Consider the following 288,358-nt stretch of genomic DNA (forward strand, 5'->3'; position numbering starts at 1 on the left):
TTTACAAATTATAAAGCCGGACAACATGTCAACAGATAGAAGGCTTATTCACTTTCTCCCTATCGTAGGCAAAATGCAGCCAGTGGAGTCGCATTTCCACCAAAAGCCCAGTCGCTGAGCAAATAAAGATGCAGCATTGCAACGGCAACACCCTGATGTCAGGAAAGAAAGATTTGCTACACACTGTCAATAAAATACTGAATCCTGATACGAAGTTAGAAGAACTAGCATTTAAAAGTTACACAGCCAGACAACATGTCAACAGATAGAAGGCTTATTCACTTTCTCCCTATCGTAGGTAGAATGCTGCTAGTGGAGTCGCATTTCCACCAAAAGCCCAGTCGCTGAGCAAATAAAGATGCAGCCTCGCAACGACAACACCCTGATGTCAGGAAAGAATGATTTGCTACACATTGTCAGTCAAATACTGAAAATTTTAACAAAGTTAGAGTAACCAACATTTACAAATTATAAAGCCGGACAACATGTCAACAGATAGAAGGCTTATTCACTTTCTCCCTATCGTAGGTAGAATGCCGCCAGTGGAGTCGCATTTCCACCAAAAGCCCAGTCGCTGAGCAAATAAAGATGCAGCCTCGCAACGACAACACCCTGATGTCAGGAAAGTATGATTTGCTACACATTATCAGTCAAATACTGAATAATTTAACGAAGTTAGAGGAACCAACATTTACAAATTATAAAGCCGGACAACATGTCAACAGATAGGAGGCTTATTCACTTTCTCCCTATCGTTGGTAGAATGCAGCTTGTGGAGTCGTATTTCCACCAAAAGCCCAGTCGCTGAGAAAATAAAGATGCAGCCTCGCGACGACAACACCCTGATGTTGGGAAAGAAAGATTTGCTACACATTGTCAATAAAATACTGAATCCTGATACGAAGTTAGAAGAACTAGCATTTAAAAGTTGCACAGCCGGACAACATGTCAACAGATACAAGGCATATCCACTTTCTCCCTATCGTAGGTAGAATGCAGCCAGTGGAGTCGCATTTCCGCCAAAAGCCCAGTCGCTGAGCAAATAAAGATGCAGCCTCGCAACGGCAACACCCTGATGTCAGGATAGAAAGATTTGCTACACATTGTCAATAAAATACTGATTCCTGATACGAAGATAGAAGAACTAGCATTTAAAAGTTACACAGCCAGACAACATGTCAACAGATAGAAGGCTTGTTCACTTTCTCCCTATCGTAGGTAGAATGCTGCTAGTGGAGTCGCATTTCCACCAAAAGCCCAGTCGCTGAGCAAATTAAGATGCAGCCTCGCAACGACAACACCCTGATGTCAGGAATGAAAGATTTGCTACACACTGTCAATAAAATACTGAATCCTGATACGAAGTTAGAAGAACTAGCATTTAAAAGTTACACAGCCAGACAACATGTCAACAGATAGAAGGCTTATTCACTTTCTCCCTATCGTAGGTAGAATCCTGCTAGTGGAGTCGCATTTCCACCAAAAGCCCAGTCGCTGAGCAAATAAAGATGCAGCCTCGCAACGACAACACCCTGATGTCAGGAAAGAAAGATTTGCTACACATTGTCAATAAAATACTGAATCCTGATACGAAGATAGAAGAATTAGCATTTAAAAGTTACACAGCCAGACAACATGTCAACAGATAGAAGGCTTATTCACTTTCTCCCTATCATAGGTAGAATGCTGCTAGTGGAGTCGCATTTCCACCAAAATCCCAGTCGGTGAGCAAATAAAGATGCAGCCTCGCAAAGGCAACACCCTGATGTCAGGAAAGAAAGATTTGCTACACATTGTCAATAAATACTGAATCCTGTTACGAAGTTAGAAGAACTAGCATTTAAAAGTTACACAGCCAGACAACATGTCAACAGATAGAAAGCATATTCACTTTCTCCCTATCGTAGGTAGAATGCTGCTAGTGGAGTCGCATTTCCACCAAAAGCCCAGTCGCTGAGCAAATAAAGATGCAGCCTCGCAACGACAACACCCTGATGTCAGGAAAGAAAGATTTGCTACACACTGTCAATAAAATACTGAATCCAGATACGAAGTTACACGAACTAGCATTTAAAAGTTACACAGCCAGACAACATGCCAACAGATACAAGGCTTATTCACTTTCTCCCTATCGTAGGTAGAATGCTGCTAGTGGAGTCGCATTTCCACCAAAAGCCCAGTCGCTGAGCAAATAAAGATGCAGCCTCGCAACGACAACACCCTGATGTCAGGAAAGAAAAATTTGGTACACATTGTCAATAAAATATTGAAACGTGTTACGAAGTTAGAAGAACTAGCATTTAAAAGTTACACAGCCAGACAACATGTCAACAGATAGAAGGCTTGTTCACTTTCTCCCTATCGTAGGTAGAATGCTGCTAGTGGAGTCGCATTTCTACCAAAAGGTCAGTCGCTGAGCAAACAAAGATGCAGCCTCGCAACGACATCACCCTGATGTCAGGAAAGAAAGATTTGCTACACACTGTCAATAAAATACTGAATCCTGATGCGAAGTTAGAAGAACTAGCATTTAAAAGTTGCACAGCCAGACAACATGTTAACAGATACAAGGCTTATCCACTTTCTCCCTATCGTGAGTACAATGCTGCTAGTGGAGTCGCATTTCCACCAAAAGCCCAGTCGCTGAGCAAATAAAGATGCAGCCTCGCAAAGGCAACACCCTGATGTCAGGAAAGAAAGATTTGCTTCACATTGTCAATGAAATACTGAATCCTGTTACGAAGTTAGAAGAACTAGCATTTAAAAGTTACACAGCCAGACAACATGTCAACAGATAGAAGGCTCGTTCACTTTCTCCCTATCCTAGGTAGAATGCTGCTAGTGGAGTCGCATTTCTACCAAAATCCCAGTCGCTGAGCAAATAAAGATGCAGCCTCGCAACGACAACACCCTGATGTCAGGAAAGAATGATTTGCTACACATTGTCAGTCAAATACCGAATAATTTAACGAAGTTAGAGGAACCAACATTTACAAATTATAAAGCCGGACAACATGTCAACAGATAGAAGGCTTATTCACTTTCTCCCTATCGTAGGTAGAATGCAGCCAGTGGAGTCGCATTTCCACCAAAGCCCAGTCGCTGAGCAAATAAAGATGGAGCCTCGCAACGACAACACCCTGATGTCAGGAAAGAATGATTTGCTACACATTATCAGTCAAATACTGAATAATTTAACGAAGATAGAGGAACCAACATTTACAAATTATAAAGCCGGACAACATCTCAACAGATAGAAGGCTTATTCACTTTCCCCCTATCGTAGGCAGAATGCACCCAGTGGAGTCGCATTTCCACCAAAAGCCAAGTCGCTGAGCAAATAAAGATGCAGCCTCGCAACGACAACACCCTGATGTCAGGAATGAAAGATTTGCTACACACTGTCAATAAAATACTGAATCCTGATACGAAGTTAGAAGAACTAGCATTTAAAAGTTACACAGCCAGACAACATGTCAACAGATAGAAGGCTTATTCACTTTCTCCCTATCGTAGGTAGAATCCTGCTAGTGGAGTCGCATTTCCACCAAAAGCCCAGTCGCTGAGCAAATAAAGATGCAGCCTCGCAACGACAACACCCTGATGTCAGGAAAGAAAGATTTGCTACACATTGTCAATAAAATACTGAATCCTGATATGAAGATAGAAGAATTAGCATTTAAAAGTCACACAGCCAGACAACATGTCAACAGATAGAAGGCTTATTCACTTTCTCCCTATCATAGGTAGAATGCTGCTAGTGGAGTCGCATTTCCACCAAAATCCCAGTCGGTGAGCAAATAAAGATGCAGCCTCGCAAAGGCAACACCCTGATGTCAGGAAAGAAAGATTTGCTACACATTGTCAATAAATACTGAATCCTGTTACGAAGTTAGAAGAACTAGCATTTAAAAGTTACACAGCCAGACAACATGTCAACAGATAGAAAGCATATTCACTTTCTCCCTATCGTAGGTAGAATGCTGCTAGTGGAGTCGCATTTCCACCAAAAGCCCAGTCGCTGAGCAAATAAAGATGCAGCCTCGCAACGACAACACCCTGATGTCAGGAAAGAAAGATTTGCTACACACTGTCAATAAAATACTGAATCCTGATACGAAGTTACACGAACTAGCATTTAAAAGTTACACAGCCAGACAACATGCCAACAGATACAAGGCTTATTCACTTTCTCCCTATCGTAGGTAGAATGCTGCTAGTGGAGTCGCATTTCCACCAAAAGCCCAGTCGCTGAGCAAATAAAGATGCAGCCTCGCAACGACAACACCCTGATGTCAGGAAAGAAAAATTTGGTACACATTGTCAATAAAATATTGAATCGTGTTACGAAGTTAGAAGAACTAGCATTTAAAAGTTACACAGCCAGACAACATGTCAACAGATAGAAGGCTTGTTCACTTTCTCCCTATCGTAGGTAGAATGCTGCTAGTGGAGTCGCATTTCCACCAAAAGCCCAGTCGCTGAGCAAATAAAGATGCAGCCTCGCAACGACATCACCCTGATGTCAGGAAAGAAAGATTTGCTACACACTGTCAATAAAATACTGAATCCTGATGCGAAGTTAGAAGAACTAGCATTTAAAAGTTGCACAGCCAGACAACATGTCAACAGATACAAGGCTTATCCACTTTCTCCCTATCGTGAGTACAATGCTGCTAGTGGAGTCGCATTTCCACCAAAAGCCCAGTCGCTGAGCAAATAAAGATGCAGCCTCGCAAAGGCAACACCCTGATGTCAGGAAAGAAAGATTTGCTTCACATTGTCAATGAAATACTGAATCCTGTTACGAAGTTAGAAGAACTAGCATTTAAAAGTTACACAGCCAGACAACATGTCAACAGATAGAAGGCTCGTTCACTTTCTCCCTATCCTAGGTAGAATGCTGCTAGTGGAGTCGCATTTCTACCAAAATCCCAGTCGCTGAGCAAATAAAGATGCAGCCTCGCAACGACAACACCCTGATGTCAGGAAAGAATGATTTGCTACACATTGTCAGTCAAATACCGAATAATTTAACGAAGTTAGAGGAACCAACATTTACAAATTATAAAGCCGGACAACATGTCAACAGATAGAAGGCTTATTCACTTTCTCCCTATCGTAGGTAGAATGCAGCCAGTGGAGTCGCATTTCCACCAAAGCCCAGTCGCTGAGCAAATAAAGATGGAGCCTCGCAACGACAACACCCTGATGTCAGGAAAGAATGATTTGCTACACATTATCAGTCAAATACTGAATAATTTAACGAAGATAGAGGAACCAACATTTACAAATTATAAAGCCGGACAACATCTCAACAGATAGAAGGCTTATTCACTTTCCCCCTATCCTAGGCAGAATGCACCCAGTGGAGTCGCATTTCCACCAAAAGCCAAGTCGCTGAGCAAATAAAGATGCAGCCTCGCAACGACAACACCCTGATGTCAGGAATGAAAGATTTGCTACACACTGTCAATAAAATACTGAATCCTGATACGAAGTTAGAAGAACTAGCATTTAAAAGTTACACAGCCAGACAACATGTCAACAGATAGAAGGCTTATTCACTTTCTCCCTATCGTAGGTAGAATCCTGCTAGTGGAGTCGCATTTCCACCAAAAGCCCAGTCGCTGAGCAAATAAAGATGCAGCCTCGCAACGACAACACCCTGATGTCAGGAAAGAAAGATTTGCTACACATTGTCAATAAAATACTGAATCCTGATACGAAGATAGAAGAACTAGCATTTAAAAGTTACACAGCCAGACAACATGTCAACAGATAGAAGGCTTATTCACTTTCTCCCTATCATAGGTAGAATGCTGCTAGTGGAGTCGCATTTCCACCAAAATCCCAGTCGGTGAGCAAATAAAGATGCAGCCTCGCAAAGGCAACACCCTGATGTCAGGAAAGAAAGATTTGCTACACATTGCCAATAAATACAGAATCCTGTTACGAAGTTAGAAGAACTAGCATTTAAAAGTTACACAGCCAGACAACATGTCAACTGATAGAAAGCATATTCACTTTCTCCCTATCGTAGGTAGAATGCTGCTAGTGGAGTCGCATTTCCACCAAAAGCCCAGTCGCTGAGCAAATAAAGATGCAGCCTCGCAACGACAACACCCTGATAGCAGGAAAGAAAGATTTGCTACACACTGTCAATAAAATACTGAATCCTGATACGAAGTTACACGAACTAGCATTTAAAAGTTACACAGCCAGACAACATGCCAACAGATACAAGGCTTATTCACTTTCTCCCTATCGTAGGTAGAATGCTGCTAGTGGAGTCGCATTTCCACCAAAAGCCCAGTCGCTGAGCAAATAAAGATGCAGCCTCGCAACGACAACACCCTGATGTCAGGAAAGAAAAATTTGGTACACATTGTCAATAAAATATTGAATCGTGTTACGAAGTTAGAAGAACTAGCATTTAAAAGTTACACAGCCAGACAACATGTCAACAGATAGAAGGCTTGTTCACTTTATCCCTATCGTAGGTAGAATGCTGCTAGTGGAGTCGCATTTCCACCAAAAGCCCAGTCGCTGAGCAAATAAAGATGCAGCCTCGCAACGACATCACCCTGATGTCAGGAAAGAAAGATTTGCTACACACTGTCAATAAAATACTGAATCCTGATGCGAAGTTAGAAGAACTAGCATTTAAAAGTTGCACAGCCAGACAACATGTCAACAGATACAAGGCTTATCCACTTTCTCCCTATCGTGAGTACAATGCTGCTAGTGGAGTCGCATTTCCACCAAAAGCCCAGTCGCTGAGCAAATAAAGATGCAGCCTCGCAAAGGCAACACCCTAATGTCAGGAAAGAAAGATTTGCTTCACATTGTCAATGAAATACTGAATCCTGTTACGAAGTTAGAAGAACCAGCATTTAAAAGTTACACAGCCAGACAACATGTCAACAGATAGAAGGCTCGTTCACTTTCTCCCTATCCTAGGTAGAATGCTGCTAGTGGAGTCGCATTTCTACCAAAATCCCAGTCGCTGAGCAAATAAAGATGCAGCCTCGCAACGACAACACCCTGATGTCAGGATGAATGATTTGCTACACATTGTCAGTCAAATACCGAATAATTTAACGAAGTTAGAGGAACCAACATTTACAAATTATAAAGCCGGACAACATGTCAACAGATAGAAGGCTTATTCACTTTCTCCCTATCGTAGGTAGAATGCAGCCAGTGGAGTCGCATTTCCACCAAAGCCCAGTCGCTGAGCAAATAAAGATGGAGCCTCGCAACGACAACACCCTGATGTCAGGAAAGAATGATTTGCTACACATTATCAGTCAAATACTGAATAATTTAACGAAGATAGAGGAACCAACATTTACAAATTATAAAGCCGGACAACATCTCAACAGATAGAAGGCTTATTCACTTTCCCCCTATCGTAGGCAGAATGCACCCAGTGGAGTCGCATTTCCACCAAAAGCCCAGTCGCTGAGCAAATAAAGATGCAGCATCGCAACGGCAACACCCTGATGTCAGGAATGAAAGATTTGCTACACATTGTCAATAAAATACAGATTCCTGATACGAAGTTAGAAGAACTAGCATTTAAAAGTTGCACAGCCAGACAACATGTCAACAGATACAAGGCTTATCCACTTTCTCACTATCATAGGTAGAATGCAGCCAGTGGAGTCGCATTTCCACCAAAAGCCCAGTCGCTGAGCAAATAAAGATGCAGCCTCGCAACGACAACACCCTGATGTCAGGAAAGAATGATTTGCTACACATTATCAGTCAAATACTGAATAATTTAACGAAGTTAGAGGAACCAACATTTACAAATTATAAAGCCGGACAACATGTCAACAGATAGGAGGCTTATTCACTTTCTCCCTATCGTTGGTAGAATGCAGCCAGTGGAGTCGTATTTCCACCAAAAGCCCAGTTGCTGAGCAAATAAAGATGCAGCCTCGCGACGACAACACCGTGATGACCGGAAAGAAAGATTTGCTACACATTGTCAATAAAATACTGAATCCTGATACGAAGTTAGAAGAACTAGCATTTAAAAGTTGCACAGCCAGACAACATGTCAACAGATACAAGGCATATCCACTTTCTCCCTATCGTAGGTAGAATGCAGCCAGTGGAGTCGCATATCCACCAAAAGCCCAGTCACTGAGCAAATAAAGATGCAGCCTCGCAACGGCAACACCCTGATCTCAGGATAGAAAGATTTGCTACACATTGTCAATAAAATACTGATTCCTGATACGAAGATAGAAGAACTAGCATTTAAAAGTTACACAGCCAGACAACATGTCAACAGATAGAAGGCTTGTTCACTTTCTCCCTATCGTAGGTAGAATGCTGCTAGTGAAGTCGCATTTCCACCAAAAGCCCAGTCGCTGAGCAAATAAAGATGCAGCCTCGCAACGACAACACCCTGATGTCAGGAAAGATAGATTTGCTACACATTGTCAATAAGATACTGAATCCTGTTACGACGTTAGAAGAACTAGCATTTAAAAGTTACACAGCCAGACAACATGTCAAAAGATAGAAGGCTTATTCACTTTCTCCCTATCATAGGTAGAATGCTGCTAGTGGAGTCGCATTTCCACCAAAAGCCCAGTCGCTGAGCAAATAAAGATGCAGCCTCGCAACGGCAACACCCTGATGTCAGGAAAGAAAGATTTGCTACACACTGTCAATAAAATACTGAATCCTGATACGAAGATAGAAGAACTAGCATTTAAAAGTTACACAGCCAGACAACATGTCAACAGATAGAAGGCTTATTCACTTTCTCCCTATCGTAGGTAGAATCCTACTAGTGGAGTCGCATTTCCACCAAAAGCCCAGTCGCTGAGCAAATAAAGATGCAGCCTCGCAACGACAAAACCCTGATGTCAGGAAAGAATGATTTGCTACACTTTGTCAATCAAATACTGAATAATTTAACGAAGTTAGAGGAACCAACATTTACAAATTATAAAGCCGGACAACATGTCAACAGATAGAAGGCTTATTCACTTTCTCCCTATCGTAGGTAGAATGCAGCCAGTGGAGTCGCATTTCCACCAAAGCCCAGTCGCTGAGCAAATAAAGATGCAGCCTCGCAACGACAACACCCTGATGTCAGGAAAGAAAGATTTGCTACACATTGTCAATAAAATACTGAATCCTGACACGAAGTTAGAAGAACTAGCATTTAAAAGTTACACAGCCAGACAACATGTCAACAGATAGAAGGCTTGTTCACTTTCTCCCTATCGTAGGTAGAATGCTGCTACTGGAGTCGCATTTCCACCAAAAGCCCAGTCGCTGAGCAAATAAAGATGCAGCCTCGCAACGACAACACCCTGATGTCAGGAATGAAAGATTTGCTACACACTGTCAATAAAATACTGAATCCTGATACGAAGTTAGAAGAACTAGCATTTAAAAGTTACACAGCCAGACAACATGTCAACAGATAGAAGGCTTATTCACTTTCTCCCTATCGTAGGTAGAATGCTGCTAGTGGAGTCGCATTTCCACCAAAAGCCCAGTCGCTGAGCAAATAAAGATGCAGCCTCGCAACGACAACACCCTGATGTCAGGAAAGAAAGATTTGCTACACATTGTCAATAAAATACTGAATCCTGATACGAAGATAGAAGAACTAGCATTTAAAAGTTACACAGCCAGACAACATGTCAACAGATAGAAGGCTTATTCACTTTCTCCCTATCATAGGTAGAATGCTGCTAGTGGAGTCGCATTTCCACCAAAATCCCAGTCGGTGAGCAAATAAAGATGCAGCCTCGCAAAGGCAACACCCTGATGTCAGGAAAGAAAGATTTGCTACACATTGTCAATAAAATACTGAATCCTGTTACGAAGTTAGAAGAACTAGCATTTAAAAGTTACACAGCCAGACAACATGTCAACAGATAGAAAGCATATTCACTTTCTCCCTATCGTAGGTAGAATGCTGCTAGTGGAGTCGCATTTCCACCAAAAGCCCAGTCGCTGAGCAAATAAAGATGCAGCCTCGCAACGACAACACCCTGATGTCAGGAAAGAAAGATTTGCTACACACTGTCAATAAAATACTGAATCCTGATACGAAGTTAGTCGAACTAGCATTTAAAAGTTACACAGCCAGACAACATGCCAACAGATACAAGGCTTATTCACTTTCTCCCTATCGTAGGTAGAATGCTGCTAGTGGAGTCGCATTTCCACCAAAAGCCCAGTCGCTGAGCAAATAAAGATGCAGCCTCGCAACGACAACACCCTGATGTCAGGAAAGAAAAATTTGGTACACATTGTCAATAAAATATTGAATCGTGTTACGAAGTTAGAAGAACTAGCATTTAAAAGTTACACAGCCAGACAACATGTCAACAGATAGAAGGCTTGTTCACTTTCTCCCTATCGTAGGTAGAATGCTGCTAGTGGAGTCGCATTTCCACCAAAAGCCCAGTCGCTGAGCAAATAAAGATGCAGCCTCGCAACGACATCACCCTGATGTCAGGAAAGAAAGATTTGTTACACACTGTCAATAAAATTCTGAATCCTGATGCAAAGTTAAAAGAACTAGCATTTAAAATTTGCACAGCCAAACAACATGTCAACAGATACAAGGCTTATCCACTTTCTCCCTATCGTGAGTACAATGCTGCTAGTGGAGTCGCATTTCCACCAAAAGCCCAGTCGCTGAGCAAATAAAGATGCAGCCTCGCAAAGGCAACACCCTGATGTCAGGATAGAAAGATTTGCTACACATTGCCAATGAAATACTGAATCCTGTTACGAAGTTAGAAGAACTAGCATTTAAAAGTTACACAGCCAGACAACATGTCAACAGATAGAAGGCTTGTTCACTTTCTCCCTATCGCAGGTAGAATGCTGCTAGTGGAGTCGCAATTCCACCAAAAGCCCAGTCGCTGAGCAAATAAAGATGCAGCCTCGCAACGACAACACCCTGATGTCAGGAAAGAATGATTTGCTACACATTGTCAGTCAAATACTGAATAATTTAACGAAGTTAGAGGAACCAACATTTACAAATTATAAAGCCGGACAACATGTCAACAGACAGAAGGCTTATTCACTTTCTCCCTATCGTAGGCAGAATGCAGCCAGTGGAGTCGCATTTCCACCAAAAGCCCAGTCGCTGAGCAAATAAAGATGCAGCATCGCAACGGCAACACCCTGATGTCAGGAAAGAAAGATTTGCTACACAATGTCAATAAAATACTGAATCCTGATACGAAGTTAGAAGAACTAGCATTTAAAAGTTACACAGCCAGACAACATGTCAACAGATAGAAGGCTTATTCACTTTCTCCCTATCGTAGGTAGAATGCTGCTAGTGGAGTCGCATTTCCACCAAAAGCCCAGTCGCTGAGCAAATAAAGATGCAGCCTCGCAACGACAACACTCTGATGTCAGGAAAGAATGATTTGCTACACATTGTCAGTCAAATACTGAATAATTTAACGAAGTTAGAGGAACCAACATTTACAAATTATAAAGCCGGACAACATGTCAACAGACAGAAGGCTTATTCACTTTCTCCCTATCGTAGGCAGAATGCAGCCAGTGGAGTCGCATTTCCACCAAAAGCCCAGTCGCTGAGCAAATAAAGATGCAGCATCGCAACGGCAACACCCTGATGTCAGGAAAGAAAGATTTGCTACACAATGTCAATAAAATACTGAATCCTGATACGAAGTTAGAAGAACTAGCATTTAAAAGTTACACAGCCAGACAACATGTCAACAGATAGAAGGCTTATTCACTTTCTCCCTATCGTAGGTAGAATGCTGCTAGTGGAGTCGCAATTCCACCAAAAGCCCAGTCGCTGAGCAAATAAAGATGCAGCCTCGCAACGACAACACCCTGATGTCAGGAAAGAATGATTTGCTACACATTGTCAGTCAAATACTGAATAATTTAACGAAGTTAGAGGAACCAACATTTACAAATTATAAAGCCGGACAACATGTCAACAGACAGAAGGCTTATTCACTTTCTCCCTATCGTAGGCAGAATGCAGCCAGTGGAGTCGCATTTCCACCAAAAGCCCAGTCGCTGAGCAAATAAAGATGCAGCATCGCAACGGCAACACCCTGATGTCAGGAAAGAAAGATTTGCTACACAATGTCAATAAAATACTGAATCCTGATACGAAGTTAGAAGAACTAGCATTTAAAAGTTACACAGCCAGACAACATGTCAACAGATAGAAGGCTTATTCACTTTCTCCCTATCGTAGGTAGAATGCTGCTAGTGGAGTCGCATTTCCACCAAAAGCCCAGTCGCTGAGCAAATAAAGATGCAGCCTCGCAACGACAACACTCTGATGTCAGGAAAGAATGATTTGCTACACATTGTCAGTCAAATACTGAAAATTTTAACGAAGTTAGAGTAACCAACATTTACAAGTTATAAAGCCGGACAACATGTCAACAGATAGAAGGCTTATTCACTTTCTCCCTATCGTAGGTAGAATACAGCCAGTGGAGTCGCATTTCCACCAAAAGCCCAGTCGCTGAGCAAATAAAGATGCTGCCTCGCAACGACAACACCCTGATGTCAGGAATGAAAGATTTGCTACAAATTGTCAATAAAATACTGATTCCTGATACGAAGTTAGAAGAACTAGCATTTAAAAGTTGCACAGCCAGACAACATGTCAACAGATACAAGGCTTATCCACTTACTCCCTATCGTAGGTAGAATGCAGCCAGTGGAGTCGCATTTCCACTAAAAGCCCAGTCGCTGAGCAAATAAAGATGCAGCCTCGCAACGACAACACCCTGATGTCAGGAAAGAATGATTTGCTACACATTATCAGTCAAATACTGAATAATTTAACGAAGTTAGAGGAACCAACATTTACAAATTATAAAGCCGGACAACATGTCAACAGATAGGAGGCTTATTCACTTTCTCCCTATCGTTGGTAGAATGCAGCCAGTGGAGTCGTATTTCCACCAAAAGCCCAGTCGCTGAGCAAATAAAGATGCAGCCTCGCAACGACAACACCCTGATGTCAGGAAAGAATGATTTGCTACACATTGTCAGTCAAATACTGAAAATTTTAACGAAGTTAGATTACCAACATTTACAAATTATAAAGCCGGACAACATGTCAACAGTTAGGAGGCTTATGCACTTTCTCCCTATCGTAGGTAGAATGCAGCCAGTGGAGTCGTATCTCCACCAAAAGCCCAGTCGCTGAGCAAATAAAGATGCAGCCTCGCAACGACAACACCCTGATGTCGGGAAAGAAAGATTTGCTACACATTGTCAATAAAATACTGAATCCTGATACGAAGTTAGAAGAACTAGCATTTAAAAGTTGCACAGCCAGACAACATGTCAACAGATACAAGGCTTAACCACTTTCTCCCTATCGTAGGTAGAATGCAGCCAGTGGAGTCGCATTTCCACCAAAAGCCCAGTCGCTGAGCAAATAAAGATGCAGCCACGCAACGACAACACCCTGATGTCAGGAAAGAAAGATTTGCTACACACTGTCAATAAAATACTGAATCCTGATACGAAGTTACTCGAACTAGCATTTAAAAGTTACACAGCCAGACAACATGCCAACAGATACAAGGCTTATTCACTTTCTCCCTATCGTAGGTAGAATGCTGCTAGTGGAGTCGCATTTCCACCAAAAGCCCAGTCGCTGAGCAAATAAAGATGCAGCCTCGCAACGACAACACCCTGATGTCAGGAAAGAAAAATTTGGTACACATTGTCAATAAAATATTGAATCGTGTTACGAAGTTAGAAGAACTAGCATTTAAAAGTTACACAGCCAGACAACATGTCAACAGATAGAAGGCTTGTTCACTTTCTCCCTATCGTAGGTAGAATGCTGCTAGTGGAGTCGCATTTCCACCAAAAGCCCAGTCGCTGAGCAAATAAAGATGCAGCCTCGCAACGACATCACCCTGATGTCAGGAAAGAAAGATTTGTTACACACTGTCAATAAAATTCTGAATCCTGATGCAAAGTTAAAAGAACTAGCATTTAAAATTTGCACAGCCAAACAACATGTCAACAGATACAAGGCTTATCCACTTTCTCCCTATCGTGAGTACAATGCTGCTAGTGGAGTCGCATTTCCACCAAAAGCCCAGTCGTTGAGCAAATAAAGATGCAGCCTCGCAAAGGCAACACCCTGATGTCAGGATAGAAAGATTTGCTACACACTGCCAATGAAATACTGAATCCTGTTACGAAGTTAGAAGAACTAGCATTTAAAAGTTACACAGCCAGACAACATGTCAACAGATAGAAGGCTTGTTCACTTTCTCCCTATCGTAGGTAGAATGCTGCTAGTGGAGTCGCATTTCCACCAAAAGCCCAGTCGCTGAGCAAATAAAGATGCAGCCTCGCAACGACAACACCCTGATGTCAGGAAAGAATGATTTGCTACACATTGTCAGTCAAATACTGAATAATTTAACGAAGTTAGAGGAACCAACATTTACAAATTATAAAGCCGGACAACATGTCAACAGATAGAAGGGTTATTCACTTTCTCCCTATCGTAGGTAGAATGCAGCCAGTGGAGTCGCATTTCCACCAAAGCCCATTCGCTGAGCAAATAAAGATGCAGCCTCGCAACGACAACACCCTGATGTCAGGAAAGAATGATTTGCTACACATTATCAGTCAAATACTGAATAATTTAACGAAGATAGAGGAACCAACATTTACAAATTATAAAGCCGGACAACATGTCAACAGACAGAAGGCTTATTCACTTTCTCCCTATCGTAGGCAGAATGCAGCCAGTGGAGTCGCATTTCCACAAAAAGCCCAGTCGCTGAGCAAATAAAGATGCAGCATCGCAACGGCAACACCCTGATGTCAGGAAAGAAAGATTTGCTACACAATGTCAATAAAATACTGAATCCTGATACGAAGTTAGAAGAACTAGCATTTAAAAGTTACACAGCCAGACAACATGTCAACAGATAGAAGGCTTATTCACTTTCTCCCTATCGTAGGTAGAATGCTGCTAGTGGAGTCGCATTTCCACCAAAAGCCCAGTCGCTGAGCAAATAAAGATGCAGCCTCGCAACGACAACACCCTGATGTCAGGAAAGAATGATTTGCTACACATTGTCAGTCAAATACTGAAAATTTTAACGAAGTTAGAGTAACCAACATTTACAAGTTATAAAGCCGGACAACATGTCAACAGATAGAAGGCTTATTCACTTTCTCCCTATCGTAGGTAGAATACAGCCAGTGGAGTCGCATTTCCACCAAAAGCCCAGTCGCTGAGCAAATAAAGATGCTGCCTCGCAACGACAACACCCTGATGTCAGGAATGAAAGATTTGCTACAAATTGTCAATAAAATACTGATTCCTGATACGAAGTTAGAAGAACTAGCATTTAAAAGTTGCACAGCCAGACAACATGTCAACAGATACAAGGCTTATCCACTTACTCCCTATCGTAGGTAGAATGCAGCCAGTGGAGTCGCATTTCCACTAAAAGCCCAGTCGCTGAGCAAATAAAGATGCAGCCTCGCAACGACAACACCCTGATGTCAGGAAAGAATGATTTGCTACACATTATCAGTCAAATACTGAATAATTTAACGAAGTTAGAGGAACCAACATTTACAAATTATAAAGCCGGACAACATGTCAACAGATAGGAGGCTTATTCACTTTCTCCCTATCGTTGGTAGAATGCAGCCAGTGGAGTCGTATTTCCACCAAAAGCCCAGTCGCTGAGCAAATAAAGATGCAGCCTCGCAACGACAACACCCTGATGTCAGGAAAGAATGATTTGCTACACATTGTCAGTCAAATACTGAAAATTTTAACGAAGTTAGATTACCAACATTTACAAATTATAAAGCCGGACAACATGTCAACAGTTAGGAGGCTTATGCACTTTCTCCCTATCGTAGGTAGAATGCAGCCAGTGGAGTCGTATCTCCACCAAAAGCCCAGTCGCTGAGCAAATAAAGATGCAGCCTCGCAACGACAACACCCTGATGTCGGGAAAGAAAGATTTGCTACACATTGTCAATAAAATACTGAATCCTGATACGAAGTTAGAAGAACTAGCATTTAAAAGTTGCACAGCCAGACAACATGTCAACAGATACAAGGCTTAACCACTTTCTCCCTATCGTAGGTAGAATGCAGCCAGTGGAGTCGCATTTCCACCAAAAGCCCAGTCGCTGAGCAAATAAAGATGCAGCCACGCAACAGCAACACCCTGATGTCAGGAAAGAAAGATTTGCTACACATTGTCAATAAAATACTGAATCCTGATACGAAGTTAGAAGAACTAGCATTTAAAAGTTACACAGCCAGACAACATGTCAACAGATAGAAGGCTTATTCACTTTTTCCCTATCGTAGGTAGAATGCTGCTAGTGGAGTCGCATTTCCACCAAAAGCCCAGTCGCCGAGCAAATAAAGATGCAGCCTCGCAACGACAATACCTTGATGTCAGGAAAGAAAGATTTGCTACACATTGTCAATAAAATACTGAATCCTGATACGAAGTTAGAAGAACTAGCATTTAAAAGTTACACAGCCGGACAACATGTCAACAGATACAAGGCTTATCCACTTTCTCCCTATCGTAGCTAGAATGCTGCTAGTGGAGTCGCATTTCCACCAAAAGCCCAGTCGCTGAGCAAATAAAGATGCCGCCTCGCAAAGGCAACACCCTGATGTCAGGAAAGAATGATTTGCTACACATTGTCAGTCAAATACTGAATCCTGATACGAACTTAGAAGAACTAGCATTTAAAAGTTACACAGCCAGACAACATGTCAATAGATAGAAGGCTTATTCACTTTCTCCCTATCGTAGGTAGAATGCAGCCAGTGGATTCGCATTTCCACCAAAAGTCCAGTCGCTGAGCAAATAAAGATGCAGCCACGCAACGACATCACCCTGATGTCAAGAAAGGAAGATTTGCTACACACTGTCAATAAAATACTGAATCCTGATACGAAGTTAGAAGAACTAGCATTTAAAAGTTGCACAGCCAGACAACATGTCAACAGATATAGCCTTATCCACTTTCTCCCTATCGTAGGTAGAATGCTGCTAGTGGAGTCGCATTTCCACCAAAAGCCCAGTCGCTGAGCAAATAAAGATGCAGCCTCGCAACGACAACACCCTGATGTCAGGAAAGAAAGATTTGCTACACACTGTCAATAAAATACTGAATCCTGATACGAAGTTAGAAGAACTAGCATTTAAATGTTGCACAGCTAGACAACATGTCAACAGATACAAGGCTTATCCACTTTCTCCCTATCGTAGGTAGAATGCTGCTAGTGGAGTCGCATTTCCACCAAAAGCCCAGTCGCTGAGCAAATAAAGATGCAGCCTCGGAAAGGCAACACCCTGATGTCAGGAAAGAAAGATTTGCTACACATTGTCAATAAAATATTGAATCCTGTTACGAAGTTAGAAGAACTAGCATTTAAAAGTTACACAGCCAGACAACATGTCAACAGATAGAAGGCTTGTTCACTTTCTCCCTATTGTACGTAGAATGCTGCTAGTGGAGTCGCATTTCCACCAAAAGCCCAGTCGCTGAGCAAATAAAGATGCAGCCTCGCAACGACATCACCCAGATGTCAGGAAAGAAAGATTTGCTACACACTGTCAATAAAATACTGAATCCTGATGCGAAGTTAGAAGAACTAGCATTTACAAGTTGCACAGCCAGACAACATGTCAATAGATAGAAGGCTTGTTCACTTTCTCCCTATCGTAGGTAGAATGCTGCTAGTGGAGTCGCATTTCCACCAAAAGCCCAGTCGCTGAGCAAATAAAGATGCAGCCTCGCAACGACAACACCCTGATGTCAGGAAAGAATGATTTGCTACACATTGTCAGTCAAATACTGAATAATTTAACGAAGTTAGAGGAACCAACATTTACAAATTATAAAGCCGGACAACATGTCAACAGATAGAAGGCTTATTCACTTTCTCCCTATCGTAGGTAGAATGCAGCCAGTGGAGTCGCATTTCCACCAAAAGCCCAGTCGCTGAGCAAATAAAGATGCAGCCTCGCAACAACACCCTGATGTCAGGAATGAAAGATTTGCTACACATTGTCAATAAAATACTGATTCCTGATACGAAGTTAGAAGAACTAGCATTTAAAAGTTGCACAGCCAGACAACATGTCAACAGATAGAAGGCTTATTCACTTTCTCCCTATCGTAGGTAGAATGCAGCCAGTGGAGTCGCAGTTCCACCAAAGCCCAGTCGCTGAGCAAATAAAGATGCAGCCTCGCAACGAACACACCCACATGTCAGGAAAGAATGATTTGCTACACATTATCAGTCAAATACTGAATAATTTAACGAAGATAGAGGAACCAACATTTACAAATTATAAAGCCGGACAACATGTCAACAGATAGAAGGCTTATTCACTTTCTCCCTATCGTAGGCAGAATGCAGCCAGTGGAGTCGCATTTCCACCAAAAGCCCAGTCGCTGAGCAAATAAAGATGCAGCATCGCAACGGCAACACCCTGATGTCAGGAAAGAAGGATTTGCTACACACTGTCAATAAAATACTGAATCCTGATACGAAGTTAGAAGAACTAGCATTTAAAAGTTACACAGCCAGACAACATGTCAACAGATACAAGGCTTATTCACTTTCTCCCTATCGTAGGTACAATGCTGCTAGTGGAGTCGCATTTCCACCAAAAGCCCAGTCGCTGAGCAAATAAAGATACAGCCTCGCAACGACAACACCCTGATGTCAGGAAAAAATGATTTGCTACGCATTGTCAGTCAAATACTGAGAATTTTAACGAAGTTAGAGTAACCAACATTTACAAATTACAAAGCCGGACAACATGTCAACAGATAGAAGGCTTATACACTTTCTCCCTATCGTAGGTAGAATGCAGCCAGTGGAGTCGCATTTCCACCAAAGCCCAGTCGCTGAGCAAATAAAGATGCAGCCTCGCAACGAACACACCCAGATGTCAGGAAAGAATGATTTGCTACACATTATCAGTCAAATACTGAATAATTTAACGAAGATAGAGGAACCAACATTTACAAATTATAAAGCCGGACAACATGTCAACACATAGAAGGCTTATTCACTTTCTCCCTATCGTAGGCAGAATGCAGCCAGTGGAGTCGCATTTCCACCAAAAACCCAGTCGCTGAGCAAATAAAGATGCAGCATCGCAACGGCAACACCCAGATGTCAGGGAAGAAGAATTTGCTACACACTGTCAATAAAATACTGAATCCTGATACGAAGTTAGAAGAACTAGCATTTAAAAGTTGCACAGCCAGACAACATGTCAACAGATAGAAGGCTTATTCACTTTCTCCCTATCGTAGGTAGAATGCAGCCAGTGGAGTCGCATTTCCACCAAAGCCCAGTCGCTGAGCAAATAAAGATGCAGCCTCGCAACGAACACACCCAGATGTCAGGAAAGAATGATTTGCTACACATTATCAGTCAAATACTGAATAATTTAACGAAGATAGAAGAACCAACATTTACAAATTATAAAGCCGGACAACATGTCAACAGATAGAAGGCTTATTCACTTTCTCCCTATCGTAGGCAGAATGCAGCCAGTGGAGTCGCATTTCCACCAAAAGCCCAGTCGCTGAGCAAATAAAGATGCAGCATCGCAGCGGCAACACCCTGATGTCAGGAAAGAAAGATTTGCTACACACTGTCAATAAAATACTGAATCCTGATACGAAGTTAGAAGAACTAGCATTTAAAAGTTACACAGCCAGACAACATGTCAACAGATACAAGGCTTATTCACTTTCTCCCTATCGTAGGTAGAATGCTGCTAGTGGAGTCGCATTTCCACGAAAAGCCCAGTCTCTGAGCAAATAAAGATACAGCCTCGCAACGACAACACCCTGATGTCAGGAAAAAATGATTTGCTACGCATTGTCAGTCAAATACTGAAAATTTTAACGAAGTTAGAGTAACCAACATTTACAAATTACAAAGCCGGACAACATGTCAACAGATAGAAGACTTATTCACTTTCTCCCTATCGTAGGTAGAATGCAGCCAGTGGAGTCGCTCCCCAGTCGCTGAGCAAATAAAGATGCAGCCTCGCAACGACAACACCCTGATGTCAGGAAAGTATGATTTGCTACACATTATCAGTCAAATACTGAATAATTTAACGAAGTTAGAGGAACCAACATTTACAAATTATAAAGCCGGACAACATGTCAACAGATAGAAGGCTTATTCACTTTCTCCCTATCGTTGGTAGAATGCAGCTAGTGGAGTCGTATTTCCACCAAAAGCCCAGTCGCTGAGAAAATAAAGATGCAGCCTCGCGACGACAACACCCTGATGTCGGGAAAGAAAGATTTGCTACACATTGTCAATAAAATACTGAATCCTGATACGAAGTTAGAAGAACTAGCATTTAAAAGTTGCACAGCCGGACAACATGTCAACAGATACAAGGCATATCCACTTTCTCCCTATCGTAGGTAGAATGCAGCCAGTGGAGTCTTATTTCCGCCAAAAGCCCAGTCGCTGAGCAAATAAAGATGAAGCCTCGCAACGGCAACACCCTGATGTCAGGATAGAAAGATTTGCTACACATTGTCAATAAAATACTGATTCCTGATACGAAGATAGAAGAACTAGCATTTAAAAGTTACACAGCCAGACAACATGTCAACAGATAGAAGGCTTGTTCACTTTCTCCCTATCGTAGGTAGAATGCTGCTAGTGGAGTCGCATTTCCACCAAAAGCCCAGTCGCTGAGCAAATAAAGATGCAGCCTCGCAACGACAACACCCTGATGTCAGGAATGAAAGATTTGCTACACACTGTCAATAAAATACTGAATCCTGATACGAAGTTAGAAGAACTAGCATTTAAAAGTTACACAGCCAGACAACATGTCAACAGATAGAAGGCTTATTCACTTTCTCCCTATCGTAGGTAGAATCCTGCTAGTGGAGTCGCATTTCCACCAAAAGCCCAGTCGCTGAGCAAATAAAGATGCAGCCTCGCAACGACAACAAGCTGATGTCAGGAAAGAAAGATTTGCTACACATTGTCAATAAAATACTGAATCCTGATACGAAGATAGAAGAACTAGCATTTAAAAGTTACACAGCCAGACAACATGTCAACAGATAGAAGGCTTATTTACTTTCTCCCTATCATAGGTAGAATGCTGCTAGTGGAGTCGCATTTCCACCAAAATCCCAGTCGCTGAGCAAATAAAGATGCAGCCTCGCAAAGGCAACACCCTGATGTCAGGAAAGAAGGATTTGCTACACACTGTCAATAAAATACTGAATCCTGATACGAAGTTAGAAGACCTAGCATTTAAAAGTTACACAGCCAGACAACATGTCAACAGATACAAGGCTTATTCACTTTCTCCCTATCGTGGGTAGAATGCTGCTAGTGGAGTCGCATTTCCACCAAAAGCCCAGTCGCTGAGCAAATAAAGATACAGCCTCGCAACGACAACACCCTGATGTCAGGAAAAAATGATTTGCTACGCATTGTCAGTCAAATACCGAAAATTTTAACGAAGTTAGATTAACGAACATTTACAAATTACAAAGCCGGACAACATGTCAACAGATAGAAGGCTTATTCAGTTTCTCCCTATCGTAGGTAGAATGCAGCCAGTGGAGTCGCATTTCCACCAAAAGCCCAGTCGCTGAGCAAATAAAGATGCAGCATCGCAGCGGCAACACCCTGATGTCAGGAAAGAAAGATTTGCTACACACTGTCAATAAAATACTGAATCCTGATACGAAGTTAGAAGAACTAGCATTTAAAAGTTACACAGCCAGACAACATGTCAGCAGATACAAGGCTTATTCACTTTCTCCCTATCGTAGGTAGAATGCTGCTAGTGGAGTCGCATTTCCACGAAAAGCCCAGTCTCTGAGCAAATAAAGATACAGCCTCGCAACGACAACACCCTGATGTCAGGAAAAAATGATTTGCTACGCATTGTCAGTCAAATACTGAAAATTTTAACGAAGTTAGAGTAACCAACATTTACAAATTATAAAGCCGGACAACATGTCAACACATAGAAGGCTTATTCACTTTCTCCCTATCGTAGGCAGAATGCAGCCAGTGGAGTCGCATTTCCACCAAAAACCCAGTCGCTGAGCAAATAAAGATGCAGCATCGCAACGGCAACACCCAGATGTCAGAGAAGAAGAATTTGCTACACACTGTCAATAAAATACTGAATCCTGATACGAAGTTAGAAGAACTAGCATTTAAAAGTTGCACAGCCAGACAACATGTCAACAGATAGAAGGCTTATTCACTTTCTCCCTATCGTAGGTAGAATGCAGCCAGTGGAGTCGCATTTCCACCAAAGCCCAGTCGCTGAGCAAATAAAGATGCAGCCTCGCAACGAACACACCCAGATGTCAGGAAAGAATGATTTGCTACACATTATCAGTCAAATACTGAATAATTTAACGAAGATAGAAGAACCAACATTTACAAATTATAAAGCCGGACAACATGTCAACAGATAGAAGGCTTATTCACTTTCTCCCTATCGTAGGCAGAATGCAGCCAGTGGAGTCGCATTTCCACCAAAAGCCCAGTCGCTGAGCAAATAAAGATGCAGCATCGCAGCGGCAACACCCTGATGTCAGGAAAGAAAGATTTGCTACACACTGTCAATAAAATACTGAATCCTGATACGAAGTTAGAAGAACTAGCATTTAAAAGTTACACAGCCAGACAACATGTCAACAGATACAAGGCTTATTCACTTTCTCCCTATCGTAGGTAGAATGCTGCTAGTGGAGTCGCATTTCCACGAAAAGCCCAGTCTCTGAGCAAATAAAGATACAGCCTCGCAACGACAACACCCTGATGTCAGGAAAAAATGATTTGCTACGCATTGTCAGTCAAATACTGAAAATTTTAACGAAGTTAGAGTAACCAACATTTACAAATTACAAAGCCGGACAACATGTCAACAGATAGAAGACTTATTCACTTTCTCCCTATCGTAGGTAGAATGCAGCCAGTGGAGTCGCTCCCCAGTCGCTGAGCAAATAAAGATGCAGCCTCGCAACGACAACACCCTGATGTCAGGAAAGTATGATTTGCTACACATTATCAGTCAAATACTGAATAATTTAACGAAGTTAGAGGAACCAACATTTACAAATTATAAAGCCGGACAACATGTCAACAGATAGAAGGCTTATTCACTTTCTCCCTATCGTTGGTAGAATGCAGCTAGTGGAGTCGTATTTCCACCAAAAGCCCAGTCGCTGAGAAAATAAAGATGCAGCCTCGCGACGACAACACCCTGATGTCGGGAAAGAAAGATTTGCTACACATTGTCAATAAAATACTGAATCCTGATACGAAGTTAGAAGAACTAGCATTTAAAAGTTGCACAGCCGGACAACATGTCAACAGATACAAGGCATATCCACTTTCTCCCTATCGTAGGTAGAATGCAGCCAGTGGAGTCTTATTTCCGCCAAAAGCCCAGTCGCTGAGCAAATAAAGATGCAGCCTCGCAACGGCAACACCCTGATGTCAGGATAGAAAGATTTCCTACACATTGTCAATAAAATACTGATTCCTGATACGAAGATAGAAGAACTAGCATTTAAAAGTTACACAGCCAGACAACATGTCAACAGATAGAAGGCTTGTTCACTTTCTCCCTATCGTAGGTAGAATGCTGCTAGTGGAGTCGCATTTCCACCAAAAGCCCAGTCGCTGAGCAAATAAAGATGCAGCCTCGCAACGACAACACCCTGATGTCAGGAATGAAAGATTTGCTACACACTGTCAATAAAATACTGAATCCTGATACGAAGTTAGAAGAACTAGCATTTAAAAGTTACACAGCCAGACAACATGTCAACAGATAGAAGGCTTATTCACTTTCTCCCTATCGTAGGTAGAATCCTGCTAGTGGAGTCGCATTTCCACCAAAAGCCCAGTCGCTGAGCAAATAAAGATGCAGCCTCGCAACGACAACAAGCTGATGTCAGGAAAGAAAGATTTGCTACACATTGTCAATAAAATACTGAATCCTGATACGAAGATAGAAGAACTAGCATTTAAAAGTTACACAGCCAGACAACATGTCAACAGATAGAAGGCTTATTTACTTTCTCCCTATCATAGGTAGAATGCTGCTAGTGGAGTCGCATTTCCACCAAAATCCCAGTCGCTGAGCAAATAAAGATGCAGCCTCGCAAAGGCAACACCCTGATGTCAGGAAAGAAGGATTTGCTACACACTGTCAATAAAATACTGAATCCTGATACGAAGTTAGAAGACCTAGCATTTAAAAGTTACACAGCCAGACAACATGTCAACAGATACAAGGCTTATTCACTTTCTCCCTATCGTGGGTAGAATGCTGCTAGTGGAGTCGCATTTCCACGAAAAGCCCAGTCTCTGAGCAAATAAAGATACAGCCTCGCAACGACAACACCCTGATGTCAGGAAAAAATGATTTGCTACGCATTGTCAGTCAAATACTGAAAATTTTAACGAAGTTAGAGTAACCAACATTTACAAATTACAAAGCCGGACAACATGTCAACAGATAGAAGACTTATTCACTTTCTCCCTATCGTAGGTAGAATGCAGCTAGTGGAGTCGCTCCCCAGTCGCTGAGCAAATAAAGATGCAGCCTCGCAACGACAACACCCTGATGTCAGGAAAGTATGATTTGCTACACATTATCAGTCAAATACTGAATAATTTAACGAAGTTGGAGGAACCAACATTTACAAATTATAAAGCCGGACAACATGTCAACAGATAGAAGGCTTATTCACTTTCTCCCTATCGTAGGTAGAATCCTGCTAGTGGAGTCGCATTTCCACCAAAAGCCCAGTCGCTGAGCAAATAAAGATGCAGCCTCGCAACGACAACAAGCTGATGTCAGGAAAGAAAGATTTGCTACACATTGTCAATAAAATACTGAATCCTGATACGAAGTTAGAAGAACTAGCATTTAAAAGTTGCACAGCCGGACAACATGTCAACAGATACAAGGCATATCCACTTTCTCCCTATCGTAGGTAGAATGCAGCCAGTGAAGTCTTATTTCCGCCAAAAGCCCAGTCGCTGAGCAAATAAAGATGCAGCCTCGCAACGGCAACACCCTGATGTCAGGATAGAAAGATTTCCTACACATTGTCAATAAAATACTGATTCCTGATACGAAGATAGAAGAACTAGCATTTAAAAGTTACACAGCCAGACAACATGTCAACAGATAGAAGGCTTATTTACTTTCTCCCTATCATAGGTAGAATGCTGCTAGTGGAGTCGCATTTCCACCAAAATCCCAGTCGCTGAGCAAATAAAGATGCAGCCTCGCAAAGGCAACACCCTGATGTCAGGAAAGAAGGATTTGCTACACACTGTCAATAAAATACTGAATCCTGATACGAAGTTAGAAGACCTAGCATTTAAAAGTTACACAGCCAGACAACATGTCAACAGATACAAGGCTTATTCACTTTCTCCCTATCGTGGGTAGAATGCTGCTAGTGGAGTCGCATTTCCACGAAAAGCCCAGTCTCTGAGCAAATAAAGATACAGCCTCGCAACGACAACACCCTGATGTCAGGAAAAAATGATTTGCTACGCATTGTCAGTCAAATACTGAAAATTTTAACGAAGTTAGAGTAACCAACATTTACAAATTACAAAGCCGGACAACATGTCAACAGATAGAAGACTTATTCACTTTCTCCCTATCGTAGGTAGAATGCAGCCAGTGGAGTCGCTCCCCAGTCGCTGAGCAAATAAAGATGCAGCCTCGCAACGACAACACCCTGATGTCAGGAAAGTATGATTTGCTACACATTATCAGTCAAATACTGAATAATTTAACGAAGTTAGAGGAACCAACATTTACAAATTATAAAGCCGGACAACATGTCAACAGATAGAAGGCTTATTCACTTTCTCCCTATCGTTGGTAGAATGCAGCTAGTGGAGTCGTATTTCCACCAAAAGCCCAGTCGCTGAGAAAATAAAGATGCAGCCTCGCGACGACAACACCCTGATGTCGGGAAAGAAAGATTTGCTACACATTGTCAATAAAATACTGAATCCTGATACGAAGTTAGAAGAACTAGCATTTAAAAGTTACACAGCCAGACAACATGTCAACAGATAGAAGGCTTATTCACTTTCTCCCTATCGTAGGTAGAATGCTGCTAGTGGAGTCGCATTTCCACCAAAAGCCCAGTCGCTGAGCAAATAAAGATGCAGCCTCGCAACGACAACACCCTGATGTCAGGAATGAAAGATTTGCTACACACTGTCAATAAAATACTGAATCCTGATACGAAGTTAGAAGAACTAGCATTTAAAAGTTACACAGCCAGACAACATGTCAACAGATAGAAGGCTTGTTCACTTTCTCCCTATCGTAGGTAGAATGCTGCTAGTGGAGTCGCATTTCCACCAAAAGCCCAGTCGCTGAGCAAATAAAGATGCAGCCTCGCAACGACAACACCCTGATGTCAGGAATGAAAGATTTGCTACACACTGTCAATAAAATACTGAATCCTGATACGAAGTTAGAAGAACTAGCATTTAAAAGTTACACAGCCAGACAACATGTCAACAGATAGAAGGCTTATTCACTTTCTCCCTATCGTAGGTAGAATCCTGCTAGTGGAGTCGCATTTCCACCAAAAGCCCAGTCGCTGAGCAAATAAAGATGCAGCCTCGCAACGACAACAAGCTGATGTCAGGAAAGAAAGATTTGCTACACATTGTCAATAAAATACTGAATCCTGATACGAAGATAGAAGAACTAGCATTTAAAAGTTACACAGCCAGACAACATGTCAACAGATAGAAGGCTTATTTACTTTCTCCCTATCATAGGTAGAATGCTGCTAGTGGAGTCGCATTTCCACCAAAATCCCAGTCGCTGAGCAAATAAAGATGCAGCCTCGCAAAGGCAACACCCTGATGTCAGGAAAGAAGGATTTGCTACACACTGTCAATAAAATACTGAATCCTGATACGAAGTTAGAAGACCTAGCATTTAAAAGTTACACAGCCAGACAACATGTCAACAGATACAAGGCTTATTCACTTTCTCCCTATCGTGGGTAGAATGCTGCTAGTGGAGTCGCATTTCCACCAAAAGCCCAGTCGCTGAGCAAATAAAGATACAGCCTCGCAACGACAACACCCTGATGTCAGGAAAAAATGATTTGCTACGCATTGTCAGTCAAATACCGAAAATTTTAACGAAGTTAGATTAACGAACATTTACAAATTACAAAGCCGGACAACATGTCAACAGATAGAAGGCTTATTCACTTTCTCCCTATCGTAGGTAGAATGCAGCCAGTGGAGTCGCATTTCCACCAAAAGCCCAGTCGCTGAGCAAATAAAGATGCAGCATCGCAGCGGCAACACCCTGATGTCAGGAAAGAAAGATTTGCTACACACTGTCAATAAAATACTGAATCCTGATACGAAGTTAGAAGAACTAGCATTTAAAAGTTACACAGCCAGACAACATGTCAGCAGATACAAGGCTTATTCACTTTCTCCCTATCGTAGGTAGAATGCTGCTAGTGGAGTCGCATTTCCACGAAAAGCCCAGTCTCTGAGCAAATAAAGATACAGCCTCGCAACGACAACACCCTGATGTCAGGAAAAAATGATTTGCTACGCATTGTCAGTCAAATACTGAAAATTTTAACGAAGTTAGAGGAACCAACATTTACAAATTATAAAGCCGGACAACATGTCAACAGATAGAAGGCTTATTCACTTTCTCCCTATCGTAGGTAGAATGCTGCTAGTGGAGTCGCATTTCCACCAAAAGCCCAGTCGCTGAGAAAATAAAGATGCAGCCTCGCGACGACAACACCCTGATGTCGGGAAAGAAAGATTTGCTACACATTGTCAATAAAATACTGAATCCTGATACGAAGTTAGAAGAACTAGCATTTAAAAGTTACACAGCCAGACAACATGTCAACAGATAGAAGGCTTGTTCACTTTCTCCCTATCGTAGGTAGAATGCTGCTAGTGGAGTCGCATTTCCACCAAAAGCCCAGTCGCTGAGCAAATAAAGATGCAGCCTCGCAACGACAACACCCTGATGTCAGGAATGAAAGATTTGCTACACACTGTCAATAAAATACTGAATCCTGATACGAAGTTAGAAGAACTAGCATTTAAAAGTTACACAGCCAGACAACATGTCAACAGATAGAAGGCTTATTCACTTTCTCCCTATCGTAGGTAGAATCCTGCTAGTGGAGTCGCATTTCCACCAAAAGCCCAGTCGCTGAGCAAATAAAGATGCAGCCTCGCAACGACAACAAGCTGATGTCAGGAAAGAAAGATTTGCTACACATTGTCAATAAAATACTGAATCCTGATACGAAGATAGAAGAACTAGCATTTAAAAGTTACACAGCCAGACAACATGTCAACAGATAGAAGGCTTATTTACTTTCTCCCTATCATAGGTAGAATGCTGCTAGTGGAGTCGCATTTCCACCAAAATCCCAGTCGCTGAGCAAATAAAGATGCAGCCTCGCAAAGGCAACACCCTGATGTCAGGAAAGAAGGATTTGCTACACACTGTCAATAAAATACTGAATCCTGATACGAAGTTAGAAGACCTAGCATTTAAAAGTTACACAGCCAGACAACATGTCAACAGATACAAGGCTTATTCACTTTCTCCCTATCGTGGGTAGAATGCTGCTAGTGGAGTCGCATTTCCACCAAAAGCCCAGTCGCTGAGCAAATAAAGATACAGCCTCGCAACGACAACACCCTGATGTCAGGAAAAAATGATTTGCTACGCATTGTCAGTCAAATACCGAAAATTTTAACGAAGTTAGATTAACGAACATTTACAAATTACAAAGCCGGACAACATGTCAACAGATAGAAGGCTTATTCACTTTCTCCCTATCGTAGGTAGAATGCAGCCAGTGGAGTCGCATTTCCACCAAAAGCCCAGTCGCTGAGCAAATAAAGATGCAGCATCGCAGCGGCAACACCCTGATGTCAGGAAAGAAAGATTTGCTACACACTGTCAATAAAATACTGAATCCTGATACGAAGTTAGAAGAACTAGCATTTAAAAGTTACACAGCCAGACAACATGTCAGCAGATACAAGGCTTATTCACTTTCTCCCTATCGTAGGTAGAATGCTGCTAGTGGAGTCGCATTTCCACGAAAAGCCCAGTCTCTGAGCAAATAAAGATACAGCCTCGCAACGACAACACCCTGATGTCAGGAAAAAATGATTTGCTACGCATTGTCAGTCAAATACTGAAAATTTTAACGAAGTTAGAGTAACCAACATTTACAAATTATAAAGCCGGACAACATGTCAACACATAGAAGGCTTATTCACTTTCTCCCTATCGTAGGCAGAATGCAGCCAGTGGAGTCGCATTTCCACCAAAAACCCAGTCGCTGAGCAAATAAAGATGCAGCATCGCAACGGCAACACCCAGATGTCAGGGAAGAAGAATTTGCTACACACTGTCAATAAAATACTGAATCCTGATACGAAGTTAGAAGAACTAGCATTTAAAAGTTGCACAGCCAGACAACATGTCAACAGATAGAAGGCTTATTCACTTTCTCCCTATCGTAGGTAGAATGCAGCCAGTGGAGTCGCATTTCCACCAAAGCCCAGTCGCTGAGCAAATAAAGATGCAGCCTCGCAACGAACACACCCAGATGTCAGGAAAGAATGATTTGCTACACATTATCAGTCAAATACTGAATAATTTAACGAAGATAGAAGAACCAACATTTACAAATTATAAAGCCGGACAACATGTCAACAGATAGAAGGCTTATTCACTTTCTCCCTATCGTAGGCAGAATGCAGCCAGTGGAGTCGCATTTCCACCAAAAGCCCAGTCGCTGAGCAAATAAAGATGCAGCATCGCAGCGGCAACACCCTGATGTCAGGAAAGAAAGATTTGCTACACACTGTCAATAAAATACTGAATCCTGATACGAAGTTAGAAGAACTAGCATTTAAAAGTTACACAGCCAGACAACATGTCAACAGATACAAGGCTTATTCACTTTCTCCCTATCGTAGGTAGAATGCTGCTAGTGGAGTCGCATTTCCACGAAAAGCCCAGTCTCTGAGCAAATAAAGATACAGCCTCGCAACGACAACACCCTGATGTCAGGAAAAAATGATTTGCTACGCATTGTCAGTCAAATACTGAAAATTTTAACGAAGTTAGAGTAACCAACATTTACAAATTACAAAGCCGGACAACATGTCAACAGATAGAAGACTTATTCACTTTCTCCCTATCGTAGGTAGAATGCAGCCAGTGGAGTCGCTCCCCAGTCGCTGAGCAAATAAAGATGCAGCCTCGCAACGACAACACCCTGATGTCAGGAAAGTATGATTTGCTACACATTATCAGTCAAATACTGAATAATTTAACGAAGTTAGAGGAACCAACATTTACAAATTATAAAGCCGGACAACATGTCAACAGATAGAAGGCTTATTCACTTTCTCCCTATCGTTGGTAGAATGCAGCTAGTGGAGTCGTATTTCCACCAAAAGCCCAGTCGCTGAGAAAATAAAGATGCAGCCTCGCGACGACAACACCCTGATGTCGGGAAAGAAAGATTTGCTACACATTGTCAATAAAATACTGAATCCTGATACGAAGTTAGAAGAACTAGCATTTAAAAGTTGCACAGCCGGACAACATGTCAACAGATACAAGGCATATCCACTTTCTCCCTATCGTAGGTAGAATGCAGCCAGTGGAGTCTTATTTCCGCCAAAAGCCCAGTCGCTGAGCAAATAAAGATGCAGCCTCGCAACGGCAACACCCTGATGTCAGGATAGAAAGATTTCCTACACATTGTCAATAAAATACTGATTCCTGATACGAAGATAGAAGAACTAGCATTTAAAAGTTACACAGCCAGACAACATGTCAACAGATAGAAGGCTTGTTCACTTTCTCCCTATCGTAGGTAGAATGCTGCTAGTGGAGTCGCATTTCCACCAAAAGCCCAGTCGCTGAGCAAATAAAGATGCAGCCTCGCAACGACAACACCCTGATGTCAGGAATGAAAGATTTGCTACACACTGTCAATAAAATACTGAATCCTGATACGAAGTTAGAAGAACTAGCATTTAAAAGTTACACAGCCAGACAACATGTCAACAGATAGAAGGCTTATTCACTTTCTCCCTATCGTAGGTAGAATCCTGCTAGTGGAGTCGCATTTCCACCAAAAGCCCAGTCGCTGAGCAAATAAAGATGCAGCCTCGCAACGACAACAAGCTGATGTCAGGAAAGAAAGATTTGCTACACATTGTCAATAAAATACTGAATCCTGATACGAAGATAGAAGAACTAGCATTTAAAAGTTACACAGCCAGACAACATGTCAACAGATAGAAGGCTTATTTACTTTCTCCCTATCATAGGTAGAATGCTGCTAGTGGAGTCGCATTTCCACCAAAATCCCAGTCGCTGAGCAAATAAAGATGCAGCCTCGCAAAGGCAACACCCTGATGTCAGGAAAGAAGGATTTGCTACACACTGTCAATAAAATACTGAATCCTGATACGAAGTTAGAAGACCTAGCATTTAAAAGTTACACAGCCAGACAACATGTCAACAGATACAAGGCTTATTCACTTTCTCCCTATCGTGGGTAGAATGCTGCTAGTGGAGTCGCATTTCCACGAAAAGCCCAGTCTCTGAGCAAATAAAGATACAGCCTCGCAACGACAACACCCTGATGTCAGGAAAAAATGATTTGCTACGCATTGTCAGTCAAATACTGAAAATTTTAACGAAGTTAGAGTAACCAACATTTACAAATTACAAAGCCGGACAACATGTCAACAGATAGAAGACTTATTCACTTTCTCCCTATCGTAGGTAGAATGCAGCTAGTGGAGTCGCTCCCCAGTCGCTGAGCAAATAAAGATGCAGCCTCGCAACGACAACACCCTGATGTCAGGAAAGTATGATTTGCTACACATTATCAGTCAAATACTGAATAATTTAACGAAGTTGGAGGAACCAACATTTACAAATTATAAAGCCGGACAACATGTCAACAGATAGAAGGCTTATTCACTTTCTCCCTATCGTAGGTAGAATCCTGCTAGTGGAGTCGCATTTCCACCAAAAGCCCAGTCGCTGAGCAAATAAAGATGCAGCCTCGCAACGACAACAAGCTGATGTCAGGAAAGAAAGATTTGCTACACATTGTCAATAAAATACTGAATCCTGATACGAAGTTAGAAGAACTAGCATTTAAAAGTTGCACAGCCGGACAACATGTCAACAGATACAAGGCATATCCACTTTCTCCCTATCGTAGGTAGAATGCAGCCAGTGAAGTCTTATTTCCGCCAAAAGCCCAGTCGCTGAGCAAATAAAGATGCAGCCTCGCAACGGCAACACCCTGATGTCAGGATAGAAAGATTTCCTACACATTGTCAATAAAATACTGATTCCTGATACGAAGATAGAAGAACTAGCATTTAAAAGTTACACAGCCAGACAACATGTCAACAGATAGAAGGCTTATTTACTTTCTCCCTATCATAGGTAGAATGCTGCTAGTGGAGTCGCATTTCCACCAAAATCCCAGTCGCTGAGCAAATAAAGATGCAGCCTCGCAAAGGCAACACCCTGATGTCAGGAAAGAAGGATTTGCTACACACTGTCAATAAAATACTGAATCCTGATACGAAGTTAGAAGACCTAGCATTTAAAAGTTACACAGCCAGACAACATGTCAACAGATACAAGGCTTATTCACTTTCTCCCTATCGTGGGTAGAATGCTGCTAGTGGAGTCGCATTTCCACGAAAAGCCCAGTCTCTGAGCAAATAAAGATACAGCCTCGCAACGACAACACCCTGATGTCAGGAAAAAATGATTTGCTACGCATTGTCAGTCAAATACTGAAAATTTTAACGAAGTTAGAGTAACCAACATTTACAAATTACAAAGCCGGACAACATGTCAACAGATAGAAGACTTATTCACTTTCTCCCTATCGTAGGTAGAATGCAGCCAGTGGAGTCGCTCCCCAGTCGCTGAGCAAATAAAGATGCAGCCTCGCAACGACAACACCCTGATGTCAGGAAAGTATGATTTGCTACACATTATCAGTCAAATACTGAATAATTTAACGAAGTTAGAGGAACCAACATTTACAAATTATAAAGCCGGACAACATGTCAACAGATAGAAGGCTTATTCACTTTCTCCCTATCGTTGGTAGAATGCAGCTAGTGGAGTCGTATTTCCACCAAAAGCCCAGTCGCTGAGAAAATAAAGATGCAGCCTCGCGACGACAACACCCTGATGTCGGGAAAGAAAGATTTGCTACACATTGTCAATAAAATACTGAATCCTGATACGAAGTTAGAAGAACTAGCATTTAAAAGTTGCACAGCCGGACAACATGTCAACAGATACAAGGCATATCCACTTTCTCCCTATCGTAGGTAGAATGCAGCCAGTGAAGTCTTATTTCCGCCAAAAGCCCAGTCGCTGAGCAAATAAAGATGCAGCCTCGCAACGGCAACACCCTGATGTCAGGATAGAAAGATTTGCTACACATTGTCAATAAAATACTGATTCCTGATACGAAGATAGAAGAACTAGCATTTAAAAGTTACACAGCCAGACAACATGTCAACAGATAGAAGGCTTGTTCACTTTCTCCCTATCGTAGGTAGAATGCTGCTAGTGGAGTCGCATTTCCACCAAAAGCCCAGTCGCTGAGCAAATAAAGATGCAGCCTCGCAACGACAACACCCTGATGTCAGGAATGAAAGATTTGCTACACACTGTCAATAAAATACTGAATCCTGATACGAAGTTAGAAGAACTAGCATTTAAAAGTTACACAGCCAGACAACATGTCAACAGATAGAAGGCTTATTCACTTTCTCCCTATCGTAGGTAGAATCCTGCTAGTGGAGTCGCATTTCCACCAAAAGCCCAGTCGCTGAGCAAATAAAGATGCAGCCTCGCAACGACAACAAGCTGATGTCAGGAAAGAAAGATTTGCTACACATTGTCAATAAAATACTGAATCCTGATACGAAGATAGAAGAACTAGCATTTAAAAGTTACACAGCCAGACAACATGTCAACAGATAGAAGGCTTATTTACTTTCTCCCTATCATAGGTAGAATGCTGCTAGTGGAGTCGCATTTCCACCAAAATCCCAGTCGCTGAGCAAATAAAGATGCAGCCTCGCAAAGGCAACACCCTGATGTCAGGAAAGAAGGATTTGCTACACACTGTCAATAAAATACTGAATCCTGATACGAAGTTAGAAGACCTAGCATTTAAAAGTTACACAGCCAGACAACATGTCAACAGATACAAGGCTTATTCACTTTCTCCCTATCGTGGGTAGAATGCTGCTAGTGGAGTCGCATTTCCACCAAAAGCCCAGTCGCTGAGCAAATAAAGATACAGCCTCGCAACGACAACACCCTGATGTCAGGAAAAAATGATTTGCTACGCATTGTCAGTCAAATACCGAAAATTTTAACGAAGTTAGATTAACGAACATTTACAAATTACAAAGCCGGACAACATGTCAACAGATAGAAGGCTTATTCACTTTCTCCCTATCGTAGGTAGAATGCAGCCAGTGGAGTCGCATTTCCACCAAAGCCCAGTCGCTGAGCAAATAAAGATGCAGCCTCGCAACGAACACACCCAGATGTCAGGAAAGAATGATTTCCTACACATTATCAGTCAAATACTGAATAAATTAACGAAGATAGAGGAACCAACATTTACAAATTATAAAGCCGGACAACATGTCAACAGATAGAAGGCTTATTCACTCTCTCCCTATCGTAGGCAGAATGCAGCCAGTGGAGTCGCATTTCCACCAAAAGCCCAGTCGCTGAGCAAATAAAGATGCAGCCTCGCAACAACACCCTGATGTCAGGAATGAAAGATTTGCTACACATTGTCAATAAAATACTGATTCCTGATACGAAGTTAGAAGAACTAGCATTTAAAAGTTGCACAGCCAGACAACATCTCAACAGATAGAAGGCTTATTCACTTTCTCCCTATCGTAGGTAGAATGCAGCCAGTGGAGTCGCATTTCCACCAAAGCCCAGTCGCTGAGCAAATAAAGATGCAGCCTCGCAACGAACACACCCAGATGTCAGGAAAGAAAGATTTGCTACACATTATCAGTCAAATACTGAATAATTTAACGAAGATAGAGGAACCAACATTTACAAATTATAAAGCCGGACAACATGTCAACAGATAGAAGGCTTATTCACTTTCTCCCTATCGTAGGCAGAATGCAGCCAGTGGAGTCGCATTTCCACCAAAAGCCCAGTCGCTGACCAAATAAAGATGCAGCCTCGCAAAGACAACACCCTGATGTCAGGAATGAAAGATTTGCTACACACTGTCAATAAAATACTGAATCCTGATACGAAGTTAGAAGAACTAGCATTTAAAAGTTACACAGCCAGACAACATGTCAACAGATAGATGGCTTATTCACTTTCTCCCTATCGTAGGTAGAATGCAGCCAGTGGAGTCGCATTTCCACCAAAGCCCAGTCGCTGAGCAAATAAAGATGCAGCCTCGCAACGAACACACCCAGATGTCAGGAAAGAATGATTTGCTACACATTATTAGTCAAATACTGAATAATTTAACGAAGATAGAGGAACCAACATTTACAAATTATAAAGCCGGACAACATGTCAACAGATACAAGGCTTATTCACTTTCTCCCTATCGTAGGTAGAATGCTGCTAGTGGAGTCGCATTTCCACCAAAAGCCCAGTCTCTGAGCAAATAAAGATACAGCCTCGCAACGACAACACCCTGATGTCAGGAAAAAATGATTTGCTACGCATTGTCAGTCAAATACAGAAAATTTTAACGAAGTTAGAGTAACCAACATTTACAAATTACAAAGCCGGACAACATGTCAACAGATAGAAGACTTATTCACTTTCTCCCTATCGTAGGTAGAATGCAGCCAGTGGAGTCGCTCCCCAGTCGCTGAGCAAATAAAGATGCAGCCTCGCCACGACAACACCCTGATGTCAGGAAAGAAAGATTTGCTACACATTGTCAATAAAATACTGATTCCTGATACGAAGATAGAAGAACTAGCATTTAAAAGTTACACAGCCAGACAACATGTCAACAGATAGAAGGCTTGTTCACTTTCTCCCTATCGTAGGTAGAATGCTGCTAGTGGAGTCGCATTTCCACCAAAAGCCCAGTCGCTGAGCAAATAAAGATGCAGCCTCGCAACGACAACACCCTGATGTCAGGAAAAAATGATTTGCTACGCATTGTCAGTCAAATACTGAAAATTTTAACGAAGTTAGAGTAACGAACATTTACAAATTACAAAGCCGGACAACATGTCAACAGATAGAAGGCTTATTCACTTTCTCCCTATCGTAGGTAGAATGCAGCCAGTGGAGTCGCATTTCCACCAAAGCCCAGTCGCTGAGCAAATAAAGATGCAGCCTCGCAACGAACACACCCTGATGTCAGGAAAGTATGATTTGCTACACATTATCAGTCAAATACTGAATAATTTAACGAAGTTAGAGGAACCAACATTTACAAATTATAAAGCCGGACAACATGTCAACAGATAGGTGGCTTATTCACTTTCTCCCTATCGTTGGTAGAATGCAGCTAGTGGAGTCGTATTTCCACCAGGAGCCCAGTCGCTGAGAAAATAAAGATGCAGCCTCGCGACGACAACACCCTGATGTCGGGAAAGCAAGATTTGCTACACATTGTCAATAAAATACTGAATCCTGATACGAAGTTAGAAGAACTAGCATTTAAAAGTTGCACAGCCGGACAACATGTCAACAGATACAAGGCATATCCACTTTCTCCCTATCGTAGGTAGAATGCAGCCAGTGGATTCGCATTTCCGCCAAAAGCCCAGTCGCTGAGCAAATAAAGATGCAGCCTCGCAACGGCAACACCCTGATGTCAGGATAGAAAGATTTGCTACACATTGTCAATAAAATACTGATTCCTGATACGAAGATAGAAGAACTAGCATTTAAAAGTTACACAGCCAGACAACATGTCAACAGATAGAAGGCTTGTTCACTTTCTCCCTATCGTAGGTAGAATGCTGCTAGTGGAGTCGCATTTCCACCAAAAGCCCAGTCGCTGAGCAAATAAAGATGCAGCCTCGCAACGACAACACCCTGATGTCAGGAAAGAAAGATTTGCTACACATTGTCAATAAAATACTGAATCCTGATACGAAGTTATAAGAACTAGCATTTAAAAGTTACACAGCCAGACAACATGTCAACAGATAGAAGGCTTGTTCACTTTCTCCCTATCGTAGGTAGAATGCTGCTAGTGGAGTCGCATTTCCACCAAAAGCCCAGTCGCTGAGCAAATAAAGATGCAGCCTCGCAACGACAACACCCTGATGTCTGGAAAAAATGATTTGCTACGCATTGTCAGTCAAATACTGAAAATTTTAACGAAGTTAGAGTAACGAACATTTACAAATTACAAAGCCGGACAACATGTCAACAGATAGAAGGCTTATTCACTTTCTCCCTATCGTAGGTAGAATGCAGCCAGTGGAGTCGCATTTCCACCAAAGCCCAGTCGCTGAGCAAATAAAGATGCAGCCTCGCAACGAACACACCCAGATGTCAGGAAAGAATGATTTGCTACACATTATCAGTCAAATACTGAATAATTTAACGAAGATAGAGGAACCAACATTTACAAATTATAAAGCCGGACAACATGTCAACAGATAGAAGGCTTATTCACTTTCTCCCTATCATAGGCAGAATGCAGCCAGTGGAGTCGCATTTCCACCAAAAGCCCAGTCGCTGAGCAAATAAAGATGCAGCCTCGCAACAACACCCTGATGTCAGGAATGAAAGATTTGCTACACATTGTCAATAAAATACTGATTCCTGATACGAAGTTAGAAGAACTAGCATTTAAAAGTTGCACAGCCAGACAACATGTCAACAGATAGAAGGCTTATTCACTTTCTCCCTATCGTAGGTAGAATGCAGCCAGTGGAGTCGCATTTCCACCAAAGCCCAGTCGCTGAGCAAATAAAGATGCAGCCTCGCAACGAACACACCCAGATGTCAGGAAAGAATGATTTGCTACACATTATCAGTCAAATACTGAATAATTTAACGAAGATAGAGGAACCAACATTTACAAATTATAAAGCCGGACAACATGTCAACAGATAGAAGGCTTATTCACTTTCTCCCTATCGTAGGCAGAATGCAGCCAGTGGAGTCGCATTTCCACCAAAAGCCCAGTCGCTGAGCAAATAAAGATGCAGCATTGCAACGGCAACACCCTGATGTCAGGAAAGAAAGATTTGCTACACACTGTCAATAAAATACTGAATCCTGATACGAAGTTAGAAGAACTAGCATTTAAAAGTTACACAGCCAGACAACATGTCAACAGATACAAGGCTTATTCACTTTCTCCCTATCGTAGATGAAATGCTGCTAGTGGAGTCGCATTTCCACCAAAAGCCCAGTCGCTGAGCAAATAAAGATACAGCCTCGCAACGACAACACCCTGATGTCAGGAAAAAATGATTTGCTACGCATTGTCAGTCAAATACAGAAAATTTTAACGAAGTTAGAGTAACCAACATTTACAAATTACAAAGCCGGACAACATGTCAACAGATAGAAGACTTATTCACTTTCTCCCTATCGTTGGTAGAATGCAGCTAGTGGAGTCGTATTTCCACCAAAAGCCCAGTCGCTGAGAAAATAAAGATGCAGCCTCGCGACGACAACACCCTGATGTCGGGAAAGCAAGATTTGCTACACATTGTCAATAAAATACTGAATCCTGACACGAAGTTAGAAGAACTAGCATTTAAAAGTTGCACAGCCGGACAACATGTCAACAGATACAAGGCATATCCACTTTCTCCCTATCGTAGGTAGAATGCAGCCAGTGGATTCGCATTTCCGCCAAAAGCCCAGTCGCTGAGCAAATAAAGATGCAGCCTCGCAACGGCAACACCCTGATGTCAGGATAGAAAGATTTGCTACACATTGTCAATAAAATACTGATTCCTGATACGAAGATAGAAGAACTAGCATTTAAAAGTTACACAGCCAGACAACATGTCAACAGATAGAAGGCTTGTTCACTTTCTCCCTATCGTAGGTAGAATGCTGCTAGTGGAGTCGCATTTCCACCAAAAGCCCAGTCGCTGAGCAAATAAAGATGCAGCCTCGCAACGACAACACCCTGATGTCAGGAAAGAAAGATTTGCTACACATTGTCAATAAAATACTGAATCCTGATACGAAGTTATAAGAACTAGCATTTAAAAGTTACACAGCCAGACAACATGTCAACAGATAGAAGGCTTGTTCACTTTCTCCCTATCGTAGGTAGAATGCTGCTAGTGGAGTCGCATTTCCACCAAAAGCCCAGTCGCTGAGCAAATAAAGATGCAGCCTCGCAACGACAACACCCTGATGTCAGGAAAAAATGATTTGCTACGCATTGTCAGTCAAATACTGAAAATTTTAACGAAGTTAGAGTAACGAACATTTACAAATTACAAAGCCGGACAACATGTCAACAGATAGAAGGCTTATTCACTTTCTCCCTATCGTAGGTAGAATGCAGCCAGTGGAGTCGCATTTCCACCAAAGCCCAGTCGCTGAGCAAATAAAGATGCAGCCTCGCAACGAACACACCCAGATGTCAGGAAAGAATGATTTGCTACACATTATCAGTCAAATACTGAATAATTTAACGAAGATAGAGGAACCAACATTTACAAATTATAAAGCCGGACAACATGTCAACAGATAGAAGGCTTATTCACTTTCTCCCTATCATAGGCAGAATGCAGCCAGTGGAGTCGCATTTCCACCAAAAGCCCAGTCGCTGAGCAAATAAAGATGCAGCCTCGCAACAACACCCTGATGTCAGGAATGAAAGATTTGCTACACATTGTCAATAAAATACTGATTCCTGATACGAAGTTAGAAGAACTAGCATTTAAAAGTTGCACAGCCAGACAACATGTCAACAGATAGAAGGCTTATTCACTTTCTCCCTATCGTAGGTAGAATGCAGTCAGTGGAGTCGCATTTCCACCAAAGCCCAGTCGCTGAGCAAATAAAGATGCAGCCTCGCAACGAACACACCCAGATGTCAGGAAAGAATGATTTGCTACACATTATCAGTCAAATACTGAATAGTTTAACGAAGTTAGAGGAACCAACATTTACAAATTATAAGGCCGGACAACATGTCAACAGATAGGAGGCTTATTCACTTTCTCCCTATCGTTGGTAGAATGCAGCTAGTGGAGTCGTATTTCCACCAAAAGCCCAGTCGCTGATAAAATAAAAATGCAGCCTCGCGACGACAACACCCTGATGTCGGGAAAGAAAGATTTGCTACACATTGTCAATAAAATACTGAATCCTGATACGAAGTTAGAAGAACTAGCATTTAAAAGTTGCACAGCCGGACAACATGTCAACAGATAGAAGGCTTATTCACTTTCTCCCTATCATAGGTAGAATGCTGCTAGTGGAGTCGCATTTCCACCAAAATCCCAGTCGCTGAGCAAATAAAGATGCAGCCTCGCAAAGGCAACACCCTGATGTCAGCAAAGAAAGATTTGCTACACATTGTCAATAAAATACTGAATCCTGTTACGAAGTTAGAAGAACTAGCATTTAAAAGTTACACAGCCAGACAACATGTCAACAGATAGAAAGCATATTCACTTTCTCCCTATCGTAGGTAGAATGCTGCTAGTGGAGTCGCATTTCCACCAAAAGCCCAGTCGCTGAGCAAATAAAGATGCAGCCTCGCAACGACAACACCCTGATGTCAGGAAAGAAAGATTTCATTTCCACCAAAAGCCCAGTCGCTGAGCAAATAAAGATGCAGCCTCGCAACGACAACACCCTGATGTCAGGAAAGAAAGATTTGCTACACACTGTCAATAAAATACTGAATCCTGATACGAAGTTACACGAACTAGCATTTAAAAGTTACACAGCCAGACAACATGCCAACAGATACAAGCCTTATTCACTGTCTCCCTATCGTAGGTAGAATGCTGCTAGTGGAGTCGCATTTCCACCAAAAGCCCAGTCGCTGAGCAAATAAAGATGCAGCCTCGCAACGACAACACCCTGATGTCAGGAAAGAAAGATCTGGTACACATTGTCAATAAAATATTGAATCGTGTTACGAAGTTAGAAGAACTAGCATTTAAAAGTTACACAGCCAGACAACATGTCAACAGATAGAAGGCTTGTTCACTTTCTCCCTATCGTAGGTAGAATGCAGCTAGTGGAGTCGCATTTCCACCAAAAGCCCAGTCGCTGAGCAAATAAAGATGCAGCCTCGCAACGACATCACCCTGATGTCAGGAAAGAAAGATTTGCTACACACTGTCAATAAAATACTGAATCCTGATGCGAAGTTAGAAGAACTAGCATTTAAAAGTTGCACAGCCAGACAACATGTCAACAGATACAAGGCTTATCCACTTTCTCCCTATCGTGAGTACAATGCTGCTAGTGGAGTCGCATTTTCACCAAAAGCCCAGTCGCTGAGCAAATAAAGATGCAGCCTCGCAAAGGCAACACCCTGATGTCAGGAAAGAAAGATTTGCTTTACATTGTCAATGAAATACTGAATCCTGTTACGAAGTTAGAAGAACTAGCATTTAAAAGTTACACAGCCAGACAACATGTCAACAGATAGAAGGCTCGTTCACTTTCTCCCTATCGTAGGTAGAATGCTGCTAGTGGAGTCGCATTTCCACCAAAATCCCAGTCGCTGAGCAAATAAAGATGCAGCCTCGCAACGACAACAGCCTGATGTCAGGAAAGAATGATTTGCTACACATTGTCAGTCAAATACCGAATAATTTAACGAAGTTAGAGGAACCAACATTTACAAATTATAAAGCCGGACAACATGTCAACAGATAGAAGGCTTATTCACTTTCTCCCTATCGTAGGTAGAATGCAGCCAGTGGAGTCGCATTTCCACCAAAGCCCAGTCGCTGAGCAAATAAAGATGGAGCCTCGCAACGACAACACCCTGATGTCAGGAAAGAATGATTTGCTACACATTATCAGTCAAATACTGAATAATTTAAAGAAGATAGAGGAACCAACATTTACAAATTATAAAGCCGGACAACATCTCAACAGATAGAAGGCTTATTCACTTTCCCCCTATCGTAGGCAGAATGCAGCCAGTGGAGTCGCATTTCCACCAAAAGCCCAGTCGCTGAGCAAATAAAGATGCAGCATCGCAACGGCAACACCCTGATGTCAGGAATGAAAGATTTGCTACACATTGTCAATAAAATACTGATTCCTGATACGAAGTTAGAAGAACTAGCATTTAAAAGTTGCACAGCCAGACAACATGTCAACAGATACAAGGCTTATCCACTTTCTCCCTATCGTAGGTAGAATGCAGCCAGTGGAGTCGCATTTGCACCAAAAGCCCAGTCGCTGAGCAAATAAAGATGCAGCCTCGCAACGACAACACCCTGATGTCAGGAAAGAATGATTTGCTACACATTATCAGTCAAATACTGAATAATTTAACGAAGTTAGAGGAACCAACATTTACAAATTATAAAGCCGGACAACATGTCAACAGATAGGAAGCTTATTCACTTTCTCCCTATCGTTGGTAGAATGCAGCCAGTGGAGTCGTATTTCCACCAAAAGCCCAGTCGCTGAGCAAATAAAGATGCAGCCTCGCGACGACAACACCGTGATGACCGGAAAGAAAGATTTGCTACACATTGTCAATAAAATACTGAATCCTGATACGAAGTTAGAAGAACTAGCATTTAAAAGTTGCACAGCCAGACAACATGTCAACAGATACAAGGCATATCCACTTTCTCCCTATCGTAGGTAGAATGCAGCCAGTGGAGTCGCATTTCCACCAAAAGCCCAGTCGCTGAGCAAATAAAGATGCAGCCTCACAACGGCAACACCCTGATGTCAGGATAGAAAGATTTGCTACACATTGTCAATAAAATACTGATTCCTGATACGAAGATAGAAGAACTAGCATTTAAAAGTTACACAGCCAGACAACATGTCAACAGATAGAAGGCTTGTTCACTTTTTCCCTATCGTAGGTAGAATGCTGCTAGTGGAGTCGCATTTCCACCAAAAGCCCAGTCGCTGAGCAAATAAAGATGCAACCTCGCAACGACAACACCCTGATGTCAGGAAAGATAGATTTGCTACACATTGTCAATAAGATACTGAAACCTGTTACGACGTTAGAAGAACTAGCATTTAAAAGTTACACAGCCAGACAACATTTCAAAAGATAGAAGGCTTCTTCACTTTCTCCCTATCGTAGGTAGAATGCTGCTAGTGGAGTCGCATTTCCACCAAAAGCCCAGTCGCTGAGCAAATAAAGATGCAGCCTCGCAACGGCAACACCCTGATGTCAGGAAAGAAAGATTTGCTACACACTGTCAATAAAATACTGAATCCTGATACGAAGATAGAAGAACTAGCATTTAAAAGTTACACAGCCAGACAACATGTCAACAGATAGAAGGCTTATTCACTTTCTCCCTATCGTAGGTAGAATCCTGCTAGTGGAGTCGCATTTCCACCAAAAGCCCAGTCGCTGAGCAAATAAAGATGCAGCCTCGCAACGACAAAACCCTGATGTCAGGAAAGAATGATTTGCTACACATTGTCAATCAAATACTGAATAATTTAACGAAGTTAGAGGAACCAACATTTACAAATTATAAAGCCGGACAACATGTCAACAGATAGAAGGCTTATTCACTTTCTCCCTATCGTAGGTAGAATGCAGCCAGTGGAGTCGCATTTCCACCAAAGCCCAGTCGCTGAGCAAATAAAGATGCAGCCTCGCAACGACAACACCCTGATGTCAGGAAAGAAAGATTTGCTACACATTGTCAATAAAATACTGAATCCTGACACGAAGTTAGAAGAACTAGCATTTTAAAGTTACACAGCCAGACAACATGTCAACAGATAGAAGGCTTATTCACTTTCTTCCTATCATAGGTAGAATGCTGCTAGTGGAGTCGCATTTCCACGGAAATCCCAGTCGCTGAGCAAATAAAGATGCAGCCTCGCAACGACATCACCCTGATGTCAGGAAAGAAAGATTTGCTACACATTGTAGATAAAATATTGAATCCTGTTACGAAGTTAGAAGAACTAGCATTTAAAAGTTACACAGCCAGACAACATGTCAACAGATAGAAGGCTTGTTCACTTTCTCCCTATCGTAGGTAGAATGCTGCTAGTGGAGTCGCATTTCCACCAAAAGCCCAGTCGCTGAGCAAATAAAGATGCAGCCTCGCAACGGCATCACCCTGATGTCAGGAAAGAAAGATTTGCTACACACTGTCAATAAAATACTGAATCCTGATGCGAAGTTAAAAGAACTAGCATTTAAAAGTTGCACAGCCAAACAACATGTCAACAGATACAAGGCTTATCCACTTTCTCCCTATCGTGAGTACAATGCTGCTAGTGGAGTCGCATTTCCACCAAAAGCCCAGTCGCTGAGCAAATAAAGATGCAGCCTCGCAAAGGCAACACCCTGATGTCAGGAAAGAAAGATTTGCTACACATTGCCAATGAAATACTGAATCCTGTTACGAAGTTAGAAGAACTAGCATTTAAAAGTTACACAGCCAGACAACATGTCAACAGATAGAAGGCTTGTTCACTTTCTCCCTATCGTAGGTAGAATGGTGCTACTGGAGTCGCATTTCCACCAAAAGCACAGTCGCTGAGCAAATAAAGATGCAGCCTCGCAACGACAACACCCTGATGTCAGGAAAGAATGATTTGCTACACATTGTCAGTCAAATACTGAATAATTTAACGAAGTTAGAGGAACCAACATTTACAAATTATAAAGTCGGACAACATGTCAACAGACAGAAGGCTTATTCACTTTCTCCCTATCGTAGGCAGAATGCAGCCAGTGGAGACGCATTTCCACCAAAAGCCCAGTCGCTGAGCAAATAAAGATGCAGCATCGCAACGGCAACACCCTGATGTCAGGAAAGAAAGATTTGCTACACACTGTCAATAAAATACTGAATCCTGATACGAAGTTAGAAGAACTAGCATTTAAAAGTTACACAGCCAGACAACATGTCAACAGATAGAAGGCTTATTCACTTTCTCCCTATCGTTGGTAGAATGCAGCCAGTGGAGTCGTATTTCCACCAAAAGCCCAGTCGCTGAGCAAATAAAGATGCAGCCTCGCAACGACAACACCCTGATGTCAGGATAGAATGATTTGCTACACATTGTCAGTCAAATACTGAAAATTTTAACGAAGTTAGAGTAACCAACATTTACAAATTATAAAGCCGGACAACATGTCAACAGATAGGAGGCTTATGCACTTTCTCCCTATCGTAGGTAGAATGCAGCCAGTGGAGTCGTATCTCCACCAAAAGCCCAGTCGCTGAGCAAATAAAGATGCAGCCTCGCAACGACAACACCCTGATGTCGGGAAAGAAAGATTTGCTACACATTGTCAATAAAATACTGAATCCTGATACGAAGTTAGAAGAACTAGCATTTAAAAGTTGCACAGCCAGACAACATGTCAACAGATACAAGGCTTATCCACTTTCTCCCTATCGTAGGTAGAATGCAGCCAGTGGAGTCGCATTTCCACCAAAAGCCCAGTCGCTGAGCAAATAAAGATGCCGCCTCGCAAAGGCAACACCCTGATGTCAGGAAAGAATGATTTGCTACACATTGTCAATAAAATACTGAATCCTGATACGAAGTTATAAGAACTAGCATTTAAAAGTTACACAGCCAGACAACATGTCAACAGATAGAAGGCTTGTTCACTTTCTCCCTATCGTAGGTAGAATGCTGCTAGTGGAGTCGCATTTCCACCAAAAGCCCAGTCGCTGAGCAAATAAAGATGCAGCCTCGCAACGACAACACCCTGATGTCTGGAAAAAATGATTTGCTACGCATTGTCAGTCAAATACTGAAAATTTTAACGAAGTTAGAGTAACGAACATTTACAAATTACAAAGCCGGACAACATGTCAACAGATAGAAGGCTTGTTCACTTTCTCCCTATCGTAGGTAGAATGCTGCTAGTGGAGTCGCATTTCCACCAAAAGCCCAGTCGCTGAGCAAATAAAGATGCAGCCTCGCAACGACAACACCCTGATGTCAGGAAAGAAAGATTTGCTACACATTGTCAATAAAATACTGAATCCTGATACGAAGTTATAAGAACTAGCATTTAAAAGTTACACAGCCAGACAACATGTCAACAGATAGAAGGCTTGTTCACTTTCTCCCTATCGTAGGTAGAATGCTGCTAGTGGAGTCGCATTTCCACCAAAAGCCCAGTCGCTGAGCAAATAAAGATGCAGCCTCGCAACGACAACACCCTGATGTCTGGAAAAAATGATTTGCTACGCATTGTCAGTCAAATACTGAAAATTTTAACGAAGTTAGAGTAACGAACATTTACAAATTACAAAGCCGGACAACATGTCAACAGATAGAAGGCTTATTCACTTTCTCCCTATCGTAGGTAGAATGCAGCCAGTGGAGTCGCATTTCCACCAAAGCCCAGTCGCTGAGCAAATAAAGATGCAGCCTCGCAACGAACACACCCAGATGTCAGGAAAGAATGATTTGCTACACATTATCAGTCAAATACTGAATAATTTAACGAAGATAGAGGAACCAACATTTACAAATTATAAAGCCGGACAACATGTCAACAGATAGAAGGCTTATTCACTTTCTCCCTATCATAGGCAGAATGCAGCCAGTGGAGTCGCATTTCCACCAAAAGCCCAGTCGCTGAGCAAATAAAGATGCAGCCTCGCAACAACACCCTGATGTCAGGAATGAAAGATTTGCTACACATTGTCAATAAAATACTGATTCCTGATACGAAGTTAGAAGAACTAGCATTTAAAAGTTGCACAGCCAGACAACATGTCAACAGATAGAAGGCTTATTCACTTTCTCCCTATCGTAGGTAGAATGCAGCCAGTGGAGTCGCATTTCCACCAAAGCCCAGTCGCTGAGCAAATAAAGATGCAGCCTCGCAACGAACACACCCAGATGTCAGGAAAGAATGATTTGCTACACATTATCAGTCAAATACTGAATAATTTAACGAAGATAGAGGAACCAACATTTACAAATTATAAAGCCGGACAACATGTCAACAGATAGAAGGCTTATTCACTTTCTCCCTATCGTAGGCAGAATGCAGCCAGTGGAGTCGCATTTCCACCAAAAGCCCAGTCGCTGAGCAAATAAAGATGCAGCATTGCAACGGCAACACCCTGATGTCAGGAAAGAAAGATTTGCTACACACTGTCAATAAAATACTGAATCCTGATACGAAGTTAGAAGAACTAGCATTTAAAAGTTACACAGCCAGACAACATGTCAACAGATACAAGGCTTATTCACTTTCTCCCTATCGTAGATGAAATGCTGCTAGTGGAGTCGCATTTCCACCAAAAGCCCAGTCGCTGAGCAAATAAAGATACAGCCTCGCAACGACAACACCCTGATGTCAGGAAAAAATGATTTGCTACGCATTGTCAGTCAAATACAGAAAATTTTAACGAAGTTAGAGTAACCAACATTTACAAATTACAAAGCCGGACAACATGTCAACAGATAGAAGACTTATTCACTTTCTCCCTATCGTTGGTAGAATGCAGCTAGTGGAGTCGTATTTCCACCAAAAGCCCAGTCGCTGAGAAAATAAAGATGCAGCCTCGCGACGACAACACCCTGATGTCGGGAAAGCAAGATTTGCTACACATTGTCAATAAAATACTGAATCCTGATACGAAGTTAGAAGAACTAGCATTTAAAAGTTGCACAGCCGGACAACATGTCAACAGATACAAGGCATATCCACTTTCTCCCTATCGTAGGTAGAATGCAGCCAGTGGATTCGCATTTCCGCCAAAAGCCCAGTCGCTGAGCAAATAAAGATGCAGCCTCGCAACGGCAACACCCTGATGTCAGGATAGAAAGATTTGCTACACATTGTCAATAAAATACTGATTCCTGATACGAAGATAGAAGAACTAGCATTTAAAAGTTACACAGCCAGACAACATGTCAACAGATAGAAGGCTTGTTCACTTTCTCCCTATCGTAGGTAGAATGCTGCTAGTGGAGTCGCATTTCCACCAAAAGCCCAGTCGCTGAGCAAATAAAGATGCAGCCTCGCAACGACAACACCCTGATGTCAGGAAAGAAAGATTTGCTACACATTGTCAATAAAATACTGAATCCTGATACGAAGTTATAAGAACTAGCATTTAAAAGTTACACAGCCAGACAACATGTCAACAGATAGAAGGCTTGTTCACTTTCTCCCTATCGTAGGTAGAATGCTGCTAGTGGAGTCGCATTTCCACCAAAAGCCCAGTCGCTGAGCAAATAAAGATGCAGCCTCGCAACGACAACACCCTGATGTCAGGAAAAAATGATTTGCTACGCATTGTCAGTCAAATACTGAAAATTTTAACGAAGTTAGAGTAACGAACATTTACAAATTACAAAGCCGGACAACATGTCAACAGATAGAAGGCTTATTCACTTTCTCCCTATCGTAGGTAGAATGCAGCCAGTGGAGTCGCATTTCCACCAAAGCCCAGTCGCTGAGCAAATAAAGATGCAGCCTCGCAACGAACACACCCAGATGTCAGGAAAGAATGATTTGCTACACATTATCAGTCAAATACTGAATAATTTAACGAAGATAGAGGAACCAACATTTACAAATTATAAAGCCGGACAACATGTCAACAGATAGAAGGCTTATTCACTTTCTCCCTATCATAGGCAGAATGCAGCCAGTGGAGTCGCATTTCCACCAAAAGCCCAGTCGCTGAGCAAATAAAGATGCAGCCTCGCAACAACACCCTGATGTCAGGAATGAAAGATTTGCTACACATTGTCAATAAAATACTGATTCCTGATACGAAGTTAGAAGAACTAGCATTTAAAAGTTGCACAGCCAGACAACATGTCAACAGATAGAAGGCTTATTCACTTTCTCCCTATCGTAGGTAGAATGCAGTCAGTGGAGTCGCATTTCCACCAAAGCCCAGTCGCTGAGCAAATAAAGATGCAGCCTCGCAACGAACACACCCAGATGTCAGGAAAGAATGATTTGCTACACATTATCAGTCAAATACTGAATAGTTTAACGAAGTTAGAGGAACCAACATTTACAAATTATAAGGCCGGACAACATGTCAACAGATAGGAGGCTTATTCACTTTCTCCCTATCGTTGGTAGAATGCAGCTAGTGGAGTCGTATTTCCACCAAAAGCCCAGTCGCTGATAAAATAAAAATGCAGCCTCGCGACGACAACACCCTGATGTCGGGAAAGAAAGATTTGCTACACATTGTCAATAAAATACTGAATCCTGATACGAAGTTAGAAGAACTAGCATTTAAAAGTTGCACAGCCGGACAACATGTCAACAGATAGAAGGCTTATTCACTTTCTCCCTATCATAGGTAGAATGCTGCTAGTGGAGTCGCATTTCCACCAAAATCCCAGTCGCTGAGCAAATAAAGATGCAGCCTCGCAAAGGCAACACCCTGATGTCAGCAAAGAAAGATTTGCTACACATTGTCAATAAAATACTGAATCCTGTTCCGAAGTTAGAAGAACTAGCATTTAAAAGTTACACAGCCAGACAACATGTCAACAGATAGAAAGCATATTCACTTTCTCCCTATCGTAGGTAGAATGCTGCTAGTGGAGTCGCATTTCCACCAAAAGCCCAGTCGCTGAGCAAATAAAGATGCAGCCTCGCAACGACAACACCCTGATGTCAGGAAAGAAAGATTTCATTTCCACCAAAAGCCCAGTCGCTGAGCAAATAAAGATGCAGCCTCGCAACGACAACACCCTGATGTCAGGAAAGAAAGATTTGCTACACACTGTCAATAAAATACTGAATCCTGATACGAAGTTACACGAACTAGCATTTAAAAGTTACACAGCCAGACAACATGCCAACAGATACAAGCCTTATTCACTGTCTCCCTATCGTAGGTAGAATGCTGCTAGTGGAGTCGCATTTCCACCAAAAGCCCAGTCGCTGAGCAAATAAAGATGCAGCCTCGCAACGACAACACCCTGATGTCAGGAAAGAAAGATCTGGTACACATTGTCAATAAAATATTGAATCGTGTTACGAAGTTAGAAGAACTAGCATTTAAAAGTTACACAGCCAGACAACATGTCAACAGATAGAAGGCTTGTTCACTTTCTCCCTATCGTAGGTAGAATGCAGCTAGTGGAGTCGCATTTCCACCAAAAGCCCAGTCGCTGAGCAAATAAAGATGCAGCCTCGCAACGACATCACCCTGATGTCAGGAAAGAAAGATTTGCTACACACTGTCAATAAAATACTGAATCCTGATGCGAAGTTAGAAGAACTAGCATTTAAAAGTTGCACAGCCAGACAACATGTCAACAGATACAAGGCTTATCCACTTTCTCCCTATCGTGAGTACAATGCTGCTAGTGGAGTCGCATTTTCACCAAAAGCCCAGTCGCTGAGCAAATAAAGATGCAGCCTCGCAAAGGCAACACCCTGATGTCAGGAAAGAAAGATTTGCTTTACATTGTCAATGAAATACTGAATCCTGTTACGAAGTTAGAAGAACTAGCATTTAAAAGTTACACAGCCAGACAACATGTCAACAGATAGAAGGCTCGTTCACTTTCTCCCTATCGTAGGTAGAATGCTGCTAGTGGAGTCGCATTTCCACCAAAATCCCAGTCGCTGAGCAAATAAAGATGCAGCCTCGCAACGACAACAGCCTGATGTCAGGAAAGAATGATTTGCTACACATTGTCAGTCAAATACCGAATAATTTAACGAAGTTAGAGGAACCAACATTTACAAATTATAAAGCCGGACAACATGTCAACAGATAGAAGGCTTATTCACTTTCTCCCTATCGTAGGTAGAATGCAGCCAGTGGAGTCGCATTTCCACCAAAGCCCAGTCGCTGAGCAAATAAAGATGGAGCCTCGCAACGACAACACCCTGATGTCAGGAAAGAATGATTTGCTACACATTATCAGTCAAATACTGAATAATTTAAAGAAGATAGAGGAACCAACATTTACAAATTATAAAGCCGGACAACATCTCAACAGATAGAAGGCTTATTCACTTTCCCCCTATCGTAGGCAGAATGCAGCCAGTGGAGTCGCATTTCCACCAAAAGCCCAGTCGCTGAGCAAATAAAGATGCAGCATCGCAACGGCAACACCCTGATGCCAGGAATGAAAGATTTGCTACACATTGTCAATAAAATACTGATTCCTGATACGAAGTTAGAAGAACTAGCATTTAAAAGTTGCACAGCCAGACAAAATGTCAACAGATACAAGGCTTATCCACTTTCTCCCTATCGTAGGTAGAATGCAGCCAGTGGAGTCGCATTTGCACCAAAAGCCCAGTCGCTGAGCAAATAAAGATGCAGCCTCGCAACGACAACACCCTGATGTCAGGAAAGAATGATTTGCTACACATTATCAGTCAAATACTGAATAATTTAACGAAGTTAGAGGAACCAACATTTACAAATTATAAAGCCGGACAACATGTCAACAGATAGGAAGCTTATTCACTTTCTCCCTATCGTTGGTAGAATGCAGCCAGTGGAGTCGTATTTCCACCAAAAGCCCAGTCGCTGAGCAAATAAAGATGCAGCCTCGCGACGACAACACCGTGATGACCGGAAAGAAAGATTTGCTACACATTGTCAATAAAATACTGAATCCTGATACGAAGTTAGAAGAACTAGCATTTAAAAGTTGCACAGCCAGACAACATGTCAACAGATACAAGGCATATCCACTTTCTCCCTATCGTAGGTAGAATGCAGCCAGTGGAGTCGCATTTCCACCAAAAGCCCAGTCGCTGAGCAAATAAAGATGCAGCCTCACAACGGCAACACCCTGATGTCAGGATAGAAAGATTTGCTACACATTGTCAATAAAATACTGATTCCTGATACGAAGATAGAAGAACTAGCATTTAAAAGTTACACAGCCAGACAACATGTCAACAGATAGAAGGCTTGTTCACTTTTTCCCTATCGTAGGTAGAATGCTGCTAGTGGAGTCGCATTTCCACCAAAAGCCCAGTCGCTGAGCAAATAAAGATGCAACCTCGCAACGACAACACCCTGATGTCAGGAAAGATAGATTTGCTACACATTGTCAATAAGATACTGAAACCTGTTACGACGTTAGAAGAACTAGCATTTAAAAGTTACACAGCCAGACAACATTTCAAAAGATAGAAGGCTTCTTCACTTTCTCCCTATCGTAGGTAGAATGCTGCTAGTGGAGTCGCATTTCCACCAAAAGCCCAGTCGCTGAGCAAATAAAGATGCAGCCTCGCAACGGCAACACCCTGATGTCAGGAAAGAAAGATTTGCTACACACTGTCAATAAAATACTGAATCCTGATACGAAGATAGAAGAACTAGCATTTAAAAGTTACACAGCCAGACAACATGTCAACAGATAGAAGGCTTATTCACTTTCTCCCTATCGTAGGTAGAATCCTGCTAGTGGAGTCGCATTTCCACCAAAAGCCCAGTCGCTGAGCAAATAAAGATGCAGCCTCGCAACGACAAAACCCTGATGTCAGGAAAGAATGATTTGCTACACATTGTCAATCAAATACTGAATAATTAAACGAAGTTAGAGGAACCAACATTTACAAATTATAAAGCCGGACAACATGTCAACAGATAGAAGGCTTATTCACTTTCTCCCTATCGTAGGTAGAATGCAGCCAGTGGAGTCGCATTTCCACCAAAGCCCAGTCGCTGAGCAAATAAAGATGCAGCCTCGCAACGACAACACCCTGATGTCAGGAAAGAAAGATTTGCTACACATTGTCAATAAAATACTGAATCCTGACACGAAGTTAGAAGAACTAGCATTTTAAAGTTACACAGCCAGACAACATGTCAACAGATAGAAGGCTTATTCACTTTCTTCCTATCATAGGTAGAATGCTGCTAGTGGAGTCGCATTTCCACGGAAATCCCAGTCGCTGAGCAAATAAAGATGCAGCCTCGCAACGACATCACCCTGATGTCAGGAAAGAAAGATTTGCTACACATTGTAGATAAAATATTGAATCCTGTTACGAAGTTAGAAGAACTAGCATTTAAAAGTTACACAGCCAGACAACATGTCAACAGATAGAAGGCTTGTTCACTTTCTCCCTATCGTAGGTAGAATGCTGCTAGTGGAGTCGCATTTCCACCAAAAGCCCAGTCGCTGAGCAAATAAAGATGCAGCCTCGCAACGGCATCACCCTGATGTCAGGAAAGAAAGATTTGCTACACACTGTCAATAAAATACTGAATCCTGATGCGAAGTTAAAAGAACTAGCATTTAAAAGTTGCACAGCCAAACAACATGTCAACAGATACAAGGCTTATCCACTTTCTCCCTATCGTGAGTACAATGCTGCTAGTGGAGTCGCATTTCCACCAAAAGCCCAGTCGCTGAGCAAATAAAGATGCAGCCTCGCAAAGGCAACACCCTGATGTCAGGAAAGAAAGATTTGCTACACATTGCCAATGAAATACTGAATCCTGTTACGAAGTTAGAAGAACTAGCATTTAAAAGTTACACAGCCAGACAACATGTCAACAGATAGAAGGCTTGTTCACTTTCTCCCTATCGTAGGTAGAATGGTGCTACTGGAGTCGCATTTCCACCAAAAGCACAGTCGCTGAGCAAATAAAGATGCAGCCTCGCAACGACAACACCCTGATGTCAGGAAAGAATGATTTGCTACACATTGTCAGTCAAATACTGAATAATTTAACGAAGTTAGAGGAACCAACATTTACAAATTATAAAGTCGGACAACATGTCAACAGACAGAAGGCTTATTCACTTTCTCCCTATCGTAGGCAGAATGCAGCCAGTGGAGACGCATTTCCACCAAAAGCCCAGTCGCTGAGCAAATAAAGATGCAGCATCGCAACGGCAACACCCTGATGTCAGGAAAGAAAGATTTGCTACACACTGTCAATAAAATACTGAATCCTGATACGAAGTTAGAAGAACTAGCATTTAAAAGTTACACAGCCAGACAACATGTCAACAGATAGAAGGCTTATTCACTTTCTCCCTATCGTTGGTAGAATGCAGCCAGTGGAGTCGTATTTCCACCAAAAGCCCAGTCGCTGAGCAAATAAAGATGCAGCCTCGCAACGACAACACCCTGATGTCAGGATAGAATGATTTGCTACACATTGTCAGTCAAATACTGAAAATTTTAACGAAGTTAGAGTAACCAACATTTACAAATTATAAAGCCGGACAACATGTCAACAGATAGGAGGCTTATGCACTTTCTCCCTATCGTAGGTAGAATGCAGCCAGTGGAGTCGTATCTCCACCAAAAGCCCAGTCGCTGAGCAAATAAAGATGCAGCCTCGCAACGACAACACCCTGATGTCGGGAAAGAAAGATTTGCTACACATTGTCAATAAAATACTGAATCCTGATACGAAGTTAGAAGAACTAGCATTTAAAAGTTGCACAGCCAGACAACATGTCAACAGATACAAGGCTTATCCACTTTCTCCCTATCGTAGGTAGAATGCAGCCAGTGGAGTCGCATTTCCACCAAAAGCCCAGTCGCTGAGCAAATAAAGATGCCGCCTCGCAAAGGCAACACCCTGATGTCAGGAAAGAATGATTTGCTACACATTGTCAGTCAAATACTGAATCCTGATACGAACTTAGAAGAACTAGCATTTAAAAGTTACACAGCCAGACAACATGTCAATAGATGGAAGGCTTATTCACTTTCTCCCTATCGTAGGTAGAATGCAGCCAGTGGATTCGCATTTCCACCAAAAGTCCAGTCGCTGAGCAAATAAAGATGCAGCCTCGCAACGACATCACCCTGATGTCAAGAAAGAAAGATTTGCTACACACTGTCAATAAAATACTGAATCCTGATACGAAGTTAGAAGAACTAGCATTTAAAAGTTACACTGCCAGACAACATGTCAACTGATAGAAGGCTTATTCACTTTCTCCCTATCGTAGGTAGAATCCTGCTAGTGGAGTCGCATTTCCACCAAAAGCCCAGTCGCTGAGCAAATAAAGATGCAGCCTCGCAACGACAAAACCCTGATGTCAGGAAAGAATGATTTGCTACACATTGTCAATCAAATACTGAATAATTTAACGAAGTTAGAGGATCCAACATTTACAAATTATAAAGCCGGACAACATGTCAACAGATAGAAGGCTTATTCACTTTCTCCCTATCGTAGGTAGAATGCAGCCAGTGGAGTCGCATTTCCACCAAAGCCCAGTCGCTGAGCAAATAAAGATGCAGCCTCGCAACGACAACACCCTGATGTCAGGAAAGAAAGATTTGCTACACATTGTCAATAAAATACTGAATCCTGACAGGAAGTTAGAAGAACTAGCATTTAAAAGCTACACAGCCAGACAACATGTCAACAGATAGAAGGCTTATTCACTTTCTTCCTATCATAGGTAGAATGCTGCTAGTGGAGTCGCATTTCCACCAAAATCCCAGTCGCTGAGCAAATAAAGATGGAGCCTCGCAACGACATCACCCTGATGTCAGGAAAGAAAGATTTGCTACACACTGTCAATAAAATACTGAATCCTGATACGAAGTTAGAAGAACTAGCATTTAAAAGTTGCACAGCCAGATAACATGTCAACAGATACAAGCCTTATCCACTTTCTCCCTACCGCAGGTAGAATGCTGCTAGTGGAGTCGCATTTCCACCAAAAGCCCAGTCGCTGAGCAAATAAAGACGCAGCCTTTCAAAGGCAACACCCTGATGTCAGGAAATAAAGGTTTGCTACACATTGTCAATAAAATACTGAATCCTGTTACGAAGTTAGAAGAACCAGCATTTAAAAGTTACACAGCCAGACAACATGTCAACAGATAGAAAGCTTGTTCACTTTCTCCCTATCGTATGTAGAATGCTGCTAGTGGAGTCGCATTTCCACCAAAAGCCCAGTCGCTGAGCAAATAAAGATGCAGCCTCGCAACGACAACACCATGATGTCAGGAAAGAAAGATTTGCTACACACTGTCAATAAATTACTGAATCCTGATACGAAGTTAGAAGAACTAGCATTTAAAAGTTGCACAGCCAGACAACATGTCAACAGATACAAGCCGTATCCACTTTCTCCCTATCGTAGGTAGAATGCTGCTAGTGGAGTCGCATTTCCACCAAAAGCCCAGTCGCTGAGCAAATAAAGATGCAGCCTCGCAAAGGCAACACCCTGATGTCAGGAAAGAAAGATTTGCTACACATTGTAGATAAAATATTGAATCCTGTTACGAAGTTAGAAGAACTAGCATTTAAAAGTTACACAGCCAGACAACATGTCAACAGATAGAAGGCTTGTTCACTTTCTCCCTATCGTAGGTAGAATGCTGCTAGTGGAGTCGCATTTCCACCAAAAGCCCAGTCGCTGAGCAAATAAAGATGCAGCCTCGCAACGGCATCACCCTGATGTCAGGAAAGAAAGATTTGCTACACACTGTCAATAAATTACTGAATCCTGATGCGAAGTTCAAAGAAGTAGCACTTTAAAGTTGCACAGCCAAACAACATGTCAACAGATATAAGGCTTATCCACTTTCTCCCTATCGTGAGTACAATGCTGCTAGTGGAGTCGCATTTCCACCAAAAGCCCAGTCGCTGAGCAAATAAAGATGCAGCCTCGCAAAGGCAACACCCTGATGTCAGGAAAGAAAGATTTGCTACACATTGCCAATGAAATACTGAATCCTGTTACGAAGTTAGAAGAACTATCATTTAAAAGTTACACAGCCAGACAACATGTCAACAGATAGAAGGCTTGTTCACTTTCTCCCTATCGTAGGTAGAATGCTGCTAGTGGAGTCGCATTTCCACCAAAAGCCCAGTCGCTGAGCAAATAAAGATGCAGCCTCGCAACGACAACACCCTGATGTCAGGAAAGAATGATTTGCTACACATTGTCAGTCAAATACTGAATAATTTAACGAAGTTAGAGGAACCAACATTTACAAATTATAAAGCCGGACAACATGTCAACAGACAGAAGGCTTATTCACTTTCTCCCTATCGTAGGCAGAATGCAGCAAGTGGAGTCGCATTTCCACCAAAAGCCCAGTCGCTGAGCAAATAAAGATGCAGCATCGCAACGGCAACACCCTGATGTCAGGAAAGAAAGATTTGCTACACACTGTCAATAAAATACTGAATCCTGATACGAAGTTAGAAGAACTAGCATTTAAAAGTTACACAGCCAGACAACATGTCAACAGATAGAAGGCTTATTCACTTTCTCCCTATCGTTGGTAGAATGCAGCCTGTGGAGTCGTATTTCCACCAAAAGCCCAGTCGCTGAGCAAATAAAGATGCAGCCTCGCAATGACAACACCCTGATGTCAGGAAAGAATGATTTGCTACACATTGTCAGTCAAATACTGAAAATTGTAACGAAGTTAGAGTAACCAACATTTACAAATTATAAAGCCGGACAACATGTCAACAGATAGGAGGCTTATGCACTTTCTCCCTATCGTAGGTAGAATGCAGCCAGTGGAGTCGTATCTCCACCAAAAGCCCAGTCGCTGAGCAAATAAAGATGCAGCCTCGCAACGACAACACCCTGATGTCGGGAAAGAAAGATTTGCTACACATTGTCAATAAAACACTGAATCCTGATACGAAGTTAGAAGAACTAGCATTTAAAAGTTGCACAGCCAGACAACATGTCAACAGATACAAGGCTTATCCACTTTCTCCCTATCGTAGGTAGAATGCAGCCAGTGGAGTCGCATTTCCACCAAAAGCCCAGTCGCTGAGCAAATAAAGATGCCGCCTCGCAAAGGCAACACCCTGATGTCAGGAAAGAATGATTTGCTACACATTGTCAGTCAAATACTGAATCCTGATACGAACTTAGAAGAACTAGCATTTAAAAGTTACACAGCCAGACAACATGTCAATAGATAGAAGGTATATTCACTTTCTCCCTATCGTAGGTAGAATGCAGCCAGTGGATTCGCATTTCCACCAGAAGTCCAGTCGCTGAGCAAATAAAGATGCAGCCTCGCAACGACATCACCCTGATGTCAAGAAAGAAAGATTTGCTACACACTGTCAATAAAAGACTTAATCCTGATACCAAGTTAGAAGAACTAGCATTTAAAAGTTGCACAGCCAGACAACATGTCAACAGATACAAGCCTTATCCACTTTCTCCCTATCGTAGGTAGAATGCTGCTAGTGGAGTCGCATTTCCACCAAAACCCCAGTCGCTGAGCAAATAAAGATGCAGCCTCGCAACGACAACACCCTGATGTCAGCAAAGAATGATTTGCTACACATTGTCAGTCAAATACTGAACATTTTAACGAAGTTAGAGTAACCAACATTTACAAATTATAAAGCCGGACAACATGCCAACAGATAGAAGGCTTATTCACTTTCTCCCTATCGTAGGTAGAATGCACCCAGTGGAGTGGCATTTCCACCAAAAGCCCAGTCGCTGAGCAAATAAAGATGCAGCCTCGCAACGACAACACCCTGATGTCAGGAATGAAAGATTTGCTACACATTGTCAATTAAATACTGAATCCTGTTACGAAGTTAGAAGAACTAGCATTTAAAAGTTACACAGCCAGACAACATGTCAACAGATAGAAGGCTTATTCACTTTCTCCCTATCGTAGGTAGAATGCTGCTAGTGGAGTGGCATTTCCACCAAAAGCCCAGTCGCTGAGCAAATAAAGATGCAGCCTCGCAACGACAACACCCTGATGTCAGGAAAGAAAGATTTGCTACACATTGTCAATAAAATACTGAATCCTGTTACGAAGTTAGAAGAACTAGCATTTAAAAGTTACACAGCCAGACAACATGTCAACAGATAGAAGGCTTGTTCACTTTCTCCCTATCGTAGGTAGAATGCTGCTAGTGGAGTCGCATTTCCACCAAAAACCCAGTCGCTGAGCAAATAAAGATGCAGCATCGCAACGACAACACCCTGATGTCAGGAAAGAAGGATTTGCTACACACTGTCAATAAAATACTGAATGCTGATACGAAGTTAGAAGAACTAGCATTTAAAAGTTACACAGCCAGACAACATGTCAACAGATACAAGGCTTATTCACTTTCTCCCTATCGTAGGTAGAATGCTGCTAGTGGAGTCGCATTTCCACCAAAAGCCCAGTCGCTGAGCAAATAAAGATACAGCCTCGCAACGACAACACCCTGATGTCAGGAAAAAATGATTTGCTATGCATTGTCAGTCAAATACTGAAAATTTTAACGAAGTTAGAGTAACCAACATTTACAAATTACAAAGCCGGACAACATGTCAACAGATAGAAGGCTTATTCACTTTCTCCCTATCGTAGGTAGAATGCAGCCAGTGGAGTGGCATTTCCACCAAAGCCCAGTCGCTGAGCAAATAAAGATGCAGCCTCGCAACGACAAAACCCTGATGTCAGGAAAGAATGATTTGCTACACATTGTCAATCAAATACTGAATAATTTAACGAAGTTAGAGGAACCAACATTTACAAATTATAAAGCCGGACAACATGTCAACAGATAGAAGGCTTATTCACTTTCTCCCGATCGTAGGTAGAATGCAGCCAGTGGAGTCGCATTTCCACCAAAGCCCAGTCGCTGAGCAAATAAAGATGCAGCCTCGCAACGACAACACCCTGATGTCAGGAAAGAAAGATTTGCTACACATTGTCAATAAAATACTGAATCCTGACACGAAGTTAGAAGAACTAGCATTTTAAAGTTGCACAGCCAGACAACATGTCAACAGATAGAAGGCTTATTCACTTTCTTCCTATCATAGGTAGAATGCTGCTAGTGGAGTCGCATTTCCACCAAAATCCCAGTCGCTGAGCAAATAAAGATGCAGCCTCGCAACGACATCACCCTGATGTCAGGAAAGAAAGATTTGCTACACATTGTAGATAAAATATTGAATCCTGTTACGAAGTTAGAAGAACTAGCATTTAAAAGTTACACAGCCAGACAACATGTCAACAGATAGAAGGCTTGTTCACTTTCTCCCTATCGTAGGTAGAATGCTGCTAGTGGAGTCGCATTTCCACCAAAAGCCCAGTCGCTGAGCAAATAAAGATGCAGCCTCGCAACGGCATCACCCTGATGTCAGGAAAGAAAGATTTGCTACACACTGTCAATAAAATACTGAATCCTGATGCGAAGTTAAAAGAACTAGCATTTAAAAGTTGCACAGCCAAACAACATGTCAACAGATACAAGGCTTATCCACTTTCTCCCTATCGTGAGTACAATGCTGCTAGTGGAGTCGCATTTCCACCAAAAGCCCAGTCGCTGAGCAAATAAAGATGCAGCCTCGCAAAGGCAACACCCTGATGTCAGGAAAGAAAGATTTGCTACACATTGCCAATGAAATACTGAATCCTGTTACGAAGTTAGAAGAACTAGCATTTAAAAGTTACACAGCCAGACAACATGTCAACAGATAGAAGGCTTGTTCACTTTCTCCCTATCGTAGGTAGAATGGTGCTACTGGAGTCGCATTTCCACCAAAAGCACAGTCGCTGAGCAAATAAAGATGCAGCCTCGCAACGACAACACCCTGATGTCAGGAAAGAATGATTTGCTACACATTGTCAGTCAAATACTGAATAATTTAACGAAGTTAGAGGAATCAACATTTACAAATTATAAAGCCGGACAACATGTCAACAGACAGAAGGCTTATTCACTTTCTCCCTATCGTAGGCAGAATGCAGCCAGTGGAGACGCATTTCCACCAAAAGCCCAGTCGCTGAGCAAATAAAGATGCAGCATCGCAACGGCAACACCCTGATGTCAGGAAAGAAAGATTTGCTACACACTGTCAATAAAATACTGAATCCTGATACGAAGTTAGAAGAACTAGCATTTAAAAGTTACACAGCCAGACAACATGTCAACAGATAGAAGGCTTATTCACTTTCTCCCTATCGTTGGTAGAATGCAGCCAGTGGAGTCGTATTTCCACCAAAAGCCCAGTCGCTGAGCAAATAAAGATGCAGCCTCGCAACGTCAACACCCTGATGTCAGGATAGAATGATTTGCTACACATTGTCAGTCAAATACTGAAAATTTTAACGAAGTTAGAGTAACCAACATTTACAAATTATAAAGCCGGACAACATGTCAACAGATAGGAGGCTTATGCACTTTCTCCCTATCGTAGGTAGAATGCAGCCAGTGGAGTCGTATCTCCACCAAAAGCCCAGTCGCTGAGCAAATAAAGATGCCGCCTCGCAAAGGCAACACCCTGATGTCAGGAAAGAATGATTTGCTACACATTGTCTGTCAAATACTGAATCCTGATACGAACTTAGAAGAACTAGCATTTAAAAGTTACACAGCCAGACAACATGTCAATAGATAGAAGGCTTATTCACTTTCTCCCTATCGTAGGTAGAATGCAGCCAGTGGATTCGCATTTCCACCAAAAGTCCAGTCGCTGAGCAAATAAAGATGCAGCCTCGCAACGACATCACCCTGATGTCAAGAAAGAAAGATTTGCTACACACTGTCAATAAAATACTGAATCCTGATACGAAGTTAGAAGAACTAGCATTTAAAAGTTACACTGCCAGACAACATGTCAACTGATAGAAGGCTTATTCACTTTCTCCCTATCGTAGGTAGAATCCTGCTAGTGGAGTCGCATTTCCACCAAAAGCCCAGTCGCTGAGCAAATAAAGATGCAGCCTCGCAACGACAAAACCCTGATGTAAGGAAAGAATGATTTGCTACACATTGTCAATCAAATACTGAATAATTTAACGAAGTTAGAGGAACCAACATTTACAAATTATAAAGCCGGACAACATGTCAACAGATAGAAGGCTTATTCACTTTCTCCCTATCGTAGGTAGAATGCAGTCAGTGGAGTCGCATTTCCACCAAAGCCCAGTCGCTGAGCAAATAAAGATGCAGCCTCGCAACGACAACACCCTGATGTCAGGAAAGAATGATTTGCTACACATTGTCAATAAAATACTGAATCCTGACAGGAAGTGAGAAGAACTAGCATTTAAAAGTTACACAGCCAGACAACATGTCAACAGATAGAAGGCTTATTCACTTTCTTCCTATCATAGGTAGAATGCTGCTAGTGGAGTCGCATTTCCACCAAAAGCCCAGTCGCTGAGCAAATAAAGATGCAGCCTTTCAAAGGCAACACCCTGATGTCAGGAAATAAAGGTTTGCTACACATTGTCAATAAAATACTGAATCCTGTTACGAAGTTAGAAGAACTAGCATTTAAAGTTACACAGCCAGACAACATGTCAACAGATAGAAAGCTTGTTCACTTTCTCCCTATCGTATGTAGAATGCTGCTAGTGGAGTCGCATTTCCACCAAAAGCCCAGCCGCTGAGCAAATAAAGATGCAGCCTCGCAACGACAACACCATGATGTCAGGAAAGAAAGATTTGCTACACACTGTCAATAAATTACTGAATCCTGATACGAAGTTAGAAGAACTAGCATTTAAAAGTTGCACAGCCAGACAACATGTCAACAGATACAAGCCTTATCCACTTTCTCCCTATCGTAGGTAGAATGCTGCTAGTGGAGTCGCATTTCCACCAAAAGCCCAGTCGCTGAGCAAATAAAGATGCAGCCTCGCAAAGGCAACACCCTGATGTCAGGAAAGAAAGATTTGCTACACATTGTAGATAAAATATTGAATCCTGTTACGAAGTTAGAAGAACTAGCATTTAAAAGTTACACAGCCAGACAACATGTCAACAGATAGAAGGCTTGTTCACTTTCTCCCTATCGTAGGTAGAACGCTGCTAGTGGAGTCGCATTTCCACCAAAAGCCCAGCCGCTGAGCAAATAAAGATGCAGCCTCGCAACGACAACACCATGATGTCAGGAAAGAAAGATTTGCTACACATTGCCAATGAAATACTGAATCCTGTTACGAAGTTAGAAGAACTAGCATTTAAAAGTTACACAGCCAGACAACATGTCAACAGATAGAAGGCTTGTTCACTTTCTCCCTATCGTAGGTAGAATGCTGCTAGTGGAGTCGCATTTCCACCAAAAGCCCAGTCGCTGAGCAAATAAAGATGCAGCCTCGCAACGACAACACCCTGATGTCAGGAAAGAATGATTTGCTACACATTGTCAGTCAAATACTGAATAATTTAACGAAGTTAGAGGAACCAACATTTACAAATTATAAAGCCGGACAACATGTCAACAGACAGAAGGCTTATTCACTTTCTCCCTATCGTAGACAGAATGCAGCCAGTGGAGTCGCATTTCCACCAAAAGCCCAGTCGCTGAGCAAATAAAGATGCAGCATCGCAACGGCAACACCCTGATGTCAGGAAAGAAAGATTTGCTACACACTGTCAATAAAATACTGAATCCTGATACGAAGTTAGAAGAACTAGCATTTAAAAGTTACACAGCCAGACAACATGTCAACAGATAGAAGGCTTATTCACTTTCTCCCTAGCGTTGGTAGAATGCAGCCAGTGGAGTCGTATTTCCACCAAAAGCCCAGTCGCTGAGCAAATAAAGATGCAGCCTCGCAACGACAACACCCTGATGTCAGGAAAGAATGATTTGCTACACATTGTCAGTCAAATACTGAAAATTTTAACAAAAGTTAGAGTAACCAACATTTACAAATTATAAAGCCGGACAACATGTCAACAGATAGGAGGCTTATGCACTTTCTCCCTATCGTAGGTAGAATGCAGCCAGTGGAGTCGTATCTCCACCAAAAGCCCAGTCGCTGAGCAAATAAAGATGCAGCCTCGCAACGACAACACCCTGATGTCGGGAAAGAAACATTTGCTACACATTGTCAATAAAATACTGAATCCTGATACGAAGTTAGAAGAACTAGCATTTTAAAGTTGCACAGCCAGACAACATGTCAACAGATAGAAGGCTTATTCACTTTCTTCCTATCATAGGTAGAATGCTGCTAGTGGAGTCGCATTTCCACCAAAATCCCAGTCGCTGAGCAAATAAAGATGCAGCCTCGCAACGACATCACCCTGATGTCAGGAAAGAAAGATTTGCTACACATTGTAGATAAAATATTGAATCCTGTTACGAAGTTAGAAGAACTAGCATTTAAAAGTTACACAGCCAGACAACATGTCAACAGATAGAAGGCTTGTTCACTTTCTCCCTATCGTAGGTAGAATGCTGCTAGTGGAGTCGCATTTCCACCAAAAGCCCAGTCGCTGAGCAAATAAAGATGCAGCCTCGCAACGGCATCACCCTGATGTCAGGAAAGAAAGATTTGCTACACACTGTCAATAAAATACTGAATCCTGATGCGAAGTTAAAAGAACTAGCATTTAAAAGTTGCACAGCCAAACAACATGTCAACAGATACAAGGCTTATCCACTTTCTCCCTATCGTGAGTACAATGCTGCTAGTGGAGTCGCATTTCCACCAAAAGCCCAGTCGCTGAGCAAATAAAGATGCAGCCTCGCAAAGGCAACACCCTGATGTCAGGAAAGAAAGATTTGCTACACATTGCCAATGAAATACTGAATCCTGTTACGAAGTTAGAAGAACTAGCATTTAAAAGTTACACAGCCAGACAACATGTCAACAGATAGAAGGCTTGTTCACTTTCTCCCTATCGTAGGTAGAATGGTGCTACTGGAGTCGCATTTCCACCAAAAGCACAGTCGCTGAGCAAATAAAGATGCAGCCTCGCAACGACAACACCCTGATGTCAGGAAAGAATGATTTGCTACACATTGTCAGTCAAATACTGAATAATTTAACGAAGTTAGAGGAATCAACATTTACAAATTATAAAGCCGGACAACATGTCAACAGACAGAAGGCTTATTCACTTTCTCCCTATCGTAGGCAGAATGCAGCCAGTGGAGACGCATTTCCACCAAAAGCCCAGTCGCTGAGCAAATAAAGATGCAGCATCGCAACGGCAACACCCTGATGTCAGGAAAGAAAGATTTGCTACACACTGTCAATAAAATACTGAATCCTGATACGAAGTTAGAAGAACTAGCATTTAAAAGTTACACAGCCAGACAACATGTCAACAGATAGAAGGCTTATTCACTTTCTCCCTATCGTTGGTAGAATGCAGCCAGTGGAGTCGTATTTCCACCAAAAGCCCAGTCGCTGAGCAAATAAAGATGCAGCCTCGCAACGTCAACACCCTGATGTCAGGATAGAATGATTTGCTACACATTGTCAGTCAAATACTGAAAATTTTAACGAAGTTAGAGTAACCAACATTTACAAATTATAAAGCCGGACAACATGTCAACAGATAGGAGGCTTATGCACTTTCTCCCTATCGTAGGTAGAATGCAGCCAGTGGAGTCGTATCTCCACCAAAAGCCCAGTCGCTGAGCAAATAAAGATGCCGCCTCGCAAAGGCAACACCCTGATGTCAGGAAAGAATGATTTGCTACACATTGTCTGTCAAATACTGAATCCTGATACGAACTTAGAAGAACTAGCATTTAAAAGTTACACAGCCAGACAACATGTCAATAGATAGAAGGCTTATTCACTTTCTCCCTATCGTAGGTAGAATGCAGCCAGTGGATTCGCATTTCCACCAAAAGTCCAGTCGCTGAGCAAATAAAGATGCAGCCTCGCAACGACATCACCCTGATGTCAAGAAAGAAAGATTTGCTACACACTGTCAATAAAATACTGAATCCTGATACGAAGTTAGAAGAACTAGCATTTAAAAGTTACACTGCCAGACAACATGTCAACTGATAGAAGGCTTATTCACTTTCTCCCTATCGTAGGTAGAATCCTGCTAGTGGAGTCGCATTTCCACCAAAAGCCCAGTCGCTGAGCAAATAAAGATGCAGCCTCGCAACGACAAAACCCTGATGTAAGGAAAGAATGATTTGCTACACATTGTCAATCAAATACTGAATAATTTAACGAAGTTAGAGGAACCAACATTTACAAATTATAAAGCCGGACAACATGTCAACAGATAGAAGGCTTATTCACTTTCTCCCTATCGTAGGTAGAATGCAGTCAGTGGAGTCGCATTTCCACCAAAGCCCAGTCGCTGAGCAAATAAAGATGCAGCCTCGCAACGACAACACCCTGATGTCAGGAAAGAAAGATTTGCTACACATTGTCAATAAAATACTGAATCCTGACAGGAAGTGAGAAGAACTAGCATTTAAAAGTTACACAGCCAGACAACATGTCAACAGATAGAAGGCTTATTCACTTTCTTCCTATCATAGGTAGAATGCTGCTAGTGGAGTCGCATTTCCACCAAAAGCCCAGTCGCTGAGCAAATAAAGATGCAGCCTTTCAAAGGCAACACCCTGATGTCAGGAAATAAAGGTTTGCTACACATTGTCAATAAAATACTGAATCCTGTTACGAAGTTAGAAGAACTAGCATTTAAAGTTACACAGCCAGACAACATGTCAACAGATAGAAAGCTTGTTCACTTTCTCCCTATCGTATGTAGAATGCTGCTAGTGGAGTCGCATTTCCACCAAAAGCCCAGCCGCTGAGCAAATAAAGATGCAGCCTCGCAACGACAACACCATGATGTCAGGAAAGAAAGATTTGCTACACACTGTCAATAAATTACTGAATCCTGATACGAAGTTAGAAGAACTAGCATTTAAAAGTTGCACAGCCAGACAACATGTCAACAGATACAAGCCTTATCCACTTTCTCCCTATCGTAGGTAGAATGCTGCTAGTGGAGTCGCATTTCCACCAAAAGCCCAGTCGCTGAGCAAATAAAGATGCAGCCTCGCAAAGGCAACACCCTGATGTCAGGAAAGAAAGATTTGCTACACATTGTAGATAAAATATTGAATCCTGTTACGAAGTTAGAAGAACTAGCATTTAAAAGTTACACAGCCAGACAACATGTCAACAGATAGAAGGCTTGTTCACTTTCTCCCTATCGTAGGTAGAACGCTGCTAGTGGAGTCGCATTTCCACCAAAAGCCCAGCCGCTGAGCAAATAAAGATGCAGCCTCGCAACGACAACACCATGATGTCAGGAAAGAAAGATTTGCTACACATTGCCAATGAAATACTGAATCCTGTTACGAAGTTAGAAGAACTAGCATTTAAAAGTTACACAGCCAGACAACATGTCAACAGATAGAAGGCTTGTTCACTTTCTCCCTATCGTAGGTAGAATGCTGCTAGTGGAGTCGCATTTCCACCAAAAGCCCAGTCGCTGAGCAAATAAAGATGCAGCCTCGCAACGACAACACCCTGATGTCAGGAAAGAATGATTTGCTACACATTGTCAGTCAAATACTGAATAATTTAACGAAGTTAGAGGAACCAACATTTACAAATTATAAAGCCGGACAACATGTCAACAGACAGAAGGCTTATTCACTTTCTCCCTATCGTAGACAGAATGCAGCCAGTGGAGTCGCATTTCCACCAAAAGCCCAGTCGCTGAGCAAATAAAGATGCAGCATCGCAACGGCAACACCCTGATGTCAGGAAAGAAAGATTTGCTACACACTGTCAATAAAATACTGAATCCTGATACGAAGTTAGAAGAACTAGCATTTAAAAGTTACACAGCCAGACAACATGTCAACAGATAGAAGGCTTATTCACTTTCTCCCTAGCGTTGGTAGAATGCAGCCAGTGGAGTCGTATTTCCACCAAAAGCCCAGTCGCTGAGCAAATAAAGATGCAGCCTCGCAACGACAACACCCTGATGTCAGGAAAGAATGATTTGCTACACATTGTCAGTCAAATACTGAAAATTTTAACAAAAGTTAGAGTAACCAACATTTACAAATTATAAAGCCGGACAACATGTCAACAGATAGGAGGCTTATGCACTTTCTCCCTATCGTAGGTAGAATGCAGCCAGTGGAGTCGTATCTCCACCAAAAGCCCAGTCGCTGAGCAAATAAAGATGCAGCCTCGCAACGACAACACCCTGATGTCGGGAAAGAAACATTTGCTACACATTGTCAATAAAATACTGAATCCTGATACGAAGTTAGAAGAACTAGCATTTTAAAGTTGCACAGCCAGACAACATGTCAACAGATACAAGGCTTATCCACTTTCTCCCTATCGTAGGTAGAATGCAGCCAGTGGAGTCGCATTTCCACCAAAAGCCCAGTCGCTGAGCAAATAAAGATGCCGCCTCGCAAAGGCAACACCCTGATGTCAGGAAAGAATGATTTGCTACACATTGTCAGTCAAATACTGAATCCTGATACGAACTTAGAAGAACTAGCATTTAAAAGTTACACAGCCAGACAACATGTCAATAGATAGAAGGCTTATTCACTTTCTCCCTATCGTAGGTAGAATGCAGCCAGTGGATTCGCATTTCCACCAGAAGTCCAGTCGCTGAGCAAATAAAGATGCAGCCTCGCAACGACATCACCCTGATGTCAAGAAAGAAAGATTTGCTACACACTGTCAATAAAATACTGAATCCTGATACGAAGTTAGAAGAACTAGCATTTAAAAGTTGCACAGCCAGACAACATGTCAACAGATACAAGCCTTATCCACTCTCTCCCTATCGTAGGTAGAATGCTGCTAGTGGAGTCGCATTTCCACCAAAAGCCCAGTCGCTGAGCAAATAAAGATGCAGCCTCGCAAATGCAACACCCTGATGTCAGGAAAGAAAGGTTTGCTACACATTGTCAATAAAATACTGAATCCTGTTACGAAGATAGAAGAACTAGCATTTAAAAGTTACACAGCCAGACAACATGTCAACAGATAGAAGGTTTGTTCACTTTCTCCCTATCGTAGGTAGAATGCTGCTAGTGGAGTCGCATTTCCACCAAAAGCCCAGTCGCTGAGCAAATAAAGATGCAGCCTCGCAACGACAACACCCTGATGTCAGGAAAGAAAGATTTGCTACACACTGTCAATAAAATACTGAATCCTGATACGAAGTTAGAAGAACTAGCATTTAAAAGTTGCACAGCCAGACAACACGTCAACAGATACAAGGCTTATCCACTTTCTCCCTATCGTAGGTAGAATGCTGCTAGTGGAGTCGCATTTCCACCAAAAGCCCAGTCGCTGAGCAAATAAAGATGCAGCCTCGCAAAGGCAACACCCTGATGTCAGGAAAGAAAGATTTTCTACACATTGTCAATAAAATATTGAATCCTGTTACGAAGTTAGAAGAACTAGCATTTAAAAGTTACACAGCCAGACAACATGTCAACAGATAGAAGGCTTGTTCACTTCCTCCCTATTGTACGTAGAATGCTGCTAGTGGAGTCGCATTTCCACCAAAAGCCCAGTCGCTGAGCAAATAAAGATGCAGCCTCGAACGACATCACCCAGATGTCAGGAAAGAAAGATTTGCTACACACTGTCAATAAAATACTGAATCCTGATGCGAAGTTAGAAGAACTAGCATTTACAAGTTGCACAGCCAGACAACATGTCAACAGATACAAGGCTTATCCACTTTCTTAGTATCGTGAGTACAATGCTGCTAGCTGAGTCGCATTTCCACCAAAAGCCCAGTCGCTGAGCAAATAAAGATGCAGCCTCGCAAAGGCAACACCCTGATGTCAGGAAAGAAAGATTTGCTACACATTGTCAATGAAATACTGAATCCTGTTACGAAGTTAGAAGAACTAGCATTTAAAAGTTACACAGCCAGACAACATGTCAACAGATAGAAGGCTTGTTCACTTTCTCCCTATCGTAGGTAGAATGCTGCTAGTGGAGTCGCATTTCCACCAAAAGCCCAGTCGCTGAGCAAATAAAGATGCAGCCTCGCAACGACAACACCCTGATGTCAGGAAAGAATGATTTGCTACACATTGTCAGTCAAATACTGAATAATTTAACGAAGTTAGAGGAACCAACATTTACAAATTATAAAGCCGGACAACATGTCAACAGATAGAAGGCTTATCCACTTTTTCCCTATCGTAGGTAGAATGCAGCCAGTGGAGTCGCATTTCCACCAAAGCCCAGTCGCTGAGCAAATGAAGATGCAGCCTCGCAACGACAACACCCTGATGTCAGGAAAGAACGATTTGCTACACATTATCAGTCAAATACTGAATAATTTAACGAAGTTAGAGGAACCAACATTTACAAATTATAAAGCCGGACAACATGTCAACAGATAGAAGGCTTATTCACTTTCTCCCTATCGTAGGCAGAATGCAGCCAGTGTAGTCGCATTTCCACCAAAAGCCCAGTCGCTGAGCAAATAAAGATGCAGCATCGCAACGGCAACACCCTGATGTCAGGAAAGAAAGATTTGCTACACACTGTCAATAAAATACTGAATCCTGATACGAAGTTAGAAGAACTAGCATTTAAAAGTTACACAGCCAGACAACATGTCAACAGATAGAAGGCTTATTCACTTTCTCTTTATCGTAGGTAGAATGCTGCTAGTGGAGTCGCATTTCCACCAAAAGCCCAGTCGCTGAGCAAATAAAGATGCAGCCTCGCAACGACAACACCCTGATGTCAGGAAAGAATGATATGCTACACATTGTCAGTCAAATACTGAAAATTTTAACGAAGTTAGAGTAACCAACATTTACAAATTATAAAGCCGGACAACATGTCAACAGATAGAAGGCTTATTCACTTTCTCCCTATCGTAGGTAGAATGCACCCAGTGGAGTGGCATTTCCACCAAAAGCCCAGTCCCTGAGCAAATAAAGATGCAGCCTCGCAACGACAACACCCTGATGTCAGGAATGAAAGATTTGCTACACATTGTCAATAAAATACTGAATCCTGTTACGAAGTTAGAAGAACTAGCATTTAAAAGTTACACAGCCAGACAACATGTCAACAGATAGAAGGCTTATTCACTTTCTCCCTATCGTAGGTAGAATGCTGCTAGTGGAGTGGCATTTCCACCAAAAGCCCAGTCGCTGAGCAAATAAAGATGCAGCCTCGCAACGACAACACCCTGATGTCAGGAAAGAAAGATTTGCTACACATTGTCAATAAAATACTGAATCCTGTTACGAAGTTAGAAGAACTAGCATTTAAAAGTTACACAGCCAGACAACATGTCAACAGATAGAAGGCTTGTTCACTTTCTCCCTATCGTAGGTAGAATGCTGCTAGTGGAGTCGCATTTCCACCAAAAACCCAGTCGCTGAGCAAATAAAGATGCAGCATCGCAACGGCAAAACCCTGATGTCAGGAAAGAAGGATTTGCTACACATTGTCAATAAAATACTGAATCCTGATACGAAGTTAGAAGAACTAGCATTTAAAAGTTGCACAGCCAGACAACATGTCAACAGATACAAGGCTTATCCACTTTCTCCCTATCGTAGGTAGAATGCAGCCAGTGGAGTCGCATTTCCACCAAAAGCCCAGTCGCTGAGCAAATAAAGATGCCGCCTCGCAAAGGCAACACCCTGATGTCAGGAAAGAATGATTTGCTACACATTGTCAGTCAAATACTGTATCCTGTTACGAAGATAGAAGAACTAGCATTTAAAAGTTACACAGCCAGACAACATGTCAATAGATAGAAGGCTTATTCACTTTCTCCCTATCGTAGGTAGAATGCAGCCAGTGGATTCGCATTTCCACCAGAAGTCCAGTCGCTGAGCAAATAAAGATGCAGCCTCGCAACGACATCACCCTGATGTCAAGAAAGAAAGATTTGCTACACACTGTCAATAAAATACTGAATCCTGATACGAAGTTAGAAGAACTAGCATTTAAAAGTTGCACAGCCAGACAACATGTCAACAGATACAAGCCTTATCCACTCTCTCCCTATCGTAGATAGAATGCTGCTAGTGGAGTCGCATTTCCACCAAAAGCCCAGTCGCTGAGCAAATAAAGATGCAGCCTCGCAAATGCAACACCCTGATGTCAGGAAAGAAAGGTTTGCTACACATTGTCAATAAAATACTGAATCCTGTTACGAAGATAGAAGAACTAGCATTTAAAAGTTACACAGCCAGACAACATGTCAACAGATAGAAGGTTTGTTCACTTTCTCCCTATCGTAGGTAGAATGCTACTAGTGGAGTCGCATTTCCACCAAAAGCCCAGTCGCTGAGCAAATAAAGATGCAGCCTCGCAACGACAACACCCTGATGTCAGGAAAGAAAGATTTGCTACACACTGTCAATAAAATACTGAATCCTGATACGAAGTTAGAAGAACTAGCATTTAAAAGTTGCACAGCCAGACAACATGTCAACAGATACAAGGCTTATCCACTTTCTCCCTATCGTAGGTAGAATGCTGCTAGTGGAGTCGCATTTCCACCAAAAGCCCAGTCGCTGAGCAAATAAAGATGCAGCCTCGCAAAGGCAACACCCTGATGTCAGGAAAGAAAGATTTGCTACACATTGTCAATAAAATATTGAATCCTGTTACGAAGTTAGAAGAACCAGCATTTAAAAGTTACACAGCCAGACAACATGTCAACAGATAGAAGGCTTGTTCACTTCCTCCCTATTGTACGTAGAATGCTGCTAGTGGAGTCGCATTTCCACCAAAAGCCCAGTCGCTGAGCAAATAAAGATGCAGCCTCGCAACGACATCACCCAGATGTCAGGAAAGAAAGATTTGCTACACACTGTCAATAAAATACTGAATCCTGATGCGAAGTTAGAAGAACTAGCATTTACAAGTTGCACAGCCAGACAACATGTCAACAGATACAAGGCTTATCCACTTTCTCAGTATCGTGAGTACAATCCTGCTAGTGGAGTCGCATTTCCACCAAAAGCCCAGTCGCTGAGCAAATAAAGATGCAGCCTCGCAAAGGCAACACCCTGATGTCAGGAAAGAAAGATTTGCTACACATTGTCAATGAAATACTGAATCCTGTTACGAAGTTAGAAGAACTAGCATTTAAAAGTTACACAGCCAGACAACATGTCAACAGATAGAAGGCTTGTTCACTTTCTCCCTATCGTAGGTAGAATGCTGCTAGTGGAGTCGCATTTCCACCAAAAGCCCAGTCGCTGAGCAAATAAAGATGCAGCCTCGCAACGACAACACCCTGATGTCAGGAAAGAATGATTTGCTACACATTGTCAGTCAAATACTGAATAATTTAACGAAGTTAGAGGAACCAACATTTACAAATTATAAAGCCGGACAACATGTCAACAGATAGAAGGCTTATCCACTTTTTCCCTATCGTAGGTAGAATGCAGCCAGTGGAGTCGCATTTCCACCAAAGCCCAGTCGCTGAGCAAATGAAGATGCAGCCTCGCAACGACAACACCCTGATGTCAGGAAAGAATGATTTGCTACACATTATCAGTCAAATACTGAATAATTTAACGAAGTTAGAGGAACCAACATTTACAAATTATAAAGCCGGACAACATGTCAACAGATAGAAGGCTTATTCACTTTCTCCCTATCGTAGGCAGAATGCAGCCAGTGTAGTCGCATTTCCACCAAAAGCCCAGTCGCTGAGCAAATAAAGATGCAGCATCGCAACGGCAACACCCTGATGTCAGGAAAGAAAGATTTGCTACACACTGTCAATAAAATACTGAATCCTGATACGAAGTTAGAAGAACTAGCATTTAAAAGTTACACAGCCAGACAACATGTCAACAGATAGAAGGCTTATTCACTTTCTCTTTATCGTAGGTAGAATGCTGCTAGTGGAGTCGCATTTCCACCAAACGCCCAGTCGCTGAGCAAAACAAAGATGCAGCCTCGCAACGACAACACCCTGATGTCAGGAAAGAATGATTTGCTACACATTGTCAGTCAAATACTGAAAATTTTAACGAAGTTAGAGTAACCAACATTTACAAATTATAAAGCCGGACAACATGTCAACAGATAGAAGGCTTATTCACTTTCTCCCTATCGTAGGTAGAATGCACCCAGTGGAGTGGCATTTCCACCAAAAGCCCAGTCGCTGAGCAAATAAAGATGCAGCCTCGCAACGACAACACCCTGATGTCAGGAATGAAAGATTTGCTACACATTGTCAATAAAATACTGAATCCTGTTACGAAGTTAGAAGAACTAGCATTTAAAAGTTACACAGCCAGACAACATGTCAACAGATAGAAGGCTTATTCACTTTCTCCCTATCGTAGGTAGAATGCTGCTAGTGGAGTGGCATTTCCACCAAAAGCCCAGTCGCTGAGCAAATAAAGATGCAGCCTCGCAACGACAACACCCTGATGTCAGGAAAGAAAGATTTGCTACACATTGTCAATAAAATACTGAATCCTGTTACGAAGTTAGAAGAACTAGCATTTAAAAGTTACACAGCCAGACAACATGTCAACAGATAGAAGGCTTGTTCACTTTCTCCCTATCGTAGGTAGAATGCTGCTAGTGGAGTCGCATTTCCACCAAAAACCCAGTCGCTGAGCAAATAAAGATGCAGCATCGCAACGGCAAAACCCTGATGTCAGGAAAGAAGGATTTGCTACACACTGTCAATAAAATACTGAATCCTGATACGAAGTTAGAAGAACTAGCATTTAAAAGTTACACAGCCAGACAACATGTCAACAGATACAAGGCTTATTCACTTTCTCCCTATCGTAGGTAGAATGCTGCTAGTGGAGTCGCATTTCCACCAAAAGCCCAGTCGCTGAGCAAATAAAGATACAGCCTCGCAACGACAACACCCTGATGTCAGGAAAAAATGATTTGCTACGCATTGTCAGTCAAATACTGAAAATTTTAACGAAGTTAGAGTAACCAACATTTACAAATTACAAAGCCGGACAACATGTCAACAGATAGAAGGCTTATTCACTTTCTCCCTATCGTAGGTAGAATGCAGCCAGTGGAGTCGCATTTCCACCAAAGCCCAGTCGCTGAGCAAATAAAGATGCAGCCTCGCAACGAACACACCCAGATGTCAGGAAAGAATGATTTGCTACACATTATCAGTCAAATACTGAATAATTTAACGAAGATAGAGGAACCAACATTTACAAATTATAAAGCCAGACAACATGTCAACAGATAGAAGGCTTATTCACCTTCTCCCTATCGTAGGCAGAATGCAGCCAGTGGAGTCGCATTTCCACCAAAAGCCCAGTCGCTGAGCAAATAAAGATGCAGCATCGCAACGGCAACACCCTGATGTCAGGAAAGAAGGATTTGCTACACACTGTCAATAAAATACTGAATCCTGATACGAAGTTAGAAGAACTAGCATTTAAAAGTTGCACAGCCAGACAACATGTCAACAGATACAAGGCTTATTCACTTTCTCCCTATCGTAGGTAGAATGCAGCCAGTGGAGTCGCATTTCCACCAAAGCCCAGTCGCTGAGCAAATAAAGATGCAGCCTCGCAACGAACACACCCAGATGACAGGAAAGAATGATTTGCTACACATTATCAGTCAAATACTGAATAATTTAACGAAGATAGAGGAACCAACATTTACAAATTATAAAGCCGGACAACATGTCAACAGATAGAAGGCTTATTCACTTTCTCCCTATCGTAGGCAGAATGCAGCCAGTGGAGTCGCATTTCCACCAAAAGCCCAGTCGCTGAGCAAATAAAGATGCAGCATCGCAACGGCAACACCCTGATGTCAGGAAAGAAAGATTTGCTACACACTGTCAATAAAATACTGAATCCTGATACGAAGTTAGAAGAACTAGCATTAAAAAGTTTCACAGCCAGACAACATGTCAACAGATACAAGGCTTATTCACTTTCTCCCTATCGTAGGTAGAATGCTGCTAGTGGAGTCGCATTTCCACCAAAAGCCCAGTCGCTGAGCAAATAAAGATACAGCCTCGCAACGACAACACCCTGATGTCAGGAAAAAATGATTTGCTACGCATTGTCAGTCAAATACTGAAAATTTTAACGAAGTTAGAGTAACCAACATTTACAAATTACAAAGCCGGACAACCTGTCAACAGATAGAAGGCTTATTCACTTTCTCCCTATCGTAGGTAGAATGCAGCCAGTGGAGTCGCATTTCCACCAAAAGCCCAGTCGCTGAGCAAATAAAGATGCAGCCTCGCAAGGACAACACCCTGATGTCAGGAAAGAATGATTTGCTACACATTATCAGTCAAATACTGAATAATTTAACGAAGTTAGAGGAACCAACATTTACAAATTATAAAGCCGGACAACATGTCAACAGATAGGAGGCTTATTCACTTTCTCCCTATCGATGGTAGAATGCAGCCAGTGGAGTCGTATTTCCACCAAAAGCCCAGTCGCTGAGCAAATAAAGATGCAGCCTCGCGACGACAACACCCTGATGTCAGGATAGAAAGATTTACTACACATTGTCAATAAAATACTGATTCCTGATACGAAGTTAGAAGAACTAGCATTTAAAAGTTGCACAGCCAGACAACATGTCCACAGATACAAGGCTTATCCACTTTCTCCCTATCGTAGGTAGAATGCAGCCAGTGGAGTCGCATTTCCACCAAAAGCCCAGTCGCTGAGCAAATAAAGATGCAGCCTCGCAACGACAACACCCTGATGTCAGGAAAGAAAGATTTGCTACACATTGTCAATAAAATACTGATTCCTGATACGAAGTTAGAAGAACTAGCATTTAAAAGTTGCACAGCCAGACAACATGTCAACAGATAGAAGGCTTATTCACTTTCTCCCTATCGTAGGTAGAATGCTGCTAGTGGAGTCGCACTTCCATCAAAAGCCCAGTCGCTGAGCAAATAAAGATGCAGCATCGCAACGGCAACACCCTGATGTCAGGAAAGAAAGATTTGCTACACATTGTCAATAAAATACTGATTCCTGATACGAAGTTAGAAGAACTAGCATTTAAAAGTTACACAGCCAGACAAAATGTCAACAGATACAAGGCTTATCCACTTTCTCCCTATCGTAGGTAGAATGCAGCCAGTGGAGTCGCATTTCCACCAAAAGCCCAGTCGCTGAGCAAATAAAGATGCAGCCTCGCAACGACAACACCCTGATGTCAGGAAAGAATGATTTGCTACACATTATCAGTCAAATACTGAATAATTTAACGAAGTTAGAGGAACCAACATTTACAAATTATAAAGCCGGACAACATGTCAACAGATAGGGGGCTTATTCACTTTCTCCCTATCGTAGGTAGAATGCAGCCAGTGGAGTCGTATCTCCACCAAAAGCCCAGTCGCTGAGCAAATAAAGATGCAGCCACGCAACGGCAACACCCTGATGTCAGGAAAGAAAGATTTGCTACACATTGTCAATAAAATACTGAATCCTGATACGAAGTTAGAAGAACTAGCATTTAAAAGTTACACAGCCAGACAACATGTCAACAGATAGAAGGCTTATTCACTTTCTAACTATCGTAGGTAGAATGCTGCTAGTGGAGTCGCATTTCCACCAAAAGCCCAGTCGCTGAGCAAATAAAGATGCAGCCTCGCAACGACAACACCCTGACGTCAGGAAAGAAAGATTTGCTACACATTCTCAATAAAATACTGAATCCTGATACGAAGTTAGAAGAACTAGCATTTAAAAGTTACACAGCCAGACAACATGTCAACAGATACAAGGCTTATCCACTTTCTCCCTATCGTAGGTAAAATGCTGCTAGTTGAGTCGCATTTCCACCTAAAGCCCAGTCGCTGAGCAAATAAAGATGCAGCCTCGCAACGGCAACACCCTGATGTCAGGAAAGAAAGATTTGCTACACATTGTCAATAAAATACTGAATCCTGTTACGAAGTTAGAAGAACTAGCATTTAAAAGTTACACAGCCAGACAACATGTCAACAGATACAAGGCTTATCCACTTTCTCCCTATCGTAGGTAGAATGCTGCTAGTGGAGTCGCATTTCCACCAACAGCCCAGTCGCTGAGCAAATAAAGATGCAGCCTCGCAACGGCAACACCCTGATGTCAGGAAAGAAACACTTGCTACACACTGTCAATAAAATACTGAATCCTGATACGAAGATAGCAGAACTAGCATTTAAAAGTTACACAGCCAGACAACATGTCAACAGATAGAAGGCTTATTCACTTTCTCCCTATCGTGGGTAGAATCCTGCTAGTGGAGTCGTATTTCCACCAAAAGCCAGTCGCTGAGCAAACAAAGATGCAGCCTCGCAACGACAAAACGCTGATGTCAGGAAAAAATGATTTGGTACACATTGTCAGTCAAATACTGATTAATTTAACGAAGTTACAGGAACCAACATTTACAAATTATAAAGCCGGACAACATGTCAACAGATAGAAGGCTTATTCACTTTCTCCCTATCGTAGGTAGAATGCAGCCAGTGGAGTCGCATTTCCACCAAAAGCCCAGTCGCTGAGCAAATAAAGATGCAGCCTCGAAACGGCAACACCCTGATGTCAGGAAAGAATGATTTGCTACACATTGTCAGTCAAATACTGAATAACTTAACGAAGTTAGAGTAACCACAATTTACAAATTATAAAGCCGGACAACATGTCAACAGATAGAAGGCTTATTCACTTTCTCCCTATCGTAGGTAGAATGCTGCTAGTGGAGTCGCATTTCCACCAAAAGCCCAGTCGCTGAGCAAATAAAGATGCAGCCTCGCAACGACAACACCCTGATGTCAGGAAAGAATGATTTGCTACACATTGTCAGTCAAATACTGAAAATTTTAACGAAGTTAGAGTAACCAACATTTACAAATTATAAAGCCGGACAACATGTCAACAGATAGAAGGCTTATTCACTTTCTCCATATCGTAGGAAGAATGCAGCCAGTGGAGTCGCATTTCCACCAAAAGCCCAGTCGCTGAGCAAATAAAGATGCAGCCTCGAAACGGCAACACCCTGATGTCAGGAAAGAATGATTTGCTACACATTGTCAGTCAAATACTGAATAACTTAACGAAGTTAGAGTAACCAAAATTTACAAATTATAAAGCCGGACAACATGTCAACAGATAGAAGGCTTATTCACTTTCTCCCTATCGTAGGTAGAATGCTGCTAGTGGAGTCGTATTTCCACCAAAAGCCAGTCGCTGAGCAAATAAAGATGCAGCCTCGCAACGACAAAACGCTGATGTCAGGAAAAAATGATTTGGTACACATTGTCAGTCAAATACTGATTAATTTAACGAAGTTAGAGGAACCAACATTTACAAATTATAAAGCCGGACAACATGTCAACAGATAGAAGGCTTATTCACTTTCTCCCTATCGTAGGTAGAATGCAGCCAGTGGAGTGGCATTTCCACCAAAAGCCCAGTCGCTGAGCAAATAAAGATGCAGCCTCGCAACGGCAACACCCTGATGTCAGGAAAGAAACACTTGCTACACACTGTCAATAAAATACTGAATCCTGATACGAAGATAGCAGAACTAGCATTTAAAAGTTACACAGCCAGACAACATGTCAACAGATACAAGGCTTATCCACTTTCTCCCTATCGTAGGTAGAATGCAGCCAGTGGAGTCGCATTTCCACCAAAAGCCCAGTCGCTGAGCAAATAAAGATGCCGCCTCGCAAAGGCAACACCCTGATGTCAGGAAAGAATGATTTGCTACACATTGTCAGTCAAATACTGAATCCTGATACGAACTTAGAAGAACTAGCATTTAAAAGTTACACAGCCAGACAACATGTCAATAGATAGAAGGCTTATTCACTTTCTCCCTATCGTAGGTAGAATGCAGCCAGTGGATTCGCATTTCCACCAGAAGTCCAGTCGCTGAGCAAATAAAGATGCAGCCTCGCAACGACATCACCCTGATGTCAAGAAAGAAAGATTTGCTACACACTGTCAATAAAATACTGAATCCTGATACGAAGTTAGAAGAACTAGCATTTAAAAGTTGCACAGCCAGACTACATGTCAACAGATACAAGGCTTATCCACTTTCTCCCTATCGTAGGTAGAATGCTGCTAGTGGAGTCGCATTTCCACCAAAAGCCCAGTCGCTGAGCAAATAAAGATGCAGCCTCGCAAAGGCAACACCCTGATGTCAGGAAAGAAAGATTTGCTACACATTGTCAATAAAATATTGAATCCTGTTACGAAGTTAGAAGAACTAGCATTTAAAAGTTACACAGCCAGACAACATGTCAACAGATAGAAGGCTTGTTCACTTCCTCCCTATTGTACGTAGAATGCTGCTAGTGGAGTCGCATTTCCACCAAAAGCCCAGTCGCTGAGCAAATAAAGATGCAGCCTCGCAACGACATCACCCAGATGTCAGGAAAGAAAGATTTGCTACACACTGTCAATAAAATACTGAATCCTGATGCGAAGTTAGAAGAACTAGCATTTACAAGTTGCACAGCCAGACAACATGTCAACAGATACAAGGCTTATCCACTTTCTCAGTATCGTGAGTACAATCCTGCTAGTGGAGTCGCATTTCCACCAAAAGCCCAGTCGCTGAGCAAATAAAGATGCAGCCTCGCAAAGGCAACACCCTGATGTCAGGAAAGAAAGATTTGCTACACATTGTCAATGAAATACTGAATCCTGTCACGAAGTTAGAAGAACTAGCATTTAAAAGTTACACAGCCAGACAACATGTCAACAGATAGAAGGCTTGTTCACTTTCTCCCTATCGTAGGTAGAATGCTGCTAGTGGAGTCGCATTTCCACCAAAAGCCCAGTCGCTGAGCAAATAAAGATGCAGCCTCGCAACGACAACACCCTGATGTCAGGAAAGAATGATTTGCTACACATTGTCAGTCAAATACTGAATAATTTAACGAAGTTAGAGGAACCAACATTTACAAATTATAAAGCCGGACAACATGTCAACAGATAGAAGGCTTATTCACTTTCTCCCTATCGTAGGCAGAATGCAGCCAGTGTAGTCGCATTTCCACCAAAAGCCCAGTCGCTGAGCAAATAAAGATGCAGCATCGCAACGGCAACACCCTGATGTCAGGAAAGAAAGCTTTGCTACACACTGTCAATAAAATACTGAATCCTGATACGAAGTTAGAAGAACTAGCATTTAAAAGTTACACAGCCAGACAACATGTCAACAGATAGAAGGCTTATTCACTTTCTCTTTATCGTAGGTAGAATGCTGCTAGTGGAGTCGCATTTCCACCAAACGCCCAGTCGCTGAGCAAAACGAAGATGCAGCCTCGCAACGACAACACCCTGATGTCAGGAAAGAATGATTTGCTACACATTGTCAGTCAAATACTGAAAATTTTAACGAAGTTAGAGTAACCAACATTTACAAATTATAAAGCCGGACAACATGTCAACAGATAGAAGGCTTATTCACTTTCTCCCTATCGTAGGTAGAATGCACCCAGTGGAGTGGCATTTCCACCAAAAGCCCAGTCGCTGAGCAAATAAAGATGCAGCCTCGCAACGACAACACCCTGATGTCAGGAATGAAAGATTTGCTACACATTGTCAATAAAATACTGAATCCTGTTACGAAGTTAGAAGAACTAGCATTTAAAAGTTACACAGCCAGACAACATGTCAACAGATAGAAGGCTTATTCACTTTCTCCCTATCGTAGGTAGAATGCTGCTAGTGGAGTGGCATTTCCACCAAAAGCCCAGTCGCTGAGCAAATAAAGATGCAGCCTCGCAACGACAACACCCTGATGTCAGGAAAGAAAGATTTGCTACACATTGTCAATAAAATACTGAATCCTGTTACGAAGTTAGAAGAACTAGCATTTAAAAGTTACACAGCCAGACAACATGTCAACAGATAGAAGGCTTGTTCACTTTCTCCCTATCGTAGGTAGAATGCTGCTAGTGGAGTCGCATTTCCAACAAAAACCCAGTCGCTGAGCAAATAAAGATGCAGCATCGCAACGGCAAAACCCTGATGTCAGGAAAGAAGGATTTGCTACACACTGTCAATAAGATACTGAATCCTGATACGAAGTTAGAAGAACTAGCATTTAAAAGTTACACAGCCAGACAACATGTCAACAGATACAAGGCTTATTCACTTTCTCCCTATCGTAGGTAGAATGCTGCTAGAGGAGTCGCATTTCCACCAAAAGCCCAGTCGCTGAGCAAATAAAGATACAGCCTCGCAACGACAACACCCTGATGTCAGGAAAAAATGATTTGCTACGCATTGTCAGTCAAATACTGAAAATTTTAACGAAGTTAGAGTAACCAACATTTACAAATTACAAAGCCGGACAACATGTCAACAGATAGAAGGCTTATTCACTTTCTCCCTATCGTAGGTAGAATGCAGCCAGTGGAGTCGCATTTCCACCAAAGCCCAGTCGCTGAGCAAATAAAGATGCAGCCTCGCAACGAACACACCCAGATGTCAGGAAAGAATGATTTGCTACACATTATCAGTCAAATACTGAATAATTTAACGAAGATAGAGGAACCAACATTTACAAATTATAAAGCCAGACAACATGTCAACAGATAGAAGGCTTATTCACTTTCTCCCTATCGTAGGCAGAATGCAGCCAGTGGAGTCGCATTTCCACCAAAAGCCCAGTCGCTGAGCAAATAAAGATGCAGCATCGCAACGGCAACACCCTGATGTCAGGAAAGAAGGATTTGCTACACACTGTCAATAAAATACTGAATCCTGATACGAAGTTAGAAGAACTAGCATTTAAAAGTTGCACAGCCAGACAACATGTCAACAGATAGAAGGCTTATTCACTTTCTCCCTATCGTAGGTAGAATGCAGCCAGTGGAGTCGCATTTCCACCAAAGCCCAGTCGCTGAGCAAATAAAGATGCAGCCTCGCAACGAACACACCCAGGTGACAGGAAAGAATGATTTGCTACACATTATCAGTCAAATACTGAATAATTTAACGAAGATAGAGGAACCAACATTTACAAATTATAAAGCCGGACAACATGTCAACAGATAGAAGGCTTATTCACTTTCTCCCTATCGTAGGCAGAATGCAGCCAGTGGAGTCGCATTTCCACCAAAAGCCCAGTCGCTGAGCAAATAAAGATGCAGCATCGCAACGGCAACACCCTGATGTCAGGAAAGAAAGATTTGCTACACACTGTCAATAAAATACTGAATCCTGATACGAAGTTAGAAGAACTAGCATTAAAAAGTTTCACAGCCAGACAACATGTCAACAGATACAAGGCTTATTCACTTTCTCCCTATCGTAGGTAGAATGCTGCTAGTGGAGTCGCATTTCCACCAAAAGCCCAGTCGCTGAGCAAATAAAGATACAGCCTCGCAACGACAACACCCTGATGTCAGGAAAAAATGATTTGCTACGCATTGTCAGTCAAATACTGAAAATTTTAACGAAGTTAGAGTAACCAACATTTACAAATTACAAAGCCGGACAACCTGTCAACAGATAGAAGGCTTATTCACTTTCTCCCTATCGTAGGTAGAATGCAGCCAGTGGAGTCGCATTTCCACCAAAAGCCCAGTCGCTGAGCAAATAAAGATGCAGCCTCGCGACGACAACACCCTGATGTCAGGATAGAAAGATTTGCTACACATTGTCAATAAAATACTGATTCCTGATACGAAGTTAGAAGAACTAGCATTTAAAAGTTGCACAGCCAGACAACATGTCCACAGATACAAGGCTTATCCACTTTCTCCCTATCGTAGGTAGAATGAAGCCAGTGGAGTCGCATTTCCACCAAAAGCCCAGTCGCTGAGCAAATAAAGATGCAGCCTCGCAACGACAACACCCTGATGTCAGGAAAGAAAGATTTGCTACACATTGTCAATAAAATACTGATTCCTGATACGAAGCTAGAAGAACTAGCATTTAAAAGTTGCACAGCCAGACAACATGTCAACAGATAGAAGGCTTATTCACTTTCTCCCTATCGTAGGTAGAATGCTGCTAGTGGAGTCGCACTTCCACCAAAAGCCCAGTCGCTGAGCAAATAAAGATGCAGCATCGCAACGGCAACACCCTGATGTCAGGAAAGAAAGATTTGCTACACATTGTCAATAAAATACTGATTCCTGATACGAAGTTAGAAGAACTAGCATTTAAAAGTTACACAGCCAGACAAAATGTCAACAGATACAAGGCTTATCCACTTTCTCCCTATCGTAGGTAGAATGCAGCCAGTGGAGTCGCATTTCCACCAAAAGCCCAGTCGCTGAGCAAATAAAGATGCAGCCTCGCAACGACAACACCCTGATGTCAGGAAAGAATGATTTGCTACACATTATCAGTCAAATACTGAATAATTTAACGAAGTTAGAGGAACCAACATTTACAAATTATAAAGCCGGACAACATGTCAACAGATAGGGGGCTTATTCACTTTCTCCCTATCGTAGGTAGAATGCAGCCAGTGGAGTCGTATCTCCACCAAAAGCCCAGTCGCTGAGCAAATAAAGATGCAGCCACGCAACGGCAACACCCTGATGTCAGGAAAGAAAGATTTGCTACACACTGTCAATAAAATACTGAATCCTGATACGAAGTTAGAAGAACTAGCATTTAAAAGTTACACAGCCAGACAACATGTCAACAGATAGAAGGCTTATTCACTTTCTAACTATCGTAGGTAGAATGCTGCCAGTGGAGTCGCATTTCCACCAAAAGCCCAGTCGCTGAGCAAATAAAGATGCAGCCTCGCAACGACAACACCCTGACGTCAGGAAAGAAAGATTTGCTACACATTCTCAATAAAATACTGAATCCTGATACGAAGTTAGAAGAACTAGCATTTAAAAGTTACACAGCCAGACAACATGTCAACAGATACAAGGCTTATCCACTTTCTCCCTATCGTAGGTAAAATGCTGCTAGTTGAGTCGCATTTCCACCTAAAGCCCAGTCGCTGAGCAAATAAAGATGCAGCCTCGCAACGGCAACACCCTGATGTCAGGAAAGAAAGATTTGCTACACATTGTCAATAAAATACTGAATCCTGTTACGAAGTTAGAAGAACTAGCATTTAAAAGTTACACAGCCAGACAACATGTCAACAGATACAAGGCTTATCCACTTTCTCCCTATCGTAGGTAGAATGCTGCTAGTGGAGTCGCATTTCCACCAACAGCCCAGTCGCTGAGCAAATAAAGATGCAGCCTCGCAACGGCAACACCCTGATGTCAGGAAAGAAACACTTGCTACACACTGTCAATAAAATACTGAATCCTGATACGAAGATAGCAGAACTAGCATTTAAAAGTTACACAGCCAGACAACATGTCAACAGATAGAAGGCTTATTCACTTTCTCCCTATCGTGGGTAGAATCCTGCTAGTGGAGTCGTATTTCCACCAAAAGCCAGTCGCTGAGCAAACAAAGATGCAGCCTCGCAACGACAAAACGCTGATGTCAGGAAAAAATGATTTGGTACACATTGTCAGTCAAATACTGATTAATTTAACGAAGTTACAGGAACCAACATTTACAAATTATAAAGCCGGACAACATGTCAACAGATAGAAGGCTTATTCACTTTCTCCCTATCGTAGGTAGAATGCAGCCAGTGGAGTCGCATTTCCACCAAAAGCCCAGTCGCTGAGCAAACAAAGATGCAGCCTCGAAACGGCAACACCCTGATGTCAGGAAAGAATGATTTGCTACACATTGTCAGTCAAATACTGAATAACTTAACGAAGTTAGAGTAACCACAATTTACAAATTATAAAGCCGGACAACATGTCAACAGATAGAAGGCTTATTCACTTTCTCCCTATCGTAGGTAGAATGCTGCTAGTGGAGTCGCATTTCCACCAAAAGCCCAGTCGCTGAGCAAATAAAGATGCAGCCTCGCAACGACAACACCCTGATGTCAGGAAAGAATGATTTGCTACACATTGTCAGTCAAATACTGAAAATTTTAACGAAGTTAGAGTAACCAACATTTACAAATTATAAAGCCGGACAACATGTCAACAGATAGAAGGCTTATTCACTTTCTCCATATCGTAGGAAGAATGCAGCCAGTGGAGTCGCATTTCCACCAAAAGCCCAGTCGCTGAGCAAATAAAGATGCAGCCTCGAAACGGCAATACCCTGATGTCAGGAAAGAATGATTTGCTACACATTGTCAGTCAAATACTGAATAACTTAACGAAGTTAGAGTAACCAAAATTTACAAATTATAAAGCCGGACAACATGTCAACAGATAGAAGGCTTATTCACTTTCTCCCTATCGTAGGTAGAATGCTGCTAGTGGAGTCGCATTTCCACCAAAAGCCCAGTCGCTGAGCAAATAAAGATGCAGCCTCACAACGACAACACCCTGATGTCAGGAAAGAATGATTTGCTACACATTGTCAGTCAAATACTGAAAATTTTAACGAAGGTAGAGTAACCAAAATTTACAAATTATAAAGCCGGACAACATGTCAACAGATAGAAGGCTTATTCACCTTCTCCCTATCGTAGGTAGAATGCAGCCAGTGGAGTGGCATTTCCACCAAAAGCCCAGTCGCTGAGCAAATAAAGATGCAGCCTCGCAACGGCAACACCCTGATGTCAGGAAAGAAAGATTTGCTACACATTGTCAATAAAATACTGAATCCTGTTACGAAGTTAGAAGAACTAGCATTTAAAAGTTACACAGCCAGACAACATGTCAACAGATACAAGGCTTATCCACTTTCTCCCTATCGTAGGTAGAATGCTGCTAGTGGAGTCGCATTTCCACCAACAGCCCAGTCGCTGAGCAAATAAAGATGCAGCCTCGCAACGGCAACACCCTGATGTCAGGAAAGAAACACTTGCTACACACTGTCAATAAAATACTGAATCCTGATACGAAGATAGCAGAACTAGCATTTAAAAGTTACACAGCCAGACAACATGTCAACAGATAGAAGGCTTATTCACTTTCTCCCTATCGTGGGTAGAATCCTGCTAGTGGAGTCGTATTTCCACCAAAAGCCAGTCGCTGAGCAAATAAAGATGCAGCCTCGCAACGACAAAACGCTGATGTCAGGAAAAAATGATTTGGTACACATTGTCAGTCAAATACTGATTAATTTAACGAAGTTAGAGGAACCAACATTTACAAATTATAAAGCCGGACAACATGTCAACAGATAGAAGGCTTATTCACTTTCTCCCTATCGTAGGTAGAATGCAGCCAGTGGAGTGGCATTTCCACCAAAAGCCCAGTCGCTGAGCAAATAAAGATGCAGCCTCGCAACGGCAACACCCTGATGTCAGGAAAGAAACACTTGCTACACACTGTCAATAAAATACTGAATCCTGATACGAAGATAGCAGAACTAGCATTTAAAAGTTACACAGCCAGACAACATGTCAACAGATACAAGGCTTATCCACTTTCTCCCTATCGTAGGTAGAATGCAGCCAGTGGCGTCGCATTTCCACCAAAAGCCCAGTCGCTGAGCAAATAAAGATGCCGCCTCGCAAAGGCAACACCCTGATGTCAGGAAAGAATGATTTGCTACACATTGTCAGTCAAATACTGAATCCTGATACGAACTTAGAAGAACTAGCATTTAAAAGTTACACAGCCAGACAACATGTCAATAGATAGAAGGCTTATTCACTTTCTCCCTATCGTAGGTAGAATGCAGCCAGTGGATTCGCATTTCCACCAGAAGTCCAGTCGCTGAGCAAATAAAGATGCAGCCTCGCAACGACATCACCCTGATGTCAAGAAAGAAAGATTTGCTACACACTGTCAATAAAATACTGAATCCTGATACGAAGTTAGAAGAACTAGCATTTAAAAGTTGCACAGCCAGACTACATGTCAACAGATACAAGGCTTATCCACTTTCTCCCTATCGTAGGTAGAATGCTGCTAGTGGAGTCGCATTTCCACCAAAAGCCCAGTCGCTGAGCAAATAAAGATGCAGCCTCGCAAAGGCAACACCCTGATGTCAGGAAAGAAAGATTTGCTACACATTGTCAATAAAATATTGAATCCTGTTACGAAGTTAGAAGAACTAGCATTTAAAAGTTACACAGCCAGACAACATGACAACAGATAGAAGGCTTGTTCACTTCCTCCCTATTGTACGTAGAATGCTGCTAGTGAAGTCGCATTTCCACCAAAAGCCCAGTCGCTGAGCAAATAAAGATGCAGCCTCGCAACGACATCACCCAGATGTCAGGAAAGAAAGATTTGCTACACACTGTCAATAAAATACTGAATCCTGATGCGAAGTTAGAAGAACTAGCATTTACAAGTAGCACAGCCAGACAACATGTCAACAGATACAAGGCTTATCCACTTTCTCAGTATCGTGAGTACAATCCTGCTAGTGGAGTCGCATTTCCACCAAAAGCCCAGTCGCTGAGCAAATAAAGATGCAGCCTCGCAAAGGCAACACCCTGATGTCAGGAAAGAAAGATTTGCTACACATTGTCAATGAAATACTGAATCCTGTTACGAAGTTAGAAGAACTAGCATTTAAAAGTTACACAGCCAGACAACATGTCAACAGATAGAAGGCTAGTTCACTTTCTCCCTATCGTAGGTAGAATGCTGCTAGTGGAGTCGCATTTCCACCAAACGCCCAGTCGCTGAGCAAATAAAGATGCAGCCTCGCAACGACAACACCCTGATGTCAGGAAAGAATGATTTGCTACACATTGTCAGTCAAATACTGAATAATTTAACGAAGTTAGAGGAACCAACATTTACAAATTATAAAGCCGGACAACATGTCAACAGATAGAAGGCTTATCCACTTTTTCCCTATCGTAGGTAGAATGCAGCCAGTGGAGTCGCATTTCCACCAAAGCCCAGTCGCTGAGCAAATGAAGATGCAGCCTCGCAACGACAACACCCTGATGTCAGGAAAGAATGATTTGCTACACATTATCAGTCAAATACTGAATAATTTAACGAAGTTAGAGGAACCAACATTTACAAATTATAAAGCCGGACAACATGTCAACAGATAGAAGGCTTATTCACTTTCTCCCTATCGTAGGCAGAATGCAGCCAGTGTAGTCGCATTTCCACCAAAAGCCCAGTCGCTGAGCAAATAAAGATGCAGCATCGCAACGGCAACACCCTGATGTCAGGAAAGAAAGATTTGCTACACACTGTCAATAAAATACTGAATCCTGATACGAAGTTAGAAGAACTAGCATTTAAAAGTTACACAGCCAGACAACATGTCAACAGATAGAAGGCTTATTCACTTTCTCTTTATCGTAGGTAGAATGCTGCTAGTGGAGTCGCATTTCCACCAAACGCCCAGTCGCTGAGCAAAACAAAGATGCAGCCTCGCAACGACAACACCCTGATGTTAGGAAAGAAAGATTTGCTACACATTGTCAATAAAATACTGAATCCTGTTACGAAGTTAGAAGAACTAGCATTTAAAAGTTACACAGCCAGACAACATGTCAACAGATAGAAGGCTTGTTCACTTTCTCCCTATCGTAGGTAGAATGCTGCTAGTGGAGTCGCATTTCCACCAAAAACCCAGTCGCTGAGCAAATAAAGATGCAGCATCGCAACGGCAAAACCCTGATGTCAGGAAAGAAGGATTTGCTACACACTGTCAATAAAATACTGAATCCTGATACGAAGTTAGAAGAACTAGCATTTAAAAGTTACACAGCCAGACAACATGTCAACAGATACAAGGCTTATTCACTTTCTCCCTATCGTAGGTAGAATGCTGCTAGTGGAGTCGCATTTCCACCAAAAGCGCAGTCGCTGAGCAAATAAAGATACAGCCTCGCAACGACAACACCCTGATGTCAGGAAAAAATGATTTGCTACGCATTGTCAGTCAAATACTGAAAATTTTAACGAAGTTAGAGTAACCAACATTTACAAATTACAAAGCCGGACAACATGTCAACAGATAGAAGGCTTATTCACTTTCTCCCTATCGTAGGTAGAATGCAGCCAGTGGAGTCGCATTTCCACCAAAGCCCAGTCGCTGAGCAAATAAAGATGCAGCCTCGCAACGACATCACCCAGATGTCAGGAAAGAAAGATTTGCTACACACTGTCAATAAAATACTGAATCCTGATGCGAAGTTAGAAGAACTAGCATTTACAAGTAGCACAGCCAGACAACATGTCAACAGATACAAGGCTTATCCACTTTCTCAGTATCGTGAGTACAATCCTGCTAGTGGAGTCGCATTTCCACCAAAAGCCCAGTCGCTGAGCAAATAAAGATGCAGCCTCGCAAAGGCAACACCCTGATGTCAGGAAAGAAAGATTTGCTACACATTGTCAATGAAATACTGAATCCTGTTACGAAGTTAGAAGAACTAGCATTTAAAAGTTACACAGCCAGACAACATGTCAACAGATAGAAGGCTAGTTCACTTTCTCCCTATCGTAGGTAGAATGCTGCTAGTGGAGTCGCATTTCCACCAAACGCCCAGTCGCTGAGCAAATAAAGATGCAGCCTCGCAACGACAACACCCTGATGTCAGGAAAGAATGATTTGCTACACATTGTCAGTCAAATACTGAATAATTTAACGAAGTTAGAGGAACCAACATTTACAAATTATAAAGCCGGACAACATGTCAACAGATAGAAGGCTTATCCACTTTTTCCCTATCGTAGGTAGAATGCAGCCAGTGGAGTCGCATTTCCACCAAAGCCCAGTCGCTGAGCAAATGAAGATGCAGCCTCGCAACGACAACACCCTGATGTCAGGAAAGAATGATTTGCTACACATTATCAGTCAAATACTGAATAATTTAACGAAGTTAGAGGAACCAACATTTACAAATTATAAAGCCGGACAACATGTCAACAGATAGAAGGCTTATTCACTTTCTCCCTATCGTAGGCAGAATGCAGCCAGTGTAGTCGCATTTCCACCAAAAGCCCAGTCGCTGAGCAAATAAAGATGCAGCATCGCAACGGCAACACCCTGATGTCAGGAAAGAAAGATTTGCTACACACTGTCAATAAAATACTGAATCCTGATACGAAGTTAGAAGAACTAGCATTTAAAAGTTACACAGCCAGACAACATGTCAACAGATAGAAGGCTTATTCACTTTCTCTTTATCGTAGGTAGAATGCTGCTAGTGGAGTCGCATTTCCACCAAACGCCCAGTCGCTGAGCAAAACAAAGATGCAGCCTCGCAACGACAACACCCTGATGTTAGGAAAGAAAGATTTGCTACACATTGTCAATAAAATACTGAATCCTGTTACGAAGTTAGAAGAACTAGCATTTAAAAGTTACACAGCCAGACAACATGTCAACAGATAGAAGGCTTGTTCACTTTCTCCCTATCGTAGGTAGAATGCTGCTAGTGGAGTCGCATTTCCACCAAAAACCCAGTCGCTGAGCAAATAAAGATGCAGCATCGCAACGGCAAAACCCTGATGTCAGGAAAGAAGGATTTGCTACACACTGTCAATAAAATACTGAATCCTGATACGAAGTTAGAAGAACTAGCATTTAAAAGTTACACAGCCAGACAACATGTCAACAGATACAAGGCTTATTCACTTTCTCCCTATCGTAGGTAGAATGCTGCTAGTGGAGTCGCATTTCCACCAAAAGCGCAGTCGCTGAGCAAATAAAGATACAGCCTCGCAACGACAACACCCTGATGTCAGGAAAAAATGATTTGCTACGCATTGTCAGTCAAATACTGAAAATTTTAACGAAGTTAGAGTAACCAACATTTACAAATTACAAAGCCGGACAACATGTCAACAGATAGAAGGCTTATTCACTTTCTCCCTATCGTAGGTAGAATGCAGCCAGTGGAGTCGCATTTCCACCAAAGCCCAGTCGCTGAGCAAATAAAGATGCAGCCTCGCAACGAACACACCCAGATGTCAGGAAAGAATGATTTGCTACACATTATCAGTCAAATACTGAATAATTTAACGAAGATAGAGGAACCAACATTTACAAATTATAAAGCCAGACAACATGTCAACAGATAGAAGGCTTATTCACTTTCTCCCTATCGTAGGCAGAATGCAGCCAGTGGAGTCGCATTTCCACCAAAAGCCCAGTCGCTGAGCAAATAAAGATGCAGCATCGCAACGGCAACACCCTGATGTCAGGAAAGAAGGATTTGCTACACACTGTCAATAAAATACTGAATCCTGATACGAAGTTAGAAGAACTAGCATTTAAAAGTTGCACAGCCAGACAACATGTCAACAGATAGAAGGCTTATTCACTTTCTCCCTATCGTAGGTAGAATGCAGCCAGTGGAGTCGCATTTCCACCAAAGCCCAGTCGCTGAGCAAATAAAGATGCAGCCTCGCAACGAACACACCCAGATGACAGGAAAGAATGATTTGCTACACATTATCAGTCAAATACTGAATAATTTAACGAAGATAGAGGAACCAACATTTACAAATTATAAAGCCGGACAACATGTCAACAGATAGAAGGCTTATTCACTTTCTCCCTATCGTAGGCAGAATGCAGCCAGTGGAGTCGCATTTCCACCAAAAGCCCAGTCGCTGAGCAAATAAAGATGCAGCATCGCAACGGCAACACCCTGATGTCAGGAAAGAAAGATTTGCTACACACTGTCAATAAAATACTGAATCCTGATACGAAGTTAGAAGAACTAGCATTAAAAAGTTTCACAGCCAGACAACATGTCAACAGATACAAGGCTTATTCACTTTCTCCCTATCGTAGGTAGAATGCTGCTAGTGGAGTCGCATTTCCACCAAAAGCCCAGTCGCTGAGCAAATAAAGATACAGCCTCGCAACGACAACACCCTGATGTCAGGAAAAAATGATTTGCTACGCATTGTCAGTCAAATACTGAAAATTTTAACGAAGTTAGAGTAACCAACATTTACAAATTACAAAGCCGGACAACCTGTCAACAGATAGAAGGCTTATTCACTTTCTCCCTATCGTAGGTAGAATGCAGCCAGTGGAGTCGCATTTCCACCAAAAGCCCAGTCGCTGAGCAAATAAAGATGCAGCCTCGCAAGGACAACACCCTGATGTCAGGAAAGAATGATTTGCTACACATTATCAGTCAAATACTGAATAATTTAACGAAGTTAGAGGAACCAACATTTACAAATTATAAAGCCGGACAACATGTCAACAGATGGGAGGCTTATTCACTTTCTCCCTATCGATGGTAGAATGCTTCCAGTGGAGTCGTATTTCCACCAAAAGCAAAGTCGCTGAGCAAATAAAGATGCAGCCTCGCGACGACAACACCCTGATGTCAGGATAGAAAGATTTGCTACACATTGTCAATAAAATACTGATTCCTGATACGAAGTTAGAAGAACTAGCATTTAAAAGTTGCACAGCCAGACAACATGTCCACAGATACAAGGCTTATCCACTTTCTCCCTATCGTAGGTAGAATGCAGCCAGTGGAGTCGCATTTCCACCAAAAGCCCAGTCGCTGAGCAAATAAAGATGCAGCCTCGCAACGACAACACCCTGATGTCAGGAAAGAAAGATTTGCTACACATTGTCAATAAAATACTGATTCCTGATACGAAGTTAGAAGAACTAGCATTTTAAAGTTGCACAGCCAGACAACATGTCAACAGATAGAAGGCTTATTCACTTTCTCCCTATCGTAGGTAGAATGCTGCTAGTGGAGTCGCACTTCCACCAAAAGCCCAGTCGCTGAGCAAATAAAGATGCAGCATCGCAACGGCAACACCCTGATGTCAGGAAAGACAGATTTGCTACACATTGTCAATAAAATACTGATTCCTGATACGAAGTTAGAAGAACTAGCATTTAAAAGTTACACAGCCAGACAAAATGTCAACAGATACAAGGCTTATCCACTTTCTCCCTATCGTAGGTAGAATGCAGCCAGTGGAGTCGCATTTCCACCAAAAGCCCAGTCGCTGAGCAAATAAAGATGCAGCCTCGCAACGACAACACCCTGATGTCAGGAAAGAATGATTTGCTACACATTATCAGTCAAATACTGAATAATTTAACGAAGTTAGAGGAACCAACATTTACAAATTATAAAGCCGGACAACATGTCAACAGATAGGGAGCTTATTCACTTTCTCCCTATCGTAGGTAGAATGCAGCCAGTGGAGTCGTATCTCCACCAAAAGCCCAGTCGCTGAGCAAATAAAGATGCAGCCACGCAACGGCAACACCCTGATGTCAGGAAAGAAAGATGTGCTACACATTGTCAATAAAATACTGAATCCTGATACGAAGTTAGAAGAACTAGCATTTAAAAGTTACACAGCCAGACAACATGTCAACAGATAGAAGGCTTATTCACTTTCTAACTATCGTAGGTAGAATGCTGCTAGTGGAGTCGCATTTCCACCAAAAGCCCAGTCGCTGAGCAAATAAAGATGCAGCCTCGCAACGACAACACCCTGACGTCAGGAAAGAAAGATTTGCTACACATTCTCAATAAAATACTGAATCCTGATACGAAGTTAGAAGAACTAGCATTTAAAAGTTACACAGCCAGACAACATGTCAACAGATACAAGGCTTATCCACTTTCTCCCTATCGTAGGTAAAATGCTGCTAGTTGAGTCGCATTTCCACCTAAAGCCCAGTCGCTGAGCAAATAAAGATGCAGCCTCGCAACGGCAACACCCTGATGTCAGGAAAGAAAGATTTGCTACACATTGTCAATAAAATACTGAATCCTGTTACGAAGTTAGAAGAACTAGCATTTAAAAGTTACACAGCCAGACAACATGTCAACAGATACAAGGCTTATCCACTTTCTCCCTATCGTAGGTAGAATGCTGCTAGTGGAGTCGCATTTCCACCAACAGCCCAGTCGCTGAGCAAATAAAGATGCAGCCTCGCAACGGCAACACCCTGATGTCAGGAAAGAAACACTTGCTACACACTGTCAATAAAATACTGAATCCTGATACGAAGATAGCAGAACTAGCATTTAAAAGTTACACAGCCAGACAACATGTCAACAGATAGAAGGCTTATTCACTTTCTCCCTATCGTGGGTAGAATCCTGCTAGTGGAGTCGTATTTCCACCAAAAGCCAGTCGCTGAGCAAATAAAGATGCAGCCTCGCAACGACAAAACGCTGATGTCAGGAAAAAATGATTTGGTACACATTGTCAGTCAAATACTGATTAATTTAACGAAGTTACAGGAACCAACATTTACAAATTATAAAGCCGGACAACATGTCAACAGATAGAAGGCTTATTCACTTTCTCCCTATCGTAGGTAGAATACAGCCAGTGGAGTCGCATTTCCACCAAAAGCCCAGTCGCTGAGCAAATAAAGATGCAGCCTCGAAACGGCAACACCCTGATGTCAGGAAAGAATGATTTGCTACACATTGTCAGTCAAATACTGAATAACTTAACGAAGTTAGAGTAACCACAATTTACAAATTATAAAGCCGGACAACATGTCAACAGATAGAAGGCTTATTCACTTTCTCCCTATCGTAGGTAGAATGCTGCTAGTGGAGTCGCATTTCCACCAAAAGCCCAGTCGCTGAGCAAATAGAGATGCAGCCTCGCAACGACAACACCCTGATGTCAGGAAAGAATGATTTGCTACACATTGTCAGTCAAATACTGAAAATTTTAACGAAGTTAGAGTAACCAACATTTACAAATTATAAAGCCGGACAACATGTCAACAGATAGAAGGCTTATTCACTTTCTCCCTATCGTAGGTAGAATGCTGCTAGTGGAGTCGCATTTCCACCAAAAGCCCAGTCGCTGAGCAAATAAACATGCAGCCTCGCAACGACAACACCCTGATGTCAGGAAAGAATGATTTGCTACACATTGTCAGTCAAATACTGCAAATTTTAACGAAGTTAGAGTAACCAACATTTACAAATTATAAAGCCGGACAACATGTCAACAGATAGAAGGCTTATTCACTTTCTCCATATCGTAGGAAGAATGCAGCCAGTGGAGTCGCATTTCCACCAAAAGCCCAGTCGCTGAGCAAATAAAGATGCAGCCTCGAAACGGCAACACCCTGATGTCAGGAAAGAATGATTTGCTACACATTGTCAGTCAAATACTGAATAACTTAACGAAGTTAGAGTAACCAAAATTTACAAATTATAAAGCCGGACAACATGTCAACAGATAGAAGGCTTATTCACTTTCTCCCTATCGTAGGTAGAATGCTGCTAGTGGAGTCGCATTTCCACCAAAAGCCCAGTCGCTGAGCAAATAAAGATGCAGCCTCACAACGACAACACCCTGATGTCAGGAAAGAATGATTTGCTACACATTGTCAGTCAAATACTGAAAATTTTAACGAAGGTAGAGTAACCAAAATTTACAAATTATAAAGCCGGACAACATGTCAACAGATAGAAGGCTTATTCACTTTCTCCCTATCGTAGGTAGAATGCAGCCAGTGGAGTGGCATTTCCACCAAAAGCCCAGTCGCTGAGCAAATAAAGATGCAGCCTCGCAACGGCAACACCCTGATGTCAGGAAAGAAAGATTTGCTACACATTGTCAATAAAATACTGAATCCTGTTACGAAGTTAGAAGAACTAGCATTTAAAAGTTACACAGCCAGACAACATGTCAACAGATACAAGGCTTATCCACTTTCTCCCTATCGCAGGTAGAATGCTGCTAGTGGAGTCGCATTTCCACCAACAGCCCAGTCGCTGAGCAAATAAAGATGCAGCCTCGCAACGGCAACACCCTGATGTCAGGAAAGAAACACTTGCTACACACTGTCAATAAAATACTGAATCCTGATACGAAGATAGCAGAACTAGCATTTAAAAGTTACACAGCCAGACAACATGTCAACAGATAGAAGGCTTATTCACTTTCTCCCTATCGTGGGTAGAATCCTGCTAGTGGAGTCGTATTTCCACCAAAAGCCAGTCGCTGAGCAAATAAAGATGCAGCCTCGCAACGACAAAACGCTGATGTCAGGAAAAAATGATTTGGTACACATTGTCAGTCAAATACTGATTAATTTAACGAAGTTACAGGAACCAACATTTACAAATTATAAAGCCGGACAACATGTCAACAGATAGAAGGCTTATTCACTTTCTCCCTATCGTAGGTAGAATGCAGCCAGTGGAGTCGCATTTCCACCAAAAGCCCAGTCGCTGAGCAAATAAAGATGCAGCCTCGAAACGGCAACACCCTGATGTCAGGAAAGAATGATTTGCTACACATTGTCAGTCAAATACTGAATAACTTAACGAAGTTAGAGTAACCACAATTTACAAATTATAAAGCCGGACAACATGTCAACAGATAGAAGGCTTATTCACTTTCTCCCTATCGTAGGTAGAATGCTGCTAGTGGAGTCGCATTTCCACCAAAAGCCCAGTCGCTGAGCAAATAAAGATGCAGCCCCGCAACGACAACACCCTGATGTCAGGAAAGAATGATTTGCTACACATTGTCAGTCAAATACTGAAAATTTTAACGAAGTTAGAGTAACCAACATTTACAAATTATAAAGCCGGACAACATGTCAACAGATAGAAGGCTTATTCACTTTCTCCCTATCGTAGGTAGAATGCTGCTAGTGGAGTCGCATTTCCACCAAAAGCCCAGTCGCTGAGCAAATAAACATGCAGCCTCGCAACGACAACACCCTGATGTCAGGAAAGAATGATTTGCTACACATTGTCAGTCAAATACTGAAAATTTTAACGAAGTTAGAGTAACCAACATTTACAAATTATAAAGCCGGACAACATGTCAACAGATAGAAGGCTTATTCACTTTCTCCATATCGTAGGAAGAATGCAGCCAGTGGAGTCGCATTTCCACCAAAAGCCCAGTCGCTGAGCAAATAAAGATGCAGCCTCGAAACGGCAACACCCTGATGTCAGGAAAGAATGATTTGCTACACATTGTCAGTCAAATACTGAATAACTTAACGAAGTTAGAGTAACCAAAATTTACAAATTATAAAGCCGGACAACATGTCAACAGATAGAAGGCTTATTCACTTTCTCCCTATCGTAGGTAGAATGCTGCTAGTGGAGTCGCATTTCCACCAAAAGCCCAGTCGCTGAGCAAATAAAGATGCAGCCTCACAACGACAACACCCTGATGTCAGGAAAGAATGATTTGCTACACATTGTCAGTCAAATACTGAAAATTTTAACGAAGGTAGAGTAACCAAAATTTACAAATTATAAAGCCGGACAAGATGTCAACAGATAGAAGGCTTATTCACTTTCTCCCTATCGTAGGTAGAATGCAGGAAGTGGAGTGGCATTTCCACCAAAAGCCCAGTCGCTGAGCAAATAAAGATGCAGCCTCGCAACGACAACACCCTGATGTCAGGAATGAAAGATTTGCTACACATTGTCAATAAAATACTGATTCCTGATACGAAGTTAGAAGAACTAGCATTTAAAAGTTGCACAGCCAGACAACATGTCAACAGATAGAAGGCTTATTCACTTTCTCCCTATCGTAGGTAGAATGCAGCCAGTGGAGTCGCATTTCCACCAAAGGCCAGTCGCTGAGCAAATAAAGATGCAGCCTCGCAACGTACACACCCAGATGTCAGAAAAGAATGATTTGCTACACATTGTCAGTCAAATACTGAAAATTTTAACGAAGTTAGAGTAACCAACATTTACAAATTATAAAGCCGGACAACATGTCAACAGATGGAAGGCTTATTCACTTTCTCCCTATCGTAGGTAGAATGCAGCCAGTGGAGTCGCATTTCCACCAAAAGCCCAGTCGCTGAGCAAATAAAGATGCAGCCTCGAAACGGCAACACCCTGATGTCAGGAAAGAATGATTTGCTACACATTGTCAGTCAAATACTGAATAACTTAACGAAGTTAGAGCAACCAAAATTTACAAATTATAAAGCCGGACAACATGTCAACAGATAGAAGGCTTATTCACTTTCTCCCTATCGTAGGTAGAATGCTGCTAGTGGAGTCGCATTTCCACCAAAAGCCCAGTCGCTGAGCAAATAAAGATACAGCCTCGCAACGAAAACACCCTGACGTCAGGAAAAAATGATTTTCTACGCATTGTCAGTCAAATACTGAAAATTTTAACGAAGTTAGAGAAACCAACATTTACAAATTACAAAGCCGGACAACATGTCAACAGATAGAAGGCTTATTCACTTTCTCCCTATCGTAGGTAGAATGCAGCCAGTGGAGTCGCATTTCCACCAAAAGCCCAGTCGCTGAGCAAATAAAGATACAGCCTCGCAACGACAACACCCTGATGTCAGGAAAGAATGATTTGCTACACATTATCAGTCAAATACTGAATAATTTAACGAAGTTAGAGGAACCAACATTTACAAATTATAAAGCCGGACAACATGTCAACAGATAGGAGGCTTATTCACTTTCTCCCTATCGTTGGTAGAATGCAGCCAGTGGAGTCGTATTTCCAAAAAAAGCCCAGTCGCTGAGCAAATAAAGGTGCAGCCTCGCGACGACAACACCCTGATGTCAGGATAGAAAGATTTGCTACACATTGTCAATAAAATACTGATTCCTGATACGAAGTTAGAAGAACTAGCATTTAAAAGTTGCACAGCCAGACAACATGTCCACAGATACAAGGCTTATCCACTTTCTCCCTATCGTAGGTAGAATGCAGCCAGTGGAGTCGCATTTCCACCAAAAGCCCAGTCGCTGAGCAAATAAAGATGCAGCCTCGCAACGACAACACCCTGATGTCAGGAAAGAAAGATTTGCTACACATTGTCAATAAAATACTGATTCCTGATACGAAGTTAGAAGAACTAGCATTTAAAAGTTACACAGCCAGACAAAATGTCAACAGATACAAGGCTTATCCACTTTCTCCCTATCGTAGGTAGAATGCAGCCAGTGGAGTCGCATTTCCATCAAAAGCCCAGTCGCTGAGCAAATAAAGATGCAGCCTCGCAACGACGACACCCTGATGTCAGGAAAGAATGATTTGCCACACATTATCAGTCAAATACTGAATAATTTAACGAAGTTAGAGGAACCAACATTTACAAATTATAAAGCCGGACAACATGTCAACAGATAGGGGGCTTATTCACTTTCTTCCTATCGTAGGTAGAATGCAGCCAGTGGAGTCGTATCTCCACCAAAAGCCCAGTCGCTGAGCAAATAAAGATGCAGCCACGCAACGGCAACACCCTGATGTCAGGAAAGAAAGATTTGCTACACATTGTCAATAAAATACTGAATCCTGATACGAAGTTAGAAGAACTAGCATTTAAAAGTTACACAGCCAGACAACATGTCAACAGATAGAAGGCTTATTCACTTTCTAACTATCGTAGGTAGAATGCTGCTAGTGGAGTCGCATTTCCACCAAAAGCCCAGTCGCTGAGCAAATAAAAATGCAGCCTCGCAACGACAACACCCTGACGTCAGGAAAGAAAGATTTGCTACACATTGTCAATACAATACTGAATCCTGATACGAAGTTAGAAGAACTAGCATTTAAAAGTTACACAGCCAGACAACATGTCAACAGATACAAGGCTTATCCACTTTCTCCCTATCGTAGGTAAAATGCTGCTAGTTGAGTCGCATTTCCACCTAAAGCCCAGTCGCTGAGCAAATAAAGATGCAGCCTCGCAACGGCAACACCCTGATGTCAGGAAAGAAAGATTTGCTACACATTGTCAATAAAATACTGAATCCTGTTACGAAGTTAGAAGAACTAGCATTTAAAAGTTACACAGCCACACAACATATCAACAGATACAAGGCTTATCCACTTTCTCCCTATCGTAGGTAGAATGCTGCTAGTGGAGTCGCATTTCCACCAACAGCCCAGTCGCTGAGCAAATAAAGATGCAGCCTCGCAACGGCAACACCCTGATGTCAGGAAAGAAAGACTTGCTACACACTGTCATTAATATACTGAATCCTGATACGAAGATAGCAGAACTAGCATTTAAAAGTTACACAGCCAGACAACATGTCAACAGATAGAAGGCTTATTCACTTTCTCCCTATCGTAGGTAGAATCCTGCTAGTGGAGTCGCATTTCCACCAAAAGCCCAGTCGCTGAGCAAATAAAGATGCAGCCTCGCAACGACAAAACGCTGATGTCAGGAAAAAATGATTTGGTATACATTGTCTGTCAAATACTGATTAATTTAACGAAGTTAAAGGAACCAACATTTACAAATTATAAAGCCGGACAACATGTCAACAGATAGAAGGCTTATTCACTTTCTCCCTATCGTAGGTAGAATGCAGCCAGTGGAGTCGCATTTCCACCAAAAGCCCAGTCGCTGAGCAAATAAAGATGCAGCCTCGAAACGGCAACACCCTGATGTCAGGAAAGAATGATTTGCTACACATTGTCAGTCAAATACTGAATAACTTAACGAAGTTAGAGTAACCAAGATTTACAAATTATAAAGCCGGACAACATGTCAACAAATAGAAGGCTTGTTCACTTTCCCCCTATCGTAGGTAGAATGCTGCTAATGGAGTCGCATTTCCACCAAAAGCCCAGTCGCTGAGCAAATAAAGATGCAGCCTCGCAACGACAACACCCTGATGTCAGGAAAGAATGATTTGCTACACATTGTCAGTCACATACTGAATAATATAAACAAAGTTAGAGTAACCAAGATTTACAAATTATAAAGCCGGACAACATGTCAACAGATAGAAGGCTTATTCACTTTCTCCCTATCGTAGGTAGAATGCTGCTAGTGGAGTCGCATTTCCACCAAAAGCCCAGTCGCTGAGCAATTAAAGATGCAGCCTCGCAACGGCAACACCCTGATGTCAGGAAAGAATGATTTGCTACACATTGTCAGTCAAATACTGAATAACTTAACGAAGTTAGAGTAACCAACATTTACAAATTATAAAGCCGGACAACATGTCAACAGATAGAAGGCTTATTCACTTTCTCCCTATCGTAGGTAGAATGCAGCCAGTGGAGTCGCATTTCCACCAAAAGCCCAGTCGCTGAGCAAATAAAGATGCAGCCTCGCAACGGCAACACCCTGATGTCAGGAAAGAAAGATTTGCTACACATTGTCAATAAAATACTGAATCCTGTTACGATGTTAGAAGAACTAGCATTTAAAAGTTACACAGCCAGACAACATGTCAACAGATAGAAGGCTTATTCACTTTCTCCCTATCGTAGGTAGAATGCAGCCAGTGGAGTCGCATTTCCACCAAAAGCCCAGTCGCTGAGCAACTTAAGATGCAGCCTCGCAACGGCAACACCCTGATGTCAGGAAAGAAAGATTTGCTACACACTGTCAATAAAATACTGAATCCTGATACGAAGATAGAATAACTAGCATTTTAGAGTTACACAGCCAGACAACATGTCAACAGATAGAAGGCTTATTCACTTTCTCCCTATCGTAGGTAGAATCCTGCTAGTGGAGTCGCATTTCCACCAAAAGCCCAGTCGCAGAGCAAATAAAGATGCAGCCTCGCAACGACAAAACGCTTATGTCAGGAAAGAATGATTTGCTACCCATTGTCAGTCAAATATTGAATAATTTAACGAAGTTAGAGGAACCAACATTTACAAACTATAAAGCCGGACAACATGTCAACAGATAGAAGGCTTATTCTCTTTCTCCCTATCGTAGGTAGAATGCAGCCAGTGGAGTCGCATTTCCACCAAAAGCCCAGTCGCTGAGCAAATTAAGATGCAGCCTCGCAACGGCGACACCCTGATGTCAGGAAAGAAAGATTTGCTAAACACTGTCAATAAAATACTGAATCCTTATACAAAGATAGAAGAACTAGCATTTTAGAGTTACACAGCCAGACAACATGTCAACAGATAGAAGGCTTATTCACTTTCTCCCTATCGTAGGTAGAATGCTGCTAGTGGAGTCGCATTTCCACCAAAAGCCCAGTCGCTGAGCAAATAAAGATGCAGCCTCGCAACGACAAAACGCTTATGTCAGGAAAGAATGATTTGCTACCCATTGTCAGTCAAATATTGAATAATTTAACGAAGTTAGAGGAACCAACATTTACAAACTATAAAGCCGGACAACATGTCAACAGATAGAAGGCTTATTCTCTTTCTCCCTATCGTAGGTAGAATGCAGCCAGTGGAGTCGCATTTCCACCAAAAGCCCAGTCGCTGAGCAAATTAAGATGCAGCCTCGCAACGGCGACACCCTGATGTCAGGAAAGAAAGATTTGCTAAACACTGTCAATAAAATACTGAATCCTTATACAAAGATAGAAGAACTAGCATTTTAGAGTTACACAGCCAGACAACATGTCAACAGATAGAAGGCTTATTCACTTTCTCCCTATCGTAGGTAGAATGCAGCCAGTGGAGTCGCATTTCCACCAAAAGCCCAGTCGCTGAGCAAATAAAGATGCAGCCTCGCAACGACAACACCCTGATGTCAGGAAAGAATGGTTTGCTACACATTATCAGTCAAATACTGAATAATTTAACGATGTTAGAGGAACCAACATTTACAAATTATAAAGCCGGACAACATGTCAACAGATATGGGGCTTATTCACTTTCTCCCTATCGTAGGTAGAATGCAGCCAGTGGAGTCGTATCTCCACCAAAAGCACAGTCGCTGAGCAAATAAAGATGCAGCCACGCAACGGAAACACCCTGATGTCAGGAAAGAAAGATTTGCTACACATTGTCAATAAAATACTGAATCCTGATACGAAGTTAGAAGAACTAGTATTTAAAAGTTACACAGCCAGACAACATGTCAACAGATAGAAGGCTTATTCACTTTCTAACTATCGTAGGTAGAATGCTGCTAGTAGAGTCGCATTTCCACCAAAAGCCCAGTCGCTGAGCAAATAAAGATGCAGCCTCGCAACGACAACACCCTGACGTCAGGAAAGAAAGATTTGCTACACATTGTCAATAAAATACTGAATCCTGATACGAAGTTAGAAGAACTAGCATTTAAAAGTTACACAGCCAGACAACATGTCAACAGATACAAGGCTTATCCACTTTCTCCCTATCGTAGGTAAAATGCTGCTAGTTGAGTCGCATTTCCACCTAAAGCCCAGTCGCTGAGCAAATAAAGATGCAGCCTCGCAACGGCAACACCCTGATGTCAGGAAAGAAAGATTTGCTACACATTGTCAATAAAATACTGAATCCTGTTACGAAGTTAGAAGAACTAGCATTTAAAAGTTACACAGCCAGAAAACATGTCAACAGATACAAGGCTTATCCACTTTCTCCCTATCGTAGGTAGAATGCTGCTAGTGGAGTCGCATTTCCACCAACAGCCCAGTCGCTGAGCAAATAAAGATGCAGCCTCGCAACGGCAACACCATGATGTCAGGAAAGAAACATTTGCTACACATTGTCATTAAAATACTGAATCCTGTTACGATGTTAGAAGAACTAGCATTTAAAAGTTACACAGCCAGACAACATGTCAACAGATAGAAGGCTTATTCACTTTCTCCCTATCGTAGGTAGAATGCAGCCAGTGGAGTCGCATTTCCACCAAAAGCCCAGTCGCTGAGCAAATTAAGATGCAGCCTCGCAACGGCGACACCCCGATGTCAGGAAAGAAAGATTTGCTACACACTGTCAATAAAATACTGAATCCTGATACGAAGATAGAAGAACTAGCACTTTAGAGTTACACAGCCAGACAACATGTCAACAGATAGGAGGCTTATTCACTTTCTCCCTATCGTAGGTAGAATCCTGCTAGTGGAGTCGCATTTCCACCAAAACCCCAGTCGCTGAGCAAATAAAGATGCAGCCTCGCAACGCCAAAACGCTGATGTCAGGAAAGAATGATTTGGTACCCATTGTCAGTCAAATACTGAATAATTTAACGAAGTTAGAGGAACCAACATTTACAAACTATAAAGCCGGACAACATGTCAACAGATAGAAGGCTTATTCACTTCCTCCCTATCGTAGGTAGAATGCAGCCAGTGGAGTCGCATTTCCACCAAAAGCCCAGTCGCTGAGCAAATAAAGATGGAGCCTCGCAACGGCAACACCCTGATGTCAGGAAAGAAAGATTTGCTACACACTGTCAATAAAATACTGAATCCTGATACGAAGATAGAATAACTAGCATTTTAGAGTTACACAGCCAGACAACATGTCAACAGATAGAAAGCTTATTCACTTTCTCCCTATCGTAGGTAGAATCCTGCTAGTGGAGTCGCATTTCCACCAAAAGCCCAGTCGCTGAGCAAATAAAGATGCAGCCTCGCAACGACAAAACGCTTATGTCAGGAAAGAATGATTTGCTACCCATTGTCAGTCAAATACTGAATAATTTAACGAAGTTAGAGGAACCAACATTTACAAACTATAAAGCCGGACAAAATGTCAACAGATAGAAGGCTTATTCACTTTCTCCCTATCGTAGGTAAAATGCTGCTAGTTGAGTCGCATTTCCACCTAAAGCCCAGTCGCTGAGCAAATAAAGATGCAGCCTCGCAACGGCAACACCCTGATGTCAGGAAAGAAAGATTTGCTACACATTGTCAATAAAATACTGAATCCTGTTACGAAGTTAGAAGAACTAGCATTTAAAAGTTACACAGCCAGACAACATGTCAACAGATACAAGGCTTATCCACTTTCTTCCTATCGTAGGAAGAATGCTGCTAGTGGAGTCGCATTTCCACCAACAGCCCAGTCGCTGAGCAAATAAAGATGCAGCCTCGCAACGGCAACACCCTGATGTCAGGAAAGAAAGACTTGCTACACACTGTCAATAAAATACTGAATCCTGATACGAAGATAGCAGAACTAGCATTTAAAAGTTACACAGCCAGACAACATGTCAACAGATAGAAGGCTTATTCACTTTCTCCCTATCGTAGGTAGAATCCTGCTAGTGGAGTCGCATTTCCACCAAAAGCCCAGTCGCTGAGCAAATAAAGATGCAGCCTCGCAACGACAAAACGCTGATGTCAGGAAAAAATGATTTGGTATACATTGTCTGTCAAATACTGATTAATTTAACGAAGTTAAAGGAACCAACATTTACAAATTATAAAGCCGGACAACATGTCAACAGATAGAAGGCTTATTCACTTTGTCCCTATCGTAGGTAGAATGCAGCCAGTGGAGTCGCATTTCCACCAAAAGCCCAGTCGCTGAGCAAATAAAGATGCAGCCTCGAAACGGCAACACCCTGATGTCAGGAAAGAATGATTTGCTACACATTGTCAGTCAAATACTGATTAATTTAACGAAGTTAGAGTAACCAAAGTTTACAAATTATAAAGCCGGACAACATGTCAACAGATAGAAGGCTTATTCACTTTCTCCCTATCGTAGGTAGAATGCAGCCAGTGGAGTCGCATTTCCACCAAAAGCCCAGTCGCTGAGCAAATAAAGATGCAGCCTCGAAACGGCAACACCCTGATGTCAGGAAAGAATGATTTGCTACACATTGTCAGTCAAATACTGATTAATTTAACGAAGTTAGAGTAACCAAAGTTTACAAATTATAAAGCCGGACAACATGTCAACAGATAGAAGGCTTATTCACTTTCTCCCTATCGTAGGTAGAATGCAGCCAGTGGAGTCGCATTTCCACCAAAAGCCCAGTCGCTGAGCAAATAAAGATGCAGCCTCGCAACGGCAACACCCTGATGTCAGGAAAGAAAGATTTGCTACACATTGTCAATAAAATACTGAATCCTGTTACGATGTTAGAAGAACTAGCATTTAAAAGTTACACAGCCAGACAACATGTCAACAGATAGAAGGCTTATTCACTTTCTCCCTATCGTAGGTAGAATGCAGCCAGTGGAGTCGCATTTCCACCAAAAGCCCAGTCGCTGAGCAAATTAAGATGCAGCCTCGCAACGGCGACACCCCGATGTCAGGAAAGAAAGATTTGCTACACAATGTCAATAAAATACTGAATCCTGATACGAAGATAGAAGAACTAGCATTTTAGAGTTACACAGCCAGACAACATGTCAACAGATAGAAGGTTTATTCACTTTCTCCCTATCGTAGGTAGAATCCTGCTAGTGGAGTCGCATTTCCACCAAAAGCCCAGTCGCTGAGCAAATTAAGATGCAGCCTCGCAACGCCAAAACGCTGATGTCAGGAAAGAATGATTTGCTACCCATTGTCAGTCAAATACTGAATAATTTAACGAAGTTAGAGGAACCAACATTTACAAACTATAAAGCCGGACAACATGTCAACAGATAGAAGGCTTATTCACTTTCTCCCTATCGTAGGTAGAATGCAGCCAGTGGAGTCGCATTTCCACCAAAAGCCCAGTCGCTGAGCAAATAAAGATGGAGCCTCGCAACGGCAACACCCTGATGTCAGGAAAGAAAGATTTGCTACACACTGTCAATAAAATACTGAATCCTGATACGAAGATAGAATAACTAGCATTTTAGAGTCACACAGCCAGACAACATGTCAACAGATAGAAGGCTTATTCACTTTCTCCCTATCGTAGGTAGAATGCTGCTAGTGGAGTCGCATTTCCACCAAAAGCCCAGTCGCTGAGCAATTAAAGATGCAGCCTCGCAACGGCAACACCCTGATGTCAGTAAAGAATGATTTGCTACACATTGTCAGTCAAATACTGAATAACTTAACGAAGTTAGAGTAACCAACATTTACAAATTATGAAGCCGGACAACACGTCAACGGATAGAAGGCTTATTCACTTTCTCCCTATCGTAGGTAGAATGCAGCCAGTGGAGTCGCATTTCCACCAAAAGCCCAGTCGCTGAGCAAATAAAGATGGAGCCTCGCAACGGCAACACCCTGATGTCAGCAAAGAAAGATTTGCTACACATTGTCATTAAAATACTGAATCCTGTTACGATGTTAGAAGAACTAGCATTTAAAAGTTACACAGCCAGACAAAATGTCAACAGATACAAGGCTTATCCACTTTCTCCCTATCGTAGGTAGAATGCAGCCAGTGGAGTCGCATTTCCACCAAAAGCCCAGTCGCTGAGCAAATAAAGATGCAGCCTCGCAACGACAACACCCTGATGTCAGGAAAGAATGATTTGCTACACATTATCAGTCAAATACTGAATAATTTAACGATGTTAGAGGAACCAACATTTACAAATTATAAAGCCGGACAACATGTCAACAGATAGGGGGCTTATTCACTTTCTCCCTATCGTAGGTAGAATGCAGCCAGTGGAGTCGTATCTCCACCAAAAGCCCAGTCGCTGAGCAAATAAAGATGCAGCCACGCAACGGAAACACCCTGATGTCAGGAAAGAAAGATTTGCTACACATTGTCAATAAAATACTGAATCCTGATACGAAGTTAGAAGAACTAGTATTTAAAAGTTACACAGCCAGACAACATGTCAACAGATAGAAGGCTTATTCACTTTCTAACTATCGTAGGTAGAATGCTGCTAGTGGAGTCGCATTTCCACCAAAAGCCCAGTCGCTGAGCAAATAAAGATGCAGCCTCGCAACGACAACACCCTGACGTCAGGAAAGAAAGATTTGCTACACATTGTCAATAAAATACTGAATCCTGATACGAAGTTAGAAGAACTAGCATTTAAAAGTTACACAGCCAGACAACATGTCAACAGATACAAGGCTTATCCACTTTCTCCCTATCGTAGGTAAAATGCTGCTAGTTGAGTCGCATTTCCACCTAAAGCCCAGTCGCTGAGCAAATAAAGATGCAGCCTCGCAACGGCAACACCCTGATGTCAGGAAAGAAAGATTTGCTACACATTGTCAATAAAATACTGAATCCTGTTACGAAGTTAGAAGAACTAGCATTTAAAAGTTACACAGCCAGAAAACATGTCAACAGATACAAGGCTTATCCACTTTCTCCCTATCGTAGGTAGAATGCTGCTAGTGGAGTCGCATTTCCACCAACAGCCCAGTCGCTGAGCAAATAAAGATGCAGCCTCGCAACGGCAACACCCTGATGTCAGGAAAGAAACATTTGCTACACATTGTCATTAAAATACTGAATCCTGTTACGATGTTAGAAGAACTAGCATTTAAAAGTTACACAGCCAGACAACATGTCAACAGATAGAAGGCTTATTCACTTTCTCCCTATCGTAGGTAGAATGCAGCCAGTGGAGTCGCATTTCCACCAAAAGCCCAGTCGCTGAGCAAATTAAGATGCAGCCTCGCAACGGCGACACCACGATGTCAGGAAAGAAAGATTTGCTACACACTGTCAATAAAATACTGAATCCTGATACGAAGATAGAAGAACTAGCATTTTAGAGTTACACAGCCAGACAACATGTCAACAGATAGAAGGCTTATTCACTTTCTCCCTATCGTAGGTAGAATCCTGCTAGTGGAGTCGCATTTCCACCAAAAGCCCAGTCGCTGAGCAAATAAAGATGCAGCCTCGCAACGCCAAAACGCTGATGTCAGGAAAGAATGATTTGCTACCCATTGTCAGTCAAATACTGAATAATTTAACGAAGTTAGAGGAACCAACATTTACAAACTATAAAGCCGGACAACATGTCAACAGATAGAAGGCTTATTCACTTTCTCCCTATCGTAGGAAGAATGCAGCCAGTGGAGTCGCATTTCCACCAAAAGCCCAATCGCTGAGCAAATAAAGATGGAGCCTCGCAACGGCAACACCCTGATGTCAGCAAAGAAAGATTTGCTACACACTGTCAATAAAATACTGAATCCTGATACGAAGATAGAATAACTAGCATTTTAGAGTTACACAGCTAGACAACATGTCAACAGATAGAAGGCTTATTCACTTTCTCCCTATCGTAGGTAGAATCCTGCTAGTGGAGTCGCATTTCCACCAAAAGCCCAGTCGCTGAGCAAATAAAGATGCAGCCTCGCAACGACAACACCCTGATGTCAGGAAAGAATGATTTGCTACCCATTGTCAGTCAAATACTGAATAATTTAACGAAGTTAGAGGAACCAACATTTACAAACTATAAAGCCGGACAACATGTCAACAGATAGAAGGCTTATTCACTTTCTCCCTATCGTAGGTAGAATGCAGCCAGTGGAGTCGCATTTCCACCAAAAGCCCAGTCGCTGAGCAAATTAAGATGCAGCCTCGCAACGGCGACACCCTGATGTCAGGAAAGAAAGATTTGCTACACACTGTCAATAAAATACTGAATCCTGATACGAAGATAGAAGAACTAGCATTTTAGAGTTACACAGCCAGACAACATGTCAACAGATAGAAGGCTTATTCACTTTCTCTTTATCGTAGGTAGAATGCTGCTAGTGGAGTCGCATTTCCACCAAAAGCCCAGTCGCTGAGCAAATAAAGATGCAGCCTCGCAACGACAACACCCTGATGTCAGGAAAGAATGATTTGCTACACATTGTCAGTCACATACTGAATAATATAAACGAAGTTAGAGTAACCAAGATTTACAAATTATAAAGCCGGACAACATTTCAACAGATAGAAGGCTTATTCAATTTCTCCCTATCGTAGGTAGAATGCTGCTAGTGGAGTCGCATTTCCACCAAAAGCCCAGTCGCTGAGCAATTAAAGATGCAGCCTCGCAACGGCAACACCCTGATGTCAGTAAAGAATGATTTGCTACACATTGTCAGTCAAATACTGAATAACTTAACGAAGTTAGAGTAACCAACATTTACAAATTATAAAGCCGGACAACATGTCAACGGATAGAAGGCTTATTCACTTTCTCCCTATCGTAGGTAGAATGCAGCCAGTGGAGTCGCATTTCCACCAAAAGCCCAGTCGCTGAGCAAATAAAGATGGAGCCTCGCAACGGCAACACCCTGATGTCAGCAAAGAAAGATTTGCTACACATTGTCATTAAAATACTGAATCCTGTTACGATGTTAGAAGAACTAGCATTTAAAAGTTACACAGCCAGACAACATGTCAACAGATAGAAGGCTTATTCACTTTCTCCCTATCGTAGGCAGAATGCAGCCAGTGGAGTCGCATTTCCACAAAAAGCCCAGTCGCTGAGCAAATTAAGATGCAGCCTCGCAACGGCGACACCCTGATGTCAGGAAAGAAAGATTTGCTACACACTGTCAATAAAATACTGAATCCAGATACGAAGATAGAAGAACTAGCATTTTAGAGTTACACAGCCAGACAACATGTCAACAGATACAAGGCTTATCCACTTTCTCCCTATCGTAGGTAGAATCCTGCTAGTGGAGTCGCATTTCCACCAAAAGCCCGGTCGCTGAGCAAATAAAGATGCAGCCTCGCAACGACAAAACGCTAATGTCAGGAAAGAATGATTTGCTACCCATTGTCAGTCAAATACTGAATAATTTAACGAAGTTAGAGGAACCAACATTTACAAATTATAAAGCCGGACAACATGTCAACAGATAGAATGCTTATTCACTTTCTCCCTATCGTAGGTAGAATGCAGCCAGTGGAGTCGCATTTCCACCAAAAGCCCAGTCGCTGAGCAAATAAAGATGCAGCCTCGAAACGGCAACACCCTGATGTCAGGAAAGAATGATTTGCTACACATTGTCAGTCAAATACTGAATAACTTAACGAAGTTAGAGTAACCAAAATTTACAAATTATAAACCCGGACAACATGTCAACAGATAGAAGGCTTATTCACTTTCTCCCTATCGTGGGTAGAATGCAGGCAGTGGAGTCGCATTTCCACCAAAAGTCCAGTCGCTGAGCAAATAAAGATGCAGCCTCGCAACGACAACACCCTGATGTCAGGAAAGAATGATTTGCTACACATTGTCAATCACATACTGAATAATATAAACGAAGTTAGAGTAACCAACATTTACAAATTATAAAGCCGGACAACATGTCAACGGATAGAAGGCTTATTCACTTTCTCCCTATCGTAGGTAGCATGCTGCTAGTGGAGTCGCATTTCCACCAAAAGCCCAGTCGCTGAGCAATTAAAGATGCAGCCTCGCAACGGAAACACCCTGATGTCAGGCAAGAATGATTTGCTACACATTGTCAGTCAAATACTGAATCCTGATACGAAGTTAGAAGAACTAGCATTTAAAAGTTACACAGCCAGACAACATGTCAACAGATAGAAGGCTTATTCACTTTCTCCCTATCAAAGGTAGAATGCTGCTAGTGGAGTCGCATTTCCACCAAAAGCCCAGTCGCTGAGCAAATAAAGATGCAGCCTCGCAACGACAAAACGCTTATGTCAGGAAAGAATGATTTGCTACCCATTGTCAGTCAAATACTGAATAATTTAACGAAGTTAGAGGAACCAACATTTACAAACTATAAAGCCGGACAACATGTCAACAGATAGAAGGCTTATTCACTTTCTCCCTATCGTAGGTAAAATGCTGCTAGTTGAGTCGCATTTCCACCTAAAGCCCAGTCGCTGAGCAAATAAAGATGCAGCCTCGCAACGGCAACACCCTGATGTCAGGAAAGAAAGATTTGCTACACATTGTCAATAAAATACTGAATCCTGTTACGAAGTTAGAAGAACTAGCATTTAAAAGTTACACAGCCAGACAACATGTCAACAGATACAAGGCTTATCCACTTTCTTCCTATCGTAGGAAGAATGCTGCTAGTGGAGTCGCATTTCCACCAACAGCCCAGTCGCTGAGCAAATAAAGATGCAGCCTCGCAACGGCAACACCCTGATGTCAGGAAAGAAAGACTTGCTACACACTGTCAATAAAATACTGAATCCTGATACGAAGATAGCAGAACTAGCATTTAAAAGTTACACAGCCAGACAACATGTCAACAGATAGAAGGCTTATTCACTTTCTCCCTATCGTAGGTAGAATCCTGCTAGTGGAGTCGCATTTCCACCAAAAGCCCAGTCGCTGAGCAAATAAAGATGCAGCCTCGCAACGACAAAACGCTGATGTCAGGAAAAAATGATTTGGTATACATTGTCTGTCAAATACTGATTAATTTAACGAAGTTAAAGGAACCAACATTTACAAATTATAAAGCCGGACAACATGTCAACAGATAGAAGGCTTATTCACTTTCTCCCTATCGTAGGTAGAATGCAGCCAGTGGAGTCGCATTTCCACCAAAAGCCCAGTCGCTGAGCAAATAAAGATGCAGCCTCGAAACGGCAACACCCTGATGTCAGGAAAGAATGATTTGCTACACATTGTCAGTCAAATACTGATTAATTTAACGAAGTTAGAGTAACCAAAGTTTACAAATTATAAAGCCGGACAACATGTCAACAGATAGAAGGCTTATTCACTTCCTCCCTATCGTAGGTAGAATGCTGCTAGTGGAGTCGCATTTCCACCAAAAGCCCAGGCGTTGAGCAAATAAAAATGCAGCCTCGCAACGACAACACCCTGATGTCAGGAAAGAATGATTTGCTACACATTGTCGGTCACATACCGAATAATATAAACGAAGTTAGAGTAACCAAGATTTACAAATTATAAAGCCGGACAACATGTCAACAAATAGAAGGCTTATTCACTTTCTCCCTATCGTAGGTAGAATGCTGCTAATGGAGTCGCATTTCCACCAAAACCCCAGTCGCTGAGCAAATAAAGATGCAGCCTCGCAACGACAACACCCTGATGTCAGGAAAGAATGATTTGCTACACATTGTCAGTCACATACTGAATAATATAAACGAAGTTAGAGTAACCAAGATTTACAAATTATTAGGCCGGACAACATGTCAACAGATAGAAGGCTTATTCACTTTCTCCCTATCGTAGGTAGAATGCTGCTAGTGGAGTCGCATTTCCACCAAAAGCCCAGTCGCTGAGCAATTAAAGATGCAGCCTCGCAACGGCAACACCCTGATGTCAGGAAAGAATGATTTGCTACACATTGTCAGTCAAATACTGAATAACTTAACGAAGTTAGAGTAACCAACATTTACAAATTATAAAGCCGGACAACATGTCAACAGATAGAAGGCTTATTCACTTTCTCCCTATCGTAGGTAGAATGCAGCCAGTGGAGTCGCATTTCCACCAAAAGCCCAGTCGCTGAGCAAATAAAGATGCAGCCTCGCAACGGCAACACCCTGATGTCAGGAAAGAAAGATTTGCTACACATTGTCAATAAAATACTGAATCCTGTTACGATGTTAGAAGAACTAGCATTTAAAAGTTACACAGCCAGACAACATGTCAACAGATAGAAGGCTTATTCACTTTCTCCCTATCGTAGGTAGAATGCAGCCAGTGGAGTCGCATTTCCACCAAAAGCCCAGTCGCTGAGCAAATTAAGATGCAGCCTCGCAACGGCGACACCCCGATGTCAGGAAAGAAAGATTTGCTACACAATGTCAATAAAATACTGAATCCTGATACGAAGATAGAAGAACTAGCATTTTAGAGTTACACAGCCAGACAACATGTCAACAGATAGAAGGTTTATTCACTTTCTCCCTATCGTAGGTAGAATCCTGCTAGTGGAGTCACATTTCCACCAAAAGCCCAGTCGCTGAGCAAATTAAGATGCAGCCTCGCAACGCCAAAACGCTGATGTCAGGAAAGAATGATTTGCTACCCATTGTCAGTCAAATACTGAATAATTTAACGAAGTTAGAGGAACCAACATTTACAAACTATAAAGCCGGACAACATGTCAACAGATAGAAGGCTTATTCACTTTCTCCCTATCGTAGGTAGAATGCAGCCAGTGGAGTCGCATTTCCACCAAAAGCCCAGTCGCTGAGCAAATAAAGATGGAGCCTCGCAACGGCAACACCCTGATGTCAGGAAAGAAAGATTTGCTACACACTGTCAATAAAATACTGAATCCTGATACGAAGATAGAATAACTAGCATTTTAGAGTCACACAGCCAGACAACATGTCAACAGATAGAAGGCTTATTCACTTTCTCCCTATCGTAGGTAGAATGCTGCTAGTGGAGTCGCATTTCCACCAAAAGCCCAGTCGCTGAGCAATTAAAGATGCAGCCTCGCAACGGCAACACCCTGATGTCAGTAAAGAATGATTTGCTACACATTGTCAGTCAAATACTGAATAACTTAACGAAGTTAGAGTAACCAACATTTACAAATTATGAAGCCGGACAACACGTCAACGGATAGAAGGCTTATTCACTTTCTCCCTATCGTAGGTAGAATGCAGCCAGTGGAGTCGCATTTCCACCAAAAGCCCAGTCGCTGAGCAAATAAAGATGGAGCCTCGCAACGGCAACACCCTGATGTCAGCAAAGAAAGATTTGCTACACATTGTCATTAAAATACTGAATCCTGTTACGATGTTAGAAGAACTAGCATTTAAAAGTTACACAGCCAGACAAAATGTCAACAGATACAAGGCTTATCCACTTTCTCCCTATCGTAGGTAGAATGCAGCCAGTGGAGTCGCATTTCCACCAAAAGCCCAGTCGCTGAGCAAATAAAGATGCAGCCTCGCAACGACAACACCCTGATGTCAGGAAAGAATGATTTGCTACACATTATCAGTCAAATACTGAATAATTTAACGATGTTAGAGGAACCAACATTTACAAATTATAAAGCCGGACAACATGTCAACAGATAGGGGGCTTATTCACTTTCTCCCTATCGTAGGTAGAATGCAGCCAGTGGAGTCGTATCTCCACCAAAAGCCCAGTCGCTGAGCAAATAAAGATGCAGCCACGCAACGGAAACACCCTGATGTCAGGAAAGAAATATTTGCTACACATTGTCAATAAAATACTGAATCCTGATACGAAGTTAGAAGAACTAGTATTTAAAAGTTACACAGCCAGACAACATGTCAACAGATAGAAGGCTTATTCACTTTCTAACTATCGTAGGTAGAATGCTGCTAGTGGAGTCGCATTTCCACCAAAAGCCCAGTCGCTGAGCAAATAAAGATGCAGCCTCGCAACGACAACACCCTGACGTCAGGAAAGAAAGATTTGCTACACATTGTCAATAAAATACTGAATCCTGATACGAAGTTAGAAGAACTAGCATTTAAAAGTTACACAGCCAGACAACATGTCAACAGATACAAGGCTTATCCACTTTCTCCCTATCGTAGGTAAAATGCTGCTAGTTGAGTCGCATTTCCACCTAAAGCCCAGTCGCTGAGCAAATAAAGATGCAGCCTCGCAACGGCAACACCCTGATGTCAGGAAAGAAAGATTTGCTACACATTGTCAATAAAATACTGAATCCTGTTACGAAGTTAGAAGAACTAGCATTTAAAAGTTACACAGCCAGAAAACATGTCAACAGATACAAGGCTTATCCACTTTCTCCCTATCGTAGGTAGAATGCTGCTAGTGGAGTCGCATTTCCACCAACAGCCCAGTCGCTGAGCAAATAAAGATGCAGCCTCGCAACGGCAACACCCTGATGTCAGGAAAGAAACATTTGCTACACATTGTCATTAAAATACTGAATCCTGTTACGATGTTAGAAGAACTAGCATTTAAAAGTTACACAGCCAGACAACATGTCAACAGATAGAAGGCTTATTCACTTTCTCCCTATCGTAGGTAGAATGCAGCCAGTGGAGTCGCATTTCCACCAAAAGCCCAGTCGCTGAGCAAATTAAGATGCAGCCTCGCAACGGCGACACCCCGATGTCAGGAAAGAAAGATTTGCTACACACTGTCAATAAAATACTGAATCCTGATACGAAGATAGAAGAACTAGCATTTTAGAGTTACACAGCCAGACAACATGTCAACAGATAGAAGGCTTATTCACTTTCTCCCTATCGTAGGTAGAATCCTGCTAGTGGAGTCGCATTTCCACCAAAAGCCCAGTCGCTGAGCAAATAAAGATGCAGCCTCGCAACGCCAAACGCTGATGTCAGGAAAGAATGATTTGCTACCCATTGTCAGTCAAATAGTGAATAATTTAACGAAGTTAGTGGAACCAACATTTACAAACTATAAAGCCGGACAACATGTCAACAGATAGAAGGCTTATTCACTTTCTCCCTATCGTAGGTAGAATGCAGCCAGTGGAGTCGCATTTCCACCAAAAGCCCAATCGCTGAGCAAATAAAGATGGAGCCTCGCAACGGCAACACCCTGATGTCAGCAAAGAAAGATTTGCTACACACTGTCAATAAAATACTGAATCCTGATACGAAGATAGAATAACTAGCATTTTAGAGTTACACAGCCAGACAACATGTCAACAGATAGAAGGCTTATTCACTTTCTCCCTATCGTAGGTAGAATCCTGCTAGTGGAGTCGCATTTCCACCAAAAGCCCAGTCGCTGAGCAAATAAAGATGCAGCCTCGCAACGACAAAACGCTAATGTCAGGAAAGAATGATTTGCTACCCATTGTCAGTCAAATACTGAATAATTTAACGAAGTTAGAGGAACCAACATTTACAAACTATAAAGCCGGACAACATGTCAACAGATAGAAGGCTTATTCACTTTCTCCCTATCGTAGGTAGAATGCAGCCAGTGGAGTCGCATTTCCACCAAAAGCCCAGTCGCTGAGCAAATTAAGATGCAGCCTCGCAACGGCGACACCCTGATGTCAGGAAAGAAAGATTTGCTACACACTGTCAATAAAATACTGAATCCTGATACGAAGATAGAAGAACTAGCATTTTAGAGTTACACAGCCAGACAACATGTCAACAGATAGAAGGCTTATTCACTTTCTCTTTATCGTAGGTAGAATGCTGCTAGTGGAGTCGCATTTCCACCAAAAGCCCAGTCGCTGAGCAAATAAAGATGCAGCCTCGCAACGACAACACCCTGATGTCAGGAAAGAATGATTTGCTACACATTGTCAGTCACATACTGAATAATATAAACGAAGTTAGAGTAACCAAGATTTACAAATTATAAAGCCGGACAACATTTCAACAGATAGAAGGCTTATTCAATTTCTCCCTATCGTAGGTAGAATGCTGCTAGTGGAGTCGCATTTCCACCAAAAGCCCAGTCGCTGAGCAATTAAAGATGCAGCCTCGCAACGGCAACACCCTGATGTCAGTAAAGAATGATTTGCTACACATTGTCAGTCAAATACTGAATAACTTAACGAAGTTAGAGTAACCAACATTTACAAATTATAAAGCCGGACAACATGTCAACGGATAGAAGGCTTATTCACTTTCTCCCTATCGTAGGTAGAATGCAGCCAGTGGAGTCGCATTTCCACCAAAAGCCCAGTCGCTGAGCAAATAAAGATGGAGCCTCGCAACGGCAACACCCTGATGTCAGCAAAGAAAGATTTGCTACACATTGTCATTAAAATACTGAATCCTGTTACGATGTTAGAAGAACTAGCATTTAAAAGTTACACAGCCAGACAACATGTCAACAGATAGAAGGCTTATTCACTTTCTCCCTATCGTAGGCAGAATGCAGCCAGTGGAGTCGCATTTCCACCAAAAGCCCAGTCGCTGAGCAAATTAAGATGCAGCCTCGCAACGGCGACACCCTGATGTCAGGAAAGAAAGATTTGCTACACACTGTCAATAAAATACTGAATCCAGATACGAAGATAGAAGAACTAGCATTTTAGAGTTACACAGCCAGACAACATGTCAACAGATACAAGGCTTATCCACTTTCTCCCTATCGTAGGTAGAATCCTGCTAGTGGAGTCGCATTTCCACCAAAAGCCCGGTCGCTGAGCAAATAAAGATGCAGCCTCGCAACGACAAAACGCTAATGTCAGGAAAGAATGATTTGCTACCCATTGTCAGTCAAATACTGAATAACTTAACGAAGTTAGAGGAACCAACATTTACAAATTATAAAGCCGGACAACATGTCAACAGATAGAAGGCTTATTCACTTTCTCCCTATCGTAGGTAGAATGCAGCCAGTGGAGTCGCATTTCCACCAAAAGCCCAGTCGCTGAGCAAATAAAGATGCAGCCTCGAAACGGCAACACCCTGATGTCAGGAAAGAATGATTTGCTACACATTGTCAGTCAAATACTGAATAACTTAACGAAGTTAGAGTAACCAAAATTTACAAATTATAAACCCGGACAACATGTCAACAGATAGAAGGCTTATTCACTTTCTCCCTATCGTGGGTAGAATGCAGGCAGTGGAGTCGCATTTCCACCAAAAGTCCAGTCGCTGAGCAAATAAAGATGCAGCCTCGCAACGACAACACCCTGATGTCAGGAAAGAATGATTTGCTACACATTGTCAATCACATACTGAATAATATAAACGAAGTTAGAGTAACCAACATTTACAAATTATAAAGCCGGACAACATGTCAACGGATAGAAGGCTTATTCACTTTCTCCCTATCGTAGGTAGCATGCTGCTAGTGGAGTCGCATTTCCACCAAAAGCGCAGTCGCTGAGCAATTAAAGATGCAGCCTCGCAACGGAAACACCCTGATGTCAGGCAAGAATGATTTGCTACACATTGTCAGTCAAATACTGAATCCTGATACGAAGTTAGAAGAACTAGCATTTAAAAGTTACACAGCCAGACAACATGTCAACAGATAGAAGGCTTATTCACTTTCTCCCTATCAAAGGTAGAATGCTGCTAGTGGAGTCGCATTTCCACCAAAAGCCCAGTCGCTGAGCAAATAAAGATGCAGCCTCGCAACGAAAACACCCTGATGTCAGGAAAGAATGATTTGCTACACATTGTCAGTCACATACTGAATAATATAAACGAAGTTAGAGTAACCAACATTTACAAATTATAAAGCCGGACAACATGTCAACGGATAGAAGGCTTATTCACTTTCTCCCTATCGTAGGTAGAATGCTGCTAGTGGAGTCGCATTTCCACCAAAAGCCCAGTCGCTGAGCAAATAAAGATGCAGCCTCGCAACGACAACACCCTGATGTCAGGAAAGAATGATTTGCTACACATTGTCAGTCACATACTGAATAATATAAACGAAGTTAGAGTAACCAACATTTACAAATTATAAAGCCGGACAACATGTCAACGGATAGAAGGCTTATTCACTTTCTCCCTATCGTAGGTAGAATGCTGCTAGTGGAGTCGCATTTCCACCAAAAGCCCAGTCGCTGAGCAATTAAAGATGCAGCCTCGCAACGGAAACACCCTGATGTCAGGCAAGAATGATTTGCTACACATTGTCAGTCAAATACTGAATCCTGATACGAAGTTAGAAGAACTAGCATTTAAAAGTTACACAGCCAGACAACATGTCAACAGATAGAAGGCTTATTCACTTTCTCCCTATCGTAGGTAGAATGCAGCCAGTGGAGTCTCATTTCCACCAAAAGCCCAGTCGCTGAGCAAAAAAAGATGCAGCCTCGCAACGGCAACACCCTGATGTCAGGAAAGAATGATTTGCTACACATTGTCAGTCAAACACCGAATAACGTAACGAAGTTAGAGTAACCAACATTTACAAATTATAAAGCCGGACAACATGTCAACTGACAGAAGGCTTATTCAGTTTCTCCCTATCGTAGGTAGAATGCAGCCAGTGGAGTCGCATTTCCACCAAAAGCCCAGTCGCTGAGCAAATAAAGATGCAGCCTCGCAACGACAACACCCTGATGGCAGGAAAGAATGATTTGCTACACATTGTCAATCACATACTGAATAATATAAACGAAGTTAGAGTAACCAACATTTACAAATTATAAAGCCGGACAACATGTCAACGGATAGAAGGCTTATTCACTTTCTCCCTATCGTAGGTAGCATGCTGCTAGTGGAGTCGCATTTCCACCAAAAGCCCAGTCGCTGAGCAATTAAAAATGCAGCCTCGCAACGGAAACACCCTGATGTCAGGCAAGAATGATTTGCTACACATTGTCAGTCAAATACTGAATCCTGATACGAAGTTAGAAGAACTAGCATTTAAAAGTTACACAGCCAGACAACATGTCAACAGATAGAAGGCTTATTCACTTTCTCCCTATCAAAGGTAGAATGCTGCTAGTGGAGTCGCATTTCCACCAAAAGCCCAGTCGCTGAGCAAATAAAGATGCAGCCTCGCAACGACAACACCCTGATGTCAGGAAAGAATGATTTGCTACACATTGTCAGTCACATACTGAATAATATAAACGAAGTTAGAGTAACCAACATTTACAAATTATAAAGCCGGACAACATGTCAACGGATAGAAGGCTTATTCACTTTCTCCCTATCGTAGGTAGAATGCTGCTAGTGGAGTCGCATTTCCACCAAAAGCCCAGTCGCTGAGCAAATAAAGATGCAGCCTCGCAACGGAAACACCCTGATGTCAGGCAAGAATGATTTGCTACACATTGTCAGTCAAATACTGAATCCTGATACGAAGTTAGAAGAACTAGCATTTAAAAGTCACACAGCCAGACAACATGTCAACAAATAGAAGGCTTATTCACTTTCTCCCTATCGTAGGTAGAATGCAGCCAGTGGAGTCTCATTTCCACCAAAAGCCCAGTCGCTGAGCAAAAAAAGATGCAGCCTCGCAACGGCAACACCCTGATGTCAGGAAAGAAAGATTTGCTACACATTGTCAGTCAAACACCGAATAACGTAACGAAGTTAGAGTAACCAACATTTACAAATTATAAAGCCGGACAACATGTCAAATGACAGAAGGCTTATTCAGTTTCTCCCTATCGTAGGTAGAATGCAGCCAGTGGAGTCGCATTTCCACCAAAAGCCCAGTCGCTGAGCAAATAAAGATGCAGCATCGCAACGGCAACACCCTGATGTCAGGAAGGAAAGATTCGCTACACATTGTCAATAAAATACTGCATCCTGAAACGAAGTTAGAAGAACTAGCATTTAAAAGTTACACAGCCAGACAACATGTCAACAGGTAGAAGGCTTATTCACTTTCTCCCTATCGTAGGTAGAATGCTGCTAGTGGAGTCGCATTTCCACGAAAAGCCCAGTCGCTGAGCAAACAAAGATGGAGCCTCGCAATGGCAACACCCTGATGTCAGCAAAGAAAGATTTGCTACACATTGTCATTAAAATACTGAATCCTGTTACGATGTTAGAAGAACTAGCATTTAAAAGTTACACAGCCAGACAGCATGTCAACAGATAGAAGGCTTATTCACTTTCTCCCTATCGTAGGTAGAATGCAGCCAGTGGAGTCGCATTTCCACCAAAAGCCCAGTCGCTGAGAAAATAAAGATGCAGCTTCGCAACGACAACACCCTGATGTCAGGAAAGAATGATTTGCTACACATTGTCAGTCAAATACTGAATAACTTAACGAAGTTAGAGTAACCAACATTTACAAATTATAAAGCCGGACAACATGTCAACGGATAGAAGGCTTATTCACTTTCTCCCTATCGTAGGTAGAATGCAGCCAGTGGAGTCGCATTTCCACCAAAAGCCCAGTCGCTGAGCAAATAAAGATGGAGCCTCGCAACGGCAACACCCTGATGTCAGCAAAGAAAGATTTGCTACACATTGTCATTAAAATACTGAATCCTGTTACGATGTTAGAAGAACTAGCATTTAAAAGTTACACAGCCAGACAACATGTCAACAGATAGAAGGCTTATTCACTTTCTCCCTATCGTAGGCAGAATGCAGCCAGTGGAAACGCATTTCCACCAAAAGCCCAGTCGCTGAGCAAATTAAGATGCAGCCTCGCAACGGCGACACCCTGATGTCAGGAAAGAAAGATTTGCTACACACTGTCAATAAAATACTGAATCCAGATACGAAGATAGAAGAACTAGCATTTTAGAGTTACACAGCCAGACAACATGTCAACAGATACAAGGCTTATCCACTTTCTCCCTATCGTAGGTAGAATCCTGCTAGTGGAGTCGCATTTCCACCAAAAGCCCGGTCGCTGAGCAAATAAAGATGCAGCCTCGCAACGACAAAACGCTAATGTCAGGAAAGAATGATTTGCTACCCATTGTCAGTCAAATACTGAATAATTTAACGAAGTTAGAGGAACCAACATTTACAAATTATAAAGCCGGACAACATGTCAACAGATAGAAGGCTTATTCACTTTCTCCCTATCGTAGGTAGAATGCAGCCAGTGGAGTCGCATTTCCACCAAAAGCCCAGTCGCTGAGCAAATAAAGATGCAGCCTCGAAACGGCAACACCCTGATGTCAGGAAAGAATGATTTGCTACACATTGTCAGTCAAATACTGAATAACTTAACGATGTTAGAGTAACCAAAATTTACAAATTATAAACCCGGACAACATGTCAACAGATAGAAGGCTTATTCACTTTCTCCCTATCGTGGGTAGAATGCAGGCAGTGGAGTCGCATTTCCACCAAAAGTCCAGTCGCTGAGCAAATAAAGATGCAGCCTCGCAACGACAACACCCTGATGGCAGGAAAGAATGATTTGCTACACATTGTCAATCACATACTGAATAATATAAACGAAGTTAGAGTAACCAACATTTACAAATTATAAAGCCGGACAACATGTCAACGGATAGAAGGCTTATTCACTTTCTCCCTATCGTAGGTAGCATGCTGCTAGTGGAGTCGCATTTCCACCAAAAGCCCAGTCGCTGAGCAATTAAAGATGCAGCCTCGCAACGGAAACACCCTGATGTCAGGCAAGAATGATTTGCTACACATTGTCAGTCAAATACTGAATCCTGATACGAAGTTAGAAGAACTAGCATTTAAAAGTTACACAGCCAGACAACATGTCAACAGATAGAAGGCTTATTCACTTTCTCCCTATCAAAGGTAGAATGCTGCTAGTGGAGTCGCATTTCCACCAAAAGCCCAGTCGCTGAGCAAATAAAGATGCAGCCTCGCAACGAAAACACCCTGATGTCAGGAAAGAATGATTTGCTACACATTGTCAGTCACATACTGAATAATATAAACGAAGTTAGAGTAACCAACATTTACAAATTATAAAGCCGGACAACATGTCAACGGATAGAAGGCTTATTCACTTTCTCCCTATCGTAGGTAGAATGCTGCTAGTGGAGTCGCATTTCCACCAAAAGCCCAGTCGCTGAGCAAATAAAGATGCAGCCTCGCAACGACAACACCCTGATGTCAGGAAAGAATGATTTGCTACACATTGTCAGTCACATATTGAATAATATAAACGAAGTTAGAGTAACCAACATTTACAAATTATAAAGCCGGACAACATGTCAACGGATAGAAGGCTTATTCACTTTCTCCCTATCGTAGGTAGAATGCTGCTAGTGGAGTCGCATTTCCACCAAAAGCCCAGTCGCTGAGCAATTAAAGATGCAGCCTCGCAACGGAAACACCCTGATGTAAGGCAAGAATGATTTGCTACACATTGTCAGTCAAATACTGAATCCTGATACGAAGTTAGAAGAACTAGCATTTAAAAGTTACACAGCCAGACAACATGTCAACAGATAGAAGGCTTATTCACTTTCTCCCTATCGTAGGTAGAATGCAGCCAGTGGAGTCTCATTTCCACCAAAAGCCCAGTCGCTGAGCAAAAAAAGATGCAGCCTCGCAACGGCAACACCCTGATGTCAGGAAAGAATGATTTGCTACACATTGTCAGTCAAACACCGAATAACGTAACGAAGTTAGAGTAACCAACATTTACAAATTATAAAGCCGGACAACATGTCAACTGACAGAAGGCTTATTCAGTTTCTCCCTATCGTAGGTAGAATGCAGCCAGTGGAGTCGCATTTCCACCAAAAGCCCAGTCGCTGAGCAAATAAAGATGCAGCCTCGCAACGACAACACCCTGATGGCAGGAAAGAATGATTTGCTACACATTGTCAATCACATACTGAATAATATAAACGAAGTTAGAGTAACCAACATTTACAAATTATAAAGCCGGATAACATGTCAACGGATAGAAGGCTTATTCACTTTCTCCCTATCGTAGGTAGCATGCTGCTAGTGGAGTCGCATTTCCACCAAAAGCCCAGTCGCTGAGCAATTAAAGATGCAGCCTCGCAACGGAAACACCCTGATGTCAGGCAAGAATGATTTGCTACACATTGTCAGTCAAATACTGAATCCTGATACGAAGTTAGAAGAACTAGCATTTAAAAGTTACACAGCCAGACAACATGTCAACAGATAGAAGGCTTATTCACTTTCTCCCTATCAAAGGTAGAATGCTGCTAGTGGAGTCGCATTTCCACCAAAAGCCCAGCGCTGTGCAAATAAAGATGCAGCCTCGCAACGACAACACCCTGATGTCAGGAAAGAATGATTTGCTACACATTGTCAGTCACATACTGAATAATATAAACGAAGTTAGAGTAACCAACATTTACAAATTATAAAGCCGGACAACATGTCAACGGATAGAAGGCTTATTCTCTTTCTCCCTATCGTAGGTAGAATGCTGCTAGTGGAGTCGCATTTCCACCAAAAGCCCAGTCGCTGAGCAAATAAAGATGCAGCCTCGCAACGACAACACCCTGATGTCAGGAAAGAATGATTTGCTACACATTGTCAGTAACATACTGAATAACATAAACGAAGTTAGAGTAACCAACATTTACAAATTATAAAGCCGGACAACATGTCAACGGATAGAAGGCTTATTCACTTTCTCCCTATCGTAGGTAGAATGCTGCTAGTGGAGTCGCATTTCCACCAAAAGCCCAGTCGCTGAGCAATTAAAGATGCAGCCTCGCAACGGAAACACCCTGATGTCAGGCAAGAATGATTTGCTACACATTGTCAGTCAAATACTGAATCCTGATACGAAGTTAGAAGAACTAGCATTTAAAAGTCACACAGCCAGACAACATGTCAACAAATAGAAGGCTTATTCACTTTCTCCCTATCGTAGGTAGAATGCAGCCAGTGGAGTCTCATTTCCACCAAAAGCCCAGTCGCTGAGCAAAAAAAGATGCAGCCTCGCAACGGCAACACCCTGATGTCAGGAAAGAAAGATTTGCTACACATTGTCAGTCAAACACCGAATAACGTAACGAAGTTAGAGTAACCAACATTTACAAATTATAAAGCCGGACAACATGTCAACTGACAGAAGGCTTATTCAGTTTCTCCCTATCGTAGGTAGAATGCAGCCAGTGGAGTCGCATTTCCACCAAAAGCCCAGTCGCTGAGCAAATAAAGATGCAGCATCGCAACGGCAACACCCTGATGTCAGGAAGGAAAGATTCGCTACACATTGTCAATAAAATACTGCATCCTGAAACGAAGTTAGAAGAACTAGCATTTAAAAGTTACACAGCCAGACAACATGTCAACAGGTAGAAAGCTTATTCACTTTCTCCCTATCGTAGGTAGAATGCTGCTAGTGGAGTCGCATTTCCACGAAAAGCCCAGTCGCTGAGCAAACAAAGATGGAGCCTCGCAATGGCAACACGCTGATGTCAGCAAAGAAAGATTTGCTACACATTGTCATTAAAATACTGAATCCTGTTACGATGTTAGAAGAACTAGCATTTAAAAGTTACACAGCCAGACAGCATGTCAACAGATAGAAGGCTTATTCACTTTCTCCCTATCGTAGGTAGAATGCAGCCAGTGGAGTCGCATTTCCACCAAAAGCCCAGTCGCTGAGAAAATAAAGATGCAGCTTCGCAACGACAACACCCTGATGTCAGGAAAGAATGATTTGCTACACATTGTCAGTCAAATACTGAAAAATTTAACGAAGTTAGAGGAACCAACATTTACAAATTATAAAGCCGGACAACATATCAAGAGATAGAAGGCTTATTCACTTTCTCGCTATCGTAGGTAGAATGCAGCCAGTGGAGTCGCATTTCCACCAAAAGCCCAGTCGCTGAGCAAATAAAGATGCAGCCTCGCAACGGCAACACCCTGATGTCAGGAAAGAAAGATTTGCTACACATTGTCATTAAAATACTGAATCCTGTTACGATGTTAGAAGAACTAGCATTTAAAAGTTACACAGCCAGTCAACATGTCAACAGATAGAAGGCTTATTCACTTTCTCCCTACCGTAGGTAGAATGCAGCCAGTAGAGTCGCATTTCCACCAAAAGCCCAGTCGCTGAGCAAATTAAGATGCAGCCTCGCAACGGCGACACCCTGATGTCAGGAAAGAAAGATTTGCTACACACTGTCAATAAAAAACTGAATCCTGATACGAAGATAGAAGAACTAGCATTTTAGAGTTACACAGCCAGACAACATGTCAACAGATAGAAGGTTTATTCACTTTCTCCCTATCGTAGGTAGAATGCAGCCAGTGGAGTCGCATTTCCACCAAAAGCCCAGTCGCTGAGCAAATAAAGATGCAGCCTCGCAACGACAAAACGCTGATGTCAGGAAAGAATGATTTGCTACCCATTGTCAGTCAAATACTGAATAATTTAACGAAGTTAGAGGAATCAAAATTTACAAACTATAAAGCCGGACAACATGTCAACAGATAGAAGGCTTATTCACTTTCTCCCTATCGTAGGTAGAATGCAGCCAGTGGAGTCGCATTTCCACCAAAAGCCCAGTCGCTGAGCAAACGAAGATGCAGCCTCGCAACGGCGACACCCTGATGTCAGGAACGAAAGATTTGCTACACTCTGTCAATAAAATACTGAATCCTGATACGAAGATAGAAGAACTAGCATTTTAGAGTTACATAGCCAGACAACATGTCAACAAATAGAAGGCTTATTCACTTTCTCCCTATCGTAGGTAGAATGCTGCTAGTGGAGTCGCATTTCCACCAAAAGCCCAGTCGCTGAGCAAATAAAGATGGAGCCTCGCAACGACAACACCCTGATGTCAGGAAAGAATGATTTGCTACACATTGTCAGTCACATACTGAATAATATAAACGAAGTTAGAGTAACCAAGATTTACAAATTATAAAGCCGGACAACATGTCAACAGATAGAAGGCTTATCCACTTTCTCCCTATCGTAGGTAGAATGCTGCTAGTGGAGTCGCATTTCCACCAGAAGCCCGGTCGCTGAGCAATTAAAGATGCAGCCTCGCAACGGCAACACCCTGATGTCAGGAAAGAATGATTTGCTACACATTGTCAGTCAAATACTGAATAACTTAACGAAGTTAGAGTAACCAACATTTACAAATTATAAAGCCGGACAACATGTCAACAGATAGAAGGCTTATTCACTTTCTCCCTATCGTAGGTAGAATGCAGCCAGTGGAGTCGCATTTCCACCAAAAGCCCAGTCGCTAAGCAAATAAAGATGGAGCCTCGCAACGGCAACACCCTGATGTCAGCAAAGAAAGATTTGCTACACATTGTCATTAAAATACTGAATCCTGTTACGATGTTAGAAGAACTAGCATTTAAAAGTTACACAGCCAGACAACATGTCAACAGATAGAAGGCTTATTCAGTTTCTCCCTATCGTAGGTAGAATGCAGCCAGTGGAGTCGCATTTCCAACAAAAGCCCAGTCGCTGAGCAAATAAAGATGGAGCCTCGCAACGGCAACACCCTGATGTCAGCAAAGAAAGATTTGCTACACATTCTCATTAAAATACTGAATCCTGTTACGATGTTACAAGAACTAGCATTTAAAAGTTACACAGCCAGACAACATGTCAACAGATAGAAGGCTTATTCACTTTCTCCCTATCGTAGGTAGAATGCAGCCAGTGGAGTCGCATTTCCACCAAAAGCCCAGTCGCTGAGCAAATTAAGATGCAGCCTCGCAAGGGCGACACCCTGATGTCAGGAAAGAAAGATTTGCTACACACTGTCAATAAAATACTGAATCCTGATACGAAGATAGAAGAACTAGCATTTTAGAGTTACACAGCCAGACAACATGTCAACAGATAGAAGGCTTATTCACTTTCTCCCTATCGTAGGTAGAATGCAGCCAGTGGAGTCGCATTTCCACCAAAAGCCCAGTCGCTGAGCAAATAAAGATGCAGCCTCGCAACGGCAACACCCTGATGTCAGGAAAGAATGATTTGCTACACATTGTCAGTCAAATACTGAATAACTTAACGAAGTTAGAGTAACCAAAATTTACAAATTATAAACCCGGACCACATGTCAACACATAGAAGGCTTATTCACTTTCTCCCTATCGTGGGTAGAATGCAGCCAGTGGAGCCCCATTTCCACCAAACGCCCAGTCGCTGAGCAAATAAAGATGCAGCATCGCAACGGCAACACCCTGATGTCAGGAAGGAAAGATTTGCTACACATTGTCAATAAAATACTGAATCCTGATACGAAGTTAGAAGAACTAGCATTTAAAAGTTACACAGCCAGACAACATGTCAACAGGTAGAAGGCTTATTCACTTTCTCCCTATCGTAGGTAGAATGCTGCTAGTGGAGTCGCATTTCCACCAAAAGCCCAGTCGCTGAGCAAATAAAGATGGAGCCTCGCAATGGCAACACCCTGATGTCAGCAAAGAAAGATTTGCTACACATTGTCATTAAAATACTGAATCCTGTTACGATGTTAGAACAACTAGCATTTAAAAGTTACACAGCCAGACAACATGTCAACAGATAGAAGGCTTATTCACTTTCTCCCTATCGTAGGTAGAATGCAGCCAGTGGAGTCGCATTTCCACCAAAAGCCCAGTCGCTGAGAAAATAAAGATGCAGCTTCGCAACGACAACACCCTGATGTCAGGATAGAATGATTTGCTACACATTGTCAGTCAAATACTGAAAAATTTAACGAAGTTAGAGGAACCAACATTTACAAATTATAAAGCCGGACAACATATCAACAGATAGAAGGCTTATTCACTTTCTCGCTATCGTAGGTAGAATGCAGCTAGTGGAGTCGCATTTCCACCATAAGCCCAGTCGCTGAGCAAATAAAGATGCAGCCTCGCAACGGCAACACCCTGATGTCAGGAAAGAAAGATTTGCTACACATTGTCATTAAAATACTGAATACTGTTACGATGTTAGAAGAACTAGCATTTAAAAGTTACACAGCCAGACAACATGTCAACAGATAGAAGGCTTATTCACTTTCTCCCTATCGTAGGTAGAATGCAGCCAGTGGAGTCGCATTTCCACCAAAAGCCCAGTCGCTGAGCAAATAAAGATGCAGCGTCGCAACGACAACACCCTGATGTCAGGAAAGAATGTTTTGCTACACATTGTCAATAAAATACTGAATCCTGATACGAAGTTAGAAGAACTAGCATTTAAAAGTTGCACAGCCAGACAACATGTCAACAGATACAAGGCTTATCCACTTTCTCCCTATCGTAGGTAGAATGCAGCCAGTGGAGTCGCATTTCCACCAAAAGCCCAGTCGCTGAGCAAATAAAGATGCAGCCTCGCAACAACACCCTGATGTCAGGAAAGATTGATTTGCTACACATTGTCAGTCAAATACTGAATAATTTAACGAAGTTAGAGGAACCAACATTTACAAATTATAAAGCCGGACAACACGTCAACAGATAGAAGGCTTATTCACTTTCTCCCTATCGTAGGTAGAATGCAGCCAGTGGAGTCGCATATCCACCAAAAGCCCAGCCGCTGAGCAAATAAAGATGCAGCCTCGCAACGGCAACACCCTGATGTCAGGAAAGAATGATTTGCTACACATTGTCAGTCAAATACTGAATAACTTAACGAAGTTAGAGTAACCAAAATTTACAAATTATAAACCCCGACAACATGTCAACAGATAGAAGGCTTATTCACTTTCTCCCTATCGTGGGTAGAATGCAGCCAGTGGAGTCCCATTTCCACCAAAAGCCCAGTCGCTGAGCAAATAAAGATGCAGCATCGCAACGGCAACACCCTGATGTCAGGAAAGAAAGATTTGCTACACACTGTCAATAAAATACTGAATCCTGATACGAAGTTAGAAGAACTAGCATTTAAAAGTTACACACCCAGACAACATGTCAACAGATAGAAGGCTTATTCACTTTCTCCCTATCGTAGGTAGAATGCTGCTAGTGGAGTCGCATTTCCACCAAAAGCCCAGTCGCTGAGCAAATAAAGATGCAGCCTGGCAACGACAACACCCTGATGTCAGGAAAGAATGATTTGCTACACATTGTCAGTCACATACTGAGTAATATAAACGAAGGTAGAGTAACCAACATTTCCAAATTATAAAGCCGGACAACATGTCAACAGATAGGAGGCTTATTCACTTTCTCCCTATCGTTGGTAGAATGCAGCCAGTGGAGTCGTATTTCCACCAAAAGCCCAGTCCCTGAGCAAATAAAGATGCAGCCTCGCAACGACAACACCCTGATGTCAGGAAAGAATGATTTGCTACACATTATCGGTCAAATACTGAATAATTTAACGAAGTTAGAGGAACCAACATTTACAAATTATAAAGCCGGACAACATGTTAACAGACAGGAGACTTATTCACTTTCTCCCTATCGTAGGTAGAATGCAGCCGGTGGAGTCGCATTTCCACCAAAAGCCCAGTCGCTGAGCAAATAAAGATGCAGCCTCGCAACGACAACACCCTGATGTCAGGAAAGAATGATTTGCTACACATTATCAGTCAAACACTGAATAATTTAACGAAGTTAGAGGAACCAACATTTACAAATTATAAAGCCGGACAACATGTCAACAGATAGAAGGCTTATTCACTTTCTCCCTATCGTAGGTAGAATGCAGCCAGTGGAGTCGCATTTCCACCAAAAGCCCAGTCGCTGAGCGAATAAAGATGCAGCCTCGCATTGACAACACCCTGATGTCAGGAAAGAATGATTTGCTACACATTTTCAGTCAATTACTGAATAATTTAACGAAGTTAGAGGAACCAACATTTACAAATTACAAAGCCGGACATCATGTCAACAGATAGAAGGCTTATTCACTTTCTCCCTATCGTAGGTAGAATGCTGCTAGTGGAGTCGCATTTCCACCAAAAGCCCAGTCGCTGAGCAAATAAAGATGCAGCCTCGCAACGACAACACCCTGATGTCAGGAAAGAAAGATTTGCTACACATTGTCAATAAAATACTGAATCCTGATACGAAGTTAGAAGAACTAGCATTTAAAAGTTGCACAGCCAGGTAACATATCAACAGATAGAAGGCTTATTCACTTTCTCCCTATCGTAGGTAGAATGCAGCCAGTGGGGTCGCATTTCCACCAAAAGTCCAGTCGCTGAGCAAATAAAAGATGCAGCCTCGCAACGACAACACCCTGATGTCAGGAAAGAATGATTTGCTACACATTGTCAGTCAAATACTGAATAATTTAAAGAAGTTAGAGGAACCAACATTTACAAATTATAAAGCCGGACAACATGTCAACAGATAGAAGGCTTATTCACTTTCTCCCTATCGTAGGTAGAATGCAGCCAGTGGAGTCGCATTTCCACCAAAAGCCCAGTCGCTGAGCAAATAAAGATGCAGCCTCGCAACGACAACACCCTGATGTCAGGAAAGAAAGATTTGCTACACATTGTCAATAAAATACTGAATCCTGATACGAAGTTAGAAGAACTAGCATTTAAAAGTTGCACAGCCAGGTAACATATCAACAGATAGAAGGCTTATTCACTTTCTCCCTATCGTAGGTAGAATGCTGCTAGTGGAGTCGCATTTCCACCAAAAGCCCAGTCGCTGAGCAAATAAAGATGCAGCCTCGAAACGGCAACACCCTGATGTCAGGAAAGAATGATTTGCTACACATTGTCAGTCAAATACTGAATAACTTAACGAAGTTAGAGTAACCAAAATTTACAAATTATAAAGCCGGACAACATGTCAACAGATAGAAGGCTTATTCACTTTCTCCCTATCGTCGGTAGAATGCTGCTAGTGGAGTCGCATTTCCACCAAAAGCCCAGTCGCTGAGCAAATAAAGATACAGCCTCGCAACGAAAACACCCTGACGTCAGGAAAAAATGATTTTCTACGCATTGTCAGTCAAATACTGAAAATTTTAACGAAGTTATAGAAACCAACATTTACAAATTACAAAGCCGGACAACATGTCAACAGATAGAAGGCTTATTCACTTTCTCCCTATCGTAGGTAGAATGCAGCCAGTGGAGTCGCATTTCCACCAAAAGCCCAGTCCCTGAGCAAATAAAGATGCAGCCTCGCAACGACAACACCCTGATGTCAGGAAAGAATGATTTGCTACACATTATCAGTCAAATACTGAATAATTTAACGAAGTTAGAGGAACCAACATTTACAAATTATAAAGCCGGACAACATGTCAACAGATAGGAGGCTTATTCACTTTCTCCCTATCGTTGGTAGAATGCAGCCAGTGGAGTCGTATTTCCACCAAAAGCCCAGTCGCTGAGCAAATAAAGGTGCAGCCTCGCAACGACAACACCCTGATGGCAGGAAAGAACGATTTGCTACACATTGTCAATAAAATACTGATTCCTGATACGAAGTTAGAAGAACTAGCATTTAAAAGTTGCACAGCCAGACAACATGTCAACAGATAGAAGGCTTATTCACTTTCTCCCTATCGTAGGTAGAATGCTGCTAGTGGAGTCGCACTTCCACCAAAAGCCCAGTCGCTGAGCAAATAAAGATGCAGCATCGCAACGGCAACACCCTGATGTCAGGAAAGAAAGATTTGCTACACATTGTCAATAAAATACTGATTCCTGATACGAAGTTAGAAGAACTAGCATTTAAAAGTTGCACAGCCAGGTAACATATCAACAGATAGAAGGCTTATTCACTTTCTCCCTATCGTAGGTAGAATGCAGCCAGTGGGGTCGCATTTCCACCAAAAGCCCAGTCGCTGAGCAAATAAAAGATGCAGCCTCGCAACGACAACACCCTGATGTCAGGAAAGAATGATTTGCTACACATTGTCAGTCAAATACTGAATAATTTAAAGAAGTTAGAGGAACCAACATTTACAAATTATAAAGCCGGACAACATGTCAACAGATAGAAGGCTTATTCACTTTCTCCCTATCGTAGGTAGAATGCAGCCAGTGGAGTCGCATTTCCACCAAAAGCCCAGTCGCTGAGCAAATAAAGATGCAGCCTCGCAACGACAACACCCTGATGTCAGGAAAGAAAGATTTGCTACACATTGTCAATAAAATACTGAATCCTGATACGAAGTTAGAAGAACTAGCATTTAAAAGTTGCACAGCCAGGTAACATATCAACAGATAGAAGGCTTATTCACTTTCTCCCTATCGTAGGTAGAATGCTGCTAGTGGAGTCGCATTTCCACCAAAAGCCCAGTCGCTGAGCAAATAAAGATGCAGCCTCGAAACGGCAACACCCTGATGTCAGGAAAGAATGATTTGCTACACATTGTCAGTCAAATACTGAATAACTTAACGAAGTTAGAGTAACCAAAATTTACAAATTATAAAGCCGGACAACATGTCAACAGATAGAAGGCTTATTCACTTTCTCCCTATCGTAGGTAGAATGCTGCTAGTGGAGTCGCATTTCCACCAAAAGCCCAGTCGCTGAGCAAATAAAGATACAGCCTCGCAACGAAAACACCCTGACGTCAGGAAAAAATGATTTTCTACGCATTGTCAGTCAAATACTGAAAATTTTAACGAAGTTATAGAAACCAACATTTACAAATTACAAAGCCGGACAACATGTCAACAGATAGAAGGCTTATTCACTTTCTCCCTATCGTAGGTAGAATGCAGCCAGTGGAGTCGCATTTCCACCAAAAGCCCAGTCGCTGAGCAAATAAAGATGCAGCCTCGCAACGACAAAACGCTGATGTCAGGAAAGAATGATTTGCTACACATTATCAGTCAAATACTGAATAATTTAACGATGTTAGAGGAACCAACATTTACAAATTATAAAGCCAGACAACATGTCAACAGATAGGAGGCTTATTCACTTTCTCCCTATCGTTGGTAGAATGCAGCCAGTGGAGTCGTATTTCCACCAAAAGCCCAGTCGCTGAGCAAATAAAGGTGCAGCCTCGCGACGACAACACCCTGATGTCAGGATAGAAAGATTTGCTACACATTGTCAATAAAATACTGATTCCTGATACGAAGTTAGAAGAACTAGCATTTAAAAGTTGCACAGCCAGACAACATGTCCACAGATACAAGGCTTATCCACTTTCTCCCTATCGTAGGTAGAATGCAGCCAGTGGAGTCGCATTTCCACCAAAAGCCCAGTCGCTGAGCAAATAAAGATGCAGCCTCGCAACGACGACACCCTGATGTCAGGAAAGAATGATTTGCCACACATTATCAGTCAAATACTGAATAATTTAACGAAGTTAGAGGAACCAACATTTACAAATTATAAAGCCGGACAACATGTCAACAGATAGGGGGCTTATTCACTTTCTCCCTATCGTAGGTAGAATGCAGCCAGTGGAGTCGTATCTCCACCAAAAGCCCAGTCGGTGAGCAAATAAAGATGCAGCCAAGCAACGGCAACACCCTGATGTCAGGAAAGAAAGATTTGCTACACATTGTCAATAAAATACTGAATCCTGATACGAAGTTAGAAGAACTAGCATTTAAAAGTAACAGAGCCAGACAACATGTCAACAGATAGAAGGCTTATTCACTTTCTAACTATCGTAGGTAGATTGCTGCTAGTGGAGTCGCATTTCCACCAAAAGCCCAGTCGCTGAGCAAATAAAGATGCAGCCTCGCAACGACAACACCCTGACGTCAGGAAAGAAAGATTTGCTACACATTGTCAATAAAATACTGAATCCTGATACGAAGTTAGAAGAACTAGCATTTAAAAGTTACACAGCCAGACAACATGTCAACAGATACAAGGCTTATCACTTTCTCCCTATCGTAGGTAAAATGCTGCTAGTTGAGTCGCATTTCCACCTAAAGCCCAGTCGCTGAGCAAATAAAGATGCAGCCTCGCAACGGCAACACCCTGATGTCAGGAAAGAAAGATTTGCTACACATTGTCAATAAAATACTGAATCCTATTACGAAGTTAGAAGAACTAGCATTTAAAAGTTACACAGCCAGACAACATATCAACAGATACAAGGCTTATCCACTTTCTCCCTATCGTAGGTAGAATGCTGCTAGTGGAGTCGCATTTCCACCAACAGCCCAGTCGCTGAGCAAATAAAGATGCAGCCTCGCAACGGCAACACCCTGATGTCAGGAAAGAAAGACTTGCTACACACTGTCAATAAAATCCTGAATCCTGATACGAAGATAGCAGAACTAGCATTTAAAAGTTACACAGCCAGACAACATGTCAACAGATAGAAGGCTTATTCACTTTCTCCCTATCGTAGGTAGAATCCTGCTAGTGGAGTCGCATTTCCACCAAAAGCCCAGTCGCTGAGCAAATAAAGATGCAGCCTCGCAACGACAAAACGCTGATGTCAGGAAAAAATGATTTGGTACACATTGTCTGTCAAATACTGATTAATTTTACGAAGTTAAAGGAACCAACATTTACAAATTATAAAGCCGGACAACATGTCAACAGATAGAAGGCTTATTCACTTTCTCCCTATCGCAGGTAGAATGCAGCCAGTGGAGTCGCATTTCCACCAAAAGCTCAGTCGCTGAGCAAATAAAGATGCAGCCTCGAAACGGCAACACCCTGATGTCTGGAAAGAATGATTTGCTACACATTGTCAGTCAAATACTGAATAACTTAACGAAGTTAGAGTAACCAAAGTTTACAAATTATAAAGCCGGACAACATGTCAACAGATAGAAGGCTTATTCACTTTCTCCCTATCGTAGGTAGAATGCTGCTAGTGGAGTCGCATTTCCACCAAAAGCCCAGTCGTTGAGCAAATAAAAATTCAGCCTCGCAACGACAACACCCTGACGTCAGGAAAGAATGATTTGCTACACATTGTCGGTCACATACCGAATAATATAAACGAAGTTAGAGTAACCAAGATTTACAAATTATAAAGCCGGACAACATGTCAACAAATAGAAGGCTTGTTCACTTTCTCCCTATCGTAGGTAGAATGCTGCTAATGGAGTCGCATTTCCACCAAAAGCCCAGTCGCTGAGCAAATAAAGATGCAGCCTCGCAACGACAACACCCTGATGTCAGGAAAGAATGATTTGCTACACATTGTCAGTCACATACTGAATAATATAAACGAAGTTAGAGTAACCAAGATTTACAAATTATAAAGCCGGACAACATGTCAACAGATAGAAGGCTTATTCACTTACTCCCTATCGTAGGTAGAATGCTGCTAGTGGAGTCGCATTTCCACCAAAAGCCCAGTCGCTGAGCAATTAAAGATGCAGCCTCGCAACGGCAACACCCTGATGTCAGGAAAGAATGATTTGCTACACATTGTCAGTCAAATACTGAATAACTTAACGAAGTTAGAGTAACCAACATTTACAAATTATAAAGCCGGACAACATGTCAACAGATAGAAGGCTTATTCACTTTCTCCCTATCGTAGGTAGAATGCAGCCAGTGGAGTCGCATTTCCACCAAAAGCCCAGTCGCTGAGCAAATAAAGATGCAGCCTCGCAACGGCAACACCCTGATGTCAGGAAAGAAAGATTTGCTACACATTGTCAATAAAATACTGAATCCTGTTACGATGTTAGAAGAACTAGCATTTAAAAGTTACACAGCCAGACAACATGTCAACAGATAGAAGGCTTATTCACTTTCTCCCTATCGTAGGTAGAATGCAGCCAGTGGAGTCGCATTTCCACCAAAAGCCCAGTCGCTGAGCAAATTAAGATGCAGCCTCGCAACGGCGACACCCCGATGTCAGGAAAGAAAGATTTGCTACACAATGTCAATAAAATACTGAATCCTGATACGAAGATAGAAGAACTAGCATTTTAGAGTTACACAGCCAGACAACATGTCAACAGATAGAAGGCTTATTCACTTTCTCCCTATCGTAGGTAGAATCCTGCTAGTGGAGTCGCATTTCCACCAAAAGCCCAGTCGCTGAGCAAATTAAGATGCAGCCTCGCAACGCCAAAACGCTGATGTCAGGAAAGTATGATTTGCTACCCATTGTCAGTCAAATACTGAATAATTTAACGAAGTTAGAGGTACCAACATTTACAAACTATAAAGCCGGACAACATGTCAACAGATAGAAGGCTTATTCACTTTCTCCCTATCGTAGGTAGAATGCAGCCAGTGGAGTCGCATTTCCACCAAAAGCCCAGTCGCTGAGCAAATAAAGATGGAGCCTCGCAACGGCAACACCCTGATGTCAGGAAAGAAAGATTTGCTACACACTGTCAATAAAATACTGAATCCTGATACGAAGATAGAATAACTAGCATTTTAGAGTTACACAGCCAGACAACATGTCAACAGATAGAAGGCTTAATCACTTTCTCCCTATCGTAGGTAGAATCCTGCTAGTGGAGTCGCATTTCCACCAAAAGCCCAGTCGCTGAGCAAATAAAGATGCAGCCTCGCAACGACAAAACGCTTATGTCAGGAAAGAATGATTTGCTACCCATTGTCAGTCAAATACTGAATAATTTAACGAAGTTAGAGGAACCAACATTTACAAACTATAAAGCCGGACAACATGTCAACAGATAGAAGGCTTATTCACTTTCTCCCTATCGTAGGTAGAATGCAGCCAGTGGAGTCGCATTTCCACCAAAAGCCCAGTCGCTGAGCAAATTAAGATGCAGCCTCGCAACGGCGACACCCTGATGTCAGGAAAGAAAGATTTGCTACACACTGTCAATAAAATACTGAATCCTTATACGAAGATAGAAGAACTAGCATTTTAGAGTTACACAGCCAGACAACATGTCAACAGATAGAAGGCTTATTCACTTTCTCCCTATCGTAGGTAGAATGCTGCTAGTGGAGTCGCATTTCCACCAAAAGCCTAGTCGCTGAGCAAATAAAGTTGCAGCCTCGCAACGACAACACCCTGATGTCAGGAAAGAATGATTTGCTACACATTGTCAGTCACATACTGAATAATATAAACGAAGTTAGAGTAACCAAGATTTACAAATTATAAAGCCGGACAACATGTCAACAGATAGAAGGCTTATTCACTTTCTCCCTATCGTAGGTAGAATGCTGCTAGTGGAGTCGCATTTCCACCTAAAGCCCAGTCGCTGAGCAAATAAAGATGCAGCCTCGCAACGGCAACACCCTGATGTCAGGAAAGAAAGATTTGCTACACATTGTCAATAAAATACTGAATCCTGTTACGAAGTTAGAAGAACTAGCATTTAAAAGTTACACAGCCAGACAACATATCAACAGATACAAGGCTTATCCACTTTCTCCCTATCGTAGGTAGAATGCTGCTAGTGGAGTCGCATTTCCACCAACAGCCCAGTCGCTGAGCAAATAAAGATGCAGCCTCGCAACGGCAACACCCTGATGTCAGGAAAGAAAGACTTGCTACACACTGTCAATAAAATACTGAATCCTGATACGAAGATAGCAGAACTAGCATTTAAAAGTTACACAGCCAGACAACATGTCAACAGATAGAAGGCTTATTCACTTTCTCCCTATCGTAGGTAGAATCCTGCTAGTGGAGTCGCATTTCCACCAAAAGCCCAGTCGCTGAGCAAATAAAGATGCAGCCTCGCAACGACAAAACGCTGATGTCAGGAAAAAATGATTTGGTACACATTGTCTGTCAAATACTGATTAATTTAACGAAGTTAAAGGAACCAACATTTACAAATTATAAAGCCGGACAACATGTCAACAGATAGAAGGCTTATTCACTTTCTCCCTATCGCAGGTAGAATGCAGCCAGTGGAGTCGCATTTCCACCAAAAGCCCAGTCGCTGAGCAAATAAAGATGCAGCCTCGAAACGGCAACACCCTGATGTCTGGAAAGAATGATTTGCTACACATTGTCAGTCAAATACTGAATAACTTAACGAAGTTAGAGTAAACAAAGTTTACAAATTATAAAGCCGGACAACATGTCAACAGATAGAAGGCTTATTCACTTTCTCCCTATCGTAGGTAGAATGCTGCTAGTGGAGTCGCATTTCCACCAAAAGCCCAGTCGTTGAGCAAATAAAAATGCAGCCTCGCAACGACAACACCCTGATGTCAGGAAAGAATGATTTGCTACACATTGTCGGTCACATACCGAATAATATAAACGAAGTTAGAGTAACCAAGATTTACAAATTATAAAGCCGGACAACATGTCAACAAATAGAAGGCTTGTTCACTTTCTCCCTATCGTAGGTAGAATGCTGCTAATGGAGTCGCATTTCCACCAAAAGCCCAGTCGCTGAGCAAATAAAGATGCAGCCTCGCAACGACAACACCCTGATGTCAGGAAAGAATGATTTGCTACACATTGTCAGTCACATACTGAATAATATAAACGAAGTTAGAGTAACCAAGATTTACAAATTATAAAGCCGGACAACATGTCAACAGATAGAAGGCTTATTCACTTTCTCCCTATCGTAGGTAGAATGCTGCTAGTGGAGTCGCATTTCCACCAAAAGCCCAGTCGCTGAGCAATTAAAGATGCAGCCTCGCAACGGCAACACCCTGATGTCAGGAAAGAATGATTTGCTACACATTGTCAGTCAAATACTGAATAACTTAACGAAGTTAGAGTAACCAACATTTACAAATTATAAAGCCGGACAACATGTCAACAGATAGAAGGCTTATTCACTTTCTCCCTATCGTAGGTAGAATGCAGCCAGTGGAGTCGCATTTCCACCAAAAGCCCAGTCGCTGAGCAAATAAAGATGCAGCCTCGCAACGGCAACACCCTGATGTCAGGAAAGAAAGATTTGCTACACATTGTCAATAAAATACTGAATCCTGTTACGATGTTAGAAGAACTAGCATTTAAAAGTTACACAGCCAGACAACATGTCAACAGATAGAAGGCTTATTCACTTTCTCCCTATCGTAGGTAGAATGCAGCCAGTGGAGTCGCATTTCCACCAAAAGCCCAGTCGCTGAGCAAATTAAGATGCAGCCTCGCAACGGCGACACCCCGATGTCAGGAAAGAAAGATTTGCTACACAATGTCAATAAAATACTGAATCCTGATACGAAGATAGAAGAACTAGCATTTTAGAGTTACACAGCCAGACAACATGTCAACAGATAGAAGGCTTATTCACTTTCTCCCTATCGTAGGTAGAATCCTGCTAGTGGAGTCGCATTTCCACCAAAAGCCCAGTCGCTGAGCAAATTAAGATGCAGCCTCGCAACGCCAAAACGCTGATGTCAGGAAAGAATGATTTGCTACCCATTGTCAGTCAAATACTGAATAATTTAACGAAGTTAGAGGAACCAACATTTACAAACTATAAAGCCGGACAACATGTCAACAGATAGAAGGCTTATTCACTTTCTCCCTATCGTAGGTAGAATGCAGCCAGTGGAGTCGCATTTCCACCAAAAGCCCAGTCGCTGAGCAAATAAAGATGGAGCCTCGCAACGGCAACACCCTGATGTCAGGAAAGAAAGATTTGCTACACACTGTCAATAAAATACTGAATCCTGATACGAAGATAGAATAACTAGCATTTTAGAGTTACACAGCCAGACAACATGTCAACAGATAGAAGGCTTATTCACTTTCTCCCTATCGTAGGTAGAATCCTGCTAGTGGAGTCGCATTTCCACCAAAAGCCCAGTCGCTGAGCAAATAAAGATGCAGCCTCGCAACGACAAAACGCTTATGTCAGGAAAGAATGATTTGCTACCCATTGTCAGTCAAATACTGAATAATTTAACGAAGTTAGAGGAACCAACATTTACAAACTATAAAGCCGGACAACATGTCAACAGATAGAAGGCTTATTCACTTTCTCCCTATCGTAGGTAGAATGCAGCCAGTGGAGTCGCATTTCCACCAAAAGCCCAGTCGCTGAGCAAATTAAGATGCAGCCTCGCAACGGCGACACCCTGATGTCAGGAAAGAAAGATTTGCTACACACTGTCAATAAAATACTGAATCCTTATACGAAGATAGAAGAACTAGCAATTTAGAGTTACACAGCCAGACATCATGTCAACAGATAGAAGGCTTATTCACTTTCTCCCTATCGTAGGTAGAATGCTGCTAGTGGAGTCGCATTTCCACCAAAAGCCTAGTCGCTGAGCAAATAAAGTTGCAGCCTCGCAACGACAACACCCTGATGTCAGGAAAGAATGATTTGCTACACATTGTCAGTCACATACTGAATAATATAAACGAAGTTAGAGTAACCAAGATTTACAAATTATACAGCCGGACAACATGTCAACAGATAGAAGGCTTATTCACTTTCTCCCTATCGTAGGTAGAATGCTGCTAGTGGAGTCGCATTTCCACCAAAAGCCCAGTCGCTGAGCAATTAAAGATGCAGCCTCGCAACGGCAACACCCTGATGTCAGTAAAGAATGATTTGCTACACATTGTCAGTCAAATACTGAATAACTTAACGAAGTTAGAGTAACCAACATTTACAAATTATAAAGCCGGACAACATGTCAACGGGTAGAAGGCTTATTCACTTTCTCCCTATCGTAGGTAGAATGCAGCCAGTGGAGTCGCATTTCCACCAAAAGCCCAGTCGCTGAGCAAATAAAGATGGAGCCTCGCAACGGCAACACCCTGATGTCAGCAAAGAAAGATTTGCTACACATTGTCATTAAAATACTGAATCCTGTTACGATGTTAGAAGAACTAGCATTTAAAAGTTACACAGCCAGACAAAATGTCAACAGATACAAGGCTTATCCACTTTCTCCCTATCGTAGGTAGAATGCAGCCAGTGGAGTCGCATTTCCACCAAAAGCCCAGTCGCTGAGCAAATAAAGATGCAGCCTCGCAACGACAACACCCTGATGTCAGGAAATAATGATTTGCTACACATTATCAGTCAAATACTGAATAATTTAACGATGTTAGAGGAACCAACATTTACAAATTATAAAGCCGGACAACATGTCAACAGATAGGGGGCTTATTCACTTTCTCCCTATCGTAGGTAGAATGCAGCCAGTGGAGTCGTATCGCCACCAAAAGCCCAGTCGCTGAGCAAATAAAGATGCAGCCACGCAACGGAAACACCCTGATGTCAGGAAAGAAAGATTTGCTACACATTGTCAATAAAATACTGAATCCTGATACGAAGTTAGAAGAACTAGTATTTAAAAGTTACACAGCCAGACAACATGTCAACAGATAGAAGGCTTATTCACTTTCTAACTATCGTAGGTAGAATGCTGCTAGTGGAGTCGCATTTCCACCAAAAGCCCAGTCGCTGAGCAAATAAAGATGCAGCCTCGCAACGACAACACCCTGACGTCAGGAAAGAAAGATTTGCTACACATTGTCAATAAAATACTGAATCCTGATACGAAGTTAGAAGAACTAGCATTTAAAAGTTACACAGCCAGACAACATGTCAACAGATACAAGGCTTATCCACTTTCTCCCTATCGTAGGTAAAATGCTGCTAGTTGAGTCGCATTTCCACCTAAAGCCCAGTCGCTGAGCAAATAAAGATGCAGCCTCGCAACGGCAACACCCTGATGTCAGGAAAGAAAGATTTGCTACACATTGTCAATAAAATACTGAATCCTGTTACGAAGTTAGAAGAACTAGCATTTAAAAGTTACACAGCCAGAAAACATGTCAACAGATACAAGGCTTATCCACTTTCTCCCTATCGTAGGTAGAATGCTGCTAGTGGAGTCGCATTTCCACCAACAGCCCAGTCGCTGAGCAAATAAAGATGCAGCCTCGCAACGGCAACACCCTGATGTCAGGAAAGAAACATTTGCTACACATTGTCATTAAAATACTGAATCCTGTTACGATGTTAGAAGAACTAGCATTTAAAAGTTACACAGCCAGACAACATGTCAACAGATAGAAGGCTTATTCACTTTCTCCCTATCGTAGGTAGAATGCAGCCACTGGAGTCGCATTTCCACCAAAAGCCCAGTCGCTGAGCAAATTAAGATGCAGCCTCGCAACGGCGACACCCCGATGTCAGGAAAGAAAGATTTGCTACACACTGTCAATAAAATACTGAATCCTTATACGAAGATAGAAGAACTAGCATTTTAGAGTTACACAGCCAGACAACATGTCAACAGATAGAAGGCTTATTCACTTTCTCCCTATCGTAGGTAGAATCCTGCTAGTGGAGACGCATTTCCACCAAAAGCCCAGTCGCTGAGCAAATAAAGATGCAGCCTCGCAACGCCAAAACGCTGATGTCAGGAAAGAATGATTTGCTACCCATTGTCAGTCAAATACTGAATAATTTAACGAAGTTAGAGGAACCAACATTTACAAACTATAAAGCCGGACAACATGTCAACAGATAGAAGGCTTATTCACTTTCTCCCTATCGTAGGTAGAATGCAGCCAGTGGAGTCGCATTTCCACCAAAAGCCCAGTCGCTGAGCAAATAAAGATGGAGCCTCGCAACGGCAACACCCTGATGTCAGGAAAGAAAGATTTGCTACACACTGTCAATAAAATACTGAATCCTGATACAAAGATAGAATAACTAGCATTTTAGAGTTACACAGCCAGACAACATGTCAACAGATAGAAGGCTTATTCACTTTCTCCCTATCGTAGGTAAAATCCTGCTAGTGGAGTCGCATTTCCACCAAAAGCCCAGTCGCTGAGCAAATAAAGATGCAGCCTCGCAACGACAAAACGCTTATGTCAGGAAAGAATGATTTGCTACCCATTGTCAGTCAAATACTGAATAATTTAAGGAAGTTAGAGGAACCAACATTTACAAACTATAAAGCCGGACAACATGTCAACAGATAGAAGGCTTATTCACTTTCTCCCTATCGTAGGTAAAATGCTGCTAGTTGAGTCGCATTTCCACCTAAAGCCCAGTCGCTGAGCAAATAAAGATGCAGCCTCGCAACGGCAACACCCTGATGTCAGGAAAGAAAGATTTGCTACACATTGTCAATAAAATACTGAATCCTGTTACGAAGTTAGAAGAACTAGCATTTAAAAGTTACACAGCCAGACAACATGTCAACAGATACAAGGCTTATCCACTTTCTCCCTATCGTAGGTAGAATGCTGCTAGTGGAGTCGCATTTCCACCAACAGCCCAGTCGCTGAGCAAATAAAGATGCAGCCTCGCAACGGCAACACCCTGATGTCAGGAAAGAAAGACTTGCTACACACTGTCAATAAAATACTGAATCCTGATACGAAGATAGCAGAACTAGCATTTAAAAGTTACACAGCCAGACAACATGTCAACAGATAGAAGGCTTATTCACTTTCTCCCTATCGTAGGTAGAATCCTGCTAGTGGAGTCGCATTTCCACCAAAAGCCCAGTCGCTGAGCAAATAAAGATGCAGCCTCGAAACGGCAACACCCTGATGTCAGGAAAGAATGATTTGCTACACATTGTCGGTCACATACCGAATAATATAAACGAAGTTAGAGTAACCAAGATTTACAAATTATTAAGCCGGACAACATGTCAACAAATAGAAGGCTTATTCACTTTCTCCCTATCGTAGGTAGAATGCTGCTAATGGAGTCGCATTTCCACCAAAACCCCAGTCGCTGAGCAAATAAAGATGCAGCCTCGCAACGACAACACCCTGATGTCAGGAAAGAATGATTTGCTACACATTGTCAGTCACATACTGAATAATATAAACGAAGTTAGAGTAACCAAGATTTACAAATTATAAAGCCGGACAACATGTTAACAGATAGAAGGCTTATTCACTTTCTCCCTATCGTAGGTAGAATGCTGCTAGTGGAGTCGCATTTCCACCAAAAGCCCAGTCGCTGAGCAATTAAAGATGCAGCCTCGCAACGGCAACACCCTGATGTCAGGAAAGAATGATTTGCTACACATTGTCAGTCAAATACTGAATAACTTAACGAAGTTAGAGTAACCAACATTTACAAATTATAAAGCCGGACAACATGTCAACAGATAGAAGGCTTATTCACTTTCTCCCTATCGTAGGTAGAATGCAGCCAGTGGAGTCGCATTTCCACCAAAAGCCCAGTCGCTGAGCAAATAAAGATGCAGCCTCGCAACGGCAACACCCTGATGTCAGGAAAGAAAGATTTGCTACACATTGTCAATAAAATACTGAATCCTGTTACGATGTTAGAAGAACTAGCATTTAAAAGTTACACAGCCAGACAACATGTCAACAGATAGAAGGCTTAATCACTTTCTCCCTATCGTAGGTAGAATGCAGCCAGTGGAGTCGCATTTCCACCAAAAGCCCAGTCGCTGAGCAAATTAAGATGCAGCCTCGCAACGGCGACACCCCGATGTCAGGAAAGAAAGATTTGCTACACGATGTCAATAAAATACTGAATCCTGATACGAAGATAGAAGAACTAGCATTTTAGAGTTACACAGCCAGACAACATGTCAACAGATAGAAGGCTTATTCACTTTCTCCCTATCGTAGGTAGAATCCTGCTAGTGGAGTCGCATTTCCACCAAAAGCCCAGTCGCTGAGCAAATTAAGATGCAGCCTCGCAACGCCAAAACGCAGATGTCAGGAAAGAATGATTTGCTACCCATTGTCAGTCAAATACTGAATAATTTAACGAAGTTAGAGGAACCAACATTTACAAACTATAAAGCCGGACAACATGTCAACAGATAGAAGGCTTATTCACTTTCTCCCTATCGTAGGTGGAATGCAGCCAGTGGAGTCGCATTTCCACCAAAAGCCCAGTCGCTGAGCAAATAAAGATGGAGCCTCGCAACGGCAACACCCTGATGTCAGGAAAGAAAGATTTGCTACACACTGTCTATAAAATACTGAATCCTGATACGAAGATAGAATAACTAGCATTTTAGAGTTACACAGCCAGACAACATGTCAACAGATAGAAGGCTTATTCACTTTCTCCCTATCGTAGGTAGAATGCTGCTAGTGGAGTCGCATTTCCACCAAAAGCCCAGTCGCTGAGCAAATAAAGATGCAGCCTCGCAACGACAACACCCTGATGTCAGGAAAGAATGATTTGCTACACATTGTCAGTCACATACTGAATAATATAAACGAAGTTAGAGTAACCAAGATTTACAAATTATAAAGCCGGACAACATGTCAACAGATAGAAGGCTTATTCACTTTCTCCCTATCGTAGGTAGAATGCTGCTAGTGGAGTCGCATTTCCACCAAAAGCCCAGTCGCTGAGCAATTAAAGATGCAGCCTCGCAACGGCAACACCCTGATGTCAGTAAAGAATGATTTGCTACACATTGTCAGTCAAATACTGAATAACTTAACGAAGTTAGAGTAACCAACATTTACAAATTATAAAGCCGGACAACATGTCAACGGATAGAAGGCTTATTCACTTTCTCCCTATCGTAGGTAGAATGCAGCCAGTGGAGTCGCATTTCCACCAAAAGCCCAGTCGCTGAGCAAATAAAGATGGAGCCTCGCAACGGCAACACCCTGATGTCAGCAAAGAAAGATTTGCTACACATTGTCATTAAAATACTGAATCCTGTTACGATGTTAGAAGAACTAGCATTTAAAAGTTACACAGCCAGACAAAATGTCAACAGATACAAGGCTTATCCACTTTCTCCCTATCGTAGGTAGATTGCAGCCAGTGGAGTCGCATTTCCACCAAAAGCCCAGTCGCTGAGCAAATAAAGATGCAGCCTCGCAACGACAACACCCTGATGTCAGGAAAGAATGATTTGCTACACATTATCAGTCAAATACTGAATAATTTAACGATGTTAGAGGAACCAACATTTACAAATTATAAAGCCGGACAACATGTCAACAGATAGGGGGCTTATTCACTTTCTCCCTATCGTAGGTAGAATGCAGCCAGTGGAGTCGTATCTCCACCAAAAGCCCAGTCGCTGAGCAAATAAAGATGCAGCCACGCAACGGAAACACCCTGATGTCAGGAAAGAAAGATTTGCTACACATTGTCAATAAAATACTGAATCCTGATACGAAGTTAGAAGAACTAGTATTTAAAAGTTACACAGCCAGACAACATGTCAACAGATAGAAGGCTTATTCACTTTCTAACTATCGTAGGTAGAATGCTGCTAGTGGAGTCGCATTTCCACCAAAAGCCCAGTCGCTGAGCAAATAAAGATGCAGCCTCGCAACGACAACACCCTGACGTCAGGAAAGAAAGATTTGCTACACATTGTCAATAAAATACTGAATCCTGATACGAAGTTAGAAGAACTAGCATTTAAAAGTTACACAGCCAGACAACATGTCAACAGATACAAGGCTTATCCACTTTCTCCCTATCGTAGGTAAAATGCTGCTAGTTGAGTCGCATTTCCACCTAAAGCCCAGTCGCTGAGCAAATAAAGATGCAGCCTCGCAACGGCAACACCCTGATGTCAGGAAAGAAAGATTTGCTACACATTGTCAATAAAATACTGAATCCTGTTACGAAGTTAGAAGAACTAGCATTTAAAAGTTACACAGCCAGAAAACATGTCAACAGATACAAGGCTTATCCACTTTCTCCCTATCGTAGGTAGAATGCTGCTAGTGGAGTCGCATTTCCACCAACAGCCCAGTCGCTGAGCAAATAAAGATGCAGCCTCGCAACGGCAACACCCTGATGTCAGGAAAGAAACATTTGCTACACATTGTCATTAAAATACTGAATCCTGTTACGATGTTAGAAGAACTAGCATTTAAAAGTTACACAGCCAGACAACATGTCAACAGATAGAAGGCTTATTCACTTTCTCCCTATCGTAGGTAGAATGCAGCCAGTGGAGTCGCATTTCCACCAAAAGCCCAGTCGCTGAGCAAATTAAGATGCAGCCTCGCAACGGCGACACCCTGATGTCAGGAAAGAAAGATTTGCTACACACTGTCAATAAAATACTGAATCCTGATACGAAGATAGAAGAACTAGCATTTTAGAGTTACACAGCCAGACAACATGTCAACAGATAGAAGGCTTATTCACTTTCTCTTTATCGTAGGTAGAATGCTGCTAGTGGAGTCGCATTTCCACCAAAAGCCCAGTCGCTGAGCAAATAAAGATGCAGCCTCGCAACGACAACACCCTGATGTCAGGAAAGAATGATTTGCTACACATTGTCAGTCACATACTGAATAATATAAACGAAGTTAGAGTAACCAAGATTTACAAATTATAAAGCCGGACAACATTTCAACAGATAGAAGGCTTATTCAATTTCTCTCTATCGTAGGTAGAATGCTGCTAGTGGAGTCGCATTTCCACCAAAAGCCCAGTCGCTGAGCAATTAAAGATGCAGCCTCGCAACGGCAACACCCTGATGTCAGTAAAGAATGATTTGCTACACATTGTCAGTCAAATACTGAATAACTTAACGAAGTTAGAGTAACCAACATTTACAAATTATAAAGCCGGACAACATGTCAACGGATAGAAGGCTTATTCACTTTCTCCCTATCGTAGGTAGAATGCAGCCAGTGGAGTCGCATTTCCACCAAAAGCCCAGTCGCTGAGCAAATAAAGATGGAGCCTCGCAACGGCAACACCCTGATGTCAGCAAAGAAAGATTTGCTACACATTGTCATTAAAATACTGAATCCTGTTACGATGTTAGAAGAACTAGCATTTAAAAGTTACACAGCCAGACAAAATGTCAACAGATACAAGGCTTATCCACTTTCTCCCTATCGTAGGTAGATTGCAGCCAGTGGAGTCGCATTTCCACCAAAAGCCCAGTCGCTGAGCAAATAAAGATGCAGCCTCGCAACGACAACACCCTGATGTCAGGAAAGAATGATTTGGTACACATTATCAGTCAAATACTGAATAATTTAACGATGTTAGAGGAACCAACATTTACAAATTATAAAGCCGGACAACATGTCAACAGATAGGGGGCTTATTCACTTTCTCCCTATCGTAGGTAGAATGCAGCCAGTGGAGTCGTATCTCCACCAAAAGCCCAGTCGCTGAGCAAATAAAGATGCAGCCACGCAACGGAAACACCCTGATGTCAGGAAAGAAAGATTTGCTACACATTGTCAATAAAATACTGAATCCTGATACGAAGTTAGAAGAACTAGTATTTAAAAGTTACACAGCCAGACAACATGTCAACAGATAGAAGGCTTATTCACTTTCTAACTATCGTAGGTAGAATGCTGCTAGTGGAGTCGCATTTCCACCAAAAGCCCAGTCGCTGAGCAAATAAAGATGCAGCCTCGCAACGACAACACCCTGACGTCAGGAAAGAAAGATTTGCTACACATTGTCAATAAAATACTGAATCCTGATACGAAGTTAGAAGAACTAGCATTTAAAAGTTACACAGCCAGACAACATGTCAACAGATACAAGGCTTATCCACTTTCTCCCTATCGTAGGTAAAATGCTGCTAGTTGAGTCGCATTTCCACCTAAAGCCCAGTCGCTGAGCAAATAAAGATGCAGCCTCGCAACGGCAACACCCTGATGTCAGGAAAGAAAGATTTGCTACACATTGTCAATAAAATACTGAATCCTGTTACGAAGTTAGAAGAACTAGCATTTAAAAGTTACACAGCCAGAAAACATGTCAACAGATACAAGGCTTATCCACTTTCTCCCTATCGTAGGTAGAATGCTGCTAGTGGAGTCGCATTTCCACCAACAGCCCAGTCGCTGAGCAAATAAAGATGCAGCCTCGCAACGGCAACACCCTGATGTCAGGAAAGAAACATTTGCTACACATTGTCATTAAAATACTGAATCCTGTTACGATGTTAGAAGAACTAGCATTTAAAAGTTACACAGCCAGACAACATGTCAACAGATAGAAGGCTTATTCACTTTCTCCCTATCGTAGGTAGAATGCAGCCAGTGGAGTCGCATTTCCACCAAAAGCCCAGTCGCTGAGCAAATTAAGATGCAGCCTCGCAACGGCGCCACCCTGATGTCAGGAAAGAAAGATTTGCTTCACACTGTCAATAAAATACTGAATCCTGATACGAAGATAGAAGAACTAGCATTTTAGAGTTACACAGCCAGACAACATGTCAACAGATAGAAGGCTTATTCACTTTCTCTTTATCGTAGGTAGAATGCTGCTAGTGGAGTCGCATTTCCACCAAAAGCCCAGTCGCTGAGCAAATAAAGATGCAGCCTCGCAACGACAACACCCTGATGTCAGGAAAGAATGATTTGCTACACATTGTCAGTCACATGCTGAATAATATAAACGAAGTTAGAGTAACCAAGATTTACAAATTATAAAGCCGGACAACATTTCAACAGATAGAAGGCTTATTCAATTTCTCCCTATCGTAGGTAGAATGCTGCTAGTGGAGTCGCATTTCCACCAAAAGCCCAGTCGCTGAGCAATTAAAGATGCAGCCTCGCAACGGCAACACCCTGATGTCAGTAAAGAATGATTTGCTACACATTGTCAGTCAAATACTGAATAACTTAACGAAGTTAGAGTAACCAACATTTACAAATTATAAAGCCGGACAACATGTCAACGGATAGAAGGCTTATTCGATTTCTCCCTATCGTAGGTAGAATGCAGCCAGTGGAGTCGCATTTCCACCAAAAGCCCAGTCGCTGAGCAAATAAAGCTGGAGCCTCGCAACGGCAACACCCTGATGTCAGCAAAGAAAGATTTGCTACACATTGTCATTAAAATACTGAATCCTGTTACGATGTTAGAAGAACTAGCATTTAAAAGTTACACAGCCAGACAACATGTCAACACATAGAAGGCTTATTCACTTTCTCCCTATCGTAGGCAGAATGCAGCCAGTGGAGTCGCATTTCCACCAAAAGACCAGTCGCTGAGCAAATTAAGATGCAGCCTCGCAACGGCGACACCCTGATGTCAGGAAAGAAAGATTTGCTACACACTGTCAATAAAATACTGAATCCTGATACGAAGATAGAAGAACTAGCATTTTAGAGTTACACAGCCAGACAACATGTCAACAGATACAAGGCTTATCCACTTTCTCCCTATCGTAGGTAGAATCCTGCTAGTGGAGTCGCATTTCCACCAAAAGCCCGGTCGCTGAGCAAATAAAGATGCAGCCTCGCAACGACAAAACGCTGATGTCAGGAAAGAATGATTTGCTACCCATTGTCAGTCAAATACTGAATAATTTAACGAAGTTAGAGGAACCAACATTTACAAATTATAAAGCCGGACAACATGTCAACAGATAGAAGGCTTATTCACTTTCTCCCTATCGTAGGTAGAATGCAGCCAGTGGAGTCGCATTTCCACCAAAAGCCCAGTCGCTGAGCAAATAAAGATGCAGCCTCGAAACGGCAACACCCTGATGTCAGGAAAGAATGATTTGCTACACATTGTCAGTCAAATACTGAATAACTTAACGAAGTTAGAGTAACCAAAATTTACAAATTATAAACCCGGACAACATGTCAACAGATAGAAGGCTTATTCACTTTCTAACTATCGTGGGTAGAATGCAGCCAGTGGAGTCGCATTTCCACCAAAAGTCCAGTCGCTGAGCAAATAAAGATGCAGCCTCGCAACGACAACACCCTGATGTCAGGAAAGAATGATTTGCTACACATTGTCAATCACATACTGAATAATATAAACGAAGTTAGAGTAACCAACATTTACAAATTATAAAGCCGGACAACATGTCAACGGATAGAAGGCTTATTCACTTTCTCCCTATCGTAGGTAGCATGCTGCTAGTGGAGTCGCATTTCCACCAAAAGCCCAGTCGCTGAGCAATTAAAGATGCAGCCTCGCAACGGAAACACCCTGATGTCAGGCAAGAATGATTTGCTACACATTGTCAGTCAAATACTGAATCCTGATACGAAGTTAGAAGAACTAGCATTTAAAAGTTACTTTGGTATTATTGTATGATTCTACTCTGGCTGGCCAGGGAGAGAGCTGTAGGACGGAAAAAAGAACTTGTATCACCAGGGGACCTTTGCACTGCTTATGCTAAGGATAGTGCCTTCAGCAGATAAGAATCTATAGCTTTCCAAAGAAGCATGAAAATGCCACAGAATTAGCAGTTAGCCTCGGGGACAGTTCTTTAACTTAAAGTTAGAGTAACCAACATTTACAAATTATAAAGCCGGACAACATGTCAACGGATAGAAGGCTTATTCACTTTCTCCCTATCGTAGGTAGAATGCTGCTAGTGGAGTCGCATTTCCACCAAAAGCCCAGTCGCTGAGCAATTAAAGATGCAGCCTCGCAACGGAAACACCCTGATGTCAGGCAAGAATGATTTGCTACACATTGTCAGTCAAATACTGAATCCTGATACGAAGTTAGAAGAACTAGCATTTAAAAGTTACACAGCCAGACAACATGTCAACAGATAGAAGGCTTATTCACTTTCTCCCTATCGTAGGTAGAATGCAGCCAGTGGAGTCTCATTTCCACCAAAAGCCCAGTCGCTGAGCAAAAAAAGATGCAGCCTGGCAACGGCAACACCCTGATGTCAGGAAAGAATGATTTGCTACACATTGTCAGTCAAACACTGAATAACGTAACGAAGTTAGAGTAACCAACATTTACAAATTATAAAGCCGGACAACATGTCAACTGACAGAGGGCTTATTCAGTTTCTCCCTATCGTAGGTAGAATGCAGCCAGTGGAGTCGCATTTCCACCAAAAGCCCAGTCGCTGAGCAAATAAAGATGCAGCATCGCAACGGCAACACCCTGATGTCAGGAAGGAAAGATTTGCTACACATTGTCAATAAAATACTGAATCCTGAAACGAAGTTAGAAGAACTAGCATTTAAAAGTTACACAGCCAGACAACATGTCAACAGGTAGAAGGCTTATTCACTTTCTCCCTATCGTAGGTAGAATACTGCTAGTGGAGTCGCATTTCCACCAAAAGCCCAGTCGCTGAGCAAACAAAGATGGAGCCTCGCAATGGCAACACACTGATGTCAGCAAAGAAAGATTTGCTACACATTGTCATTAAAATACTGAATCCTGTTACGATGTTAGAAGAACTAGCATTTAAAAGTTACACAGCCAGACAGCCCAGTCGCTGAGCAAATAAAGATGCAGCCTCGCAACGACAACACCCTGATGTCAGGAAAGATAGATTTGCTACACATTGTCAATAAAATACTGAATCCTGATACGAAGTTAGAAGAACTAGCATTTAAAAGTTGCACAGCCAGACAACATGTCAACAGATACAAGGCTTATCGACTTTCTCCCTATCGTAGGTAGAATGCAGCCAGTGTAGTCGCATTTCCACCAAAAGCCCAGTCGCTGAGCAAATAAAGATGCAGCCTCGCAACGACAACACCCTGATGTCAGGAAAGAATGATTTGCTACACATTGTCAGTCAAATACTGAATATATTAACGAAGTTAGAGGAACCACCATTTACAAATTATAAAGCCGGACAACTTGTCAACAGATAGAATGCTTATTCACTTTCTCCCTATCGTAGGTAGAATGCAGCCAGTGGAGTCGTATTTCCACCAAAAGCCCAGTCGCTGAGCAAATAAAGATGCAGCCTCGCAACGACAACACCCTGATGTCGGGAAAGAAAGATTTGCTACACATTGTCAATAAAATACTGAATCCTGGTACGAAGTTAGAAGAACTAGCATTTAAAAGTTACACAGCCAGACAACATGTCAGCAGGTAGAAGGCTTATTCACTTTCTCCCTATCGTAGGTAGAATGCCGCTAGTCGAGTCGAATTTCCACCTAAAGCCCAGTCGGTGATCAAATAAAGATGGAGCCTCGCAACGGCAACACCCTGATGTCAGCAAAGAAAGATTTGCTACACATTGTCAATAAAATACTGAATCCAGTTACGATGTTAGAAGAACAAGCATTTAAAAGTTACACAGCCAGACAACATGTCAACAGATAGAAGGATTATCCACTTTCTCCCTATCGTAGGTAGAATGCAGCCAGTGGAGTCGCATTTCCACAAAAAGCCAAGTCGCTGAGCAAATAAAGATGCAGCCTCGCAACGACAACACCCTGATGTCAGGAAAGAATGATTTGCTACACATTGTCAGTCAAATACTGAATAATTTAACGAAGTTAGAGGAACCAACATTTACAAATTATAAAGCCGAACAACATGTCAACAGATAGAAGGCATATTCACTTTCTCCCTATCGTAGGTAGAATGCAGCCAGTGGAGTCGCATTTCCACCAAAAGCCCAGTCGCTGAGCAATTAAAGATGCAGCCTCGCAACGACAACACCCTGATGTCGGGAAAGAATGATTTGCTACACATTGTCAGTCAAATACTGAATAATTTAACGAAGTTAGAGGAACCAACATTTACAAATTATAAAGCCGAACAACATGTCAACAGATAGAAGGCTTATTCACTTTCTCCCTATCGTAGGTAGACTGCAGCCAGTGGAGTCGCATTTCCACCAAAAGCCGAGTCGCTGAGCAAATAAAGATGCAGCTTCGCAACGACAGCACCCTGATGTCAGGAAAGAAAGACTTGCTACACATTGTCAATAAAATACGGAATCCTGATACGAAGTTAGAAGAACTAGCATTTAAAAGTTACACAGCCAGACAACATGTCAACAGATAGAAGGCTTATTCACTTTCTCCCTATCGTAGGTAGAATGCTGCTAGTGGAGTCGCATTTCCACCAAAAGCCCAGTCGCTGAGCAAATAAAGATGGAGCCTCGCAACGGCAACACCCTGATGTCAGCAAAGAAAGATTTGCTACACATTGTCAATAAAATACTGAATCCTGTTACGATGTTAGAAGAACAAGCATTTAAAAGTTACACAGCCAGACAACATGTCAACAGATAGAAGGATTATCCACTTTCTCCCTATCGTAGGTAGAATGCAGCCAGTGGAGTCGCATTTCCACAAAAAGCCAAGTCGCTGAGCAAATAAAGATGCAGCCTCGCAACGACAACACCCTGATGTCAGGAAAGAATGATTTGCTACACATTGTCAGTCAAATACTGAATAATTTAACGAAGTTAGAGGAACCAACATTTACAAATTATAAAGCCGAACAACATGTCAACAGATAGAAGGCATATTCACTTTCTCCCTATCGTAGGTAGAATGCAGCCAGTGGAGTCGCATTTCCACCAAAAGCCCAGTCGCTGAGCAATTAAAGATGCAGCCTCGCAACGACAACACCCTGATGTCGGGAAAGAATGATTTGCTACACATTGTCAGTCAAATACTGAATAATTTAACGAAGTTAGAGGAACCAACATTTACAAATTATAAAGCCGAACAACATGTCAACAGATAGAAGGCTTATTCACTTTCTCCCTATCGTAGGTAGACTGCAGCCAGTGGAGTCGCATTTCCACCAAAAGCCGAGTCGCTGAGCAAATAAAGATGCAGCTTCGCAACGACAGCACCCTGATGTCAGGAAAGAAAGACTTGCTACACATTGTCAATAAAATACGGAATCCTGATACGAAGTTAGAAGAACTAGCATTTAAAAGTTACACAGCCAGACAACATGTCAACAGATAGAAGGCTTATTCACTTTCTCCCTATCGTAGGTAGAATGCTGCTAGTGGAGTCGCATTTCCACCAAAAGCCCAGTCGCTGAGCAAATAAAGATGGAGCCTCGCAACGGCAACACCCTGATGTCAGCAAAGAAAGATTTGCTACACATTGTCAATAAAATACTGAATCCTGTTACGATGTTAGAAGAACTAGCATTTAAAAGTTACACAGCCAGAAAACATGTCAACATATAGAAGGCTCATTCACTTTCTCCCTATCGTAGGTGGAATGCAGCCAGTGGAGTCGCATTTCCACCAAAAGCCCAGTCCCTGAGCATCTAAAGATGCAGCCTCGCAACGGCAACACCCTGATGTCAGGAAAGAATGATTTGCTACACATTGTCAGTGAAATACTGAATCCTGATACGAAGTTAGAAGAACTAGCATTTAAAAGTTACACAGCCAGACAACATGTCAACAAATAGAAGGCTTGTTCACTTTCTCCCTATCGTAGGTAGAATGCTGCTAGTGGAGTCGCATTTCCACCAAAAGCCCAGTCGCTGAGCAATTAAAGATGCAGCCTCGCAACGACAACACCCTGATGTCAGGAAAGAAAGATTTGCTACACACTGTCAATAAAATACAGAATCCTGATACGATGTTAGAAGAACTAGCATTTAAAAGTTACACAGCCAGACAACATGTCAACAGATAGAAGGCTTCTTCACTTTCACCCTATCGTAGGTAGAATGCAGCCAGTGGAGCCGCATTTCCACCAAAAGCCCAGTCGCTGAGCAAATAAAGATGCAGCTTCGCAACGACAACACCCTGATGTCAGGAAAGAAAGATTTGCTACACATTGTCAATAAAATACTGAATCCTGATACGAAGTTAGAAGAACTAGCATTTAAAAGTTACACAGCCAGACAACATGTCAACAGGTAGAAGGCTTATTCACTTTCTCCCTATCGTAGGTAGAATGCTGCTAGTGGAGTCGCATTTCCACCAAAAGCCCAGTCGCTGAGCAAATAAAGATGGAGCCTCGCAACGGCAACACCCTGATGTCAGCAAAGAAAGATTTGCTACACATTGTCAATAAAATACTGAATCCAGTTACGATGTTAGAAGAACAAGCATTTAAAAGTTACACAGCCAGACAACATGTCAACAGATAGAAGGATTATCCACTTTCTCCCTATCATAGGTAGAATGCAGCCAGTAGAGTAGCATTTCCACCAAAACCCCAGTCGCTGAGCAAATAAAGATGCAGCCTCGCAACGACAACACCCTGATGTCAGGAAAGAATGATTTGCTACACATTGTCAGTCAAATACTGAATAATTTAACGAAGTTAGAGGAACCAACATTTACAAATTATAAAGCCGGACAACATGTCAACAGATAGAAGGCTTATTCACTTTCTCCCTATCGTAGGTAGAATGCAGCCAGTGGAGTCGCATTTCCACCAAAAGCCCAGTCGCTGAGCAAATAAAGATGCGCCTCGCAACGACAACACCCTGATGTCAGGAAAGAATGATTTGCTACACATTGTCAGTCAAATACTGAATAATTTAACGAAGTTAGAGGAGCCAACATTTATAAATTATAAAGCCGTACAACATGTCAACAGATAGAAGGCTAATTCACTTTCTCCCTATCGTAGGTAGAATGCAGTCAGTGGAGTCGCATTTCCACCAAAAGCCCAGTCGCTGAGCAAATAAAGATGCTGCCTCGCAACGGCAACACCCTGATGTCAGGAAAGAAAGATTTCCTACACACTATCAGTCTAATACTGAATAATTTAACGAAGTTGGAGGAACCAACATTTACAAATTATAAAGCCAGACAACATGTCAACAGATAGAAGGCTTATTCACTTTCTCCCTATCGTAGGTAGAATGCAGCCAGTGGAGTCGCATTTCCACCAAAAGCCCAGTCGCTGAGCAAATAAAGATGCAGCCTCGCAACGACAACACCCTGATGTCAGGAAAGAAAGATTTGCTACACATTGTCAATAAAATACTGAATCCTGATACGAAGTTAGAAGAACTAGCATTTAAAAGTTACACAGCCAGACAACATGTCAACACGTAGAAGGCTTATTCACTTTCTCCCTATCGTAGGTAGAATGCTGCTAGTCGAGTCGAATTTCCACCTAAAGCCCAGTCGCTGATCAAATAAAGATGGAGCCTCGCAACGGCAACACCCTGATGTCAGGAAAGAAAGATTTGCTACCCATTGTCAATAAAATACTGAATCCTGTTACGATGTTAGAAGAACTAGCATTTAAAAGTTACACAGCCAGACAACATGTCAACATATAGAAGGCTTATTCACTTTCTCCCTATCGTAGGTAGAATGCAGCCAGTGGAGTCGCATTTCCACCAAAAGCCCAGTCGCTGAGCATCTAAAGATGCAGCCTCGCAACGGCAACACCCTGATGTCAGGAAAGAATGATTTGCTACACATTGTCAGTCAAATACTGAATCCTGATACGAAGTTAGAAGAACTAGCATTTAAAAGTTACACAGCCAGACAACATGTCAACAAATAGAAGGCTTGTTCACTTTCTCCCTATCGTAGGTAGAATGCTGCTAGTGGAGTCGCATTTCCACCAAAAGCCCAGTCGCTGAGCAATTAAAGATGCAGCCTCGCAACGACAACACCCTGATGTCAGGAAAGAAAGATTTGCTACACACTGTCAATAAAATACAGAATCCTGATACGATGTTAGAAGAACTAGCATTTAAAAGTTACACAGCCAGACAACATGTCAACAGATAGAAGGCTTCTTCACTTTCACCCTATCGTAGGTAGAATGCAGCCAGTGGAGCCGCATTTCCACCAAAAGCCCAGTCGCTGAGCAAATAAAGATGCAGCTTCGCAACGACAACACCCTGATGTCAGGAAAGAAAGATTTGCTACACATTGTCAATAAAATACTGAATCCTGATACGAAGTTAGAAGAACTAGCATTTAAAAGTTACACAGCCAGACAACATGTCAACAGGTAGAAGGCTTATTCACTTTCTCCCTATCGTAGGTAGAATGCTGCTAGTGGAGTCGCATTTCCACCAAAAGCCCAGTCGCTGAGCAAATAAAGATGGAGCCTCGCAACGGCAACACCCTGATGTCAGCAAAGAAAGATTTGCTACACATTGTCAATAAAATACTGAATCCAGTTACGATGTTAGAAGAACAAGTATTTAAAAGTTACACAGCCAGACAACATGTCAACAGATAGAAGGATTATCCACTTTCTCCCTATCGTAGGTAGAATGCAGCCAGTGGAGTCGCATTTCCACAAAAAGCCAAGTCGCTGAGCAAATAAAGATGCAGCCTCGCAACGACAACACCCTGATGTCAGGAAAGAATGATTTGCTACACATTGTCAGTCAAATACTGAATAATTTAACGAAGTTAGAGGAACCAACATTTACAAATTATAAAGCCGAACAACATGTCAACAGATAGAAGGCATATTCACTTTCTCCCTATCGTAGGTAGAATGCAGCCAGTGGAGTCGCATTTCCACCAAAAGCCCAGTCGCTGAGCAATTAAAGATGCAGCCTCGCAACGACAACACCTTGATGTCGGGAAAGAATGATTTGCTACACATTGTCAGTCAAATACTGAATAATTTAACGAAGTTAGAGGAACCAACATTTACAAATTATAAAACCGAACAACATGTCAACAGATAGAAGGCTTATTCACCTTCTCCCTATCGTAGGTAGACTGCAGCCAGTGGAGTCACATTTCCACCAAAAGCCCAGTCGTTGAGCAAATAAAGATGCAGCTTCGCAACGACAGCACCCTGATGTCAGGAAAGAAAGACTTGCTACACATTGTCAATAACATACGGAATCCTGATACGAAGTTAGAAGAACTAGCATTTAAAAGTTACACAGCCAGACAACATGTCAACAGATAGAAGGCTTATTCACTTTCTCCCTATCGTAGGTAGAATGCTGCTAGTGGAGTCGCATTTCCACCAAAAGCCCAGTCGCTGAGCAAATAAAGATGGAGCCTCGCAACGGCAACACCCTTATGTCAGCAAAGAAAGATTTGCTACACAATGTCAATAAAATACTGAATCCTGTTGCGATGTTAGAAGAACAAGCATTTAAAAGTTACACAGCCAGACAACATGTCAACAGATACAAGGCTTATTCACTTTCTCCCTATCGTAGGTAGAATGCAGCCAGTGGAGTCGTATTTCCACCAAAAGCCCAGTCGCTGAGCAAATAAAGATGCAGCCTCGCAACGACAACACCCTGATGTCAGGAAAGAATGATTTGCTACACATTGTCAGTCAAATACTGAATAATTTAACGAAGTTAGAGGAACCAACATTTACAAATTATAAAGACGGTCAACCTGTCAACAGATAGAAGGCTTATTCACTTTTTCCCTATCGTAGGTAGAACGCAGCCAGTGGAGTCGCATTTCCACCAAAAGCCCAGTCGCTGAGCAAATAAAGATGCAGCCTCGCAACGACAACACCCTGATGTCAGGAAAGAATGATTTGCTACACATTGTCAGTCAAATACTGAATAATTTAACGAAGTTAGAGGAACCAACATTTACAAATTATAAAGCCGGACAACATGTCAACAGATAGAAGGCTTATTCACTTTCTCCCTATCGTAGGTAGAATGCAGCCAGTGGAGTCGCATTTCCACCAAAAGCCCAGTCGCTGAGCAAATAAAGATGCAGCCTCGCAACGACAACACCCTGATGTCAGGAAAGAAAGATTTGCTACACATTGTCAATAAAATACTGAATCCTGATACGAAGTTAGAAGAACTAGCATTTAAAAGTTACACAGCCAGACAACATGTCAACAGATAGAAGGCTTATTCACTTTCTCCCTATCGTAGGTAGAATGCTGCTAGTGGAGTCGCATTTCCACCAAAAGCCCAGTCGCTGAGCAAATAAAGATGGAGCCTCGCAACGGCAACACCCTTATGTCAGCAAAGAAAGATTTGCTACACATAGTCAATAAAATACTGAATCCAGTTACGATGTTACAAGAACAAGCATTTAAAAGTTACACAGCCAGAGAACATGTCAACAGATACAAGGCTTATTCACTTTCTCCCTATCGTAGGTAGAATGCATCCAGTGGAGTCGTATTTCCACCAAAAGCCCAGTCGCTGAGCAAATAAAGAAGCAGCCTCGCAACGACAACACCCTGATGTCAGGAAAGAATGATTTGCTACACATTGTCAGTCAAAAACTGAATAATTTAACGAAGTTAGAGGAACCAACATTTACAAATTATAAAGCCGGACAACATGTCAACAGATAGAAGGCTTATTCACTTTCTCCCTATCGTAGGTAGAATGCAGCCAGTGGAGTCGCATTTCCACCAAAAGCCCAATCGCTGAGCAAATAAAGATGCAGCCTCGCAACGACAACACCCTGATGTCAGGAAAGAATGATTTGCTACACATTGTCAGTCAAATACTGAATAATTTAACGAAGTTAGAGGAACCAACATTTACAAATTATAAAGCCGGACAACATGTCAACAGATTGAAGGCTTATTCACTTTCTCCCTATCGTAGGTAGAATGCAGCCAGTGGAGTCGCATTTACACAAAAAGCCCAGTCGCCGAGCAAATAAAGATGCAGCCTCGCAACGACAACGCCCTGATATCAGGAAAGAAAGATTTGCTACACATTGTCAATAAAATACTGAATCCTGATACGAAGTTAGAAGAACTAGCATTTAAAAGTTACACAGCCAGACAACATCTCAACAGATATAAGGCTTATTCACTTTCTCCCTATCATAAGTAGAATGCTGCTAGTGGAGTCGCATATCCACTAAAATCCCAGTCACTGAGCAAATAAAGATGCAGCCTCGCAACGACATCACCCTGATGTCAGGAAAGAAAGATTTGCTACACACTGTCAATAAAATACTGAATCCTGATACGAAGCTAGAAGAACTAGCATTTAAAAGTTGCACAGCCAGACAACATGTCAACAGATACAAGGCTTATCCACTTTCTCCCTATCGTAGGTAGAATGCTGCTAGTGGATTCGCATTTCCACCAAAAGCCCAGTCGCTGAGCAAATAAAGATGCGGCCTCGCAACGGCAACACCCTGATGTCAGGAAATAAATATTTGCTACACATTGTCAATAAAATACTGAATCCTGTTACGATGTTAGAGGAACTAGCATTCAAAAGTTACACAGCCAGACAACATGTCAACAGATAGAAGGCTTACTCACTTTCTCCCTATCGTAGGTAGAATGCTGCTAGTGGAGTCGCATTTCCACCAAAAGCCCAGTCGCTGAGCAATTAAAGATGCAGCCTCGCAACGACAACACCCTGATGTCAGGAAAGAAAGATTTGCTACACACTGTCAATAAAATACTGAATCCTGATACGAAGTTAGAAGAACTAGCATTTAAAAGTTACACAGCCAGACAAGATGTCAACAGATAGAAGGCTTATTCACTTTCTCCCAATCGTTGGTAGAATGCTGCTAGTGGAGTCGCATTTCCACCAAAAGCCCAGTCGCTGAGCAATTAGAGATGCAGCCTCGCAACGGCAACACCCTGATGTCAGGAAAGAAAGATTCGCTACACATTGTCAATAAAATACTGAATCCTGATACGTAGTTAGAAGAACTAGCATTTAAAAGTTACACAGCCAGACAACATGTCAACAGATAGGCGGCTTGTTCACTTTCTCCCTATCGTAGGTAGAATGCTGCTAGTGGAGTCATATTTCCACCAAAAGCCCAGTCGCTGAGCAAATAAAGATGCAGCCTCGAAACGACAACACCCTGATGTCAGGAATGAATTATTTGCTACACATCGTCAGACAAATACTGAATAACTTATCGAAGTTAGAGTAACCAACATTTACAAATTATAAAGCCGGACAACATGTCAACAGATAGAAGGCATATTCACTTTCTCCCTATCGTAGGTAGAATGCAGCCAGTGGAGTCGCATTTCCACCAAAAGAGCAGTCGCTGATCAAATAAAGATGCAGCCTCGAGACGTCAACACCCTGATGTCAGGAAAGAAAGATTTGCTACACATTGTCAATAAAATACTGAATCCTGATACGAAGTTAGAAGAACTAGCATTTAAAAGTAACACAGCCAGACAACATGTCAACAGATAGAAGGCTTGTTCACTTTCTCCCTATCGTAGGTAGAATGCAGCCAGTGGAGTCGCATTTCCACCAAAAGCCCAGTCGCTGAGCAAATAAAGATGCAGCCTCGCAACGACAACACCCTGATGTCAGGAATGAATGATTTGCTACACATTGTCAGACAAATACTGAATAACTTAACGAAGTTAGAGTAACCAACATTTACAAATTATAAAGCCGGACAACATGTCAACAGATAGAAGGCATATTCACTTTCTCCCTATCGTAGGTAGAATGCAGCCAGTGGAGTCGCATTTCCACAAAAAGCCCAGTCGCTGAGCAATTAAAGATGCAGCCTCGAAACTTCAACACCCTGATGTCAGGAAAGAAAGATTTGCTACACATTGTCAATAAAATACTGAATCCTGATACGAAGTTAGAAGAACTAGCATTTAAAAGTTACACAGCCAGACAACATGTCAACAGATAGAAGGCTTATTCACTTTCTCCCTATCGTAGGTAGAATGCAGCCAGTGGACTCGCATTTCCACCAAAAGCCCAGTCGATGAGCAATTAAAGATGCAGCCTCGAAACGTCAACACCCTGATGTCAGGAAAGAAAGATTTGCTACACACTGTCAATACCATACTGAATCCTGATACGAAGTTAGAAGAACTAGCATTTAAAAGTTACACAGCCAGACAACATGTCAACAGATAGAAGGCTTATTCACTTTCTCCCTATCGTAGGTAGAATGCAGCCAGTGGAGTCGCATTTCCACCAAAAGCCCAGTCGCTGAGCAAATAAAGATGCAGCCTCGAAACTTCAACACCCTGATGTCAGGAAAGAAAGATTTGCTACACATTGTCAATAAAATACTGAATCCTAATACGAAGTTAGAAGAACTAGCATTTAAAAGTTACACAGCCAGACAACATGTCAACAGATAGAAGGCTTATTCACTTTCTCCCTATGGTAGGTAGAATGCAGCCAGTGGAGTCGCATTTCCACCAAAAGCCCAGTCGCTGAGCAATTAAAGATGCAGCCTCGAAACGTCAACACCCTGATGTCAGGAAAGAAAGATTCGCTACACACTGTCAATAAAATACTGAATCCCGATACGAAGTTAGAAGAACTAGCATTTAAAAGTTACACAGCCAGACAACATGTCAACAGATAGAAGGCTTATTCACTTTCTCCCAATCGTAGGTAGAATGCTGCTAGTGGATACGCTTTTCCACCAAAAGCCCAGTCGCTGAGCAATTAAAGATGCAGCCTCGCAACGGCAACACCCTGATGTCAGGAATGAATGATTTGCTACACATTGTCAGACAAGTACTGAATAACTTAACGAAGTTAGAGTAACCAACATTTACAAATTATAAAGCCGGACAACATGTCACCAGATAGAAGGCATATTCACTTTCTCCCTATCGTAGGTAGAATGCAGCCAGTGGAGTCGCATTTCCACCAAAAGCCCAGTCGCTGAGCTAATAAAGATGCTGCCTCGAAACGTCAACACCCTGATGTCAGGAAAGAAAGATTTGCTACACATTGTCAATAAAATACTGAATCCTGATACGAAGTTAGTAGAACTAGCATTTAAAAGTTACACAGCCAGACAACATGTCAACAGATAGAAGGCTTATTCACTTTCTCCCTATGGTAGGTAGAATGCAGCCAGTGGAGTCGCATTTCCACCAAAAGCCCAGTCGCTGAGCAATTAAAGATGCAGCCTCGAAACGTCAACACCCTGATGTCAGGAAAGAAAGATTTGCTACACACTGTCAATAAAATACTGAATCATGATACGAAGTCAGAAGAACTAGCATTTAAAAGTTACACAGCCAGACAACATGTCAACAGATAGAAGGCTTGTTCACTTTCTCCCTATCGTAGGTAGAATGCTGCTAGAGGAGTCGCATTTCCACCAAAAGCCCAGTCGCTGAGCAAATAAAGATGCAGCCACGAAACGACAACACCCTGATGTCAGGAATGAATTATTTGCTACACATTGTCAGACAAATACTGAATAACTTAACGAAGTTAGAGTAACCAACATTTACAAATTATAAAGCCGGACAACATGTCAACAGATGGAAGGCATATTCACTTTCTCCCTATCTTAGGTAGAATGCAGCCAGTGGAGTCGCATTTCCACCAAAAGCCCAGTCGCTGAGCAAATAAAGATGCAGCCTCGCAACGACAACACCCTGATGTCAGGAATGAATGATTTGCTACACATTGTCAGACAAATACTGAATAACCTAACGAAGTTGGAGGAACCAACATTTACAAATTATAAAGCCGGACAACATGTCAACAGATAGAAGGCATATTCACTTTCTCCCTTTCGTAGGTAGAATGCAGCCAGTGGAGCCGCATTTCCACCAATAGCCCAGTCGCTGAGCAAATAAAGATGCAGCCTCGAAACGTCAACACCCTGATGTCAGGAAAGAAAGATTTGCTACACATTGTCAATAAAATACTGAATCCTGATACGAAGTTAGAAGAACTAGCATTTAAAAGTTACACAGCCAGACAACATGTCAACAGATAGAAGGCTTATTCACTTTCTCCCTATCGTAGGTAGAATGCAGCCAGTGGAGTCGCATTTCCACCAAAAGCCCAGTCGCTGAGCAATTAAAGATGCAGCCTCGAAACGTCAACACCCTGATGTCAGGAAAGAAAGATTCGCTACACACTGTCAATAAAATACTGAATCCCGATACGAAGTTAGAAGAACTAGCATTTAAAAGTTACACAGCCAGACAACATGTCAACAGATAGAAGGCTTATTCACTTTCTCCCAATCGTAGGTAGAATGCTGCTAGTGGATACGCTTTTCCACCAAAAGCCCAGTCGCTGAGCAATTAAAGATGCAGCCTCGCAACGGCAACACCCTGATGTCAGGAATCAATGATTTGCTACACATTGTCAGACAAATACTGAATAACTTAACGAAGTTAGAGTAACCAACATTTACAAATTATAAAGCCGGACAACATGTCACCAGATAGAAGGCATATTCACTTTCTCCCTATCGTAGGTAGAATGCAGCCAGTGGAGTCGCATTTCCACCAAAAGCCCAGTCGCAGAGCTAATAAAGATGCCGCTTCGAAACGTCAACACCCTGATGTCAGGAAAGAAAGATTTGCTACACATTGTCAATAAAATACTGAATCCTGATACGAAGTTAGTAGAACTAGCATTTAAAAGTTACACAGCCAGACAACATGTCAACAGATAGAAGGCTTATTCACTTTCTCCCTATCGTAGGTAGAATGCAGCCAGTGGAGTCGCATTTCCACCAAAAGCCCAGTCGCTGAGCAATTAAAGATGCAGCCTCGAAACGTCAACACCCTGATGTCACGAAAGAAAGACTTGCTACACACTGTCAATAAAATACTGAATCCTGATACGAAGTTAGAAGAACTAGCATTTAAAAGTTACACAGCCAGACAACATGTCAACAGATAGAAGGCTTATTCACTTTCTCCCAATCGTAGGTAGAATGCTGCTAGTGGAGTCGCATTTCCACCAAAAGCCCAGTCGCTGAGCAATTAAAGATGCAGCCTCGCAACGACAACACCCTGATGTCAGGAATGAATGATTTGCTACACATTGTCAGACAAATACTGAATAACTTAACGAAGTTAAAGTAACCAACATTTACAAATTATAAAGTCGGACAACATGTCAACAGAGAGAAGGCATATTCAATTTCTCCCTATCGTAGGTAGAATGCAGCCAGTGGAGTCGCATTTCCACCAAAAGCCCAGTCGCTGAGCAAATAAAGATGCAGCCTCGAAACGTCAACACCCTGATGTCAGGAAAGAAAGATTTGCTACACATTGTCAATAAAATACTGAATCCTGATACGAAGTTAGAAGAACTAGCATTTAAAAGTTACACAGCCAGACAACATGTCAACAGATAGAAGGCTTATTCACTTTCTCCCTATGGTAGGTAGAATGCAGCCAGTGGAGTCGCATTTCCACCAAAAGCCCAGTCGCTGAGCAATTAAAGATGCAGCCTCGAAACGTCAACACCCTGATGTCACGAAAGAAAGATTTGCTACACACTGTCAATAAAATACTGAATCCTGATACGAAGTCAGAAGAACTAGCATTTAAAAGTTACACAGCCAGACAACATGTCAACAGATAGAAGGCTTGTTCACTTTCTCCCTATCGTAGGTAGAATGCTGCTAGTGGAGTCGCATTTCCACCAAAAGCCCAGTCGCTGAGCAAATAAAGATGCAGCCACGAAACGACAACACCCTGATGTCAGGAATGAATTATTTGCTACACATTGTCAGACAAATACTGAATAACTTAACGAAGTTAGAGTAACCAACATTTACAAATTATAAAGCCGGACAACATGTCAACAGATAGAAGGCATATTCACTTTCTCCCTATCTTAGGTAGAATGCAGCCAGTGGAGTCGCATTTCCACCAAAAGCCCAGTCGCTGAGCAAATAAAGATGCAGCCTCGCAACGACAACACCCTGATGTCAGGAATGAATGATTTGCTACACATTGTCAGACAAATACTGAATAACTTAAAGAAGTTGGAGGAACCAACATTTACAAATTATAAAGCCGGACAACATGTCAACAGATAGAAGGCATATTCACTTTCTCCCTATCGTAGGTAGAATGCAGCCAGTGGAGTCGCATTTCCACCAAAAGCCCAGTCGCTGAGCAAATAAAGATGCAGCCTCGAAACGTCAACACCCTGATGTCAGGAAAGAAATATTTGCTACACATTGTCAATAAAATACTGAATCCTGATACGAAGTTAGAAGAACTAGCATTTAAAAGTTACACAGCCAGACAACATGTCAACAGATAGAAGGCTTGTTCACTTTCTCCCTATCGTAGGTAGAATGCTGCTAGTGGAGTCGCATTTCCACCAAAAGCCCAGTCGCTGAGCAAATAAAGATGCAGCCTCGCAACGACAACACCCTGATGTCAGGAATGAATGATTTGCTACACATTGTCAGACAAATACTGAATAACTTAACGAAGTTGGAGGAACCAACATTTACAAATTATAAAGCCGGACAACATGTCAACAGATAGAAGGCATATTCACTTTCTCCCTATCGTAGGTAGAATGCAGCCAGTGGAGTCGCATTTCCACCAAAAGCCCAGTCGCTGAGCAAATAAAGATGCAGCCTCGAAACGTCAACACCCTGATGTCAGGAAAGAAATATTTGCTACACATTGTCAATAAAATACTGAATCCTGATACGAAGTTAGAAGAACTAGCATTTAAAAGTTACACAGCCAGACAACATGTCAACAGATAGAAGGCTTATTCACTTTCTCCCTATCGTAGGTAGAATGCAGCCAGTGGACTCGCATTTCCACCAAAAGCCCAGTCGCTGAGCAATTAAAGATGCAGCCTCGAAACGTCAACACCCTGATGTCAGGAAAGAAAGATTTGCTACACACTGTCAATACCATACTGAATCCTGATACGAAGTTAGAAGAACTAGCATTTAAAAGTTACACAGCCAGACAACATGTCAACAGATAGAAGGCTTATTCACTTTCTCCCTATCGTAGGTAGAATGCAGCCAGTGGAGTCGCATTTCCACCAAAAGCCCAGTCGCTGAGCAAATAAAGATGCAGCCTCGAAACTTCAACACCCTGATGTCAGGAAAGAAAGATTTGCTACACATTGTCAATAAAATACTGAATCCTAATACGAAGTTAGAAGAACTAGCATTTAAAAGTTACACAGCCAGACAACATGTCAACAGATAGAAGGCTTATTCACTTTCTCCCTATGGTAGGTAGAATGCAGCCAGTGGAGTCGCATTTCCACCAAAAGCCCAGTCGCTGAGCAATTAAAGATGCAGCCTCGAAACGTCAACACCCTGATGTCAGGAAAGAAAGATTCGCTACACACTGTCAATAAAATACTGAATCCCGATACGAAGTTAGAAGAACTAGCATTTAAAAGTTACACAGCCAGACAACATGTCAACAGATAGAAGGCTTATTCACTTTCTCCCAATCGTAGGTAGAATGCTGCTAGTGGATACGCTTTTCCACCAAAAGCCCAGTCGCTGAGCAATTAAAGATGCAGCCTCGCAACGGCAACACCCTGATGTCAGGAATGAATGATTTGCTACACATTGTCAGACAAGTACTGAATAACTTAACGAAGTTAGAGTAACCAACATTTACAAATTATAAAGCCGGACAACATGTCACCAGATAGAAGGCATATTCACTTTCTCCCTATCGTAGGTAGAATGCAGCCAGTGGAGTCGCATTTCCACCAAAAGCCCAGTCGCTGAGCTAATAAAGATGCTGCCTCGAAACGTCAACACCCTGATGTCAGGAAAGAAAGATTTGCTACACATTGTCAATAAAATACTGAATCCTGATACGAAGTTAGTAGAACTAGCATTTAAAAGTTACACAGCCAGACAACATGTCAACAGATAGAAGGCTTATTCACTTTCTCCCTATGGTAGGTAGAATGCAGCCAGTGGAGTCGCATTTCCACCAAAAGCCCAGTCGCTGAGCAATTAAAGATGCAGCCTCGAAACGTCAACACCCTGATGTCAGGAAAGAAAGATTTGCTACACACTGTCAATAAAATACTGAATCCTGATACGAAGTCAGAAGAACTAGCATTTAAAAGTTACACAGCCAGACAACATGTCAACAGATAGAAGGCTTGTTCACTTTCTCCCTATCGTAGGTAGAATGCTGCTAGAGGAGTCGCATTTCCACCAAAAGCCCAGTCGCTGAGCAAATAAAGATGCAGCCACGAAACGACAACACCCTGATGTCAGGAATGAATTATTTGCTACACATTGTCAGACAAATACTGAATAACTTAACGAAGTTAGAGTAACCAACATTTACAAATTATAAAGCCGGACAACATGTCAACAGATGGAAGGCATATTCACTTTCTCCCTATCTTAGGTAGAATGCAGCCAGTGGAGTCGCATTTCCACCAAAAGCCCAGTCGCTGAGCAAATAAAGATGCAGCCTCGCAACGACAACACCCTGATGTCAGGAATGAATGATTTGCTACACATTGTCAGACAAATACTGAATAACCTAACGAAGTTGGAGGAACCAACATTTACAAATTATAAAGCCGGACAACATGTCAACAGATAGAAGGCATATTCACTTTCTCCCTTTCGTAGGTAGAATGCAGCCAGTGGAGCCGCATTTCCACCAATAGCCCAGTCGCTGAGCAAATAAAGATGCAGCCTCGAAACGTCAACACCCTGATGTCAGGAAAGAAAGATTTGCTACACATTGTCAATAAAATACTGAATCCTGATACGAAGTTAGAAGAACTAGCATTTAAAAGTTACACAGCCAGACAACATGTCAACAGATAGAAGGCTTATTCACTTTCTCCCTATCGTAGGTAGAATGCAGCCAGTGGAGTCGCATTTCCACCAAAAGCCCAGTCGCTGAGCAATTAAAGATGCAGCCTCGAAACGTCAACACCCTGATGTCAGGAAAGAAAGATTCGCTACACACTGTCAATAAAATACTGAATCCCGATACGAAGTTAGAAGAACTAGCATTTAAAAGTTACACAGCCAGACAACATGTCAACAGATAGAAGGCTTATTCACTTTCTCCCAATCGTAGGTAGAATGCTGCTAGTGGATACGCTTTTCCACCAAAAGCCCAGTCGCTGAGCAATTAAAGATGCAGCCTCGCAACGGCAACACCCTGATGTCAGGAATCAATGATTTGCTACACATTGTCAGACAAATACTGAATAACTTAACGAAGTTAGAGTAACCAACATTTACAAATTATAAAGCCGGACAACATGTCACCAGATAGAAGGCATATTCACTTTCTCCCTATCGTAGGTAGAATGCAGCCAGTGGAGTCGCATTTCCACCAAAAGCCCAGTCGCAGAGCTAATAAAGATGCCGCTTCGAAACGTCAACACCCTGATGTCAGGAAAGAAAGATTTGCTACACATTGTCAATAAAATACTGAATCCTGATACGAAGTTAGTAGAACTAGCATTTAAAAGTTACACAGCCAGACAACATGTCAACAGATAGAAGGCTTATTCACTTTCTCCCTATCGTAGGTAGAATGCAGCCAGTGGAGTCGCATTTCCACCAAAAGCCCAGTCGCTGAGCAATTAAAGATGCAGCCTCGAAACGTCAACACCCTGATGTCACGAAAGAAAGACTTGCTACACACTGTCAATAAAATACTGAATCCTGATACGAAGTTAGAAGAACTAGCATTTAAAAGTTACACAGCCAGACAACATGTCAACAGATAGAAGGCTTATTCACTTTCTCCCAATCGTAGGTAGAATGCTGCTAGTGGAGTCGCATTTCCACCAAAAGCCCAGTCGCTGAGCAATTAAAGATGCAGCCTCGCAACGACAACACCCTGATGTCAGGAATGAATGATTTGCTACACATTGTCAGACAAATACTGAATAACTTAACGAAGTTAAAGTAACCAACATTTACAAATTATAAAGTCGGACAACATGTCAACAGAGAGAAGGCATATTCAATTTCTCCCTATCGTAGGTAGAATGCAGCCAGTGGAGTCGCATTTCCACCAAAAGCCCAGTCGCTGAGCAAATAAAGATGCAGCCTCGAAACGTCAACACCCTGATGTCAGGAAAGAAAGATTTGCTACACATTGTCAATAAAATACTGAATCCTGATACGAAGTTAGAAGAACTAGCATTTAAAAGTTACACAGCCAGACAACATGTCAACAGATAGAAGGCTTATTCACTTTCTCCCTATGGTAGGTAGAATGCAGCCAGTGGAGTCGCATTTCCACCAAAAGCCCAGTCGCTGAGCAATTAAAGATGCAGCCTCGAAACGTCAACACCCTGATGTCACGAAAGAAAGATTTGCTACACACTGTCAATAAAATACTGAATCCTGATACGAAGTCAGAAGAACTAGCATTTAAAAGTTACACAGCCAGACAACATGTCAACAGATAGAAGGCTTGTTCACTTTCTCCCTATCGTAGGTAGAATGCTGCTAGTGGAGTCGCATTTCCACCAAAAGCCCAGTCGCTGAGCAAATAAAGATGCAGCCACGAAACGACAACACCCTGATGTCAGGAATGAATTATTTGCTACACATTGTCAGACAAATACTGAATAACTTAACGAAGTTAGAGTAACCAACATTTACAAATTATAAAGCCGGACAACATGTCAACAGATAGAAGGCATATTCACTTTCTCCCTATCTTAGGTAGAATGCAGCCAGTGGAGTCGCATTTCCACCAAAAGCCCAGTCGCTGAGCAAATAAAGATGCAGCCTCGCAACGACAACACCCTGATGTCAGGAATGAATGATTTGCTACACATTGTCAGACAAATACTGAATAACTTAAAGAAGTTGGAGGAACCAACATTTACAAATTATAAAGCCGGACAACATGTCAACAGATAGAAGGCATATTCACTTTCTCCCTATCGTAGGTAGAATGCAGCCAGTGGAGTCGCATTTCCACCAAAAGCCCAGTCGCTGAGCAAATAAAGATGCAGCCTCGAAACGTCAACACCCTGATGTCAGGAAAGAAATATTTGCTACACATTGTCAATAAAATACTGAATCCTGATACGAAGTTAGAAGAACTAGCATTTAAAAGTTACACAGCCAGACAACATGTCAACAGATAGAAGGCTTGTTCACTTTCTCCCTATCGTAGGTAGAATGCTGCTAGTGGAGTCGCATTTCCACCAAAAGCCCAGTCGCTGAGCAAATAAAGATGCAGCCTCGCAACGACAACACCCTGATGTCAGGAATGAATGATTTGCTACACATTGTCAGACAAATACTGAATAACTTAACGAAGTTGGAGGAACCAACATTTACAAATTATAAAGCCGGACAACATGTCAACAGATAGAAGGCATATTCACTTTCTCCCTATCGTAGGTAGAATGCAGCCAGTGGAGTCGCATTTCCACCAAAAGCCCAGTCGCTGAGCAAATAAAGATGCAGCCTCGAAACGTCAACACCCTGATGTCAGGAAAGAAATATTTGCTACACATTGTCAATAAAATACTGAATCCTGATACGAAGTTAGAAGAACTAGCATTTAAAAGTTACACAGCCAGACAACATGTCAACAGATAGAAGGCTTATTCACTTTCTCCCTATCGTAGGTAGAATGCAGCCAGTGGAGTCGCATTTCCACCAAAAGCCCAGTCGCTGAGCAATTAAAGATGCAGCCTCGAAACGTCAACCCCCTGATGTCAGGAAAGAAAGATTTGCTACCCACTGTCAATAAAATACTGAATCCTGATACGAAGTTAGAAGAACTATCATTTAAAAGTTACACAGCCAGACAACATGTCAACAGATAGAAGGCTTGTTCACTTTCTCCCTATCGTAGGTAGAATGCTGCTAGTGGAGTCGCATTTCCACCAAAAGCCCTGTCGCTGAGCAATTAAAGATGCAGCCTCGAAACGTCAACACCCTGATGTCAGGAATGAAAGATTTGCTACACACTGTCAATAAAATACTGAATCCTGATACGAAGTTAGAAGAACTAGCATTTAAAAGTTACACAGCCAGACAACATGTCAACAGATAGAAGGCTTATTCACTTTCTCCCTATCGTAGGTAGAATGCTGCTAGTGGAGTCGCATTTCCACCAAAAGCCCAGTCGCTGAGCAAATAAAGATGCAGCCTCGCAACGACAACACCCTTATGTCAGGAATGAATGATTTGCTACACATTGTCAGACAAATACTGAATAACTTAACGAAGTTAGAGTAACCAACATTTACAAATTATAAAGCCGGACAACATGTCAACAGATAGAAGGCATATTCACTTTCTCCCTATCGTAGGTAGAATGCAGCCAGTGGAGTCGCATTTCCACCAAAAGCCCAGTCGCTGAGCAAATAAAGATGCAGCCTCGAAACTTCAACACCCTGATGTCAGGAAAGAAAGATTTGCTACACATTGTCAATAAAATACTGAATACTGATACGAAGTTAGAAGAACTAGCATTTAAAAAATACACAGCCAGACAACATGTCAACAGATAGAAGGCTTGTTCACTTTCTCCCTATCGTAGGTAGAATGCTGCTAGTGGAGTCGCATTTCCACCAAAAGCCCAGTCGCTGAGCAAATAAAGATGCAGCCTCGCAACGACAACACCCTGATGTCAGGAATGATAGATTTGCTACACATTGTCAGACAAATACTGATTAACGTAACGAAGGTAGAGTAACCAACATTTACAAATTATAAAGCCGGACAACATGTCAACAGATAGAAGGCATATTCACTTTCTCCCTATCGTAGGTAGAATGCAGCCAGTGGAGTCGCATTTCCACCAAAAGCCCAGTCGCTGAGCAAATAAAGATGCAGCCTCGAAACGTCAACACCCTGATGTCAGGAAAGAAATATTTGCTACACATTGTCAATAAAATACTGAATCCTGATACGAAGTTAGAAGAACTAACATTTAAAAGTTACAGAGCCAGACAACATGTCAACAGATAGAAGGCTTGTTCACTTTCTCCCTATCGTAGGTAGAATGCAGCCAGTGGAGTCGCATTTCCACCAAAAGCCCAGTCGCTGAGCAATTAAAGATGCAGCCTCGCAACGGCAACACCCTGATGTCAGGAAAGAAAGATTCGCTACACATTGTCAATAAAATACTGAATCCTGATACGTAGTTAGAAGAACTAGCATTTAAAAGTTACACAGCCAGACAACATGTCAACAGATAGAAGGCTTGTTCACTTTCTCCCTATCGTAGGTAGAATGCTGCCAGTGGAGTCGCATTTCCACCAAAAGCCCAGTCGCTGAGCAAATAAAGATGCAGCCTCGAAACGACAACACCCTGATGTCAGGAATGAATTATTTGCTACACATTGTCAGACAAATACTGAATAACTTAACGAAGTTAGAGTAACCAACATTTACAAATTATAAAGCCGGACAACATGTCAACAGATAGATGGCATATTCACTTTCTCCCTATCGTAGGTAGAATGCAGCCAGTGGAGTCGCATTTCCACCAAAAGCCCAGTCGCTGAGCAAATAAAGACGCAGCCTCGAAACGTCAACACCCTGATGTAAGGAAAGAAAGATTTGCTACACATTGTCAATAAAATACTGAATCCTGATACGAAGTTAGAAGAACTAGCATTTAAAAGTTACACAGCCAGACAACATGTCAACAGATAGAAGGCTTGTTCACTTTCTCCCTATCGTAGGTAGAATGCTGCTAGTGGAGTCGCATTTCCACCAAAAGCCCAGTCGCTGAGCAAATAAAGATGCAGGCTCGCAACGACAACACCCTGATGTCAGGAATGAATGATTTGCTACACATTGTCAGACAAATACTGAATAACTTAACGAAGTTGGAGGAACCAACATTTACAAATTATAAAGCCGGACAACATGTCAACAGATAGAAGGCATATTCACTTTCTCCCTATCGTAGGTAGAATGCAGCCAGTGGAGTCGCATTTCCACCAAAAGCCCAGTCGCTGAGCAAATAAAGATGCAGCCTCGAAACCTCTACACCCTGATGTCAGGAAAGAAATATTTGCTACACATTGTCAATAAAATACTGAATCCTGATACGAAGTTAGAAGAACTAGCATTTAAAAGTTACACAGCCGGACAACATGTCAACAGATAGAAGGCTTATTCACTTTCTCCCTATCGTAGGTAGAATGCAGCCAGTGGAGTCGCATTTCCACCAAAAGCACAGTCGCTGAGCAATTAAAGATGCAGCCTCGCAACGGCAACACCCTGATGTCAGGAAAGAAAGATTCGCTACACATTGTCAATAAAATACTGAATCCTGATACGAAGTTAGAAGAACTAGCATTTAAAAGTTACACAGCCAGACAACATGTCAACAGATAGAAGGCTTATTCACTTTCTCCCTATCGTAGGTAGAATGCTGCTAGTGGAGTCGCATTTCCACCAAAAGCCCAGTCGCTGAGCAAATAAAGATGCAGCCTCACAACGACAACACCCTGATGTCAGGAATGAATGATTTGCTACACATTGTCAGAAAAATACTGAATAACTTAACGAAGTTAGAGTAACCAACATTTAAAAATTATAAAGCCGGACAACATGTCAACAGATTGAAGCCATATTCACTTCCTCCCTATCGTAGGTAGAATGCAGCCAGTGGAGTCGCATTTCCACCAAAAGCCCAGTCGCTGAGCAATTAAAGATGCAGCCTCGCAACGGCAACACCCTGATGTCAGGAAAGAAAGATTCGCTACACATTGTCAATAAAATACTAAATCCTGATACGAAGTTAGAAGAACTAGCATTTAAAAGTTACACAGCCAGACTACATGTTAACAGATAGAAGGCTTATTCACTTTCTCCCAATCGTAGGTAGAATGCTGCTAGTGGAGTCGCATTTCCACCAAAAGCCCAGTCGCTGAGCAATTAAAGATGCAGCTTTGCAACGGCAACACCCTGATGTCAGGAAAGAAAGATTCGCTACACATTGTCAATAAAATACTGAATCCTGATACGAAGTTAGAAGAACTAGCATTTAAAAGTTACACAGCCAGACAACATGTCAACAGATAGAAGGCTTATTCACTTTCTCCCTATCGTAGGTAGAATGCTGCTAGTGGAGTCGCATTTCCACCAAAAGCCCAGTCGCTGAGCAAATAAAGATGCAGCCTCGCAACGACAACACCCTGATGTCAGGAATGAATGATTTGCTACACATTGTCAGAAAAATACTGAATAACTTACCGAAGTTAGAGTAACCAACATTTACAAATTATAAAGCCGGACAACATGTCAACAGATAGAAGCCATATTCACTTCCTCCCTATCGTAGGTAGAATGCTGCCAGTGGAGTCGTATTTCCACCAAAAGCCCAGTCGCTGAGCAATTAAAGATGCAGCCTCGCAACGGCAACACCCTGATGTCAGGAAAGAAAGATTCGCTACACATTGTCAATAAAATACTGAATCCTGATACGAAGTTAGAAGAACTAGCATTTAAAAGTTACACAGCCAGACAACATGTCCACAGATAGAAGGCTTATTCACTTTCTCCCTATCGTAGGTAGAATGCACCCAGTGGAGTCGCATTTCCACCAAAAGCCCAGTCGCTGAGCAACTAAAGATGCAGCCTCGAAACGTCAACACCCTGATGTCAGGAAAGAAAGATTTGCTACACACTGTCAATAAAATACTGAATCCTGATACGAAGTTAGAAGAACTAGCATTTAAAAGTTACACAGCCAGACAACATGTCAACAGATAGAAGGCTTATTCACTTTCTCCCAATCGTAGGTAGAATGCTGCTAGTGGAGTCGCATTTCCACCAAAAGCCCAGTCGCTGAGCAAATAAAGATGCAGCCTCGCAACGGCAACAACCTGATGTCAGGAAAGAAAGATTCGCTACACATTGTCAATAAAATACTGAATCCTGATACGAAGTTAGAAGAACTAGCATTTAAAAGTTACACAGCCAGACAACATGTCAACAGATAGAAGGCTTGTTCACTTTCTCCCTATCGTAGGTAGAATGCTGCTAGTGGAGTCGCATTTCCACCAAAAGCCCAGGCGCTGAGCAAATAAAGATGCAGCCTCGCAACGACAACACCCTGATGTCAGGAATGAATGATTTACTACACATTGTCAGACAAATACTGAATAACTTAACGAAGTTAGAGTAACCAACATTCACAAATTATAAAGCCGGACAACATGTCAACAGATAGAAGCCATATTCACTTCCTCCCTATCGTAGGTAGAATGCAGCCAGTGGAGTCGCATTTCCACCAAAAGCCCAGTCGCTGAGCAAATAATGATGCAGCCTCGAAACGTCAACACCCTGATGTCAGGAAAAAAAGATTTGCTACACATTGTCAATAAAATACTGAATCCTGATACGAAGTTAGAAGAACTAGCATTTAAAAGTTACACAGCCAGACAACATGTCAACAGATAGAAGGCTTGTTCACTTTCTCCCTATCGTAGGTAGAATGCTGCTAGTGGAGTCGCATTTCCACCAAAAGCCCAGTCGCTGAGCAAATAAAGATGCAGCCTCGCAACGACAACACCCTGATGTCAGGAATGAATGATTTGCTACACACTGTCAATAAAATACTGAATAACTTAACGAAGTTAGAGTAACCAACATTTACAAATTATAAAGCCGGACAACATGTCAACAGATAGAAGGCATATTCACTTTCTCCCTATCGTAGGTAGAATGCAGCCAGTGGAGTCGCATTTCCACCAAAAGCCCAGTCGCTGAGCAAATAAAGATGCAGCCTCGATACGTCAACACCCTGATGTCAGGAAAGAAAGATTTGCTACACATTGTCAATAAAATACTGAATCCTGATACGAAGTTAGAAGAACTAGCATTTAAAAGCTACACAGCCAGACAACATGTCAACAGATAGAAGGCTTATTCACTTTCTCCCTATCGTAGGTAGAATGCAGCCAGTGGAGTCGCATTTCCACCAAAAGCCCAGTCGCTGAGCAATTAAAGATGCAGCCTCGAAACGTCAACACCCTGATGTCAGGAAAGAAAGATTTGCTACACATTGTCAATAAAATACTGAATCCTGATACGAAGTTAGAAGAACTAGCATTTAAAAGTTACACAGCCAGACAACATGTCAACAGATAGAAGGCTTATTCACTTTCTCCCTATCGTAGGTAGAATGCAGCCAGTGGAGTCGCATTTCCACCAAAAGCCCAGTCGCTGAGCAAATAAAGGTGCAGCCTCGAAACGACAACACCCTGATGTCAGGAATGAATGATTTGCTACACACTGTCAATAAAATACTGAATCCTGATACGAAGTTAGAAGAACTAGCATTTAAAAGTTACACAGCCAGATAACATGTCAACAGATAGAAGGCTTATTCACTTTCTCCCAATCGTAGGTAGAATGCAGCCAGTGGAGTCGCATTTCCACCAAAAGCCCAGTCGCTGAGCAATTAAAGATGCAGCCTCGAAACGACAACACCCTGATGTCAGGAATGAATGATTTGCTACACACTGTCAATAAAATACTGAATCCTAATACGAAGTTAGAAGAACTAGCATTTAAAAGTTAGACAGCCAGACAACATGTCAACAGATAGAAGGCTTATTCACTTTCTCCCTATCGTAGGTAGAATGCAGCCAGTGGAGTCGCATTTCCACCAAAAGCCCAGTCGCTGAGCAATTAAAGATGCAGCCTCGAAACGTCAACACCCTGATGTCAGGAAAGAAAGATTTGCTACACATTGTCAATAAAATACTGAATCCTGATACGAAGTTAGAAGAACTAGCATTTAAAAGTTACACAGCCAGACAACATGTCAACAGATAGAAGGCTTATTCACTTTCTCCCAATCGTAGGTAGAATGCTGCTAGTGAGGTCGCATTTCCACCAAAAGCCCAGTCGCTGAGCAATTAAAGATGCAGCCTCGCAACGGCAACACCCTGATGTCAGGAAAGAAAGATTCGCTACACATTGTCAATAAAATACTGAATCCCGATACGAAGTTAGAAGAACTAGCATTTAAAAGTTACGCAGCCAGACAACATGTCAACAGATAGAAGGCTTGTTCACTTTCTCCCTATCGTAGGTAGAATGCTGCTAGAGGAGTCGCATTTCCACCAAAAGCCCAGTCGCTGAGCAAATAAAGATGCAGCCTCGCAACGACAACACCCTGATGTCAGGAATGAATGATTTGCTACACATTGTCAGACAAATACTGAATAACTTAACGAAGTTAGAGTAACCAACATTTACAAATTATAAAGCCGGACAACATGTCAACAGATAGAAGGCTTATTCACTTTCTCCCTATCGTAGGTAGAATGCAGCCAGTGGAGTCGCATTTCCACCAAAAGCCCAGTCGCTGAGCTAATAAAGATGCAGCCTCGAAACGTTAACACCCTGATGTCAGGAAATAAAGATTTGCTACACATTGTCAATAAAATACTGAATCCTGATACGAAGTTAGAAGAACTAGCATTTAAAAGTTACACAGCCAGACAACATGTCAACAGATAGAAGGCTTATTCACTTTCTCCCTATCGTAGGTAGAATGCAGCCAGTGGAGTCGCATTTCCACCAAAAGCCCAGTCGCTGAGCAAATAAAGATGCAGCCTCGAAACGTCAACACCCTGATGTCAGGAAAGAAAGATTTGCTACACATTGTCAATAAAATACTGAATCCTGATACGAAGTTAGAAGAACTAGCATTTAAAAATTACACAGCCAGACAACATGTCAACAGATAGAAGGCTTATTCACTTTCTCCCTATCGTAGGTAGAATGCAGCCAGTGGAGTCGCATTTCCACCAAAAGCCCAGTCGCTGAGCAAATAAAGATGCAGCCTCGCAACGACAACACCCTGATGTCAGGAATGAATGATTTGCTACACACTGTCAATAAAATACTGAATAACTTAACGAAGTTAGAGTAACCAACATTTACAAATTATAAAGCCGGACAACATGTCAACAGATAGAAGGCATATTCACTTTCTCCCTATCTTAAGTAGAATGCAGCCAGTGGTGTCGCATTTCCACCAAAAGCCCAGTCGCTGAGCAAATAAAGATGCAGCCTCGAAACGTCAACACCCTGATGTCAGGAAAGAAAGATTTGCTACACATTGTCAATAAAATACTGAATCCTGATACGAAGTTAGAAGAACTAGCATTTAAAAGTTACACACTCAGACAACATGTCCACAGATAGAAGGCTTATTCACTTTCTCCCTATCTTAGGTAGAATGCAGCCAGTGGAGTCGCATTTCCACCAAAAGCCCAGTCGCTGAGCAATTAAAGATGCAGCCTCGAAACGTCAACACCCTGATGTCAGGAAAGAAAGATTTGCTACACACTGTCAATAAAATACTGAATAACTTAACGAAGTTAGAGTAACCAACATTTACAAATTATAAAGCCGGACAACATGTCAACAGATAGAAGGCATATTCACTTTCTCCCTATCGTAGGTAGAATGCAGCCAGTGGAGTCGCATTTCCACCAAAAGCCCAGTCGCTGAGCAAATACAGATGCAGCCTCGAAACGTCAACACCCTGATGTCAGGAAAGAAAGATTTGCTACACATTGTCAATAAAATACTGAATCCTGATACGAAGTTAGAAGAACTAGCATTTAAAAGTTACACAGCCAGACAACATGTCCACAGATAGAAGGCTTATTCACTTTCTCCCTATCGTAGGTAGAATGCAGCCAGTGGAGTCGCATTTCCAGCAAAAGCCCAGTCGCTGAGCAATTAAAGATGCAGCCTCGAAACGTCAACACCCTCATGTCAGGAAAGAAAGATTTGCTACACACTGTCAATAAAATACTGAATCCTGATACGAAGTTAGAAGAACTAGCATTTAAAAGTTACACAGCCAGACAACATGTCAACAGATAGAAGGCTTATTCACTTTCTCCCAATCGTAGGTAGAATGCTGCTAGTGGAGTCGCATTTCCACCAAAAGCCCAGTCGCTGAGCAATTAAAGATGCAGCCTCGCAACGACAACACCCTGATGTCAGGAATGAATGATTTGCTACACATTGTCAGACAAATACTGAATAACTTAACGAAGTTAGAGTAACCAACATTTACAAATTATAAAGCCGGACAACATGTCAACAGATAGAAGCCATATTCACTTCCTCCCTATCGTAGGTAGAATGCAGCCAGTGGAGTCGCATTTCCACCAAAAGCCCAGTCGCTGAGCAAATAAAGATGCAGCCTCGAAACGTCAACACCCTGATGTCAGGAAAGAAAGATTTGCTACACATTGTCAATAAAATACTGAATCCTGATACGAAGTTAGAAGAACTAGCATTTAAAAGTTACACGGCCAGACAACATGTCCACAGATAGAAGGCTTATTCACATTCTCCCTATCGTAGGTAGAATGCTGCTAGTGGAGTCGCATTTCCACCAAAAGTCAAGTCGCTGAGCAAATAAAGATGCAGCCTCGCAACGACAACACCCTGATGTCAGGAATGAATGATTTGCTACACATTATCAGACAAATACTGAATACCTTAACGAAGTTAGAGTAACCAACATTTACAGATTATAAAGCCGGACAACATGTCAACAGATAGAAGGCATATTCACTTTCTCCCTATCGTAGGTAGAATGCAGCCAGTGGAGTCGCATTTCCACCAAAAGCCCAGTCGCTGAGCAAATAAAGATGCAGCCTCGAAACGTCAACACCCTGATGTGAGGAAGGAAAGATTTGCTACACATTGTCAATAAAATACTGAATCCTGATACGAAGTTAGAAGAACTAGCATTTAAAAGTTACACAGCCAGACAACATGTCAACAGATAGAAGGCTTATTCACTTTCTCCCTATCGTAGGTAGAATGCAGCCAGTGGAGTCGCATTTCCACCAAAAGCCCAGTCGCTGAGCAAATAAAGATGCAGCCTCGAAACGTCAACACCCTGATGTCAGGAAAGAAAGATTTGCTACACATTGTCAATAAAATACTGAATCCTGATACGAAGTTAGAAGAACTAGCATTTAAAAATTACACAGCCAGACAACATGTCAACAGATAGAAGGCTTATTCACTTTCTCCCTATCGTAGGTAGAATGCAGCCAGTGGAGTCGCATTTCCACCAAAAGCCCAGTCGCTGAGCAAATAAAGATGCAGCCTCGCAACGACAACACCCTGATGTCAGGAATGAATGATTTGCTACACACTGTCAATAAAATACTGAATAACTTAACGAAGTTAGAGTAACCAACATTTACAAATTATAAAGCCGGACAACATGTCAACAGATAGAAGGCATATTCACTTTCTCCCTATCTTAAGTAGAATGCAGCCAGTGGTGTCGCATTTCCACCAAAAGCCCAGTCGCTGAGCAAATAAAGATGCAGCCTCGAAACGTCAACACCCTGATGTCAGGAAAGAAAGATTTGCTACACATTGTCAATAAAATACTGAATCCTGATACGAAGTTAGAAGAACTAGCATTTAAAAGTTACACAGCCAGACAACATGTCCACAGATAGAAGGCTTATTCACTTTCTCCCTATCTTAGGTAGAATGCAGCCAGTGGAGTCGCATTTCCACCAAAAGCCCAGTCGCTGAGCAATTAAAGATGCAGCCTCGAAACGTCAACACCCTGATGTCAGGAAAGAAAGATTTGCTACACACTGTCAATAAAATACTGAATAACTTAACGAAGTTAGAGTAACCAACATTTACAAATTATAAAGCCGGACAACATGTCAACAGATAGAAGGCATATTCACTTTCTCCCTATCGTAGGTAGAATGCAGCCAGTGGAGTCGCATTTCCACCAAAAGCCCAGTCGCTGAGCAAATACAGATGCAGCCTCGAAACGTCAACACCCTGATGTCAGGAAAGAAAGATTTGCTACACATTGTCAATAAAATACTGAATCCTGATACGAAGTTAGAAGAACTAGCATTTAAAAGTTACACAGCCAGACAACATGTCCACAGATAGAAGGCTTATTCACTTTCTCCCTATCGTAGGTAGAATGCAGCCAGTGGAGTCGCATTTCCAGCAAAAGCCCAGTCGCTGAGCAATTAAAGATGCAGCCTCGAAACGTCAACACCCTCATGTCAGGAAAGAAAGATTTGCTACACACTGTCAATAAAATACTGAATCCTGATACGAAGTTAGAAGAACTAGCATTTAAAAGTTACACAGCCAGACAACATGTCAACAGATAGAAGGCTTATTCACTTTCTCCCAATCGTAGGTAGAATGCTGCTAGTGGAGTCGCATTTCCACCAAAAGCCCAGTCGCTGAGCAATTAAAGATGCAGCCTCGCAACGACAACACCCTGATGTCAGGAATGAATGATTTGCTACACATTGTCAGACAAATACTGAATAACTTAACGAAGTTAGAGTAACCAACATTTACAAATTATAAAGCCGGACAACATGTCAACAGATAGAAGGCATATTCACTTCCTCCCTATCGTAGGTAGAATGCAGCCAGTGGAGTCGCATTTCCACCAAAAGCCCAGTCGCTGAGCAAATAAAGATGCAGCCTCGAAACGTCAACACCCTGATGTCAGGAAAGAAAGATTTGCTACACATTGTCAATAAAATACTGAATCCTGATACGAAGTTAGAAGAACTAGCATTTAAAAGTTACACGGCCAGACAACATGTCCACAGATAGAAGGCTTATTCACATTCTCCCTATCGTAGGTAGAATGCTGCTAGTGGAGTCGCATTTCCACCAAAAGTCAAGTCGCTGAGCAAATAAAGATGCAGCCTCGCAACGACAACACCCTGATGTCAGGAATGAATGATTTGCTACACATTATCAGACAAATACTGAATACCTTAACGAAGTTAGAGTAACCAACATTTACAGATTATAAAGCCGGACAACATGTCAACAGATAGAAGGCATATTCACTTTCTGCCTATCGTAGGTAGAATGCAGCCAGTGGAGTCGCATTTCCACCAAAAGCCCAGTCGCTGAGCAAATAAAGATGCAGCCTCGAAACGTCAACACCCTGATGTGAGGAAGGAAAGATTTGCTACACATTGTCAATAAAATACTGAATCCTGATACGAAGTTAGAAGAACTAGCATTTAAAAGTTACACAGCCAGACAACATGTCAACAGATAGAAGGCTTATTCACTTTCTCCCTATCGTAGGTAGAATGCAGCCAGTGGAGTCGCATTTCCACCAAAAGCTCAGTCGCTGAGCAATTAAAGATGCAACCTCGCAACGGCAACACCCTGATGTCAGGAAAGAAAGATTCGCTACACATTGTCAATAAAATACTGAATCCTGATACGAAGTTAGAAGAACTAGCATTTAAAAGTTACACAGCCAGACAACATGTCAACAGATAGAAGGCTTGTTCACTTTCTCCCTATCGTAGGTAGAATGCTGCTAGTGGAGTCGCATTTCCACCAAAAGCCCAGTCGCTGAGCAAATAAAGATGCAGCCTCGCAACGACAACACCCTGATGTCAGGAATGAATGATTTGCTACACATTGTCAGACAAATACTGAATAACTTAACGAAGTTAGAGTAACCAACATTTACAAATTATAAAGCCGGACAACATGTCAACAGATAGAAGGCATATTCACTTTCTCCCTATCGTAGGTAGAATGCAGCCAGTGGAGTCGCATTTCCACCAAAAGCCTAGTCCCTGAGCAAATAAAGATGCAGCCTCGAAACGTCAACACCCTGATGTCAGGAAAGAAAGATTTGCTACACATTGTCAATAAAATACTGAATCCTGATACGAAGTTAGAAGAACTAGCATTTAAAAGTTACACAGCCAGACAACATGTCAACAGATAGAAGGCTTATTCACTTTCTCCCTATCGTAGGTAGAATGCAGCCAGTGGAGTCGCATTTCCACCAAAAGCCCAGTCGCTGAGCAATTAAAGATGCAGCCTCGAAACGTCAACACCCTGATGTCAGGAAAGAAAGATTTGCTACACATTGTCAATAAAATACTGAATCCTGATACGAAGTTAGAAGAACTAGCATTTAAAAGTTACACAGCCAGACAACATGTCAACAGATAGTAGGCTTATTCACTTTCTCCCAATCGTAGGTAGAATGCTGCTAGTGGAGTCGCATTTCCACCAAAAGCCCAGTCGCTGAGCAATTAAAGATGCAGCCTCGCAACGGCAACACCCTGATGTCAGGAAAGAAAGATTCACTACACATTGTCAATAAAATACTGAATCCTGATACGAAGTTAGAAGAACTAGCATTTAAAAGTTACACAGCCAGACAACATGTCAACAGATAGAAGGCTTGTTCATTTTCTCCCTATCGTAGGTAGAATGCTGCTAGAGGAGTCGCATTTCCACCAAAAGCCCAGTCGCTGAGCAAATAAAGATGCAGCCTCGCAACGACAACACCCTGATGTCAGGAATGAATGATTTGCTACACATTGTCAGACAAATACTGAATAACTTAACGAAGTTAGAGTAACCAACATTTACAAATTATAAAGCCGGACAACATGTCAACAGATAGAAGGCATATTCACTTTCTCCCTATCGTAGGTAGAATGCAGCCAGTGGAGTCGCATTTCCACCAAAAGCCCAGTCGCTGAGCAAATAAAGATGCAGCCTCGAAACGTCAACACCCTGATGTCAGGAAAGAAAGATTTGCTACACATTGTCAATAAAATACTGAATCCTGATACGAAGTTAGAAGAACTAGCATTTAAAAGTTACACAGCCAGACAACATGTCCACAGATAGAAGGCTTATTCACTTTCTCCCTATCGTAGGTAGAATGCTGCTAGTGGAGTCGCATTTCCACCAAAAGCCAAGTCGCTGAGCAAATAAAGATGCAGCCTCGCAACGACAACACCCTGATGTCAGGAATGAATGATTTGCTACACATTGTCAGACAAATACTGAATACCTTAACGAAGTTAGAGTAACCAACATTTACAGATTATAAAGCCGGACAACATGTCAACAGATAGAAGGCATATTCACTTTCTCCCTATCGTAGGTAGAATGCAGCCAGTGGAGTCGCATTTCCACCAAAAGCCATGTCGCTGAGCAAATAAAGATGCAGCCTCGAAACGTCAACACCCTGATGTGAGGAAAGAAAGATTTGCTACACATTGTCAATAAAATACTGAATCCTGATACGAAGTTAAAAGAACTAGCATTTAAAAGTTACACAGCCAGACAACATGTCAACAGATAGAAGGCTTATTCACTTTCTCCCTATCGTAGGTAGAATGCAGCCAGTGGAGTCGCATTTCCACCAAAAGCTCAGTCGCTGAGCAATTAAAGATGCAACCTCGCAACGGCAACACCCTGATGTCAGGAAAGAAAGATTCGCTACACATTGTCAATAAAATACTGAATCCTGATACGAAGTTAGAAGAACTAGCATTTAAAAGTTACACAGCCAGACAACATGTCAACAGATAGAAGGCTTGTTCACTTTCTCCCTATCGTAGGTAGAATGCTGCTAGTGGAGTCGCATTTCCACCAAAAGCCCAGTCGCTGAGCAAATAAAGATGCAGCCTCGCAACGACAACACCCTGATGTCAGGAATGAATGATTTGCTACACATTGTCAGACAAATACTGAATAACTTAACGAAGTTAGAGTAACCAACATTTACAAATTATAAAGCCGGACAACATGTCAACAGATAGAAGGCATATTCACTTTCTCCCTATCGTAGGTAGAATGCAGCCAGTGGAGTCGCATTTCCACCAAAAGCCCAGTCGCTGAGCATATAAAGATGCAGCCTCGAAACGTCAACACCCTGATGTCAGGAAAGAAAGATTTGCTACACACTGTCAATAAAATACTGAATCCTGATACGAAGTTAGAAGAACTAGCATTTAAAAGTTACACAGCCAGACAACATGTCAACAGATAGAAGGCTTATTCACTTTCTCCCAATCGTAGGTAGAATGCTGCTAGTGGAGTCGCATTTCCACCAAAAGCCCAGTCGCTGAGCAATTAAAGATGCAGCCTCGCAACGGCAACACCCTGATGTCAGGAAAGAAAGATTCGCTACACATTGTCAATAAAATACTGAATCCTGATACGAAGTTAGAAGAACTAGCATTTAAAAGTTACACAGCCAGACAACATGTCAACAGATAGAAGGCTTGTTCACTTTCTCCCTATCGTAGGTAGAATGCTGCTAGAGGAGTCGCATTTCCACCAAAAGCCCAGTCGCTGAGCAAATAAAGATGCAGCCTCGCAACGACAACACCCTGATGTCAGGAATGAATGATTTGCTACACATTGTCAGACAAATACTGAATAACTTAACGAAATCAGAGTAACCAACATTTACAAATTATAAAGCCGGACAACATGTCAACAGATAGAAGGCATATTCACTTTCTCCCTATCGTAGGTAGAATGCAGCCAGTGGAGTCGCATTTCCACCAAAAGCCCAGTCGCTGAGCTAATAAAGATGCAGCCTCGAAACGTCAACACCCTGATGTCAGGAAAGAAAGATTTGCTACACATTGTCAATAAAACACTGAATCCTGATACGAAGTTAGAAGAACTAGCATTTAAAAGTTACACAGCCAGACAACATGTCAACAGATAGAAGGCTTATTCACTTTCTCCCTATCGTAGGTAGAATGCAGCCAGTGGAGTCGCATTTCCACCAAAAGCCCAGTCGCTGAGCAAATAAAGATGCAGCCTCGCAACGACAACACCCTGATGTCAGGAATGAATGATTTGCTACACATTGTCAGACAAATACTGAATAATTTAACGAAGTTAGAGTAACCAACATTTACAAATTATAAAGCCGGACAACATGTCAAAAGATAGAAGGCTTATTCACTTTCTCCCTATCGTAGGTAGAATGCAGCCAGTGGAGTCGCATTTCCACCAAAAGCCCAGTCGCTGAGCAAATAAAGATGCAGCCTCGAAACGTCAACACCCTGATGTCAGGAAAGAAAGATTTGCTACACATTGTCAATAAAATACTGAATCCTGATACGAAGTTAGAAGAACTAGCATTTAAAAGTTACACAGCCAGACAACATGTCAACAGATAGAAGGCTTGTTCACTTTCTCCCTATCGTAGGTAGAATGCTGCTAGTGGAGTCGCATTTCCACCAAAAGCCCAATCGCTGAGCAAATAAAGATGCAGCCTCGCAACGACAACACCCTGATGTCAGGAATGAATGATTTGCTACACATTGTCAGACAGATACTGAATAACTTAACGAAGTTAGAGTAACCAACATTTACAAATTATAAAGCCGGACAACATGTCAACAGATAGAAGGCTTATTCACTTTCTCCCTATCGTAGGTAGAATGCTGCCAGTGGAGTCGCATTTCCACCAAAAGCCCAGTCGCTGAGCAAATAAAGATGCAGCCTCGCAACGACAACACCCTGATGTCAGGAATGAATGATTTGCTACACATTGTCAGACAAATACTGAATAATTTAACGAAGTTAGAGTAACCAACATTTACAAATTATAAAGCCGGACAACATGTCAACAGCTAGAAGGCTTATTCACTTTCTCCCTATCGTAGGTAGAATGCACCCAGTGGAGTCGCATTTCCACCAAAAGCCCAGTCGCTGAGCAAATAAAGATGCAGCCTCGAAACGTCAACACCCTGATGTCAGTAAAGAAAGATTTGCTACACATTGTCAATAAAATACTGAATCCTGATACGAAGTTAGAAGAACTAGCATTTAAAAGTTACACAGCCAGACAACATGTCAACAGATAGAAGGCTTGTTCACTTTCTCCCTATCGTAGGTAGAATGCTGCTAGAGGAGTCGCATTTCCACCAAAAGCCCAGTCGCTGAGCAAATAAAGATGCAGCCTCGCAACGACAACACCCTGATGTCAGGAATGAATGATTTGCTACACATTGTCAGACAAATACTGAATAACTTAACGAAGTTAGAGTAACCAACATTTACAAATTATAAAGCCGGACAACATGTCAACAGATAGAAGGCATATTCACTTTTTCCCTATCGTAGGTAGAATGCAGCCAGTGGAGTCGCATTTCCACCAAAAGCCCAGTCGCTGAGCTAATAAAGATGCAGCCTCGAAACGTCAACACCCTCATGTCAGGAAAGAAAGATTTGCTACACATTGTCAATAAAATACTGAATCCTGATACGAAGTTAGAAGAACTAGCATTTAAAAGTTACACAGCCAGACAACATGTCAACAGATAGAAGGCTTATTCACTTTCTCCCTATCGTAGGTAGAATGCAGCCAGTGGAGTCGCATTTCCACCAAAAGCCCAGTCGCTGAGCAAATAAAGATGCAGCCTCGCAACGACAACACCCTGATGTCAGGAATGAATGATTCGCTACACACTGTCAATAAAATAATGAATCCTGATACGAAGTTAGAAGAACTAGCATTTAAAAGTTACACAGCCAGACAACATGTCAACAGATAGAAGGCTTATTCACTTTCTCCCTATCGTAGGTAGAATGCAGCCAGTGGAGTCGCATTTCCACCAAAAGCCCAGTCGCTGAGCAATTAAAGATGCAGCCTCGAAACGTCAACACCCTGATGTCAGGAAAGAAAGATTTGCTACACACTGTCAATAAAATACTGAATCCTGATACGAAGTTAGAAGAACTAGCATTTAAAAGTTACACAGCCAGACAACATGTCAACAGATAGAAGGCTTATTCACTTTCTCCCTATCGTAGGTAGAATGCAGCCAGTGGAGTCGCATTTCCACCAAAAGCCCAGTCGCTGAGCAAATGAAGATGCAGCCTCGCAACGACAACACCCTGATGTCAGGCATGAATGATTTGCTACACATTGTCAGACAAATACTGAATAACTTAACGAAGTTAGAGTAACCAACATTTACAAATTATAAAGCCGGACAACATGTCAACAGATAGAAGGCATATTCACTTTCTCCCTATCGTAGGTAGAATGTAGCCAGTGGAGTCGCGTTTCCACCAAAAGCCCAGTCGCTGAGCAAATAAAGATGCAGCCTCGAAACGTCAACACCCTGATGTCAGGAAAGAAAGATTTGCTACACATTGTCAATAAAATACTGAATCCTGATACGAAGTTAGAAGAACTAGCATTTAAAAGTTACACAGCCAGACAACATGTCCACAGATAGAACGCTTATTCACTTTCTCCCTATCGTAGGTAGAATGCTGCTAGTGGAGTCGTATTTCCACCAAAAGCCCAGTCGCTGAGCAAATAAAGATGCAGCCTCGCAACGACAACACCCTGATGTCAGGAATGAATGATTTGCTACACATTGTCAGACAAATACTGAATAACTTAACGAAGTTAGAGTAACCAACATTTACAAATTATAAAGCCGGACAACATGTCAACAGATAGAAGGCATATTCAATTTCTCCCTATCGTAGGTAGAATGCAGCCAGTGGAGTCGCATTTCCACCAAAAGCCCAGTCGCTGAGCAAATAAAGATGCAGCCTCGAAACGTCAACACCCTGATGTCAGGAAAGAAAGATTTGCTACACATTGTCAATAAAATACTGAATCCTGTTACGAAGTTTGAAGAACTAGCATTTAAAAGTTACACAGCCAGACAACATGTCAACAGATAGAAGGCTTATTCACTTTCTCCCTATCGTAGGTAGAATGCAGCCAGTGGAGTCGCATTTCCACCAAAAGCTCAGTCGCTGAGCAATTAAAGATGCAACCTCGCAACGGCAACACCCTGATGTCAGGAAAGAAAGATTCGCTACACATTGTCAATAAAATACTGAACCCTGATACGAAGTTAGAAGAACTAGCATTTAAAAGTTACACAGCCAGACAACATGTCAACAGATAGAAGGCTTGTTCACTTTCTCCCTATCGTAGGTAGAATGCTGCTAGTGGACTCGCATTTCCACCATAAGCCCAGTCGCTGAGCAATTAAAGATGCACCCTCGCAACGGCAACACCCTGATGTCAGGAATGAATGATTTGCTACACATTGTCAGACAAATACTGAATAACTTAACGAAGTTAGAGTAACCAACATTTACAAATTATAAAGCCGGACACCATGTCAACAGATAGAAGGCATATTCACTTTCTCCCTATCGTAGGTAGAATGCAGCCAGTGGAGTCGCATTTCCACCAAAAGCCCAGTCGCTGAGCAAATAAAGATCCAGCCTCGAAACGTCAACACCCTGATGTCAGGAAAGAAAGATTTGCTACACATTGTCAATAAAATACTGAATCCTGATACGAAGTTAGAAGAACTAGCATTTAAAAGTTACTCAGCCAGACAACATGTCAACAGATAGAAGGCATATTCACTTTCTCCCTATCGTAGGTAGAATGCAGCCAGTGGAGTCGCATTTCCACCAAAAGCCCAGTCGCTGAGCAATTAAAGATGCAGCCTCGAAACGTCAACACCCTGATGTCAGGAAAGAAAGATGTGCTACTCACTGTCAATAAAATACTGAATCCAGATACGAAGTTAGAAGAACTAGCATTTAAAAGCTACACAGCCAGACAACATGTCAACAGATAGAAGGCTTGTTCACTTTCTCCCTATCGTAGGTCGAATGCTGCTAGTGGAGTCGCATTTCCACCAAAAGCCCAGTCGCTGAGCAAATAAAGATGCAGCCTCGCAACGACAAGACCCTGATGTCAGGAATGAAGGGTTTGCTACACATTGTCAGACAAATACTGAATAACTTAACGAAGTTAGAGTAACCAACATTTACAAATTATAAAGCCAGACAACATGTCAACAGATAGAAGGCATATTCACCTTCTCCCTATCGTAGGTAGAATGCAGCCAGTGGAGTCGCATTTCCACCAAAAGCCCAGTCGATGAGCAAATAAAGATGCAGCCTCGAAACGTCAACACCCTGATGCCAGGAAAGAAAGATTTGCTACATATTGTCAATAAAATACTGAATCCTGATACGAAGTTAGAAGAACTAGCATTTAAAAGTTACACAGCCAGACAACATGTCAACAGATAGAAGGCTTGTTCACTTTCTCCCTATCGTAGGTAGAATGCTGCTAGTGGAGTCGCATTTCCATCAAAAGCCCAGTCGCAGAGCAAATAAAGATGCAGCCTCGCAACGACAACACCCTGATGTCAGGAATGAATGATAACAGATAGAAGGCATATTCACTTTCTCCCTATCGTAGGTAGAATGCAGCCAGTGGAGTCGCATTTCCACCAAAAGCCCAGTCGCTGAGCAAATAAAGATGCAGCCTCGCAACGACAACACCCTGATGTCAGGAAAGAATGATTTGCTACACATTGACAGTCAAATACTGAATAATTTAACGAAGTTAGAGGAACCAACATTTACAAATTATAAAGACGGAGAACATGTCAACAGATAGAAGGCTTATTCACTTTTTCCCTATCGTAGGTAGAATGCAGCCAGTGGAGTCACATATCCACCAAAAGCCCAGTCGCTGAGCAAATAAAGATGCAGCCTCGCAACGACAACACCCTGATGTCAGGAATGAATGAATTGCTACACATTGTCAGTCAAATACTGAATAGTTTAACGAAGTTAGAGGAACCAACATTTACAAATTATAAAGCCGGACAACATGTCAACAGATAGAAGGCTTATTCACTTTCTCCCTATCGTAGGTAGAATGCAGCCAGTGGAGTCACATTTCCACCAAAAGCCCAGTCGCTGAGCAAATAAAGATGCAGCCTCGCAACGACAACACCCTGATGTCAGGAAAGAAAGATTTGCTACACATTGTCAATAAAATACTGAATCCTGATACGAAGTTAGAAGAACTAGCATTTAAAAGTTACACAGCCAGACAACATGTCAACAGATAGAAGGCTTATTCACTTTCTCCCTATCGTAGGTAGAATGCTGCTAGTGGAGTCGCATTTCCACCAAAAGCCAAGTCGCTGATCAAATAAAGATGGAGCCTCGCAACGGCAACGCCCTTATGTCAGCAAAGAAAGATTTGCTACACATTGTCAATAAAATACTGAATCCTGTTACGATGTTGAAAGAACAAGCATTTAAAAGTTAGACAGCCAGACAACATGTCAACAGATACAAGGCTTATTCACTTTCTCCCTATCGTAGGTAGAATGCAGCCAGTGGAGTCGTATTTCCACCACAAGCCCAGTCGCTGAGCAAATAAAGATGCAGCCTCGCAACGACAACACCCTGATGTCAGGGAAGAATGATTTGCTACACATTGTCAGTCAAAAACTGAATAATTTAACGAAGTTAGAGGAACCAACATTTACAAATTATAAAGCCGGACAACATGTCAACAGATAGAAGGCTTATTCACTTTCTCCCTATCGTAGGTAGAATGCAGCCAGTGGAGTCGTATTTCCACCAAAAGCCCAGTCGCTGAGCAAATAAAGATGCAGCCTCGCAACGACAACACCCTGATGTCAGGAAAGAATGATTTGCTACACATTGTCAGTCAAATAGTGAATAATTTAACGAAGTTAGCGGAACCAACATTTACAAATTATAAAGCCGGACAACATGTCAACAGATAGAAGGCTTATTCACTTTCTCCCTATCGTAGGTAGAATGCAGCCAGTGGAGTCGCATTTCCACCAAAAGCCCAGTCGCTGAGCAAATAAAGATGCAGCCTCGCAACGACAACACCCTGATGTCAGGAAAGAAAGGTTTGCTACACATTGTCAATAAAATACTGAATCCTGATACAAAGTTAGAAGAACTAGCATTTAAAAGTTACACAGCCAGACAACATGTCAACAGATATAAGGCTTATTCACTTTCTCCCTATCATAAGTAGAATGCTGCTAGTGGAGTCGCATTTCCACTAAAATCCCAGTGACTGAGCTAATAAAGATGCAGCCTCGCAACGACATCACCCTGATGTCAGGAAAGAATGATTTGCTACACACTGTCAATAAAATACTGAATCCTGATACGAAGCTAGAAGAACTAGCATTTAAAAGTTGCACAGCCAGACAACATGTCAACAGATACAAGGCTTATCCATTTTCTCCCTATCGTAGGTAGAATGCTGCTAGTGGATTCGCATTTCCACCAAAAGCCCAGTCGCTGAGCAAATAAAGATGCGGCCTCGCAACGGCAACACCCTGATGTCAGGAAAGAAAGATTTGCTACACATTGTCAATAAAATACTGAATCCTGTTACGATGTTGGAGGAACTAGCATTCAAAAGTTACACAGCCAGACAACATGTCAACAGATAGAGGGCTTATTCACTTTCTCCCAATCGTAGGTAGAATGCTGCTAGTGGAGTCGCATTTCCACCAAAAGCCCAGTCGCTGAGCAATTAAAGATGCAGCCTCGCAACGGCAACACCCTGATGTCAGGAAAGAAAGATTCGCTACACATTGTCAATAAAATACTGAATCCTGATACGAAGTTAGAAGAACTAGCATTTAAAAGTTACACAGCCAGACAATGTGTCAACAGATAGAAGGCTTATTCACTTTCTCCCTATCGTAGGTAGAATGCTGCTAGTGGAGTCGCATTTCCACCAAAAGCCCAGTCGCTGAGCAAATAAAGATGCAGCCTCGCAACGACAACACCCTGATGTCAGGAATGAATGATTTGCTACACATTGTCAGACAAATACTGAATAACTTAACGAAGTTGGAGTAACCAACATTTACAAATTATAAAGCCGGACAACATGGCAACAGATAGAAGGCATATTCACTTTCTCCCTATCGTAGGTAGAATGCAGCCAGTGGAGTCGCATTTCCACCAAAAGCCCAGTCGCTGAGCAAATAAAGATGCAGCCTCGAAACGTCAACACCCTGATGTCAGGAAAGAAAGATTTGCTACACATTGTCAATAAAATACTGAATCCTGATACGAAGTTAGAAGAACTAGCATTTAAAAGTTACACAGTCAACCAACATGTCAACAGATAGAAGGCTTATTCACTTTCTCCCTATCGTAGGTAGAATGCACCCAGTGGAGTCGCATTTCCACCAAAAGCCCAGTCGCTGAGCAATTAAAGAAGCAGCCTCGAAACGTCAACACCCTGATGTCAGGAAAGAAAGATTTGCTACACACTGTCAATAAAATACTGAATCCCGATACGAAGTTAGAAGAACTAGCATTTAAAAGTTACACAGCCAGACAACATGTCAACAGATAGAAGGCTTATTCACTTTCTCCCAATCGTAGGTAGAATGCTGCTAGTGGAGTCGCATTTCCACCAAAAGCCCAGTCGCTGAGCAATTAAAGATGCAGCCTCGCAACGGCAACACCCAGAAGTCAGGAAAGAAAGATTCGCTACACATTGTCAATAAAATACTGAATCCTGATACGAAGTTAGAAGAACTAGCATTTAAAAGTTACACAGCCAGACAACATGTCAACAGATAGAAGGCTTGTTCACTTTCTCCCTATCGTAGGTAGAATGCTGCTAGTGGAGTCGCATTTCCACCAAAAGCCCAGTCGCTGAGCAAATAAAGATGCAGCCTCGCAACGACAACACCCTGATGTCAGGAATGAATGATTTGCTACACATTGTCAGACAAATACTGAATAACTTAACGAAGTTAGAGTAACAAACATTTACAAATTATAAAGCCGGACAACATGTCAACAGATAGAAGGCATATTCACTTTCTCCCTATCGTAGGTAGAATGCAGCCAGTGGAGTCGCATTTCCACCAAAAGCCCAGTCGCTGAGCAAATAAAGATGCAGCCTCGAAACGTCAACACCCTGATGTCAGGAAAGAAAGATTTGCTACACACTGTCAATAAAATACTGAATCCTGATACGAAGTTAGAAGAACTAGCATTTAAAAGTTACACAGCCAGACAACATGTCAACAGATAGAAGGCTTATTCACTTTCTCCCAATCATAGGTAGAATGCTGCTAGTGGAGTCGCATTTCCACAGAAAGCTCAGTCGCTGAGCAATTAAAGATGCAGCCTCGCAACGGCAACACCCTGATGTCAGGAAAGAAAGATTCGCTACACATTGTCAATAAAATACTGAATCCTGATACGAAGTTAGAAGAACTAGCATTTAAAACTTACACAGCCAGACAACATGTCAACAGATAGAAGGCTTGTTCACTTTCTCCCTATCGTAGGTAGAATGCTGCTAGTGGAGTCGCATTTCCACCAAAAGCCCAGTCGCTGAGCAAATAAAGATGCAGCCTCGCAACGACAACACCCTGATGTCAGGAATGAATGATTTGCTACACATTGTCGGCCAAATACTGAATAACTTAACGAAGTTAGAGTAACCAACATTTACAAATTATAAAGCCGGACAACATGTCAACAGATAGAAGGCATATTCACTTTCTCCCTATCGTAGGTAGAATGCAGCCAGTGGAGTCGCATTTCCACCAAAAGCCCAGTCGCTGAGCAAATAAAGATGCAGCCTCGAAACGTCAACACTCTGAAGTCAGGAAAGAAAGATTTGCTACACATTGTCAATAAAATACTGAATCCTGATACGAAGTTAGAAGAACTAGCATTTAAAACTTACACAGCCAGACAACATGTCAACAGATAGAAGGCTTGTTCACTTTCTCCCTATCGTAGGTAGAATGCTGCTAGTGGAGTCGCATTTCCACCAAAAGCCCAGTCGCTGAGCAAATAAAGATGCAGCCTCGCAATGACAACACCCTGATGTCAGGAATGAATGATTTGCTACACATTGTCAGACAAATACTGAATAACTTAACGAAGTTAGAGTAACCAACATTTACAAATTATAAAGCCGGACAACATGTCAACAGAGAGAAGGCATATTCACTTTCTCCCTATCGTAGGTAGAATGCAGCCAGTGGAGTCGCATTTCCACCAAAAGCCCAGTCGCTGAGCAAATAAAGATGCAGCCTCGCAACGTCAACACCCTGATGTCAGGAAAGAAAGATTTGCTACACATTGTCAATTAAATACTGAATCCTGATACGAAGTTAGAAGAACTAGCATTTAAAAGTTACACAGCCAGACAACATGTCTACAGATAGAAGGCTTGTTCACTTTCTCCCTATCGTAGGTAGAATGCTGCTAGTGGAGTCGCATTTCCACCAAAAGCCCAGTCGCTGAGCAAATAAAGATGCAGCCTCGCAACGACAACACCCTGATGTCAGGAATGAATGATTTGCTACACATTGTCAGACAAATACTGAATAACTTAACGAAGTTAGAGTAACCAACATTTACAAATTATAAAGCCGGACAACATGTCAACAGATAGAAGGCATATTCACTTTCTCCCTATCGTAGGTAGAATGCAGCCAGTGGAGTCGCATTTCCACCAAAAGCCCAGTCGCTGAGCAAATAAAGATGCAGCCTCGAAACGTCAACACCCTGATGTCAGGAAAGAAAGATTTGCTACACATTGTCAATAAAATACTGAATCCTGATACGAAGTTAGAAGAACGAGCATTTAAAAGTTACACAGCCAGACAACATGTCAGCAGATAGAAGGCTTATTCACTTTCTCCCTATCGTAGGTAGAATGCAGCCAGTGGAGTCGCATGTCCACCAAAAGCCCAGTCGCTGAGCAAATAAAGATGCAGCCTCGCAATGACAACACCCTGATGTCAGGAAAGAAAGATTTGCTACACATTGTCAATAAAATACTGAATCCTGTTACGAAGTTAGAAGAACTAGCATTCAAAAGTTACACAGCCAGACAACATGTCAACAGATAGAAGGCTTATTCACTTTCTCCCTATCGTAGGTAGAATGCTGCTAGTGGAGTCTGTAACGTTCCCTGGCAAACTCACGTTATTAAAGAACAAGAGTTTATTTGTACCATATACGCCGCTCTGGGCAAGTTGTATATATCGTAATTATTGAACAAAAATATTACTGAATGTGGTGTAAAAGACATTTGTTATTCTCCTTATATTTTTTGTTGTAATATTTCTCTGTATTTAGGATAGGAATTTTTCTGTATGTGATCGTAAAATGTGTCAGTATTTGCGATAGCAGAGATATAAAATGTTGTCAGAAGAGAATAATATCGTCAATTTGCAAAGAAATGTTAATAGTCAGCAATACTATTTAAGCACAATGCATTATGTATTCTTTAGTCTTCTCTGTTCAGAAGTCATTGCGGTAGGACACTGTGAAAGAGTTTTTTACGAATGTGTAGACTTCTTTTGTCTCTGTCTGGACTTAGCCGCCATCAGACGATGCGTTACGAATTAATGTGAGTTGTACTACTGTTTGATCTAAATATATCAGAATTTATCAAATGTGTGAATTATTTATGTAAATTAGCTTGCCCACGTCATCCATAAAATTTCTTTAAGAATTTTTCAGCATTTTTTAGCGGTGTTGCTGGGCTGTGCCGCGACCATCAATAGCAGCGGCGGCATATTTAAAAAAAATTATCAAACCCGTAAATCGGGAACAGATGCATAAAAATCAATAGTGAATTAAGAAACTGTTCGTCTTTTTCAGTGATCCTGTGGCTGATAAAATTTGAATTAATTATACGTTTGTGCATTCGTAGGCGGATAGTTAATGTTAGTTAACATTGAAATTTAAACAGTTTGGTTCTTTAAAATAACTCAAATGCATAGTGAAGTAGGTTTGATCAGTGATTAATGTCGGCTTGGCAATAATTAAAACATTTTCTGCTAATAGAGGTAATCTTGTGCTCTATGGCTAGTGCCGGGATAAAATTCAGTAACAATATTTAACAAAAAACCCACTGCATCTGGAAAGTGTATGCCAAGGCCGAAAGATTTAAAGGACTCAATTCTCAACCTAATATTCTTAACCAGTTCATATGAGTTCACGTAAATATTATTTTTTCTTTAAATGTACGTAATTCTTAAGAAAGTAAAAATTTTATTACCACACGAAAATAAGAGAGTGGTTCTACAACAAAGTTCGCACGAAAGAAAATTAACTTAAAAGCAAAAGATAAAATTTATTATTCTTCTTTAACGAAATTGTGACGATTTCGTTAAATTGGCTCCCAACGTGGGGCTCGAATATGCAGTGGCCACTAAATACCCGTGAGATAACTAGGGAATTAATACAGTCGAACTTTGTTGCAGAACATTTAATAGTTTTTCTATGTATTGTATGTATTGCATAACCAATATTGTGTGGTAATACCTGTGTATGATTTTTTGCATGAGAACACTATGTACCCAGAGGCAAGCTGAAGAAGAGAGCTCAATATTTCGAAAAATTAATTACCTACCACAATATCAGGGGGCAGCTGCACCCAAGATAGATCACCAAGAGGTAAAGCTACAGTGTAGTTGTCCTGTGGGTAGTAAAGTAGCCTCAGTGCAGTGTTCTCGGATCATTAGTGGTGTGCTTGTTGTTAGTACTTTGTTTTAAAATAACAGGACATTTAGGTAGTTAAGTCATTGTAGTATATAGTAAGTGTGTATTAGTTAATGTCCATTTCTTGTGTGATTATGTCAGTGAAACCTGAGTGTTAGGATATTTAGTTCAGATTTATTTCTTTTGTTTACTATGGTTAGATTGCGTAGTCAGAAAGATATCAACATGGATAATGAGCAACAGTCAGTAAGTAGGATACTGAGTTGGAAAGTGGGACACAAAGTAATGTTAGTGACGTAGTTCAGGAAGTACACTGTGAGAATCTGGGGGCAGAAGGACAAGAAATGTTGCCACTGCCACCCAGTGATTCAGTTGATAGCGGAAATACTGTGCCATCCGCAAGCACTGGACACGGACCAGAGAGTGGTGTGATGTCAGAAGTGCAATCATTAAGAGTTATGTTCGAGCGCATGCTCAATTTCCAAGCTGAATTTGTACATATGCAAGCAGAGCGTGACCAGAGATTGGTAGCTGAATTTGCATGCAAACAAGCAGAACGCGATAAAGAACGTGATGCTAAACAAGCAGAGCGTGATAAAGAACTTGATGCTAAACAAGCAGAGCGTGACCGACGCCTGCATGAGAGGGACTTGCAGTTGATGCAAACTTTAGAAGTTATGCAAAGTGAGCTTGTTAGTTTGAAACAAAAATATGAAACCATACCCAAAACAGTGCATGAATTAAGCGAAAGAGTAGACAGTATTCAAGTGGCTAACGCCAATATCGTAGAGGAAATTAGTGTCCTGACTAACAGAGTCGAGCAATTGGAAATTGACACAACTCAAGTAATTGAGGACAAAGTGATCGAACAAGTGCACAAAGTAGAAAATGAAGTCATAAAAGAAATAGATCAGAAAGTGCACGCCGCAATTGAGGCCAGAGATGTGGGCTCAAGTGCGGATGTGCAGGATCTAAAAAAGATAGTGCACAAAGACATTCCGCTGTGGCAGCGGAGTGTGGACCGTCGTCTTGCCGAGATTGAGCTTAGCTTGCGGCATGACGAGGCACAGGCGTATGTCACGCCAGCCAGGTCCAACAATGATAGGCATATAAATACTGCAGTAAAAAATTGCGACTGCGAGACAGAACAGGCAACCAATGTAAGCGAAACAAATAAATGTCATTCCAAAGTAGTGATTGAAGAAAGCTTGATTAGGAACCGACAGTTTCAGATCTTTACAACGGAGAAGAAATCTGTTCACCCTGTAGTGTTTATCAAGGGATTTAGAAACATTTTGCCTAGCGTTTGGAGTCATACCCAGAAAATACAGTTCGTTATGTCCTACATACAAGGAGATGCTGCATTATGGGCAACCGAAGCAGCTGACAGTTGTGATACATATGAGCAATTTGAAAAAGCATTCTTGGCCAAATATTGGTCAACATGTATCCAGGAGAGATTACGGAAGGAGGTATATAATCCAGAGCCGTATTCTCCACGACTAGGCAATTTGCGAAAATATTTCGAGAAGTACATTAATAAGACCCGTTACTGGGACGAACAGATTTCATCCCGGGATTTGATCAGACTTTTGAAATCACACTTGCCGATACATGTAAAGGAAAAACTTATACACGTGCCTGAAAATGATATGGAACATTTCTTGTCTGTTCTGGACTCAATTGACCTGATTCAGGAGGACGTTAAGGCAGCTACTGAACAGGCTAGAAGTAACGGAAACGGTTATAGAAATGGTAGAAATAACACGCCTCCACCAAGTAATGGAAACGGCGGAGGTAATAATAGGAGACAAGAGTATGCACAAAACGGAAATAGAGGTAGAGGCCGGAACGGCAATAGTCCGCCGGTGAATAATGACCGGAAAAGGAGGTTCGATGACCGGTATGAAACAGGCCCACCAAGCAATAGTAGATGGAAAAATGCCAGGGGGCCGTGCAACACTAATACTTATAATGATGCAAACCGAACTTGGCCGCAGAACCAGAGGCCCAGTCCGGACCGGCAAAACAGTGATAGATATGACAATAACCGACCGCCACCACAAAATGCGCCAATTGCGCAACCGTGGCGGCCGACGCAACACAACGTGCACATAGTGGAGGTCAGTGACACAGAGCAGCCACACCCATCCACTAGCAATAATTCAACAAACTAGATGCAGCCGAGATACGCTCTCCATCGTCGGCTGAGGTTTGGAGTGAGAGCAGCCCGACACAGAACAAAACACCGAACAACATCTGTATCCTTAGGTATAATGACGGGGTACAGATGGGAGATGAATTAATAACTGAACCATCCACGTGCATAAAGGAGCACAAAGACAAAGTACAGCGATAATAGAGATCAAAATTAACAATATTGATGTGCAAGCGGTCGTAGATACAGGTGCTACTTTCAGCGTTATGAGGATGGACTTATTCAAAGTACTGGGGAAGGAAAGGCGTATGCTGACTTTTCCCGTGAATAATTGTAAAGTCACTGGAGCCATAAGTGCACAGCGACAAATAATTAAACTCCAAGTGCGGGTAGAGATGTATATAGGGGATGAAGCCATAGCGTGCTCATTCCTGGTAGTAAAGGGTTTAAAGGTAGCCTGCATTTTGGGGGTAGAGTTTTTGAGAGAAAGGGACGCAATAATCGACCTTTCTCGGGGAAAATTAAGTTTGGTGAATGCTGGTAGGAGAATAGAATTGTCCATGCTCAGATCTGAAGAGGTACCTGTACCTAATTGTAACGCTATTAACATAAAATGTAGGAATCAGTCGATACTACATTTAGACAATCATTGTCTAGCACAGAATCTCTATTATCCTGACGTACAATGTGATCAATCAAAAGCAAATGTGGACGCATTAGTGAACAAAGTATCACAGTCCGAAAATTTGAACTCTATGCAACAGCAGGATTTGGTACAGTTATTATCTAATTATGCAGATGTATTTTCAAAACGACCAGGAATTGTTAAGGGATATCAGTACAATATCGAGGTGAAGCCTCACAAAACTTACTGTCGAGCCTCATACTCCATTCCTTGGTCCAAGAAGGAAATAGTAGCTAAAGAAATAAGAAAACTGATCGAGTGGGGAATAATAGAACCGTCTTTGTCCCCTTATAGTAGTCCTTTGGTGGCGGTAGCAAAAGCAGACGGACAGGTACGGTTAGTACTAGATGCGAGAGACATAAATGAAATTATTGTACCCGTTAGGACTCATCCGGAAAATCTTGATGAGCAAATTCAAAAATTTCATGGAGTGCAATATTTGACATCTATTGATATGAGAAGTTCATTCTGGCAAATCCTGCTCACACCCGAGTCAAGGAAATATACTGCATTTATATTTGGGGGAAGGAGCTACCACATTAGGGTACTACCTTTCGGCTTAAATGTAAGTGTAGGAGTTTTCATAACAGCCCTCGACGCGGTTTTAGGTCCGGATTTGCTGCAAAGGGTAACAGTGTATGTAGACGATCTAGTGATTGCCACTGCCACCTGGGAGGAGCACGTAGAACTACTGAGTAAACTCTTAGAAAGGTTTAAGCAAGCGGGAGTAACAGCGAATCTTGATAAATCCAAATTTGGACGTAATCAGATTAAATTTCTAGGTCACATAATAACACCACAAGGCATCAAGCCTGACAGCAAAAAACTTGATGTAATTCGTGGGTTTCCTAGTCCGAGAACTAAGAAACAGCTCAAAGCATTTATAGGTCTAGCATCTTTTTTTAGACGGTTTGTTCCAAACCAATTAATGAATAACGAATCTTTATTGAGCCTGTTGCGTAAAAATGCGCGCTGGGTGTGGACAGAAGAATGTCAACGCGCATTTGACGCTATCAAAAATGCCTTGGTGAACGCAAACATACTGCGACACCCAGACATGACAAAAGATTTTTGTATAGCGACAGATTCGTGTTCATACGGTCTGGGCGCGTGTTTATTTCAGTGGGACAGGAGCAACGACCCCACAACAATCAATGTAATCGGATTTGCCAGCCGCACACTAAACAGCTGCGAGAGAGCATATTCCGCTACCGAATTAGAGGCTCTTGCAGTGGTTTGGGCGGTAAAGAAATTTAACTATTACATCTATGGTAAAGAAGTCAAAGTATTCAGTGACCACCAGGCTCTGAGCTATTTAATGACTTGCAAATTATACCATACCCGCTTGCTAAGATGGAGGTTAGCATTACAGGAATATAAAATTAAAATCATGTACCTAAAAGGACAAGATAATGTTGTAGCAGACGCCTTGTCGAGGCTTCCACTAGGGCAATCCTCAATGTCAAATATTTTGGAACAATCGGAGGAATATCGAATACTATTAGTACAAGATAAGGTACATAGGAGGGACTTTTTACATATGTGTAAAAATATGTCTATATTGCAGGAAACTGATCCGATTTGGCGAGATATCATTAGTAAAATTAAAGAAGGAACCAATCTTAAAAGTGTTCAGAATTTCAAAATAGTAGATAATATTCTGTATTATAAAACAGGTGTGTCAAATGACCATGGAGTCGTGTGTATACCACAACAGGCTATCCCAGCTGTAGTGTGGCACACGCATTTAGCATGGGGTCACGCTGGGATAGGCAAGACAATAAGGATTTTGTCCAAATTCTGTTATTTTAAGGGGATAAGCCAGCAGACTCGCACCATTATCAGGACTTGTCCTCTGTGCCAAAAAGCTAAGTTTCAAAATAAGTCCACAAGGTTTGAACTGCATCCTATAGTGCCTCATCGACCACTTCAGTTAGTATCTATAGACATAGCAGGACCCTACCCACGAGCCAGGGGTGGATTGAAGTACATTTTAGCGGTGTATGACCTTTTCTCTAAATATTTAAAAATATACTGCCTTAAATCAGCCACTGCTCATGGAATAGTTAAATGGTTAGGGAAGGAATATTTTACACAAGTGGGTAAGCCTGAAGCGATAATATCGGATAATGCTTCCTATTTTACAGGCCATACCTGGAAAAACTATGTACATAAACAAGATATAAAGCATATACTAATTTCCCGTTTTTTCCCACAAGCAAGTTTAGTAGAGAGAACATTTGGAGAGTTAAATAAATTTTTCAGGTTATACATTGCATATAAACACAACGAGATTATAATGAATAATAATAGAGTTTTGAATGAGTGGCTGGCACCTTTGCCTAAGGTCCCAGTCATTCCTGAGCCTAAGGAAGAGAAGATAAGAAAAGCAGGGTGCAACCTTACCAGGTGCACTCAGAAAAGGAAAGAAAAATATAATCGACATGTGACGAATAACCAAAAATTTAGTGTTGGGGACTTGGTACTCTTACGCAATCATCATAAGACCTCGGCATCCTTGAAACAGAATAGCAAGTGGCAATTGGTGTACAATGGACCTTTTAGAGTAGTAAGTGTGCCACATGAGTGTAGCTATCTCTTAGCAGATCCCCACTCAGGGAGAGTACGGGGACTGTATCCGCGTAAGGATGTAAAAGCATTCCTACAGTAAAAGACTAATAGTCCTATGTGGACACCAATCTTTTGTAAATAATGAACATTAATGATGTGTGATCTTTAGAGATAATGTACTAGTGTAGAAGTGTTTAGTTATAAGAATATGATTGACTTTCTTATGTGTATGGATATTTGTGTTATGTACTCTTTTAATTTGTGTTATCTAGAACATGCTCTAAATGTTTGCACAGATAATCTGATTAGTGCAATTATTTGTAGTGTTAAGCTGTGACAGAGTTCAATCAAAAAGAACATTTTAGTAATGATTAGTTAGTGTACTACATAATTTTCTATGTGCCCAAATTTGAAATATTTCTTGGCACAATCTATTCTATTATGTGTATGTGTGTATATATGTGTATATATGTGTAGCTGTCAGATTGACAGATTCGAACCCAGAATAATATCAATAATATGAGGCCCTGAGAACTTTATTATCTCACCAATGTTATTAGAGAAAATAATGCACCCAGTAGTGACCCAAGGGCACCACGGGAGGCAAACTTGTTGCAAATTTATGTAATGCAAAGTTACGCACAAAGAAGCTTCAATTGAAGCATGTGCAGATTCAAACAGTAAAAAAGAGCTAGCCAGATACAGTCCAAGTCAATTTTTGCCTACAGAGACTACACTGTAGTCACGTAGGACGTTGATAGTAAAGTGTGACATGAGTTCAAAGGAGTTATTGAACAATATGCCTGAATCCGGCTGGAATGCACAAATAAAATCTACTCGAACACGAATATAGATGACTTTTGGGCAAACTAATACCAAATTCTAATATTTTGTTACCATGTACGCAAATATCACACCTTGGTAAAGAGTTACGAATGTGCTGTTACAAAAAAAAAAAAAAAAAAAAAAAAAAAAAAAAAAAAAAAAAAAAAAAAATTGTACAGCGGACATTGTAAATAAAAATAAAGGAACTTTAACAAAAGTGCAGTATTGTGCGGCAGAGACAGACAGTGACTGTTAAACCTGCAGCAATACGTCACGGAGTAGTTGAGTATAAGTAATAAAAAACTGTATCATCGCCGTGTGTGCAAGTGGACAAGGAACTAGCACGACACGAACAGTGAACCGATAACGGACGGTGGATCAAATTAGTGTCAAACTTTAACTCTTTGTGTGTCAAGGGACGCTAGGAAAGCGCATTGACTACAGAGATACATTTTGACCAAAGGTGAAAAATTGCGTGTGACTAATGACAAGTCATGACATGGTGAAAAAATATTGTATGCCCATAAAACGTGTTACTGTGACAACGAAACATTGTGCAAACCAGACTAGTGAAGGCCTACTGAGTAATAACTGCCACTAACTGTGTGCGTTCTTTCCCACAGCAGGAAAAATGCCTATAAGGATAGTACACTGTTTCTGAACTTGTTGCATGTTTCCTGGAGCACTGCAAGAAGACGTCGCACGGGCGAGCGGATATCCAACGCGCATCCGGCTACATCAGCTATGCAGCGGCCGCAGCAGCCCGTAGCAGACCAATAAGACAGCCACGCCCCTCCGCGCCGTAGCTGTCAACGCCGGGGGCGGTGACCTACACGGAGTCAGCGCGCCGCGCCGAGCGCCGCTCAACAATCACTCCGCACCGCTCACCAAATACAGCATTATTGATTTTTTTTATGTTCACATAAACTGAATAACATGTCAATGACTTCATTTCGATAAACATTGAATATTTACTATGTACGTCTGTAAGTGATATATCCTAGGACAAGTGACCTTGTAGTGTATCACAAGAATAATAGTGTCACGCACAAAAACTTCCGTTGAACTGTATGTGACTGTGATATTGTGTAATTGTGTAACCGTTTGTGACGAACTGCTAATTTAATTCAAATGAATAACTGCTAAAGAGACAATATTGACCATGAACCAACTGGGATGGCTGGGCTCCGGCACAGTTTTGCCCAGGTTTCCTGTTTGCCTACGCCCAAATGGGGGAGCCATGAACTTATAAAACCCTGGGACTAAATAAAAGAGCCATTCCGTAAAATATACAAGTGTAAAGAACGATACTGGCACCATTGTGTCAAAGTCTAAAAACTCTTTGCCAAATGCTGCCCGGGGGCAATGTAACGTTCCCTGGTAAACTCACGTTATTAAAGAACAAGAGTTTATTTGTACCATATACGCCGCTCTGGGCAAGTTGTTTATATCGTAATTATTCAACAAAAATATTACTGAATGTGGTGTAAAAGACATTTGTTATTCTCCTTATATTTTTTGTTGTAATATTTCTCTGTATTTAGGATAGGAATTTTTCTGTATGTGATTGTAAAATGTGTCAGTATTTGCGATAGCAGAGATATAAAATGTTGTCAGAAGAGAATAATATCGTCAATTTGCAAAGAAATGTTAATAGTCAGCAATACTATTTAAGCACAATGCATTATGTATTCTTTGGTCTTCTCTGTTCAGAAGTCACTGCGGTAGGACACTGTGAAAGAGTTTTTTACGAATGTGTAGACTTCTTTTGTCTCTGTCTGGACTTAGCCGCCATCAGACGATGCGTTACGAATTAATGTGAGTCGTACTACTGTTTGATCTAAATATATCAGAATTTATCAAATGTGTGAATTATTTATGTAAATTAGCTTGCCCACGTCATCCATAAAATTTCTTTAAGAATTTTTCAGCATTTTTTAGCGGTGTTGCTGGGCTGTGCCGCGACCAACAATAGCAGCGGCGGCATATTTAAAAAAAATTATCAAACCCGTAAATCGGGAACAGATGCATAAAAATCAATAGTGAATTAAGAAATTGTTCTTCTTTTTCAGTGATCCTGTGGCTGATAAAATTTGAATTAATTATACGTTTGTGCATTCGTAGGCGGATAGTTAATGTTAGTTAACATTGAAATTTAAACAGTTTGGTTCTTTAAAATAACTCAAATGCATAGTGAAGTAGGTTTGATCAGTGATAAATGTCGGCTTGGCAATAATTAAAACATTTTCTGCTAATAGAGGTAATCTTGTGTTCTATGGCTAGTGCCGGGATAAAATTCAGTAACAATATTTAACAAAAAACCCACTGCATCTGGAAAGTGTATGCCAAGGCCGAAAGATTTAAAGGACTCAATTCTCAACCTAATATTCTTAACCAGTTCATATGAGTTCACGTAAATATTATTTTTTCTTTAGATGTACGTAATTCTTAAGAAGGTAGAAATTTTATTACCGCACGAAAATAAGAGAGTGGTTCTACAACAAAGTTCGCACGAAAGAAAATTAGCTCAAAAGCAAAATATAAACTTTATTATTCTTCTTTAAGGAAATTTCAAATCAATTCCATTCATTTCGACGATTTCGTTAAAAGTCGCATTTCCACCAAAAGCCCAGTCGCTGAGCAAATAAAGATGCAGCCTCGCAACGGCAACACCCTGATGTCAGGAAAGAAAGATTTGCTACACATTGTCAATAAAATACTGAATCCGGATACGAAGTTTGAAGAACTACCATTTAAAAGTTACACAGCCAGACAACATGTCAACAGATAGAAGGCTTATTCACTTGCTCCCTATCGTAGGTAGAATGCTGCTAGTGGAGTCGCATTTCCACCAAAAGCCCAGTCGCTGAGCAAATAAAGATGCAGCCTCGCAACGGCAACACCCTGATGTCAGGAAAGAAAGATTTGCTACACATTGTCAATAAAATACTGATTCCTGATACGAAGTTAAAAGAACTAGCATTTAAAAGTTGCACAGCCAGACAACATGTCAACAGATTCAAGGCTTATCCACTTTCTCCCTATCGTAGGTAGAATGCAGCCAGTGGAGTCGCATTTCCACCAAAAGCACAGTCGCTGAGCAAATAAAGATGCAGCCTCGCAACGACAACACCCTGATGTCAGGAAAGAATGATTTGCTACACATTGTCAGTCAAATAATGAATAATTTAACGAAGTTAGAGGAACCAACATTTACAAATTATAAAGCCAGGCAACATGTCATCAGATAGAAGGCTTATTCACTTTCTCCCTATCGTAGGTAGAATGCAACCAGTGGAGTCGCATTTCCACCAAAGGCCCAGTCGCTGAGCAAATAAAGATGCAGCCTCGCAACGACAACACCCTGATGTCAGGAAAGAATGATTTGCTACACATTGTCAGTCAAATACTGAATAATTTACCGAAGTTAGAGGAACCAACATTTACAAATTATAAAGCCGGACAACATGTCAACAGACAGAAGGCTTATTCACTTGCTGCCAAACGTAGGTTGAATGCAGCCAGTGGAGTCGTATTTCCACCAAAAGCCCAGTCGCTGAGCAAATAAAGATGCAGCCTCGCAACGACAACACCCTGATGTCGGGAAAGAAAGATTTGCTACACATTGTCAATAAAATACTGAATCCTGATACGAAGTTAGAAGAACTAGCATTTAAAAGTTGCACAGCCAGACAACATGTCAACAGATACAAGGCTTATCCACTTTCTCCCTATCGTAGGTAGAATGCAGCCAGTGGAGTCGCATTTCCACCAAAAGCCCAGTCGCTGAGCAAATAAAGATGCAGCATCGCAACGACAACACCCTGATGTCAGGAAAGAATGATTTGCTACACATTGTCAGTCAAATACTGAATAATTTAACGAAGTTGGAGGAACCAACATTTACAAATTATAAAGCCGGACAACATGTCAACAGACAGAAGGCTTATTCACTTTCTCCCTAACGTAGGTAGAATGCAGCCAGTGGAGTCGTATTTCCACCAAAAGCCCAGTCGCTGAGCAAATAAAGATGCAGCCTCGCAACGACAACACCCTGATGTCGGGAAAGAAAGATTTGCTACACATTGTCAATAAAATACCGAATCCTGATACGAAGTTAGAAGAACTAGCATTTAAAAGTTGCACAGCCAGACAACATGTCAACAGATACAAGGCTTATCCACTTTCTCCCTATCATAGGTAGAATGCAGCCAGTGGAGTCGCATTTCCACCAAAAGCCCAGTCGCTGAGCAAATAAAGATGCAGCCTCGCAACGACAACACCCTGATGTCAGGAAAGAATGATTTGCTACACATTGTCAGTCAAATGCTGAATAATTTAACGTAGTTGGAGGAACCAACATTTACAAATTATAATGCCGGACAACATGTCAACTGATAGAAGGCTTATTCACTTTCTCCCTAACGTAGGTAGAATGCAGCCAGTGGAGTCGTATTTCCACCAAAAGCCCAGTCGCTGAGCAAATAAAGATGCAGCCTCGCAACGACAACACCCTGATGTCGGGAAAGAAAGATTTGCTACACATTGTCAATAAAATACTGAATCCTGATACGAAGTTAGAAGAACTAGTATTTAAAAGTTCCACAGCCAGACAACATGTCAACAGATACAAGGCTTATCCACTTTCTCCCTATCGTAGGTAGAATGCAGCCAGTGGAGTCGCATTTCCACCAAAAGCCCTGTCGCTGAGCAAATAAAGATGCAGCCTTGCAACGACAAAAACCCTGATGTCGGGAAAGAAAGATTTGCTACACATTGTCAATAAAATACTGAATCCTGATACGAAGTTAGAAGAACTAGCATTTAAAAGTTGCACAGCCAGACAACATGTCAACAGATACAAGGCTTATTCACTTTCTCCCTATCGTAGGTAGAATGCTGCTAGTGGAGTCGCATTTCCACCAAAAGCCCAGTCGCTGAGCAAATAAAGATGCAGCCTCGCAACTTCAACACCCTGATGTCAGGAAAGATAGATTTGCTACACATTGTCAGTCAAATACTGAATAATTTAACGAAGTTGGAGGAACCAACATTTACAAATTATAAAGCCGGACAACATGTCAACAGATAGAAGGCTTATTCACTTTCTCCCTATCGTAGGTAGAATGCAGCCAGTGGAGTCGCACTATCACCAAAAGCCCAGTCGCTGAGCAAATAAAGATGCAGCCTCGCAACGAAAACACCGTGATGTCAGGAAAGAATGATTTGCTACACATTGTCAGTCAAATACTGAATAATTTAACGAAGTTAGGGGAACCAACATTTACAAATTATAAAGCCGGACAACATGTCAACAGATAGAAGGCTTATTCACTTTCTCCCTATCGTAGGTAGAATGCAGCCAGTGGAGTCGCATTTCCACCAAAAGCCCAGTCGCTGAGCCAATAAAGATGCAGCCTCGCAATTACAACACCCTGATGTCAGGAAAGAATGATTTGCTACACATTGTCAGTCAAATACTGAATAATTTAACGAAGTTAGAGTAACCAACATTTACAAATTATAAAGCCGGACAACATGTCAACAGATAGAAGGCTTCTTCACTTTCTCCCTATCGTAGGTAGAATGCAGCCAGTGGAGTCGCATTTCCACCAAAAGCCCAGTCGCTGAGCAAATAAAGATGCAGCCTCGCAACGACAACACCCTGATGTCAGGAAAGAAAGATTTACTACACATTGTCAGTCAAATACTGAATAATTTAACGAAGTTAGAGGAACCAACATTTACAAATTATAAAGCCAGACAACATGTCATCAGATAGAAGGCTTATTCACTCTCTCCCTATTGTAGGTAGAATGCAACCAGTGGAGTCGCATTTCCACCAAAGGCCCAGTCGCTGAGCAAATAAAGATGCAGCCTCGCAACGACAACACCCTGATGTCAGGAAAGAATGATTTGCTACACATTATCATTCAAATACTGAATAATTCAACGAAGTTAAAGGAACCAACATTTACAAATTATAAAGCCGGACAACATGTCAACAGACAGAAGGCTTATTCACTTTCTCCCTAACGTAGGTTGAATGCAGCCAGTGGAGTCGTATTTCCACCAAAAGCCCAGTCGCTGAGCAAATAAAGATGCAGCCTCGCAACGGCAACACCCTGATGTCAGGAAAGAAAGATTTGCTACACATTGTCAATAAAATACTGAATCCGGATACGAAGTTTGAAGAACTACCATTTAAAAGTTACACAGCCAGACAACATGTCAACAGATAGAAGGCTTATTCACTTGCTCCCTATCGTAGGTAGAATGCTGCTAGTGGAGTCGCATTTCCACCAAAAGCCCAGTCGCTGAGCAAATAAAGATGCAGCCTCGCAACGGGAACACCCTGATGTCAGGAAAGAAAGATTTGCTACACATTGTCAATAAAATACTGATTCCTGATACGAAGTTAAAAGAACTAGCATTTAAAAGTTGCACAGCCAGACAACATGTCAACAGATACAAGGCTTATCCACTTTCTCCCTATCGTAGGTAGAATGCAGCCAGTGGAGTCGCATTTCCACCAAAAGCACAGTCGCTGAGCAAATAAAGATGCAGCCTCGCAACGACAACACCCTGATGTCAGGAAAGAATGATTTGCTACACATTGTCATTCAAATACTGAATAATTTAACGAAGTTAGAGGAACCAACATTTACAAATTATAAAGCCAGGCAACATGTCATCAGATAGAAGGCTTATTCACTTTCTCCCTATCGTAGGTAGAATGCAACCAGTGGAGTCGCATTTCCACCAAAGGCCCAGTCGCTGAGCAAATAAAGATGCAGCCTCGCAACGACAACACCCTGATGTCAGGAAAGAATGATTTGCTACACATTGTCAGTCAAATACTGAATAATTTACCGAAGTTAGAGGAACCAACATTTACAAATTATAAAGCCAGACAACATGTCATCAGATAGAAGGCTTATTCACTCTCTCCCTATTGTAGGTAGAATGCAACCAGTGGAGTCGCATTTCCACCAAAGGCCCAGTCGCTGAGCAAATAAAGATGCAGCCTCGCAACGACAACACCCTGATGTCAGGAAGGAATGATTTGCTACACATTATCAGTCAAATACTGAATAATTCAACGAAGTTAAAGGAACCAACATTTACAAATTATAAAGCCGGACAACATGTCAACAGACAGAAGGCTTATTCACTTTCTCCCTAACGTAGGTTGAATGCAGCCAGTGGAGTCGTATTTCCACCAAAAGCCCAGTCGCTGAGCAAATAAAGATGCAGCCTCGCAACGACAACACCCTGATGTCGGGAAAGAAAGATTTGCTACACATTGTCAATAAAATACTGAATCCTGATACGAAGTTAGAAGAACTAGCATTTAAAAGTTGCACAGCCAGACAACATGTCAACAGATACAAGGCTTATCCACTTTCTCCCTATCGTAGGTAGAATGCAGCCAGTGGAGTCGCATTTCCACCAAAAGCCCAGTCGCTGAGCAAATAAAGATGCAGCATCGCAACGACAACATCCTGATGTCAGGAAACAATGATTTGCTACACATTGTCAGTCAAATACTGAATAATTTAACGAAGTTGGAGGAACCAACATTTACAAATTATAAAGCCGGACAACATGTCAACAGACAGAAGGCTTATTCACTTTCTCCCTAACGTAGGTAGAATGCAGCCAGTGGAGTCGTATTTCCACCAAAAGCCCAGTCGCTGAGCAAATAAAGATGCAGCCTCGCAACGACAACACCCTGATGTCGGGAAAGAAAGATTTGCTACACATTGTCAATAAAATACCGAATCCTGATACGAAGTTAGAAGAACTAGCATCTAAAAGTTGCACAGCCAGACAACATGTCAACAGATACAAGGCTTATCCACTTTCTCCCTATCATAGGTAGAATGCAGCCAGTGGAGTCGCATTTCCACCAAAAGCCCAGTCGCTGAGCAAATAAAGATGCAGCCTCGCAACGACAACACCCTGATGTCAGGAAAGAATGATTTGCTACACATTGTCAGTCAAATACTGAATAATTTAACGTAGTTGGAGGAACCAACATTTACAAATTATAAAGCCGGACAACATGTCAACTGATAGAAGGCTTATTCACTTTCTCCCTAACGTAGGTAGAATGCAGCCAGTGGAGTCGTATTTCCACCAAAAGCCCAGTCGCTGAGCAAATAAAGATGCAGCCTCGCAACGACAACACCCTGATGTCGGGAAAGAAAGATTTGCTACACATTGTCAATAAAATACTGAATCCTGATACGAAGTTAGAAGAACTAGCATTTAAAAGTTGCACAGCCAGACAACATGTCAACAGATAAAAGGCTTATCCACTTTCTCCCTATCGTAGGTAGAATGCAGCCAGTGGAGTCGCATTTCCACCAAAAGCCCAGTCGCTGAGCAAATAAAGATGCAGCCTAGCAACGACAAAACCCTGATGTCGGGAAAGAAAGATTTGCTACACATTGTCAATAAAATACTGAATCCTGATACGAAGTTAGAAGAACTAGCATTTAAAAGTTGCACAGCCAGACAACATGTCAACAGATACAAAGCTTATTCACTTTCTCCCTATCGTAGGTAGAATGCTGCTAGTGGAGTCGCATTTCCACCAAAAGCCCAGTCGCTGAGCAAATAAAGATGCAGCCTCGCAACTTCAACACCCTGATGTCAGGAAAGATAGATTTGCTACACATTGTCAGTCAAATACTGAATAATTTAACGAAGTTGGAGGAACCAACATTTACAAATTATAAAGCCGGACAACATGTCAACAGATAGAAGGCTTATTCACTTTCTCCCTATCGTAGGTAGAATGCAGCCAGTGGAGTCGCACTATCACCAAAAGCCCAGTCGCTGAGCAAATAAAGATGCAGCCTCGCAACGAAAACACCGTGATGTCAGGAAAGAATGATTTGCTACACATTGTCAGTCAAATACTGAATAATTTAACGAAGTTAGGGGAACCAACATTTACAAATTATAAAGCCGGAAAACATGTCAACAGATAGAAGGCTTATTCACTTTCTCCCTATCGTAGGTAGAATGCAGCCAGTGGAGTCGCATTTCCACCAAAAGCACAGTCGCTGAGCAAATAAAGATGCAGCCTCGCAACGACAACACCCTGATGTCAGGAAAGAATGATTTGCTGCACATTGTCAGTCAATAAGTGAATAATTTAACGAAGTTAGAGGAACCAACATTTACAATTTATAAAGCCGGACAACATGTCAACAGATAGAAGGCTTATTCACTTTCTCCCTATCGTAGGTAGAATGCAGCCAGTGGAGTCGCATTTCCACCAAAAGCCCAGTCGCTGAGCAAATAAAGATGCAGCCTCGCAATGACAACACCCTGATGTCAGGAAAGAATGATTTGCTACACATTGTCAGTCAAATACTGAATAATTTAACGAAGTTAGAGGAACCAACATTTACAAATTATAAAGCCGGACAACATGTCAACAGATAGAAGGCTTCTTCACTTTCTCCCTATCGTAGGTAGAATGCAGCCAGTGGAGTCGCATTTCCACCAAAAGCCCAGTCGCTGAGCAAATAAAGATGCAGCCTCGCAACGACAACACCCTGATGTCAGGAAAGAAAGATTTACTACACATTGTCAGTCAAATACTGAATTATTTAACGAAGTTAGAGGAACCAACATTTACAAATTATAAAGCCAGACAACATGTCATCAGATAGAAGGCTTATTCACTCTCTCCCTATTGTAGGTAGAATGCAACCAGTGGAGTCGCATTTCCACCAAAGGCCCAGTCGCTGAGCAAATAAAGATGCAGCCTCGCAACGACAACACCCTGATGTCAGGAAAGAATGATTTGCTACACATTATCAGTCAAATACTGAATAATTCAACGAAGTTAAAGGAACCAACATTTATAAATTATAAAGCCGGACAACATGTCAACAGACAGAAGGCTTATTCACTTTCTCCCTAACGTAGGTTGAATGCAGCCAGTGGAGTCGTATTTCCACCAAAAGCCCAGTCGCTGAGCAAATAAAGATGCAGCCTCGCAACGACAACACCCTGATGTCGGGAAAGAAAGATTTGCTACACATTGTCAATAAAATACTGAATCCTGATACGAAGTTAGAAGAACTAGCATTTAAAAGTTGCACAGCCAGACAACATGTCAACAGATACAAGGCTTATCCACTTTCTCCCTATCGTAGGTAGAATGCAGCCAGTGGAGTCGCATTTCCACCAAAAACCCAGTCGCTGAGCAAATAAAGATGCAGCCTCGCAACGACAACACCCTGATGTCAGGAAAGAATGATTTGCTACACATTGTCAGTCAAATACTGAATAATTTAACGAAGTTGGAGGAACCAACATTTACAAATTATAAAGCCGGACAACATGTCAACAGACAGAAGGCTTATTCACTTTCTCCCTAACGTAGGTAGAATGCAGCCAGTGGAGTCGTATTTCCACCAAAAGCCCAGTCGCTGAGCAAATAAAGATGCAGCCTCGCAACGACAACACCCTGATGTCGGGAAAGAAAGATTTGCTACACATTGTCAATAAAATACCGAATCCTGATACGAAGTTAGAAGAACTAGCATTTAAAAGTTGCACAGCCAGACAACATGTCAACAGATACAAGGCTTATCCACTTTCTCCCTATCATAGGTAGAATGCAGCCAGTGGAGTCGCATTTCCACGAAAAGCCCAGTCGCTGAGCAAATAAAGATGCAGCCTCGCAACGACAACACCCTGATGTCAGGAAAGAATGATTTGCTACACATTGTCAGTCAAATACTGAATAATTTAACGAAGTTGGAGGAACCAACATTTACAAATTATAAAGCCGGACAACATGTCATCAAATAGAAGGCTTATTCACTTTCTCCCTAACGTAGGTAGAATGCAGCCAGTGGAGTCGTATTTCCACCAAAAGCCCAGTCGCTGAGCAAATAAAGATGCAGCCTCGCAACGACAACACCCTGATGTCGGGAAAGAAAGATTTGCTACACATTGTCAATAAAATTCTGAATCCTGATACGAAGTTAGAAGAACTAGCATTTAAAAGTTGCACAGCCAGACAACATGTCAACAGATACAAGGCTTATCCACTTTCTCCCTATCGTAGGTAGAATGCAGCCAGTGGAGTCGCATTTCCACCAAAAGCCCAGTCGCTGAGCAAATAAAGATGCAGCCTTGCAACGACTAAACCCTGATGTCAGGAAAGAAAGATTTGCTACACATTGTCAATAAAATACTGAATCCTGATACGAAGTTAGAAGAACTAGCATTTAAAAGTTGCACAGCCAGACAACATGTCAACAGATACAAGGCTTATTCACTTTCTCCCTATCGTAGGTAGAATGCTGCTAGTGAAGTCGCATTTCCACCAAAAGCCCAGTCGCTGAGCAAATAAAGATGCAGCATCGCAACGGCAACACCCTGATGTCAGGAAAGATAGATTTGCTACACATTGTCAGTCAAATACTGAATAATTTAACGAAGTTGGAGGAACCAACATTTACAAATTATAAAGCCGGACAACATGTCAACAGATAGAAGGCTTATTCACTTTCTCCCTATCGTAGGTAGAATGCAGCCAGTGGAGTCGCACTATCACCAAAAGCCCAGTCGCTGAGCAAACAAAGATGCAGCCTCGCAACGAAAACACCCTGATGTCAGGAAAGAATGATTTGCTACACATTGTCAGTCAAATACTGAATAATTTAACGAAGTTAGGGGAACCAACATTTACAAATTATAAAGCCGGAAAACATGTCAACAGATAGAAGGCTTATTCACTTTCTCCCTATCGTAGGTAGAATGCAGCCAGTGGAGTCGCATTTCCACCAAAAGCCCAGTCGCTGAGCAAATAAAGATGCAGCCTCGCAACGACAACACCCTGATGTCAGGAAAGAATGATTTGCTACACATTGTCAGTCAAATACTGAATAATTTAACGCAGTTACAGGAACCAACATTTACAAATTATAAAGCCGGACTACATGTCAACAGATACAAGGCTTATCCACTTTCTCCCTATCGTAGGTAGAATGCAGCTAGTGGAGTCGCATTTCCACCAAAAGCCCAGTCGCTGAGCAAATAATGATGCAGCCTCACAACGACAACACCCTGATGTCAGGTAAAAATGATTTGCTACACATTGTCAATCAAATACTGAATAATTAAACTAAGTTAGAGGAACCAACATTTACAAATTATAAAGCCGGACAACATGTCAACAGATAGAAGGCTTATTCACTTTCTCCCTATCGTAGGTAGAATGCAGCCAGTGGAGTCGCATTTCCACCAAAAGACCAGTCGCTGAGCAATTAAAGATGCAGCCTCGCAACGACAACACCCTGATGTCAGGAAAGAATGATTTGCTGCACATTGTCAGTCAAATAGTGAATAATTTAACGAAGTTAGAGGAACAAACATTTACAATTTATAAAGCCGGACAACATGTCAACAGATAGAAGGCTTATTCACTTTCTCCCTATCGTAGGTAGAATGCAGCCAGTGGAGTCGCATTTCCAACAAAAGCCCAGTCGCTGAGCAAATAAAGATGCAGCCTCGCAATGACAACACCCTGATGTCAGGAAAGAATGATTTGCTACACATTGTCAGTCAAATACTGAATAATTTAACGAAGTTAGAGGAACCAACATTTACACATTATAAAGCCGGACAACATGTCAACAGATAGAAGGCTTCTTCACTTTCTCCCTATCGTAGGTAGAATGCAGCCAGTGGAGTCGCATTTCCACCAAAAGCCCAGTCGCTGAGCAAATAAAGATGCAGCCTCGCAACGACAACACCCTGATGTCAGGAAAGAAAGATTTACTACACATTGTCAGTCAAATACTGAATAATTTAACGAAGTTAAAGGAACAAACATTTACAAAATATAAAGCCGGACAACATGTCAACAGATAGAAGGCTTATTCACTTTCTCCCTATCGTAGGTAGAATGCAGCCAGTGGAGTCGCATTTCCACCAAAAGCCCAGTCGCTGAGCAACTAAAGATGCAGCCTAGCAACGACAACACCCAGATGTCAGGAAAGAATGATTTGCTACACATTGTCAGTCAAATACTGAATAATTTAACGAAGTTAGAGTAACCAACATTTACAAATTATAAAGCCGGACAACATGTCAACAGATAGAAGGCTTATTCACTTTCTCCCTATCGTAGGTAGAATGCAGCCAGTGGAGTCGCATTTCCACCAAAAGCCCAGTCGCTGAGCAAATAAAGATGCAGCCTCGCAACGACAACACCCTGATGTCAGGAAAGAATGATTTGCTACACATCGTCAGCCAAATACTGAATAGTTTAACGAAGTTAGAGGAACCAACATTAACAAATTTCAAAGCCGGACAACATGTCAACAGATAGAAGGCTTATTCACTTTCTCCCTATCATAGGTAGAATGCAGCCAGTGGAGTCGTATTTCCACCAAAAGCCCACTCGCTGAGCAAATAAAGATGCAGCCTCGCAACGGCAACACCCTGATGTCAGGAAAGAAAGATTTTCTACACATTGTCAATAAAATACTGAATCCTGATACGAAGTTAGAAGAACTAGCATTTAAAAGTTACACAGCCAGACAACATGTCAACAGATAGAAGGCTTATTCACTTTCTCCCTATCGTAGGTTGAATGCAGCCAGTGGAGTCGCATTTCCACCAAAAGCCAAGTCGCTGAGCAAATAAAGATGCAGCCTCTCAACGACATCACCCTGATGTCAGGAATGAAAGATTTGCTACACATTGTCAATAAAATACTGAATGCTGATACGAAGTTAGAAGAACTAGCATTCACAAGTTGCACAGCCAGACAACATGTCAACAGATACAAGGCTTATCCACATTCTCCCTATCGTAGGTAGAATGCAGCCAGTGGAGTCGCATTTCCACCAAAAGCCCAGTCGCTGAGCAAATAAAGATGCAGCCTCGCAACGACAACACCCTGATGTCAGGAAAGAATGATTTGCTACACATTGTCAGTCAAGTACTAAATAATTTAACGAAGTTAGAGGAACCAACATCTACAAATTATAAAGCCGGACAACATGTCAACAGATAGAAGGCTTATTCACTTTCTCCCTATCGTAGGTAGAACGCAGCCAGTGGAGTCGCATTTCCACCAAAAGGCCAGTCGCTGAGCAAATAAAGATGCTGCCTCGCAACGACAACACCCTGATGTCAGGATAGAATGATTTGCTACACATTGTCAGTCAAATACTAAATAATTTAACGAAGTTTGAGGAACCAACATCTACAAATTATAAAGCCGGACAACATGTCAACAGATAGAAGGCTTATTCACTTTCTCCCTATCGTAGGTAGAATGCAGCCAGTGGAGTCGCATTTCCACCAAAAGCCCAGTCGCTTAGCAAATAAAGATACAGCCTCTCAACGACATCACCCTGATGTCAGGAATGAAAGATTTGCTACACATTGTCAATAAAATACTGAATGCTGATACGAAGATAGAAGAACTAGCATTTAAAACTTGCACAGCCAGACAACACGTCAACAGATACAAGGCTTATCCACTTTCTCCCTATCGTAGGTAGAATGCAGCCAGTGGAGTCGCAATTCCACCAAAAGCCCAGTCGCTGAGCAAATAAAGATGCAGCCTCGCAACGACAACACCCTGACGTCAGGAAGGTATGATTTGCTACACATTGCCAGTCAAATACTGAATAATTTAACGAAGTTAGAGGAACCAACATTTACAAATTATAAAGCCGGACAACATATCAACAGATAGAAGGCTTATTCACTTTCTCCCTATCATAGGTAGAATGCTGCTAGTGGAGTCGCTTTTCCACCAAAAGCCCAGTCGCTGAGCAAATGAAAATGCAGCCTTGCAACGGCAACACTCTGATGTCAGGAAAGAAAGATTTGCTACACATTGTCAACAAAGTACTGAATCCTGTTACGAAGTTAGAAGAACTAGCATTTAAAAGTTACACAGCCAGACAACATGTCAACAGATAGAAGGCTTACTCACATTCTCCCTATCGTAGGTAGAATGCTGCTAGTGAAGTCGCAATTTTACCAATAGCCCAGTCGCTGAGCAAATAAAGATGCAGCCTCGCATTGGCAACACCCTGATGTCAGGAAAGAAAAATTTGCTACACATTGTCAATAATATACTGAATCCAGTTACGAAGTTAGAAGAACTAGCATTTAAAAGTTACACAGCCAGACAACATGTCAACAGATAGAAGGCTTATTCACTTTCTCCCTATCGTAGGTAGAATGCTGCTAGTGGAGTCGCATTTCCACCAAACGCCCAGCCGCTGAGCAAATAAAGATGCAGCCTCGCAACGGCAACACCCTGATTTCAGGAAAAAAAGATTTGCTACACATTGTCAATAAAATACTGAATATTGATACGAAGTTAGAAGAACTAGCATTTAAAAGTTACACAGCCAGACAACATGTCAACAGATAGAAGGCTTATTCACTTTCTCCCTATCGTGGGTAGAATGCTGCTAGTGGAGTCGCATTTCCACCAAAAGCCCAGTCACTGAGCAAATAAAGATGCAGCCTCGCAACGGCAACACCCTGATGTAAGGAAAGAAATATTTGCTACACATTGTCAATAAAATACTGAATCCTGTTACGATGTTAGAAGAACAAGCATTTAAAAGTTGCACAGCCAGACAACATGTCAACAGATACAAGGCTTATCCTTTTTCTCCCTATCGTAGGTAGAATGCAGCCAGCGGAGTCCCATTTTCACCAAAAGCCCAGTCGCTGAGCAAATAAAGATGCAGCCTCGCAACGACAACACCCTGATGTCAGGAAAGAATGATTCGCTACACATTGTCAGTCAAATACTGAATAATTGAACGAAGTTTGAGGAACCAACATTTACAAATTATAAAGCCGAACAACATGTCAACAGATAGAAGGCTTATTCACTTTCTCCCTATCGTAGGTAGAATGCAGCCAGTGGAGTCGCATTTCCACCAAAAGCCCAGTCGCTGAGCAAATAAAGATGCAGCTTCGCAACGACAACACCCTGAGATCAGGAAAGAAAGATTTGCAACACATTGTCAATAAAATACGGAATCCTGATACGAAGTTAGAAGAACTAGCATTTAAAAGTTACACATCCAGACAACATGTCAACAGATAGAAGGCTTATTCACTTTCTCCCTATCGTAGGTAGAATGCTGCTAGTGGAGTCGCATTTCCACCAAAAGCCCAGTCGCTGAGCAAATAAAGATGGAGCCTCGCAACGGCATCACCCTTATGTCAGCAACACCCTTATGTCAGCAAAGAAAGATTTGCTACACATTGTCAATAAAATATTGAATCCTGTTACGATGTTAGAAGAACAAGCATTTAAAAGTTACACAGCCAGACAACATGTCAACAGATACAAGGCTTATTCACTTTCTCCCTACCGTAGGTAGAATGCAGCCAGTGGAGTCGCATTTCCACCAAAAGCTCAGTCGCTGAGCAAATAAAGATGCAGCCTCGCAACGACAACACCCTGATGTCAGGAAAGAATGATTTGCTACACATTGTCAATAAAATACTGAATCCTGATACGAAGTTAGAAGATCTAGCATTTAAAAGTTACACAGCCAGACAACATGTCAACAGATACAAGGCTTATTCACTTTCTCCCTATCGTAGGTAGAATGCAGCCAGTGGAGTCGTATTTCCACCAAAAGCCCAGTCGCTGAGCAAATAAAGATGCAGCCTCGCAACGACAACACCCTGATGTCAGGAAAGAATGATTTGCTACACATTGTCAGTCATAAACTGAATAATTTAACGAAGTTAGAGGAACCAACATTTACAAATTATAATGCCGGACAACATGTCAACAGATAGAAGGCTTATTCACTTTCTCCCTATCGTAGGTAGAATGCAGCCAGTGGAGTCGCATTTCCACCAAAAGCCCAGTCGCTGAGCAAATAAAGATGCAGCCTCGCAACGACAACACCCTGATGTCAGGAAAGAATGATTTGCTACACATTGTCAGTCAAAAACTGAATAATTTAACGAAGTTAGAGGAACCAACATTTACAAATTATAAAGCCGGACAACATGTCAACAGATAGAAGACTTATTCACTTTCTCCCTATCGTAGGTAGAATGCAGCCAGTGGAGTCGCATTTCCACCAAAAGCCCAGCCGCTGAGCAAATAAAGATGCAGCCTCGCAACGACAACACCCTGATGTCAGGAAAGAAAGATTTGCTACACATTGTCAATAAAATACTGAATCCTGATACGAAGTTAGAAGAAATAGCATTTAAAAGTTACACAGCCAGACAACATGTCAACAGATATAAGGCTTATTCCCTTTCTCCCTATCATAGGTAGAATGCTGCTAGTGGAGTCGCATTTCCACTAAAATCCCAGTCGCTGAGCAAATAAAGATGCAGCCTCGCAACGACATCACCCTGATGTCAGGAAAGAATGATTTGCTACACATTGTCAGTCAAATACTGAATAATTTAACGAAGTTAGAGTAACCAACATTTACAAATTATAAAGCCGGACAACATGTCAACAGATAGAAGGCTTATTCACTTTCTCCCTATCGTAGGTAGAATGCAGCCAGTGGAGTCGCATTTCCACCAAAAGCCCAGTCGCTGAGCAAATAAAGATGCAGCCTCGCAACGACAACACCCTGATGTCAGGAAAGAATGATTTGCTACACATTGTCAGCCAAATACTGAATAGTTTAACGAAGTTAGAGGAACCAACATTAACAAATTTCAAAGCCGGACAACATGTCAACAGATAGAAGGCTTATTCACTTTCTCCCTATCATAGGTAGAATGCAGCCAGTGGAGTCGTATTTCCACCAAAAGCCCACTCGCTGAGCAAATAAAGATGCAGCCTCGCAAAGGCAACACCCTGATGTCAGGAAAGAAAGATTTTCTACACATTGTCAATAAAATACTGAATCCTGATACGAAGTTAGAAGAACTAGCATTTAAAAGTTACACAGCCAGACAACATGTCAACAGATAGAAGGCTTATTCACTTTCTCCCTATCGTAGGTTGAATGCAGCCAGTGGAGTCGCATTTCCACCAAAAGCACAGTCGCTGAGCAAATAAAGATGCAGCCTCTCAACGACATCACCCTGATGTCAGGAATGAAAGATTTGCTACACATAGTCAATAAAATACTGAATGCTGATACGAAGTTAGAAGAACTAGCATTTACAAGTTGCACAGCCAGACAACATGTCAACAGATACAAGGCTTATCCACATTCTCCCTATCGTAGGTAGAATGCAGCCAGTGGAGTCGCATTTCCACCAAAAGCCCAGTCGCTGAGCAAATAAAGATGCAGCCTCGCAACGACAACACCCTGATGTCAGGAAAGAATGATTTGCTACACATTGTCAGTCAAGTACTAAATAATTTAACGAAGTTAGAGGAACCAACATCTACAAATTATAAAGCCGGACAACATGTCAACAGATAGAAGGCTTATTCACTTTCTCCCTATCGTAGGTCGAACGCAGCCAGTGGAGTCGCATTTCCACAAAAAGCCCAGTCGCTGAGCAAATAAAGATGCTGCCTCGCAACGACAACACCCTGATGTCAGGATAGAATGATTTGCTACACATTGTTAGTCAAATACTAAATAATTTAACGAAGTTTGAGGAACCAACATCTACAAATTATAAAGCCGGACAACATGTCAACAGATAGAAGGCTTATTCACTTTCTCCCTATCGTAGGTAGAATGCAGCCAGTGGAGTCGCATTTCCACCAAAAGCCCAGTCGCTTAGCAAATAAAGATACAGCCTCTCAACGACATCACCCTGATGTCAGGAATGAAAGATTTGCTACACATTGTCAATAAAATACTGAATGCTGATACGAAGATAGAAGAACTAGCATTTAAAAGTTGCACAGCCAGACAACACGTCAACAGATACAAGGCTTATCCACTTTCTCCCTATCGTAGGTAGAATGCAGCCAGTGGAGTCGCATTTCCACCAAAAGCCCAGTCGCTGAGCAAATAAAGATGCAGCCTCGCAACGACAACACCCTGACGTCAGGAAGGTATGATTTGCTACACATTGCCAGTCAAATACTGAATAATTTAACGAAGTTAGAGGAACCAACATTTACAAATTATAAAGCCGGACAACATATCAACAGATAGAAGGCTTATTCACTTTCTCCCTATCATAGGTAGAATGCTGCTAGTGGAGACGCATTTCCACCAAAAGCCCAGTCGCTGAGCAAATGAAAATGCAGCCTTGCAACGGCAACACTCTGATGACAGGAAAGAAAGATTTGCTACACATTGTCAACAAAGTACTGAATCCTGTTACGAAGTTAGAAGAACTAGCATTTAAAAGTTACACAGCCAGACAACATGTCAACAGATAGAAGGCTTACTCACATTCTCCCTATCGTAGGTAGAATGCTGCTAGTGAAGTCGCAATTTTACCAATAGCCCAGTCGCTGAGCAAATAAAGATGCAGCCTCGCATTGGCAACACCCTGATGTCAGGAAAGAAAAATTTGCTACACATTGTCAATAATATACTGAATCCTGTTACGAAGTTAGAAGAACTAGCATTTAAAAGTTACACAGCCAGACAACATGTCAACAGATAGAAGGCTTATTCACTTTCTCCCTATCGTAGGTAGAATGCTGCTAGTGGAGTCGCATTTCCACCAAACGCCCAGTCGCTGAGCAAATAAAGATGCAGCCTCGCAACGGCAACACCCTGATGTCAGGAAAAAAAGATTTGCTACACATTGTCAATAAAATACTGAATATTGATACGAAGTTAGAAGAACTAGCATTTAAAAGTTACACAGCCAGACAACATGTCAACAGATAGAAGGCTTATTCACTTTCTCCCTATCGTGGGTAGAATGCTGCTAGTGGAGTCGCATTTCCACCAAAAGCCCAGTCACTGAGCAAATAAAGATGCAGCCTCACAACGGCAACACCCTGATGTAAGGAAAGAAATATTTGCTACACATTGTCAATAAAATACTGAATCCTGTTACGATGTTAGAAGAACAAGCATTTAAAAGTTGCACAGCCAGACAACATGTCAACAGATACAAGGCTTATCCTTTTTCTCCCTATCGTAGGTAGAATGCAGCCAGCGGAGTCCCATTTTCACCAAAAGCCCAGTCGCTGAGCAAATAAAGATGCAGCCTCGCAACGACAACACCCTAATGTCAGGAAAGAATGATTCGCTACACATTGTCAGTCAAATACTGAATAATTTAACGAAGTTAGAGGAACCAACATTTACAAATTATTAAGCCGGACAACATGTCAACAGATAGAAGGCTTATTCACTTTCTCCCTATCGTAGGTAGAATGCTGCTAGTGGAGTCGCATTTCCACCAAAAGCCCAGTCGCTAAGCTAATAAAGATGGAGCCTCGCAACGGCAACACCCTTATGTCAGCAAAGAAAGATTTGCTACACATTGTCAATAAAATACTGAATCCTGTTACGAAGTTAGAAGAACAAGCATTTAAAAGTTACACAGCCAGACAACATGTCAACAGATACAAGGCTTATTCACTTTCTCCCTATCGTAGGTAGAATGCAGCCAGTGGAGTCGTATTTCCACCAAAAGCCCAGTCGCTGAGCAAATAAAGATGCAGCCTCGCAACGACAACACCCTGATGTCAGGAAAGAATGATTTGCTACACATTGTCAGTCAAATACTGAATAATTGAACGAAGTTTGAGGAACCAACATTTACAAATTATAAAGCCGAACAACATGTCAACAGATAGAAGGCTTATTCACTTTCTCCCTATCGTAGGTAGAATGCAGCCAGTGGAGTCGCATTTCCACCAAAAGCCCAGTCGCTGAGCAAATAAAGATGCAGCTTCGCAACGACAACACCCTGATGTCAGGAAAGAAAGATTTGCTACACATTGTCAATAAAATACGGAATCCTGATACGAAGTTAGAAGAACTAGCATTTAAAAGTTACACAGCCAGACAACATGTCAACAGATAGAAGGCTTATTCACTTTCTCCCTATCGTAGGTAGAATGCTGCTAGTGGAGTCGCATTTCCACCAAAAGCCCAGTCGCTGAGCAAATAAAGATGGAGCCTCGCAACGGCATCACCCTTATGTCAGCAACACCCTTATGTCAGCAAAGAAAGATTTGCTACACATTGTCAATAAAATATTGAATCCTGTTACGATGTTAGAAGAACAGGCATTTAAAAGTTACACAGCCAGACAACATGTCAACAGATACAAGGCTTATTCACTTTCTCCCTATCGTAGGTAGAATGCAGCCAGTGGAGTCGCATTTCCACCAAAAGCCCAGTCGCTGAGCAAATAAAGATGCAGCCTCGCAACGACAACACCCTGATGTCAGGAAAGAATGATTTGCTACACATTGTCAGTCAAAAACTGAATAATTTAACGAAGTTAGAGGAACCAACATTTACAAATTATAAAGCCGGACAACATGTCAACAGATAGAAGACTTATTCACTTTCTCCCTATCGTAGGTAGAATGCAGCCAGTGGAGTCGCATTTCCACCAAAAGCCCAGCCGCTGAGCAAATAAAGATGCAGCCTCGCAACGACAACACCCTGATGTCAGGAAAGAAAGATTTGCTACACATTGTCAATAAAATACTGAATCCTGATACGAAGTTAGAAGAAATAGCATTTAAAAGTTACACAGCCAGACAACATGTCAACAGATATAAGGCTTATTCCCTTTCTCCCTATCATAGGTAGAATGCTGCTAGTGGAGTCGCATTTCCACTAAAATCCCAGTCGCTGAGCAAATAAAGATGCAGCCTCGCAACGACATCATCCTGATGTCAGGAAAGAATGATTTGCTACACATTGTCAGTCAAATACTGAATAATTTAACGAAGTTAGAGTAACCAACATTTACAAATTATAAAGCCGGACAACATGTCAACAGATAGAAGGCTTATTCACTTTCTCCCTATCGTAGGTAGAATGCAGCCAGTGGAGTCGCATTTCCACCAAAAGCCCAGTCGCTGAGCAAATAAAGATGCAGCCTCGCAACGACAACACCCTGATGTCAGGAAAGAATGATTTGCTACACATTGTCAGCCAAATACTGAATAGCTTAACGAAGTTAGAGGAACCAACATTAACAAATTTCAAAGCCGGACAACATGTCAACAGATAGAAGGCTTATTCACTTTCTCCCTATCATAGGTAGAATGCAGCCAGTGGAGTCGTATTTCCACCAAAAGCCCACTCGCTGAGCAAATAAAGATGCAGCCTCGCAAAGGCAACACCCTGATGTCAGGAAAGAAAGATTTTCTCCACATTGTCAATAAAATACTGAATCCTGATACGAAGTTAGAAGAACTAGCATTTAAAAGTTACACAGCCAGACAACATGTCAACAGATAGAAGGCTTATTCACTTTCTCCCTATCGTAGGTTGAATGCAGCCAGTGGAGTCGCATTTCCACCAAAAGCCCAGTCGCTGAGCAAATAAAGATGCAGCCTCTCAACGACATCACCCTGATGTCAGGAATGAAAGATTTGCTACACATAGTCAATAAAATACTGAATGCTGATACGAAGTTAGAAGAACTAGCATTTACAAGTTGCACAGCCAGACAACATGTCAACAGATACAAGGCTTATCCACATTCTCCCTATCGTAGGTAGAATGCAGCCAGTGGAGTCGCATTTCCACCAAAAGCCCAGTCGCTGAGCAAATAAAGATGCAGCCTCGCAACGACAACACCCTGATGTCAGGAAAGAATGATTTGCTACACATTGTCAGTCAAGTACTAAATAATTTAACGAAGTTAGAGGAACCAACATCTACAAATTATAAAGCCGGACAACATGTCAACAGATAGAAGGCTTATTCACTTTCTCCCTATCGTAGGTCGAACGCAGCCAGTGGAGTCGCATTTCCACCAAAAGCCCAGTCGCTGAGCAAATAAAGATGCTGCCTCGCAACGACAACACCCTGATGTCAGGATAGAATGATTTGCTACACATTGTCAGTCAAATACTAAATAATTTAACGAAGTTTGAGGAACCAACATCTACAAATTATGAAGCCGGACAACATGTCAACAGATAGAAGGCTTATTCACTTTCTCCCTATCGTAGGTAGAATGCAGCCAGTGGAGTCGCATTTCCACCAAAAGCCCAGTCGCTTAGCAAATAAAGATACAGCCTCTCAACGACATCACCCTGATGTCAGGAATGAAAGATTTGCTACACATTGTCAATAAAATACTGAATGCTGATACGAAGATAGAAGAACTAGCATTTAAAAGTTGCACAGCCAGACAACACGTCAACAGATACAAGGCTTATCCACTTTCTCCCTATCGTAGGTAGAATGCAGCCAGTGGAGTCGCATTTCCACCAAAAGCCCAGTCGCTGAGCAAATAAAGATGCAGCCTCGCAACGACAACACCCTGACGTCAGGAAGGTATGATTTGCTACACATTGCCAGTCAAATACTGAATAATTTAACGAAGTTAGAGGAACCAACATTTACAAATTATAAAGCCGGACAACATATCAACAGATAGAAGGCTTATTCACTTTCTCCCTATCATAGGTAGAATGCTGCTAGTGGAGTCGCATTTCCACCAAAAGCCCAGTCGCTGAGCAAATGAAAATGCAGCCTTGCAACGGCAACACTCTGATGTCAGGAAAGAAAGATTTGCTACACATTGTCAACAAAGTACTGAATCCTGTTACGAAGTTAGAAGAACTAGCATTTAAAAGTTACACAGCCAGACAACATGTCAACAGATAGAAGGCTTACTCACATTCTCCCTATCGTAGGTAGAATGCTGCTAGTGAAGTCGCAATTTTACCAATAGCCCAGTCGCTGAGCAAATAAAGATGCAGCCTCGCATTGGCAACACCCTGATGTCAGGAAAGAAAAATTTGCTACACATTGTCAATAATATACTGAATCCTGTTACGAAGTTAGAAGAACTAGCATTTAAAAGTTACACAGCCAGACAACATGTCAACAGATAGAAGGCTTATTCACTTTCTCCCTATCGTAGGTAGAATGCTGCTAGTGGAGTCGCATTTCCACCAAACGCCCAGTCGCTGAGCAAATAAAGATGCAGCCTCGCAACGGCAACACCCTGATGTCAGGAAAAAAAGATTTGCTACACATTGTCAATAAAATACTGAATATTGATACGAAGTTAGAAGAACTAGCATTTAAAAGTTACACAGCCAGACAACATGTCAACAGATAGAAGGCTTATTCACTTTCTCCCTATCGTGGGTAGAATGCTGCTAGTGGAGTCGCATTTCCACCAAAAGCCCAGTCACTGAGCAAATAAAGATGCAGCCTCACAACGGCAACACCCTGATGTAAGGAAAGAAATATTTGCTACACATTGTCAATAAAATACTGAATCCTGTTACGATGTTAGAAGAACAAGCATTTAAAAGTTGCACAGCCAGACAACATGTCAACAGATACAAGGCTTATCCTTTTTCTCCCTATCGTAGGTAGAATGCAGCCAGCGGAGTCCCATTTTCACCAAAAGCCCAGTCGCTGAGCAAATAAAGATGCAGCCTCGCAACGACAACACCCTAATGTCAGGAAAGAATGATTCGCTACACATTGTCAGTCAAATACTGAATAATTTAACGAAGTTAGAGGAACCAACATTTACAAATTATTAAGCCGGACAACATGTCAACAGATAGAAGGCTTATTCACTTTCTCCCTATCGTAGGTAGAATGCTGCTAGTGGAGTCGCATTTCCACCAAAAGCCCAGTCGCTAAGCTAATAAAGATGGAGCCTCGCAACGGCAACACCCTTATGTCAGCAAAGAAAGATTTGCTACACATTGTCAATAAAATACTGAATCCTGTTACGAAGTTAGAAGAACAAGCATTTAAAAGTTACACAGCCAGACAACATGTCAACAGATACAAGGCTTATTCACTTTCTCCCTATCGTAGGTAGAATGCAGCCAGTGGAGTCGTATTTCCACCAAAAGCCCAGTCGCTGAGCAAATAAAGATGCAGCCTCGCAACGACAACACCCTGATGTCAGGAAAGAATGATTTGCTACACATTGTCAGTCAAATACTGAATAATTGAACGAAGTTTGAGGAACCAACATTTACAAATTATAAAGCCGAACAACATGTCAACAGATAGAAGGCTTATTCACTTTCTCCCTATCGTAGGTAGAATGCAGCCAGTGGAGTCGCATTTCCACCAAAAGCCCAGTCGCTGAGCAAATAAAGATGCAGCTTCGCAACGACAACACCCTGATGTCAGGAAAGAAAGATTTGCTACACATTGTCAATAAAATACGGAATCCTGATACGAAGTTAGAAGAACTAGCATTTAAAAGTTACACAGCCAGACAACATGTCAACAGATAGAAGGCTTATTCACTTTCTCCCTATCGTAGTTAGAATGCTGCTAGTGGAGTCGCATTTCCACCAAAAGCCCAGTCGCTGAGCAAATAAAGATGGAGCCTCGCAACGGCATCACCCTTATGTCAGCAACACCCTTATGTCAGCAAAGAAAGATTTGCTACACATTGTCAATAAAATATTGAATCCTGTTACGATGTTAGAAGAACAAGCATTTAAAAGTTACACAGCCAGACAACATGTCAACAGATACAAGGCTTATTCACTTTCTCCCTACCGTAGGTAGAATGCAGCCAGTGGAGTCGCATTTCCACCAAAAGCTCAGTCGCTGAGCAAATAAAGATGCAGCCTCGCAACGACAACACCCTGATGTCAGGAAAGAATGATTTGCTACACATTCTCAATAAAATACTGAATCCTGATACGAAGTTAGAAGATCTAGCATTTAAAAGTTACACAGCCAGACAACATGTCAACAGATACAAGGCTTATTCACTTTCTCCCTATCGTAGGTAGAATGCAGCCAGTGGAGTCGTATTTCCACCAAAAGCCCAGTCGCTGAGCAAATAAAGATGCAGCCTCGCAACGACAACACCCTGATGTCAGGAAAGAATGATTTGCTACACATTGTCAGTCATAAACTGAATAATTTAACGAAGTTAGAGGAACCAACATTTACAAATTATAATGCCGGACAACATGTCAACAGATAGAAGGCTTATTCACTTTCTCCCTATCGTAGGTAGAATGCAGCCAGTGGAGTCGCATTTCCACCAAAAGCCCAGTCGCTGAGCAAATAAAGATGCAGCCTCGCAACGACAACACCCTGATGTCAGGAAAGAATGATTTGCTACACATTGTCAGTCAAAAACTGAATAATTTAACGAAGTTAGAGGAACCAACATTTACAAATTATAAAGCCGGACAACATGTCAACAGATAGAAGACTTATTCACTTTCTCCCTATCGTAGGTAGAATGCAGCCAGTGGAGTCGCATTTCCACCAAAAGCCCAGCCGCTGAGCAAATAAAGATGCAGCCTCGCAACGACAACACCCTGATGTCAGGAAAGAAAGATTTGCTACACATTGTCAATAAAATACTGAATCCTGATACGAAGTTAGAAGAAATAGCATTTAAAAGTTACACAGCCAGACAACATGTCAACAGATATAAGGCTTATTCCCTTTCTCCCTATCATAGGTAGAATGCTGCTAGTGGAGTCGCATTTCCACTAAAATCCCAGTCGCTGAGCAAATAAAGATGCAGCCTCGCAACGACATCATCCTGATGTCAGGAAAGAATGATTTGCTACACATTGTCAGTCAAATACTGAATAATTTAACGAAGTTAGAGTAACCAACATTTACAAATTATAAAGCCGGACAACATGTCAACAGATAGAAGGCTTATTCACTTTCTCCCTATCGTAGGTAGAATGCAGCCAGTGGAGTCGCATTTCCACCAAAAGCCCAGTCGCTGAGCAAATAAAGATGCAGCCTCGCAACGACAACACCCTGATGTCAGGAAAGAATGATTTGCTACACATTGTCAGCCAAATACTGAATAGTTTAACGAAGTTAGAGGAACCAACATTAACAAATTTCAAAGCCGGACAACATGTCAACAGATAGAAGGCTTATTCACTTTCTCCCTATCATAGGTAGAATGCAGCCAGTGGAGTCGTATTTCCACCAAAAGCCCACTCGCTGAGCAAATAAAGATGCAGCCTCGCAAAGGCAACACCCTGATGTCAGGAAAGAAAGATTTTCTACACATTGTCAATAAAATACTGAATCCTGATACGAAGTTAGAAGAACTAGCATTTAAAAGTTACACAGCCAGACAACATGTCAACAGATAGAAGGCTTATTCACTTTCTCCCTATCGTAGGTTGAATGCAGCCAGTGGAGTCGCATTTCCACCAAAAGCCCAGTCGCTGAGCAAATAAAGATGCAGCCTCTCAACGACATCACCCTGATGTCAGGAATGAAAGATTTGCTACACATAGTCAATAAAATACTGAATGCTGATACGAAGTTAGAAGAACTAGCATTTACAAGTTGCACAGCCAGACAACATGTCAACAGATACAAGGCTTATCCACATTCTCCCTATCGTAGGTAGAATGCAGCCAGTGGAGTCGCATTTCCACCAAAAGCCCAGTCGCTGAGCAAATAAAGATGCAGCCTCGCAACGACAACACCCTGATGTCAGGAAAGAATGATTTGCTACACATTGTCAGTCAAGTACTAAATAATTTAACGAAGTTAGAGGAACCAACATCTACAAATTATAAAGCCGGACAACATGTCAACAGATAGAAGGCTTATTCACTTTCTCCCTATCGTAGGTCGAACGCAGCCAGTGGAGTCGCATTTCCACCAAAAGCCCAGTCGCTGAGCAAATAAAGATGCTGCCTCGCAACGACAACACCCTGATGTCAGGATAGAATGATTTGCTACACATTGTCAGTCAAATACTAAATAATTTAACGAAGTTTGAGGAACCAACATCTACAAATTATGAAGCCGGACAACATGTCAACAGATAGAAGGCTTATTCACTTTCTCCCTATCGTAGGTAGAATGCAGCCAGTGGAGTCGCATTTCCACCAAAAGCCCAGTCGCTTAGCAAATAAAGATACAGCCTCTCAACGACATCACCCTGATGTCAGGAATGAAAGATTTGCTACACATTGTCAATAAAATACTGAATGCTGATACGAAGATAGAAGAACTAGCATTTAAAAGTTGCACAGCCAGACAACACGTCAACAGATACAAGGCTTATCCACTTTCTCCCTATCGTAGGTAGAATGCAGCCAGTGGAGTCGCATTTCCACCAAAAGCCCAGTCGCTGAGCAAATAAAGATGCAGCCTCGCAACGACAACACCCTGACGTCAGGAAGGTATGATTTGCTACACATTGCCAGTCAAATACTGAATAATTTAACGAAGTTAGAGGAACCAACATTTACAAATTATAAAGCCGGACAACATATCAACAGATAGAAGGCTTATTCACTTTCTCCCTATCATAGGTAGAATGCTGCTAGTGGAGTCGCATTTCCACCAAAAGCCCAGTCGCTGAGCAAATGAAAATGCAGCCTTGCAACGGCAACACTCTGATGTCAGGAAAGAAAGATTTGCTACACATTGTCAACAAAGTACTGAATCCTGTTACGAAGTTAGAAGAACTAGCATTTAAAAGTTACACAGCCAGACAACATGTCAACAGATAGAAGGCTTACTCACATTCTCCCTATCGTAGGTAGAATGCTGCTAGTGAAGTCGCAATTTTACCAATAGCCCAGTCGCTGAGCAAATAAAGATGCAGCCTCGCATTGGCAACACCCTGATGTCAGGAAAGAAAAATTTGCTACATATTGTCAATAATATACTGAATCCTGTTACGAAGTTAGAAGAACTAGCATTTAAAAGTTACACAGCCAGACAACATGTCAACAGATAGAAGGCTTATTCACTTTCTCCCTATCGTAGGTAGAATGCTGCTAGTGGAGTCGCATTTCCACCAAACGCCCAGTCGCTGAGCAAATAAAGATGCAGCCTCGCAACGGCAACACCCTGATGTCAGGAAAAAAAGATTTGCTACACATTGTCAATAAAATACTGAATATTGATACGAAGTTAGAAGAACTAGCATTTAAAAGTTACACAGCCAGACAACATGTCAACAGATAGAAGGCTTATTCACTTTCTCCCTATCGTGGGTAGAATGCTGCTAGTGGAGTCGCATTTCCACCAAAAGCCCAGTCACTGAGCAAATAAAGATGCAGCCTCACAACGGCAACACCCTGATGTAAGGAAAGAAATATTTGCTACACATTGTCAATAAAATACTGAATCCTGTTACGATGTTAGAAGAACAAGCATTTAAAAGTTGCACAGCCAGACAACATGTCATCAGATACAAGGCTTATCCTTTTTCTCCCTATCGTAGGTAGAATGCAGCCAGCGGAGTCCCATTTTCACCAAAAGCCCAGTCGCTGAGCAAATAAAGATGCAGCCTCGCAACGACAACACCCTAATGTCAGGAAAGAATGATTCGCTACACATTGTCAGTCAAATACTGAATAATTTAACGAAGTTAGAGGAACCAACATTTACAAATTATTAAGCCGGACAACATGTCAACAGATAGAAGGCTTATTCACTTTCTCCCTATCGTAGGTAGAATGCTGCTAGTGGAGTCGCATTTCCACCAAAAGCCCAGTCGCTAAGCTAATAAAGATGGAGCCTCGCAACGGCAACACCCTTATGTCAGCAAAGAAAGATTTGCTACACATTGTCAATAAAATACTGAATCCTGTTACGAAGTTAGAAGAACAAGCATTTAAAAGTTACACAGCCAGACAACATGTCAACAGATACAAGGCTTATTCACTTTCTCCCTATCGTAGGTAGAATGCAGCCAGTGGAGTCGTATTTCCACCAAAAGCCCAGTCGCTGAGCAAATAAAGATGCAGCCTCGCAACGACAACACCCTGATGTCAGGAAAGAATGATTTGCTACACATTGTCAGTCAAATACTGAATAATTGAACGAAGTTTGAGGAACCAACATTTACAAATTATAAAGCCGAACAACATGTCAACAGATAGAAGGCTTATTCACTTTCTCCCTATCGTAGGTAGAATGCAGCCAGTGGAGTCGCATTTCCACCAAAAGCCCAGTCGCTGAGCAAATAAAGATGCAGCTTCGCAACGACAACACCCTGATGTCAGGAAAGAAAGATTTGCTACACATTGTCAATAAAATACGGAATCCTGATACGAAGTTAGAAGAACTAGCATTTAAAAGTTACACAGCCAGACAACATGTCAACAGATAGAAGGCTTATTCACTTTCTCCCTATCGTAGTTAGAATGCTGCTAGTGGAGTCGCATTTCCACCAAAAGCCCAGTCGCTGAGCAAATAAAGATGGAGCCTCGCAACGGCATCACCCTTATGTCAGCAACACCCTTATGTCAGCAAAGAAAGATTTGCTACACATTGTCAATAAAATATTGAATCCTGTTACGATGTTAGAAGAACAAGCATTTAAAAGTTACACAGCCAGACAACATGTCAACAGATACAAGGCTTATTCACTTTCTCCCTACCGTAGGTAGAATGCAGCCAGTGGAGTCGCATTTCCACCAAAAGCTCAGTCGCTGAGCAAATAAAGATGCAGCCTCGCAACGACAACACCCTGATGTCAGGAAAGAATGATTTGCTACACATTGTCAATAAAATACTGAATCCTGATACGAAGTTAGAAGATCTAGCATTTAAAAGTTACACAGCCAGACAACATGTCAACAGATACAAGGCTTATTCACTTTCTCCCTATCGTAGGTAGAATGCAGCCAGTGGAGTCGTATTTCCACCAAAAGCCCAGTCGCTGAGCAAATAAAGATGCAGCCTCGCAACGACAACACCCTGATGTCAGGAAAGAATGATTTGCTACACATTGTCAGTCATAAACTGAACAATTTAACGAAGTTAGAGGAACCAACATTTACAAATTATAATGCCGGACAACATGTCAACAGATAGAAGGCTTATTCACTTTCTCCCTATCGTAGGTAGAATGCAGCCAGTGGAGTCGCATTTCCACCAAAAGCCCAGTCGCTGAGCAAATAAAGATGCAGCCTCACAACGACAACACCCTGATGTCAGGAAAGAGTGATTTGCTACACATTGTCAGTCAAAAACTGAATAATTTAACGAAGTTAGAGGAACCAACATTTACAAATTATAAAGCCGGACAACATGTCAACAGATAGAAGACTTATTCACTTTCTCCCTATCGTAGGTAGAATGCAGCCAGTGGAGTCGCATTTCCACCAAAAGCCCAGCCGCTGAGCAAACAAAGATGCAGCCTCGCAACGACAACACCCTGATGTCAGGAAAGAAAGATTTGCTACACATTGTCAATAAAATACTGAATCCTGATACGAAGTTAGAAGAAATAGCATTTAAAAGTTACACAGCCAGACAACATGTCAACAGATATAAGGCTTATTCCCTTTCTCCCTATCATAGGTAGAATGCTGCTAGTGGAGTCGCATTTCCAGTAAAATCCCAGTCGCTGAGCAAATAAAGATGCAGCCTCGCAACGACATCACCCTGATGTCAGGAAAGAATGATTTGCTACACACTGTCAATAAAATACTGAATCCTGATACGAAGCTAGATGAACTAGCATTTAAAAGTTGCACAGCCAGACAATAAGTCAACAGATACAAGGCTTATCCACTTTCTCCCTATCGTAGGTAGAATGCTGCTAGTGGAGTCGCATTTCCACCAAAAGCCCAGTCGCTGAGCAAATAAAGATGCGGCCTCGCAACGGCAACACCCTGATGTCAGGAAAGAAAGATTTGCTACACATTGTCAATAAAATACTGAATCCTGTTACGAAGTTAGAAGAACTAGCATTTAAAAGTTACACAGCCAGACAACATGTCAACAGATACAAGGCTTATTCACTTTCTCCCTATCGTAGGTAGAATGCTGCTAGTGGAGTCGCATTTCCTCCAAAAGCCCAGTCGCTGAGCAATTAAAGATGCAGCCTCGCAACGACAACACCCTGATGTCAGGAAAGAAAGATTTGCTACACACTGTCAATAAAGTACTGAATCCTGATACGAAGTTAGAAGAACTAGCATTTAAAAGTTACACAGCCAGACAACATGTCAACAGACAGAAGGCTTATTCACTTTCTCCCAATCGTAGGTAGAATGCTGCTAGTGGAGTCGCATTTCCACCAAAAGCCCAGTCGCTGAGCAATTAAAGATGCAGCCTCGCAACGACAACACCCTGATGTCAGGAAAGAAAGATTTGCTACACATTGTCAATAAAATACTGAATCCTGACACGAAGTTAGAAGAACTAGCATTTAAAAGTTACACGGCCAGACAACATGTCAACAGATAGAAGGCTTATTCACTTTCTCCCTATCGTAGGTAGAATGCTGCTAGTGGAGTCGCATTTCCACCAAAAGCCCAGTCGCTGAGCAAATAAAGATGGAGCCTCGCAACGGCAACACCCTTATGTCAGCAAAGAAAGATTTGCTACACATTGTCAATAAAATACTGAATCCTGTTACGATGTTAGAAGAACAAGCATTTAAAAATGACACAGCCAGACAACATGTCAACAGATACAAGGCTTATTCACTTTCTCCCTATCGTAGGTAGAATGCAGCCAGTGGAGTCGTATTTCCACCAAAAGCCCAGTCGCTGAGCAAATAAAGATGCAGCCTCGCAACGACAACACCCTGATGTCAGGAAAGAATGATTTGCTACACATTGTCAGTCAAAATCTAAATAATTTAACGAAGTTAGAGGAACCAACATTTGCAAATTATAAAGCCGGACAACATGTCAACAGATAGAAGGCTTATTCACTTTCTCCCTATCGTAGGTAGAATGCAGCCAGTGGAGTCGCATTTCCACCAAAAGCCCAGTCGCTGAGCAAATAAAGATGCAGCCTCGCAACGACAACACCCTGATGTCAGGAAAGAATGATTTGCTACACATTGTCAGTCAAATACTGAATAATTTAACGAAGTTAGAGGAACCAACATTTACAAATTATAAAGCCGGACAACATGTCAACAGATAGAAGGCATATTCACTTTCTCCCTATCGTAGGTAGAATGCAGCCAGTGGAGTCGCATTTCCACCAAAAGCCCAGTGGCTGAGCAAATAAAGATGCAGCCTCGAAACGTCAACATCCTGATGTCAGGAAAGAAAGATTTGCTACACATTGTCAATAAAATACTGAATCCTGATACGAAGTTAGAAGAACTAGCAATTAAAAGTTACACAGCCAGACAACATGTCAACAGATAGAAGGCTTATTCACTTTCTCCCTATCGTAGGTAGAATGCAGCCAGTGGAGTCGCATTTCCACCAAAAGCCCAGTCGCTGAGCAAATAAAGATGCAGCCTCGCAACGACAACACCCTGATGTCAGGAAAGAAAGATTTGCTACACATTGTCAATAAAATACTGAATCCTGTTACGAAGTTAGAAGAACTTGCATTCAAAAGTTACACAGCCAGACAACATGTCAACAGATAGAAGGCTTATTCACTTTCTCCCTATCTTAGGTAGAATGCTGCTAGTGGAGTCTGGAACGTTCCCTGGCAAACTCACGTTATTAAAGAACAAGAGTTTATTTGTACCATATACGCCGCTCTGGGCAAGTTGTATAAATCGTAATTATTGAACAAAAATATTACTGAATGTGGTGTAAAAGACATTTGTTATTCTCCTTATATTTTTTGTTGTAATATTTCTCTGTATTTAGGATAGGAATTTTTCTGTATGTGATTGTAAAATGTGTCAGTATTTGCGATAGCAGAGATATAAAATGTTGTCAGAAGAGAATAATATCGTCAATTTGCAAAGAAATGTTAATAGTCAGCAATACAATTTAAGCACAATGCATTATGTATTCTTTAGTCTTCTCTGTTCAGAAGTCATTGCGGTAGGACACTGTGAAAGAGTTTTTTACGAATGTGTAGACTTCTTTTGTCTCTGTCTGGACTTAGCCGCCATCAGACGATGCGTTACGAATTAATGTGAGTTGTACTACTGTTTGATCTAAATATATCAGAATTTATCAAATGTGTGAATTATTTATGTAAATTAGCTTGCCCACGTCATCTATAAAATTTCTTTAAGAATTTTTCAGCATTTTTTAGCGGTGTTGCTGGGCTGTGCCGCGACCAACAATAGCAGCGGCGGCATATTTAAAAAAAATTATCAAACCCGTAAATCGGGAACAGATGCATAAAAATCAATAGTGAATTAAGAAATTGTTCGTCTTTTTCAGTGATCCTGTGGCTGATAAAATTTGAATTAATTATACGTTTGTGCATTCGTAGGCGGATAGTTAATGTTAGTTAACATTGAAATTTAAACAGTTTGGTTCTTTAAAATAACTCAAATGCATAGTGAAGTAGGTTTGATCAGTGATAAATGTCGGCTTGGCAATAATTAAAACATTTTCTGCTAATAGAGGTAATCTTGTGCTCTATGGCTAGTGCCGGGATAAAATTCAGTAACAATATTTAACAAAAAACCCACTGCATCTGGAAAGTGTATGCCAAGGCCGAAAGATTTAAAGGACTCAATTCTCAACCTAATATTCTTAACCAGTTCATATGAGTTCACGTAAATATTATTTTTTCTTTAAATGTACGTAATTCTTAAGAAAGTAAAAATTTTATTACCACACGAAAATAAGAGAGTGGTTCTACAACAAAGTTCGCACGAAAGAAAATTAACTTAAAAGCAAAAGATAAAATTTATTATTCTTCTTTAACGAAATTGTGACGATTTCGTTAAATTGGCGCCCAACGTGGGGCTCGAATATGCAGTGGCCACTAAATACCCGTGAGATAACTAGGGAATTAATACAGTCGAACTTTGTTGCAGAACATTTAATAGTTTTTCTATGTATTGTATGTATTGCATAACCAATATTGTGTGGTAATACCTGTGTATGATTTTTTGCATGAGAACACTATGTACCCAGAGGCAAGCTGAAGAAGAGAGCTCAATATTTCGAAAAATTAATTACCTACCACAATATCAGGGGGCAGCTGCACCCAAGATACACTCCTGGAAATGGAAAAAAGAACACATTGACACCGGTGTGTCAGACCCACTATACTTGCTCCGGACACTGCAAGAGGGCTGTACAAGCAATGATCACACGCACGGCACAGCGGACACACCAGAAACTGCGGTGTTGGCCGTCGAATGGCGCTAGCTGCGCAGCATTTGTGCACCGCCGCCGTCAGTGTCAGCCAGTTTGCCGTGGCATACGGAGCTCCATCGCAGTCTTTAACACTGGTAGCATGCCGCGACAGCGTGGACGTGAACCGTATGTGCAGTTGACGGACTTTGAGCGAGGGCGTATAGTGGGCATGCGGGAGGCCGGGTGGACGTACCGCCGAATTGCTCAACACGTGGGGCGTGAGGTCTCCACAGTACATCGATGTTGTCGCCAGTGGTCGGCGGAAGGTGCACGTGCCCGTCGACCTGGGACCGGACCGCAGCGACGCATGGATGCACGCCAAGACCGTAGGATCCTACGCAGTGCCGTAGGGGACCACACCGCCACTTCCCAGCAAATTAGGGACACTGTTGCTCCTGGGGTATCGGTGAGGACCATTTGCAACCGTCTCCATGAAGCTGGGCTACGGTCCCGCACACCGTTAGGCCGTCTTCCGCTCACGCCCCAACATCGTGCCGCCCGCCTCCAGTGGTGTCGCGACAGGCGTGAATGGAGGGACGAATGGAGACGTGTCGTCTTCAGCGATGAGAGTCGCTTTTGCCTTGGTGCCAATGATGGTCGTATGCATGTTTGGCGCCGTGCAGGTGAGCGCCACAATCAGGACTGCATACGACCGAGGCACACAGGGCCAACACCCGGCATCATGGTGTGGGGAGTGATCTCCTACACTGGCCGTACACCACTGGTGATCGTCGAGGGGACACTGAATAGTGCACGGTACATCCAAACCGTCATCGAACCCATCGTTCTACCATTCCTAGACTGGCAAGGGAACTTGCTGTTCCAACAGGACAATGCACGTCCGCGTGTATCCCGTGCCACCCAACGTGCTCTAGAAGGTGTAAGTCAACTACCATGGCCAGCAAGATCTCCGGATCTGTCCCCCATTGAGCATGTTTGGGACTGGATGAAGCGTCGTCTCACGCGGTCTGCACGTCCAGCACGAACGCTGGTCCAACTGAGGCGCCAGGTGGAAATGGCATGGCAAGCCGTTTCACAGGACTACATCCAGCATCTCTACGATCGTCTCCATGGGAGAATAGCAGCCTGCATTGCTGCGAAAGGTGGATATACACTGTACTAGTACCGACATTGTGCATGCTCTGTTGCCTGTGTCTATGTGCCTGTGGTTCTGTCAGTGTGATCATGTGATGTAACTGACCCCAGGAATGTGTCAATAAAGTTTCCCCTTCCTGGGACAATGAATTCACGGTGTTCTTATTTCAATTTCCAGGAGTGTATATCACCAAAAGGTAAAGCTACAGTGTAGTTGTCCTGTGGGTAGTAAAGTAGCCTCAGTGCAGTGTTCTCGGATCATTAGTGGTGTGCTTGTTGTTAGTACTTTGTTTTAAAATAACAGGACATTTAGGTAGTTAACTCATTGTAGTATATAGTAAGTGTGTATTAGTTAATGTCCATTTCTTGTGTGATTATGTCAGTGAAACCTGAGTGTTAGGATATTTAGTTCAGATTTATTTCTTTTGTTTACTATGGTTAGATTGCGTAGTCAGAAAGATATCAACATGGATAATGAGCAACAGTCAGTAAGTAGGATACCGAGTTGGAAAGTGGGACACAAAGTAATGTTAGTGACGTAGTTCAGGAAGTACACTGTGAGAATCTGGGGGCAGAAGGACAAGAAATGTTGCCACTGCCACCCAGTGATTCAGTTGATAGCGGAAATACTGTGCCATCCGCAAGCACTGGACACGGACCAGAGAGTGGTGTGATGTCAGAAGTGCAATCATTAAGAGTTATGTTCGAGCGCATGCTCAATTTCCAAGCTGAATTTGTACATATGCAAGCAGAGCGTGACCAGAGATTGGTAGCTGAATTTGCATGCAAACAAGCAGAACGCGATAAAGAACGTGATGCTAAACAAGCAGAGCGTGATAAAGAACTTGATGCTAAACAAGCAGAGCGTGACCGACGCCTGCATGAGAGGGACTTGCAGTTGATGCAAACTTTAGAAGTTATGCAAAGTGAGCTTGTTAGTTTGAAACAAAAATATGAAACCATACCCAAAACAGTGCATGAATTAAGCGAAAGAGTAGACAGTATTCAAGTGGCTAACGCCAATATCGTAGAGGAAATTAGTGTCCTGACTAACAGAGTCGAGCAATTGGAAATTGACACAACTCAAGTAATTGAGGACAAAGTGATCGAACAAGTGCACAAAGTAGAAAATGAAGTCATAAAAGAAATAGATCAGAAAGTGCACGCCGCAATTGAGGCCAGAGATGTGGGCTCAAGTGCGGATGTGCAGGATCTAAAAAAGATAGTGCACAAAGACATTCCGCTGTGGCAGCGGAGTGTGGACCGTCGTCTTGCCGAGATTGAGCTTAGCTTGCGGCATGACGAGGCACAGGCGTATGTCACGCCAGCCAGGTCCAACAATGATAGGCATATAAATACTGCAGTAAAAAATTGCGACTGCGAGACAGAACAGGCAACCAATGTAAGCGAAACAAATAAATGTCATTCCAAAGTAGTGATTGAAGAAAGCTTGATTAGGAACCGACAGTTTCAGATCTTTACAACGGAGAAGAAATCTGTTCACCCTGTAGTGTTTATCAAGGGATTTAGAAACATTTTGCCTAGCGGTTGGAGTCATACCCAGAAAATACAGTTCGTTATGTCCTACATACAAGGAGATGCTGCATTATGGGCAACCGAAGCAGCTGACAGTTGTGATACATATGAGCAATTTGAAAAAGCATTCTTGGCCAAATATTGGTCAACATGTATCCAGGAGAGATTACGGAAGGAGGTATATAATCCAGAGCCGTATTCTCCACGACTAGGCAATTTGCGAAAATATTTCGAGAAGTACATTAATAAGACCCGTTACTGGGACGAACAGATTTCATCCCGGGATTTGATCAGACTTTTGAAATCACACTTGCCGATACATGTAAAGGAAAAACTTATACACGTGCCTGAAAATGATATGGAACATTTCTTGTCTGTTCTGGACTCAATTGACCTGATTCAGGAGGACGTTAAGGCAGCTACTGAACAGGCTAGAAGTAACGGAAACGGTTATAGAAATGGTAGAAATAACACGCCTCCACCAAGTAATGGAAACGGCGGAGGTAATAATAGGAGACAAGAGTATGCACAAAACGGAAATAGAGGTAGAGGCCGGAACGGCAATAGTCCGCCGGTGAATAATGACCGGAAAAGGAGGTTCGATGACCGGTATGAAACAGGCCCACCAAGCAATAGTAGATGGAAAAATGCCAGGGGGCCGTGCAACACTAATACTTATAATGATGCAAACCGAACTTGGCCGCAGAACCAGAGGCCCAGTCCGGACCGGCAAAACAGTGATAGATATGACAATAACCGACCGCCACCACAAAATGCGCCAATTGCGCAACCGTGGCGGCCGACGCAACACAACGTGCACATAGTGGAGGTCAGTGACACAGAGCAGCCACACCCATCCACTAGCAATAATTCAACAAACTAGATGCAGCCGAGATACGCTCTCCATCGTCGGCTGAGGTTTGGAGTGAGAGCAGCCCGACACAGAACAAAACACCGAACAACATCTGTATCCTTAGGTATAATGACGGGGTACAGATGGGAGATGAATTAATAACTGAACCATCCACGTGCATAAAGGAGCACAAAGACAAAGTACAGCGATAATAGAGATCAAAATTAACAATATTGATGTGCAAGCGGTCGTAGATACAGGTGCTACTGTCAGCGTTATGAGGATGGACTTATTCAAAGTACTGGGGAAGGAAAGGCGTATGCTGACTTTTCCCGTGAATAATTGTAAAGTCACTGGAGCCATAAGTGCACAGCGACAAATAATTAAACTCCAAGTGCGGGTAGAGATGTATATAGGGGATGAAGCCATAGCGTGCTCATTCCTGGTAGTAAAGGGTTTAAAGGTAGCCTGCATTTTGGGGGTAGAGTTTTTGAGAGAAAGGGACGCAATAATCGACCTTTCTCGGGGAAAATTAAGTTTGGTGAATGCTGGTAGGAGAATAGAATTGTCCATGCTCAGATCTGAAGAGGTACCTGTACCTAATTGTAACGCTATTAACATAAAATGTAGGAATCAGTCGATACTACATTTAGACAATCATTGTCTAGCACAGAATCTCTATTATCCTGACGTACAATGTGATCAATCAAAAGCAAATGTGGACGCATTAGTGAACAAAGTATCACAGTCCGAAAATTTGAACTCTATGCAACAGCAGGATTTGGTACAGTTATTATCTAATTATGCAGATGTATTTTCAAAACGACCAGGAATTGTTAAGGGATATCAGTACAATATCGAGGTGAAGCCTCACAAAACTTACTGTCGAGCCTCATACTCCATTCCTTGGTCCAAGAAGGAAATAGTAGCTAAAGAAATAAGAAAACTGATCGAGTGGGGAATAATAGAACCGTCTTTGTCCCCTTATAGTAGTCCTTTGGTGGCGGTAGCAAAAGCAGACGGACAGGTACGGTTAGTACTAGATGCGAGAGACATAAATGAAATTATTGTACCCGTTAGGACTCATCCGGAAAATCTTGATGAGCAAATTCAAAAATTTCATGGAGTGCAATATTTGACATCTATTGATATGAGAAGTTCATTCTGGCAAATCCTGCTCACACCCGAGTCGAGGAAATATACTGCATTTATATTTGGGGGAAGGAGCTACCACATTAGGGTACTACCTTTCGGCTTAAATGTAAGTGTAGGAGTTTTCATAACAGCCCTCGACGCGGTTTTAGGTCCGGATTTGCTGCAAAGGGTAACAGTGTATGTAGACGATCTAGTGATTGCCACTGCCACCTGGGAGGAGCACGTAGAACTACTGAGTAAACTCTTAGAAAGGTTTAAGCAAGCGGGAGTAACAGCGAATCTTGATAAATCCAAATTTGGACGTAATCAGATTAAATTTCTAGGTCACATAATAACACCACAAGGCATCAAGCCTGACAGCAAAAAACTTGATGTAATTCGTGGGTTTCCTAGTCCGAGAACTAAGAAACAGCTCAAAGCATTTATAGGTCTAGCATCTTTTTTTAGACGGTTTGTTCCAAACCAATTAATGAATAACGAATCTTTATTGAGCCTGTTGCGTAAAAATGCGCACTGGGTGTGGACAGAAGAATGTCAACGCGCATTTGACGCTATCAAAAATGCCTTGGTGAACGCAAACATACTGCGACACCCAGACATGACAAAAGATTTTTGTATAGCGACAGATTCGTGTTCATACGGTCTGGGCGCGTGTTTATTTCAGTGGGACAGGAGCAACGACCCCACAACAATCAATGTAATCGGATTTGCCAGCCGCACACTAAACAGCTGCGAGAGAGCATATTCCGCTACCGAATTAGAGGCTCTTGCAGTGGTTTGGGCGGTAAAGAAATTTAACTATTACATCTATGGTAAAGAAGTCAAAGTATTCAGTGACCACCAGGCTCTGAGCTATTTAATGACTTGCAAATTATACCATACCCGCTTGCTAAGATGGAGGTTAGCATTACAGGAATATAAAATTAAAATCATGTACCTAAAAGGACAAGATAATGTTGTAGCAGACGCCTTGTCGAGGCTTCCACTAGGGCAATCCTCAATGTCAAATATTTTGGAACAATCGGAGGAATATCGAATACTATTAGTACAAGATAAGGTACATAGGAGGGACCTTTTACATATGTGTAAAAATATGTCTATATTGCAGGAAACTGATCCGATTTGGCGAGATATCATTAGTAAAATTAAAGAAGGAACCAATCTTAAAAGTGTTCAGAATTTCAAAATAGTAGATAATATTCTGTATTATAAAACAGGTGTGTCAAATGACCATGGAGTCGTGTGTATACCACAACAGGCTATCCCAGCTGTAGTGTGGCACACGCATTTAGCATGGGGTCACGCTGGGATAGGCAAGACAATAAGGATTTTGTCCAAATTCTGTTATTTTAAGGGGATAAGCCAGCAGACTCGCACCATTATCAGGACTTGTCCTCTGTGCCAAAAAGCTAAGTTTCAAAATAAGTCCACAAGGTTTGAACTGCATTCTATAGTGCCTCATCGACCACTTCAGTTAGTATCTATAGACATAGCAGGACCCTACCCACGAGCCAGGGGTGGATTGAAGTACATTTTAGCGGTGTATGACCTTTTCTCTAAATATTTAAAAATATACTGCCTTAAATCAGCCACTGCTCGTGGAATAGTTAAATGGTTAGGGAAGGAATATTTTACACAAGTGGGTAAGCCTGAAGCGATAATATCGGATAATGCTTCCTATTTTACAGGCCATACCTGGAAAAACTATTTACATGAACAAGATATAAAGCATATACTAATTTCCCATTTTCACCCACAAGCAAGTTTAGTAGAGAGAACATTTGGAGAGTTAAATAAATTTTTCAGGTTATACATTGCATATAAACACAATGAGATTATAATGAATAATAATAGAGTTTTGAATGAGTGGCTGGCACCTTTGCCTAAGGTCCCAGTCATTCCTGAGCCTAAGGAAGAGAAGATAAGAAAAGCAGGGTGCAACCTTACCAGGTGCGCTCAGAAAAGGAAAGAAAAATATAATCGACATGTGACGAATAACCAAAAATTTAGTGTTGGGGACTTGGTACTCTTACGCAATCATCCTAAGACCTCGGCATCCTTGAAACAGAATAGCAAGTGGCAATTGGTGTACAATGGACCTTTTAGAGTAGTAAGTGTGCCACATGAGTGTAGCTATCTCTTAGCAGATCCCCACTCAGGGAGAGTACGGGGACTGTATCCGCGTAAGGATGTAAAAGCATTCCTACAGTAAAAGACTAATAGTCCTATGTGGACACCAATCTTTTGTAAATAATGAACATTAATGATGTGTGATCTTTAGAGATAATGTACTAGTGTAGAAGTGTTTAGTTATAAGAATATGATTGACTTTCTCATGTGTATGGATATTTGTGTTATGTACTCTTTTAATTTGTGTTATCTAGAACATGCTCTAAATGTTTGCACAGATAATCTGATTAGTGCAATTATTTGTAGTGTTAAGCTGTGACAGAGTTCAATCAAAAAGAACATTTTAGTAATGATTAGTTAGTGTACTACATAATTTTCTATGTGCCCAAATTTGAAATATTTCTTGGCACAATCTTTTCTATTATGTGTATGTGTGTATATATGTGTATATATGTGTAGCTGTCAGATTGACAGATTCGAACCCAGAATAATATCAATAATATGAGGCCCTGAGAACTTTATTATCTCACCAATGTTATTAGAGAAAATAATGCACCCAGTAGTGACCCAAGGGCACCACGGGAGGCAAACTTGTTGCACATTTATGTAATGCAAAGTTACGCACAGTCGCAGGTTCGAATCCTGCCTCGGGCATGGATGTGTGTGATGTCCTTAGGTTAGTTAGGTTTAAGTAGTTCTAAGTTCTAGGGGACTAATGACCTCAGCAGTTGAGTCCCATAGTGCTCAGAGCCAAAGTTACGCACAAAGAAGCTTCAATTGAAGCATGTGCAGATTCAAACAGTAAAAAAGAGCTAGCCAGATACAGTCCAAGTCAATTTTTGCCTACAGAGACTACACTGTAGTTACGTAGGACGTTGATAGTAAAGTGTGACATGAGTTCAAAGGAGTTATTGAACAATATGCCTGAATCCGGCTGGAATGCACAAATAAAATCTACTCGAACACGAATATAGATGACTTTTGGGCAAACTAATACCAAATTCTAATATTTTGTTACCATGTACGCAAATATCACACCTTGGTAAAGAGTTACGAATGTGCTGTTACAAAAAAAAAAAAAAAAAATTGTACAGCGGACATTGTAAATAAAAATAAAAGAACTTTAACAAAAGTGCAGTATTGTGCGGCAGAGACAGACAGTGACTGTTAAACCTGCAGCAATACGTCACGGAGTAGTTGAGTATAAGTAATAAAAAACTGTATCATCGCCGTGTGTGCAAGTGGACAAGGAACTAGCACGACACGAACAGTGAACCGATAACGGACGGTGGATCAAATTAGTGTCGAACTTTAACTCTTTGTGTGTCAAGGGACGCTAGGAAAGCGCATTGACTACAGAGATACATTTTGTCCAAAGGTGAAAAATTGCGTGTGACTAATGACAAGTCATGACATGGTGAAAAAATATTGTATGCCCATAAAACGTGTTACTGTGACAACGAAACATTGTGCAAACCAGACTAGTGAAGGCCTACTGAGTAATAACTGCCACTAACTGTGTGCGTTCTTTCCCACAGCAGGAAAAATGCCTATAAGGATAGTACACTGTTTCTGAACTTGTTGCATGTTTCCTGGAGCACTGCAAGAAGACGTCGCACGGGCGAGCGGATATCCAACGCGCATCCGGCTACATCAGCTATGCAGCGGCCGCAGCAGCCCGTAGCAGACCAATAAGACAGCCACGCCCCTCCGCGCCGTAGCTGTCAACGCCGGGGGCGGTGACCTACACGGAGTCAGCGCGCCGCGCCGAGCGCCGCTCAACAATCACACCGCACCGCTCACCAAATACAGCATTATTGATTTTTTTTATGTTCACATAAACTGAATAACATGTCAATGACTTCATTTCGATAAACATTGAACATTTACTATGTACGTCTGTAAGTGATATATCCTAGGACAAGTGACCTTGTAGTGTATCACAAGAATAATAGCGTCACGCACAAAAACTTCCATTGAACTGTATGTGACTGTGATATTGTGTAATTGTGTAACCGTTTGTGACGAACTGCTAATTTAATTCAAATGAATAACTGCTAAAGAGACAATATTGACCATGAACCAACTGGGATGGCTGGGCTCCGGCACAGTTTTGCCCAGGTTTCCTGTTTGCCTACGCCCAAATGGGGGAGCCATGAACTTATATAACCCTGGGACTAAATAAAAGAGCCATTCCGAAAAATATACAAGTGTAAAGAACGATACTGGCACCATTGTGTCAAAGTCTAAAAACTCTTTGCCAAATGCTGCCAGGGGGCAATGTAACGTTCCCTGGTAAACTCACGTTATTAAAGAACAAGAGTTTATTTGTACCATATACGCCGCTCTGGGCAAGTTGTATATATCGTAATTATTGAACAAAAATATTACTGAATGTGGTGTAAAAGACATTTGTTATTCTCCTTATATTTTTTGTTGTAATATTTCTCTGTATTTAGGATAGGAATTTTTCTGTACGTGATTGTAAAATGTGTCAGTATTTGCGATAGCAGAGATATAAAATGTTGTCAGAAGAGAATAATATCGTCAATTTGCAAAGAAATGTTAATAGTCAGCAATACTATTTAAGCACAATGCATTATGTATTCTTTGGTCTTCTCTGTTCAGAAGTCATTGCGGTAGGACACTGTGAAAGAGTTTTTTACGAATGTGTAGACTTCTTTTGTCTCTGTCTGGACTTAGCCGCCATTAGACGATGCGTTACGAATTAATGTGAGTTGTACTACTGTTTGATCTAAATATATCAGAATTTATCAAATGTGTGAATTATTTATGTAAATTAGCTTGCCCACGTCATCTATAAAATTTCTTTAAGAATTTTTCAGCATTTTTTAGCGGTGTTGCTGGGCTGTGCCGCGACCAACAATAGCAGCGGCGGCATATTTAAAAAAAATTATCAAACCCGTAAATCGGGAACAGATGCATAAAAATCAATAGTGAATTAAGAAATTGTTCTTCTTTTTCAGTGATCCTGTGGCTGATAAAATTTGAATTAATTATACGTTTGTGCACTCGTAGGCGGATAGTTAATGTTAGTTAACACTGAAATTTAAACCGTTTGGTTCTTTAAAATAACTCAAATGCATAGTGAAGTAGGTTTGATCAGTGATAAATGTCGGCTTGGCAATAATTAAAACATTTTCTGCTAATAGAGGTAATCTTGTGTTCTATGGCTAGTGCCGGGATAAAATTCAGTAACAATATTTAACAAAAAACCCACCGCATCTGGAAAGTGTATGCCAAGGTTGAAAGATTCAAAGGACTCAATTCTCAACCTAATATTCTTAACCAGTTCATATGAGTTCACGTAAATATTATTTTTTCTTTAGATGTACGTAATTCTTAAGAAGGTAAAAATTTTATTACCGCACGAAAATAAGAGAGTGGTTCTACAACAAAGTTCGCACGAAAGAAAATTAGCTCAAAAGCAAAATATAAACTTTATTATTCTTCTTTAAGGAAATTTCAAATCAATTCCATTCATTTCGACGATTTCGTTAAAAGTCGCATTTCCACCAAAAGCCCAGTCGCTGAGCAAATAAAGATGCAGCCTCGCAACGGCAACACCCTGATGTCAGGAAAGAAAGATTTGCTACACATTGTCAATAAAATACTGAATCCGGATACGAAGTTAGAAGAACTACCATTTAAAAGTTACACAGCCAGACAACATGTCAACAGATAGAAGGCTTATTCACTTTCTCCCTATCGTAGGTACAATGCAGCCAGTGGAGTCGCATTTCCACCAAAAGTCCAGTCGCTGAGCAAATAGAGATGCAGCCTCGCAACGACAACACCCTGATGTCAGGAAAGAAAGATTTCCTACACATTGTCAATAAAATACTGAATCCTGTTACGAAGTTAGAAGAACTAGCATTTATAAGTTACACAGCCAGACAACATGTCAACAGATAGAAGGCTTATTCACTTGCTCCCTATCGTAGGTAGAATGCTGCTAGTGGAGTCGCATTTCCACCAAAAGCCCAGTCGCTGAGCAAATAAAGATGCAGCCTCGCAACGGCAACACCCTGATGTCAGGAAAGAAAGATTTGCTACACATTGTCAGTCAAATACTGAATAATTTAACGAAGTTGGAGGAACCAACATTTACAAATTATAAAGACGGACAACATGTCAACAGATAGAAGGCTTATTCACTTTCTCCCTATCGTAGGTAGAATGCAGCCAGTGGAGTCGCATTTCCACCAAAAGCCCAGTCGCTGAGCAAATAAAGATGCAGCCTCGCAACGAAAACACCCTGACGTCAGGAAAGAATGATTTGCTACACATTGTCAGTCAAATACTGAATAATTTAACGAAGTTACAGGAACCAACATTTACAAATTATAAAGCCGGACAACATGTCAACAGATACAAGGCTTATCCACTTTCTCCCTATCGTAGGTAGAATGCAGCTAGTGCAGTCGCATTTCCACCAAACGCCCAGTCGGTGAGCAAATAAAGATGCAGCCTCACAACGACAACACCCTGATGTCAGGTAAGAATGATTTGCTACACATTGTCAATCAAATACTGAATAATTAAACGAAGTAAGAGGAACCAACATTTACAAAATATAAAGCCGGACAACATGTCAACAGATAGAAGGCTTATTCACTTTCTCCCTATCGTAGGTAGAATGGAGCCAGTGGAGTCGCATTTCCACCAAAAGCCCAGTCGCTGAGCAATTAAAGATGCAGCCTCGCAACAACAACACCCTGATGTCAGGAAAGAATGATTTGCTACACATTGTCAGACAAATACTGAATAACTTAACGAAGTTACAGGAACCAACATTTACAAATTATAAAGCCGGACAACATGTCAACAGATACAAGGCTTATTCACTTTCTCCCTATCGTAGGTAGAATGCTGCTAGTGGAGTCGCATTTCCACCAAAAGCCCAGTCGCTGAGCAAATAAAGATGCAGCCTCGCAACGGCAACACCCTGATGTCAGGAAAGAAAGATTTGCTACACATTGTCAGTCAAATACTGAATAATTTAACGAAGTTGGAGGAACCAACATTTACAAATTATAAAGCCGGACAACATGTCAACAGATAGAAGGCTTATTCACTTTCTCCCTATCGTAGGTAGAATGCAGCCAGTGGAGTCGCATTTCCACCAAAAGCCCAGTCGCTGAGCAAATAAAGATGCAGCCTCGCAACGAAAACACTCTGATGTCAGGAAAGAATGATTTGCTACACATTGTCAGTCAAATACTGAATAATTTAACGAAGTTACAGGAACCAACATTTACAAATTATAAAGCCGGACAACATGTCAACAGATACAAGGCTTATCCACTTTCTCCCTGTCGTAGGTAGAATGCAGCTAGTGGAGTCGCATTTCCACCAAAAGCCCAGTCGGTGAGCAAATAAAGATGCAGCCTCACAACGACAACACCCTGATGTCAGGTAAGAATGATTTGCTACACATTGTCAATCAAATACTGAATAATTAAACGAAGTTAGAGGAACCAACATTTACAAATTATAAAGCCGGACAACATGTCAACAGATAGAAGGCTTATTCACTTTCTCCCTATCGTAGGTAGAATGCAGCCAGTGGAGTCGCATTTCCACCAAAAGCCCAGTCGCTGAGCAATTAAAGATGCAGCCTCGCAACGTCAACACCCTGATGTCAGGAAAGAATGATTTGCTGCACATTGTCAGTCAAATACTCAATAATTTAACGAAGTTAGAGGAACCAACATTTACAATTTATAAAGCTGGACAACATGTCAACAGATAGAAGGCTTATTCACTTTCTCCCTATCGTAGGTAGAATGCAGCCAGTGGAGTCGCATTTCCACCAAAAGCCCAGTCGCTGAGCAAATAAAGATGCAGCCTCGCAACGACAACACCCTGATGTCAGGAAAGAATGATTTGCTACACATTGTCAGTCAAATACTGAATAATTTAACGAAGTTAGAGGAACCAACATTTACAAATTATAAAGCCGGACAACATGTCAACAGATAGAAGGCTTATTCACTTTCTCCCTATCGTAGGTACAATGCAGCCAGTGGAGTCGCATTTCCACCAAAAGCCCAGTCGCTGAGCAAATAAAGATGCAGCCTCGCAACGACAACACCCTGATGTCAGGAAAGAAAGATTTACTACACATTGTCAGTCAAATACTGAATAATTTAACGAAGTTAGAGGAACCAACATTTACAAAATATAAAGCCGGACAACATGTCAACAGATAGAAGGCTTATTCACTTTCTCCCTATCGTAGGTAGAATGCAGCCAGTGGAGTCGCATTTCCACCAAAAGCCCAGTCGCTGAGCAATTAAAGATGCAGCCTCGCAACGACAACACCCTGATGTCAGGAAAGAATGATTTGCTACACATTGTCAGTCAAATACTGAATATATTAACGAAGTTAGAGTAACCAACATTTACAAATTATAAAGCCGGACAACATGTCAACAGATAGAAGGCTTCTTCACTTTCTCCCTATCGTAGGTAGAATGCAGCCAGTGGAGTCGCATTTCCACCAAAAGCCCAGTCGCTGAGCAAATAAAGATGCAGCCTCGCAACGACAACACCCTGATGTAGGGAAAGAATGATTTACTACACATTGTCAGTCAAATACTGAATAATTTAACGAAGTTAGAGGAACCAACATTTACAAATTATAAACCCGGACAACATGTCAACAGATAGAAGGCTTATTCACTTTCTCCCTATCGTAGGTAGAATGCAGCCAGTGGAGTCGCATTTCCACCAAAAGCCCAGTCGCTGAGCAAATAAAGATGCAGCCTCGCAACGACAACACCCTGATGTCAGGAAAGAATGATTTGCTACACATTGACAGTCAAATACTGAATAGTTTAAGGAAGTTAGAGGAACCAACATTAACAAATTTTAAAGCCGGACAACATGTCAACAGATAGAAGGCTTATTCACTTTCTCCCTATCGTAGGTAGAATGCAGCCAGTGGAGTCGCATTTCCACCAAAAGCCCAGTCGCTGAGCAAATAAAGATGCAGCCTCTCAACGACATCACCCTGATATCAGGAATGAAAGATTTGCTACACATTGTCAATAAAATACTGAATGCTGATACGAAGTTAGAAGAACTAGCATTTACAAGTTGCACAGCCAGACAACATGTCAACAGATACAAGGCTTATCCACATTCTCCCTATCGTAGGTAGAATGCAGCCAGTGGAGTCGCATTTCCACCAAAAGCCCAGTCGCTGAGCAAATAAAGATGCAGCCTCGCAACGACAACACCCTGATGTCAAGAAAGAATGATTTGCTACACATTGTCAGTCAAATACTAAATAATTTAACGAAGTTAGAGGAACCAACATCTACAAATTATAAAGCCGGACAACATGTCATCAGATAGAAGGCTTATTAACTTTCTCCCTATCGTAGGTAGAATGCAGCCAGTGGAGTCGCATTTCCACCAAAAGCCCAGTCGCTTAGCAAATAAAGATGCAGCCTCTCAACGTCATCACCCTGATGTCAGGAATGAAAGATTTGCTACACATTGTGAATAAAATACTGAATGCTGATACGAAGATAGAAGAACTAGCATTTAAAAGTTGCACAGCCAGACAACACGTCAACAGATACAAGGCTTATCCACTTTCTCCCTATCGTAGGTAGAATGCAGCCAGTGGAGTCGCATTTCCACCAAAAGCCCAGTCGCTGAGCAAATAAAGATGCAGCCTCGCAACGACAACACCCTGACGTCAGGAAGGTATGATTTGCTACACATTGTCAGTCAAATACTGAATAATTTAACGAAGTTAGAGGAACCAACATTTACAAATTATAGAGCCGGACAACATGTCAACAGATAGAAGGCTTATTCACTTTCTCCCTATCGTAGGTAGAATGCAGCCAGTGGAGTCGCATTTCCACCAAAAGCCCAGTCGCTTAGCAATTAAAGATGCAGGCTCTCAACGACATCACCCTGATGTCAGGATAGAAAGATTTGCTACACATTGTCAACAAAATACTGAATCCTGTTACGAAGTTAGAAGAACTAGCATTTAAAAGTTACACAGCCAGACAACATGTCAACAGATAGAAGGCTTACTCACATTCTCCCTATCGTAGGTAGAATGCTGCTAGTGGAGTCGCAATTTTACCAATAGCCCAGTCGCTGAGCAAATAAAGATGCAGCCTCGCATCGGCAACACCCTGATGTCAGGAAAGAAAGATTTGCTACACATTGTCAATAATATACTGAATCCTGTTACGAAGTTAGAAGAACTAGCATTTAAAAGTTACACAGCCAGACAACATGTCAACAGATAGAAGGCTTATTCACTTTCTCCCTATCGTAGGTAGAATGCTGCTAGTGGAGTCGCATTTCCACCAAAAGCCCAGTCGCTGAGCAAATAAAGATGCAGCCTCGCATCGGCAACACCCTGATGTCAGGAAAGAAAGATTTGCTACACATTGTCAATAAAACACTGACTCCTGATACGAAGTTAGAAGAACTAGCATTTAAAAGTTACACAGCCAGACAACATGTCAACAGATAGAAGGCTTATTCACTTTCTCCCTATCGTGGGTAGAATGCTGCTAGTGGAGTCGCATTTCCACCAAAAGCCCATCGCTGAGCAAATAAAGATGCAGCCTCGCAACAACACCCTGATGTCAGGAAAGGAAGAGTTCAAACACATTGTCAATAAAATACTGAATCCTGATAAGAAGTTAGAAGAACTAGCATTTAAAAGTTGCACAGCCAGACAACATGTCAACAGATACAAGGCTTATCCACTTTCTCCCTATCGTAGGTAGAATGCGGCCAGTGGAGTCGCATTTCCACCAAAAGCCCAGTCGCTGAGCAAATAAAGATGCAGCCTCGCGACGACAAAAACCTGATGTCAGGAGAGAATGATTTGCTACACATTGTCAGTCAAATACTGAATAATTTAACGAAGTTAGAGGAACCAACATTTACAAATTATAAAGCCGGACAACATGTCAACAGATAGGACGCTTATTCACTTTCTCCCTACCGTAGGTAGAATGCAGCCTCGCAACGACAACACCCTGATGTCAGGAAAGAAAGATTTGCTACACATTGTCAATAAAATACTGAATCCTCATACGAAGTTAGAAGAACTAGCATTTAAAAGTTGCACAGCCAGACAACATGTCAACAGATACAAGGCTTATCCACTTTCTAACCTATCGTAGGTAGAATGGAGCCAGTGGAGTCGCATTTCCTCTAAACGCCCAGTCGCTGAGCAAATAAAGATGCAGCTTCGCAACGACAACACCCTGATGTCAGGAAAGAAAGATTTGCTACACATTGTCAATAAAATACTGAATCCTGATACGAAGTTAGAAGAACTAGCATTTAAAAGATGCGCAGCCAGACAACATGTCAACAGATACAAGGCTTATTCACTTTCTCCCTATCGTAGGTAGAATGCAGCCAGTGGAGTCGCATTTCCACCAAAAGCCCAGTCGCTGAGCAATTAAAGATGCAGCCTCGCAACGACAACACCCTGATGTCAGGAAAGAATGATTTGCTACACATTGTCAGTCAAATACTGAATAATTTAACGAAGTTAGAGTAACCAACATTTACAAATTATAAAGCCGGACAACATGTCAACAGAAAGAAGGCTTCTTCACTTTCTCCCTATCATAGGTAGAATGCAGCCAGTGGAGTCGCATTTCCACCAAAAGCCCAGTCGCTGAGCAATTAAAGATGCAGCCTCGCAATGTCAACACCCTGATGTCAGGAAAGAATGATTTGCTGCACATTGTCAGTCAAATACTGAATAATTTAACGAAGTTAGAGGAACCAACATTTACAATTTATAAAGCCGGACAACATGTCAACAGATAGAAGGCTTATTCACTTTCTCCCTATCGTAGGTAGAATGCAGCCAGTGGAGTCGCATTTCCACCAAAAGCCCAGTCGCTGAGCAAATAAAGATGCAGCCTCGCAACGACAACACCCTGATGTCAGGAAAGAATGATTTGCTACACATTGTCAGTCAAATACTGAATAATTTAACGAAGTTAGAGGAACCAACATTTACAAATTATAAAGCCGGACAACATGTCAACAGATAGAAGGCTTCTTCACTTTCTCCCTATCGTAGGTAGAATGCAGCCAGTGGAGTCGCATTTCCACCAAAAGCCCAGTCGCTGAGCAAATAAAGATGCAGCCTCGCAACGACAACACCCTGATGTCAGGAAAGAAAGATTTACTACACATTGTCAGTCAAATACTGAATAATTTAACGAAGTTAGAGGAACCAACATTTACAAAATATAAAGCCGGACAACATGTCAACAGATAGAAGGCTTATTCACTTTCTCCCTATCGTAGGTAGAATGCAGCCAGTGGAGTCGCATTTCCACCAAAAGCCCAGTCGCTGAGCAATTAAAGATGCAGCCTCGCAACGACAACACCTTGATGTCAGGAAAGAATGATTTGCTACACATTGTCAGTCAAATACTGAATAATTTAACGAAGTTAGAGTAACCAACATTTACAAATTATAAAGCCGGACAACATGTCAACAGATAGAAGGCTTCTTCACTTTCTCCCTATCGTAGGTAGAATGCAGCCAGTGGAGTCGCATTTCCACCAAAAGCCCAGTCGCTGAGCAAATAAAGATGCAGCCTCGCAACGACAACACCCTGATGTCAGGAAAGAATGATTTACTACACATTGTCAGTCGAATACTGAATAATTTAACGAAGTTAGAGGAACCAACATTTACAAATTATAAAGCCGGACAACATGTCAACAGATAGAAGGTTTATTCACTTTCTCCCTATCGTAGGTAGAATGCAGCCAGTGGAGTCGCATTTCCACCAAAAGCCCAGTCGCTGAGCAAATAAAGATGCAGCCTCTCAACGACATCACCCTGATGTCAGGAATGAAAGATTTGCTACACATTGTCAATAAAATACTGAATGCTGATACGAAGTTAGAAGAACTAGCATTTACAAGTTGCACAGCCAGACAACATGTCAACAGATACAAGGCTTATCCACATTCTCCCTATCGTAGGTAGAATGCAGCCAGTGGAGTCGCATTTCCACCAAAAGCCCAGTCGCTGAGCAAATAAAGATGCAGCCTCGCATCGACAACACCCTGATGTCAGGAAAGAATGATTTGCTACACATTGTCAGTCAAATACTAAATGATTTAACGAAGTTAGAGGAACCAACATCTACAAATTATAAACCCAGACAACATGTCATCAGATAGAAGGCTTATTCACTTTCTCCCTATCGTAGGTAGAATGCAGCCAGTGGAGTCGCATTTCCACCAATAGCCCAGTCGCTTAGCAAATAAAGATGCAGCCTCTCAACGACAACACCCTGATGTCAGGAATGAAAGATTTGCTACACATTGTCAATAAAATACTGATTGCTGATACGGAGATAGAAGAACTAGCATTTAAAAGTAGCACACCCAGACAACACGTCAACAGATACAAGGCTTATCCACTTTCTCCCTATCGTAGGTAGAATGCTGCTAGTGGAGTCGCAATTTTACCAATAGCCCAGTCGCTGAGCAAATAAAGATGCAGCCTCGCATCGGCAACACCCTGATGTCAGGAAAGAAAGATTTGCTACACATTGTCAATAATATACTGAATCCTGTTACGAAGTTAGAAGAACTAGCATTTAAAAGTTACACAGCATGACAACAAGTCAACAGATAGAAGGCTTATTCACTTTCTCCCTATCGTAGGTAGAATGCTGCTAGTGGAGTCGCATTTCCACCAAAAGCCCAGTCGCTGAGCAAATAAAGATGCAGCCTCGCAACGGCAACACCCTGATGTCAGGAAAGAAAGATTTGCTACACATTGTCAATAAAATACTGAATCCTGATACGAAGTAAGAAGAACTAGCATTTAAAAGTTACACAGCCAGACAACATGTCAACAGATAGAAGGCATATTCACTTTCTCCCCATCGTGGGTAGAATGCTGCTAGTGGAGTCGCATTTCCACCAAAAGCCCATCGCTGAGCAAATAAAGATGCAGCCTCGCAACGACAACACCCTGATGTCAGGAAAGAAAGAGTTCCTACACATTGTCAATAAGATACTGAATCCTGATAAGAAGTTAGAAGAACTAGCATTTAAAAGTTGCACAGCCAGACAACATGTCAACAGATACAAGGCTTATCCACTTTCTCCCTATCGTAGGTAGAATGCAGCCAGTGGAGTCGCATTTCCACCAAAAGCCCAGTCGCTGAGCAAATAAAGATGCATCCTCGCGACGACAAAACCCTGATGTCAGGAAAGAATGATTTGCTACACATTGTCAGTCAAATACTGAATAATTTAACGAAGTTAGAGGAACCAACATTTACAAATTATAAAGCCGGACAACATGTCAACAGATAGGACGCTTATTCACTTTCTCCCTATCGTAGGTAGAATGCAGCCTCGCAACGACAACACCCTGATGTCAGGAAAGAAAGATTTGCTACACATTGTCAATAAAATACTGAATCCTGATACGAAGTTAGAAGAACTAGCATTTAAAAGTTGCACAGCCAGACAACATGTCGACAGATACAAGGCTTATCCACTTTCTAACCTACCGTAGGTAGAATGGAGCCAGTGGAGTCGCATTTCCTCTAAAAGCCCAGTCGCTGAGCAAATAAAGATGCAGCTTTGCAACGACAACACCCTGATGTCAGGAAAGAAAGATTTCCTACACATTGTCAATAAGATACTGAATCCTGTTACGAAGTTAAAAGAACTAGCATTTAAAAGTTACACAGCCAGACAACATGTCAACAGATAGAAGGTTATTCACTTTCTCCCTATCGTAGAATAGGGACAACATGCTGCTAGTGGAGTCGCATTTCCACCAAAAGCCCAGTCGCTGAGCAAATAAAGATGCAGCCTCTCAACGGCAACACCCTGATGTCAGGAAAGAAATATTTGCTACACATTGTCAATAAAATACTGAATCCTGTTACGAAGTTAAAAGAACTAGCATTTAAAAGTTACACAGCCAGACAACATGTCAAAAGATAGAAGGCTTATTCACTTTCTCCCTATCGTAGGTAGAATGCAGCCAGTGGAGTCGCATTTTCACCAAAAGCCCAGTCGCTGAGCAAATAAAGATGGAGCCTCGCAACGACAACACCCTGATGTCAGGAAAGAATGATTCGCTACACATTGTCAGTCAAATACTGATTAATTTAACGAAGTTAGAGGAACCAACATTTACAAATTATTAAGCCGGACAACATGTCAACAGATAGAAGGCTTATTCACTTTCTCCCTATCGTAGGAAGAATGCAGCCAGTGGAGTCGCATTTCCACCAAAAGCCCAGTCGCTGAGCAAATAAAGATGCAGCCTCGCAACGACAACACCCTGATGTCAGGAAAGAATGATTTGCTACACATTGTCAGTCAAATACTGAATAATTTAACGAAGTTAGAGGCACCAACATTTACAAATTATAAAGCCGGAAAACATGTCAACAGATAGAAGGCTTATTCACTTTCTCCCTATCGTAGGTAGAATGCAGCCAGTGGAGTCGCATTTCCACCAAAAGCCCAGTCGCTGAGCAAATAAAGATGCAGCCTCGCAACGACAACACCCCGATGTCAGGAAAGAATGATTTGCTACACATTGTCAGTCAAATACTGAATAATTTAACGAAGTTACAGGAACCAACATTTACAAATTATAAAGCCGGACAACATGTCAACAGATACAAGGCTTATCCACTTTCTCCCTATCGTAGGTAGAATGCAGCTAGTGGAGTCGCATTTCCACCAAAAGCCCAGTCGCTGAGCAAATAAAGATGCAGCCTCACAACGACAACACCCTGATGTCAGGTAAGAATGATTTGCTACACATTGTCAATCAAATACTGAATAATTAAACGAAGTTAGAGGAACCAACAATTACAAATTATAAAGCCGGACAACATGTCAACAGATAGAAGGCTTATTCACTTTCTCCCTATCGTAGGTAGAATGCAGCCAGTGGAGTCGCATTTCCACTAAAAGCCCAGTCGCTGAGCAATTAAAGATGCAGCCTCGCAATGTCAACACCCTGATGTCAGGAAAGAATGATTTGCAGCACATTGTCAGTCAAATACTGAATAATTTAACGAAGTTAGAGGAACCAACATTTACAATTTATAAAGCCGGACAACATGTCAACAGATAGAAGGCTTATTCACTTTCTCCCTATCGTAGGTAGAATGCAGCCAGTGGAGTCGCATTTCCACCAAAAGCCCAGTCGCTGAGCAAATAAAGATGCAGCCTCGCAACGACAACACCCTGATGTCAGGAAAGAAAGATTTGCTACACATTGTCAATAAAATACTGAATCCTGATACGAAGTTAGAAGAACTAGCATTTAAAATTTACACAGCCAGACAACATGTCAACAGATACAAGGCTTATTCACTTTCTCCCTATCGTAGGTAGAATGCAGCCAGTGGAGTCGTATTTCCACCAAAAGCCCAGTCGCTGAGCAAATAAAGATGCAGCCTCGCAATGTCAACACCCTGATGTCAGGAAAGAATGATTTGCTGCACATTGTCAGTCAAATACTGAATAATTTAACGAAGTTAGAGGAACCAACATTTACAATTTATAAAGCCGGACAACATGTCAACAGATAGAAGGCTTATTCACTTTCTCCCTATCGTAGGTAGAATGCAGCCAGTGGAGTCGCATTTCCACCAAAAGCCCAGTCGCTGAGCAAATAAAGATGCAGCCTCGCAACGACAACACCCTGATGTCAGGAAAGAATGATTTGCTACACATTGTCAGTCAAATACTGAATAATGTAACGAAGTTAGAGGAACCAACATTTACAAATTATAAAGCCGGACAACATGTCAACAGATAGAAGGCTTCTTCACTTTCTCCCTATCGTAGGTAGAATGCAGCCAGTGGAGTCGCATTTCCACCAAAAGCCCAGTCGCTGAGCAAATAAAGATGCAGCCTCGCAACGACAACACCCTGATGTCAGGAAAGAAAGATTTACTACACATTGTCAGTCAAATACTGAATAATTTAACGAAGTTAGAGGAACCAACATTTACAAAATATAAAGCCGGACAACATGTCAACAGATAGAAGGCTTATTCACTTTCTCCCTATCGTAGGTAGAATGCAGCCAGTGGAGTCGCATTTCCACCAAAAGCAAAGTCGCTGAGCAATTAAAGATGCAGCCTCGCAACGACAACACCTTGATGTCAGGAAAGAATGATTTGCTACACATTGTCAGTCAAATACTGAATAATTTAACGAAGTTAGAGTAACCAACTTTTACAAATTATAAAGCCGGACAACATGTCAACAGATAGAAGGCTTCTTCACTTTCTCCCTATCGTAGGTAGAATGCAGCCAGTGGAGTCGCATTTCCACCAAAAGCCCAGTCGCTGAGCAAATAAAGATGCAGCCTCGCAACGACAACACCCTGATGTCAGGAAAGAATGATTTACTACACATTGTCAGTCAAATACTGAATAATTTAACGAAGTTAGAGGAACCAACATTTACAAATTATAAAGCCGGACAACATGTCAACAGATAGAAGGTTTATTCACTTTCTCCCTATCGTAGGTAGAATGCAGCCAGTGGAGTCGCATTTCCACCAAAAGCCCAGTCGCTGAGCAATTAAAGATGCAGCCTCGCAACGACAACACCTTGATGTCAGGAAAGAATGATTTGCTACACATTGTCAGTCAAATATTGAATAATTTAACGAAGTTAGAGGAACCAACATTTACAAATTATAAAGCCGGACAACATGTCAACAGATACAAGGCTTATCCACATTCTCCCTATCGTAGGTAGAATGCAGCCAGTGGAGTCGCATTTCCACCAAAAGCCCAGTCGCTGAGCAAATAAAGATGCAGCCTCGCATCGACAACACCCTGATGTCAGGAAAGAATGATTTGCTACACATTGTCAGTCAAATACTAAATGATTTAACGAAGTTAGAGGAACCAACATCTACAAATTATAAACCCGGACAACATGTCATCAGATAGAAGGCTTATTCACTTTCTCCCTATCGTAGGTAGAATGCAGCCAGTGGAGTCGCATTTCTACCAATAGCCCAGTCGCTTAGCAAATAAAGATGCAGCCTCTCAACGACATCACCCTGATGTCAGGAATGAAAGATTTGCTACACATTGTCAATAAAATACTGATTGCTGATACGAAGATAGAAGAACTAGCATTTAAAAGTAGCACACCCAGACAACACGTCAACAGATACAAGGCTTATCCACTTTCTCCCTATCGTAGGTAGAATGCTGCTAGTGGAGTCGCAATTTTACCAATAGCCCAGTCGCTGAGCAAATAAAGATGCAGCCTCGCATCGGCAACACCCTGATGTCAGGAAAGAAAGATTTGCTACACATTGTCAGTCAAATACTGAATAATTTAACGAAGTTAGAGGAACCAACATTTACAAAATATAAAGCCGGACAACATGTCAACAGATAGAAGGCTTATTCACTTTCTCCCTATCGTAGGTAGAATGCAGCCAGTGGAGTCGCATTTCCACCAAAAGCCCAGTCGCTGAGCAATTAAAGATGCAGCCTCGCAACGACAACACCTTGATGTCAGGAAAGAATGATTTGCTACACATTGTCAGTCAAATACTGAATAATTTAACGAAGTTAGAGGAACCAACATTTACAAATTATAAAGCCGGACAACATGTCAACAGATAGAAGGCTTCTTCACTTTCTCCCTATCGTAGGTAGAATGCAGCCAGTGGAGTCGCATTTCCACCAAAAGCCCAGTCGCTGAGCAAATAAAGATGCAGCCTCGCAACGACAACACCCTGATGTCAGGAAAGAAAGATTTACTACACATTGTCAGTCAAATACTGAATAATTTAACGAAGTTAGAGGAACCAACATTTACAAAATATAAAGCCGGACAACATGTCAACAGACAGAAGGCTTATTCACTTTCTCCCTATCGTAGGTAGAATGCAGCCAGTGGAGTCGCATTTCCACCAAAAGCCCAGTCGCTGAGCAATTAAAGATGCAGCCTCGCAACGACAACACCTTGATGTCAGGAAAGAATGATTTGCTACACATTGTCAGTCAAATACTGAATAATTTAACGAAGTTAGAGTAACCAACATTTACAAATTATAAAGCCGGACAACATGTCAACAGATAGAAGGCTTCTTCACTTTCTCCCTATCGTAGGTAGAATGCAGCCAGTGGAGTCGCATTTCCACCAAAAGCCCAGTCGCTGAGCAAATAAAGATGCAGCCTCGCAACGACAACACCCTGATGTCAGGAAAGAATGATTTACTACACATTGTCAGTCAAATACTGAATAATTTAACGAAGTTAGAGGAACCAACATTTACAAATTATAAAGCCGGACAACATGTCAACAGATAGAAGGTTTATTCACTTTCTCCCTATCGTAGGTAGAATGCAGCCAGTGGAGTCGCATTTCCACCAAAAGCCCAGTCGCTGAGCAATTAAAGATGCAGCCTCGCAACGACAACACCTTGATGTCAGGAAAGAATGATTTGCTACACATTGTCAGTCAAATATTGAATAATTTAACGAAGTTAGAGGAACCAACATTTACAAATTATAAAGCCGGACAACATGTCAACAGATACAAGGCTTATCCACATTCTCCCTATCGTAGGTAGAATGCAGCCAGTGGAGTCGCATTTCCACCAAAAGCCCAGTCGCTGAGCAAATAAAGATGCAGCCTCGCATCGACAACACCCTGATGTCAGGAAAGAATGATTTGCTACACATTGTCAGTCAAATACTAAATGATTTAACGAAGTTAGAGGAACCAACATCTACAAATTATAAACCCGGACAACATGTCATCAGATAGAAGGCTTATTCACTTTCTCCCTATCGTAGGTAGAATGCAGCCAGTGGAGTCGCATTTCTACCAATAGCCCAGTCGCTTAGCAAATAAAGATGCAGCCTCTCAACGACATCACCCTGATGTCAGGAATGAAAGATTTGCTACACATTGTCAATAAAATACTGATTGCTGATACGAAGATAGAAGAACTAGCATTTAAAAGTAGCACACCCAGACAACACGTCAACAGATACAAGGCTTATCCACTTTCTCCCTATCGTAGGTAGAATGCTGCTAGTGGAGTCGCAATTTTACCAATAGCCCAGTCGCTGAGCAAATAAAGATGCAGCCTCGCATCGGCAACACCCTGATGTCAGGAAAGAAAGATTTGCTACACATTGTCAATAATATACTGAATCCTGTTACGAAGTTAGAAGAACTAGCATTTAAAAGTTACACAGCCAGACAACATGTCAACAGATAGAAGGCTTATTCACTTTCTCCCCATCGTGGGTAGAATGCTGCTAGTGGAGTCGCATTTCCACCAAAAGCCCATCGCTGAGCAAATAAAGATGCAGCCTCGCAACGACAACACCCTGATGTCAGGAAAGAAAGAGTTCCTACACATTGTCAATAAGATACTGAATCCTGATAAGAAGTTAGAAGAACTAGCATTTAAAAGTTGCACAGCCAGACAACATGTCAACAGATACAAGGCTTATCCACTTTCTCCCTATCGTAGGTAGAATGCAGCCAGTGGAGTCGCATTTCCACCAAAAGCCCAGTCGCTGAGCAAATAAAGATGCATCCTCGCGACGACAAAACCCTGATGTCAGGAAAGAATGATTTGCTACACATTGTCAGTCAAATACTGAATAATTTAACGAAGTTAGAGGAACCAACATTTACAAATTATAAAGCCGGACAACATGTCAACAGATAGGACGCTTATTCACTTTCTCCCTATCGTAGGTAGAATGCAGCCTCGCAACGACAACACCCTGATGTCAGGAAAGAAAGATTTGCTACACATTGTCAATAAAATACTGAATCCTGATACGAAGTTAGAAGAACTAGCATTTAAAAGTTGCACAGCCAGACAACATGTCAACAGATACAAGGCTTATCCACTTTCTAACCTACCGTAGGTAGAATGGAGCCAGTGCAGTCGCATTTCCTCTAAAAGCCCAGTCGCTGAGCAAATAAAGATGCAGCTTTGCAACGACAACACCCTGATGTCAGGAAAGAAAGATTTCCTACACATTGTCAATAAGATACTGAATCCTGTTACGAAGTTAAAAGAACTAGCATTTAAAAGTTACACAGCCAGACAACATGTCAACAGATAGAAGGTTATTCACTTTCTCCCTATCGTAGAATAGGGACAACATGCTGCTAGTGGAGTCGCATTTCCACCAAAAGCCCAGTCGCTGAGCAAATAAAGATGCAGCCTCTCAACGGCAACACCCTGATGTCAGGAAAGAAATATTTGCTACACATTGTCAATAAAATACTGAATCCTGTTACGAAGTTAAAAGAACTAGCATTTAAAAGTTACACAGCCAGACAACATGTCAAAAGATAGAAGGCTTATTCACTTTCTCCCTATCGTAGGTAGAATGCAGCCAGTGGAGTCGCATTTTCACCAAAAGCCCAGTCGCTGAGCAAATAAAGATGGAGCCTCGCAACGACAACACCCTGATGTCAGGAAAGAATGATTCGCTACACATTGTCAGTCAAATACTGATTAATTTAACGAAGTTAGAGGAACCAACATTTACAAATTATTAAGCCGGACAACATGTCAACAGATAGAAGGCTTATTCACTTTCTCCCTATCGTAGGAAGAATGCAGCCAGTGGAGTCGCATTTCCACCAAAAGCCCAGTCGCTGAGCAAATAAAGATGCAGCCTCGCAACGACAACACCCTGATGTCAGGAAAGAATGATTTGCTACACATTGTCAGTCAAATACTGAATAATTTAACGAAGTTAGAGGCACCAACATTTACAAATTATAAAGCCGGAAAACATGTCAACAGATAGAAGGCTTATTCACTTTCTCCCTATCGTAGGTAGAATGCAGCCAGTGGAGTCGCATTTCCACCAAAAGCCCAGTCGCTGAGCAAATAAAGATGCAGCCTCGCAACGACAACACCCTGATGTCAGGAAAGAATGATTTGCTACACATTGTCAGTCAAATACTGAATAATTTAACGAAGTTACAGGAACCAACATTTACAAATTATAAAGCCGGACAACATGTCAACAGATACAAGGCTTATCCACTTTCTCCCTATCGTAGGTAGAATGCAGCTAGTGGAGTCGCATTTCCACCAAAAGCCCAGTCGCTGAGCAAATAAAGATGCAGCCTCACAACGACAACACCCTGATGTCAGGTAAGAATGATTTGCTACACATTGTCAATCAAATACTGAATAATTAAACGAAGTTAGAGGAACCAACAATTACAAATTATAAAGCCGGACAACATGTCAACAGATAGAAGGCTTATTCACTTTCTCCCTATCGTAGGTAGAATGCAGCCAGTGGAGTCGCATTTCCACTAAAAGCCCAGTCGCTGAGCAATTAAAGATGCAGCCTCGCAATGTCAACACCCTGATGTCAGGAAAGAATGATTTGCAGCACATTGTCAGTCAAATACTGAATAATTTAACGAAGTTAGAGGAACCAACATTTACAATTTATAAAGCCGGACAACATGTCAACAGATAGAAGGCTTATTCACTTTCTCCCTATCGTAGGTAGAATGCAGCCAGTGGAGTCGCATTTCCACCAAAAGCCCAGTCGCTGAGCAAATAAAGATGCAGCCTCGCAACGACAACACCCTGATGTCAGGAAAGAAAGATTTGCTACACATTGTCAATAAAATACTGAATCCTGATACGAAGTTAGAAGAACTAGCATTTAAAATTTACACAGCCAGACAACATGTCAACAGATACAAGGCTTATTCACTTTCTCCCTATCGTAGGTAGAATGCAGCCAGTGGAGTCGTATTTCCACCAAAAGCCCAGTCGCTGAGCAAATAAAGATGCAGCCTCGCAATGTCAACACCCTGATGTCAGGAAAGAATGATTTGCTGCACATTGTCAGTCAAATACTGAATAATTTAACGAAGTTAGAGGAACCAACATTTACAATTTATAAAGCCGGACAACATGTCAACAGATAGAAGGCTTATTCACTTTCTCCCTATCGTAGGTAGAATGCAGCCAGTGGAGTCGCATTTCCACCAAAAGCCCAGTCGCTGAGCAAATAAAGATGCAGCCTCGCAACGACAACACCCTGATGTCAGGAAAGAATGATTTGCTACACATTGTCAGTCAAATACTGAATAATTTAACGAAGTTAGAGGAACCAACATTTACAAATTATAAAGCCGGACAACATGTCAACAGATAGAAGGCTTCTTCACTTTCTCCCTATCGTAGGTAGAATGCAGCCAGTGGAGTCGCATTTCCACCAAAAGCCCAGTCGCTGAGCAAATAAAGATGCAGCCTCGCAACGACAACACCCTGATGTCAGGAAAGAAAGATTTACTACACATTGTCAGTCAAATACTGAATAATTTAACGAAGTTAGAGGAACCAACATTTACAAAATATAAAGCCGGACAACATGTCAACAGATAGAAGGCTTATTCACTTTCTCCCTATCGTAGGTAGAATGCAGCCAGTGGAGTCGCATTTCCACCAAAAGCCCAGTCGCTGAGCAATTAAAGATGCAGCCTCGCAACGACAACACCTTGATGTCAGGAAAGAATGATTTGCTACACATTGTCAGTCAAATACTGAATAATTTAACGAAGTTAGAGTAACCAACATTTACAAATTATAAAGCCGGACAACATGTCAACAGATAGAAGGCTTCTTCACTTTCTCCCTATCGTAGGTAGAATGCAGCCAGTGGAGTCGCATTTCCACCAAAAGCCCAGTCGCTGAGCAAATAAAGATGCAGCCTCGCAACGACAACACCCTGATGTCAGGAAAGAATGATTTACTACACATTGTCAGTCAAATACTGAATAATTTAACGAAGTTAGAGGAACCAACATTTACAAATTATAAAGCCGGACAACATGTCAACAGATAGAAGGTTTATTCACTTTCTCCCTATCGTAGGTAGAATGCAGCCAGTGGAGTCGCATTTCCACCAAAAGCCCAGTCGCTGAGCAATTAAAGATGCAGCCTCGCAACGACAACACCTTGATGTCAGGAAAGAATGATTTGCTACACATTGTCAGTCAAATATTGAATAATTTAACGAAGTTAGAGGAACCAACATTTACAAATTATAAAGCCGGACAACATGTCAACAGATACAAGGCTTATCCTTATTCTCCCTATCGTAGGTAGAATGCAGCCAGTGGAGTCGCATTTCCACCAAAAGCCCAGTCGCTGAGCAAATAAAGATGCAGCCTCGCATCGACAACACCCTGATGTCAGGAAAGAATGATTTGCTACACATTGTCAGTCAAATACTAAATGATTTAACGAAGTTAGAGGAACCAACATCTACAAATTATAAACCCGGACAACATGTCATCAGATAGAAGGCTTATTCACTTTCTCCCTATCGTAGGTAGAATGCAGCCAGTGGAGTCGCATTTCTACCAATAGCCCAGTCGCTTAGCAAATAAAGATGCAGCCTCTCAACGACATCACCCTGATGTCAGGAATGAAAGATTTGCTACACATTGTCAATAAAATACTGATTGCTGATACGAAGATAGAAGAACTAGCATTTAAAAGTAGCACACCCAGACAACACGTCAACAGATACAAGGCTTATCCACTTTCTCCCTATCGTAGGTAGAATGCTGCTAGTGGAGTCGCAATTTTACCAATAGCCCAGTCGCTGAGCAAATAAAGATGCAGCCTCGCATCGGCAACACCCTGATGTCAGGAAAGAAAGATTTGCTACACATTGTCAGTCAAATACTGAATAATTTAACGAAGTTAGAGGAACCAACATTTACAAAATATAAAGCCGGACAACATGTCAACAGATAGAAGGCTTATTCACTTTCTCCCTATCGTAGGTAGAATGCAGCCAGTGGAGTCGCATTTCCACCAAAAGCCCAGTCGCTGAGCAATTAAAGATGCAGCCTCGCAACGACAACACCTTGATGTCAGGAAAGAATGATTTGCTACACATTGTCAGTCAAATACTGAATAATTTAACGAAGTTAGAGGAACCAACATTTACAAATTATAAAGCCGGACAACATGTCAACAGATAGAAGGCTTCTTCACTTTCTCCCTATCGTAGGTAGAATGCAGCCAGTGGAGTCGCATTTCCACCAAAAGCCCAGTCGCTGAGCAAATAAAGATGCAGCCTCGCAACGACAACACCCTGATGTCAGGAAAGAAAGATTTACTACACATTGTCAGTCAAATACTGAATAATTTAACGAAGTTAGAGGAACCAACATTTACAAAATATAAAGCCGGACAACATGTCAACAGATAGAAGGCTTATTCACTTTCTCCCTATCGTAGGTAGAATGCAGCCAGTGGAGTCGCATTTCCACCAAAAGCCCAGTCGCTGAGCAATTAAAGATGCAGCCTCGCAACGACAACACATTGATGTCAGGAAAGAATGATTTGCTACACATTGTCAGTCAAATACTGAATAATTTAACGAAGTTAGAGTAACCAACATTTACAAATTATAAAGCCGGACAACATGTCAACAGATAGAAGGCTTCTTCACTTTCTCCCTATCGTAGGTAGAATGCAGCCAGTGGAGTCGCATTTCCACCAAAAGCCCAGTCGCTGAGCAAATAAAGATGCAGCCTCGCAACGACAACACCCTGATGTCAGGAAAGAATGATTTACTACACATTGTCAGTCAAATACTGAATAATTTAACGAAGTTAGAGGAACCAACATTTACAAATTATAAAGCCGGACAACATGTCAACAGATAGAAGGTAATTCACTTTCTCCCTATCGTAGGTAGAATGCAGCCAGTGGAGTCGCATTTCCACCAAAAGCCCAGTCGCTGAGCAATTAAAGATGCAGCCTCGCAACGACAACACCTTGATGTCAGGAAAGAATGATTTGCTACACATTGTCAGTGAAATATTGAATAATTTAACGAAGTTAGAGGAACCAACATTTACAAATTATAAAGCCGGACAACATGTCAACAGATACAAGGCTTATCCACATTCTCCCTATCGGAGGTAGAATGCAGCCAGTGGAGTCGCATTTCCACCAAAAGCCCAGTCGCTGAGCAAATAAAGATGCAGCCTCGCATCGACAACACCCTGATGTCAGGAAAGAATGATTTGCTACACATTGTCAGTCAAATACTAAATGATTTAACGAAGTTAGAGGAACCAACATCTACAAATTATAAACCCGGACAACATGTCATCAGATAGAAGGCTTATTCACTTTCTCCCTATCGTAGGTAGAATGCAGCCAGTGGAGTCGCATTTCTACCAATAGCCCAGTCGCTTAGCAAATAAAGATGCAGCCTCTCAACGACATCACCCTGATGTCAGGAATGAAAGATTTGCTACACATTGTCAATAAAATACTGATTGCTGATACGAAGATAGAAGAACTAGCATTTAAAAGTAGCACACCCAGACAACACGTCAACAGATACAAGGCTTATCCACTTTCTCCCTATCGTAGGTAGAATGCTGCTAGTGGAGTCGCAATTTTACCAATAGCCCAGTCGCTGAGCAAATAAAGATGCAGCCTCGCATCGGCAACACCCTGATGTCAGGAAAGAAAGATTTGCTACACATTGTCAATAATATACTGAATCCTGTTACGAAGTTAGAAGAACTAGCATTTAAAAGTTACACAGCCAGACAACATGTCAACAGATAGAAGGCTTATTCACTTTCTTCCTATCGTAGGTAGAATGCTGCTAGTGGAGTCGCATTTCCACCAAAAGCCCAGTCGCTGAGCAAATAAAGATGCAGCCTCGCAACGGCAACACCCTGATGTCAGGAAAGAAAGATTTGCTACACATTGTCAATAAAATACTGAATCCTGATACGAAGTAAGAAGAACTAGCATTTAAAAGTTACACAGCCAGACAACATGTCAACAGATAGAAGGCTTATTCACTTTCTCCCCATCGTGGGTAGAATGCAGCTAGTGGAGTCGCATTTCCACCAAAAGCCCATCGCTGAGCAAATAAAGATGCAGCCTCGCAAGGACAACACCCTGATGTCAGGAAAGAAAGATTTCCTACACATTGTCAATAAGATACTGAATCCTGATAAGAAGTTAGAAGAACTAGCATTTAAAAGTTGCACAGCCAGACAACATGTCAACAGATACAAGGCTTATCCACTTTCTCCCTATCGTAGGTAGAATGCAGCCAGTGGAGTCGCATTTCCACCAAAAGCCCAGTCGCTGAGCAAATAAAGATGCATCCTCGCGACGACAAAACCCTGATGTCAGGAAAGAATGATTTGCTACACATTGTCAGTCAAATACTGAATAATTTAACGAAGTTAGAGGAACCAACATTTACAAATTATAAAGCCGGACAACATGTCAACAGATAGGACGCTTATTCACTTTCTCCCTATCGTAGGTAGAATGCAGCCTCGCAACGACAACACCCTGATGTCAGGAAAGAAAGATTTGCTACACATTGTCAATAAAATACTGAATCCTGATACGAAGTTAGAAGAACTAGCATTTAAAAGTTGCACAGCCAGACAACATGTCAACAGATACAAGGCTTATCCACTTTCTAACCTACCGTAGGTAGAATGGAGCCAGTGGAGTCGCATTTCCTCTAAAAGCCCAGTCGCTGAGCAAATAAAGATGCAGCTTCGCAACGACAACACCCTGATGTCAGGAAAGAAAGATTTCCTACACATTGTCAATAAGATACTGAATCCTGTTACGAAGTTAAAAGAACTAGCATTTAAAAGTTACACAGCCAGACAACATGTCAACAGATAGAAGGTTATTCACTTTCTCCCTATCGTAGAATAGGGACAACATGCTGCTAGTGGAGTCGCATTTCCACCAAAAGCCCAGTCGCTGAGCAAATAAAGATGCAGCCTCTCAACGGCAACACCCTGATGTCAGGAAAGAAATATTTGCTACACATTGTCAATAAAATACTGAATCCTGTTACGAAGTTAAAAGAACTAGCATTTAAAAGTTACACAGCCAGACAACATGTCAACAGATAGAAGGCTTATTCACTTTCTCCTTATCGTAGGTAGAATGCAGCCAGTGGAGTCGCATTTTCACCAAAAGCCCAGTCGCTGAGCAAATAAAGATGGAGCCTCGCAACGACAACACCCTGATGTCAGGAAAGAATGATTCGCTACACATTGTCAGTCAAATACTGAATAATTTAACGAAGTTAGAGGAACCAACATTTACAAATTATTAAGCCGGACAACATGTCAACAGATAGAAGGCTTATTCACTTTCTCCCTATCGTAGGAAGAATGCAGCCAGTGGAGTCGCATTTCCACCAAAAGCCCAGTCGCTGAGCAAATAAAGATGCAGCCTCGCAACGACAACACCCTGATGTCAGGAAAGAATGATTTGCTACACATTGTCAGTCAAATACAGAATAATTTAACGAAGTTAGAGGCACCAACATTTACAAATTATAAAGCCGGAAAACATGTCAACAGATAGAAGGCTTATTCACTTTCTCCCTATCGTAGGTAGAATGCAGCCAGTGGAGTCGCATTTCCACCAAAAGCCCAGTCGCTGAGCAAATAAAGATGCAGCCTCGCAACGACAACACCCTGATGTCAGGAAAGAATGATTTGCTACACATTGTCAGTCAAATACTGAATAATTTAACGAAGTTACAGGAACCAACATTTACAAATTATAAAGCCGGACAACATGTCAACAGATACAAGGCTTATCCACTTTCTCCCTATCGTAGGTAGAATGCAGCTAGTGGAGTCGCATTTCCACCAAAAGCCCAGTCGCTGAGCAAATAAAGATGCAGCCTCACAACGACAACACCCTGATGTCAGGTAAGAATGATTTGCTACACATTGTCAATCAAATACTGAATAATTAAACGAAGTTAGAGGAACCAACATTTACAAATTATAAAGCCGGACAACATGTCAACAGATAGAAGGCTTATTCACTTTCTCCCTATCGTAGGTAGAATGCAGCCAGTGGAGTCGCATTTCCACTAAAAGCCCAGTCGCTGAGCAATTAAAGATGCAGCCTCGCAATGTCAACACCCTGATGTCAGGAAAGAATGATTTGCTGCACATTGTCAGTCAAATACTGAATAATTTAACGAAGTTAGAGGAACCAACATTTACAATTTATAAAGCCGGACAACATGTCAACAGATAGAAGGCTTATTCACTTTCTCCCTATCGTAGGTAGAATGCAGCCAGTGGAGTCGCATTTCCACCAAAAGCCCAGTCGCTGAGCAAATAAAGATGCAGCCTCGCAACGACAACACCCTGATGTCAGGAAAGAAAGATTTGCTACACATTGTCAATAAAATACTGAATCCTGATACGAAGTTAGAAGAACTAGCATTTAAAATTTACACAGCCAGACAACATGTCAACAGATACAAGGCTTATTCACTTTCTCCCTATCGTAGGTAGAATGCAGCCAGTGGAGTCGTATTTCCACCAAAAGCCCAGTCGCTGAGCAAATAAAGATGCAGCCTCGCAACGACAACACCCTGATGTCAGGAAAGAATGATTTGCTACACATTGTCAGTCAAAAACTGAATAATTTAACGAAGTTAGAGGAACCAACATTTACAAATTATAAAGCCGGACAACATGTCAACAGATAGAAGGCTTATTCACTTCCTCCCTATCGTAGGTAGAATGCAGCCAGTGGAGTCGCATTTCCACCAAAAGCCCAGTCGCTGAGCAAATAAAGATGCAGCCTCGCAACGACAACACCCTGATGTCAGGAAAGAATGATCTGCTACACATTGTCAGTCAAAAACTGAATAATTTAACGAAGTTAGAGGAACCAACATTTACAAATTATAAAGCCGGACAACATGTCAACAGATATAAGGCTTATTCCCTTTCTCCCTAGCATAGGTACAATGCTGCTAGTGGAGTCGCATTTCCACTAAAATCCCAGTCGCTGAGCAAATAAAGATGCAGCCTCGCAACGACATCACCCTGATGTCAGGAAAGAATGATTTGCTACACACTGTCAATAAAATACTGAATCCTGATACGAATTTAGAAGAACTAGCATTTAAAAGGTGCACAGCCAGACAACATGTCAACAGATACAAGGCTTATCCACTTTCTCCCTATCGTAGGTAGAATGCTGCTAGTGGATTCGCATTTTCATTAAAAGCCCAGTCGCTGAGCAAATAAAGATGCGGCCTCGCAACGGCAACACCCTGATGTCAGGAAAGAAAGATTTGCTACACATTGTCAATAAAATACTGAATCCTGTTACGAAGTTAGAAGAACGAGCATTTAAAAGTTACACAGCCAGACAACATGTCAACAGATAGAAGGCTTATTCACTTTCTCCCTATCGTAGGTAGAATGCTGCTAGTGGAGTCGCATTTCCACCAAAAGCCCAGTCGCTGAGCAATTAAAGATGCAGCCTCGCAACGACAACACCCTGATGTCAGGAAAGAAAAATTTCCTACACACTGTCAATAAAATACTGAATCCTGATACGAAGTTAGAAGAACTAGCATTTAAAAGTTACACAGCCAGACAACATGTCAACAGATAGAAGGCTTATTCACTTTCTCCCAATCGTAGGTAGAATGCTGCTAGTGGAGTCGCATTTCCACCAAAACCCCAGTCGCTGAGCAATTAAAGATGCAGCCTCGCAACGGCAACACCCTGATGTCAGGAAAGAAAGATTTGCTACACATTGTCAATAAAATATTGAATCCTGATACGAAGTTAGAAGAACTAGCATTTAAAAGTTACACAGCCAGACAACATGTCAACAGATAGAAGGCTTATTCACTTTCTCCCTATCGTAGGTAGAATGCAGCCAGTGGAGTCGCATTTCCACCAAAAGCCCAGTCGCTGAGCAAATAAAGATGCAGCCTCGCAACGACAACACCCTGATGTCAGGAAAGAATGATTTGCTACACATTGACAGTCAAATACTGAATAATTTAACGAAGTTAGAGGAACCAACATTTACAAATTATAAAGACGGAGAACATGTCAACAGATAGAAGGCTTATTCACTTTTTCCCTATCGTAGGTAGAATGCAGCCAGTGGAGTCACATATCCACCAAAAGCCCAGTCGCTGAGCAAATAAAGATGCAGCCTCGCAACGACAACACCCTGATGTCAGGAATGAATGAATTGCTACACATTGTCAGTCAAATACTGAATAGTTTAACGAAGTTAGAGGAACCAACATTTACAAATTATAAAGCCGGACAACATGTCAACAGATAGAAGGCTTATTCACTTTCTCCCTATCGTAGGTAGAATGCAGCCAGTGGAGTCACATTTCCACCAAAAGCCCAGTCGCTGAGCAAATAAAGATGCAGCCTCGCAACGACAACACCCTGATGTCAGGAAAGAAAGATTTGCTACACATTGTCAATAAAATACTGAATCCTGATACGAAGTCAGAAGAACTAGCATTTAAAAGTTACACAGCCAGACAACATGTCAACAGATAGAAGGCTTATTCACTTTCTCCCTATCGTAGGTAGAATGCTGCTAGTGGAGTCGCATTTCCACCAAAAGCCAAGTCGCTGATCAAATAAAGATGGAGCCTCGCAACGGCAACGCCCTTATGTCAGCAAAGAAAGATTTGCTACACATTGTCAATAAAATACTGAATCCTGTTACGATGTTGAAAGAACAAGCATTTAAAAGTTAGACAGCCAGACAACATGTCAACAGATACAAGGCTTATTCACTTTCTCCCTATCGTAGGTAGAATGCAGCCAGTGGAGTCGTATTTCCACCACAAGCCCAGTCGCTGAGCAAATAAAGATGCAGCCTCGCAACGACAACACCCTGATGTCAGGGAAGAATGATTTGCTACACATTGTCAGTCAAAAACTGAATAATTTAACGAAGTTAGAGGAACCAACATTTACAAATTATAAAGCCGGACAACATGTCAACAGATAGAAGGCTTATTCACTTTCTCCCTATCGTAGGTAGAATGCAGCCAGTGGAGTCGTATTTCCACCAAAAGCCCAGTCGCTGAGCAAATAAAGATGCAGCCTCGCAACGACAACACCCTGATGTCAGGAAAGAATGATTTGCTACACATTGTCAGTCAAATAGTGAATAATTTAACGAAGTTAGCGGAACCAACATTTACAAATTATAAAGCCGGACAACATGTCAACAGATAGAAGGCTTATTCACTTTCTCCCTATCGTAGGTAGAATGCAGCCAGTGGAGTCGCATTTCCACCAAAAGCCCAGTCGCTGAGCAAATAAAGATGCAGCCTCGCAACGACAACACCCTGATGTCAGGAAAGAAAGGTTTGCTACACATTGTCAATAAAATACTGAATCCTGATACAAAGTTAGAAGAACTAGCATTTAAAAGTTACACAGCCAGACAACATGTCAACAGATATAAGGCTTATTCACTTTCTCCCTATCATAAGTAGAATGCTGCTAGTGGAGTCGCATTTCCACTAAAATCCCAGTGACTGAGCTAATAAAGATGCAGCCTCGCAACGACATCACCCTGATGTCAGGAAAGAATGATTTGCTACACACTGTCAATAAAATACTGAATCCTGATACGAAGTTAGAAGAACTAGCATTTAAAAGTTACACAGCCAGACAACGTGTCAACAGATAGAAGGCTTATTCACTTTCTCCCTATCGTAGGTAGAATGCTGCTAGTGGATTCGCATTTCCACCAAAAGCCCAGTCGCTGAGCAAATAAAGATGCGGCCTCGCAACGGCAACACCCTGATGTCAGGAAAGAAAGATTTGCTACACATTGTCAATAAAATACTGAATCCTGTTACGATGTTGGAGGAACTAGCATTCAAAAGTTACACAGCCAGACAACATGTCAACAGATAGAGGGCTTATTCACTTTCTCCCAATCGTAGGTAGAATGCTGCTAGTGGAGTCGCATTTCCACCAAAAGCCCAGTCGCTGAGCAATTAAAGATGCACTCTCGCAACGGCAACACCCTGATGTCAGGAAAGAAAGATTCGCTACACATTGTCAATAAAATACTGAATCCTGATACGAAGTTAGAAGAACTAGCATTTAAAAGTTACACAGCCAGACAACGTGTCAACAGATAGAAGGCTTATTCACTTTCTCCCTATCGTAGGTAGAATGCTGCTAGTGGAGTCGCATTTCCACCAAAAGCCCAGTCGCTGAGCAAATAAAGATGCAGCCTCGCAACGACAACACCCTGATGTCAGGAATGAATGATTTGCTACACATTGTCAGACAAATACTGAATAACTTAACGAAGTTGGAGTAACCAACATTTACAAATTATAAAGCCGGACAACATGGCAACAGATAGAAGGCATATTCACTTTCTCCCTATCGTAGGTAGAATGCAGCCAGTGGAGTCGCATTTCCACCAAAAGCCCAGTCGCTGAGCAAATAAAGATGCAGCCTCGAAACGTCAACACCCTGATGTCAGGAAAGAAAGATTTGCTACACATTGTCAATAAAATACTGAATCCTGATACGAAGTTAGAAGAACTAGCATTTAAAAGTTACACAGTCAACCAACATGTCAACAGATAGAAGGCTTATTCACTTTCTCCCTATCGTAGGTAGAATGCACCCAGTGGAGTCGCATTTCCACCAAAAGCCCAGTCGCTGAGCAATTAAAGAAGCAGCCTCGAAACGTCAACACCCTGATGTCAGGAAAGAAAGATTTGCTACACACTGTCAATAAAATACTGAATCCCGATACGAAGTTAGAAGAACTAGCATTTAAAAGTTACACAGCCAGACAACATGTCAACAGATAGAAGGCTTATTCACTTTCTCCCAATCGTAGGTAGAATGCTGCTAGTGGAGTCGCATTTCCACCAAAAGCCCAGTCGCTGAGCAATTAAAGATGCAGCCTCGCAACGGCAACACCCAGAAGTCAGGAAAGAAAGATTCGCTACACATTGTCAATAAAATACTGAATCCTGATACGAAGTTAGAAGAACTAGCATTTAAAAGTTACACAGCCAGACAACATGTCAACAGATAGAAGGCTTGTTCACTTTCTCCCTATCGTAGGTAGAATGCTGCTAGTGGAGTCGCATTTCCACCAAAAGCCCAGTCGCTGAGCAAATAAAGATGCAGCCTCGCAACGACAACACCCTGATGTCAGGAATGAATGATTTGCTACACATTGTCAGACAAATACTGAATAACTTAACGAAGTTAGAGTAACAAACATTTACAAATTATAAAGCCGGACAACATGTCAACAGATAGAAGGCATATTCACTTTCTCCCTATCGTAGGTAGAATGCAGCCAGTGGAGTCGCATTTCCACCAAAAGCCCAGTCGCTGAGCAAATAAAGATGCAGCCTCGAAACGTCAACACCCTGATGTCAGGAAAGAAAGATTTGCTACACACTGTCAATAAAATACTGAATCCTGATACGAAGTTAGAAGAACTAGCATTTAAAAGTTACACAGCCAGACAACATGTCAACAGATAGAAGGCTTATTCACTTTCTCCCAATCATAGGTAGAATGCTGCTAGTGGAGTCGCATTTCCACAGAAAGCTCAGTCGCTGAGCAATTAAAGATGCAGCCTCGCAACGGCAACACCCTGATGTCAGGAAAGAAAGATTCGCTACACATTGTCAATAAAATACTGAATCCTGATACGAAGTTAGAAGAACTAGCATTTAAAAGTTACACAGCCAGACAACATGTCAACAGATAGAAGGCTTGTTCACTTTCTCCCTATCGTAGGTAGAATGCTGCTAGTGGAGTCGCATTTCCACCAAAAGCCCAGTCGCTGAGCAAATAAAGATGCAGCCTCGCAACGACAACACCCTGATGTCAGGAATGAATGATTTGCTACACATTGTCGGCCAAATACTGAATAACTTAACGAAGTTAGAGTAACCAACATTTACAAATTATAAAGCCGGACAACATGTCAACAGATAGAAGGCATATTCACTTTCTCCCTATCGTAGGTAGAATGCAGCCAGTGGAGTCGCATTTCCACCAAAAGCCCAGTCGCTGAGCAAATAAAGATGCAGCCTCGAAACGTCAACACTCTGAAGTCAGGAAAGAAAGATTTGCTACACATTGTCAATAAAATACTGAATCCTGATACGAAGTTAGAAGAACTAGCATTTAAAACTTACACAGCCAGACAACATGTCAACAGATAGAAGGCTTGTTCACTTTCTCCCTATCGTAGGTAGAATGCTGCTAGTGGAGTCGCATTTCCACCAAAAGCCCAGTCGCTGAGCAAATAAAGATGCAGCCTCGCAATGACAACACCCTGATGTCAGGAATGAATGATTTGCTACACATTGTCAGACAAATACTGAATAACTTAACGAAGTTAGAGTAACCAACATTTACAAATTATAAAGCCGGACAACATGTCAACAGAGAGAAGGCATATTCACTTTCTCCCTATCGTAGGTAGAATGCAGCCAGTGGAGTCGCATTTCCACCAAAAGCCCAGTCGCTGAGCAAATAAAGATGCAGCCTCGCAACGTCAACACCCTGATGTCAGGAAAGAAAGATTTGCTACACATTGTCAATTAAATACTGAATCCTGATACGAAGTTAGAAGAACTAGCATTTAAAAGTTACACAGCCAGACAACATGTCTACAGATAGAAGGCTTGTTCACTTTCTCCCTATCGTAGGTAGAATGCTGCTAGTGGAGTCGCATTTCCACCAAAAGCCCAGTCGCTGAGCAAATAAAGATGCAGCCTCGCAACGACAACACCCTGATGTCAGGAATGAATGATTTGCTACACATTGTCAGACAAATACTGAATAACTTAACGAAGTTAGAGTAACCAACATTTACAAATTATAAAGCCGGACAACATGTCAACAGATAGAAGGCATATTCACTTTCTCCCTATCGTAGGTAGAATGCAGCCAGTGGAGTCGCATTTCCACCAAAAGCCCAGTCGCTGAGCAAATAAAGATGCAGCCTCGAAACGTCAACACCCTGATGTCAGGAAAGAAAGATTTGCTACACATTGTCAATAAAATACTGAATCCTGATACGAAGTTAGAAGAACGAGCATTTAAAAGTTACACAGCCAGACAACATGTCAGCAGATAGAAGGCTTATTCACTTTCTCCCTATCGTAGGTAGAATGCAGCCAGTGGAGTCGCATGTCCACCAAAAGCCCAGTCGCTGAGCAAATAAAGATGCAGCCTCGCAATGACAACACCCTGATGTCAGGAAAGAAAGATTTGCTACACATTGTCAATAAAATACTGAATCCTGTTACGAAGTTAGAAGAACTAGCATTCAAAAGTTACACAGCCAGACAACATGTCAACAGATAGAAGGCTTATTCACTTTCTCCCTATCGTAGGTAGAATGCTGCTAGTGGAGTCTGTAACGTTCCCTGGCAAACTCACGTTATTAAAGAACAAGAGTTTATTTGTACCATATACGCCGCTCTGGGCAAGTTGTATATATCGTAATTATTGAACAAAAATATTACTGAATGTGGTGTAAAAGACATTTGTTATTCTCCTTATATTTTTTGTTGTAATATTTCTCTGTATTTAGGATAGGAATTTTTCTGTATGTGATCGTAAAATGTGTCAGTATTTGCGATAGCAGAGATATAAAATGTTGTCAGAAGAGAATAATATCGTCAATTTGCAAAGAAATGTTAATAGTCAGCAATACTATTTAAGCACAATGCATTATGTATTCTTTAGTCTTCTCTGTTCAGAAGTCATTACGGTAGGACACTGTGAAAGAGTTTTTTACGAATGTGTAGACTTCTTTTGTCTCTGTCTGGACTTAGCCGCCATCAGACGATGCGTTACGAATTAATGTGAGTTGTACTACTGTTTGATCTAAATATATCAGAATTTATCAAATGTGTGAATTATTTATGTAAATTAGCTTGCCCACGTCATCCATAAAATTTCTTTAAGAATTTTTCAGCATTTTTTAGCGGTGTTGCTGGGCTGTGCCGCGACCAACAATAGCAGCGGCGGCATATTTAAAAAAAATTATCAAACCCGTAAATCGGGAACAGATGCATAAAAATCAATAGTGAATTAAGAAACTGTTCGTCTTTTTCAGTGATCCTGTGGCTGATAAAATTTGAATTAATTATACGTTTGTGCATTCGTAGGCGGATAGTTAATGTTAGTTAACATTGAAATTTAAACAGTTTGGTTCTTTAAAATAACTCAAATGCATAGTGAAGTAGGTTTGATCAGTGATTAATGTCGGCTTGGCAATAATTAAAACATTTTCTGCTAATAGAGGTAATCTTGTGCTCTATGGCTAGTGCCGGGATAAAATTCAGTAACAATATTTAACAAAAAACCCACTGCATCTGGAAAGTGTATGCCAAGGCCGAAAGATTTAAAGGACTCAATTCTCAACCTAATATTCTTAACCAGTTCATATGAGTTCACGTAAATATTATTTTTTCTTTAAATGTACGTAATTCTTAAGAAAGTAAAAATTTTATTACCACACGAAAATAAGAGAGTGGTTCTACAACAAAGTTCGCACGAAAGAAAATTAACTTAAAAGCAAAAGATAAAATTTATTATTCTTCTTTAACGAAATTGTGACGATTTCGTTAAATTGGCTCCCAACGTGGGGCTCGAATATGCAGTGGCCACTAAATACCCGTGAGATAACTAGGGAATTAATACAGTCGAACTTTGTTGCAGAACATTTAATAGTTTTTCTATGTATTGTATGTATTGCATAACCAATATTGTGTGGTAATACCTGTGTATGATTTTTTGCATGAGAACACTATGTACCCAGAGGCAAGCTGAAGAAGAGAGCTCAATATTTCGAAAAATTAATTACCTACCACAATATCAGGGGGCAGCTGCACCCAAGATAGATCACCAAAAGGTAAAGCTACAGTGTAGTTGTCCTGTGGGTAGTAAAGTAGCCTCAGTGCAGTGTTCTCGGATCATTAGTGGTGTGCTTGTTGTTAGTACTTTGTTTTAAAATAACAGGACATTTAGGTAGTTAAGTCATTGTAGTATATAGTAAGTGTGTATTAGTTAATGTCCATTTCTTGTGTGATTATGTCAGTGAAACCTGAGTGTTAGGATATTTAGTTCAGATTTATTTCTTTTGTTTACTATGGTTAGATTGCGTAGTCAGAAAGATATCAACATGGATAATGAGCAACAGTCAGTAAGTAGGATACTGAGTTGGAAAGTGGGACACAAAGTAATGTTAGTGACGTAGTTCAGGAAGTACACTGTGAGAATCTGGGGGCAGAAGGACAAGAAATGTTGCCACTGCCACCCAGTGATTCAGTTGATAGCGGAAATACTGTGCCATCCGCAAGCACTGGACACGGACCAGAGAGTGGTGTGATGTCAGAAGTGCAATCATTAAGAGTTATGTTCGAGCGCATGCTCAATTTCCAAGCTGAATTTGTACATATGCAAGCAGAGCGTGACCAGAGATTGGTAGCTGAATTTGCATGCAAACAAGCAGAACGCGATAAAGAACGTGATGCTAAACAAGCAGAGCGTGATAAAGAACTTGATGCTAAACAAGCAGAGCGTGACCGACGCCTGCATGAGAGGGACTTGCAGTTGATGCAAACTTTAGAAGTTATGCAAAGTGAGCTTGTTAGTTTGAAACAAAAATATGAAACCATACCCAAAACAGTGCATGAATTAAGCGAAAGAGTAGACAGTATTCAAGTGGCTAACGCCAATATCGTAGAGGAAATTAGTGTCCTGACTAACAGAGTCGAGCAATTGGAAATTGACACAACTCAAGTAATTGAGGACAAAGTGATCGAACAAGTGCACAAAGTAGAAAATGAAGTCATAAAAGAAATAGATCAGAAAGTGCACGCCGCAATTGAGGCCAGAGATGTGGGCTCAAGTGCGGATGTGCAGGATCTAAAAAAGATAGTGCACAAAGACATTCCGCTGTGGCAGCGGAGTGTGGACCGTCGTCTTGCCGAGATTGAGCTTAGCTTGCGGCATGACGAGGCACAGGCGTATGTCACGCCAGCCAGGTCCAACAATGATAGGCATATAAATACTGCAGTAAAAAATTGCGACTGCGAGACAGAACAGGCAACCAATGTAAGCGAAACAAATAAATGTCATTCCAAAGTAGTGATTGAAGAAAGCTTGATTAGGAACCGACAGTTTCAGATCTTTACAACGGAGAAGAAATCTGTTCACCCTGTAGTGTTTATCAAGGGATTTAGAAACATTTTGCCTAGCGTTTGGAGTCATACCCAGAAAATACAGTTCGTTATGTCCTACATACAAGGAGATGCTGCATTATGGGCAACCGAAGCAGCTGACAGTTGTGATACATATGAGCAATTTGAAAAAGCATTCTTGGCCAAATATTGGTCAACATGTATCCAGGAGAGATTACGGAAGGAGGTATATAATCCAGAGCCGTATTCTCCACGACTAGGCAATTTGCGAAAATATTTCGAGAAGTACATTAATAAGACCCGTTACTGGGACGAACAGATTTCATCCCGGGATTTGATCAGACTTTTGAAATCACACTTGCCGATACATGTAAAGGAAAAACTTATACACGTGCCTGAAAATGATATGGAACATTTCTTGTCTGTTCTGGACTCAATTGACCTGATTCAGGAGGACGTTAAGGCAGCTACTGAACAGGCTAGAAGTAACGGAAACGGTTATAGAAATGGTAGAAATAACACGCCTCCACCAAGTAATGGAAACGGCGGAGGTAATAATAGGAGACAAGAGTATGCACAAAACGGAAATAGAGGTAGAGGCCGGAACGGCAATAGTCCGCCGGTGAATAATGACCGGAAAAGGAGGTTCGATGACCGGTATGAAACAGGCCCACCAAGCAATAGTAGATGGAAAAATGCCAGGGGGCCGTGCAACACTAATACTTATAATGATGCAAACCGAACTTGGCCGCAGAACCAGAGGCCCAGTCCGGACCGGCAAAACAGTGATAGATATGACAATAACCGACCGCCACCACAAAATGCGCCAATTGCGCAACCGTGGCGGCCGACGCAACACAACGTGCACATAGTGGAGGTCAGTGACACAGAGCAGCCACACCCATCCACTAGCAATAATTCAACAAACTAGATGCAGCCGAGATACGCTCTCCATCGTCGGCTGAGGTTTGGAGTGAGAGCAGCCCGACACAGAACAAAACACCGAACAACATCTGTATCCTTAGGTATAATGACGGGGTACAGATGGGAGATGAATTAATAACTGAACCATCCACGTGCATAAAGGAGCACAAAGACAAAGTACAGCGATAATAGAGATCAAAATTAACAATATTGATGTGCAAGCGGTCGTAGATACAGGTGCTACTTTCAGCGTTATGAGGATGGACTTATTCAAAGTACTGGGGAAGGAAAGGCGTATGCTGACTTTTCCCGTGAATAATTGTAAAGTCACTGGAGCCATAAGTGCACAGCGACAAATAATTAAACTCCAAGTGCGGGTAGAGATGTATATAGGGGATGAAGCCATAGCGTGCTCATTCCTGGTAGTAAAGGGTTTAAAGGTAGCCTGCATTTTGGGGGTAGAGTTTTTGAGAGAAAGGGACGCAATAATCGACCTTTCTCGGGGAAAATTAAGTTTGGTGAATGCTGGTAGGAGAATAGAATTGTCCATGCTCAGATCTGAAGAGGTACCTGTACCTAATTGTAACGCTATTAACATAAAATGTAGGAATCAGTCGATACTACATTTAGACAATCATTGTCTAGCACAGAATCTCTATTATCCTGACGTACAATGTGATCAATCAAAAGCAAATGTGGACGCATTAGTGAACAAAGTATCACAGTCCGAAAATTTGAACTCTATGCAACAGCAGGATTTGGTACAGTTATTATCTAATTATGCAGATGTATTTTCAAAACGACCAGGAATTGTTAAGGGATATCAGTACAATATCGAGGTGAAGCCTCACAAAACTTACTGTCGAGCCTCATACTCCATTCCTTGGTCCAAGAAGGAAATAGTAGCTAAAGAAATAAGAAAACTGATCGAGTGGGGAATAATAGAACCGTCTTTGTCCCCTTATAGTAGTCCTTTGGTGGCGGTAGCAAAAGCAGACGGACAGGTACGGTTAGTACTAGATGCGAGAGACATAAATGAAATTATTGTACCCGTTAGGACTCATCCGGAAAATCTTGATGAGCAAATTCAAAAATTTCATGGAGTGCAATATTTGACATCTATTGATATGAGAAGTTCATTCTGGCAAATCCTGCTCACACCCGAGTCGAGGAAATATACTGCATTTATATTTGGGGGAAGGAGCTACCACATTAGGGTACTACCTTTCGGCTTAAATGTAAGTGTAGGAGTTTTCATAACAGCCCTCGACGCGGTTTTAGGTCCGGATTTGCTGCAAAGGGTAACAGTGTATGTAGACGATCTAGTGATTGCCACTGCCACCTGGGAGGAGCACGTAGAACTACTGAGTAAACTCTTAGAAAGGTTTAAGCAAGCGGGAGTAACAGCGAATCTTGATAAATCCAAATTTGGACGTAATCAGATTAAATTTCTAGGTCACATAATAACACCACAAGGCATCAAGCCTGACAGCAAAAAACTTGATGTAATTCGTGGGTTTCCTAGTCCGAGAACTAAGAAACAGCTCAAAGCATTTATAGGTCTAGCATCTTTTTTTAGACGGTTTGTTCCAAACCAATTAATGAATAACGAATCTTTATTGAGCCTGTTGCGTAAAAATGCGCACTGGGTGTGGACAGAAGAATGTCAACGCGCATTTGACGCTATCAAAAATGCCTTGGTGAACGCAAACATACTGCGACACCCAGACATGACAAAAGATTTTTGTATAGCGACAGATTCGTGTTCATACGGTCTGGGCGCGTGTTTATTTCAGTGGGACAGGAGCAACGACCCCACAACAATCAATGTAATCGGATTTGCCAGCCGCACACTAAACAGCTGCGAGAGAGCATATTCCGCTACCGAATTAGAGGCTCTTGCAGTGGTTTGGGCGGTAAAGAAATTTAACTATTACATCTATGGTAAAGAAGTCAAAGTATTCAGTGACCACCAGGCTCTGAGCTATTTAATGACTTGCAAATTATACCATACCCGCTTGCTAAGATGGAGGTTAGCATTACAGGAATATAAAATTAAAATCATGTACCTAAAAGGACAAGATAATGTTGTAGCAGACGCCTTGTCGAGGCTTCCACTAGGGCAATCCTCAATG

This window comes from Schistocerca americana, chromosome 2 (genome assembly GCF_021461395.2).
Source record: "Schistocerca americana isolate TAMUIC-IGC-003095 chromosome 2, iqSchAmer2.1, whole genome shotgun sequence".
In the NCBI taxonomy this organism is placed as follows: Eukaryota; Metazoa; Arthropoda; class Insecta; order Orthoptera; family Acrididae; genus Schistocerca; species Schistocerca americana.